Genomic DNA, 288,358 nt, shown 5'->3' on the forward strand with positions numbered 1-288,358 from the left:
TGACACTCCTGTAAGGCATCACACAGGTTCTTTAAGGCCCTGTCAGGAGTTGGTTTCTCTGAAGATCCTCTCTAACAGAGTGGACTCTCAGGAGTTGGTTTCTCTCTTCAGCCAGTCTTTACAGAAGCTGTGGTCACATAGCAGAACAACAGGATCTCTAAAGATGCCTTGACACAACAGTAGAGATCCTCTCTGATGTTAAAGCAATAGTATTTCTGCAGCAGTCAGCAGATCCAAACAGGAAGTGAGTTGTGTTTCCCTCCCTCCTGCCTCAGTTACTTCCTCCCTGAGTCTGAGTGTGATTCATTTAGCAGCTGGATGCAGTTTCACACCTTCAGTGCTCCTCCCTGTGCCTGTCCCCCCTCAGCTCAAGTCACAGCTCAGTGACAAATGTAAAGCCTACCATCTGTCTGACGGTCAGTCTCCTCTCACAGTAATAAGCTTGTGTCCTGCTTTGTCCCACATGATGTCATGAGAGGGGTGGAGCCTCAAAGTTAGAGTTAGATCTTAGAAAAGCAGAAAAGCAGAGAGCTCAATATAAACAGAAAACCAATAAAGTATCAGTGGTCGCTGACCTCCACCTGCAGAATGTGAAACTAATACGTAAATACCTTAAATAGATTATAATTCTATCCTAAAGTCCTAAAACTGCTTCATGAGTTTGCATTTTAGCACTACGGCTTGAAGTTGGGTTTTTATGATGACGACTTTATGGCAACCAAAGGTTCAAGAGATGTTCAAGGATGCTACTGTGATGTTCGACATGTTTTTACACGAGGGACTGTTCATAATTAATAAAGCGCAAGGGGGTGGTGCTAAAAGGGGGTGGTGAGTCAAATAGGGGAGGGGCTTACAGATTTAAATGGTTGTATTTTGTATTTATTCAACAGTCGATTTTTAAAGAAAAAAAGCACGTATTCGCTAAAAATCGCCAAAATTACACCATTTATTAGCCAGAAACTGTAAAAACTGGGGAGGTATTAAAGGAAATGGCCGCTTCAGAATGAAAACACAGACAGTACTTACTGACCCTCATGCCGACAAGAAGTCCAGTATAGTTTTTTAATCCACAAAACTTGTTGGGGGTATCGGAGGATAACAGCTAGCAGGAAAATATAATGATATAAATATTGAAGTGCACGGAACCCACATTTTGAAAATGTAATGAAACTCCGCTAATGCATTTCAAAAACGTCAGAACGGCTCGTCCGTCGTAATCAAAGTGCCCTGAAACTGTGGCATGCAAAACTGACGTGAAAAGACGTAATTTACTCCACTTTTATAGCATCATTTCTCACTGTGGTCAGTTAGCCTACAGGCGTGCTGTGTTTACATGGCAACTTGCGCGAGACTCGAGAACGTCTCTGAACGTTCTCGAGTCTGTCTTTTCAAGTCAGTTTTGCATGCCACAGTTTCAGGGCACTTTGATTACGACGGACGAGCCGTTCTGACGTTTTTGAAATGCATTAGCAGAGTTTCATTACATTTTCAAAATGTGGGTTCCGTGCACTTCAAGTGTATGGAAAAATCCGGCTAGCTGTTATCCTCCGATACCCCGAACGAGTTTTGTGGATTAAAAAACTACACTGGACTTCTTGTCGGCATGAGGGTCAGTAAGTACTGTCTGTGTTTTCATTCTAAAGTGGCCATTTCCTTTAAGAGGAATATTGGATTTCTCTGGAACGCTAGCTTTTTAGCACATTAGCTAACGTTAGCTTCCATAGCAAAACAAACAAGTGTGGGCCTCCTTTGTAAGATTGGCTTCCTGTGACATCATCCATCCACTGAGTGAGAGCATACGGGTCGGCCAGTCTGGTCCCGTTGGTCAGTGTTTACTTATTCCAGTAACACTGGCGGTCCCGGAGAGTGAGTGACCTGACATGGTGCGTTGGTAAATTCAGTCTGACGCTCTACACTAAAATGAGAGCCCTGTTGGTGGAAGAAACGCAGCGTTATATTTCTACATGAATGAACCAACGGTTAAGTTAATCACACATTCACTGCGCTCGGCGCTCTGCTGCTCCGTCTCCACAGACAGAGTGTCCAGAGTGCGCTCTGCCACTCTGAGAGTGCGCTGCTCTGGATAACCCAACGCTACATTCAGACAGCGCTCCCAATTTATCAACGCTCCAGTTTGTGTCAGAGTGCGCTCCCACGCTAGGGGTGGCTGGAGAATGGTTTTGACTCCAGCTAAGCCCCGCCCACTAATAACGTCATACTGTTTACTAACAGTAGAAGTGTCTATGGCTGAAAATGCTCATGATAAATAAAGAACAGTCCCTAACAGCACAGTGTGTAGCTGAAGATCAATGATGTGACAGGAAGTGAGTTTTCAATTGTTTTATTTATTTCTGGAGAGAGTGGGGGAGGGGAGATCCTCGACCCCCCCCCCCCCCCCCCATGTTTACAGCCCTGCACACATCAGTTACACTTTTGCTTTTTCTAAACTTCAAACTGCTCAGTAGGAGCAGCAGTAAACTGAGTCACTCTGCTGTTTATCCCACCTCACACTGTTACCCTTTGCACACACACTTTCGAGTAGGAGTGTGTGTGTGTGTGTGTGTGTGTGTGTGAGAGAGAGCACGTTGCATACCGAGTGAGGAGCTCAGCCACAATAGAAAGCATTGAAGCTTTGAGGCAGGGTGCACGCGGTCGGTCGGTCGGTCAGCTCCGTGTTTTTCCTGCTCACTGATCTTTGATCCTGATCAGGCTGCTGATCGATCACTCAGAGCTGATCACAGGAAGCTGTGTGCACTGTAAACTAATCAGAGAAGAAGCCGGAGCTACTTAAAGGATCTCAGCAGAGTGTCATGGATCAGAGCAGATCAGATCCTCCTCAGCTCTGACTGACATGTTTCACTGCAGCAACGCTTTTATCTTTAACTGAGGACAAACTACAGACTCAGACATGTTTGACTCCAGATGTTTCATCCCGTGCTGCCTCTTAGTGCTGATCTCTCACTGTCTCAGTATAAACGTGTCGGATCGGGACGGACAGACGTTTCTAACGGATATTTTACGGTATTTCGGTGAGAATGACTCAATCAGTACAGAACACCTGAGCGACTTACTGCAGCTGATATCAGAGAGGAGATCTGAGGCTGTGACTGAAGGAAACCCTCTGTCAGACCAGGAGGTGAGCACATCTAAAACATAGTTATACTCTCTACTGTTATTAAGGAGCAGTTACACCAGTGCACGAGTTTATAGTGGTAAATATGAACTCACACCAAGTTTACACAGATTATTTATAAAGAAAACTAAACTAAGAACTTAACTTAAAATGTCATAAATAATTAAATAGTCATTCTATAGTGATTAAAACTGTATTAAATACTGGAAACATTCTGTTTTTATTGTATTTGATTGTGTTGTAATGTGTAGATATTTGTAGTTAAATGACTGGACTTATTTTGATTAAATACATTTTTTCGAATATTTCTTTGTTTAACAATAGTTTTTACTTTTTAGATGTTATTTTTGCATTTAAATTTATAATAACAATGTAACTGAAGTCCTTCGGTACTGTTTTATCTCCACTCTATTGTTTTCTGCTTTACAGAATAATTAGGTGATACTTTTTTATATTTTAATATTCATATTATATTCATAATATATACTTCTAAAACTTAACATGCTAGTTAAAAACATTGTGATGTAGCAAAAGGCAGATATTTTATATTTTTAAATTTCTAAATCTTTATGTGTTAGTTTTATACATTGTAATGTAGCATAAGGAATATATTCAGATTTTTATATTTAAATTTATATTTATATGTCTAAAACTTAACATATTAATACATTATAACGTAGTATACAGAATATATTCATATTTTTATATTTTGTATTTTTATTTAATATTTCTCAAACTCTACTCATCAGTTTTATACCTTTTAATGTAGCATAAAGCATATATTTCATATTTTTATATTTATATTTCTAAAGCCTTACATTCGTACTCTGATACATTGTAATGTAGCATGAGGTGTGTATTTTATATTTTTACACTCCTTACATACTCAAAATATTATACATCTTCTATATTTATTTTATGTTTTGATATTTATATTTTGTTTTTCTAAAACTAAAAATTAATATATTGTAATGCAGCATAAGGCACATATTTTATATTTTTATACATTTTACATACTCAGCATGTCATGCATTTTTATATTTATTTATATTTTATATTCTTATATTTATAATATATTTATATTTGATATTTCTTAAACTTTTTTATACATTGTAATGTAGCATATTATACATATTTTATATTTTTAAATGTTTCACACTGCAGCATAATGCACACTTTACATACTGGACATAGTTTTTATATTGTAATGCATCATACAGCATTTATTTTACCTATTTAAATGATAAATATTGCAGCATAATGCACATATTTTTATTTTAACATTTTTACATACTTTCATGGTTCTTATTTCTACCTCTATAGTTCTCTGTGTTTACATCAGAGTGACATGGATCAGTGAAGTATTTCTGTTTTTATCCACTGACAATAATAAAACTTTATTTATAAAGCACATTTCATACAAAAAGATTAAAAATACACATTAAAGACGACAGATGTGAGAAAACCAAAGCTCGAAGGATTTTAGAGACAAAAACAGATTTACAAAGCTGTTTAAAGTCGTCTCTGTGTCCCTCAGTGTCCCTCAGCCGACCAGATCTTGTCCCACTTTGGGTTCAGTAATGTCAGCCAGCTGACTGTGGGACATCTGGGCAGGATCTGTCCCGCCGTGTTGACCCAGGTGCTGCTGCCCTCCTGCCCCTACACCGCCCCCAAAGCTCTGCAGCCTGCCGACTCCAGCGGTGAGTTGCTTCATCACATTGTGGCTTTATTTGTTGATGCAGATAATTCACAGTTCAGGAGGGTTTGTTGGATGAGGTCTGGCTCAGAGTATGAGACAGTCGCTGTGGACGGAGGAGAGGACGCTCCTTTAAGAGCCTGTAAACCCTAAAAACAAGAGGAGGTGGGCTTGTGTCTGATTTAGGGTTCAGATCTGACCTCAGAGGGGTCAGAGGTCGTCCGCACAAACTGGAAACTGTCTGAAAAAATCCCCTGAAGCAAACTAATAAAACCAACGACACCAACTCTTTCTTTTACACTTATTTTCCTCGGTTCAGTACTGAAGGAAGCAAATGACAGGAAATGTAAAAAATAAGATAGAGTGTTGATTGTTGTGATGATTTATTCAACCCATGAAGTTGTTATTTGATCATGACGACATAAAGTCAACAAACCTTCTGACTGATAATGAAAACAGAAATCTGAAAGTATGGAGAGAAACTGACCCTAATTCACTTCTTTCTTAAAGGAACAGTGTGTAAAGTCCCTTTTCCACTGCATAAACATGTGGCCCTTTAATGTGATGGGACAAGTTATGATCAGCATTCACACACAGGTCAAATGACTTTGCAGTAGCCGTGAGTGTCTATCAGCTCCGTCTCCGATAGGCACTGATGAAAACACAACACCCAGACGAACACCCTAATTTTAGCCCCTTTACTGGTGAAATGCAACGGTGCATCATCACAAAATACCGTCTGTCTCCACCCAAGCAGCTCAAACTTCAATACAAATTAGTCTGCACCGAGTTTGAAAGAGAGACCACATAAGTAAGAGTCCTTTCACACCTGCCCTCTTTGGTGTGGTTCAATCAAACTCCACTTGGTTTGCCCCCTAAAGCCTAGTTCACATTACACGATTTTCATCCTGATTTGCGTCGCGGAGACTATCGTAATCTTTTCAGTGTTCATACCTGGCGACGTGTGTTTCTGTCATCAGGAGTCTCGCCAACTGCATTACGACCTGTGTGTGCACACCACAAGATTTCTCCACCGAGCCCTCGCCGACAGAGCCCCAGATAACGCGGTGACGTCACCAAACTTGGAGACGACACATGGTAAAGGCATGGATATTTTTCCCAGCGTTGAATCAGATCTGCCTCCAGGGACAAGCCCAAAAGAAGCAACTATCATGTGTTTAAATAACTTATTAGACGGATATATATAGAGGAAGGTGACGTTTAGAGAGCAAGCCCAAATAAGCAACTCCACTTTAGAAACAAGCCCAAAGTCGTGGCTAATAAGCAGACCTGGCAACCCTGCGGCATGTCCTCCTCACATTTCTTCCGTCCTCCTGCGTGCTAACGTGGGACGTATCCCGCCTCTCATTGGCTGATGCTCTTTGTCAGTCGTGTCAGACTTCTCCAGTTTTCTAGCATGCCAGATATCCAGTCCCAGTCGCAGACGAGGGGGCGACTTGCTCGTAGGCTTGTTCACACACGAGGACTCGTCGTGGCAGACTATCTGCTGACTCACCTCCGACCCAAGGTGGCTCTCAAGATCCTCTGCGACATCAAAATCACGGTGAAAATCATGTAATGTGAACTAGGCTTCAGTGTGGTTTTTTTGGGCAGGTGTAAACACAGCAATCACACTCAGGTGTGCACCAAAACAACCGGACCGAGACCTTCTTGAAGAGGTGGTCTCGGCTAATTACGGTGGCTGATGCTATATTGTGAGTTGCCCTGTCTAGAGCCAGTGTTTGGTTTGTCCGTTCTGGCGATGGACTGTGGCGACCCGTCACTGTTTTTCCAGCAGGGATAGAACCGTGAAAAAACAGTTGTTTTTACTGAGACATCTCTGCTTGTTTTAACAGGACAGCAGCACAAACAGTGGTTGTTTTCTAGAGAGACATCACTGTGTTTCCAGCAGGAATTGTGCTGCTAAAACCAAACATGTTTGTGGTCGTTTTGAATCTCTTTTTGGTCTGTTGTGTAAATTTGAGTGATGATTTGCAAGTGCAGACCAGTGGCCCGTTAAATAATCCATTCATGCATTTGTATCTTTACTTTATAAAGTAAAATCCTGAATGCAGAACTTTTAGTTGTAACATAGTATTTTACACTGTAGTATCACTACTTTTATTTGAGTTATTGATCTGAGTCTTTCCTCCAGCAGTGGTAATCTGCCTCACTGTTAAACCATTAATCAGAGAGTCTCACTCTGAATGTAAATGGTCGTCCTGGTCGTCCTGTAAAACCTGATTGTGAACCTTTTGTCTCACGTCGTCAGCCTCTATCTTCCACTCATGACTTATAAATAAAGTCATCTCCGCAGTAATCTGCTGTAAACGAGCCGTAACACTCACCTCATGTCCTGGATTGAGTCACACAGACCTGCTGACCTCTCAGACTCATCGCCAAACGCTCCCTCCTCCTCCTCAGTGCTGTTGACACAGTCACAACCAACTGTGACTGTTGTTCAGAGTGTTGTCGATGATGCATGCTGGTTCTTCATCGGCCTCATGAGCAGAATCTCCCCTCTGAAAATAAATAGATGATCTCTTTTGTTGAGTTAAACATGTGTTTGGTGACTCTGTGGTAATAAATGTGGGTTTCATCATGATAGAGGAGCTGATGAAGAACTGGCTCTGCCCAAACAATGAAAAACAAAACCTGTGTGTTCACAATGAGCATCAATTTTTTGTTTTTTAAGGAGACCTGTCAGTTCATTCATTTTAATTTCTATCACACAGTTGTGTGAGAAAAGTCAGCTCAGTCTTTGCTTGCTCACTAGCTAGAAGGTTAAACACAGTCCTCACCGGGAGCTACACACTAATATTTACTTTTACTACCAGCAGATATTTTTTACATTTTAAGTTCTGGTTTCATTCAAATGTCATTGTGTATCTGAGGCTAATTTAGCTCATAAACCTGTTTAATGCTGGCTAACAGAGCTCAGACACCCCAGAGCTGTGTGTTTAACAACCATTTAACTATAAATGACACGAACAACCAACAAATACAAGAAGCTTGTGAGTTGCTGACGTGCTGAGGAGCAAACAGAAAGAATTTCTTCACACATAAATACATTTTGTCCTGTATACATCAATTTTTCTCTGACGGAGTGAGCAGCTTCAAACTTACTTCTGGCTCCAAAAAGCCAAGATGGCGATGGCTGAAATTTACCAACAAACAACAGAACTGGTTGTTTTTTTAACAAGTGTTTCCAGCAACTATTTAGGCCTCAAACGTGGTTCAGCAGGAAAACTGAAGCTCAGTTGACTGTTTCTAATGCCTCCATGCCGGCAATAGCAGAGACCAGAAATTCCCTGGTGAACACATTGAGGAAATTTCCTGCAAATCTGGCACAAATGTCTTCTTGGACTCATAATGAGATGATGAGAAATTAGTGGTCAAAGGTCACTGTGACCTCATAAAACATGTTTTTGACCATATCTCCAGAATTCATACACTAATTATGACAAAATTTCACACAAATGTCTCACAGGATAAAATAATGAAGGTCAAAAGGTCAAAGATCAGCTTGACTGTGACATCATCATGTGTTAACATCATATCTCAGGAACAGAAGGGGAGACATTTGGTCAGATACTGAATTGGTGACTCTAATCTTGAAACTGTGCTGATTGTATAGATCTTCTGTGTGTGAAGCATCCATGTTTTCACTGACATGGATACAGACTGTCACAGCAGAGGACGTCTCTCTGTAGTCTGAGTATCTGTCAGACCTCAGAGGTCTATGAAACCAGTCAGATGTGTTTAACGCTCCTAAAACCGTGGCCTCAGATCGAGTATTTCTACCTCACATTGAATATTCATAGATTAGTAAGCACAGTGCAAAAGGGTTTAAGAGAAAAACTAATCTGATGAATCAGATGATTGATTTGCTAGCCAACGAGCTGTAACCTAAACAGGTGATTAATCAAATGTGTGATTGGTCTTTTCTCAGTTATCAGAGTCGTCTGTTTTCAATCACTGCCGTCGAGGAGCTAGATTTAAAGGTGTTTTATTGCCTTATCTACTAGTGTGATTATTTATAGTTTATTTCTTTAATGGCACCTGGGAAGGAGCTTTCCGGGAATCTGGGAGTGTGAGCTTTCAAGGACCTGGAGCGTCGTCCAGGAGGAAGCAGGGTAAAATAGTTTGTGACCTGGGTGAGATGAGTCACTGATGATGCTTGTGGCCCGATGAAGACGTGGGGCTCTGTAAATGTCCTGTAGTGATGGTAACTGCGTGCCAGTGATTTGGTGTCGTGACCTATGACCCTCTTGATATCGCTTGATATAAACCAACACTGTGAGAGTTTGGTACGGGCTAGCTTCACAGTTTACAACACAAAGGGACGAATGGAGATGGACGTTCCAAATGCAGTTTGAATGATAAAAATCTGTTCAGCCACTGTGGAGATATCAATGTCTACAGTCAAGAAAACTGTCTCATCCACAAACGTGCAATGTCCACTCATCAGAGCCACAGCCAATAAATGCGCGTGACTACTGCAGAGTCATTTGAGCGGGTGTGAATGCACACATCACATCAAAAAGCCAGATGCTAGCAGGCTTGTTTTGTGCAGTTGAAATGGGGCCAAAGGAGGCAGGCTGAGAGGAAGTTCATAAATTGAACCCAGGGCAATAAAGCTCCAGGAGCAGAAGATCTCCAATATAGCAGCCAATAGATGTCCTGTCCTGATGTCCTTAAATCCCCTGCAATGATTCAGATCTTTTACATCTGTTGTTTTAAAAACATTCCTGAGGAAAAATATCTGTAAGTGACGAGTTTTAAAGTTCAAGCAGCAGCAACAAGTTTCTAATTTATAGAATAAGAACTGATAGGAGAGGATAATGATAAGTAATTCAACTTTAACTGAGTTAATAAAGAAAAAAAGCTCAAAATAACAGAAACTTAAACGTCTCTTTCCAAAACAAGCCTCAGACACATCTCAGCAATGAGCTGAAAGCTTTAAAGATCTCCACAACATTTATCCCTGTAACATCAGTAAGTGTGTATCGTTGCTTTCTGCTGTGACAGTGTGGGGTTACGGGTTTCTGGCGGTCACTGTGATCAACCTGGCCGCTCTGCTCGGCCTCTTCCTCATCCCCTTCACCAAGAAGCCTTACTTCCCCAAAGTGCTGACCTACTTCATCGGCCTCGCCATCGGGACGCTCTTCTCCAACGCTGTGCTCCAGCTCATCCCAGAGGTTTGTGACAGGTGTTTTATAAATGATCTAAATATTGTTTACACATCAGCTAACACACTGTTCTCCTGTTCATCTGCAGGCTCTGGGTTTCGATCCTAAATCCGATAACTACGTGGCCAATGCAGTTGGAATATTTGGAGGGTTTTACATGCTGTTCTTCGTGGAGAAGGTCCTGAGATTGGCTCTGGGGTTAGAGCATCAGGTGAGGTAACACGCAGCAGTGAGTGAGTTTACTTGGTGCAAAGCACTTTTCTTTTATTGCAGAGTAATATCCTTTATTCCAGTTGTATAAGTGCCAGATAATCATCCCAGTTTATCAGTGACTTCAGCTGCTAATTAGTGACTAACATCAGGGCACTTAGACTTTATGGTAGTGACGTGCATTATTCATCAATGTTGTCATCGTTTTGGACGTGGGTCATCGACACAGTAGGCGCAGACTGTTACCTTCAGTCAATATAAGTTTTATTCTAGCTGCACAATATCCTGATATTAACTTTAACAGGGGGATTAAAATCAGGAAACAGGCAGGAAGCAGAATAAAAGTCTCAGATTATGTCCGGTAGTTTGGTAGATCATCAAGAAAACCACCTGTGTCCGGTGCTGTTATGGTTTCCTGCCATATATCTATAAAGACAATATGTTGACGAGTAAAATATTTTAGAAACTTTGGACCTTCAAGCACATCAAGAACTCCGACATCGCTCCGATGACGTCCAGGTAAAATAGGACAGTTTCGCCAGTGGCTTCATCACCATCAAAACCTGATGAAGTCATGGGCAAACCGTGTTGTTTGTGACATTTCAAATAAAGACTAAATTAAAAGAAGAAGTAATTCAGCTCTCCTGTGTTGCAGTGCATCTAAGTATTTACTATCAGTCTGATGTTTCCTGCATCACTTGCACAAGTCTGTACTTTGGGCATGTGCTGTTAAATTAGTATTTTATTTAACTTTATTTATGTTACATGCTGTACTAAGATGATGAACATTGTAAACATGATACCTGCTAAACATCAGCGTGTTAGCATTGTCATTATGAGCTTGTTAGCATTTAGCTTAAAGAACTTATGCTAGCTTGGCTGCAGACTCTTATGCTCGCCATTCACTGAAAGACATCTAAAGTTTTTAGTCACACAGTTTAGGATTTTTGCAAAGATCTCACAGTGACTATTTACAACTAGATTCGTTTTGAGATTATTTCCCATCCTGCTCCTGGTGAAAAATATGACACCAAACTCCCTTTTTAGGATTTTAACAAATCCTTACGTGGCCGCAAAAACACAAAAGTCTAGAAACACAAGATAAAAGGCGTCACATGTCAACAGTATTCTTGTCAATTTGGCATCAGTATAATCCATAAAGATAAACTATTTATGTACAAACTTAAATTTTGGATTTTATTGCCTCAACTCTCTGCAAGCTGTAGGGCCTATTAGACACGCCCTGATTTGTGGTTGTAGTCCTGGGAACAACAAATTACAAGATGAGACCCAACCTGAAAGTTACACTCGTCTGATAGACATTAAAATATAAACTTGCTTTTTAGATTAATTGTTAGTATTTTGCCACCATGGAAATAAACTCACATTAGCTTGCAAAGGTGAGCTAACTGTTAGCTATGGCGCTAGCTGCTTAGCATTAACTCCTTGATCAAAACAGAATACTCTAACGTTAACTTTCATTCCTGCTTGCTTTAGAAAGGTCACTCCAAGAAAATGTGTTCTGTCTTTCCATTGTCAAAGGGACAGTGACTCATAGATGTTTGTCTCTGGCTGCCAGAGTTAGTGGGCTAGCTTTAGCGCTCTAATATTTGCATGCTAGTATTAGCGCGCTAGCCTTCCAACTGCAGCCCTATTTTTTTCCAGGGTTGTGCCCGGAGATAAAAAGTATTGCGTAATGAAAGTGAGCCTTGTGGGGAACTGATTTAAAGCACATGACAAACCAAGAACACTGTTTTTGTGGTGGCAGTGGGGGAAGTTATTAGATAATCAAGTAATTGATATGTAGAAAATCGTAACTAGCTAGCTATCATGCTAGCTACATGATACACACACTTGTTGGCAGTTGTGGTATTAGAAGTTTCTACTGACTTTTTGGACTTTTTTTGATGTGTTGACTGGCTGAGGCAGTTGTTGTCCCAGGGCAATCATGCAAAATGTTGTTCTCAGGACAACAACCACTTGCCAAAATCAGGACGTGTGCTGTATTAGTGGGAGGAGACTGGGAATAAGAGGTGAAGTGTTTCAAAAATTAAGATTTGTCACTACAATAAGAGCTGGTTGAAGGATCTGAGACATGCCGAATGAAACACCGACTCTTGTTCACTCCACAGAACAAGAGAAAAGACTTGTTCACATTCCTTCCTGTTGGTGCTGGAGAGAGCACAGCTATTGGTTGTTGACGGTGTTCACATCATCAAACTTCAGTATTTTCATGAGCCAAGACTAAAAACTTATGATAATATTAAACATGTTTGATTTTATCGGGACTTTGAGACAAGAAAGAGTTTTATAACCACCTTTCACAAAACTCTCATACTTCATAGCAACATTTGAAATTTGTCTGCAGCAGTGAAATTGCTTGAAAGGTTGTGTCAGTCTGGCATTGTGCAACTGTATTTCATTCTGCATTCATACAGTAGCACATGATGCTCCCCAGTAACACCAGTTTATACTGATTCAAGTTTCATTCAGTCACTGGTAAACACTTCCCTGCAGGGCACCAAAAGAAATAAAAGGTACAAACTGAAAACTAAAGCTGACTTTGAAATTTACAAGTGAAATTTGAAAGGTTGTTGCTCAGTTTTGAATCTCTACTGTTCAGTATTTGCAGTGTACCCCTGTGTCGCAGACTTTAAATTTAAAAAAAGAAATCTTATGAGGAGTTACCCCCTCAGGTTATCATTTCATTGAACCCACACAGTTTCTCTTTCTGTCCAACTGACTTCCTTTGTCTCTCTTGTCTTCAGCACGGCCACAGCCACTTCACTCCTGCAGAGCCGCCTCAGGAAAACTCCCTGCACAACGGAAACGTTCTGGAGAAGAAGGACTCCATCGTTCTGACCAGCATCAATGTCATCGCCACAGACAGGAGCAGCCCGAGCCCAGAACCAGTCACAGATTCTCAGGTACCAGTGCCCTCGTCACGTCACTTTGAGAATAATAATAATAATTTCTTCATATCTGGCACAAACATCCACTTTCAGTCTGTGATGAACTGATTAGAATTTGGTGGTCAAAAGCAAAAGCTCAACGTGACCTTACATTCTTCTCATTCTTGTGAATGCAATATCTCAAGAAGACCTTGAGGGAAATTCTTCAGTTTGACACAGATGTCCACTTTGAATCAAGTATGAACTGATCAGAATTTGGTGGCCAAAGGTCAAGGTCAGGATGACCTCGCAATCTTCTCATTCTCGTGAACGATATCTCAAGAAGGTCAAACATCCAAACATTCACTTGGACTCAGTGATGAACTGATTAGGTTTTAGTTGTCTAAGGTCACTGTGACCTTGCATTTATCTCATTCTCCTGAACGCAATATCTCAAGAACACCTTAAGGGATTTTTTTCAAATTTGACACAACACTTTGTGTCAAGAATAGGCTGATTTGAATTTGGTGGTCAGAGGTTACTGTGACCTTGCTTTTGTCTCATTCCCGTGAATGTGATATCTCAAGAGGGCCTTGAGGCAGTTTCTTCAAATTTGGCTCAAACATTAAATTCTAATATAATATATAATATTATATTAGTATTGTATTATATTATAATATAATATATAATACTATTCAAAGTTCATGTGCAACGTCCATCTCCCTTCATGCTTCTACAGTGTCTGTTTATATCAAGAGACACAGGACCCTGGAAATATGCCAAGATCTACTCTGTCTGCACACACGCCACGTTAACCCACACAGCAGTCACCCACGTTTTATCTAATGAGTAGCAAGGTCTTCAGATAAGCTCGTAAAGCAGCGAGCTTTCCCTGAATTGTTATCTTAATTAATCATGCTTGATAGAGATTTGCTGTCCACCTCAGTCCTCTATCACAGACACACCTGACAGGAATGCATCGTGAACTATAAATACATGACTGATTTAAAAACATCTTATCAGCCAGAATTTACACTTTGAGTCATGACAGAGTGAAACTGTGCCACCGTGAGCTATATTTGTCTAAAGAAGATGAAGCAGCCAGAGAGTGTTTATATTCTAATGTGGTTTGGACACACTTCTTTGTTTTTCTACATGTACGTTTAGTTTTTAGAGTAATTTATTGAGCTGTTATCGGTGACATGGAGCGATTAGAGCTGCTGTTAATGTTTAACAGTAAGATCTCTGGAGTCATACGGAGGAGTCCCACTCTCAAGGGATCAAAATACTAAACAAACAGACATGCCGGTGTCACAGAGGGACGAAGGCCTCAGATCCTTCCCCTCCTGGTAAATGCTGGAATTGTCTGGCTGGAGGACAAAGACTCCTTGTTTGTCTGCGGCTAATAAAAGGGGCATTTTGTCATTGCAGAGTATCTTTAACCAGGACCCAGAGGCTCTGTGTATGTCCGCCTGTTCTCAGGTTTCCCATTAAAAACACTCGTGCCATTATATTTGTAATTGAAGAGTTCCACTGTAAATGCTGCACTTACCTTCAGGGGAAATATTTCCTGGAGTTTGATTCGGCAGTATCTCTGACATTTTGTGGACCCAAATAGACAGACTTTGTTAGTTAAAGGGTTTGGTAAGTAAGATATTTAGCCATGGCAGCAACTGCCTGTTGATTGGTAAAACTTTTGGAGGGATTGCTGTGTGCAGACATTCATGATCTCCAGAGGATGAATCCCTCTGACTCTGATGATACCCTGACCTGCTGTATCTCAAACACCACCATGAGGTTTTTATGTGAAATATTTTTGGTACGGTGCCTGTGGAGTGGCAGGCTGGGGTAGTGGTTCCCATCATCAAAAAAGCAGACCAGAGGGTTTGCTCTAACTATCAGGGTATCACACTGCTCAGCCTCATGGGAAAAGTTTACTCCAGGGTGTTGGAAAGAAGGCTCCGACCAATTGTCAAACCTCGGATTCAGGAGGAGCAATGTGGATTCCGACATGGCCGTGGAACAGTGGATCGTCGTGGTGAAGAGGGAGCTGAGCCAGAAGGCAAAGATTTCAATTTACTGGTCCATCTCCGTCCCAACCCTCACCTATGGTCATGAGCTCTGGGTAGTGACCGAAAGAATGATATCACGGATACAAGCGGCTGAAATGAGTTTCCTCTGTAGCGTGTCTGGGCTCAGCCTTAGAGATAGGGGGAGGAGTCAGACATCTGGAGAGGGAGCACATCCAAGCGAAGGAGTTTAAATATCTCGGGGTCTTGTTCACAGGTTAGAGTAGAATGGAGCATGAGATGGACAGGTTGCTTGACCGTTGTGGTGAAGACGGAGCTGAACCGGAAGGCAAAGCTTTCAATTTATTGGTCCATCTACGTCCCAACCCTCACCTATTGTCACGAGGCATCTGATCAGGATCCTCCTGGGCGCCTCCTGTTAGAGGTGTTTAGGGCACGTCCCACTGGTAGGAGGCCCCGGGGCAGACCCAGAACACACTGGAGGGATTATATATCTCATCTGGCCTGGGAACACCTCGGGGTCCACCAGGAGGAGCTGGAAAGCGTTGCTGGGGAGAACATTTAGGCTTACTTGGTCATGGTAAAAGACCAGTAATGGGCGACTACAAAAACTCAGATTTTGTTTTTTGTTGGTCTTGAACAGTGGTCTGCAGCTTGGCAGGTGTCTCGCCATCCATCATCTCCTACATCTGCAGACAGCAAAGTCAGCTCAGAAATGACATCACTTTAGAAACGCTGACATGATCTGTAGTAATGATCTGTAGTAATGTAGTAATTACTGTTCCTGTCATATGGCAGCTGATCTTGTCCTCTGCTCGGAGGGTAAGACCTTCCCGGACCTCATTATTTTTACTATTTGTGGTCATTTCTGGCTGCTCTTCTTCTTCTTCGAGTTAGCTGCTAACTGCAAACAGCTACTTTTTAAATCTCCCGTGGTGGGTCACCCACATAACACGTCTTCAAAACATCACACACATGCCGCCCATGATCCTGTCCTGCCAGCTGTCCCGTTTATAGAGACATTGTTTCGGCACTGTTACTACCTGGGATGCCAACTTAAAGGCGTGATTGTACCTTTTATACAGAGCGGCGAGACGCCATAATGGCAAGAAAGAGGCTATAGATACGCTCTGGATATGATATACAGTCCCCTTAAAGATCACCCTCAAAGCTGTTGAGTCTTTGTCTTGCTTAAAGTTTACGTTAAAAAATCTCTTAAAAAATGTTGTTTGTTCTCTAGTTTTGACTATTGAGGAGAAAACGTATTGATCAGATACCAAAAGCAAAATGTTCAACTTTGTCCTTAATTTTCTGGACAATTTGAACTTTGATTTTTAAACATCATTGTGTGTTTTATCTTTGTGGCTCACTGAATCCACATTAGGTCACTGTTTACTCATCTCTCTCCTCTGTGGTCTAATGTTATCCAGTCCCTTTAACCATCTCATGTGTCCGACAGGAAGTCAAGATGTGCCACTGGCTGCGTGGACAGCGCATCTCCAGCATCAAGACAGTGGCATGGATGATCACACTGAGCGACGCCGTGCACAACTTCATCGACGGCCTGGCTATCGGCGCCTCGTTCACTGTGTCAGTGCTGACGGGGTTTAGTACGTCCACTGCCATCGTGTGTGAGGAGTTTCCCCATGAGCTGGGTGAGGTTGTCTTCTAGCCTGTTCATTACCAACTCCTTCTGTGCAGCCAAACATTATTCAAACCCAGAAAAATTTATTTAAACTCTGATGAAGATCCCAACTTTCCCAAAGATCCTTAACTGAACTGATGACACAAGACATCCAGAATATCTCCATTTGATGGCGCAGTGCAGCAGTAGTTCATCAGGTTTGAATATTTAAATCAGTGTAAGAGGGATCCCAGTTCAAACCCCAGGGTGGGGGAGCCTTCCTGTGCGGAGTTTGCATGTTCTCCCCGTGTCAGCGTGGGTTTCCTCCAGGTGCTCCAGCTTCCTCCCACAGTCCAAAGACATGCAGGTTAATTGGTGACTCTAAATTGTCTGTAGGTGTGAATGTGAGTGTGAATGGTTGTCTGTCTCTATGTGTCAGCCCTGTGATAGTCTGGTGACCTCTCACCCAGTGACAGCTGGGACAGGCTCCAGCACCCAAGTGGTTACAGAATGAATGAATCAAATACATTCATGATGTTTGTGAATTTAATACATTATCAGACCTACTCTTTAAATATGGCATTACAGTTGGTGACTCAACACTTGACTTGGGACCTGTGTCCAAAGACTTTGACTTGCTTGTAACTTGCAAAACAATGACTTGGTCCCAGCTCTGGTTTCAAGGAATGAAAGCTGGTTTTATCTTTTTACTTTAACTAAAAGGGCCATTAGAAATCTGATCTTTATCGACCTCTGCTGACGCTCTGCAGAACTGCACCCAAACTTTGATTTTTCTGTGTTTCAAGTCCAAACACTGAAGAAATTAAAACACAGAAACCCCTGTAACAGTCATGTCGGCAATAGGCTGTTTTGCTTCCTGATATTTTTGCTCTTCCTTATAGGGGAGACCGGGGATGATTGTAACACTTTTAGTTTGAGCAAGTGTAACTCAGTGGGTTTTTTTGTTAGAGCGCTTAAATTTTGATATATGGTACCCATATTTGTTTGCTACAAATAACACACACTTTGACCTCTACTACACCATCACAAATTATGGAAATTAATGTCAAATACAAAGAGGTATATTGTTACAACGTACCCCAGTACTGGGGTGAGTTGTAACACTAGCTGGGGATGGATGTAACAATTAAATTATTGTGCTTAAAAAAGATTCACAATAGGCTAAATGTATTCAAGCACTTTAATGAATAATAAAGAAGGAATAATAAACTTGTAAGAATACAATAATTATAATATTAAAATAAATAGAAATGTATAACATAAATACAAAAATAAGTACAATAAAATAAATAAAAATATATAACAAAAAATAAATAAAATCAAGAATAATAAAGTATTAACCTGTGTGTGTGTGTGTGTGTGTGTGCGTTGTAGCCTGAATCAGGTTGATGTTTGAACAGCATTTTAACAGTTGAACAATAAACACTTTGGAAGAGTTACAACCCTCGCCAACCGTTTTTAGCATTTAGCTTCAAAGCTAGCACTAACGAAACACATCAAATTAAACTAGAGAAACTACTACTTGAACCTATGTAAGTGAAACAATTGTACATACAACACAATGGACACTATGCAAAAAACAACTGTGATGAAAATGTTTGGTTTCTCACCTGAAAAACTGTTTTTGGCTCTAGAACAGACAAATCTGGACTCAGAGACATGCGGCTTCACCAGTGAGCTCCAATTGTAAATGGGCATGGACTATGTTGATGATGTCACCACAGCTCGTTTCTAATTGGCCAAACTGAGAGTGTTACAACTATCCCTTTGTTACAACCATCCCTGGTCTCCCCTACATAAATGAGTTGGATAATATCAGTGCATGTTTAACCCTCGTGTTTTGTTCTGTCTGCAGGTGACTTTGTTATCCTGCTGAACGCTGGTATGAGCATCCCTCAGGCCATTTTCTTCAACCTGCTGTCAGCGGTGTCGTGTTACATCGGCCTCGTGTTCGGCATCCTGCTCGGGAGCAACTTTGCCCCCAACGCAATCTTTGCGATCGCAGGAGGAATGTTCCTGTACATTGCACTGGCAGACATGGTGAGTGACCTGAGGACAGATATGCTACATGTGCAGGCCGCTGAGCATTTTTTGTATTTATAAATCTGATCTTTTCTTTTTTAGTGTCATTCTGTATTTTGTTATTGTCAAAAGATCCCATGGAAAGACAAAAACCAACAATGTGTCTGTCTCTCCTTGTCTGTGACACTCAGCTCAAAGCCTTTTGTTTCTTACTGAAGATTTAAATCTTGAAAGGTCCCACATTCTGCTCATATTAAGGTTCTACTCAAACATGTTTACATGCTCAAAAACATAATTTTCATATTGTTTAACCCCTCGTTTTCTTTTTAGAAGGTTTCACTGGAGTTACATTGACAGGCACCACTTGTGCTCATTTCAAAGCCGACGAGAAAAGCAGTGGTGGCCGTGCGGCGTCAGTTTGAAATGCCACTGAAAAATGACGTAACTGAGGGAGGTGAAAAGCACCTATAGGGTGGGAGGGAGGGGAGGTGGGTGGGTCCAACAACACTGGACTTTCACCAAGAAGGCCGGTGTTTGCTTCCTGTAGGCATATGGAGCCAAACCATGATGTTTTTTTTTTTTTAAACCTAAAAACAGTACAAAAGACACGCACATCCCAACGTCCAGTGGAGTGGGTGCTGGACCAAAGAAACATCTAGCAAAGTAAAACCTGTCTAGAAGGAATGTAATGTCGTTTCAGAGAGACATTTCGAGCCACACGTCTTCTACACGGATTTATTTGTGCGGATTTATTTGGTTTTTACTTTTTTTCTAAACCTAACCACAGGCTCATGTTGAACAAGGAAATAAATGTGAAGACAAGGTGTTTTACCGACGCTGTAAGTTTATTTTGAAAAACATTGATTTAGTATGGATCTAACGAGCACAGACATTTCCTGTGAGAATGGAAGTGTATTTTGAAAACAGACAATGCATGTAACAGGCGTAAACTGACACAGCGTCCCAGAACATCAACAACCGACACACCCAGGGTATCCAGCACGTCATATGTGGACGTGAAAGTAAACCAGCAGCGTTATGTGATGTAATAAAATTATAATAAATATATAAATTTCATGTATTATAAATATGATGAACACTGTTGAAATAAACAGAATTTAATAACAGCAATTACAGAAACTTAATTAAAGTAAATCAGGAAAATTTTATGTGCCACATTTTCATAAATTATTACTCAGTTTTATTTAATATAATTACATAAACGGTACTTTTTATGTCGTGACAGGAGCCATTATATTTTGGGCTTGTCTGTCCTTTGGTGCCTCAAATTTGGCATAAACGTCCACTTGGACTTCCAAATGTCAGTGTCACTGTAACTTCACAAACCATGTTTCTGGCTACAGTGAGGCTTCGGGGAGGGTCAAAATGAAACAAACAAACAAACAAACAAAACACCAAAGTCACACCCCAGTAACCCCCCTCCTCTGATAAATAAAGAACAGTCCCTTGGTGATTAAAGGTGTGCAGACGTGTTTGGATACACAGGGAATTATTGTTTGTACAGTTGGATCAGTTTGTTGGTTTTGGTCAAAGACAAATATCCTAAAAATGATGACCTCTGTTTGACCTCCACGAGGTCACCCTGTCATGTTTAAACCTGATCTGTTGACATCAGCAGTCACATGATAGAAATGTGGTTGTTTCTCCAGTTTAACTTTGTGGGAACAAAATGACTGCAGCTGCATAAATTAACTACAACTTCCTGTTCTTATATTGTTACTTCCTGTTACTGTGAAACAATGAAGCCATTGTATTTCTGATTGTCTGACTGTCTTTCCACATCTCAGTTTCCAGAGATGGACAACATATTACGGGAACAGGAGAAGACTTCCACCAAGGTCGTCTTCTTCCTGATCCAGAACGCCGGGCTGCTCACGGGGTTCACCATCATCCTGCTCATCACCATGTTCGCAGGAGCCATCAAACTGGGCTGACGGAGGAACTGGAGTTTAAATAATACGAGCTGCTTCTCTTTCTGCTCACTGGGCTGGGCGGGAAAATGAATGTAATATGAATGTTTTGTACAAACAAAACCAAAATGATGCTTTTATATCCTCTGACTATCACGTTAGTTTACTCCATAAGAAGGGAAAATCTTTACAATCATTTAATGTATGAACTCTTAGTCAAATTGTGTTTTTGAGGAGACAATAAATTATTTTTTCAGTCTTAATATGAAGTGACGTATCTCACAGTTATTGTTCCTCACTGGTGCTGTGGTGTCAGCTAACACCAGCTGTGTTTATGTGACAACATGTGACGGCAGCAGGGTTTGACCTCTGAGTTCTGTGACCTCTGTGACCTTTGCTCGTTATTTGAGTTTGTCTTTCTGATTTTTGTCACTTTGAATGTAGTTTGTATTTTGCTGTCAATCAAATTTTAAACACTGATTGTGCCACAGGACAACAAAAATCAACACAACATCAAATGACATTTACAATTTAAAGTATTTGCTCTCAGCCACGTCGCCGTACATTGTTTGTATTAGTCATTGTTTTAGTTTCTCATGGTTTTATTAAATTGGCAAATAATAAACAAGAGACGCCACAAATACCGAAGACAAATTAAAGAAACTTATCACCAATGCAAATGGACCGATGTTCAGTAATGTACTTTATTTTATATATTCTCTTCAGTTCTCTTAAAATGATATTCTCTTTGTAAACACTTTTTTTTTAAAAATGTATTTTGTAAATACAACAAATTTTACCTTATAAAACCAGCTGGTAAATTTCCCAAGTTCTTTATATTATTTTGTGGATTTAATTTAAAATGCTTTTTTTTAAATTATTTTTTAAGCTGAAAAAAGTAAATATATGCTGTCTTTATGGCACACAGGACTCAATGACTGATTTAATAAATAACACTACAATTTTATTGTATTAATAATTACTGTTATTATACAATGATGCATACTTTCAGCTGATTTTTCAGCAAGTTGATTTGGTATTTGGGGTCAGTTGCAACATCTGACTTCTTCCATTCAAATAAATATTGTGAACAACATGTCATATATGTTTAAATGGTTTGGATAATTAGCAAACAGATCTAAGTTTATTATATAAAAATTTGGTTGGTGTAGTCTAAATACACTCACCAGCCGCTTTATTAGGTACACCTTGCTTGTTGTTCCCTTAATTCTTGGTGTCACAGATTCAACAAGGCGCTGAAACATTCCTCAGAGAGTTTGGTCCATATTGACATGATGACATCACACAGTTGATCCATGATGAGAATCTCCCGTTCCAGCACATCCCAAAGGTGCTCTATTGGACTGAGATCTGGTGACTGTGGAGGCCATTGGAGTACAGTGAACTCATTGTCATGTTTGAGATGATGTGAGCTTTGTGACATGGTGCGTTATCCTGCTGGAAGTAGCCATCAGAAGATGGGTACACTGTGGTCATAAAGGGATGGACACGCTCAGCAACAATACTCAGGTAGGCTGTGGTGTTTAAACCATGCTCAGTTGGTACTAAGAAAATCTCCCCCACACCATTACACCACCAGCAGCAGCCTGAAGCGTTGATACAAGGCAGGATGGATCCATGCTTCCATCTGAATGTGGTTTTTCCAATCTTCTATTGTCCAGTTTTGGTGAATTGTAGCCTCAGTTTCCTGTTGTTAGCTGACAGGAGTGGCACCTGGTGTGGTCTTCTGCTGCTGTAGCCCATCTGCTTCAAGGTTGGACAAGGTGTTGTTGCTTCAGAGATGCTCTTCTGCACACCTTGGTTGGAACCAGTGCTTATTTGACTTCCTGTTGCCTTTCTATCATCTTGAACCAGTCTGGCCATTCTCCTCTGATCTCTGGCATCAACAAGGCATTTTGGCTCACTGGATATTTTCTCTTTTTGGGACCATCCTCTGTAAACCCTAGAGATGGTTGTGCTGAAAATCCCAGTAAACACTCAGAGCAGCCCGTCTGGCACCAACAACCACGCCACGTTCAAAGGCACTTACATCACCTTTCTTCATCATTCTGATGCTCCGTTTGAACTTCAGCAGGTGGTACAGGTGTAAAGTGCTAGTGAGTGTAGTATCTGAGTAACTGGGAGAAAGTCCCCAGTCTCCCCTGTCACTGGTGATGAGGGGTTGCAAGTAGACATTGGTTTGTTTTAAAAGATCACGAGACAAAACATTTGGTGAATGTAGAAAATCTATGAGATAGAAATAAAGAATAAATAAAGAATAAATAAAATTCAAAAAGTGGGATGTGTAGTGTTTGATTTGGTGATTTATTTCCATTTTATAACTTCCTCAAAGGACAATGGCAGGCAGTCTGCTGTAAACAGGAAGTGATGCAGATGCATTCACGTGACACCGTGGAGCTCGTAATTATCTATATGTATAGTAAAATTAGGAGCAGGCCAAGTCGGATAAACACTTCAGCCTAGTTATCGGGGCTCTGTCTTTGTGAGTGACGGAAGTTCAACAATGCTGCGGCAAAATGGACGCAGTTTAATCCAACCATAATCCCATACTGGAATGATTGGTCCTTTATATTTCCCATTCTAACCTTACTCCCTGAATGCAGCACATCCCAGATGCGGAAGTAGAGACCGATGAATAGAGACGTCTCTGACTTCTGGAAACTTTGCTGCTCTCAGCACATTCAGACCTCTGCTGCTTACAGGCTTTAATTTAAACCACGTAAGTCATGTTTATTTACTGTATTTATTCCTACAGATTAAATTAAATCAGACCCGTGAGGCTCCGTGAGGCTAACGATGATGCTAGCTGCTGTTAGCTAATCAGAGGAATTAAAGTCTTATGGCCTTTGACCGTTCTCTCAAAGGACAGACGGAGTTCATGATTTTAATACTCAGTTTGTTAAATGTCGAAGGTCTAACGTAACGCACTGACGTGTTATTAACGGCTAGCAAAGTTAGCATTACTAAGATATTCCGGTTAAAACCGTTAAAACTAACTCATGTGGCGTTTGAGTTCCACTGTTTTTATCACCTAACTTACGCCATGATTATTATTAGTTTTGATCGATTACTGATTTCGTTAAATGGAGTTGAAGGGCGGATGTCATACTTTAATATGGGTAAAAGCCAAACATTTATAAAGTCATGTGCAGGATTTAAAGTAAGTATCAACAGTATCACTGAGTCATTTATAGTGAAATGTTTTATTGTCGAAAATTTTAAAACTGTTTGAATATTAGGGACTGTTCGTTATTTATGAGGGAGTGGTGCCAAAAAAGGGTGAGACATGTTGTTTTCTAAAACTCTGGGGAGGGATTTATGTTTTTGATTTGGCTAAGGGACTGTTCATTACTTATCGTAGGAGGAGGGTGGCTGGGATGTGACTTCTTCTCCTTCTTGACCCTCCCTGAAGCTACAAATACTTTTCCGTGGAAAATCCATAACCCTCCCTCCACCATTCGATTTATTTATTAGCACATGAGAGAAAAAAATATAAAACCGCATGATGAAAGAGTAGAACAAGAAAGACATACAATATATAGAATAGATACAACATATCACAAATGTGCAGGAGGGACCAAATAAAAACCCCTAAGGGCTTGTCAAGTGGTCAAGCATTCAACATAAAAATAATATGTACAATAATGTAAAAAAAACATCATAAAACAGTTAAGAAAATAATCTCAAAGTATGTAGTGATGTAGTGGAAGCAGGTGGTTATGCATTGCTCAACTGGGCCAATAAAAAAATGGGTTATTTGCTTCTTGAAAGGGTTTATACGTGTGCAGGTTCTAATGTGGACTGGTAACATGTTCCAAAAGTGGGGACCTCTGAACCTAATTGAGAACTGAGAGAAAGTAGACCTGAAAAGGGTAGGATGAAGATTATTTGCTGACCTTGTGTTGAAGTGATGAATTTGGGAATTGAACTAAAATACAGAATGGAAACAGATCGGAAGTAACTTGTGAATGGATTGATAAACAAAAATACATATTTGAAAATATTTACAGCAGAGATGGGAAGAATATCTAATAAATGAGTTATTAGATATTTAAAACTTACCTTCTGAAAATTTGAAAGTTTAAAGTTGAAGATGAAATCCTGGAGTTGGAAAAAGTCTCAGTTTTTCACTCATGTCGTGCATGCTGGTCAGTTTTTTATTTTTGGTAAAATGTTTGATGTAGAATAAATGATTTTGATGAATTGTCACTACTAGCTATTAGGGGTGTAAATCACCAGCTTCATCACGATACGATATTATATCGATTTGTTTGGATGACGATACGATGTTTGCCGATATCACAAAGTCTGTCACGATACGATTCTGAATCGATTCTATTCAGGAGCCTGCGATCGATATGACGCGATATCATATGCCCATCTAACACAATCATTTACATCAACTCACAAAAACAACTAGAATATGATTTGACCATTTTATTTCTGAGCTCTGTTTGTTGTTTGAGCGGAGGCGCGCTTGCCCAGAAATGGTGACACAGACGTGCTATGTGAATTTCAAAATAAATGTGTATCTTTAAGATGACGATATGGATCGATGTTTTAATTTTGCATCGATATAATCGGATCGTTAATCAATGAATCGATGTATCGATGTGGATCGATGTATCGTTACACCCCTACTAGCTATTTGCTCAGATTTGTTTTGTTTTTGAACAAAAGGAAGTGTTTGTCACACACGATGTGTCCAAGGACTGTAAGAAATTTGAAAATCCAACAGTAATTTCTGTTTTTACGGTTTCTGGCTCTAATAAATAGTGTCATTTTGGTGATTTTAAAAGAAAACACGTGGGCGAGTTTGGAAGGCAGGTTTTCATAAAAAATCTGTGGTAAAATAAAAACAAAACACAACCATTTAAATTTATATTCCCCTCCTCTAAGCTAAAATAAAGTAGTCCTTCCTCAGTACTTAAAGAGGTATTTGACATGGCTCCCCTTTTTTGCACCACCCCCTCTCCTCTCATAATAACAAACAGTCTCTAAGGGGAGAGATACACAACTTTTAAACAGCTGTATTTTCTAATCTGCCTTTGTTTGGATGGCATGTATTCTTATTGTTGGATTTAGAAATTTCGGACGGTCCTTGGACACGTCGTGTACAGTGAAAGTTTATAATAGTGATATTTCATAGCAGTGATCCTAAACAGGCGGTGGCACGGTGGTCAGAAACGTCGTAGAAATCACAGACCGTCTGATACCTCTTTCAGTAATCTTAAATCTGTCAGTGTCCAGCCACAACTGGTCTCCTTTTATGTCACAGATTGGCAGATTCAAAGTTGTATCCCTCTCCTTAGGGACTGTTCATTACATATGAGAGGGGACAGGGTGGTTCAAAAAGGGGTAGATATCTAAAATATTTTTTTAAGCACTGAAGAGGCTCTTGTGTGTGTGTGTGTGTGGGGGGGGGGGGATACAAATTTATACAGTTAGTTATATTTTTATTTATTTTACTGTAGATTTTTAAAGAAAACATGCCTTCCAAACTCGCCCATGTTTACTTTAAAAATCACCAAAATTACATAATTTATCACAGCAAGAAACTGTAAAAACAGAAATTATCATTGGATATTCAAATCTCCAACAATCTTTGGACACATCATGTGTGACAAACGCTTCCTTCAACAAAAAACAAATCACCAAATCTGAACATAAAGTAGTAATATTTCATCAAAATCACGTTGTTCTACATCAAAAATTTGACCAAAAATAAATAACTAACCAGCGTGCACGACATGAGTGAAAAACCTAGGCTTTTCTTTCAACTCCAGGATTTCATCTTCAACTTTTAAAAAAAACCTAATAACTCATTTATGGTGGAGGGAGGGTCATGGATTTTCCTCCAGTCACTCAGGGAGGGTCAAGGAGAAATATTTGCAGCTATTTGCTGAAGTCACACCCCAGCCATCCCGTCCTCTGAAAAATAAAGAACAGTCCCTTATGGCCTCTTATGAACACCAATGCTGAGATACAGTATATCTGTTAGAAGCTTGTATATCGGTCAGGATTCTAACAGCAGTGCTGTACAGCATATGACCAGTTATTAAATCATATGTTTAGCATGTAGCTACTGCAGCTGTCTCATAAACTGACCAAAATGTGCTGTATTTAAGGAACTGAAAGTCGTCTATAAAGTTTCACAAACTGGTTTATAAAGTGACAAAACTTCTCAGCTTTACTTCTGTACAGTATATCTGACACCACTGTGAGCAGTAGTTGAACCAGGAAACTAAAAATCTCAATTATTCAGTTCACAGAAAACAGAGAATATGACAGAAAATGGTTTAAACTTTACATAAAAAGTCACTTTAATGATTTTATGCACCACAGTTTAGAGACAGAGGGACAGGTGTCAGCACAGTGTGATGCTGAGAAGAATAAATACATGATTACAAACTGATTTACAGTCACGTGTATGTTGTGACCTCTCACATTTTGTCTTCCTCTTGTTTCTAACGCAGGGCTGAGCCATGGCCACGATTCAGATCCGGAAGTATCAGGATGACGACGCTGAGACAGCGAAGGAGATCTTCACCTTGGGGATGAGCGAGCACGTGCCTTCGTCCTTCGTGCACGTCCTGAAACAGCCGTTGACCCAGATGGTGCTCATGTGCATGTTCTGCGCTCTCATGACCAGCTCCAAGTCCTTCCTGTTACCCATCCTCGCCATCACCCTCATCCTGGCAGCGGCCCGGCAGTTTGTCGTCTACATGTTCAACAGATACATCGAAACCTCCCTCAAGAAAGACCTCAACAACATCGGCGAGACCTACCTGAAGGACAAGGACTCGTGTTTCTGGGTGGCTGAAGTCGATGGTCGGGTGGTCGGCACGGTGGCTTGCCTCCCCGCTGAAAACGCGCCCGGGTGCTTGGAGTTGAAGCGCATGTCTGTGCACCGCAGCCACCGCGGGATGGGCATTGCCAAGGCCTTGTGTCGGACAGTAGGTGATTTCACTCGTGACAGGGGCTACGCAGCCGTCGTCCTGTACACGTCCGTGGTGCAGACAGACGCTCAGAAGCTGTATGAGCACATGGGCTACAGCAAGATCAGAGAGTTCCTCCTTCCTGAGCTTCCGTTCAGAATCATGAACTTCACGATGTTCGAGTACAGACTGGATTTACAGAGAGATGAGAAAAGTGACTGAGTGGTCGTGAACTGAGACACACACAGAGACTGTGTAACATTCGAGGTCCACAGTATCGTCCATTCATCCAGCTTCTATGTTAACTTTTTCCCAGCATGCATTACAGTTAAGCCAACCAAATACTCAGCTCAATGACAGCATCCATATGAGGTACTGTTTACTCCACACACCTGCAGTTAAAGGTTAGGCATGTTCACTGTTGTTACAGATACACACAGGAGACAGACTGATCATTTATTATCACTGGAAATATCTGCTCTGTTCATGGTCATGTTAAAGGAAGACTTCACCTCTCACATGAGCATTTGTGTATCAGTTACTCACCCTGTGTTACACTGAATTCATGAATTAAACTGTGTCTTTCTCGCATGCGTCCATAGCGAGCGAGTGATCTAAAAACTGAGAAAACTCTCAATGAATTGAAGTCATAGGGGTCCAGTTGCGTTTACGACTCCCACACAACATGTACAGTATAATCCAAGTCTCATTTATCCAGTCGTATGCTCAGTACGACACAAACAGAGTCCTCTCTGACGGGGAACTAAACAGAAAGCTAATGCCAGACTCCATTGACAAAAGCAGTGATTTTACCTCACTGAACACAGGAGCTGCTGGTCTACTGCTGCCTCCATCAGTTGGTAAGTTTGTGTTATTGTGTGACTGTGGTGAATCTGAGTTAACTCTTTACAACACCAAAGTCACACAGTAACACAAACTAACTAACTAATGGAGGCAGCAGTAGACCAGCAGCTCCGTGTTCAGCTGTGTTAAATCACTGTTTTTGTCAATGGAGTCTGGCTTTGAAGAAACTCCAGTTCCCCGTCACAGAGGTCTGTCTGTCTGTGAAGTACTGAACACACGACTGGATAAATAAGACTTGTATTGTACTGTACAAGTTGTGTGAGTCTGTAAACAGATGTTTTGAATGTTCTTCACTCACCGTGGAGGCATGCGAGAAAAAGTTTTCCATATGAATTCAGCCTAACACAAGGAGAGTGACTGATACACAAATGGTCAATTTGGGGGACAAAGTTTTCCTTTAAACAGTTTGTGTTGACTGTTGATTATTTAATTTTGTAAAAGATTTCCTTTCTCTGTGATCTGTAGAATAAATCAATAGATCTGAACATGCACTCACAAGTTTGCAGCGTTCATTTTTTCACATTTTTCAGCGCTGACCAATCCGACACACTGGATTAGTGTCGGCCCTGGTGCTGATCTCATTATGGGGGTCATGGGGTTTCATTTGGTCACTGTCAGCGTTTCTGTCGTCAGTTATATATATATTCAGTCATGGACTTTTTAGTGCCACAATAGGCGAGGAAATTTTATTTATATAACATTTCATACCCAAAGGCAACTAAAGTGCTGTACAGATCAGTAAAGTCAAAGTTCATTGTTCATTGCAGATACTAATTTCAAATCAATTTCATGATCAGTTTGATCTATAAAGTCCAATATTACAACTCAATAAACCTCAGAGTCCTTTACAGCACATAACATCCCTCTGTCATTGGACCCTCACAGCTGATCAGGAAGAACTCCCCAAAAAATCCCTCATGACCTCGTATTACCTTACATATATCTATTACATTATGTTGCATGGAAACTGAGACGATGAGCCTTAATTTATTGATACGTTTTAGGTCTGATTTTATACTTTTAATGATTAAATAACAAACTTTACATTGGCTCCATATCAGCTGAAAACCTGACCTGAGGAAGTCGAATCCTCTGCTGCTCTCAGCTTTCAGTTTTGCTGCAGTTGCACTTCATGCTCTTTGATATTTAACAAACAGTCCTCTGACACAGTGTTTGACATGCATGTGTAATTTTACTTCATCTTTTCATCTAAAAACAAACCTTTCAGTTTCTTTTTCTCTCAGTCAGCAGATCTACAGCAAACTGGATCACCAGTTGTCAGATGTGCTCATACAGGAGTTATAACATTTTCCAGGTGTTCATTCTGAAGCCTACAGCTTTACATTTTTCATCTTCACCACATTTGTGCCTCTAAAAGAGTCAAACATCTGTTCAGCCAAACAGGAAGAACAAGTCTCGTCTGTGCAAGAGCCAGAGGAAGGTTGTGGCCGCAGGGCGAGGATCCTGCCGGGAACTGCATCACAAATCGATGGTTTCAGGCAGTGCTGAGGTTCTGCTCCGGGGTTTGTTTTCATACAGGATGACACACTGTTCCACCCTGATGCTCACAAACTGTGAGGCGGTTTCCTTTTTTCATTACAGATGATCATGAATATTTCTGTTTCATATCAAATGTCTGATTTAAATCAGGAAAGTTTAGGCTTCATTGTCTCCAAGGACACATCTGTCTCATATCCACATGACAAAGAAAAACAGAACATAGTCAGACTTGAAAATAGAAAACAATAAAATACAGAAAACCTATCATGAAACACTTGCTGAAACCTTCCACACAAACCCACATAAAACAAATGAAGACACAGGAGCTGCTGTTGAAATATATTTTAATTTTACGCAGTTTTTAAATTTTATTTCAGGGAATATTGTAGCTTTCACAAAAACTTTAATTGACAATTAATTTCCCCGATTCTCGTTTCACTTACCCCTTACTCTTCATGTTTGAAGAGTAAAAAAAAAAAAAAAGACCTAAGGGACTGTTCTATATTTATGAGGAGAGAGAGGGTGGTGCAAAAAGGGGGAGGCATGTCAGATAATTTTTTTTAAGCAGTGGTGGGGGACTAGTGTTTTTCTTTTTTTGCCTGGGGAGAAGCAAACAAATGGTTTACATGGTTGTATTTTGTACTTATTGTATCTGATCATGGGTTGGGACGGCATGTATTTTGTATGTATTGAAAGAAATTTTTATTTTTAAAGCAAACATACCTTCCAAACTCGCGGGCTTGGAGGGCATGTCTCCTTTTAAAATCACTGAATAAAACTATGTATCACAGCCAGAAACTGTACAATCAACAGCCCTTTTTAGACAGGAATTCATCTGCAGGAAAGCCCAATCAGTCTTTTTTCAGCATTGGCAGTATAAAAACAGAATCAGGGAGTGCAGCAAAATGCCGCCTACCTACTTTTGTTTATACAGAATGCGCCTTTTTGGCTGGTCAGTCCCTCGTAAGTCGGCCCGTTCTTCACCGTCCCCGTCATCTGACGGTTAATGGCCTCTTCGTTTGCGACGACAAGGAGGGCGCGCAATTCCTTGTCTCCCCAGTTGCTCATCTTTACAGTGTCTGTCAGGTTTGTGTTTCCCTCTTGCTACTAGCTGCTCGCTAATTCCTGCTATCAGCTGTTTCCTGTTTATCCACCTCCCACAAGTCATCAACAGCCCCTCCCGTTGCAGAAGGCCGCCTCGTTCTGTTTAAACTAAAAGGGTTCCACCAATATGTCTACCCTACGAGGTGGAAAATTGGGCACCTCGGATCAACTCACCAATCTGGCTGTGTGTGTCTAAACGCTCGCAGCTTGCCGGCAAAACGGCCCAACATTCGTGGAAAATCTGGCAGTGTAAAAGAGGCTAGAAAAAATAATTGGATTTTCAAATTTCCGATGGTCCTTGGTTCATTATGTGCGACCAACCTTTCCATCACAAAAAAACATGATAACTAAATCTGACCTAAAATAGTGATATTTAATCAGAATCACTTTATCCTAAAAAAAAAGGAAAAAAACAAGGATTTCATCTTTAACTTTTAAATTTCCGACTTCAAAGGTTAAGTTAAAAAAAAACTAATAAGTCATTTATGGTGGAGGGAGGGTCATGGATTTTCCTACAGTCACTCAGGGAGGGTCAAAAACAAACAAACAAACAAACAGAAAAAAAAACAATAAAAACAAAAGTCACACTTCAGCCTCCCTCTTTTCTGGTAAGTAGAGAACAGTCCCTAATTTAAGTTTAAACGGTGCTTTACAAGACAAAATAAAACAGGTGTTCTAAACTCTCCTCTAATAAAACATCATTAACTGTACACCTGTGTTTAAACCTGCCAGCTGTAATATCCTCACCTATAAATTCAGTGTTCTCACAGTCTGATTTAAAACTATCACCGGGCTCCTCAGTGTGTGTGAGGCGGGCCGAGGCAGGCAGCAGCTCGGACACCTCAGGACGGATGAGTCCGGTCAGACCTCCATGGATGGATGTAGCCTGTCAGGGACGGAGCTGAGCGGTTAGCCGGACATTTTATCACACTAACAGGTAAGATTTACCGCTCACATGTCACGTGCAGCACGGGGGATAAATCCACAACACTTAAACACACCTGTGTAGAAATATATCCGTGTGTGTCTTTTTAACTTTAACTCATTATGAGGTGTTTTTGTGTGAGAGAGCTAACCGAAGCTAACGGCTACATGTGCTAGCAGCTGGTCAGGGAGTGTCTCAGTGACAGCTGACAGCACCAACATCACACACAGCACCGAGGCTTTAAACACCTGTCATCGCCTTTAAAATGAAATATTTACACATTAGATCAGCTAAAGATAGAGTCCAGATTATTGGGAATATTTAATGAGCTTTGGCAGGTGATTATTGGGGCGGTGTGTGTCCACATATCCAGCTTTAATTTGGATGATTCGGCTTATTCTCCTTTAAATGAATTAATCTCCAGCTCAGATTGTTTTCTCCTAATTTCTCATCCAATTGTGTTAATCTGTGGGGCACTAAATGTCATGTCAGGCTGCAGCCACACCCATGCTGGGATTTATTATGGCTCCCAGCAGACACAATGTGAGTTTTATTTCGATTTTCTTTGATTAATAGCTGCTGATTGTTTAAAATAAATGTCTGAAATCAGATTTAGTTGGTCAGTGAGGCAGCAGGGTGTCTGTGGAGCTGTGGTCTCTGGGCTTTGAACTCACTAGATGGCACCAAATGACAGATTTAGCTCTTATATGACACACGGACACCTTTGTTTATATTTAGTGAGGGTTTTTTGATGACTGTGCAGGTGAAATGGACACGTTAATGCTGATGTGATGCACACTGGAGGGATGCACAGGAATGAACAGGCTCTGCCCCTGTTTTCTATGGATGACCTAGTTTTCCTGTCTGCACGCTGAGTGTTGAGACCAGGCTGAATATCATTAACATGCATCTGGAGGAGAGGAGGAGACGTGTGGAAACAGAGCTGCTTTAATCATCAGTTCATCTACTGATTTATTTTTTAGTTAATTAATCATTGAATAAAATAAATGTTAAAAGAAATCAAACTATCCATGTGATACTCTGGAGTAGCTTATTAACCCAAATATATTAGTGTTATAAAACTAAAAAAAACAGCAAATCCTCACATTTGAGACATTGACACATTCATTCATTTTCTGTAACCTCTTATCCTGTTGGGGGTCACGGGGGGTGGAGCCTGTCCCAGCTGACATTGGGCAGGAGGTGAGGTTCACCCTGGACAGGTCACCAGACTATCACAGGGCTGACACATAGAGACAGACAACCATTCACACTCACATTCACACCTACGGTCACCCCACCCTGGGTTCAAACCAGGAGTCCCCTTGTTGTGAAGTGACAATGCTAACCACTGCCCCACCGTGTCACCAGAATAATAGGCCTAAAATTTCATTTTTAGATTCATTCAATTTAGGTTCATGTGGGCAACGCTGTATATTAGAGCTGACACCAGGGCTGCACGATATGCCAAACAAACAAATTGTGATTATTTTGACAGATATTACAATATAAGTTGTGATTTTAGGGCAATGTTAATTTTTTCATTTAATTTTCAATGAAAAAAACCCACTTCCTTTATTCTATGTTTAAAATTTAAAGAGACAGGGTTTCGAGTTCGGCCTGCAGATCATTCCAGGATCATGGACCGTAGTTGAACAGATTTGTTTTGCCTCTGTGCTGGTAAAATACACTTTAAACTGAAGCTATTTCTTAATATATCCACTTTTATGTGAGTGTATATATATATATATATATATATATATATATATATATAGCCACATATATACCTATATATCCACCTTTTTCCCCACCTTATTTCAATGATCATCAAGTCTCCTCTGTAGTGGAATTAACATCATATACATGCAGACTCTTATGGTGACGGCCCACCAGCAGATGGAGACATGAAATACTGTTCAGTGTCTGTAATATTCATTCATTGTGCAAAAGAAGAAAAAACAATGATGGCTGATTCTGATAGTTCATTTTAAAGTTAATATCAGCCAATAAAGATGACGTACTGATATTTTCGTGCATCCCTATTAAACAGATTAATTTCTAATAAAACTGATTTTTATTTGCAGCCCTAAATGAAACTCTTTGTGTTTTGTGACGTACTTAAAGGATAGTTAAGTTTTTGCGAATTGCAGTTGTATGAGGCAGTTATCCATAGACAGGATAGTCGGCACACAGTTTGGAGAAGCAGGTTGGAGTCCGACAGTAAAGCTAAGCAATGTACTGTTATGGATAGGGTCAGCAACAAAATATTTAATTATAGGCACCAAAGAAAATTATAAGCCATTATATTGCTGTTGTATCTTCAAAGCCAGACTCAGTGTTTTAATGTTGCACAACACAGGAGCTGCTGGTCGACTGCTGCTTCCATCAGTTAGTTAATTTATGTTGCTGTGTGAGTTTGGCGTTTAAAGAGTTCATTCAGATTCATCAGTCACACAGTAACACAAACTAACTAACTAATGGAGGCAGCAGTAGACCAGCAGCTCCTGTGTTCACTGATGTTAAATTACTGTTTTTTTCAATGGAGTCTGGTTTTGAAGAGAGCAAAGATTGGGAACTGAAGCGGTTAATGGCTTTCCTGTCAGAACAGGCTGTCTGACAGAAAGGTAAAGCAGTGAAAATGCTCTCAGTGTAGCGTACACTTAAACTGATGTTGATTTTTTTAGGTGGCTAAGATATATTTTGTTGCTGACCCCGCCCACAGCAGTACACTGCTTAGCTTTCACATCAGTCTCTAGCCTGCTTCTCCAAACAGGGGGTGTGCTAAGTGACATCTGTTGTATATAACACACTGTCTATGGAGTATCAAACACAAGCCCACTTAAAAAAATCCAAACTATCCCTTTAAGAACTCTCTACTACACCTTAATGACTCCTGACACAGCAGTTTGCATCTCAGCCCACGATTCAACTGTCTATGTGCGCACACTTTCATTCTCACACACCAAACTTAAATCATATTTCCCCTAAATGAGCCCCAGCTTCCACGAAGTAGACATCTTTACCTTGTTTAGTGATCTGCTGGGAGGTCTCCCGAACCAACAGACCGGCGAAGGTGCAGTGTGGTCGTAACGCTCCTCCTAAAATCCCAGAGTGTCACCTCTGTCCTGTGCAGCGGTCTGAAAAGGCTCGCAGCAGCAGACGGTGTCTGTCTGAGCCGGTGACGCCTCTCTCTCTCTGCCATTGTCCTCGTCTTCTGCAAATCGGCAGTTCTCTGATTTTTGGCTGTGTGCTGGTCGTCTCATTATTATTTCCTCAGTGAGAGATAAGGGCTCCTCGTCTCCCCTCCGCCTCCCACAATTCTCCTGCGCCCCCTCTTTTGGTTCTGCCTTCGTCATTTGCATAAAAGGGTGCAAAGAGACTGCAGAGATTTATTTTGTGTCCCTAAACATCCTTGACTGTGTTTAACGCTCCCAGGTCTAAAATCTGAGGCTGTAGTTTGTTTATTGAGGCTGTTTTAAGATTCTGTTTGTTTTATGTGAAGCCACAAACTGACTCCATCAGGACATCCCTGCTGTATGTGTGGGGACAACACTGAGCCTACAGACAGGACATGTTGTTGTCCTGGTCCACGTTTGGTTGTTGAAGCTTTATGAGTGATATATTATTTGGAAACATGCCCCCCCTCCTGAAGGCTGGGTCTCTTTTGTCCCAGTGCACACACTTACAGCATCTCTCGCTGCCCTTTAAGCTGAAAGCTTTTCCACAGAAACCCCGCAGCTTCTGCGTCCAAAGCAAAAAGATGACAACACAGAAACAGAGAGGACTGAGAGTTAAAAAGGCCCAGCCGTGCAGTTAGCTGATAAAAGCTGATAAAGGAGAGTTAATCCTCGCTCTGTGACGGGGCCGTGGCATCAGGCGGGGCCCGAATGCAATCCGCTGGCCTTTGCTTACAGTGTGCTGCATTACAGAGCATCACCTGGGTCTTTTGTGTTCAGCCACAATGAAACAGCATCGGATTGAGTTGAACTGGATCACCCCACCCCCCCACTATCCCCCCCACTATCCCCCCCATCATCCCTCCCACCCCCCCGGCTAAAAAATGCTTACTGCCCGTGTTTTTGTTTTTTAATTATTCCTGCCAGCGTTCACGCTCCTCACAGCAGAAAGAAAAAGTGTTTTTTGAAGATATTTGACAGCAGTCTGATGAAGACTGCAGTGAACGACACATCTGGGCTCTTTAATGATGTCTCATTGCTACACTGGGCCTTAAAGAAGTTGTTTCTGTTGACTGTTGGTAATTTAACAATGATGTGATTATTAAAACGTTTCGTACCTCAACCCCTCTGAGACCCATCGTGCTGCTGGAGATCTTGACCAACATTCTTGTCTTTAAGAGGCTGCAACAGGCTGTGTGTTAGAGCCAGAGTGATGATACAGGTATCACATGAGACATGACCCTAAGGAATCTAGCAGTACCAACTATTTCATGCTAGCTTCTTGGGAAGGGGCTAAATTATGCCCCGAATTTAGGCTAAATTTGACCTCTCACCTCAAGATATCTGAATGAAAATAGGGTCTGTTGGTGCCCATGAGTCTCTCCTTTACAGACATGCCCATCTTGTGCTAGTCTCAGGCTGTTGTGGGCAAAACCTGTGCAGTTTTTTTGTAGGGATGCACAATAATATCAGTACATCATCTGTGAATATTATATATGTTGAACAGTATTTCATGTCTCCGTCTGCTGGTGGGCCGTCACCATAAGAGTCTGTATAATATGATGTTAATTCCACTACAGAAGAAACTTGATGATCACTAAAACTAGGTGGAGAAAAGAGTGGATATATGGATATCGGTATCAGTCAAATGCATCGTTGCATATCGGCATATCAGATATCGGCAAAAATCCAATATCATGCATCCCTAGTTTTTTGCATTCAGTCTAAATGTGTTTGTCTGGCTTGATGTATTTGAATAATTTTGCATACTGGGGTCCGTAAACAGTCTAGGAATTGCATAAATTAGAAAGCTGAGACTCTTGTGTTTTCAACAAGCCCAGTTTTATTCATGTGTGATGATGTTCGTCCTCAAAGTAGCCATGTCACTGAAGTGGACATCACTGTATAAAATGACCTGTTGTGACCTCTAGGATAATCACAGCCTCATGACACTTAACACCCAAAACTTAGAGACCTCTGACATTCAGAGATGTATGGCTTTCATAGGTGTATTGACAATAAGGGGGTTTCAGTCAGGAGTAGAGATGCACTGATCCAGCTTTTTCAGTTTCAATACTGATCCCGATGCTGTGGCTTTGAGTATCAGCCAATACCCGATACCGATCCGATACCATGGTTGACCTAAAAAAAAATACAAAAATAAACAATTGTGCAACAGCAGTTGAAACAGTGTGAAATACCTCCACACAGCAGATTCTCTCCTTCTTATGACGTAGCTCGTGTCGCAATAGATTTAAAGGTTAAGGATCGCCTCAGGTATAGGTTGCATTTTCCGGTACCCGATCCATCTATTTTGACGATATCAGGGCCGATATGCAATCCAGATATTGGATCGGTGCATACCTGGTCTCGAGAACAGAAGTGCTCGCCATCCAGTAACCAAAAAATGCAATTTCTTGCAATTCCAAAAATGCAGTTCTTACAGAAATCTCCAGATGTAAGAAATTTTTGATACCAAATCACAGCATGGGTGGCAGCACAGTGGTAAAAAAATGCTTAAATTTATGCACCAAATCTGTGAAACAAATGGTATCGACCCAGAAAATGTTGCAGCAACTTATGAGACATAAATGAGCGTAGGAATGTCCGTCATACACTTTCATCATGATGTTCTAAACCAGGGGTGTCAAACATTATGTGTCGAACTGGCTTGGCAAAGGGTCCAATCCGGCCCACTAGATGACTAGACCAAAAGGTGCCAGGTTTCAGGAGCAAGCTAGACAATGCGTTGCCTACAGTACTTACGTAAAATTCTGCTTCAGAGGCTTTTCAGTGCTGACCAGAATTTAGTTCTCTGATATAACAATGAATACTCACTGTGACCATGTTTAAAGATACAGAACGTTGTGCAAAATATAGTCGAGCAACACACTCAGTTTTAAATAATCTGTATCACACCAGTAACAGGAAATGTACGGATAAATGTACATGTAATGACAGTAAGAGGTAGGCTGACTTAATGTGGAAAAACTGAGACATACTGTTGAAACTTAAATTATTTTCTGGAGACATCTCAGGCTGTTCATCTGTTTTGTAAAAGGATGAACGTTCACAGGATGTACTTGAAATTCTTTACACATAAAAAGGGAAAATATTGGAGCTGATGTTATTGAGGTTATTGTGCGATGGTTTCATTGGTCCGGCCCATCTGAGATCAAATTGGGCTGAATGTGACACATGAACTAAAATGAGTTTGACACCCCCCTGTTTTAAACCTTAAAAGGTTCAATAGTCACCCAACCAAAACTCAGTGTTTATTAGTTCTACAAAAAATTCGACCCACATTGCTGAGCTGCATCTCAAATTAATCTTCAGGTTCCCTGTTTTCAGATGATGTACACCTCTTGTATGTGAGATATACTGTTGGCCTGCTATCTCCCCCTAAAGATCCCCTGCCCACCCTCAAAAAAGACAAAAATCTGTCTATGTGGCTCTCAGAGAGTTATATGATTTGTCTTATCAGGACTTAAAAATGCTCTTTGATCAGCCAGAGCTGTCCCAAAAAAGTCCAAGATAACTCTGCATCACACTAACTCAGGAGGACATGCATGGGAATAATGACTGTCAGGTTTATTTTGAGATGCATTTAAAAGGCGTATCTGCAGGCTCTAGGACCCAGCGCCTCAGTCTGGGCCTAAACCACCCTCCCTCCTGCAGAAGCCAGCGCAGACACTAGCGCAGAGCAGTGCTGCCGCTCAGCTGATGCACTCACAGCAGACCGAGCCTGGATGTTTTTCCCCTCTGTCTCTGCTCCGCTGTTTTCACTCCGGTCCATTCAATCGGAGGGGTGGATCGTCCACCGTCTGCTCCCCAGAAACTTTCTGACCGAGCCAAAAAGATCCTGCCGGCTTTCCTCTGGCAGCAGCAGAGAGGAGGGACGAGGAGTTTGGAGAGCTCAGGCTGTGCTGTGAGGATCAGGAGAGGGATGGTGTGATTCTGTAAAGAGAGAGGAAGAGGGAGACGCTCCAGCAGCATCACCGACCCCCCACACCCCTCTCCTAGACCCCCTTCTGTCTGGCCGACGCTCTCCCGAATAACACTCGAGACAGGCGGTTCAGGGGCAACCAGGAAACATGTCACAGACCAGGAGGAGCACATACAGCCGGGTGAGTGCGTACAAGGTGTTTATCCATCCCAGTGAGGTGTAGGAACGGGCCAGACTGTGGTGTTATAAGTTAGTCCTGATCGGTGCGCCATTGTTTCTGTTACGTCTGTTCAATTTGTTTCACTCTGTCATCTGCTCCCTGTCCATTTCTGCCCTGAATAGGAGGGTTTCTAATCCATTTCAGCGCTGCATTCCTCTGTCTCAATTGTCCCCTCTTTGTTTCGGCTCAGATGCCCCTCTGGGTTCAACGTTGCCGCTGGGATGTTGAGGTTCAGACCCTCTGTGACGACTCCACACTGTAAAGAAGCAGATAGAGATATGTGACAGGCAGGTAATGGGACCATACGGGTTTTTGTTATCTGTGGACACTGGAGACTTCCTGTTTGTCATCCATTTCTGAGTCAGGCAGCTTTCCTGTCACCATGAGGGATGACATCAGTGCTCATACAGTACATTTCAGCTGCTCCTTTGGATCCCAAAAAACCCTCACTCACCAGTAACAATCCTCAGACTGTATACTTTGTGATTCAGCCTGAATAACAGGGTGTCGCTCTATTAAAACTGTGTGTGTGACATCATTTCAGTGGCTTACTTTTCAGTGAAAACAAAGCAGTAGGGTCCGATACCAACACCGAGGCTGTATCACTGTTTTCATCTTCTATCAGAGGTACAGTTGTTGTGAGCTCGCGTGTTTTAAGAGTAGAGTGGCACTAAATAATTCAGCACGCCCTCCTCGGGTCGTCTCTGCCACCAGCACATGGCAAGCAGGTTGACTGAACAACACTGAAGGCTTCGTTACAGCCTGTCGGAGCACAGCGGCCCATTTATGACTTTTTAAAGAAGTCATAAACCTCAATGGATGTGTGATTGCAGATTGTTGACAGGTGCATGTGAGTCGTGTCCCTGAAGCAGCCGCAGGTTCCTGCTTCTCTTATGAATCTGAAGTGAGTTGATGGATTTAAATAGATGTTAAAGCCTGAATAAAAGACCTGACGCTGAGGTAGAAAATGCTTCACAAAGACTCAAGTCGAGTTTACTGCACATAACCGGTTAAAATGTCTCTTTCCGTCACGAATTATAAGATGGGATAATTAGACTTGAAGCAGTTATGGGAGTTCAGGGTTTGGCATAATGGCTGTTACATATCTGAATATCTCAGCTGTGATGTTAGTAAAAGATTATCATCTGGAGCTGTTTAAAGACGTCTGGTTGTGTATGTACGTCGATGAGATGAATGGCTACAAGAGGGACAGCTTTTCTTTATATTTCATGTTGTCAACAAAATCTTTCGGCATATTGATGATATTTTATTTTAGAAAGAAGCTGATGTTGTATATAAGTAACAACCTGTTCCCTCAGTGTTGTGGCTGAGAATATTTCTCCTCATACATGGTGTCTGTGTTTTCAGCGGTAACTCTGCAGCTGTGGTTGAAAAATTTAAGTCGTTCAGAAATGCCTCTTAAGAAGCGACACCATCTTTGAGCTTAAAGAACATTGAAACAAAACGCTCTTTACATGACCGCATTCCAACCTTTACTTAGATTTAATGCTCTCGTCCTGTGCATTATGGACGGCTGACTGTTGAGGCCTGTAGGTATGAGGGTTAGGTACCATTCACATTTGAACCAGAAGCAGCACCAGCACCTGGAATTCGGTTCCAGTACCCAAAAGGTACCTTTTTTCGGTACTTCTAATAACAGAAATGTAATTTTTGAAGAAGCTGCAGGAGTGACGTAGTCTTGCCTTCTGTCTACATCTCTAAGCTCAACACCAGTCAACAAGCGATTCTGCTTCTCTGCTCTTTTTTTTAATTACATGTAGAACTAAGGCCTCGAATAATCAATCATCAACCTACAGATAATTTTGGCTAAAACTACCCTCTTATTTTCACAGTGTGTAGCTGCTGCCATGTTGAGGCAGAGGGTGCTGTCTGTAGCTCTGGTTGAGGGTGAGAGGCTGTCAGCAGATAAACAGAGATCTGTGTGGGTACATGAGACCCTAAAAAAGAGGCTGGATCATGGGGAGTACCACCAGTTGGTCCAGGAGCTTCTCCTCCATCATGGACGTTTACAGGTGTATTTTAGGATGACTCAGGGGCAGTTTGACAACCTGTTGACTATTGTCAGGCCTAGCATAACAAAAATGAATCCTAACCACAGGGAGTCCATCGGGCCTGCCGATGGACCAATTAACCAACTGTAAACTTGTTGTGACCACCACAGAAGGTCCGCCTCTGAAACTATCCGATCAAGTTCCTGCATTTTTTTTTCCAACTTGCTGAGTTCAGAGCACCCTGGTAAAAACACCAGGTGCCTAGAGCGCAGATCAGTGAGGCACATCGCAATGCAAAACACAGCGAGCAAAAAGTTTCATTCTCATTAAAAACTATTACAAAAAATGCCTCTGCTGCTAAAACGCTAGCTGTGTGATCGGGGAATGCGTCTGTTTGGCTGCTTGCTTGTGTGTGTGTCCACTCGTCTCTCTCACTCTCTGTATAGATACAACTGAAAGATATGTGGAATAAGTACGTTAAGTTAAAGAACACAGTAGCAGTGATTTGTGGCTATTGCCAATAGAACTATCGATAGGGTTCGGTATCGTTTGAATTTTAGCGATTCTGAAACTAATTCTGTTTTTGCTTATTGATTCTGGTTCTTACTGATTCTGAGTTTTGGTTTCAATGTGGTTAAAAAGAAAAGGTCCAATGTAGGGTTTGATATCAGTAAGACTTAACTGATAACAATGCTAATCAGTCTTATTGATTCCTTTATTGAGTCTGAACGCAGTCTACATTGTATAAACACAGGGAAAAAAAGGACATGGACTATTTCCTCCTCTCCGCCGTGACTCCTTCTTGTTGCAAGTTTTCAGCAGCAAAGACAGTTGAGGTTATAGTTTGGCAATGTGCAATTTTCAGAGAGACATGCCGGCATTCAGAAAAGGAATTGATAAGCTTGGAGGCATACAACTCTGATTCAATTTTTGCTATCGATTCTCAACTGGAACCAGTTCTCGATTCCCGTCCCTGACTATCGGTGCCACAGCGATAGTTTCAGCTCGTTGGGAAGCTGACGGAGCTCCAGAGCTTCTGACTATTGTCTGAACCTGGCATTCTCAGTCAGATGCACTCTCAGGTACCAAAATCTGACCCCGATTGATTTAATGTGAATCAGTTCACAGTAGTACTGAGGAATTTTGGTCGGTACCTGTAAAAGTGTTCCTGTGTGGACCTGTGTGTGTAGCTGATGTTACACATAAGCTAATAAAATCATAAATCACCCTTCATAGGCACCAGGATTCATTCTAATTCTAATTCTCCAGGCCAGTCCTTTTGCTTTCCATTTCACTGCTGTCTCCACTGTTGTCCTGGGGGAGGACAAAGATATGATCCCTCACTGGCTTCCCCAACAGTTATGAACAGTGCCTGTTGTGTTCAATGAACCATTGGTCCCAACTTGTGGGTCCTGATGCCCAGTAGGGGTGGCCAGAGCTTCACAGGACATGGCGAGGCCTTCGTGATTTTAAGGAGTTTAAAAAAAAACCTTTTAAAAATACATACAACAAGCCTAGATCACAGCATTTCATCAATTTCTGAAGTAAACAAAATTATCACCAACTGATCACTGAAACCAAACATGAAAACAACCTACATGTGCACATGGCATTCATTGCCCTATTAGTTCACACCAGAGTTGGGTTCAGCCAGTGGCTTCTTGTCCGAATCAGCAGCTCGGTATGCTCGCTGCTGTGGTCTGAGTCTGACTGCAAATAACCAACATTTAGCCAACATTGATGCAATACAACAGAAAAACATTGGCGGCTGCCATCGGTGACGTCAACTTATTTGCCGATTAGCTCACGGCAGTCAACAAGAAGAGTATCGGCTGATATCAGTGCATGAAGTATTATTATTTATTGTGCAGAATTGACTGACACAGTGCCAGTAAGTAACTTGTTTTTTATTACAGGAGAGACATATTAAAGATATGCTTCAAGTAGTCAGAGGAAGAAATACTTCCGTTACTTTTTGGGGAATGCTCTTGTGGGTAGGTGGATGTCAGGATGGTTGCTGCACAGTGGTGAAAAGTTAGCTTCATGTATTTTACAAAAAGATTCCCAGTGTGAATATGATTATTATATTAATATTATTTATTTTTCCTGTGAATTAGAAACTGGTCAGGGACCAGATTTGGTATATCAATATCGGTATCAGCCTCAAATATCCAAGAAATCCTGGGTTGGCCTGTAGCTCAGCAAGTAGAGTGTCCGGCCCCTGTAGGCTGAGTCCTTAGCAGCGGCCTCGGTTCGACTTTGCTGCATGTCGTCCCCATTCATTCTTTCACCTTCCTGTCACTCTTAGGCTGCACTGTAACAGAGGCAATAAAAGCCCCAAAATAATCGAAGAAATCCAAGGACTTTGTTATTAATATGAATAAAATTAGTGTTATCTGTTGGGAGATCAACAAGTTAAGCAGCAGAGACTCGTTAAATAAAATTACTTGTGACGTACAAAGAACTGCAACATGACCACAGAAACCTGCAGTGGACGAGACACAGTATCTCAGTAAATGCAATCTTAGTATTTTAAAGCCTTAATGTGTCTGTCTGTCTGTCTGTCTGTTGTGGTCGACCGTCCTGCTGGTTGTTTAACCTTTACATTAAACAGCAGCACAGAGACATTGTGTGTGTTTACAGTGAGCTGAAGGAGAGCTGGTTCTCTCTCAGAGTAATAATATCTGCTCCTCTCCTCTCTTCTGCTGAGTCACCATCACTTCTAGGACATCACACTGTAAATTGGGTTATGCAGAATTATTTGATTACAAAATATTGCAGCTCGCGTGGAAACGTTTTGCTGTGCGATTTGTTCTCGACACGTCAGACCTTCAGTGAAACCTCAGGTGATTGTTGCCATGGAATTATCACAAAAGCTAGAAAACAGGAGCGCTGCTGATTTAAGCATGCATTGACATTTAGAGAGTGCAGGACGAGGCCTGTGTGGTCCTGCGCAGCTCAGTGGGTCACACTGACATTAACACTACTTTGCGTTCTGTCTGTCCTTCAGCCGTCCCGAAAAAGAGACATTTAATGCAGATGTGCACCCACAGAGTGTGACGCTGTGCCCTGTAGCCTCTGTGGATCATAGCTGAGTCTCTGACAGAGAGAAATGTGTGTTTAGGGCTGCAACAGTATGAGATTTTCACGGTACGATAACTGTCTTTATTTCACCGTATCACGATATTACAGAATTATTAATGTTATAAATTACAATGGCTGTTAAAGGGGTGAAAACACAAGGTTTTTCTTTATTTGAACAAACATTTTACTGTATTTGTTTTACTATAACTGTAACTTGAAACCATCCTCTTAATAAAAGTTGTGTAAACAGACTCCCTTGTTGACAATAAGTAAAATAGAGGCTCCAGGTAGAGGAGGCGCTCCCCTTACAAAGGCCTTGTCCTTGTCACATTGGCCACAGGTTCATTTCCAGCCTACGGTCCTCTGCTGCATGTCATCTCCTCTCTCTTACACCAGAGCAACTGTTCCATCAATTGAAGGCAAAAAAAGTCTTTTATTTATTTTTTTTAAGTAAAATAAAGATGAGATTTTCTGTCCAGTTGCGTTGTTTTTTTAACACCATTGATTACCAAATGTACACCGTATGATAACCGTCAGTTTTCATACCTCAGTGTACGTTGAAACCGTTCTACCGCTGCAGCCCTAGTTTGCATGTCAGAGATTTATCTGATGAAGCAGTGATTGAACCTGAAGCCAGTTCACAAAATATTTTCCTGTTGCTCCAGGCTCATTTTTCATGTCAGAAGGTGGCTGTGATAATCACATTGTGAAGGTGACACTGAACTCATTTAACTTTTGCAAGTCATGGGTGATCAGGTTGAAATTAGATTCTGCTTTAAGAGACATTTAACACCGAAAATGTTTCCTAGGCTGTTAATATTTACTCTATCCAAATATGCAACTTTAAAGTGGTGGTGCTATGCCGATATGCAACAACTCATTTGACCAATAACTGATACAGATATCAATATATAGAAACTTTTCCCACCTAATTTTAGGGATCATCAAGTCTCTTCTATAGTGGCATTAACATCATATCATACACACATTTGAAGGCCAAAACACACCAGTGGCTAATGCCAAGCAACAAAAAATATGCCCACATTTTTTACAATGTACAACTGCAGACGCTTGTTGGCACTTTGTACGTGCCATTCTGCAGAACTTCACGCCACTGTCCTATTTCCAGCCTCGCAGACCCCTGAATTAAATGCATTTTCCCCACTCACTCTCTGCTTGCTCACGTCAGCTCCAGCAGCAGCTCTGTTTTTTCTCTGCTCCTGTGGCAGCTTGACTCGACTGGTAAACAACCACCTCTGTCACCAGGGTTGTTTCCTCCGACTCTCCTCCAGAGCAACTGAAAACTTAATGCAATGGTTTTCTTGGGGTGTAACGATCCATTGATCTGGATCAGTACATTGATTCAGTGATCATCGATCCATATCATCATCTTTATTTTGAAATTCTGTGTCACAGTCACTCAGCAGCAGCTAAGAAGAAGACGACGAGAATAACGTTATTTACTCTAGTATAAATCAGCAGTGTGGAAATATTTCGGATTTTGGAGAAAATACGGGTCAACAGACAGAGAGTCCTTTTATGTTTTGGGTTAAAATGAAAAGATGTCTTCCAGAATGGTCTCTCTGACAGAAAGCCCTGAAGCTTAACTGATCCCATTGGCTGCTTTCTGTGTGTTAGTGAAGTCAGTTAAAAGTCAACTTTACTGCTCTTATTATTTACAGTGCCCTCCAAAAGTATTGGAACAGTGAGGCCAATTCCTTTATTTTTGTTGTAGACTGAAAATATTTGGGTTTGACATCAAAAGATGAATATGGGACAAGAGATCAACGTTTCAGCTTTTATTTCCAGGTATTTACATCTGGATCTGATACACAACTTAGAAGATAGCACCTTTTGTTTGAACCCACCCATTTTTCATGAGAGCAAAAGTATTGGAACATGTGACTGACAGGTGTGTTTTGTTGCCCAGGTGTCTCCCAATTACATTGATTATTCAAACAATAAATAGCACTGAATGTCTGAGCTCAGTTTCAGATTGGGTACGATAGGTTTTGCCTGTGCAGACTGTATTTAGAGGTCGAACCAACATGAAAACCAGAGAGCTGTCTATGGGTGAAAAAGAAGCAATTGTGAATCTGAGAGAAGATGGACAATCAATCAGAGCCATTGCACAAACATTGGCCATAGCCAGTACAACCATTTGGAATGTCCTGAAGAAGAAAGAAACCACTGGTGTACTAAGCAACAGACGTCGAACAGGTAGACCAAGGAAAACATCAGCAGTTGATGACAGAAACATTGTGAGAGCTGTCAAGAAAGACCCTAAAACAACTGTTAGTGACATCAGCAACAACCTCCAGAGGGCAGGAGTGAAGGTATCACAATCTACTGTTCGCAGAAGACTTCATGAACAAAAGTACAGAGGCTACACCAGAAGATACAAACCACTCATTAGCAAGAAGAATAGGAAGGCCAGGCTGGAATTTGCCAAAAGGTACAGAGATGAGCCTCAAAAATTCTGGGAAAAAGTTTTATAGACTGATGAGACAAAGATTAACTTTTTCCAAAGTGATGGAAAGGCGAAAGTTTGGAGAAAGAAAGGATCTGCTCATGATCCCAAACATACAAGCTCATCTGTGAAACACGGTGGAGGTAATGTCATGGCTTGGGCTTGCATGGCTTCTTCTGGGACGGGCTCTTTCATCTTCATTGATGATGTAACACATGATGGCAGCAGCAAAATGAACTCAGAAGTCTACAGAAACATTTTGTCTGCTAATTTAAAGAAAGATCCAACCAAACTGATTGGGAGATCCTTCATCATGCAGCAAGATAACGACCCAAAACACACTGCCAAAACAACAAAGGAGTTCATCAGGGGCAAGAAGTGGAAGGTTTTAGACTGGCCAAGTCAGTCTCCAGACTTAAACCCAATAGAGCATGCATTTTACCTGCTGAAGAGGAGACTGAAGGGAGTAACCCCCCAAAACAAACAACAACTGAAAGAGGCTGTGGTGAAAGCCTGGAAAAGCATCACAAAAGAAGAATGCAAAAGTTTGGTGATGTCAATGGGTCACAGGCTTGATGCAGTTATTGAAAGCAAAGGATTTGCAACTAAATATTAAGTCTCATTCACTTTAATCTATTTTAAGTTTATATGTTCCAATACTTTTGCTCACCTAAAAATTTTGTGTTCCATTACAAATAATGCTATCTTCTAAGTTGTGTATCAGATCCAGATGTAAATACCTGGAAATAAAAGCTGAAATGTTGATCTCTTGTCTCATATTCATCTTTTGATGTCAAACCCAAATGTTTTCAGTCTACAACAAAAGTAAATGAATTGGACTGACTGTTCCAATACTTCTGGAGGGCACTGTATGTGCCCTTTTATCTTTTATGGCCAAAAGTAAAACAGAAAGTTGTGGCAGTTTCTTCTGTAACAGACTGTGATAAATGATCAGATAATATCATCATATCGATCACAGGGCCCTGAATCACAAGAATTTGAATTGAAATCATATGGTGGCAGACTCCTGATTGTATCCTGATCTAACAGGTGATTTACACCCTCCTGTTTTCACAGGCTGACAAGCAGAAGAATCTCTCTGAACAGTAAAGCGACACTGATGTGTATTTTTAGTGGAATACCCCTTTAAAAGTCCAAATTAAACTGCCTCCATCAGCATTGATGTGAACCTGACTTCCTGTTTTAACAGCATGTGTGTGTTTTGTTGTCCCACCCAGACCACCAGCAGCGGCAGCAGCAGGATGAGCTCGGACGGGGGAGGGCGGCCCGTCAAAGTGGGCTCCCTGGTGGAGGTGATTGGGAAGGGGCAGCGCGGCACGGTGGCCTACATCGGCAACACACTGTTCGCCTCCGGGAAATGGGTGGGAGTCATCCTGGACGAGGCCAAGGGCAAGAACGACGGCACTGTGCAAGGCAAACGCTACTTCACCTGTGAGGAGAATCACGGGATCTTTGTGAGACAGTCTCAGGTAACCACAGAAACATTTACTGAATAAAAACCCAGAGGATGATGTCATCGTCTCAACCCTCCTGTACCCCACAGCACACCTCCTCCATCTATTGTTTTGGATCTTATTTTGTGAGATGTTTGAGATTTTGTTTTGCTCTTTATTTGACGCAGTGGGTTTGTGTGTGTGGGGGTTGATATTTTCCTCTGTTGTCTGTGTGGTGCCAGCTCTTTCCCACTGCTCCGGGCTGCATGCTCGCTGGTTTCTCATGAAAAACAAATTTTTTTTTTCCTCCCAGAAAAATACTGCAAAAAGCCCCCGATACAGTGAGCAAAGATTATCTATGGTGGCCTGGAGGGGACAGTCAGATACATCCCAAGGGAAAGCTATATAAATATAATCAAACACATACATTTCATGGCCATTTAATGAACTTTCTCATTGTTTTAGGTTTTGTTAATTAATTAAATTAAATTAATTAATAGTTTGAAATAGCAGATGTTTGATTTTAGTGTTAAGCTCTCAACATCAGACAGCAGAGTTAAAGGTCCCAGAGTAATGCAGAGAGGTGTGCTCCCTCCACCTTAGGCTGTCTGCGTAGGCCCGAGGAAAGCCAGAGGCCCCAGAACAGAGCCATACCGCCAAATATGATGCTGAAATAAAGTTTCTTTGACTTAAGTGGTCCCAACTTAAATAACAATGACAGAGAAATGTGTAGCCTCTGTAATGTCACTACAACAGCAGATCTCTCCGCGTTGACCTCCGTCTCTGGCGAGCTTTGTCAATGGTGTTTTGTTTTATCTCCATGGTAACAGATATATGAGTAAGAGGGTCAAAGTTCAGGGTGTAACGTTATGATGGAGTAGCATGTCCTGATTGTGTGCATGCTAATGCAACAGTACACTCTCTCAAGGACAGCAGCTGTACATACTGAAGGTAAAAAGAAAGAGTATGTGATTCAGAACGAACCCAGAAGGTATTTTAAATCCTGCATCATTTACACCCAGCAGTCTTCTTCTTCTTCTCTTTCTCTGCTGTTACAGCGTTTTTGGCGCATCATCGCCACCTGTCAGTCAGTGGAATAGTGTGAAACCATTGGCAGTAATGTGTTTTGTGTCATTTGTGAGTCAGTAAATACACTTTATTTATAAAGAGCCTTCAATACCAGAGTTACAAACAGTGAAGGAAAATGGAAAAACTGAAAATAACAATATAATAAACAAAACTAGTAAAGTTAGCTGTGAAAAGACACACACACACACACACACACACGCACAAGAGGCACAGGACATCTTTTAAACTTCTCAGACACATTGTGCCTTATACAAGAACATTACAAAACTCTAATCCTCGTTTGTTCATAAATGTTTGTTACTGGTTTCAACTTGGTAATAAATGATAATAAATGTCACTTGTAGATGAGTTGGTGTGTGTTTGTGAGATGTGACCACCAGCATAATCAACACCCCATCCCTATACTTTTTATACTTCCTGCAATTATAATCCAGTTAATCACATTTCTACATGTGTTTTTTTTTTTTTTTTAAGATTTATTTTTGGGCTTTTTTTGCCTTTAAAGGGCCAGGGTGTAAAATGGGTTGAAAACAGTGACATCAGTGGTCAAATTCTAGATTGCAGGGCTCACTCGCTCACCCCTCCCGTCGGGTAAATGACGGTGGCCTCGTAGGGACAAAAAGCCTTGCGCACGAGTTTTTCAGGAGTAGGTCTATCTAGCGACGAGGTGAATGTTTATTTAGAAATCTAAACCATGTTACGATATTGTAATGAATCCCTCACGAGCAGGAGACCAGAGGAGCGTTCGGGAAAAAGGCCCGTTTATTTGAGCACTCCAAAAACTCCGGTAACACTCCAGGGGGTAAAAGACTCCGTCCCAAACTCTGACTCTTCTAGCGTAACACACACACACTTCATACACACATACTCGTTTACCATACTAAGTGGGGACCCCCCTCCCCTCTCTGCTCCACCAATCTCCAGCCCGCACACTGACTGACAGCGTAGCCGGTAAACAGAGTTCAGCTGTTTATTTAGCCTAGCAATATCTCCGGACTATAGTAGCTGCAATGGACGACTTTGAACGCGATTTTGAAGAGTTTCTTGTAGCGGACACAGATCCAGAGCCATACCTGTTTGAGCCGGAGCATACAGATGAGGAACTCCATGTGTTTGATGCTGAGCGGGTGAGAAGAGAGGCTGAATGCACAGAATGGGATTCAATGCTTCTGCTGCCATCGTTGGGGAGATATATCACCAGGAGGAAAAGCGCCGCAGAGAGTGCATCACAAGGAGTGAAGTTGCGTCTTCTTTTCCTCGCAGATGACGGTTCGGGTTCATTGTCTCCTGTTGCGTGGTAAGTGTGGTCCATTCGCAAACTTTATAACTAAAAAAACTTTTCACTACTCTCTATCGACGAACACGAACACTCTGCTGTTTCCTCCTCCTTCTTCCTTCCTCCCGCTGTCTTCGTTGGTTCATTTATACACGCGAAACGTGTTCTCTGGCTGGATTGTCCGCTCAGTCTGCCATACATACATGGCGGCGCAAGATGGCGACCTCTCTAAAGCAAGGCCCTTGCTATATATATATATATATATATATATATATATATATATAAGCATAATTATAAGGCAACGAAAACCAAACAAATTTTATTTTATAGCAATTATACACTTATATAAACATATTAATGGGTAGAATATTCAGATTCAGATTGACAATAAACCATGCCAAATATTACACACTGGCCCTTTAATGGACAGGACAGAGTGAAGAGTGTGAAGTGGGGGGGGGAGGGGGGGAGGGGGGGGGGCGACATACAGCAAAGGGTTGCAAGCTGGAGTCGAAGTCGCGACTGCTGCAGCGAGGCATCACCTCTTTATCAAATCAGGAGTGAACAAATAATAATTTTCTGCCTTTATTCATTCAGCCTGGAGTCTGCTTTAATTAAATATTGGTCAAATTGTGTGCAGAACTGTAACAGTAAGAAGTGTATAAGGTTGTGAACTGTGTTTTCCAGTCAAATTCAATTTAGCCTAACTTTACATTTAAGCGTTATTTGGCCCTCTATTCAACAAGATAGCATAACATGGTTGGTACCAGTGGACGCCTCAGGTTCCTTAGTTTGATATGATACCTGTGTCTTCTCTTTGTCTAATGGCCCATTCACGTCTCTAGGATTACGTGATCTTTAAGTTGTGCTGATGATGGTCGTTTGAACGAAATGTTTTTCATTATTTAATGTTTTCAGGTTTTCTGTCCGTACTTTGGGCCGTACTTCCATCCATCCGATCCCTGTGAACACGATATCTCAAGAACATCTTCAGATTTGGCACAAATGTCTTCTTGGTTTTAACAATGAACTGATTAGATTTTGGTGGTCAAAGATCAAGGTCATTGTGACTTTGCATCTGTCTCATTCTTGTTAACACAGTGTCTCAAGAACACTGCGAGGGAATTTCTTCATATTTGGCACAAAATCTCTTGGACTCTAGGATGAACTGGTAAGATTTTGGTGGTCAAGGGTCAAAGGTCAATTACGTCAAATTTGGCACAAACGTTTCCTGTCTGTCTCATGTTTGAGAAGGCGATATCACAAGAACGCCATAAGGGTGTTTCTTTAAATTTGACACAAACGTTCACTTGGACTCAACACTGAACTGATTGGATTGTCAAAGATCAAGGTCATTGTGACTTTGCATCTGTCTCATTCTTGTTAACACAGTGTCTCAAGAACACTGCGAGGGAATTTCTTCATATTTGGCACAAAATCACTTTGACTCCAGGATGAACTGATAAGATTTTGGTGGTCAAGGGTCAGAGGTCAATTACGTCAAATTTGGCACAAATGTTAACTTGGATTGAACGATGAATTGATGAGATTGTGGGGGTCAAAGGTCAAGTTCCCTGTGACCTTATCTGTCTCATTTTTTAGAAGGCAATATCACAAGCACACCTCAAGGGTGTTTCTGTAAATTTGACACAAACATTCATTTGGACTCAACAATGAATTGATTGGATTTCGTTGGTCAAAGGTCAAGGTCACTGTGACTCTGCATCTGTCTCATTCTCGTGAACACAGTATCTCAAGAACACCTTGAGGGAATTTCTGTAGATTTGGTACAAACATTCACTTGGACTGAAGAATAAACTGATTAGAATTTTGTTGTCAAAGGTCAAAGATCACTGTGACCTGTGTCTTCAGCAGGTTTTGTTTGCTAAACATTACTCTGCCTCACTCCTCACCTTCAGCTCTGTCATTCCTGCTGCTTCTCCACTTTTTTCCCTGACGTTTGTCCATCACCTCTCTGCTCCTTTCATTTTCTTGTTCTCTCTTACTTTTCCTTTAAGACCCCCAAATTTTGGTGATCTATTCTGACTTATCCAATCAGGCCGCAGTTCACCTCACATGTTTCTGTTAGTGGCACTGGTAAGTTCTGTGCACCGTGCACAGACTGCACCATTTCATAATACCTGTACAGGGTGGGAGTATCAGATAACAAGTTAAAATGTGCTTTAATTATAGAAATACATTTATTTATCATGTAAATACATTAACTTGTATTGGCATGGATTTTAAAAGATCATTTAAAGATCAACCATAGATGTTTTCAGGGGCCTCCTTGGCCTTGGGCTGGGGTCATCTGTACCCTTTGACCCCCCTGAAGACGTGTGTGAAACATCTTTATTTAGCCAAAAAACACACTTCATACCTTTCTATTAAATTCCCTCTCAGACTGGTTGGCGGAGGCAAACAACCACAAGGCCGTATCTCTAGTTTCGGGAAAAAAGGTATTGTTGCCAATGAGAAAAATCGGTGGACGTGACAGGTTTTGTTGATTTGCGTGTACTTGACCCTTAAGAATGAATCTATTTGTTGAAGTGGTTTCTTCATGAGGACTTTGTTGAGTGAGTAAATGTCACCTGTGACCCAGGCGTACAGGAACAGACACACACAGAAGTCAGCTTCAGTATCAATCAGGTGTTGTGTTACTAATCCTCTTTATTATGTCTCTGCTCGGCTTAAAAGACTGTCTGACCCCGACTGTCTCTGCTCTGCAGCTCTGAAGGTGGAAAAATTCTGATGTTCTGTTTGTGTGTCCTCTTTAACAGTTGTCACTCCGTCTCTTCCCAGCTCTGCAGACATCTCTGGAAGACATGACTAACTGTCTGTCTCACTTTCTGTCTGTCTCAGATCCAGCTGGTTGATGATGGGGCCGACACAACGTCTCCAGAGACGCCTGAGCCCGGCACTGGGAAGGTTCCCAAACGCGGTAAAGGCACACACACACACACACACACACACACACACACACACACCGATGAGTTCAGTTTGTCCTTGGTCATCATTCACCAGAGGTGTTCAGTATTCTGGAGGTGTGTGTGACAGTAAAAAAAATGTACTGATGTTGATTCTGACCTTTGTAAGATGGAAGTTGTCTGGGGGACGTGCTCGCTCCGAACATTAAACATGCAGTGTGAGAGCACGCAGGTAAACAAATCACCTTGTTGTGACTTTAATAAAAACAGAATCAGCTGATGCTGGGCGCTCTCTGGTCTCTGGTTTCTGGTGCAGCAGACTTTTGTAGCTGTTTCATCAGGACATTAAAACTGTTTCAGCTCTTGAATCCAGGCTTTTTTGGAAATAGTGTCGTGTGTTTAACTAAATTAAATCCCGTCCGGTAGCTGGTGATGTGAAACAGCTTCAACCATCTTACCTCCTCTCTCCAGATTGGCCAGCGCTCTTTGTCTAATACCGCTCCATGGCTGTACGTCTCCGCTCAAGCGTCTTTGAGTTTCTTGAAAAGCGCTATATAAATGTATCTATGTATTCTTATTAGTATTAGTATTAATGATAGCCCATTTATGTCTCTAGAATTACTCGATCTGCAAGTTGTGCCGACAATGTCCGTTGAACAATATTTTTATGGCTCCATGTCGATGATAGCCGCGGCTAGAGGCATTATGTTTTTGGGTTGTCTGTCCGTCCATCTGTATGTATATCTGTACTTCCGTCTGTCCCATCCTTGTGAACACGATATTTCAAGAGCACCTCAAGGAGAATTTTGGACATATGTCCACTTGGACTTAACAATAAACTAATTTGCTTTAGTGGTCAAGGGTCAAGGTAACTGTGACCTCATCTGTGTCATTCTTGTGACATGATATCTCAAGAGGGAATTTCTTTAAATTTGGCACAAACATTCTCTTGGACTTGAGGATGAACTGATCAGATTTTGGTGGTCAAAGGTCAAGATTGCTGGTTTCCAGTGAATGCAATGTCTAGAACAGCTTGAGGAAATTTCTTCAGTTTGGCACAAATGCTCACTTGGCCTCAACGATGAACTGGTTAGATTTTGGTTGTCAAAGGTCAAGGTCACTGTGGCCGTGTTTGTCTCATTCTTGTTAATGTGATATCTCAAGAATACTGTTAGGGAATGTCTTTAAATTTGGAACAAATGTTCACTTGGACTGAAGAATAAACTGATTAGAATTTAATGCACAAAGGTCAAAGGACAAGGTCAGTGTGACCTAATTTTGCACAAATGTTCCTCTGGACTAAATGATGAACTGACTGGATTTAAGTGGACAAAAGTCAGAGTCACTGTGACCTTGCATCTGTCTTTTTCTCGTGAACACAATATCTCATGAACACCTTAAGGGAATTTCTTTTAAATCTGACACAAACGTCCACTTGGACTGAAGAATAAACTGATAGGAATGTTGTGGTCAAAGGTCACTGTGACCTCACAAAATATGTTTTGGGCCATAACTGAAGAATTCATACACTTAGTCTGACAAAACTTGACACACATGTCTAACAGGATAAAATAATGAAGGTCAAAAGGTCAAAGGTCAGCTTGACTGTGACATCATCATGTTTTAACGTCATATCTCAGGAACAGAAGGGGAGACATTTGGTCAGATACTGAATTGGTGACTCTAATCTTGAAACTGTGCTAATTGTATAGATCTTCTGTGTGTGAAGCATCCATGTTTTCACTGACATGGATGCAGACTGTCAGAGACACTGGACTGGTGGGCGGAGTCATACAACCACAGGGTGGACTGGTGGGCGGAGTCATACAACCACAGGGTGGACTGGTGGGCGGAGTCATTAAACCACAGGGTGGACTGGTGGGTGGAGTCATACAACCATTGGGTATTTTGCACATAGAATAAATTGGGTTTTCCCTTTTTTTGTCAGTTTGCAGGTCATTTTCTCAAAGATTTCACCAAATCAGCCTCGTACCCTTAAAGGGACAGTTCACCCGAAAATCAATAACACATATTTCTCCTCTTACCTGTAGTGCTGTTTATCAGTGTACATGGTTTTGGTGTGAGTTGCCGAGTGTTGCAGATATCGGCCGTAGAGACGTCTGCCGTCTCTCCGATATAATAGAACTGGAGGGCTCCCAGCTTGTGGTGCTCAAAGAGCCTAAAAATACATTTGATTAATTAATTTTGTCCTGCAGCTGTTGCTGAAACTGAATTATGGTGTTATTACCTTGTTCTACCCAGAACAGCTCAAATAGGTTGCTTAATGTCCACAATAATTTCATCCCTCATCTTCTTGTCCAAAAAAAGACAAACACGTCCACAACAAACAGCTCCTGTTTACTGTGACGTGGGTCAAAAGATGTTCAGCAGACAGCCAGGTGACGTGTTGTTGTTGTTAAACCTGCAGTTTAGTTTGACTTTTACAAAACGTCAGCAGAGACTTAAAGGACCAGGAGTGCAGGCGGAGGGATTTAAACCCACAACCTGTGTGTGGCAGAGTTTGTGCAACATTCTGCTTCATCAGTGACTCATGAACAAAATGACACCAGACTCTGAAATTAGATATTTATTGAAGAACATTTATATATCAGGCCTTCAGCAGAAACTTTAAACCACCATGAGCTGCAGTGGGGGAGCAGGTGGGGTTACACGGCCTGACTTAAAGGAACAGTTCACACCAAAATCAAAACTGCATAAGCCCCGTCTCCACCAAACCCTGTGGAACCAACAGTGACCCTTCAGACATGGTACCTAGACCCTCGGTGTGTTCAGACAGTCCTCTTAAATGTGGGCGGGGTTGTTGTCACTCACTGCTCCGTCCAGCACTCGCTGTATTTCCTCATCAGCGGTGACACAGATGGAAGTCTGCACCTGGTTTATCGTCCACAGAACGAGGCTGCACGCCCACATTTTCACAACAAAATAGAACAGGCTGCAGTGAGAGTCTCTCTCCATGGGATATTTAAAAATAGCAGCTTTGTGCATTTAGTCCTTCTCAGGCAAGCTCAGGGGTTTAGTGTTGCTGTAGCCCACAGGAAGTGAGGATTAGAATATATGACCTTCACATAATCCGCTCCAAATTAATCTATATTTTTAAAGTCATTACTAAAAGTGTGTGTCATATAAAAACTAAAGTGATGGTCAAAGTTGTCACAGTGAAATTTAAGGTGTGCTGATGGATTCACGTCATCAACTCATGCATTGAGTAACATTACAAGTTAACGTTCCACCTTAAAAGTTGCCGGCAGTCGGCCCAGTGAATGAAGTTATTTTTTCTCTTTCATTTTATAGTTGTAGTTTACTGATGTATGAACAGAGGTTACATAAAACCAGAGTGAGCGTCCTCTACTGACCAATCAGACTGCAGGGTTTCTAGCTCCACCTTTTAGTACCAGATCTGTGTGCTAGGTACCCCAACAGAGGGGGGACCAAACATGGGGACGCTAAGGAACCGTTCTCGTGGAAACGGAAAGAAAGCTGAACCTAACTGAACTGAACAGTACTATTTGGTGGAAATGGGGCTATATTTTATCTTTCACCTGTAGTGCTATTTATCAGTGTACATAGTTTTAGTGTGAGCTGTTTGGTGTCAGAGATATCAGCTGTAGAGATGCCTGCCTTCTCTCCAGTATAACTGAACTAGATGTCACTCAGCTTGTGAAGCTCAAAGCGCCAAAAAATACATCTTAAAAAACTCATCATCAGTTTCTCTTTCCAGAAATCATGACCCAGTTACTCAAGACAATCTACTGACCTTGTTGCGAGCATCATGTTGGAACCATTTTCTTTCTACCAAACTACACCTGCTAACTGTATCACTGCACAGAAGGAAGTTTGCATCTACTGCTAGCTCACTTAGCATCACTGAGCTAGCTACAGTATCAGTCTCCTAGCTAACAGAGTTCCGAACTAGCATGTTCTTATTAGCAGGAGAAAGATTAAGCAAAGAGGGCGACACACCAAGCAGAGTGGTGACTCTCCCGGCTGCCTCAGAGAACATGTCAAAAATCTCAGTCCAGAATTTATTCAGAGAGGAGCAGTGACAGAACATGTGCATGGAGTTTGCTGGAGTTTGTTGACACCGATCACAGGAAGGAGACACTATTTCAAATATTTTTGCAAGTGGAGCTTTGTCACAGTAGGCTCGGTGCAGAGGGAATCAGACTGTGTTTAGCACAAGTACATGATCTGTGTACCCTCTGCAAAATCTCCTCCCAAACATCAGCCACAGCAGACTCTGCAGGGCCTGAGGAGAGTCTGAATAGAAAGAAAAAAAACATCAAGATCAGGTTTATTTAAAATCTCCTGTTTCCCACCTGATCAGATTTAAGAAATGATCACTGTATTATTTTCCTCTCTCTACTTCCAACACAAGAAAAATAAGTTTCCTATCCTCTCCACATCTGGTCACTGATATGTTTTGTCCTCTAGAGATGGAGCTGCACTCTGTTTCCATGGTTACGCCTCACTGCTGCAGCATCACCCAGGGGGTGGTGATGGTTAGTTGGTGCACTGTATTCAGTTTAGCAACGTCCTCTTTCTGGTGCAGAGTTAAAGTGGTGACACAGGTTAATGGACGACTGTTTCAGGAAGAGGCAAAGTCAGACTCACCCCTCTTCTTAGTTTGTACATCCTCGATTCCTTTCCTAGCATCCTCTCCTCACGTCTTAGTCCCTCCCCCCCGAGATGAGAGCGGATGAGGATAGGAGGAGACACGAGGAGAGAGGAGTTGAGGCAACAGGTGTTTGACACAATGAGACAGCCGTTGTTCAGAGCTATCGTTCAAAGTGACATGAGATAAATATGACGTGTGTCACAGCTGCTATGAAGCTTCTTCTTATTTGTCTGTTATCTGCCTCCTTGTCTCCTCCGTCCTCTTGCCTGTGACCTGGAAATTGATGGGCCTTTGTATCCTAATATTCAGGCACATGCACAGATAAACCTCAGGTGGTGCTCAATCACCATTTGCCCTTTGCCCTCTGACTAGATAAGTTCCTTTATTGCAAGACATGTTTTTCTGTTTCTTTTCTTTTTAAATTTGACTCATGGCATCCATTGTCAGTTGAAAGCATGTTGTATGTCCCATAACTGCATTTGAGTCGAGCCCCTCCCTCTTTAACTTCCCCTGTCACAGTCACCACAGATAACGAACACAAATCGAGCGCCCTGCAGATCATCATCACGTCGCCCTGAGCTGCCTTCACTGACAGTCAGGTGACGACAGTGTTTGCCCTGAACCTCAGTGTTATTTGTCACTGTTGTGAAATGAGTCCACTATAAAAACATTTACAATACAACCAGCTGAATTTAGACAACAACCCTCCGTTGATCTTAAGAGCAAAGCTAGTCTGGTGTAAAACCACAAGTCTCCCTCCAACTCTCTGTCTGATTCAGGGTCAACAGCTGCCCGTGGCGAGCAGAGACGGATGCCACGCTGCTTTCCATCTTCCACGTGTGTTTAAAAACCAAAACTCAACCTGAAATATCGTTGACATCTCCCACACCACAGCTTTGATAATTCACGTGTTTTGGCGCTGCACAAAAATGTCGTGCGCAAAGAACACAAAGCCACAGCTGATGCACACATTCTCTGGGATTATTTAATTTGAGATTATTTAGAAGATAATTTTAAGAACTAGTATGTGACTATTTCAAAAGGAAGGAGGAGGAAAAGAAAATAAGAAGAGGAGTGGAGAAAAGTGAGGAGAGGAGAGCAGATTGGGAGGATTGGTTTGTTGATTATTTTATTAATTCAGAGAACAGCGTTTTTTTGTGTGTAAAGATTTGTTGATTGTGATGGTTATTGATTTTATAGATCACTAAAGTGTGCACAGTGTGACATTGTTTTCTTTGTTGTTTTCTGTGTTGTTGCCTGTTATGAATAAATGATAAATGTAGAAAGTGTGTGTGGCAGCAGCTGTGAGGTGTGCGTAGTACAGATCTTGAGACTCACAAATGTACTGAATGTACTTCGGCCTCAAGAGCTCTTCTGGTGCCGGCAGACACATAGAAACCTCCTGGCAGGGCGTGCCTTGCAAGGGAACAAAAAAACTTTGTGCATCCCCACATGCAAAACATTTTTGTGGAAGGGACCTGCCAGAGCATCTGCCCCAGAAATTTTTGGAGCACGGCACTGCTAATAATTATTGTAGCACTTTACATATAGTTTCCCAAGACACAGTTATTTTCTGCTCGTGCAGTCTTTTAACAGCTGACTGTGTCTGTAACAGCGTCGTGTTCACCATCTGGTGTAAAGACAATAAATCATGTTGACTTTAATCTGTTCGCACCAGGATCTTTGTGGGACTTTATACCTCGTAAAAGGCGACGATGATCATATGAAAACACGTCTCTCACTAACTTTCTTTCTTCCTCTGTTTTATCTCCTCAGAGATCCTGGAGACGCCCAAGTCCACTAAACTGGTGAGTCAGATAAAGACACAAAGTTCCTCTGCAGGAAATCAGGAGCAGATACACCAGCACACACCTGGACTGTTATAACACACACACTCACACACACACACACACACACTCCATGTTATCTAAAGTAAACCCTGTGTGTTTGTGTTGACTGTTGGAGGAAATAACGCCACACCTGTGCTGCTGTTTCACACTGAATTCATCCGTCTCTGAATCTCCGACTGCCTTCATCAAACAGTTCTTCCTTTTCCACAGGTTCTGTCTGAAGTGAGTGTGGGAAGATGATTCAAAGCTCTTTCATTAATATACTGACATTTTGTTTTCATGATCAAATACATTTATATCAGTCAATAAGGGACTGTTCTTTATTTATCAGGGGAGAGGCATGGCTGGGTGTGACTTAGGTTGTTGTGGGTTTTTTTTACCCTCCCTGAAGCTTACTCTTTGATGTTTGAAAATTAAAAGTTGGAGATGAAATCCTGGAGTTGGAAAAAGCCTCAGTTTTTCATTCTTGTCACGTAGACAATTTATTTTGGGGCAAATTTTAGATGAGACAAATGATTTTGATGAAATATCACTATTATAAGATCAGATTTGGTGATGTGTTTTTTCCTGATAGAAGTCATTTCAACTTGTATGCCACTCCCCTAAACCAAAGTAGAACAACTTAAGTTCCTCCCCACTGCTTCAAAAATTATTTGACATGCCCCACCCTTTTTGCACCCCCCCCCCCCCCCCCCCCAAATAAGGAACAGTCCCTAACATGTTATAATTCAGTCTAAATTAGAATAAATTGAAAGTTCTCAGTGCATTAAATGTAGTTTTTATCTGTGACAAGGACGTAGGGACACGTGAACATCTGCAACTTAAAAACAGTTTATACATGACTGTAAAAGGATGGAGAACAATCTGGAAGAATCTCCGTTTAATACACATGATCTTCCTCCATAAGTTAGAAAGACAGATTTCAAACTTATATTGGCATGAAAATTAATTTTCTTTTACATAATGTTAAATAATCTCTGAAATTGTGAGTTTACTAAATTAAACAAACTGTGCTGCTGAACCAGTTCACATCTGAAGGTTCAGTTTCATATCTGACCAGCAGAGGGTGATGTTGACTCATAAATACACTCACTGTGATCTGTGATGGAGCTACAGATAATTTATTTATGCGGTGAGTTCCCCTGAGATCAGTCAAACCTTTTAAATTAAATAATGTAGGACGTATTTATTATTGGAACATTTTATTATTATTAATATCTTATTATTCCTTTGTTATTACTCTGGGGATCTGTGTCAGACATTTAAAAAAAAATCAAATACATAACTCCAAGAATTTGATTTAGCAGTTTTGCTGTTGTGCTCACAGGAAGTACAAAGTTTACAGTCGAAGCACAGGATTAAAAAACAACTTGTCATCATGTTTGACCACCACAGCTGGAAAATTCTCAACTCTTAAAATTTGACATCAGAGCTAAATTTTAAATGTTTTTATTAATTTCAGATTTTATATTCCAGAACTTTCAGCAGACAACAAATAAATCAAGAAAACAGAACGTACAGTGTGAACAACTTCTTTGAACACATCAACGAGAGGAGACGCATTTTAAAAACTGGAAAAGGACAAACAATTTCTAAAACCACTAGAGGCAGTCGTGACAGATAGAGAACAACACTGCAGCACAAGCAGCAGGATGTTCCATGTTGATTAAACGCCCACCTTCAACAGACAACAGAGATTTTATTTTTTGAAGTTTAGTAAATGCATCAAATGCAAAATGTAAGCAGTATTTATAAGAAAAGAAAAAAATAAACAAGTTCAGAAACTTCATGTCCTCAGAAATGATTCATTCACATGATCATCTGATAAATCTGACAACAGATATTTTTCAGGTCCAAACACCATAAGTTAACTTTTAATGAACTGTTCAGTTTTTCTGAGCTCAGTTTATGATGGATTATGATGTCAGAAATACAGGTTAATAGATGTTAATATACTGTAACTGCAGCTTTATTTTCAGATGCTTAAATCTCAGTTGAACACTGATCACTGTGAGTTTATCACGTCCAGTCAGGTCTGAATGGACACGGGTTTAAACAAAAAAAATAAAAAAACAAACAAGAAAGCTTAAAAATTATAATAATTCTGTCACATATTTTTAAATATATAATAATTATAATTACAAACATAGTTTTTCCCCAGCTTTTTTTTCTAGCTCTTTAAAAATAATTTTCTAAATCTATTAATTTTTTTTTTTCTTCAAATTGCACCAGTTTACTCAGGGTTCAAAGGTTTGAATAATTGTGTCTGAGAGCAGCTCAAGAAAAGTGATGTCACTCCAGGTTTCAAAGGGTTAATATTTTATAAATACAAGAGCTCTTGGTTCACTTTTTTATTAGTTTGTCCTGTTAAAAAAAAACACACGCACACAAAAGTGAAAATAATAATAATAATAATAATAATAATAACAATAATTATTTCATGGAGCGCTCAATGTGTCGCGTATTTTAGGGGGAAAAACAAATCCAGTAAATGCAGAAGATTATGTGTCGAATCATGTTTAGGGTTAATCGCTTTGAAGAGAGAATATTTCAAAGCACATCAGTCATTTTTGACACATTTTTAAAGTATTCAAAATGTATTTTCCAATTATTTTTATTAAGCCAAAAAAAGGAATTACATGTACAGTATCATGCTGCAGCATCAGCGCTCGTTTCATTCAGTTCAGAGTTTTTAAATAATAAGTTCTCAGCTGCAGGAAAACATGACCATGTAAACAGGACAAAACATCAGTGCAATAATGCGCTAAGTAAATAAAAGTAGATAAATAAAATAAAATAACATAAAAAACAACAAAAGAAACTAAGTCTCTGTACAGGTCTTCCTTAATCTCCTCTTTTCCCTTCTCCACTACTCTTGTCTGTGTGTGACACATTTTTAATCGGGTTATTTTGCAGTTTGTGTGAAAACACACTGAGTGAAGAAATGTGTGTGTGTGGAAGTGAAATGATGATGTGACAAAATGTGCAGCACCAGCGAAGAGCGCCGACTCACCACGGTCCCTCCGTCACCTCCAGCATGCCGCCTCTGACAACTCTCTGATCTTTAACCTCCACCTTCCCGTCCTTCCTTCCTCACTTCCTTCCCTTCTTTCCTTCGACCACGCAGCGAGGAGTGAAGCCCAAAAAGGTGCTGCATGTTTCTCTAACCTCGGTACAGTGGTAATGTTATGGTGGTGACTGTAGTAACCGTGGTAACCGTGGCTCTGAATGGCCTCGCTGCTGCATGGCAACCGGGCCTCATCCCTCATTTTACCCATGATCCCTCGCAGCTCACCACACCGCCATCTGTGGTCTTGTCACCGAGCTGCTCTGTGTTGATGTGAGAGTGAATGGAAGAGAGAGCTGGCGCCTGTGTCCACTTCCTGTCACATGACCTCTGACCTCACCACGCCCTCTGCTCTGTGGCACCTGATGTGTGTTTGTTTGTCTGCTGTCATTTTAAAGCATGCTGAAGTCATCATGGCGACAGTTTCCTGTGTCATTACTGACACATGTTTAATGATCATCGTCTGGAAGTTTTACCACATGATCTTTTTATTTGTTTATTCTTTCAAAATCCAGAGAACGTTTTTGGTGTGTGGTGTCAGGAGGAGCCCAGGAGGAAACGTACTTGGATGTTTCCAGGGCGTCTTTAGTGTCTGTGCTGTGACGTATTTCCCAGTAAACGGAATATTTGAGCAGTGTACACTTATAGGAGAGATTTAAATCAAAGCCTTTGCAGTTGATCGTACTGTCATAAAGTGGGCGGGGTCAGAGCGTAGCACCATAAGGAGCTACAGAGGACTGTTGGCCCTCACCGTTAGATCAGGAGGGAGAGAGAGGGAGAGATGAAGGAATTCCCCACAGTGTTTTTGGAAATTAAGACAAAGGTTTTGCCCACTGATAAACACACATCTCTTCCTGTCTTTGTCCAGCATCGTCACATAGTACTTACTGCATCCAGTGTTTTTGTTGACAAAAACTTTTCATCAAAACCTTTTTTTCATGACAAAAACCAGACAATGACGAGCTAAAAATAGATCTTGATAGTGAAAATTAGGAAGAAATCTGTGTTTCATTTTCATTGTTGAGACGAGACATGATGAAAATGTTTGTGGTGGACTATCGGACGTTGAAAGCTGAGAACGGCTGTGCTTGTAATTATCTTCAAATGCCGCATGAGCAACAGCCTGGTAAACTCCAGTGAATAGTCTGCACCAGGATGTTTCCGTTGGTGCAAGTTGTGAGCTGTAATTCAGCAGTAAATAATCAGCCGTGTGTGTCTGACTGTGGATGGTGGAGCTGCTGAATGGATTTGTGGAGCGGTGGCTGTTAGCAGCTAGCTCCACTTGTTAGCCGCTGAACAGCAGCGGAGCAAGCAGCCATCAACAGAAATTTAATCGTCTTTGTCACCCAAACATCTGCAGCTTATTACAACCCATATTTACGTTATTGTCAGACAGTGACCGCTAGTGGCTGTGGCCATTATGACAGGAACAAAGGAGGAAGTCAGGTGACAGACGGTGCTTCTCAAACTTAAGGAAGGATCCTTAAACAGCTGAATGTCAAGGAGGCTACATCATCAAATCCCACTGAAGGACAAGGATCCTTTGAATTCAACTAAGGACAGAGTTCTTCTTTCAGAGAATTTTCAAGGATGCATGTGTGTATCCTCAGCAGACATGAAGTACCCACAACTCTTCAGTGATCCACACCTGGGTGCACGGTAGCCTGTTCCAACGTGTGTTCACCGAGTGCGAGGAAGGAGGCTTGCCTAGTCTCTGTAGGACCCGATTTAGAAGGACACGTCCTACCAAGAAAGGATCCTTGACTTTGAGAAGCACTGAATCTGTCTCATGTGCTTCTTTTAAGATACAGAGACAGTTTCAGTGAATATGACACAAAGTTATTATTATCATAAAAGTTATCAACTGTACCTTTAAAGCCCTGATGTGTAGAATTGTTCCAGTTATTCTAACAGGGCAGTTTGAAGATAACAACAGAAAATCCCATTTAAATTTAGTTAAGTTCAGTTTAAGTGTTGATTTCAGCCCATGTTGGATAAGTGGACGGCAGCAGCACGCGCCCAGCTGGACACAGACGTCGTTCAATGTTGATACTTGGTTGAGTTTAGGTTGTGACGTTGGGTGACCAGGAGTCAATGTCAGGACAGCATCCTGTGTGACACATCCTACCAAGGAAGCATCCTTGACTTCGAGAAGCACTGATAGTATAAAGAGTGACAAAGTTTGGACAGGGAGGAAGTCGGGGAGGTTGAATGGGTCAAACAAACACAGGACTTTCACTCAGGAGACCAGAGTCAAACCAACGTCAAGTCAACATAACAAACACAACAAACCAAACCATGATCTCTCTTTAAATCCTAACCACATAGTTTTGGTGCAAGTGTTGCACCTGTCGCTGGTGCTCTGCAACGGTCTCATATGTCGTTTAGGTGTGAGAATGTGTTGCATTTATAAAGCAAAAATACAAAACATTTCCTGTTTTCTGCCTCTCAAAGTGTTTGGATTTGAATCTTTTCTCTGTTTATATGATTGTAAATTAAATATATTTTGGTTTTGGAGCGTTGATCAAACAAAACAAGGATATTTCCTGATATTTTTAGACACAAATATGATCAATTTATTGTAAAAATCAACAGATTGATACTGAAACTAAAAATGTATCTGGCTGTTTTTGGCTGGATAAGGACAGTTTAAACCTTCCTGCTCTTGTCTGTCGTCATGAATTTAGTTTAAAAAATTACAAGTTTTAAATAACAAAGAATGATATAAAGCAGTAACACATATTTTTATGTTTACCTCTAAATCCTTGTTGTTTAATTTTTTATCCCAGAGACACCTTGGTTGTGTCGTTGCAGCTGGAGATAATTTATTCTGAAGAATCCGACATTTCTAACAGCCTGTGGGTCCAGAATATAAAATAGTTTTACACTCTTATTTTTCTCTCTTGTTAGGTCCTCCTGGCTCCACACTGGCATTTAGTCTGACCATGAGATCCAGTTTCAGCTGAAGATAGATTGAACGAGACATCATAAGAATATAGAGACAAAATACAATACGTTGTGACTTTAACATTTAATGTTGAGCCACCCGTAGATTCATCATGAAGTCTGTGCCGACGGTCCAGTGCTCTTTAACAATCATCCTCCGCTGAGTCATACGTGCAGGCGTTCCTCTTGATAAATGTCAGACTGTGACCGAGGTGAAGTGAGCCGCCCTCCCGCCTGCAGAGAACAGACCTGCAGAATAAAGATTTCCTGTCAGCTCGGCTCTACTTTATCCTGCAGAATAGGACGACTTTAAACCTCAGCAGCTCAGTTCAGTCCAAACCTTGAGGTCTGAGTGTTCTCTGTTCTGCAGATCTGACCGAGGGATGTGGTTAAATGTTAGAGTGTGCAGGAAAATGTGAAATTAGATGATGGATCCAAGTTACAGACAAGACAGAAAATATTAAGGAAGCACAGGCTGTTCTAAATGTGACTTTTAACTTCAAAGTTTAAACTAAGTCTTATGTCGTCATAGAGAGGTCAGTTTGTCTCACATCGTAACTTTTCCTGACAGCAGAGTGTTATAAATATACATTTTTTTGGTGCTGACAAAAATAAAATTAGTGAGTGGGACAAAACAAGTCTTCAGACCCATATGACCCATACATGATTTATTCCTACCGTCGAGATAAACATGATTTCAGCTACACCTCTGTTTGCACATGAGAGCTGCCTCACGTCCTCAGAAATTAATGCTATGCATCCACAAGATGCAATATGCACATGAACGGTAGGGGTTTGATTTAGAGGTCTTTAAAGGCCCACGATGGCGCCACTGTCGCTTTTTCTGCTGTGATCTCAGAACTAACAATATAGGAGCCTCCTGGAGTGTTGCCATATGTACTGTCAGTGTTGGAAGGATTACTCTTATTTCACTACGGATCAATAAATACACGCCCTATAATGTAATTTGTAACGTATTCTGTCCATCCATTAGATTAATGCTTTGGATTACATGCTGAACTCATTTTCCTGGGTCTTATATTTCCAGGCTAAAAACAGTGTCCTGACTTTTCATCTCCTCTAACATTGTCCCTGTTTAAAATCTGTTTATGGGAAACCTGCCACATGACGTTGAGTACCCAACGTGACATTAGATTTGTAACTTTAAACAACTTGACAACATTGACTTTTAGTTTCTCTTCTCTCCTGGTGCTAAAGTCCTGGGTTTTTTGACCAATCAAACTATTCCGACAAGAACATATAAAAACAAATTTGAAAAAAAAAGATGGCCGCTGTGGCACAAAGCCTCCTCGAATGCGGAAGTGACTCCACACCTTTGTGACAATCTCAGGTCAGTTATTAATATGGGTTCTTATCTCCTGCTGGATCAGCTGCTTGTCTGGCGTCCACTTCAAAATGGGGCATGAGATGGATCAGTGGTTTGGTCCGTATCTGCAGTGATGCAGGTGCTACGTCGGACCTTTGTGGAGAAGGATTCAAGGATTCAAGGGAGGGAGCTGAACCAGAAGGCAAAGCTTTCGATTTACTGGTCCATCTCTGTCCCAACCCTCACCTATGGTCATGAGCTCTGGGTAGTGACTGAAAGAATGAGATCGTGGATACAAGCGTCTGAAATGAGTTTCCTCTGTGGGGTGTCTGGGCTCAGCCTTAGAGATAGGGGGAGGAGTCAGACATCTGGAGGGAGCTCGGAGTAGAGCCGCTGCTCCTTCATGTTGAGGTGGTTCAACATCTGATCAGGATCCTCCTGGGCGCCTCCTGTTAGAGGTGTTACAAGCATGTCCCACTGGTAGGAGGCCCCGGGGCAGATCCAGAACACACTGGAGGGATTATATAACTCATCTGGTCTGGGAACACCTTGGGATCCTCCAGGAGGAGCTGGAAAGCATTGCTGGAGAGAAGGACGTCTGGGGTGCTTTGCTCAGCCTACTGCCCCCGAGACCCAGCCCCAGATAAGCGGGTGAAAATGTGGACTTTGTCACTCTTTATACTGCGTCTCCTGACTTCCTCCTTTGCTCATAATTACTACAGCCCTTCGAGGTTGATATCTAGCAATAAACGTAATTGTGGATCGTATAAAGCTGCTGAACAATAAACCTGTGGTGTCGATTTTTGGAGGAGGACTGTCTTGGACAAATTCATTTAACTTACTTCAGATAACTTACTATGAGTTTTGTGCTCATTCTGCTGTCGTACGCAGTAAACTTCTTCAGTATCTGAGTGTCATGTCTCTCTCGGGTTTCCTCGTGTACGTGAAATAACAGTCAGTGTTTTGCTCAGTCAGGAGCCGAGCGTGTTGGGTGATGCTGCGTCGCTGCTTCCGGAGCTGTAATTTTATCCCCTTGTTGTCCTGCTGGAGAGCCGTGACCTCAGAGGCGGCGATTCTCCCTGTGTGTGCTGGGAAAGCAGGAACTCGATACATCTCCACCCATCCCATCATCCTCTCTGTCTGTCTCTCTCCATCACCTCAGCGGTGGATGAGGACGTCCTCTCAGAGCAGCACTTAGTCTGTGTGGTGGAGGGAAAGTGAGCGGATTACAGAGAGACGTTTAATATTTTAACAGAACAGATTTCCCTGCGCTGCTCTGTAATGGATACACGTAAACAGTTTTCTTTCTGCTTCAGCGGCCTGAACTGAAGTTCTGCCTCTGTCCTCATAATAATCTGTTCTACTAGAATCACTTCACAGAAACTCAACCCTGCCTGCAGTCACTATAACCTCATTGGGTTTCATCACAGCCATCTCAGATTACGAACTGCCCGTTTTCATGCCCACATTGTGAAAGTATTTCAGGTATAAAGCTCGCAGCTAATCAGAGTATCCCCATTGAATTAATCCTCTTACATCCCTCTCTCTTCCTGCTGAGCTGTTGGTGCAGAGACGGAGATTAATGGAGCTGAGGAAGATATTACGAAAGCTACTCCAATGGCTTGAGGAATGATCTGACCTATTAAATCACTTATACTTACAAAACAATCAGTGTTATGTCTAAAGCTCCAGGCCAATGTTTTGTTTGAGTCTTAGCAGTGGCTGCTGCGATACTCCATGTTTTAACTCATATTAAGGATTCTCCTTTATTAGGAGTCACCAGTATAGAACAAATATGACTGTTAGAAACAGGCAATGTGAGACAATAAAATTGTCACCCATCAAATTTTTTTTTAGAAACCAAACAGGGATGTTTTTCCAGCCTGGATAGTGCCACCAAAAACAGTTTTATAACAAAGACATTGCTGCTTTCCCTGTTGGGATTGTGCCCCCAAAACCAGGTATTTTAAACCAAAACACGAGCTTTCCTTGTCTAAGGTAAGGTTTAGTCACTGTCAGGCTTTTGTCAGCCTGTCAGTGAAGGTTAAAAGGTTAAATACAGAAGTTAACCTGTAAAGCTAGGGTTGGAAATCTGGAAAAAAAAACACATAATTCAAAAATCCCCCTTTTCCACAGCTCTCCGCTCTCTGCCCCAAGCCCCTCCCACCAGACAGTTACGGGCGTAAGCACGTGTTTCATACGTTATATTATATAATTTCTTGTCCTGATCTGTCTCTGTTCATTAGACCACAAATGAGACAACAATTAGCTGCTAGCTAGTCTCGCCACCAGACAATCAGAGATCTCCACCTTCTGATAGTCTGGGGACACTCCTTTCTAAAGTGTGTTTAACACACTGGCGAAAACGGCCGGCAACAAAGCAACGCCTCTTGCATTTTTGAAAAGGACACGCCTACTCGGAAATGTGCGCTCCTCCTTTTCTCGTCCGCAAGGAAACAAACACACAGAGAGCTTGAAAATGGATGCCGAGAGATTAATCTCCGTTTTATCATCCGTGAAGAAAATATTTTTTCCAGCGGATGTCTTAGTTACAACATGATTGAGCTAACTGGAGTAGTTTCATGTCGTATCCGACAACGGGAGCCTTTTAACAGATGATGTCCTGATGTTAGCTTTGCTGCTGCTGTTAGCTGTCCCTGTCAGCGGCAGCCACTGATGCTTTCTAGACATTGTGATTTCCCAAAACTGAATAAATACGACACATAGCAACACAAAACTGCTTTGCTAGCTCAATCATGTTGTAACTAAGATATCCGCTGGAAAAGATATTTTTTTCATGGACCGTTTAATGAGTTAACGGGCTAACGGTTAGCCCAGCTAAACGTGCACACATAAATAGTAATGTTTGTTCAATCATTGTGTTTATAGACTTTACAAACATCGGATTAGTCCAAACGGTGATACAGTGATGTGAAAAATGTGATATATAGGCTATATATATATAGCTAAAAGCTCTGCTGGTTTTCTACCCGGACTATAGAGGCAATCGCCTTGTTGTTTACAAGGCGATTGCCTCTATAGTAAAAAGATTATGTTTGTTTCTTTTAGTTGGCGAGAATGTGTCGCCGCAAATGCGACAAGCATTCACTAACTTTGACGGAGTTTTCTGCGAGCATGGCTGAGCCATTTTGTACCGCTACACGTGTTTCTAGTGGGACTGTGTTTACAAGCACAAGAGTTCAGCGAGCCACCGAAGGACCGCCCTGCAGATTTACCATTGGTTCTGCAACGTAGGGAGTTTTTTTAAACTCTGAAATTGTATCCGCCCATCTAAACACAAAATCAGGGAGAAAGTCATCAGTCTTTAGTTAAGCAAAGCGTCTAAAGACTGACTTGTGAGTCTAGCTGCTAGCCAACCCACAGTCTCTCCACCTCGCTCCCCACCGCTGAGGGTTGCTTCTCCAGCAGAAATGGGGAACGATGGACCTTTGGTCAGCGGCTGTAGTGGCTTAACTTCAGCAAGCGCAAACCCCTCAGTGCCGGGTGTCACAGCAGGCAGTGCTAGGTCTAACCTGTGTAACAGCAGCAACAGAAAGTTTGCAGAGCCGGTGGGGAGTCGTGGCTGTCTGTTCCCCTGGAGCTGGGGTATGAGCTGGCTGGATTTGGGTTGCTCCAGCCGCTGACTGGGGGTCCGTCTCCAGAGCTGCTGCCCGCTCTCCTCCTGGTGAGGTGTTCACTAGTGGCGGAGGACACACTGCCATTTGAGGCTCTAGCTAACGTTAGTCTCAAGTGCTATATCGTAGGCAGCTGGACTGGCTTTAGTTTCTTGAAGACGTTTCGCCTCTCATCCAAGAGGCTTCTTCAATTCTAACGGAGCTGTGCAGAGTCTTTAAACTCTGTGTGGGTATGAACCCTTACAGAGTCGTTAAGGTCACATGTGAGTCGTTGACCCACCCGGCCATCTTGTGCACCATCTAGCCAATGTTAGCGACATAAATGTGAACTTGAAGCTGCAGCCGTGAGCCTTTGGCTCCATTTAGCAGAAGGCTAAACTATAAGCGACATTTTCTCTCCGACTCTGAAACGCTTCGCTGATATTGACACGAGTCAGACTCCTTTAGACTCTGTTTGATCAGTCCATCTCCCCTTTTTTGGGTTGCTTTACAGTGTAGGCAGTCGTTTCAAATGCTGGAATAGCAACTTTCTCTGCAAATTCTCCATCAGTGAATCACGTTTTCACCATCTGAAGGAACGTGCATGCACATCTGCATTTGGAGAACAGCCAATAGGAACGCCCTCTCTCTGAAATGACCCTTGACTGGCCAAAGTCTCCCATCACAGACTAGATTTTCTGAAGCTTGAAAACAGAGCCAAGAGGAGGTGCAGAAGTCTAGTTTTCTCTCAGACCACTTAAATTTCATATGCTCAAAGGTTATGATGAGATTTTGCCCAGTGATGCCAAAATTAAACCACCTGCTGCAGCTTTAACAGGTGAGACTGTTGAAAACGGTTAAAATTAAGTAAAAAGAAAACATACAAATTAACTTTGTTCCAGAGTGAAGGTGCAGCTGATTAAAATAAAATAAAATGTTTCGAGGCACATGCATCTTAAATGTCTTTAATTGTTAATGAGGATCAGGTGTCCTCATTGTTTGTGTCAGCCTCATTTTAATGAACCCAGAGGAGGGCTCTGCCGCTGTTGCTAGGAGACAGGAGAGGCTTGCATCAGCGTTGCTGCTCATTTTCTCCTCTCACCTCCGTTTACAGCCCCGCCCTCCTCTGTCTCACATCCTCTCCTCTGTCTGTCCCCCAGTCACACACCGTCTCACCCATCCACCCCCCCACCTCCTCCCACCCTGTCTGTCTGTGGTGATGAGTGGGTGGAGGAGCAGCGAGCAGGGGGAGGAGGGGAGGGAGGGCGAGAGGGAGGAGGCTGCACAGTGATGTAATGCCGGAGCCGGGCATTGGCTGGGCTGACAAATCACAATAAGCAGAGTGAGAAAAAGGGGGGAAATGAGACAGGAGGGGGGAGGAGGAGGGAGGTTAGGAGAGGCGAGGCGTCTCCTGTGAGCAGAAGCTGGTCGGAGGCTCTCAGCAGCAAGATGTCCGAGTCGTAATCAGAGCAGAAAGGAACGGGAGGCAGCGACCGAGGGCTCCGGCGAATGGATTATGAGAGAAGCTGAGAAGGAGGACATAAAGGAGGACGCTAGCAGGAGGACAGAGGAAGGGAGGGGGAGCCTGGGAAAAAATCGCTGCGGCCATTTGCACCACTGCAGCTTCCCGGCCTGAGTGGCTGCCTGTCTGTCTGCTTCAGCTGTCTGTCTGTCTGTCTGTCCTGGTCTCTGTGGATCGAGCATCTTTACCTGTTTTATCACCTTCCTGTTTGTGTGTGTGTGTGTGTGTGTGTGTGTGTGTGTTTCCTGGTGACTGTGTTTGTGTGTGTGTGTCTTCTTCTCTTGCCAATATGATGAGACAGACTCCTGCACCCCGGAAGGTACAGAACTCCATATGATTATCTGTTGGGATGTTGTTGTTGTCACCATCCATTTGTTTTGTTGGCAGAGCTGCTGTAAAGGTCATGCTGGAAGTTTCAGTTATTTCTCTGTCATTTTATTTTGAAGGGACTTGCCCTTTCATTTTCCTCTCTAGTGATACTCCCAGTGTGGATGAAGAGGTGCACCTGCAGTTTGCTGTTTCAGTTTATTTCTCCTTCAGTTTTGATTTCTGCAGATGTATTCCATGTGTGTGCAGAAGCTTTTTAAATTCCGCTCTTCAGCTTCTCTGTTTTATTTGGCCTCATCCTGCAGCAGCGTTTTCACACAGCGTCTTTACGAGGTCAGTGATTTTTGTTGGGAGAATCAAATGATTTCACTCTCGGCTGCAGATGTAGTGAACAGGCTGATGTGATTTCAGTACAGCTTGTTCTCATATCTACAGCGCGACACCGTGGCTTAAGAGGGCTGTCAGCTCTTATTTGGTACAGCTGTTAGCTCGGGCTAATTTCTGCTGAATGGTCCGGCTCTAATCCAATAAAGAACAATAACTAGCCAAAGCGACGGCCGTGCCCAAGCAGGAGCAAAGAGAGACAGAGAGTCAGTGTGCAAAAAGGACAGGAGGAGGTAAAGTGAAGAGTAGAGGAGGAGAGTGACTTCAGATCAGTGTGCAGGAACGTGAAGAGCAGCAGAGTAGAAAGTGTCTGCACAGACTTGAGTTACACTGTGTTCAGATAACTACAAGAACAAGACTCACCTCGATATCAAAGTACATTTACTCACCTCTGAGTCTGAAGCTGTTCGATATATTTTAAGATATAATATTGAACTTTTTCGCATAATTAAATGTCTTAAAACAACCAGACCAGTGTTGTATTCAGCAGAGTTGTGTAACATTATCCCAGATGTTTCCAACGATGTTCAGACCCTGAGAAATCAGTCATTTTAATCAAGGACACGATCCATGTCATATGGTCGGCCTGTCAGTGGCATCATTTCCCCTTTAATCATCAGTCAGGGTGGTGGTTGTCTGATAGAAGCTGTCATAAATTTACTTTTTATCCAGTTTCAAGCCTCATTTTTAGATCTTTTTAGATTTTTTGGGACATTTTCCCTTCATTGAAAGCACAGCTGAAGATAGAAAGGAAAGATGGGACAGAGATGGAGGAGGACGTGCAGCAATCAGGGTTGCAATCAAATCTGGGCTGCTGCAAAGGACTCAGCCAATATGGGGCGTACGCTATCAGGTTAGCTAGAGGTCACCCCAGATCTTGGTCGTCGTTGACTACAAGTTTTAGCCAGATGGAGGATTTTAGTCATCTGAAGTCTGGATCTTAAGTTATCGGAGAAACAAGCTCAGCAGATGATAGCAGCAGCTCAGCTCCAGGCCCTGCTGTGCCGATCAGCTTTGGAGAAACACTGGTTTTTAATGTGAAACAGCTTAATTCAGTGTTTTTACCGGTTTAAATCAGCTGGTCTGTTTGTTTTGGATAGGAAGAGAGCTCTGTGGATAATTCAGCTCCTGGTAAAAACCTCCTGAACGTCTGGATCTTAAGTTATCAGAGAAAAACGGTGAACTCACCTTAGCAGATTGTGGACGAGTCGCCTGTCTCTGACTTGCCAAATAACGTTGGAAAAACACAGATTTGTAACATAAAACTGTTTCATTAAGTGTTTTTACCGGTTTAAATCAGCTGGTGCATTTGTTTTAGGGATAAAGAGACCTCTGAATCATTTGGCTCCTGGTAAAAACCCAGAATATCTGAATCTTGAGCGAAACAAGCTGAGCAAATTTTGACAGCAGCTTGTCTTCAACCCCTGCCGTGCCAAACAGCAATGCAGAAACACTGATTTTTAACGTGAAACATCTTTATTTAGTGCTTTTAAAAGTTTAAATCAGCTGGTCTCTTCATTTTGGAGAGGAAGAGACCTCTGTAGATTTTTACTATTTTTGTTTGATTATCAGTAAATATTGGTTGGTGTGTTTTATTTTAGCCTGTACTAATTATTTCCTAGAAAGTCTCCTGGAAAGAACATCTTGGCAGTCATCATAAGTAGAACAGAGACATTGTCAGTTGGTTCACTTCCAATGACTGATTACACTTAACTGCTAAAACAGCTTAATCCAGTCTTTTACTGGGCATTAAAAACATTTGCAGTTTGTCTTTAGGAAAGCTGAAAGTTTACTGGAAAGTTTACCGGTTATTCCACCATTGTTGTTTCTAGTGTGTCCTCATAACTCAAAGCAACAACAGGGCTGTGCAAACGGACAACGTCATTGTTTCCCGATGCTCCGTTTTACTCGTCCACACAGAGAAACAGAAACTGCAGTTTGGAAAAATCTGCACCTTAAACCCTGTTTACACCGAACAGTTCAGTTCAGTTTGGTATGCTTTTTTGTCAGTTTGTGGATGGTACCAACAGAAGCGTTCCTTAGCGTCCCCATGTTTGGTCCCCCCTCTGTTGGGGTACCTAGCACACGGATCTGGTACTAAAAGGTAGAGCTAGAAACCCTGCAGTCTGATTGGTCAGTAGAGGACGCTCACTCTGGTTTTATGTAACCTCTGTTCATACATCAGTAAACTACAACTATAAAATGAAAGAGAAAAAATAACTTCATTCACTGGGCCGACTGCCGGCAACTTTTAAGGTGGAACGTTAACTTGTAATGTTACTCAATGCATGAGTTGATGACGTGAATCCATCAGCACACCTTAAATTTCACTGTGACAACTTTGACCATCACTTTAGTTTTTATATGACACACACTTTTAGTAATGACTTTAAAAATATAGATTAATTTGGAGCGGATTATGTGAAGGTCATATATTCTAATCCTCACTTCCTGTGGGCTACAGCAACACTAAACCCCTGAGCTTGCCTGAGAAGGACTAAATGCACAAAGCTGCTATTTTTAAATATCCCATGGAGAGAGACTCTCACTGCAGCCTGTTCTATTTTGTTGTGAAAATGTGGGCGTGCAGCCTCGTTCTGTGGACGATAAACCAGGTGCAGACTTCCATCTGTGTCACCGCTGATGAGGAAATACAGCGAGTGCTGGACGGAGCAGTGAGTGACAACAACCCCGCCCACATTTAAGAGGACTGTCTGAACACACCGAAGGTCTAGGTACCATGTCTGAAGGGTTACTGCTGGTTCCAAAGGGACTGGACTGAAAGGGTTTGGTGGAAACAGGGCTTTAGAAGACGTTAAAAAAAAATCTCCATCAGTAACCTAAACTCCATTTTCATGCGGACGAGAGGCCAAAACATAAAGGAAAATATGCGTTTATAAAAATATCTCTTGTCTGTGTGGACAGAGCTGGAATTTGTTCTGACAGATGCTTTTTCTGAGCCTGGGAACAAGACGAATCAGCGAGCTCATGTTTATTTGCTCTTAGTTGAAACCAGGCTAGCTTTTTAAAAGATTAAGAATCAACTTTGAAACTCAAATTTAAAATTATTTTCATCACATTTATTAACAGACTAACCGAAATATTTATTTGTGAACACTTTTTTTCTAGTGCCACATTTTATTTCTGATTGTCTTGATATAATCTGGAGAAAGCGTTATTGTCCCACTGTACAAATCTGTGCATGTTAAAGTTAATACATTTTGAGTCTGAACTGGAAATAGTTCCTAACCCTAAAGGCTGTAAGAATGCAGTTTAATCTGAGTTAACTCATAATAATAAAACCAAAAACAGTTACAGTGGAAGTTTCGGACTTGATTTCCTCAGAATACATTGTGGGATCTTCTGCACTTTTCTTTAGGATGCTCTTTGCCGTCCTTTCTGTCAAATCCGTCCTACTCCAAACTGTTTCATTAACACAGTGTAACCCAGGTCAGCAGGACAGACTCCAGGGACCATAAAAGAACAAAGTGTGGATCTTTCTCAGTGAAGCATGTCTGAAACACGCCATGAAGCAGGATAACAAGCTTTTATGTCAGTGCAGCACAACAGAGCTGGGTTCCCTTTCCTGTCCCGTGAGACACAATGCAGTCATTTAGGTCACAGCAGCCGTACCAGACACAGTGTCCATGCTGTCAATGAGGTTTACAGTCACGTGGGAGGAAGAGATGAGGCCCTGGAGACCAGCCATGAGACCGAGCAGAGATCTGTAGGGATGCTACGTGATAACAGATCCATTGTTTTATCTTTTGTCGTTGGTTTCGTGCTCCCATCTCGTCCTTTTGTCTGTGATTTCTAGTTTAATATGAACTTGGCCTGGAATCACTAACCCTGGCTGTTTGTTTCCTTCCCTCCTCTCCTCCTTCTCTCCTCCTCTGCTGCCCTTTGACCTTTCCCACCTCCTCTCCTCTTCAGACCACGGCCAGAAGGCCCAAGGTGAGCTCAGTCCTCGGCGCCTGCAGGGCTTCACGTTTCTATCAGTTTGATTTCTGTACTGGTGTGTGGTCGTAGTTTGTGTGTGTGTGTGTGTGTGTGTGTGTGTGTGTGTGTGTGTGTGTACGTTGCCAGGTAGTGTCAATACATCACAAAACATTATTCACCATTTTATTTTCATTATTTTGGTCGTACATCACTGTTTTTTCTTCTTCACATTTATATTTACAGCACAAACACTGTTTCTGTCTCCACCCAATATTCATGTGTTCAATGTTCGGGTTCTCACTTCTGTTCATCTTTAATTAATGTTTGAATTAATTGCAGCACAGTTTTTAGCTTATCATATACTTTGTCTGGTTTCTGAATTTGATTTTGTGTATTTTTAATTTAATGTTCAAGCATTTTTCTGTGGGGTCTGTGGGCATCATGGAGGTCCAATGAAGAGTTGGCATTTTGCAAACACGAAATTCATGACAGAAAATTAGACACACCTAAAAGAAAAATAATAATGGTTTTGATGTGGATGTTTAATTGTCTGTTTGATAATTATATATAATTATATAAATGTGGATAGTTAAATAGTGGAAAGTTGTAAATCTGTGAAAAAGTCTTCTGACTCTTATTTGTCATTTCCTCACTCCTTGATCCTCGCTTGAACCTGAAGTCGTTCTGGTGTGCCATCTTTAACGCTGCCCCAAAACTCTTATTTCTGCTCTGAGGAGCGATGAGCGAGGATACACGAGAGCAGCCTTCACGGAATTCTTTAATTGGCCGACACGCCCCGCATTAGGTGGACGCTGCAGCTGATTGGACTAATCTAATGTCACATCAAACTGGAGTTTCATACAGAGTGAAGACAGCAAAAATTAAAAATTAAACTGAAGTGTATCACTCCAAGTTTTATGTTTTATTTATTTTCTGTTTCACCATCTCGTTAAAAATTAGCTAAGACAGAAACTTTCTTATTTACTAGAGAGATTTGTCTTTTCACAACCTCTAATTTCCTCCATTAACTCTTATTACAGAGACAATTAAAGCCAGAGTCTGTCAGCAAGAAACATTTTTTACATCATTTATTACAGTATCAACTTAATCATAGGCGGGGGCTCAGGGGACGCATCCACGTCAATGTTTAGATCATGTGCATCCCCCCCCAATAAAACATGAAAGTAGCAGAGGACTTTTATTTTGACAAAATTAAAGATTATCACCATAAACTGATGCAAAAAAGGGCAGTTTTATTAGTGCATAAAAATTCAGAATGCAGGAAATTTTGTTTGATGCTCAAAGTTTTGTTTCCTGTTTCCTACGACCTTGAACTTATTTTGTATTCAGTACAACAAAAAATACGATGGTGAATGATTTTTTAAACGCCGAAATAAAGAGAAAGTCAGACGTCGATAATGCAAATCATAAATTGTGTTGTTGTCCAATACTAACAAGCTGAAAGGGGGCATATCTCCACCTATCGTAGAGGAGTCACACATACTTGGCTCAATAAATGGATTCCCCTCCCGTGCTTGTATACTGGGACAAGGACAGTAGGCCAGTTAGATGTCCTCGTCCAGCTGGGACTGTAGCTCCACTTCACTGTGACTGGAAACAGACTGAGTGACTCTGAACGCAGATGATCATAAACCTGGATACTGTCATACTCATAAATACAGAGACAGAAATAACCAGGTTTGCTGTAAGTTCAGTAAACGTCCTAAATAAGGTAGAAACCAGGATACTATGTGCATGTAAACATTCTCAGTGATGGACCTCCATTATGGCCACTACAACACTAAACCACTAAAAAAATTTTACATCAAACACTCAGTGATGTTTTCCCTCATGATTTCTTCTTCTTGGTTTCTGCAGCAGCCCACCCGGCCTGCAGGTGGGAAGGGAGCTGCGTCCGGCTCGGCCTCGGCCTCTGCTGGAGAGATGAGCAGCAGCGAGCCCAGCACGCCGGCCCAGACTCCTCTAGCTGCACCGGTCATCCCCACGCTCCACTCACCTGGAAACCCTCCGGCCCCCGTCCCCAGCAAGGTCAGTGTCATCTGGGCTGCTCCTGCCTAAGGATGTTCCTAGTGGACCATCAGTCCTCATCAGGGTCCATCAGTGGACTAGTCTCCTGCATGTTTCTGATATGAATGTAATGATTAAATGATATATTTTGGTGGTTTGAGTTGAAGGTGTGAGAAAGAATAGTATCAGTAACATTGTTAACACTGTGCTACCAGTAAATTCAGAACAAGATGCATCCACCAGATTCTGAGGAAACACTGTAAGTCTCCAGTCTTTATGTTGCACTTGCCTACATTTTAGATTTTGTTGAATTTACAGAGGAAGCAGGAGATTAACGCCAGCTATGAGGAAACGTTTTTGCTCTTGAATCTGAGCTTTGTAACCAGGACAGCACACGACACTGTGGTTTAGTAACACGGTGCACATCGTGCCAACAAGATCAAAGACGTCTTAGCGCTCCGTGTGTAAGCCAGAGGAGCAGAAGTGCGGGAGTTAAATCAGATGTGACATCGTCTTTGCTATAGCTCCTCTAAATATACAGGAATTCTGACACAGCTGTCAGTTTGTGTTGATGTCATAAAGAAAAAGAATCTGAAATTAGGTGAAATTAAAAAAGGTGAAATATGATACAGGAGGCAACATAACAAACACAACAGGGATTCTGATGACAGGGAAACGCATAAATTATAATGTAGCACCAATCTTTTAGTGAAATAATCCATCTATTAATTTTCTAAAGAGCGTATCCTCTTCATGGTCACAGGTGGCTGGAGGGTTTCCCAGCATGCATTGAGTGTGAGGCAGTAAATCTTGCACATGTTGAGAGTTGATTATTATTTAAAGAAGTGTTTTTCATTTTAAATCACAAAAAATAGAAATACATAAATGTTTTTTGGAGCAGTGTAAAGAGTGTTATGATTAACTGCACTGAGGCAAGTCGCTGCAACAGCTCCAAAAAAATTGTATTTAATATAGAGTAGGTTATTGTTTTAAAAAATTACTTTGACTATATCCTGACGGTGGCATATGAGACAGGTAATCTGTTGTCGGCATCGCCCCTTTTACACTGCCCATTCAAGGCATGAATATCACTCTGTTATTCTGCCTCGCCATTCTGTTGAAAAGGTGCAGTCGTAGAATGGAGGGACAGAGTTGTCTTGCCTTTAAGCCAGCAGCAGAGACTGATGCTGTTGTGTTAAAGTTCTCACCAGTCATACGTCCTTTGCTTCCAGCATGCTGTCTGAAATGACACAGTGGAGCGGCACGATGCCGCTTTTGTTTGAGTCTGTGTAAAAAAAAAGCAAAGAAGGTATGAAGAAGGGACTTTGTAGTCGCCCTATAGCGCAATGTCAGGTTAAAAAGAGCTGTAGTTTAAAGTGTGGGGCCTCTGACCAAGCTGCCATATTTAACGAGTGAGAATGTTGGATATACAGCAGGGTGTCATTTGCGTAGGTGTGAATATTCATTTGTAATTCTTAAGGCCCAACCAGAGACAGGGGTTGCAAATCAGCCACGGCTAGAAACCTGTATGCATTACACCTACTTTGTATTTTACATATGACGCAATGTCTTATGCATTTGTCCCTGTCAAATGAACAAGTAAATAAACAAAAAAAATAAATGAAGGGCTGCTGAATGCTTGAACATAACAATTAAAGAGAAGTGGATCCAGGATTGAGCTTTGAGGGACACCGCACTCAACACAACTAATATTTATACAAATAAATACTCTTCATGCTTAAACTTTAACGATGCAAATGTTGCATCTAACATCACCAGTGTACAATGGTCTCCTGCTTTTGTTCTGAGGTGATGATTTGAGTTTATTGTGTGGCAGATTTAAAAATGGCATTAACTGGAAATAAAGAGGACGAGTCTCAATATAAGCTGAATTTTATGTGCCTGCTGCTTCTCAGGATGACACAAGTGATTTGCTCTGGAGCTCACAGTCTATTAAATATGATTAAGATGTGCAGATGTTGGTCGATTTGAGGCTTTAAAGTTGCTTAATTGTCCGTGAACCCTTCATTAATCATCAGCTGTGTACACGTTAAGCAGAGGGCGAAGAAACATGTCCTTTAATCTGAAGTTAAATGTCACGGATTATCACTCTAACATTTTGTAAAAGTCAGCTGTCATCTGCTGTTTGATTTTGAGGCCGACATCATCAGCCTGATTCGTATTTTATCCCCTCAGGAGGACGTCACTATGGAAACACAGGTGCAGTCATGCGGCATGATGTGATGGGGTTTTTTTTTTTGCACTCAGTATGAAGTGTTGTTTTTTTTCTCTCACTAACATTTTAACGAGCTGCTGTGACTTCTGTTCTTTAATTGGTGTGTGAGGCGCCGTCTCTGTTTCACAGACTGGGTTCTTTACTGCAGGATTAAATTAAGATCTCCTGTCGTTAAGGGGTGTGTTTTAATGTGTATGAACACATATTGTGAGTGTGTCCTTCCCGACGAGGCATGTGAGTGTGTCGACGCTGACTCTCTCGTCTCCACAGGTGGAGTCACTGCATGGCGAGTGAAATTAAAGCCTCCTAACACGTAAAAATATGAAGGTGGTGTTAGAGTGAAAGTTTTACACCTGACCTGTTGTTCGAGGACGCATGAATGTGACAATATTAAAGAAACATTAAGGAACAAAAAAATGTAACTTCTGTTGTGTTTCACAGTGCAGAATAGTTTCAGGGCTCCATGCCGGTGATAGCTGTAGCTAAAGGCGTTATGTTTTTCAGGTTGTCTGTCTGTCAGTACGTGAGCACGGTGTCTCAAGAACATGTTGAGGGAATGCCTTTACATTTGGTACAGACATTCAGTTGGACTCAACAATGAACTGAATAGAATTTGTTGGTCAGAGGTCACTGTGACCTTGCATCTGTCTCATTTTTGTGAACAGGATTTCCCAAAAATGCCTTAGGGGAATCTTTTTCAAATTTGGCACAACCATTTAGTTGGACTCATTAATGAACTGATTAGAATTTGATGGTCAAAGGTCAAGGTCACTGTGACCGTGAGTCAATTTCATGCTTGTGAACACAATAATTCATGAGCACATTGAGGGATTTTTTTCAAATTTGGCACAAACGTTCACTTGGACTCAACAATGAACTGGATAGAATTTGGTGGTCAGAGGTCACGGTGACCTTGCATCTGTCTCATTCTTGTGAATATGATTTGCTAAGAACATCTTTAGGGATTTTTTTTCAAATTTGGCACAAACATTCACTTGGACTCGAGGATGAACTGATGAACTTAGATTTTGGTGATCAAAGGTCAAGGCCGGTGTGACCTTGCTTCCATCTCATTCTCGTGAACGCAATATCTCAAGAACAGCGTGAGGAATTTCTTCAAATTTGTCACAAACATTGACTAGATGAACTGATAAGTTTTTGGTGGTCATAGATCAAAGGTCAAGTCTATGGGACCTCATCTGTCTCATTCTCCTGAACGTGATAACACCTTAGAACACCTTAAGGGAATTTCTTTATCTTTGGCACAAACGTTCACCTGGACTGAACAATGAACTGATTAGAATTTGGTGGTCAAAGGTCACTGTGACCTTGCCTCAGTCTCATTCTCATCAATGCAATAACTCAAGAAAACTTAGAAGGAATATTTGGCACAAATGTTAATTTGGACTCATGAATGAACTTATTAGAGCTCAGTTCAGTGTGACCTCACGAAACAAAGTTTTGGCCATAACCCAGGAATTCATTCAATAATTATGCTAAAATTTAACGCAAATGTCAAACAGAATGCAATGATGAAGAGATGACATTCTAGATCCAAAAGGTCAAAGGTCAGCTTGACTGTGACATCATCATGTTTTAACGTCATATCTCAGGAACAGAATTACAGACATTCGGTCAGATACTGAATTGATGTATGTGAAGCATTCATGTTTTCACAGACATGGGTGTAAACTAGCTGCAACTTCACTGATTTGTGGAGGCGTACAACCACAAGGTGGTAATTATAGTTTTAAATGTGTGATTGCTAATTAAATTTCTCCTTTCCCTCCTGTCTGTTCTCTGTCTTTAAATATCTGCCTTTCCATCCTCTCATCATCTTGTCACCACCCTGTCCTCCATTTCCTCCATATGTCCTCGTCATCCAGGAGGAGGAGGCGCTGCGTGGTCAGGTGAAAGACCTGGAGGAGAAGCTGGAGACGCTGAAGATGAAGCGGACGGAGGACAAGGCCAAGCTGAAGGAGCTGGAGAAGCACAAGATCCAGCTGGAGCAGCTGCAGGAGTGGAAGACTAAGATGCAGGAGCAGCAGGCCGAGCTGCAGAAACAACTCAAGGAGGCCAAGAGGGTAAGACGCAACACACGAGGGAGGAGACGAGTGGTTGTACAGGGAGATGTTTAATGCATGTTATCAGTGCATCCTCAAAATGGCTGCAGAAACAGGACAGAAATGATCTGTGTCATCAATGTACACCCACATAGTCCTGAGTTTGTTTTATTTTTACCTGAAGTGATTTCACATTCTTTAAATGTAAAAATGTATAGCCTATACACTGATTATTTATTTTATTTTATTTAACCTTTATTTAACCAGGAAGATCCCATTGAGATTAACAACCTCTTTTTCAAGGGAGACCTGGCCAAGATAGGCAGCAGCAAGTACAAAACACAGTTACAAATTACACAGATAAAACACAAACAAATAAAATAAAAAAGTATTGAATTTACAAGCAGATTATGAAAAACAAGTACATGTAGTGGAGTCGGCCTCAAGTATTCTCAGGTTGGATTTAAAGGCGCTCAAAGAAATGAATCCTGTTAGTTTCCAGTCATTTTGCAACATATTCCATGCTAAAGGTGCAGAGTAGACAAAAGCCTTTTTACCCAATTCAGTACGGACATTTGGAACAGAAAGCAACAAGTAGTCTTGAGAACGAAAGGAGTAAGGACCAGCACTTCTCTGTGCAATTAAGGAACAAATGTAGGAAGGCAATAGACCAAGTAATGCCTTATATATAAAAGTATACAATGACTGAGCCTTCGTGTGGCCAGAGCAGCCCATCCAACCCGAGAGTATAACTCACAGTGTTGTGTCAATGGTTTATAATTAGTGATGAACCTCAGAGAGGCGTGATAGACAGTGTCAACCAGATGAAGACATTTAGCAGAAGCATTCATATATAAAAGATCTCCATAATCCAACACTGGTAAAAAGGTAGCAGCAACAACAAGTCGCTTTTTTGCATTAAAAGAAAAACATAGCTTATTTCGAAAGTAAAAACCCAGTTTTATCCTCAGCTTCTTCACAAGTTTCTCTATATGCGGCTTGAAAGTGAGGGAGACATCAATCAAGACACCCAGGTATTTATACTCGTGAACCACCTCTATTTCATTCCCCTCGAGAGTGGTCACTGAGGGGATAATTTGTGGCCTCTTCCTAGAATTAGAGAACAGCATAAGCTTAGTCTTGTCTGCATTGAGAACAAGTTTCAGCTGAAGTAATGAGTGCTGGACAGCAATAAAAGGCTTTCTGCAGAGATTCAAGAGTTGATCCACAGCAGTAAATAATTGTGTCATCAGCATAGAAATGCAAATTAGCATCTGTCACATTTATACCCAAATCACTGATATAAACAATGAATAAGAGGGGACCTAATATAGAACCCTGCGGCACCTCCTTGTGGACAGTAACAATATCAGAACACAGGCCATCATATTTAATGCACTGAGTCCTATTACTGAGATAGTTGGTGAACCAATTAACTGCTTGCTCCGAGAGTCCTGATTGCAAGAGTCTAAGTTTTAAAATATCATGGTCAACCATGTCAAATGCTTTCGACAAATCAATAAAAAGACTAAAATGTTTTAACATTTCTATTTTCAACTAAAATGAGCATCACACGTCTACGACCTGGTGCTTTCTTCTCTAAAATTTAGCCAGACCTCAAAGGCGAAGGCTCGTCTTGAGTCTCCCTAGTTATGGATTCCAAACTCAAAAAAGGAAAACAGAGAATTTAATGGTTTGTGGACAGATTTGTTTGCTTGAATAATTAACTTACTTTAAAGGCACAAATGAGCAATGAACTGAAAAACTAAATGCATGAAGAGCAAAAAAATGACCCTGCAGGTTTTAAAGATTATATTAAGACTATATTTAAAACTGTACATCACTAACTCTACACAATAATCTGTGTGTAGGAAGCAAAAGAAGCCATGGAGGCGAAGGAGCGTTACGTGGAGGAGATGTCGGACACGGCAGATGCGATCGAGATGGCCACTCTGGATAAGGAGATGGCCGAGGAGAGGGCGGAGTCTCTGCAGCTGGAGGTCGACTCCATGAAGGAGAAAGTGGACGAGCTCACCATGGACCTGGAGATCCTCAAGCACGAGATCGAAGAGAAAGGTACGGCTGAGACGCAGAGATGAAAATATGTTTTATTATGAACATATTTTTATTATAATTTGCTGATGGCTGTTTCTAATTGTTTTATATTATTTTTGTTTCAAAGCTGACAACAGAGCATTTGACACATTTTAGTCCTGTCATAGCCTCCGTGTGACACATTCTGAACCCTGGATGTGGAAACTGACCTGAGGTTTTAGCCTAAAATAATAAGTTACATGTTGATGTTGTGTCAGTCGCGTCTTGCTGCAGGTAGTGACTGAAAAACGTTTTATCAACAGGCTGTTCTTTCTGCTTTAATACAGAATTGTTGCAAACTCTAAATATAAAGTTTATTTCCCACTAATAAATGCTGTGAGTGGACACACATTGACGGTGTGAACATGCCCCGAGTGGTCACATTGCTGTTTCGCCGCTACCCTCTGCAGTGCTTTCACTCAATACTGGACCAGTTTATAAAACTGTTGCTCCCATTAGTCACTAAGACACAAGAACATGGTTGAGGTTCAGCTTTGCAGTTGTGCTCCCCCTTGAACCAAAAGACTTTGGTTTCCTGGATGCTGCCCAGCAGCTCATGGGAATAACGCTGCCGGATTAGTTTTTGGCATCATTTATGGTCCGAACTACAACAGTATCTGATTGTCTTCAAACCTCTGACTTTTGTTCTTGATGAATGAAAAACATTCTTGGCAAATGCTTTCGTCCATCTTTCGCGGGTCCAAGAATTTCACCTCTAGCGGCACAACACGAATGCCCCTGGCCGTCCCTCTTAATCATGGCCCCCAGTTCAGAGAGAAAACCCACAACATAGAACCGGAGTCCTGTTCCATTGTTCCTAGCTGCTGTATTTAGGTGACTGGGCCTGCTTTGAACACTCCAATATTTTCAAAGTAAACATTTCGGACCCTGCAGGACACTCAGCTGAGAGCAGTGACAGAGCACAGAGAGGCAGGGCCTGGGATAGATAGATAGTCAGAGATCCAACTACGAGCTGTTAGACTGCAGCAACTTTAAGATATGCTATTGGAGCTGGAATTACCGCCGTGCTGGCACCAGACGTGCCCTCCAATTGATCCTCGTTAAATAGGATAGGAATAGGAAGTTGGAAAACACCCAGACTCACCCTTTAAGGCCTTTAAAAGAAACACTTTCACATTAGACATAAACCTTTGAGCTGTAAAAATAGAGTGAAAATATTAAAATTCTTCACACAGAAGGGAACAAAATGAAATAACCATGTTTCAGTCTGAGCTCAGAGTTAATCTGAAATGTAAAACTTTAAGGCCGTATATAATACAGATCAGTTATTTGGTGTTTGGTTACGATCAATCAGCTCAGGAGCAGAAACGACAAATGTTGGCCCACGACGTGATTAGACTGTTGAGATGGTGTCGAGCTGCTCATCAGTGACCTCTGAGTGCAGCGTGATGGAGGCTGATTTATAGTTGCTTCTTACTTTGTCTTCATCCTGGGAGGGTTTTATTTACAGCTGCAGAGCACCGAGCTAAACTCCGCCATTTGTTTAATTAAAACCTGTCATCGTTTCTTTGGCAGTAACACACAGCAACATTAATCCTGTTGAAGCGTCATCTGGTGACATAAATTAAAAGTTGTTCTTGGCATTTAGCAGAAAGTTAGTAAGTAAGTATCAAACACCACTGGACACATTAGAGCTCAGTGTTTTTGGTTTCTCACAGGTTCTGATGGCGCAGCCTCCAGTTACCATGTGAAACAGCTGGAAGAGCAGAACGGGAGACTGAAGGAAGCGCTGGTCAGGTAGGTCGACTCCTCACCTGCACGAAGACAGTTATTATTTTATTAGGCTTTGTGAAGTTGACAGTGAATAGAGATAAGAAAGTTTAAGAGAGAAGACAAATAAATTCAACAAAGTTCGTAATCCAGATTGTTCTGTTTTTAAAATATGATGTTATTAAGATTTCTCAGTATGTGCGATGTACACTTCAAACCCACATTAAATGAACAAAGACTCACAATCTCATTGACAAAGCAAAACAAGACAGGAAGGGCACTTTGAGCTGACCTCTGCCAAGACAAGTAGTCCAGTCTCTTATGACGTGCACATCTGCAGGTCCAACCACTATACATGTCTGGATACATTCAAGCCAAATTTGTATTGTAACTGAAATATGCCGAATCAAATCAACATTGCGTCATATCCTAAATCGAATTGAATCAAATTGTGACCTTGTGAATATCAGTCATATAGATTCAGGATATCAGTGGTTAAACCCAGCCCTGAGTGTCTGAGTATCAGTTTCGGATGACTCTTCTTCATCCAGATGTTGATGGTGTGTTTTTCTCGTGTGTCAGGATGCGTGACCTGTCAGCGTCAGAGAAGCAGGAACATGTGAAGTTGCAGAAGCAGATGGAGAAGAAGAACGTGGAGCTGGACGCTCTGAGGAGCCAGAAAGAAAAACTGCAGGAGGAGATGACGGTGGCAGAAAAGACCATCGACGAGCTCAAAGAGCAGGTCGGTGTTTTTATCACACTGCTGCAGAGACATAAATCAGTCGGTCAGGGTCGGACTGTTCACTGAGGAGATGTTTATTAGAGGTTTTTACAGGAAACTGATGCTAATGTGAACTGTTAAAGATGATGCTGTCATTTCAGATGATGATGATGTGTTTCAGGTGGATGCAGCCCTGGGAGCGGAGGAGATGGTGGAGACTCTGACGGAGAGGAACTTGGACCTGGAGGAGAAAGTCAGAGAGATGAGAGAGACGGTCACTGACCTGGTGAGTGAACATCTTAATCTGATGTGAGATTATGTTGAATTAGTTCAGTTTATTTCTGTCGATCTGTTATGAACAGCAGCTGTATTTATTGTTGTTTAAGTGGTTTAATTATACGACATATCATTTGAAAGCTGCACTCCTCATGGTGCCATTAATGCTGACCATGTCAAGATGCAACCACCACAGCAAGCTCAATAAACACTTCTGTCAGGCAAACAACAAACAGTTAGAACTCACCTTTGAAGCATTATCATGATCTACAAATCTTACATAGCTCTCAGTTCATTTCTAAGTTTTCACTCATAATCACATTCAGTTCATTGTTTTACCCTCTTTTTATGAAAAGGACAAAACCTCAGAAAAACCTGTGTAAAATGTTTTTTTTTTCTGTGATATTGTTTTCTGCTTTGAATTTGGACTATATAGGGCTTCATTGTGTTTTCCAGCTGATTCCTCTCAGTTCTGCAGCAGCTTTTTTCAAGAAAATATTCAGGCAAATTAAAAAAAAATCCTTTTATTTCAGTGTGTTGAAACTTGTATAACTCAATAGTAGAAGCACTTAAAGTGATTCTCAAGTGTTAACTCTGAAATGAAATTGTACATGTGCTAATGATGGACCAAGAACGGCATTCAGTTTACTTTAGGTATGACTTGAGAGGTGTTTTAGATGAATTAATTACCTATATAACTCAAATACACACATGAAAAGAAAAAGAAAAACTATTTTAAGTTATACTTTTAAAGCAGTGACAAACCACAGCGAGTTTATGTTGACTGAAAAAGATGTAGGCTGAAGCCTCATCTTATTATCCTTATTGCATTAATTAGTCTGCATAGTCCGCTGTAGATTTTTACGCTGAAAATGAAAGAAACAAAACAAATATATGAATATTGTGTATACCCCAAAGTCCCAAACAAGAATTCAAATACACACTAGTGATCATACCTTACCTTTATATTTGTTTATCATCTCATAATGACTCAGTCTCATTTTGAACAAATTCAGGTCACAGTGTGGAAGCATCTTACGTTTTACTTAATACATTAATTTGCAGTTAAAGTCCACCAAATCTCTAGATTTGAGAGCATGTGAGTCAGTATACATAAATTGTTGGTTCATGATTATCAGCTCTGTCCACAGTCCTTACAGCTCCCCTCTGTAGCATAAAGATTGGATTTGTGATTGTTTTTTATGCATCACCCAAACCTCCTCTCAGTAGGTAATGTGAGGACGGAGCATGAAACTGAATCAATTTGTTCATTTAAAGAAAACAGCTAAAGATTGTTTATTTCCCACTGACTCACTTCTTTGCTCAGCCCCTGTGTGTGTGTGTGTGTGTGTGTGTGTGACTGTATTAGGTCAGAGAAAATTAAAGTGCCACAGTTTGCTGACTCATTTCATCACTGATATATGGAGCAGAGTCATTAATGTGCTGCCCTCTGGTGTTTGTTAACTCTGCAGTCAGGTTATAATTATTCCACCTCTATTACCATCCGACATCAATCAGGACAAACATAGAGGAAATCTGAGCGGTCTGTTACTGTCTCAGGTAAAAGTCGTCACTTGCAGTATGTGCAGAGTTTTATGATCATAACATGATGACGGACTGTGGTTTTAAATTTAAGATAAATGAGTAAGTAAAAAGTAAGTAATACATTAGTCAGTGTGATTTGCATCAACCAGCAACAGTTTAATTAGTTTTGCCACTTTATTGTCAAATGATCCATTTTTAATCCACTTATCCGGGGCCGGGTCTCGGGGGCAGTGAAGCACCCCGGACGTCCCTCTCCCCAGCAACATTTTCCAGCTCCTCCCAGGCCTCCTGAGGCGTTCCCAGGCATTTCCAATGGGAAATTATATTAAACAATATTGAAATTAATTCAAATAAGCTTTTCCAGATAAAATTGAAGAACCCAGTTCAATTCAGTTTTATTTATAAAGCCCAATATCACAAATCGCAATCAGCCTCAGAGGACTTCACAGCAGACGACATCTGTCTGTCCTTTGGAGCCTCACAGCTGATCAGGAAGAAATCCCCAAAAGTTTGAGGTTTAGTTAATTGATCCGTTTCTTCTGGCTTTATCGATAGATATAATTGTGTATCATCTGCATAACAATGGAAATTTATAGAGTGATTTCTAATGATGTTACCTAAAGGAAGCATATATAGAGTAAATAGGATTGGTCCGAGCACAGAACCTTGCGGAACTCCAAAACAAACTTTGGTACGTAAGGATGATTCATTATGAACGTCAACAAACTGAAAACGATCAGATAAATAAGATTTAAACCAGCTTAGTGCAGAACCTTTTAGGCCAATTGAATGTTCCAGTCTCTGTAGCCGAATTTGATGGTCAATTGTGTCAAACGCCGCACTAAGATCTAATAAAACAAGTACAGAGACAAGTCCTTTGTCTGAAGCAATCAGAAGGTCATTTGTAATTTTAACTAGTGCTGTCTCAGTGCTATGATGCACTCTAAATCCTGACTGAAATTCCTCAAATAAATTATTATCATGGAAAAAATCACACAGCTGGTCTGCGACTACTTTCTCAAGGATCTTTGACATAAAGGGAAGATTAGATATTGGTTTATAGTTGGCTAACACCTCTGGATCCAGGGTGGGCTTTTTTAGGAGAGGTTTAATTACAGCTACCAAAAGAAAAATAGGATGCGTCCAGGAGTATAAATATTTTACATTTCCAGCAGAGACATCAGCAGTTTGTTTGCAATTTACAGAAGAAGAATTAGATTGTTAATGTGAACAGCAAGTACAGCAGCGCCACCTACACAAATCAGCTGATCTCCAGCGGTGTAAATATAAAAACACCTCAGGGTTTCCAAAATGTGGGGGGAAAAAAGAAACATGTATTTATAACCTTTATATCTGTCATCAAGTCATGACTGTCTTTGTTGTCTCCACCCTTCAGGAAGCTATAAACGAGATGAATGACGAGCTGCAGGAGAACGCCCGAGAGACGGAGCTGGAGTTGAGGGAGATGTTGGATCTGGGTGCAGCCAGAGTCCGAGAGGCAGAGAAACGTGTCGAAGCTGCGCAGGAGACCGTCGCTGATTACCAGCAGACCATCAAGAAATACCGTGAGCTCACGGCCCACCTGCAGGTACAGACTTTAGTGGTATTTAACACAGAGTGTGATCACATTAGATGTTTACTGTCTACTGACCGTCTGTGTCTGTGTTTGTGTTTGTGTTTGGTGCAGGAGGTGAACAAAGAGCTGACCAGCCAGCAGGAAGCCTCAGCAGAGCTGCAGCAGCAGCCGCCCGCAGAGATGTTTGATTTCAAGATTAAGTTTGCAGAGACGAAGGCCTACGCCAAGGTCAGAGACATCAAGAGCTCTGTGGTCTGAATAAAGAGCAGCTCAGTGGTGTGATAATGTTAGATGTGATTCAGGATCAGCCTCAACGTCCTTTTTCACCTCGCTTTTGGTTTCCTTTGAAAAGTTGAAGTTTTAAAGGCCCCACATTATTCTGCTCATTTTCAGTTTTATATTTGTTTTTTTTACTAGAAGATGTTTACACGCTGAAATGGTCAGAAAACACTTTATTTTCCTCAAACAGTCTGTGCTGGAGCACCTGTGCTCACCCTTTGCCTGAGATGATCCGTTTAGCGCCTGTCTCTTTAAGAGCCCCTCCTGAAAAGCCCAGTCTGCTCTGATTGGTCAGCATCTTCAGGTCTTTTACATCTGTGCTCTCTGCATCTGCATCACTGTGGCCAGAGAATGACTGTAACAGCACTGTAGCGGCAGTTTCTACCTTTATATCGAGTAGTTGTGACATCACAACCTCACAGAAGTCCTGACGGCTTGTTGAAAGGCAAAGGTTTCCTGAATCTGGATCATGCACATTTCTCTGTGGGCTGAGCTGTTTGATACTATCACAGTATTTTAAGCTCATCTATACCTGATTTATATCAAAGAAACATGTTGAAATCTGACTTTTTACAATTTTGCACTTCAGCTAGATTTAACTTTTTCAAGAGTTTTAAAGCTGGAGTGTTGGACTTTTGTCTTCCCTCTGAAAGTAATTACACAAACACTGTGGACGTGTGCTTATGGTGTACACCTGCAGGTGAGCTCGGCACATCTCCCAAGATGTGATGATCCCTCAATTATTTTTTTTCAACTTCAATCTGCTAAACGCTGAGTTTCCTTTTTATTTGGAGCATCCACCCCAGAAACTTTTCTTGGATGCTTCTTAGAATTTTCTGCCACAACTTCCTTAATACTCCTACTTGTTGCTCCTTTGCTGTGTCTCACTCCACATCTTTGCCTCTTAAGCTCTGACTGGTTGATGTAAACACATCACCTCCCTGAGTCGGTGCAGGAAAGTCGCCACAGACAAAACGTCGGTACATTGTGAAATACAGAGAGCCTTACCCGTGGACGATAGGCTTAATCATCATATGTGAACTTATTTTGTTTAAATATATGAGCGTTCATTTATATGAGAAGTTTCGGTCTCCAGCTTTAAACTGTCAGATGTAGACTACAGATGAGCTCTGAGGGTCTAAGTTGTGTTTGTGTTTTGTGTCCAGGCCATTGAGATGGAGCTGAGGAAGATGGAGGTGGGTCAGGCCAACAGACACGTCTCTCTGCTGACCTCCTTCATGCCAGAGTCCTTCCTTCGTCATGGCGGAGACCACGACTGCATCCTGGTGCTGCTGCTCATCCCCAGACTCATCTGCAAGGTAAACAGCACACAGCTTTAACCACGCCATTAAAGGTCCTACTTGAGTTCACTAAAAATAATCCAGACAGACCCGATCACAAAGGAGAAAATGTCAGACTGAAGCATTTATAAAGTTTGACACAGTGTTTTTTTCACTGTATCTCTGCATGATGTTTAACGTTCAGTTTCTGTGTTGGTCCACAGGCGGAGCTGATCAGCAAACAGGCCCAGGAGAAGTTCGACCTGAATGAGACCTGTGTGGAGCGAGTGGGGCTGAAGGGAGCCGTCGGGGAGCAGCTGAGCTTCGCTGGCGGTTTGGTCTACTCGCTCAGTCTGCTGCAGGCCACGCTGCATAAATATGAGCAGTAGGTTTCACCTCAATCAGCCATAAGACAGCAGGAGAGTCTGAGCGCTGAGAGACGACTGACAAACTTATCTCAGCTTAATTTGCACTCTGTGTTTTATCTAAATCTGTAAACTCAGTCGTCTCTTTTGGGGAAACTCCTCTGCTTCTGTTGGTTTGTGTGATTTCGCACTTTTATATTTCACAGTGCTTCTGCAGCTAATTTTATACTTTTTTCTGCCTTGAGTTTTAATGAAAAACAAAATGACTCCATTGGATCGAATTTCGGGTGCTACGCTGTGTCAAGTACTGGGTCGACACACACAAACAAATCTCCCTTGTGTGTGTGTGTGTGTGTGTGTGTGTCAGGGCTCTGGCTCAGTGCAGTGTGGACGTCTATAAGAAGATTGGCTCTCTGTACCCTGAGATGAGCGTGCACGAACGTTCTCTGGATTTCCTCATCGACTTGCTGCACAAAGACCAGCTGGACGAGACGGTCAACGTGGAGCCGCTCACCAAGGCCATTAAATACTATCAGGTACACACAAAGACCAGGGGCCTGTCTCAGGAAGCAGGATTAATGTCTTAGCGAGGTAACTTTAGGGTTAACCCTGGGTTTTCGGTCTCACGAAGCCGGTTCAGTTCTTATCGGGGTAGATCACCATGGTAACTTACTCTGAACGGCTATCCTGCTCCGGAGCAGGGTAAGTTCAGGGTTGAATCTGATCCTATAAAAAGTACCACCCAAATGACTCAGCTGACAGAAATGCAGCCCAGTCATGACGGGAAGTTTAATTAATTTGATTGATTTTGATTTGAAAGTTTATTTTGAACATTAAAAAAGAAAAGAAAGCAACAACAACAGACAATGAAAAGATTGTTCAAAAAGGAGTGGAAAGAAGTGGAACTTTCATCCCACCCCTTCATAAGAAAGAAACTGATCATTTGCGGACACTTAATAGCACCATTAATTAGTGCCAACATTTTGTTTTGTTGGAGGAAATGATCCCTGTTAAAGATAATGGTCCTAATTGACAGCTTTGCTGCTGGAAATGTGGAAAGTAGCCTATCATGTCTACACTTCATGGTGTTTGAGGGATTTTCCTTTTTGTTTTTTAAAGAGGGAGACTAGCTATATTTTTGTGCAGCTGTTAATTTCTAACACAGCTCAATATCAGGATGATTTTATTCAGACTATCACTTTGGTGTTGATATGATTTAATTGTGGCGTCAGCTTTAAGCTTTATTGTAGCATATATAACGTTATGACAAAGAAGACCAATTTATCAGACGCAATGATGTTAGACGATAATTGTAATACACGCAATTCATCTGCGCAGCATTGATTTCATGGGATTCAAGGGTGTGATCAGTGTCAGATGTACAGGTACAGGTACTGTAGCTACTTGAACCAGTGATGAGTCATTTAACCTACACATCATTTTATTTGCTGCCTTGTTTTGTCTTGATTTTTCCCTCTCTCCTCCTCTATTTCTTCTTTCCTCACCCGTTTCTTTTTCTTCTCTATCATGTGATTTCATTGATGTTTTGACAGGGGAATTTCTTTGATAAGCTTTTAGTGGCTTCTATCCTCTCCGGCACTTTTCTTTTTTTAATCTTGTAAATGTTATACAGTCTGTTTTTAACATTATGTGCAAATAAACTAATCTAAACTAAAACTAAACATTATTCATCCCGTTATGCGTTGCCACGCATGTTTCCTCCTCCTGCAGCTGCCACGGTGTTGGCCTTTTCTCTAATGTTGCTTTTCTCCTCCTCATATTTTAGTAGAATTAATCTCTGATCCTCACGAGAAATACTTTTTTCCCTCACATACGGCGCTCTGTGAGGACGCTCAGTGATGCTCAGTGACGCTGCGCTTCTCTCATGATTGTGATTGGTCCGCTGCGTGCGCATTCACGGCTCTTGATAAAGAAACCCTGGGTTGAGTTACCGAGTTGATATCCAGCGTCATGATACCGATTATCCTGGGGCCTGTATCACGAAGCGACATCAACCTTTCCTGGGTTACCCAGACCTATCCTGGGTTGACTAACCCTAACAGTGGCAATCAGGATAATCGGTATCACGACGCTGGATATCAACTCGGGAAAAAAAGTATTTCTCGTGAGGATCAGAGATTAATTCTACTAAAATATGAGGAGGAGAAAAGCAACATTAGAGAAAAGGCCAACACCGTGGCAGCTGCAGGAGGAGGAAACATGCGTGGCAACGCATACCGGGATGAATAATGTTTAGTTTTAGTTTAGATTAGTTTATTTGCACATAATGTTAAAAACAGACTGTATAACATTTACAAGATTAAAAAAAGAAAAGTGCCGGAGAGGTTAGAAGCCACTAAAAGCTTATCAAAGAAATTCCCCTTTCAAAACATCAATGAAATCTCATAATAGAGAAGAAGAGAAACGGGTGAGGAAAGAAGAAATAGAGGAGGAGAGAGGGAAAAATCAAGACAAAACAAGGCAGCAAATAAAATGATGTGCAGGTTAAATGACTCATCACTGGTTCAAGTAGCTACAGTACCTGTACCTGTACATCTGACACTGATCACACCCTTGAATCCCATGAAATCAATGCTGCGCAGATGAATTGCGTGTATTACAATTATCGTTTAACATCATTGCGTCTGATAAATTGGTCTTCTTTGTCATAACGTTATATATGCTACAATAAAGCTTAAAGCTGACGTCACAATTAAATCATATCAACACCAAAGTGATAGTCTGAATAAAATCATCCTGATATTGAGCTGTGTTAGAAATTAACAGCTGTGCAGAAATATAGCTAGTGTCCCTCTTTAAAAAACAAAAAGGAAAATCCCTCAAACACCATGAAGTGTAGACATGATAGGCTACTTTCCACATTTCCAGCAGCAAAGCTGTCAATTAGGCCCATTATCTTTAACAGGGATCATTTCCTCCAACAAAACAAAATGTTGGCACTAATTAATGGTGCTATTAAGTGTCTGCAAGTGATCAGTTTCTTTCTTATGAAGGGGTGGGATGAAAGTTCCACTTCTTTCCACTCCTTTTTGAACAATCTTTTCATTGTCTGTTGTTGTTGCTTTCTTTTCTTTAATGTTCAAAATAAACTTTCAAATCAAAATTAATCAAATTAATTAAACTTCCCGTCATGACTGGGCTGCATTTCTGTCAGCTGAGTCTTTTTTTCCGAACAGCTGATTGGCCAGTGGGTGGTGCTTTTTATAGGATCAGATTCAACCCTGAACTTACCCTGCTCCGGAGCAGGATAGCCGTTCAGAGTAAGTTACCATGGTGATCTACTCCGATAAGAACTGAACCGGCTTCGTGAGACCGAAAACCCAGAGTTAACCCTGAAGTTACCTCGCTAAGACATTAATCCTGCTTCGTGATACAGGCCCCTGATTGCCATTGTTAGGGTTAGTCAACCCAGGATAGGTCTGGGTAACCCAGGAAAGGTTGATGTCGCTTCGTGATACAGGCCCCAGGAGCCATCGAAGCTCTTACAACAACGTTTTGAGGGACTTTTTTAGCTTCTATTTCAGAGTAGATGATCTCCCAGGAGAAGAGGAAAAGGAACCGAATAGTATGGGGATATGTTGAACACAGCTAAAGCAGCATTGGCAACTGCCATTTTTTTAAAAACCTGTTTGCTGTGTAAACAACACAAAACACAAACAGCTCGTAAAGAAAATGTGGAACAAAACGCAGTTAAGTCCAGGATTTACTGAGCAGATATCAGATGAAGACACCCACTGATGATTGCTTCAGTTAAATCTGACGTAGCAACAAATTAAAAAAGGTTTTATCTCGATGGTATTTAGTTTCACGTCTCCATGTAGTTTCATTGGATACCAGTATCTTTACTCTAGATTAAACACTCAGCTCAGTGTCAGAGGAGGACGCTGGTGCCCTGGCAGAGTGAAAAAGGTTTAAGAGCAGTCATGACTAATTTCATATAAAACCATTTCCTTTGTTCAAAAGATATGTTATTCAGCCTGTATCAAACCAACAAATAATACTGTGTGTGAATTCATATTAATCTACAAAATGACGGCTACAGTACGTTCTCTGTGTTTCATAATATGTGTGTCTCTTCTCAGCACCTGTACAGCATCCACCTGGCAGATCAGAACGAGGACTGCACCATGCAGCTGGCTGATCACATCAGAGTGAGTAATGACATCACCATCAGGCTGTGAGGAGTCCCAACAAAGTTTAAACACAGAACCAAACCTCACTTCATCCATTAAAACAAAGGAACCAGTTCACTTTAAACCATCTCACACGTTTTTATCAGCTCAGGTTTATGAACATTACAGCTGTGTATCTAAACAGATGTGTCTCCTACCTGTGTTGTCCACGTACAGTTTACCCAGAGTGCCTTGGACTGTATGGCGGTGGAGGTCGGTCGTCTGCGGGCGTTCCTGCACGCCGGTCAGGAGAAGGCCAACCTCGCCGTGCTGCTGAAGGACCTGGAGACGTCCTGCAGCGACATCCGACAGTTCTGCAAGAAGATTCGCCGCAGGATGCCAGGAACCGACGCGCCGGGCATCCCGGCAGCCCTCAACTTCGGACAGCAGGTAACCACGGCAACCAGAACTCATAACTTTCCATTTGGCTGCTGATTTTGGTTCAAGTTGTATCATCTCAGCTACAATTCTGTGTTCACATGAGTTTATGAAGATGAAGAAGATTACCGACTCGGTTCATAGACACATTTATACATTTGTCATGATAACTGAAGTCGTGTTGACCTTCGCCCCGTAGGTGTCCGACACCCTCTCAGACTGCAGGAAGCACCTGACCTGGGTGGTGGCGGTGCTGCAGGAAGTGGCAGCAGCTGGAGCTCAGATGATGTCACCTCTCGGAGAACAGGAGGGGCTGTCAGCGGTCAAACTGGAGGACGTGGCGTTCAAGGCAGGAGAGCAGGTAAACACGCTGATACTTCAGTTTATCTGTTCTGCAACAAGACACCTCTGACTGATCTGGTTATTAATATACACTCATTATTATCATTTTCAGATTTATGGCTCTCAGGGCGCCAACCCCTACGAGTGTCTGCGGCAGTCCTGTGGCATCGTCATAGCAACCATGAACAAGATGGCCACTGCCATGCAGGAGGGAGAATACGACTCAGAGAGGCCTCAGAACAAGGTGACTCAGCCTGACATAATGTCTTCTTCTCGGCTGCTGCAGGTTTTGTTCGTGATGTCAGGATTACATTTTTCAGTTCTGAAATTACTCTGTTGTTACCATCCGTCAGAACCCTCCACCTGTGGATCTGCGAGCGGCCGCTCTTCGGGCTGAAATCACCGACGCTGAAGGTCTCGGCCTGAAGCTGGAGGACAGAGAGACGGTCATCAAAGAGCTGAAGAAGTCTCTCAAGATCAAAGTACGTGAACACACCGACCTGCTGAAACTTTACTCAGATACAAGCAGATAAGATGTCAAGAGTTTTAGTTCAGTTTAAAGGGACAGTTCACCCCAAAATCAGAAAGACATATTCTTCCTCTTACCTGTGGTGCGATATCTCCAACACTCTGCAACTTGAACCAAAACTATCTAGAGTGATAAACAGCGCTACAGGTAAGAGAAGGAATATGTATTTTTGACTTTTGGGTGAGCTGTTCCTTTAAAGACAGACTGTAACGTTTCCTGGCCTCCAGTCGACCAAACGATAAACAGTCATTAAAATAACTGGCTGATGAATCAACAATGTGTTTTCAGGGAGAGGAGCTGAGTGAGGCCAACGTGCGTCTCAGTCTGCTGGAGAAGAAGCTGGACAGTTCGTCCAAAGACGCAGACGAACGTGTCGAGAAGATTCAGACTCGCCTGGACGAGGCGCAGACGCTGCTGAAGAAGAAGGAGAAGTAAGAATAAACGACCTCTGAGTGCAGAGTCAGACAGGAAGTCATGTTCTGCATCTGACGTCTACAGCTGAGCGATGTTGTCCTCCTCTCTGCAGGGAGTTCGAGGAGACGATGGACGCTCTGCAGGCCGACATCGACCAGCTGGAGTCGGAGAAGGCCGAGCTGAAGCAGCGAATCAACAGCCAGTCAAAGATGACCATCGACGGACTGAGAGGAACCGGGCCGTCAGGAATCGCCTCCATCATCACGGGAATGGCTGGAGGTGAGTGCCACAACATGACCAACAGAGGCCACATCACAACATGTGTGTCTGAATATTTCTCATCATTATAACTCCAGCTGCTTCTGACACAAACACCCGATGACCTCCTCTGTGTCTCTACTCTTCTCTCTTTATATGACTTTTTCTTTTCTTCTGCAGAGGAACAAAAAGGTATCAGCCTGCCTGTGGTGACGTGTGTTGTTGATCCTGCATGAAGATTTATGTTGATGAAAATGATCAAACTGTGCATGATGTGATGACAGTTACCTGCATGATTTATTTGTGTGGGGATTCTGCAGGTCTTGGAAAGTCTTAAAAAACACTGAATTCAGTTCCCTTAAAAAAAAAAGGCATCAGAACGTTTAGAAATCTTGAATTTATTTACAGAATCAGTTTATTTATCAGAGTCAGTGTAGAAAACATTGTAACAGGGTACAGATTTAATGTTTATTGGATTTCAAGGCTGATTTGTGACCTCTGTCCCAGGTTCAGCTCTTCTGCTTAAAAAATGCAAAAGTTCTAACATCTCATCATAAACTGTGATCACATTAAATTCACCACATTATAAATAGTGACAGTCTCATACATGCGACATAATCATATAAAAATAACAGTATTTATAATCACATTATGATCATTTGACACATGTTACATATTCGTATGTGGTCACGTACAGTTTGTGTAAGTGCATAATTTTGGGGCGTCCGTTATAAAAAGTGTTTTTATCTGGTTGTCAGCTCTCAGGAGACGCTGCACACTTAAAAACTAAAACTGGGATTGTCCTGCAGCAAACACTGACACTAAGGAATTATTTCAAAAAAGAATAAATTCAGAACAGGATTAGAATTTAATGTTCTGAATATAAGTAAATATTTCTAGAGCAGCAGCAGCAGCAGTAATGTTTACAACATCAAAGTCACGATATAAACTCATATAATTTCACTGGAAAAGAATCCAAAATGTCCACAACATAAATCATATTTCTGACATCACGGTGAAACAGGTACTAAAATGTATTTTAGGGAGGGAACCCTTCAGAAACCCTGCTATGAAACCATTCATTCTGACATTGGTTTTATCTGTGTATTATTATTTCTATCATCGTAACTGTTTTTCTCATAAATCTGCATTTTCTGGCATGCACCTGAACATCATCTCCTCACATGGTCTTCATCCATATTTAGCAACTGTGCTCAGGATGTGAGGACCAATATCAAGTTGTCCAGTTAAACATTATTTTATTACTTTATGACAAATATGTGAAAATGCTGAAATAAGTGATCGTCACATCAGAGAGGAGACAAACTGAACTGTGACAGTTCGACCACCTCTGAAGTTTCAAAGGAAATAACTGGTGGAAAAAGTATTCAGAGTCTTTACTTCAGTAAAAGTTTCAGTTCTACATGTTGAAAACACTCCGTCACAAGTCCTGCCTTCAGAATCTGACTTCAGCATTATTTAGATAGGTAGAGTATAAATGGAGGAAGCTGTACTCAGTGAGAGTTTGCTGAATGCACATGTATAATAAATGCTGCGTGTATATAAATGAAGGTTTGGGTTCAGTCAGGTGTTCATAACGTGTCCCTGCTCTGTGCTCCTGCAGCGAACATGATGTCAGGCGTCGGGTCAGGTTCAGGTGTCCAGGTGATCGACTCTCCTCTGCTGACTCAGCAGATTGAAGCTCAGAGACTCTGCATCAAACACCTGAAGAACGACAACAACAGACTGAAGGTATGAAGTGTCGCTGCACCGTCTCAACACCTCACTACAAATACAGACACTTTTCTTTATTTCATGATGACGCCTTTAGAGATGTACAGAGAATATGTCTCATAGTCACATAGTCCATAAATGTTTTTTCAGTAGCCTCCATGTCATGTGACCCTGTGACTGTAAATAAATAAAGTAACAAAAAAATATATAAATATTCAAGAGATGCTTAAAAGCAGCCAGTTCTTCTTATACAAACTTAAAGCTTTTATTGTATTAGTGTTGAATCATTTTCTTATTTAACATGATTTGTATTAATTCTATAATATCGTTTAACTAACCTGTTTTTCTGATTATCAAAGCTGAGACAGGCCAATAGATAATGACACCTTCATCTCTAAAGTCTTTGGACACATAAATATCTTATGAATGTGGCAGATTGTGACGACCACACATGCCAAACCTGAGGATATAATCAAGTTTTAAATTTACATGAAATTAAATATACTCTGGACTCATATTCATACTATTATGCCATAAATACAGCTAGCTACATTTGTGAAGAAGATCTTTGACCTTAGATATTCAGTCTGACTGACAATGATCAGAGGAACTGACTCAGACTGGAGGCTTTGTCTTTAAACCTTCCACCAACATGAGTGTTGTTAAACATTTACTATTTGTTAATCACCGATGATCCATGTTGCTTCTGTTACATCTGGATTTTTCGTGTGTCCACGTTTCTCCTCTCAGGCTGAGAAGATGCGCGCTCAGCTCGCCTCTCTGCCTCCTCTTCATGTGACCAAACTTCCCTCCAGAGACGGAGGTCGTCCTGAAGTGCTCTCCAGCGCCCTCTACCGCAAGACCGACCAGCTCCTAGAGACTCTGCTGCAAATGAGTGCCAACGTCAAGGTGGTGGACATCACTGGGAAATCTCCAGGTACGTTATTGTCGTCTACAGTAAGTGTGTTCATGTCTGCGGTGTCTGTCTTCAGACTCCCACTTTGTTCCCTTAGTTTACAGTTTCAGTTTAATTTACCTTTGAAATTAATCCAGATTAGATAAAAAAGAAGAATTGGTAAAATGTTAATGTGTTCAAGTACGTTCTGGAGACAGAGACAGACTCACAGACAAACATTTTGTGCAGCCCCTCAGCAGGACATGAAATGCTTGCATTGTATTTTAACCATTCACAGTCCATTTCAATACTTTTACATTCAATAGCTTACAATATTTTACTCAACCATGTGTCAAACTACGTCCCCCTAATAAGCATCGCTCAGGTTAGGACCGACAACTTCTGGAGAGCTGCTGGTTGCATGGCAACTAGTGACATCTCAAGAGTGTCACCTAATATTACAAGCTGCCATCAATGCTTGTGGTATTAGCTAGGGTTAGCAGTTTTGGTGGACAAATCACAAGTTAAATGTGGAATTGAAATGTAAAAGTATGTTTAATTCATAAAAAATAAAAAATGTCATAGTACAGTATCTCATTACATCACACAAAATGTCATTGCATAATATGTCATGTTAAAAAAATGAAATAAAAAATGCTGAAGTATACTATGTCAAAAAATTATAAAAATGTGTTAAATTTTTCTGAAAATGTCAGAGTATATTATGTTATAAAAATTTATAAAATATTACCATAGTATACCGTGTAAAACAACTCTTAAAAAATCATGGATAGGATTTTAAAAACATAAAAATGTCATAGTGTAGTACGTTGTCAAACATCATGAAAAAATCATAGTACAGAATTTTTTCATTATTTTGGACGACATGCTATACTATGACTTTTTTTCATGATTTTGGACGACATACTGTACTATGACTTTTTTATGTGATTTCGGATGACAAAAAAGTCATAGTATAGTATGTCGTCCAAAATCGAATGGAAAAAAAGTCATAGTATAGCATGTCGTCCAAAATCACGTAAAAAAGTCATAGTATAGTATGTTGTCCAAAATCTATTGAAAAAAGTCATAGTATGGTATGTCGTCCAAAACCATGAAAAAAACAGTCATAATATAGTATGTGGTCCGAAATCACCTAACAAAAAGTCATAGTATAGTATGTCGTCCAAAATCATGAAACAACATCATAATACAGTATGTGGTCCAAAATCACGTAAAAAAAAAAAAAAGTCATAGTATAGCATGTCGTCCAAAAATCATGAAAAAAGTCATTGTATAGCATATCATCCAAAATCACATAAAAAATCATAATATAGTATGTCGTCCAAAATCAAGTAAAAAAATGTCATAGTATAGCATATCGTCCAAAATCATGAAGAAAAGTCATAGTATAGCATGTCATCTGAAATCACATAAAAGTCATAATATAGTATGTCGTCCAAAATCATGAAAAAAGTCTTAGTATAGCATGTCGTCCGAAATCACATAAAAAAGTCATAATATAGTATGTCGTCCAAAATCATGAAGAAAAGTCATAGTATAGCATGTCATCCAAAATCACGTAAAAAAAAGTCATAGTATAGCATGTCGTCCAAAATCTAATGAAAAAAAGTCATAGTATAGCATGTCGTCCAAAATCATGGAAAAAAGTCTTAGTATAGCACGTCATCCGAAATCACATAAAAAAGTCATAATATAGTATGTCATCCAAAATCAAGTAAAAAAATGTCATAGTATAGCATGTCATCCCAAATCACGTAAAAAAAAGTCATAGTATAGCATGTCGTCCAAAATCTAATGAAAAAAAAGTCATAGTATAGCATGTCGTCCAAAATCTAATGAAAAAAAAGTCATAGTATAGTATGTCGTCCAAAATCATGAAAAAAAGTCATAGTATAGCATGTCGTCCAAAATCTAATGAAAAAAAGTCATAGTATAGCATGTCGTCCAAAATCATGAAAAAAAGTCATAGTATAGCATGTCGTCCAAAATCATGAAAAAAACGTCATAGTATAGGATGTCGTCCAAAATCTATGAAAAAAAGTGATAGTATAGCATGTCATCCGAAATCACATAAAAAAGTCATAATATAGTATGTTGTCCAAAATCAAGTAAAAAAAGTCATAGTATAGCATATCATCCAAAATCATGAAGAAAAGTCATAGTATAGCATGTCATCTGAAATCACATAAAAGTCATAATATAGTATGTCGTCCAAAATCATGAAGAAAAGTCATAGTATAGCATGTCATCCAAAATCACGTAAAAAAAAGTCATAGTATAGCATGTCGTCCAAAATCGAATGAAAAAAAGTCATAGTATAGCATGTCGTCCAAAATCGAATGAAAAAAAGTCATAGTACAGCATGTCGTCCAAAATCATGAAGAAAAGTCATAGTATAGCATGTCATCCAAAATCACGTAAAAAAAAGTCATAGTATAGCATGTCGTCCAAAATCGAATGAAAAAAAGTCATAGTACAGCATGTTGATCAAAATCGAATGAAAAAAAGTCATAGTATAGCATGTCGTCCAAAATCTAATGAAAAAAAGTCATAGTACAGCATGTCGTCCAAAATCGAATGAAAAAAAGTCATAGTACAGCATGTCGTCCAAAATCATGAAGAAAAGTCATAGTATAGCATGTCGTCCAAAATCACGTAAAAAAAAGTCATAGTATAGCATGTCGTCCAAAATCGAATGAAAAAAAGTCATAGTACAGCATGTCGTCCAAAATCGAATGAAAAAAAGTCATAGTACAGCATGTCGTCCAAAATCGAATGAAAAAAAGTCATAGTATAGCATGTTGATCAAAATCATGAAAAAAGTCCAAGTATAGCATGTCGTCCAAAATCGAATGAAAAAAAGTCATAGTATAGCATGTTGATCAAAATCATGAAAAAAGTCCAAGTATAGCATGTCGTCCAAAATCGAATGAAAAAAAGTCATAGTATAGCATGTCGTCCAAAATCGAATGAAAAAAAGTCAATGTCGTCAATATATATGAAAAAGTCATAGTATAGCATGTCATGAAAAATGATTTCACAAAATATATAGAATGTCAAAAAAATGAGTCATAAAAAAATCACAAGAATGTGAAAGTATAATGGATCATCAAAATGTTATTTAAAAAAATGCAAATACAAATGCAGTACAGCATAAAAGTCATTTAAAAGTCACTCCATAAATATTCAATAATACAGTATGTTAAAACAAATTAGTTGGCTTCAGAATGTGACTCTGGTCTCTCGTTGCTCTCAGTGTTCAGAGACAGAAATAGAAATAAAGCTAAAAACAAAAACAGCACAACTGAATAAAAGCAAACATTCAGTCAGTGACGGAAGATAAATAAACTGTGTGGATAAACAATACAACAACATACAGTGTATTGAAGTCAGACTGTAAACAATAGTACAGTAGTGCAGTGGTGCATAATGAAAACATTATGGAATAGATATTGAATGTAAAAGATACCTTTGCATGACAGAGGTGGATATGTACAGTTTATACATGTCTACATGTCAGTGAACACAACACAGCAGCATAGGTTTTTATTTGACAGTGGTATGTACATGTTCCAAAATCCAGTGTGTATTGAAATGATAAATAGAATATAGAGAGTTGTTTAACTGATGGTGTACAGTGCTCTGTAGCGCCCCCCAGAGGGGAGAAGTTTAAACAGGTCTGACTCAGACTCTGGAGTCCTGAATGAAGGGCAGGATGACACCAAACAGTTCTGACTGTCTGCTGTCGTCTGTTCCTGTCCCGTCTGGTGAGAGCAGACTGATTGACGTGTAGAATTGTATCACAGCTCCTGAAGCAGGTTGAACTTCCTGTGCAGGTGTAGAGAGTGTGTTTTTCCTGGTGGTGTTGATGTTGGAAGTCCACTGGAGGTCCTGGGAGATGATGGATCCCAGAGACCTGAAGGTTTCCACAGCAGACAGTGTTGTAGGGTGATGAAGGGGGGCAGTGTCTGCAGACTCCTCCTGCAGTCCTCTTTCATTTCATGTTCAGCTGGTTCAACCTCCCGTCCCAGATGTCTGTAAATTTAAGGAGATAAACACATTGGTCTTCTCTTAGTGTTGTATGTTGAAAGAAAAGCCAGATTTTAAAAAAACATTTAAAAATCTCTCTTTCGTTATTTTGATCAACATGCTATACTATGACTTTTTTCATGATTTTGGACGACATGCTATACTATGACTTTTTTCATGATTTTGGACGACATGCTATACTATGACTTTTTTTCATGATTTCAGATGACATGCTATACTATGACTTTTTTTCATGATTTTGGATGACATGCTATACTATGACTTTTTTCATGATTTTGGACGACATGCTATACTATGACTTTTTTTCATGATTTCAGATGACATGCTATACTATGACTTTTTTTCATGATTTCAGATGACATGCTATACTATGACTTTTTTTCATGATTTTTGACGACATGCTATACTATGACTTTTTTTCATGATTTTGGATGACATGCTATACTATGACTTTTTTTCATGATTTTGGATGACATGCTATACTATGACTTTTTTCATGATTTTGATCAACATGCTATACTATGACTTTTTTTCATGATTTTAATCAACATGCTATACTATGACTTTTTTCATGATTTTGATCAACATGCTATACTATGACTTTTTTTCATGATTTTGATCAACATGCTATACTATGACTTTTTTCATTCGATTTTGGACGACATGCTATACTATGACTTTTTTCATTCGATTTTGGACGACATGCTATACTATGACTTTTTTCATTCGATTTTTGACGACATGCTATACTATGACTTTTTTTCATGATTTTGATCAACATGCTATACTATGACTTTTTTCATTCGATTTTGGACGACATGCTATACTATGACTTTTTTCATTCGATTTTGGACGACATGCTATACTATGACTTTTTTTCATGATTTTGATCAACATGCTATACTATGACTTTTTTCATTCGATTTTGGACGACATGCTATACTATGACTTTTTTCATTCGATTTTGGACGACATGCTATACTATGACTTTTTTCATTCGATTTTTGACGACATGCTATACTATGACTTTTTTCATGATTTTGATCAACATGCTATACTATGACTTTTTTCATTCGATTTTGGACGACATGCTATACTATGACTTTTTCATTCGATTTTGGACGACATGCTATACTATGACTTTTTTCATGATTTTGATCAACATGCTATACTATGACTTTTTTCATGATTTTGATCAACATGCTATACTATGACTTTTTTCATTCGATTTTGGACGACATGCTATACTATGACTTTTTTCATTCGATTTTTGACGACATGCTATACTATGACTTTTTTCATGATTTTGGACGACATGCTATACTATGACTTTTTTTCATGATTTTGGACGACATGCTATACTATGACTTTTTTTCATGATTTTGATCAACATGCTATACTATGACTTTTTTCATTCGATTTTGGACGACATGCTATACTATGACTTTTTTTCATGATTTTGGATGACATGCTATACTATGACTTTTTTTCATGATTTTGATCAACATGCTATACTATGACTTTTTTTCATTCGATTTTGGACGACATACTATACTATGACTTTTTTTCATTAGATTTTGGACGACATGCTATACTATGACTTTTTTTCATTAGATTTTGGACGACATGCTGTACTATGACTTTTTTCATTAGATTTTGGACGACATGCTATACTATGACTTTTTTTCATTCGATTTTGGACGACATGCTATACTATGACTTTTTTTCATGATTTTGATCAACATGCTATACTATGACTTTTTTTCATGATTTTGATCAACATGCTATACTATGACTTTTTTCATTCGATTTTGGACGACATGCTATACTATGACTTTTTTCATGATTTTGATCAACATGCTATACTATGACTTTTTTTCATTCGATTTTGGACGACATGCTATACTATGACTTTTTTCATGATTTTGATCAACATGCTATACTATGACTTTTTTTCATTAGATTTTGGACGACATGCTGTACTATGACTTTTTTCATGATTTTGATCAACATGCTATACTATGACTTTTTTCATTAGATTTTGATCAACATGCTATACTATGACTTTTTTCATTAGATTTTGATCAACATGCTATACTATGACTTTTTTTCATTCGATTTTGGACGACATGCTATACTATGACTTTTTTCATGATTTTGATCAACATGCTATACTATGACTTTTTTTCATTAGATTTTGGACGACATGCTGTACTATGACTTTTTTCATGATTTTGATCAACATACTGTACTATGACTTTTTTCATGATTTTGATCAACATGCTATACTATGACTTTTTTTCATTCGATTTTGGACGACATGCTATACTATGACTTTTTTTCATTCGATTTTGGACGACATACTATACTATGACTTTTTTTCATTAGATTTTGGACGACATGCTGTACTATGACTTTTTTTCCATTCGATTTTGGACGACATGCTGTACTATGACTTTTTTTCATTCGATTTTGGACGACATACTATACTATGACTTTTTTTCATTCGATTTTGGACGACATGCTATACTATGACGTTTTTCATGATTTTGATCAACATGCTATACTATGACTTTTTTTCATTAGATTTTGATCAACATACTATACTATGACTTTTTTTCATTCGATTTTGGACGACATGCTATACTATGACTTTTTTCATTCGATTTTGGACGACATGCTATACTATGACTTTTTTTCATTCGATTTTGGACGACATGCTGTATTATGACTTTTTTTATGTGATTTCGGATAACGTGCAATGCTATGGCTTTTTTTTTTTACGTGATTTTGGACAACATGCTATACTATGACTTTTTTTCATGTTTTTTTGACAACATGCTATACTATGACTTTTTTTCATGTTTTTTTGACAACATACTATACTATGACTTTTTTTCATGATTTTGGACGACATGCTATACTATGACTTTTTTCATTAGATTTTGGACGACATGCTATACTATGACTTTTTTCATGATTTTGATCAACATGCTATACTATGACTTTTTTTCATTCGATTTTGGACGACATGCTGTACTATGACTTTTTTTCATTAGATTTTGGACGCCATGTTATACTATGACTTTTTTCATGATTTTGATCAACATGCTATACTATAACTTTTTTTCATTCGATTTTGGACGACATGCTGTACTATGACTTTTTTTCATGGTTTTGACGACATGCTATACTATGACTTTTTTTCATTCGATTTTGGACGACATGCTGTACTATGACTTTTTTTCATTAGATTTTGGACGACATGCTATACTTTGACTTTTTTCATGATTTTGATCAACATGCTATACTATGACTTTTTTTCATTAGATTTTGGACGACATGCTGTACTATGACTTTTTTTCCATTCGATTTTGGACGACATGCTGTACTATGACTTTTTTTCATTCGATTTTGGACGACATACTATACTATGACTTTTTTTCATTAGATTTTGGACGACATGCTATACTATGACGTTTTTCATGATTTTGATCAACATGCTATACTATGACTTTTTTTCATTCGATTTTGATCAACATACTATACTATGACTTTTTTTCCATTCGATTTTGGACGACATGCTATACTATGACTTTTTTTCATTAGATTTTGGACGACATGCTATACTATGACTTTTTTCATGATTTTGATCAACATGCTATACTATGACTTTTTTTCATTCGATTTTGGACGACATGCTGTACTATGACTTTTTTTCATTCGATTTTGGACGACATACTATACTATGACTTTTTTTCATTAGATTTTGGACGACATGCTATACTATGACGTTTTTCATGATTTTGATCAACATGCTATACTATGACTTTTTTTCATTAGATTTTGATCAACATACTATACTATGACTTTTTTTCATTCGATTTTGGACGACATGCTATACTATGACTTTTTTCATTAGATTTTGGACGACATGCTATACTATGACTTTTTTCATTAGATTTTGGACGACATGCTGTACTATGACTTTTTTCATTAGATTTTGGACGACATGCTATACTATGACTTTTTTTCATTCGATTTTGGACGACATGCTGTACTATGACTTTTTTTATGTGATTTCGGATAACGTGCAATGCTATGGCTTTTTTTTTTACGTGATTTTGGACAACATGCTATACTATGACTTTTTTTCATGTTTTTTTGACAACATGCTATACTATGACTTTTTTTCATGTTTTTTTGACAACATACTATACTATGACTTTTTTTCATGATTTTGGACGACATGCTATACTATGACTTTTTTTATGTGATTTCGGATAACGTGCAATGCTATGGCTTTTTTTTTTACGTGATTTTGGACAACATGCTATACTATGACTTTTTTTCATGTTTTTTTGACAACATGCTATACTATGACTTTTTTTCATGTTTTTTTGACAACATGCTATACTATGACTTTTTTTCATGTTTTTTTGACAACATGCTATACTATGACTTTTTATGTGATTTTGGACGACATACTATGACTTTTTTCATGTTTTTGATGACATAATATACTGTGACTTTTTTTTATGATTTTGGACGACATGCTATATTATGACTTTTTTATACGTGATTTCGGACCACATGCTATACTGTGACTTTTTACGTGATTTTGGACCCCATGCTAAACCATGACTTTTTTTTTCATGTTTTTTGACGACATGCTATACTATGACTTTTTTCATGATTTTTGACAACATGCTATACTGACTTTTTATGTGATTTTGGATGACATACTATACTATGACTTTTTTCATGTTTTTGATGACATACTATACTATGACTTTTTTCATGATTTTTGACGACATACTATACTGTGACTTTTTTTATGTGATTTCAGATGACATACTATACTTAGACTTTTTTTGTCAAAATGTCAGCATAGTATGTTGTGAAAAATCAAATCATAGTATGTCTCTAATAGAAAGCTACAGTAGGCCATAAAAATAGTACAGTAGTAATAGTAACAGTGCTTAGTATAGTATGTCATACAGAAACCCTGAGACAGACAGAGACAGGATAATCTGAATGAAGTTGTAGTTTTGTGAGATTTTTCATCAGTGCTTAGTAAAAAAGCAGAATTATTGTCTGGGAGATTTTCCTGTTACGTGTTGTTGTACTAAACTAACAGCTGTGTTGTTATTTGTCCTGCAGTGACACCTGGTGCTCAGCTGCTGGAACAGACGGCCAGATTACAGTCTCTCAGTGACACTCTGGGTAGACTGAAGGTAAATAAACTGTCACATCTACAGAAATCATATAAAACATTTGTGCCACCACCTTTACATCACTCACCTTACAGGCTGATGTAGGCGTATCACCACATTTCCTCTCTTTTCCTCCACTCTGTCAGGACGAAGTGGCAGAGCACGTCGTCCACCAGCATCCTGGAGCTCGAGTTGCATCTGATTTTGCGACGTTCCCTTCAACTTCATTTGTGAAGGTAAGAGCTGCAGACACAGTCAGTCAAAGCTCATCACTGATTTCACTCTGTATGGGACTCATAGAGGTTATATTCTGACATGTCTTATTTATATGATCCAGTGGGCAGTGTTTTAATAAAAAGAAACTCCACCTTATGTTGCTTTTTGATTTTCACATTGTTGCTGCAGGTTTTTTTAACACCTCTAAAAGTTTTCCTCTACATGCTCTTCTTGGAGGCAGAGGTGAAAGCATCTCACCACACTGAACTCTTTTCTTTCATCTTCAGGCGAAGGAGGAGAAGCAGGGCGACACAGTGCTGGTGGGTCGGGTCATGGTGCCGTGTGCCCGTGGTCAGGAGCAGGTCCACCGCCTCGTCCTGTCACAGTCTCAGCTGCAGAGAGTTCACAGTCTGCTGCGGACCTAAACGCCACCTGCCCTGCGATCCTGCCTGCTGCACCAACACAACACCACCACCACCACCACCCCCACCACCCATCATCAGCTTGGCAGCCTGGTCTCCACCCCGGGGCCGAACATGTCAAACCAGGAAGTGTTTCACATCGCTAACGAAGAGATTACAACCTGCAGGAAGTGATCTTTATCTGTCTGTCGTTCAGGGCTGTGAGTTTGAGATCAGTTTAATCTGAACATCACTTTGGATTTTAGATATCTAGAACTTGTTTGGTCTGTCTTTTAGTGAGCTGATCAATCGATAGAAAATTAATTGGAAACTTTTTTGATTACTTTTTAAATTGTTTTAGTCATTTTAAGCTAATTCAAGTTAATAATCTGTGACTGCTGCTTCTTCAGTGTGAGATTTTGCTGCTTTCCTTTGTGACATCTGACAGTTGACTGAATATTTTTTAGTTTTGGACAGTTTGTTTTAACATTATACAAGAAAATATCACATGACAACAAAAGTGGAAACTTTCTAGCATTTCTTTCATCAGTCTCCAGTCAAAATCAGATTCAACTGAACTTCAGGGTTCCCACACTTATTTTTTACATCAAATTCAAGGACTTGTCAAGGACTTTCCAGGCCCATTTCTCTCAAAATCAAGGGCCCAACCCAGCATAGTTTAAAACACAGATCAAAATTAATTACTGTTACACACTGAGAATTTTAGGCTCAGTTTCTATTCTTGTGCACTGAATAACCTGTGTCTATTTTAAAAACATTTGAGGCTGAAAAATTTATTCTTTCCCCCTCAAACTCAGACTTTCAAGAATTTCAAGGACCTGTGGGAACCCCGAGTCTTAGTTTTTCTTAAGTGACTTGTATCAGACTGCTCATCTCTCACCTACAGCCCTGCATGTTGTAACTTACAGACTGTGAGGCGATCACAGATCCATCCTCACAACTGAAACGTCTGAGTTCAGTTTTGTTGCCGTAAACAGTAGCAGATATCCTTGTACCTGCGGTTCTGCATGCTGCCCTGATGTTCTGTTGTTATTTAGTTTTATCAGACTGGTGTTTGGCCCCGGGGTGAAACCTGCACAGCGTGGTTTCTATCCGAACATTGGATGTCGCTCCGTGTTTCTATCACTGTTAAAGCTACGCAGTATTACTGTAGAAGGATCATGACTGTGTTGTAAATCTTTAATCAGGTGTCACTGTGGCGTGCTCCATTTTTATATCTGTCTAAAGGGAAGTAAGGATCATGTAATTTAGAAATGAAGCAGATTAATATCAGATTTGTCCGTTTACAGGAGTTTCACTGTGGTTTGATCAAAGAGACTTTTTGCACATTTAACGACCACAGAGGAGACGACGTCCTGCACGCTGAGTTTACTGAATGGAACTTTATTTCACTGACGATCTGACGACAAAAACATTTCAGTGATGAAGTTAACATGCCAGCAAACTCCAGGGGCCAGATGCATAAAGGACGAGTACGCACAAAAACATGCCCACGCCTTTTCTCACATATAAACCAATATTCATGAACGAAGAATGTGCACACGCCATGCAGACGTCAGACCAGATGTGCACATGGTTTTGGCCAAGATAGCTGCGATGATATGACGAGGCACATTTATTTAATTTTTAATAATTTGAGTGATACGTGTCATCATATTTTTTTTTACATTCATCTCCCTGTTAGTGATCGTTCATTATCCTGTGAAGCACTTTGTAAAGTCAGTTTGAACTTGAGCACTACGAATGAATCATTGATCATCCCTCTGACGTTTAATGATCACAATGATTGAGATTTTCCCGTGATGATGATTTGCAGGGATGTGATGAATTAGGGGAACGAACACTACAAATTGCCAAACCGATCAAACCTGGCACCGTTGGAGAAACTCAGCAATGCAACACCGTCAGTGACATTGCTCCTTATTCATCGTATTTGTCATGGACAGGTCTGATGAGTGATGGAGGGGCACAAGTATCGATACGCAAATATGTTTGAGGGCGTGTCTACATCTGTTTATGGGAAATTTTGGGTGTGGAAATGAGGCTCGTGCACCAAATTGATTGAGATTCATAAAACATAATCTGGCTTTATGAATCTGACGAAAACATTGCGTGAATCTGCTCCGAGTTTTATGCGTCTGGCCCCAGTGTGTGTGTGTGTGTGTGTGTGTGTGTGTGTGTGTGTGTGTGTGTGTGTGTTAAGGATTTTGTGTTCTGCTCTGTGGTTTGATTGAAACTTTGCGGACTGCACAGAAGAGAAGCTGAAAAAACCTCGAAGATTTACTGTGTAAAATGCAGATAAATTAAATTCTTTTGCAGATTTTTCATGTTTATTTAAAAACTCAGATGAAGCGTTAGATGGTTTAAATTATTTAGTATTTATTACACTTGTGCTGTAAACTCCAGTGAGCTGACTACTTTTACACGCTCGGTATAAAAAAAAAAGACACGCTGGTTGTTTTGGTAAAGTTACTGAAAAACAAAAATCCAGAGACGTGTGTGTTACTGTTGTTCTGTTTCCTGTTGCAGTTTCAAACGTCGTCCGAGCCTTAAACCTGCAGAGAGCCTCGTGGTAAAGAGCGGTCACCTGCCTTATGTTTGATTTGATCTGATCAAACCTCGTTTAAAGCAAAACTTCATCTTTGCCAAAGAATCTTTGTTTCTCGTCACCACGTTTGCCACGGCTGATTTTAAAAGGCTTTTAGTTTATTAATCCATGCTAATTATTTTATTTAATGATCTGTTAGAGTATTTATGTTTACAAGTGTCGTCATGACTTGAAGTTTTATTTGATGATTAATTTAATTAATGGGCATAGTGCATCTACACAGCTGTAGTTACAGAAGGACGTGTGTTATTTATTCATGGTGTTATTTATCTGTGCAGCTGATGTTCTGACTTTGCAGCTTGTCTAACTTGTCTTACCTTCTCCTCCTGTGGCTTCCTGCTCTCGCACAACCGATAACTGATCAATAAAGACATTAAAGCCAGTGTATCGTCAGCCTCACTGTCTTCAATCAAAACAGGGAATTTAGCAAAAATGATAAAGAATCGAGTTTATTTTTACATGAAAAGGCATTTTCAAGTTTAACCAATAAACACAGGTCACTGGTCGTACGAAGAAAAGAATTCTACTTTTCTACATAATCTTTAAAATACAAACTAAAACTGTGGTCACAAATATATTAAAGCCAAATTTAGTTAGGTAGTCTTGCTCTTAATGTTACAGAAATTGTAAAAATATTTTCACATCATTGATTTAATCTACAGTAAAAAAGTTTGACAGGTGTGTTTGATCAGTGCCACGCTGTTCTCCTGCCCAGGACACGGTTAGTGATCCGCTGAAACACAGGAAACAGGTTGTTTGTGTAAATAAATCATTTAAATTAATAACAAATGTATAAAGTTTGTCTCTGACACACTTTGAGAACTGCTCAGGAAATAAGTAGGGCTGTACCCGACTCAGAATGATGTTAGTCGAATCAGATTTAGACGTTTATAACGAATATATGTGACTTTGTGAACGAGAGCAGATGTTTGTTTTGTACCTTGTTGTAGAGTTGAGCGTTCAGTCGGTAAGATCGATACTCTGCTTTCCTTCTTTCCTCCTCTCTCCTCCTCTGCACCTCCGGAAGATTCTCATAAATCCTGGTGAAAAGACGACGGTGTGAGTAAACGTTTTTAAAGACAAACTTAATATTGTTATATGGTTTAGACACTTCTGCAACATCTGAGTTAAACAAAAGTAGCGTAGCACCAGTTTCACCTGAAACTCTACCTGATAGAGATGATACATGGTTTTCACGGTGTCTACAGGATTCAGACACGTATTGCTCTTTAAGACCTTTTCAGTGGGATGCACCGATATATCAAGTAAACATCAGTATCAGCTAATATCTGCCTTCTTGACTGCCGTCGTCCTTTCGGAGAACAAAGCAAATCAAAGTCTTACTGTTTGGATCTCTGGATCATCTCCTTCCTGGGAACAGCTCTCCTGAGCAGAGCACTGCCTGAACACACAGACACAAACCAAACAGTCATCAGTCCTTAATGTATATTAATATTAATATACCAGGAGTGTCACGGTTGATTCTAAATTCAAATGAGCTTTTAATTTTAGTAACTGAAATCAAAAGCAACAAGAATAAATAAATAAATAAATAAAGATGGTTCGACTGACTGATCAACATCTCTGCCTTTTGAGGGGCAGCCCTACAAATTAGCCTAGAATATTTTAACTTAAAATATTTCCCCTTCAGCCAATCAATCTGATATAAAACCAGCTGTTAGGGGTCAGTTAATAAACAAACATTAATAATTAATATATAAATAATTAACCCAGATCTCTTTTGGGGGGTCTGGGGTATCCTGTTATTTTTTAATTGTTTATTATGAAGCCACTTTTGATGGTTTTAATGCTCTCGGGCACCTTATTCACAGTCAAAGTACAAAAACGATCCCAGTGTGAATCAATTTATTTTCATTGTGAACTGGAAAATCTTTGGCGAGCCACCCAACACCCTGTCATGGGCCAGATTTTGGGTGGCAAGTTAAAGGGAAATTTCGGTTTATTTCAACCTGTCTCCTATCGTCCTAAATTTGTTTCAAGTGACTAGTGACATAAAAATAATAGTTAGCATGTTAGCCGTTAGTCTAGATACAGCCGGGGCGCATAGTAGCGTCAGACCTGTTAAAACGTAAGTGAATGGGCAACCTTCAAGTAGGGTTGGGTACCGTTCATAATTGAACTGATACGGTACCGGTACCGGTATCTGGAATTCGGTACCGGTACCAAACGGTACCTTATTTCGGTACTTTTTAACCCTATGGGCCCTAGGCCTTTTTGGGGTATTTTTATTGCCTTTACTTTTAAGCTCATATCACAGTCATTATAAAGGCTACACACACATGCTATATCTTGTTTTTTTTTTTCAGGACAATCTGGGCTAACCAGATTTGCCATCATTTCACGTCCTTCTATGTGCCTGTATTTTATATTAATTTTTAAATCAATGAAAAAAACAAATCTGTGTGCCTAAATTCTTACATTTTTACATGTATCTCACCATAGCAAGTTGGAAGTAGACATATTCTGCCATATATGAAGAGGGGAGACTCTCTGGAATCTGGCAATATAAGAACCATGATGCTGGGACATTCTGTCACTTCACAGCTGTCCAAAACATGTGGTTTGTGCCAGGCGGACATGATTGCCAGTATTTTTCATTATTGCAAGAAATTCCATTGACTCATTCACAAGTCAAAAATGTGTTTTATCTGAAAGAAACATGCAATATTTACATCTAAGATCACAGAAAAATAGTCACCCAAGTGCAATGATGTCCTCCAAGATAATATTTGTTTTTCAGTTTCAGTTATATATTGGGGGAACATTTTGGGCATTGGTGGGGGGGCACGTGTCCCCCTCAATGTATATGGTGACTACGGCCCTGTCATGCATGCATAATTAGGCTGCAGTTGTCTGGGTGTGCAAAGGTGAAGTGGCTGGTCTTGTCATACAGAGTTTGATGGAGTGTCAACTGGACAATATGGAGATATTTGCATCTTGAAAGCCGGACTACAAATGTGGATAGACAGGGAGAAACACGCACAAGCCTAAGACGTGGTAAGATATGATATTCCTCACTATATGAAGTGACTGATAACAAGATCTGTATAATGGATTGTAAAGAAATTTGTCAGGTTTTTATTTTGTAGACAATTGATCTGTATTTATAGCATGATGGGATGACAGCACAATGATGTGTGTGGTCCTGTGCTTTCATGTGATATGCGTGGCATTTCTGTGCGAGCCTGCGTTCGCAAGTAATCCATCCAAGAGTAATGTGTGTGCAAAGCTGTATGAAAGCTCTGTTATACATCATTTTATTGTAATTTTTCACTGTGAAAACATTGGATTACTGACAAGTGCTTGGCCTTGTCGGAAAACTGCTGTTTCTGCTGATATGCGTGGCTTCTCGCTATGACGCATGGTCGGGGAGAAAATCCACAGAGAAGAACGGTGTGAATTTGGACGCACTATGCGTCGTTCAGGCCCATAGTCTAAACTTCTCAGTTTCAACATTTTATTGAGAACATTTAGGAACAGTGCTGCACGTTAACTTTTGTCTGCACATTGTTTTTGTCGCCATTGTTGCTGAATCTGAGGTGTGAGTCATGCGCTCTCGCTCCGCCTCCACCTCAGGTACCGAAATTTGGCACCATTTTATTTTAAGTGAATCGGTACTCGGTAGTACCGACGTGAATCGGTACCAAGTAAAAAAAAGTACAGAGTTTCGGTACCCAACCCTACCTTCAAGTGCAAAGTTAGTCCACTAAACAAGCTTTTTTCCACAAAGACCGCCTCATATCATACATATGGAAACACTTGCACACGCAGCATGCCTGGAGCAGATGACCTTATAAAGAAATCCGTCACAAGCTGATGTCAGCTCGTCACATGGAAACGGAGTATTCAGAACAGTCTGAGGCCTGAGGGTTTTACTTTTTAAAGTCAAATTAAATTGTGACACCCCTCATAAACACTACAGTGAGTTTATAAAACCATCTTTCCTGGAGTAAAAGAATCCAGCAGCAGGTTTGTTGTTCCTCTCCTAGTGTGTGGTGTCAAGTACCTGCAGGCTTCGGCAGCCTCCCCGGTCCTCCAGGCCGGCTGAACAGTTCATCGCACTCTCTGTTGAAATCGGCCTGGAGCCTCCTCTCCTCCACCTGCAGAGCCAGACGCTTCACCCTCCGCCTCGACTCAGAGATGAACTCTGGACGATGCATCAGCAGAGCGTCCTGCAGAGACACAGAGGAACGTTTATGGTTTTACAACACAAAAAGGGACAGGAGTATGGGGAACCATTTACTGTCGTTTATCAGGTCTAATGAAAATGAAGATCAGCATCATTTTATCTTGAAGAGCCTGAAAAGTTATTTTCTCATTTAGCTTCTTACTATAAGTGATGTTATTCTACATGAACACGCTCTTCTGACAAAGTTAACGACAGCTTTTGAATTTAAATTCTTAAAATATACCTGAAGATGTTTTTTTCATTTACTTCATTAGCGTTTATTCATGTTATGTGATAGCTAAATACATTTAAAGCTAAATCTAGGAGCCTCAAACACGTACCACACTTTAAAAAGGCCTTTGAAATGTTTGAGTCATCTGTACTTTTCATGAAAACAACAGTTTCTTATATCTATAGCTGACGTACTCTTGTTCAGGACTTAAGTTGAAGTGATGTTTTATAAAGGTAAAGTTGAACCAACCTGTAGAGAGATCTGTGTCAGACCAGAGGACGGCGTTTTGGTTCTTGGATCTACATCAGGTTCAGGCTGAGGTTGGTTTCTGTCTTGGTGGACTTGTCTCTGTCTGAGTGGTTCTCTCCACGGATGGATTCGGCTGTACGGTTCAAACCAGGCGGTGCTCGGCTTCCAGGTCGACTCCTCTTCCTCCGGCCGGTTCTCCTTCCTCGCCTCTGACCTCAGCTCGTCAGCAGCGATGAACCATGATACACCTGCAGAGATTCAAACCAGCTGAATCAACACGAGGGTTTAGTTTATATCTGAGAGCGCAGCAGCTCAGGTGTAGGGTCACGTACCTTCAGGGTAGGTCTTTGGTGGAGTCCTCTTGCTCTTCCTCTGTTTTTGTGAGCCCTGGCTCTTGGATGGACTCTTCCTCCCTCCTCGTCCTCTGTCCAAGCTGGATGAGGAAGATGAGACCTGCCTGGAAGTTCTGGCCTCACCAGGTGAAGGGAAGGTGGTTCCAACGTCTCTGGTGTGTCGTCGAGTCCCGTTACTGACGAGCTCCAGGTCACCTGATGAAACAGGAAACAACAGTGTGAAGAATGTTTTTATCCTCATCTTCTTTACTGTGTTTGGTTTTTATTTATTTAATTTAAAATGATTATTATTTCATCCATGATCGTCCAGCCCTGAGATAAACTTCAGACATGTACCGAATAACTTCATATAACACTCCTCAGTCAGAGACCTCTCTCCGGCTGCACTGACCTGCCTGGATGCCTCTGCTGACCAGTTTAACGGCCTTCTTAGCTGCCAGCATCCTGGAGGGGCCGCGGTGTGATGGGAGCGTGTAAGTGCTGGTTGATGATGCAGAATCAGCAGTAACCTGAGGACCAATGAAATGACATCAAACATTTAGAGCCGATCAGTAACTACGAGTCACTGCATCTCTGTGTCACTTTGTCCTGTGGTTTTATTGAAAGTCTTTACACAGAACACAGTCTGACATTTCTCTGCAGGAAAAGACACAGGTGAAAATAAAAAAATGGCTGAGTTCCATTTAGCTGCTTCAGTTTCAGGGTCCTGGTACTGTGCTTGCTGGTTCACTGTCACACTGTCATAGTTTACTGGGACACTTGGATAGAGCAGGGCTGTTATTAAGGCCAAGACACAGCAAACTGACATCAAAGAACTAGGGGTGATGAAAGCAGACTGCTGCATCGCCTCATGTCGCCTGTTTCTTGGCCAAAAAGTTGCACTTGAACACACCGCAAAGACTACAGCAGACGGGTAACTAGTACGTATGGTCTGCGCCTGCATGAGAGGAAATAACTCTCCACACCAGCATGCAGCAGGTGTCTGTGTTAAAGATGCTAGCTAGCCAGGTAGCATATCAAGAACACAACCTGATGTTGAAGTTGAAAGAACAAATGATATTTTCTATGCACCAGTAAACAACAACACAAACAGTTACAGATTGTTTCTACTAAAAGAGCTCAATGGCTAAAAAATAAACTTACATTATGTAACAAGTTTATTAGGGTCTGACTCCCTTTTTTGGACTTTAGCTGTTTACTTTCCTCACTTCTGTTTATCTTGTGTGAGCTGAACTGACAATCAGAGTGATTTATTTTACCAATGAGCTCTGGTGATTTTCAACCTGCTGAATCAGCCAGAAATAAGCTGAGGAGAGCCCACTAGTACCAACAGTGCAGGACACACCGCAAACACTAGGGTAACAGACGCTGACCGATGACCATCAGCGTTGTGTGTGAGGGCCCTTACAGTTATTAACACCTGAGCTGGTTCTGCTATGACAAGTCAAAATGTCTGCAGTGACAAAAGGCCTGTTTGGTGCTGATAATGGGCGAAGAAAAAATGATACAGTTCATTTAGTATATGTTTATGCTCATACATCTGTAATTAAATTAGCTTCATGTCAGAATAAGAACGAGGACATTGATATACACACCGTGGACTCATCTGTGATGGTGGTCTCTGACAGCGTGATGATGTGAGGCGGCTCTTTGTATCTTCCTCTCCTCTGCTCCCTCCCTTCCTTCTGCTTGTTGATGGTGCTGTAGAGTTTACTGAGGCTGGAGCTTGTTTTCAGGATCTGGACTCTGTGGGCGCCGAAGGCTCGGACCAGCCGCGCTGTGTCCACGGTGGACATGGAGCCAGACATGGAGGACAGGGTCTCTGACTCGTCCCGGTCTGCAGGACAGAGGTGTGGACTCTGAGAGGAGTCCTGGGAGAAGCAGGAGGTGAAGGAGTCTCGGCGGTCCTCGTCTACAGATTGAGAAGTTTCCTCCACCTGCAGCCTCTGTGTGGAGGCCTGACGAAGGACGGGAGGTTTACCTTCAACCTTTCTTCCTCCTCTGGCTTCACCACCTCCACTCCTTTTCACCTCTCCACTGCCCTTCTTTCTGTCTCTCTCTGGAGCGTCTCCTCCCCTCCTCTCTGACATGTTAGCACCTCTTGTGTTCTGAATAAGACGGGACAGGCGTTCCAGCCGCTGCAGCAGCGACGCCTCTCTGTCGCTGGTCGGTCTGGACTCCTCCAGGCTCCACTGATCACAGAACCGCTCCCACAGCTGGTCCAGAGTGCTGCTGCTCTGCTGGGCGACGGGGTGACGGAGGTCCGAGTCTCTCCTCACCTCGCCTCGCTCCTCTCCTGTCTGAGGAGCAGAGCTTTGGTCCAGGTGATGGCTCACCATGTCGTAGTCCACATCCACATGAACTGGCTGAAATCTCACACGGCTCGGCTCTGGATGATCATTACTGGGGAAGTGGACCGGGCTGGTGCCCTGGTCCCTCTTGGAGGCTCCTCGGCTGCTGGATGAAGGCACTCTGGTGACGGCAGCTGATTCATGAGAAGATGTTTTTGGAGTTCCAGTAACACGTGTTGTTTGTGAGGTTCCATCTGCTGATACAGGAGCACCTTCGAGAAAAGAGAGATCATCACGTTAAGACTATTTCATTTCATTCATTCATTTTCCGTGACTGTTTATCCTGTTAGGGGTCGTGGGGGGGGTTCACCCTGGACAGGTCACCAGACTATCACAGGGCTGACACATAGAGACAGACAACCATTCACACTCACACCTACAGACAATTTAGAGTCACCAATTAACCTGCATGTCTTTGGACTGTGGGAGGAAGCTGGAGCACCTGGAACCCACGGAGTTCGCACCAGCAATCCTCTTGCTGTGATGCAACAGTGCTAACCATTGAACCACTGTGCCGCCCCAAAATAAACAACACAAACCAACGAAACAAAAGGAAAAACAAAAAACAAAAAAAAAAAAACAATCGGCACTGACTATCAGACACATAGGTCTTTTAAACATCAGCATCGGCCGAGAATTTGACATTTGATGCATCCCTAGTATGCTTACTTATAAGTGGGACAAACTACTTTGTTATGACGTCGCACTTTGACCTTTGACCCTCCTGCTTACATACCTGTCTCAGTCCATAACACAAAATTTGGAGTAAAAACAAACAGTATGTGATCTGGTATCTTTGGCCACCAAATTTAAAAGTTTGGTGTTAAAAAATATGTGTCTATCCCTGAGCAGTCAAATCTTTTGGCATGAAGGAAACAAAATATCTATCATCATATCTATCATTATTCATCATTATTTTTTTTAATTATTTATTTGGGTTCTTTGGATTACAACCAAAATATAAAAATAAAACTTATGATCCATTGGAAAGCTTTTAGAAATAATCAGCTTCACATAATTTCTTCCCTCTTCTCCAAAAACACTTTCCTGCAGAGCTGAACACAGTGACAGTAACAGTGTCCCTTTAACCTTTGAACAGTCAGTGTATAAAATCAAAACTGATTCTATTATATTAATCTAATTTAACGAGAGTGACACATGTACAAAATAACAGTTATTGAAAAGCTTTCTTTTGTAATTCATCCACAGATGATGTTTGTTTCACACATGCATTGAGCACAACACAACATAATGAGTGTGCGTCCTGTAGGCTCGGCTCACCTCCGTGTTCGGGCTCGTTCATTTTGAAGGTGGCCGTTTTTAACCTCTTGCTGTAGATCCCCTCTGAGTGTCTGATGGTGACACCTCGGTCCAACCCAGCATCTTGGTGCCCGAGGACCTCGCTGCTGAAGCGTGGGGGGACGGCGTCATCTGAGCCTGGTCACAAGTCAAAAGTGGTTTGTTACCTCATGATGAGTGAGAGGAGGTCAGACTCAGACTGTATCCTGAGCTGACTGATAAAACCACTGTGTGGCTGAAATCCTTCTTTTTCTTGCAGAAATGAGCAGAAGATGTTTAAAGATAAGGAGTCCACAGTCCCTCTCGCCCTCCGTCTCTCTGCTGGGGCCCCAGCTCTGCCTTTGTCTCACTCAGCCCCTGAACATGAATAATTAATGCCCTGCCTGGTGTAGGTTACAATAGACCAGCTGCTCTCCGTACAGGCTCGGGGGAACTGAGCAGAGCCTCCTCATTTATTACAAATACAACCGACAATTTATTTCTCTCACTTTTATAAAGTCCTTCATTTTTATTCGACTTTTTCACAGTTTGAGTTTAATCAGTTGTGAGATGGAGATGCTGTCCAGTTATTAAGCAGACTGATTTGTCCTCAGTCGTCTTCGGTATGTTAATTTGACAAATATGTTTTTTCTTCTCCAAAGATATTCTTCACTTTCATAAACACCCAACATTATTACTGATGTCTTTTCTTCAAAACACTGCGCCTACAAATATTAGAACTAGATTATATGCTCCCCTGTCCTGTTAGTGTCAGGTCAACACACCTGAACAACAGCTGCACCACACTAAACTCCTACAGTTTATCTGCCTTCATCAGCCTCACACCTGTAACGGCTTGTTTCCACTTATGTATGTGACTGGTGTACATAGGTCTGTAAATATAAGGATGATGCCTCTAGTGTCCAACGTAAGGAAGTACATTTCTTTAAAGATGGATAGACACATAATGGAAACTACCTGTAGCCATGGGGGAGGGGCTAATTTTGTCCGGTTGTTTGACCATCCAGTAGTTTGGAATATGCGTTTGGAACATTACCGTGACAAAAACAGGAACAGTGTTGCATGGCAACAGATAAATGAAGATGTTTACCTGCCAGGTTCGTGGCATGATTTTGGAAATAATTCTAAAAAGGTGTATGAACGACTGAACAAATCTTATGCCTGCACTTTCATATCAAACAGAAAAAGATGATGACTGTATTTTGTATCAGACTGATAAATCAGACTGTATATGATGTATAATCATATTTTAGCAGAATAATATTACTCAGAGTCACAGTGTGTTTAAACTACATAAACAAGTTCTTCTTAATCAAACAAACTCACCTGGCGGTCAACAGGAAACTGAACTGAGGGAAACTGTTAGCTAAGCTAGCACACGGTTATACCGTCTCTCTGAAATCCACCGCAAAAGTTCCAATTTTTTAAACATACTCGAGGCAAATTCTGGACTGAACTATTACACAGGAGAGGAGTTCTGACTGACTCGTCCCTGTACACATACGTAAGTGGAACGAGATGTAAGACCAGTGTTTTAACGCCTTTGTCGTCATCTGTGATTTGAAAACATCACATTTCCACACAGTCAGAGAAATAAAATGTACACTAAAAAACCAAGTGCAGTGATGACTTGAGTCATTATCTAGGTACATTTAGTGCGCAGCCAGGGGTGGGAATCTCCAGCCACATCACGATTCAGAGGGCTACAATGGGATTATATAACAATTATTGATCCATCTTGATGCACTTCAATTTTTTATTTCAATACGTGATTCATTTTTTCTCAATGTGTGACTACTTGCTTCATTTAAAAGCAAGTATTTGTCTTGATCAATGAATAAATAAAGCGATGAATTTACTTGCATGCAGTGTTGCTCTCGCCCAGGTCCCTTTTCCCTTCGACTTCACAGAAGCCAAAATGTTTCCTCTGCAAACTTTTAAATCAGGAAGTGCCACCTGTGGTTGCTCACACTAACCCACTGTGGGATATTTAAGCTGGCAGAGTGTTCAGTGTTAGCATAATGTAATATTTTACCATAAATAAAATGCAATTCAAGTACGGTTGGTTTCAGGTTTTGGACATACTCAAAAAATCTGACACAGTCTGCAGCCGTTTTAGTTTGAGAAGTTAACTTAAGAAGTAATTGAATTAATTTGAAAGCACCTGACAGTCTCCTGCTTGTATGAGAATAATGGCTAATTTATGGCATGGAAAGTTTTTCCCAATAAACTTCATGTTTGTCTCAAAAATATGATAATTTAGACATTAAATTAAAAAAATGCTTGTATTGCTGCCTTTTTTTAGGATGAGTTACGAGTGTATCTTTGCTGTAGACTGTTCAGGTGCTGCACTGCCCTCGCAGCTGAATTCAGCGTCTTTTGTTTGGTCAACATCACCTTATCAACAAAAATTTAGAGAACTGATTTTTGACATTTGTGATTTATAAATCTATCATTCCCCCCACCCCTTGGAGCAGCCCTACAGAATGTAATGTAGTAGAAATCACAGAGTAAACCCAACACTGAATGTGATTACAATCATTATATTTCAGATGACTATACCTGTGTGGGAGCTCTCCATGGTGGTGTCAGAGGGGTCGTTGGAGGAGATGTCAGCTTCTGTTTGAGGGATGTAAAAGACCTCCTCACTGCCTCGTGGTTTGTAAGGCAACAGGACAGGCACTGCTGGAGGGAGAGAAGGAGTCTCTTTGAGTCATCTTTACTCACCACAGAGAGTTTAGAATAAAGCCGTTAATTTCTAATGATCTAATTAAGCCAAGACTGCAGGATCAGAATATGTGGCCTTGTGTAAGCAAAGATTATAAGACACAAACCTAACACAGTATGTTCTCATGTTCAGAACTCTGCCCTCATTTATAGTGTGATAAACAGCTCAGTGAAGGGTTAGGCACTGCACTATAAAACTATAAACCTCTCCTGTAACAGAACTAAACAACATGAGATTATTCTTTATCAGATACTGGTATAACTTTATAAGTACATCCCATAATAAGCCTACCTGGTGCTTCAGTGGTTGAGGGTCTTGGTGACACAACAACTCTGTGACGTGGTGTGAAAGACTGTGTGGACGTGGAGATCATCCTGTCCCGAGGCACGGTGGTTTTGAAGAGCGTGGAGGTGTCCGCTCTTTCAGGCCGCCGCAGTCTTATTGGCTCTCTGGTGTCGTACCACTCTGGCGGACTGGACAACCCGACACCTTCGTCCGGGCTGGTGGCAGCAAAGGAGTGTCTGAGGGGGACGAATTCTTTACGTGGCAGCCCCGTTACAGCATCAGCGTGACTGGGAAAGACGTCTGTGGCTTTGGGGGACAGAGTGAGGTGGACATGTGAGACGTGACCTGTCCTGGTCGGGGACGAACCTGTGGTCTGTTCAGCTTTGTGAATAGCACCAGAAACAGAGCTGTCGTGCACAGATACCTCACCATCTCGCCTTACAGACTGTGTGTTGTCCTCTTTAGCTTTCACATCCTCTCCACCTAAATCCTTTGACGGCTCTTCAAACTGGCCTCCTACAGCGTCCTGCCTCCTCCGACTCCTCGTAGAAGTCAAGTTTTGGTTTCCGATGTTGAGACTACTGCTTAGTTCAAACACTGACGCCGGGTCTCTGGTTGCCTCATCCTCTTCATCTATGGTTGAGGGAAGCTGCCTGTTAGCTTTAGGTTGTTCAGGTGCTCCTGTGGAGAGCTCAGCCAGGTGGAGCAGCTCAGGTGCTGGACTGATGGGAGGTGCAGGAGACGTGGAGGGAGAGGGGGAGGTGGAGCGCCTGCGTGTGGCGATGGTGATAGACGTGAGGGCCTGAGGGTTTGTCCGAGCGAGGGTTACCCCTTCTCTGGCAGCGATCTCACGTATCTGAACCTCTAGATCTGGACGAGGAGGGTTCTGAAGCTGCACACTGGAGTCAGTGGAGAGATCTGAGGGGATGTGAGAGCTGAGGTGCTGCAGCGGCTGGGACGGCTGGTTGTTGGAGTCATGAAAGGCAGTGACTGTGTCTGTTGGCTGAAGCTGAACCTGCTCCTTGTGGACTCTGACGCTGGATGCTGCACTGCTCTCTGTATCTGTGCTTCCCTGACTCTGAAAGGAGAAGCAAAAAAAAAAAAAAAAACAAAGTCGGTGTCAAACTGTGTCAAACTGTTGCCCCGTTCACATGGAGATCCTGCAACACTGCCGCAACAGAGACCTTTCAGCACACCGGCTTTGCTTTTTACGCATAACCAAATAACGCTGGCATCATGTTGCCACAGTGTGTGATTTTAGACCGTATGCCAGAGTTCTGGAAGGCGTGACATGTAACAAAACATCGGCCTCTAGCAGCAGGCAGCGATTTCTAACAATAACAATGGCCTAACAATTATTTAGCGTCCCAGTTACATGGCGGTTGTTCTCATTCTCTGCTTGGAAAGTAAGGAGCTCCTGGACCTCACCTCCTCCCCAGACATTTTCTGTTGCTGTTCTTCTTTTCTGAGTCAGCTGCTAACGGCTGCTAGCTAAGTCTCCTGGTGGTCACTCACGGTATGCAGCAAAAAAAAAAAAGGCCCTGCGGCCAAAAAAGCATTTTACTCATAGACCACGTTTATAAAAAGGGCCTGTGAGACCAGGCAAGACTGTAGTTTGTTATCCTGTGAATTAATTCCTCCATCACACACACCCCCAAAGAAGAAACCGTTGCACTGCAACACTGCACTGGAAACATGGAAACAGTTTCAATGAAATGTTTCCTAAAGTCTGACATGCATCAGTTGCCACACCATGCCTGCAACACACCTGTTACCTTCAGCATGAGACCTGAACTGTCCAGAGATCGTACGCAGACATCAGAGAGGAAACATTATTTGGTCAATATCAACATGTTTTTAAAAAAGAGAAATGTGTTTAAAAAAATTCTGTTAACTTGCAGACCTTATAAATTAAGCTGTATGATCTATAATTGCTATGTGTGATGATAAACAGCTTTTCATGAGTGTCCTATTTACCTTCAGAGGGTTTTTCAACAGCAGCTCTCTCTTGATCTCTTCAATCCGCTTTCTGTCTTCTTTGTCCAACTCCAGCGGCTCACACTGCTGTCCTGATATCTTCAGTTTGATCCACTCTGAAACACAGACACTTTTATTCCAGTGCAGATGATAGTCTGTTAGTGCAACATAGGGTTCTTCTGACCCACAGAGGAACAGGAGGCAAGTGTTGTAAAAAGCAATACACATGCCTGCTCATGTTCAAGTGTACAGTATATACATATTTTAGGGAAAATATGACAGTTTGGGACTGTCTACGCACAATGATGGAGGAGAAGGAAGTGGAGTTTGTTTGGATGTTTTAGACCCTGATCAGACAGAGTGTGTTTGCAGGTTGCTAAAAGCGAGATGCACCACACTGCCTTTTTATGCTGAAGCCTGCTCTGATCAGATGGAGTGCTTTTTGAAGCTTATTGTCTTTTTTTTTAAAAATTGCCAGACAACCACCTAATCATCTGTCCTTAGCTAACAGCTATTTTGCTATTAACAGGGTTCCTACACATTTAGAATTTCAAAATTCCATACTTTTCCATACCCTCATTTCCAGACTTCTCGGCGATTTTTTTTTTTTTTTTTTTTTTTAGAGAATATGCAACATCTGAGTAAATATATCAGTGTATCATATTCCACATCATATTTAATTATTTTTAATAGGCGAATGTAGCCAAGTACTATAATGGCATGCAAATAAAAACTCAGGTAAGTTCAATGTCTGGGCTGAGGCAAAAAGGTTGGGACTCTGGGTGCAAGCGATGCAGTAACCCCTCTCTCCAGTTCTGCTGTTTTAACACTGGGTTTAATATATTTTGTTTCCATCTCTCTGCCCTGCTCTACTCTGCTTCAACGCTACTTAGCTCTCTCTCTACTCTACCAGTAGACTACCACATCCACCTGTTGCACAAAACGCACACAGCAGTGTTTCCCCTAGGATGGAGTTGTAGCAGCAGAGGTGAAGCACACACATGAAAAATAATTTTCACATGCGTGAAACTTTTTTGTATGCTTGCAAAGCACAGCCTGCTGGGATGTTTCTATGTATCTACTGGCACCAGAAGGGCTCTTTAGGACTAAGTACATACAGTACATGTGTGCACAGTAATGAGCAGGTGAAATGTCTGTCTAGCTTACATATGAGGTGTCTCAAGATTTAGGAAAATAAAATTTTATTGAATATAATAAAGTAAAAAGTCACTTGACATGCTGCTGTTTTGTGTTATGACCTATTTAAGTGCTGGAAGTTGTTATTTACGTGACAACGCCTGAACGCAACACAAGCTCAGCACCAAGAGTGTCGTGCTGCGCTGCTGTGCGAGCAGCGTGTTTGTCTGTGCGTTTGTTGCTGGTTATTTACACAGTGTCCATAACAATAACTTTGGCAGCTGACAAACTGCACCGGGCTCAGGGTCAGGTTTGGTCAGGAAAATGCGGCCCGAGCCGCTCTAGCGTACTCACCTGTGTGTGGCGGAAATCCGCCGTGCGCGATACAGAGAGCAGAGGAGAATTGTTAACGCGTGACCATGTAGAGACAGAAATGACACGATGACATAACACCATAAATAGTAGGCCTATATTGTTATGTTATTATATGAAGCGTCCGTCGCGCAAAAATAATATGACTTTAGTTTATGAAGAGGTAAGACAGAGCTCTCTCCTCTCCTCTACATAGTGCAGCATGTAGCGGACTGGTCATACCACTTGTCAATCAGGTAAAAGGGGCGGTATGTTTTCTGAGACTTTTGCTCTCACACAAAATGTGCCTGGCCCGGCATAAAACACGATCCGGATTGATTAAATTATTTTTGGAAATACCTAATTTTCTATTTTAGAAAACAGTATTTTAGAACAGTGGTAAGAGTCTGGAAACATAAATATTTTTCCATACCTTATTTTTAATTTTCCATACTTTTTAATACCTGGAAATTGATCAAATTTATTTCCATACTTTCCATACTTGCGTAGGAACCCTGTATTTAAGTACCTTAAAATCTGCATTTAAAAATTGGCATGGGAAAGGGAATTTGGGGAATGGACACAGGGAAATGGAAAGTGGGTACATGAGACCCTCAGAAAAAGGAGAAATCAAAGGGAGAACAACCAGCTGGTCCAGGAGCTTCACCTGGATGATGGTTGGTTCAAAGCTTATATCAAGATGAGTCAGGGACAGTTTGACAGTCTGCTGTCACTCCTTGGGCCTAACAAGGATTGGGAAAATGTCAGAGCAGTTACAGTTTGTTCAGATGTCTCGCAGCTTTCCTAGAAGGGCGATGATGAAAATGATAGACAGTACCCTCTGCCTCAACATGTCAGGAACTACATACTGTTTATTTATTGTATTTATTTGACAGTAAACAGTAGATTGATTACATGGGAAGGTTAGAGTAAGGTGAAAGGGTGGTTGCCTGGGAACAAAACAAAAGCGGAGCAAGTTTTTTTTTTTTTTTTTTTTTTTTTACTAGTGGCATTCAATTCAATTTAAAAAAAAAAAAAAAAAAAAAAAAAAGGCAGTACGTTTCATGTTTTGCAACCCGCAAAACGCTTTCTGTGTGATCGTGGACTTATGCTGCAGGAGTTTATTTAAATGTTTTAATCTCAAAACTTGTCCCTGAAGATTAGAGTGTAAAATCTCAACTTGTATCCTCTTACCTCTGGCTTTGCTCTCCTCTTGGTCAGTGACGCTGGGTGTACTGGACACCATAGTGGCCGGAGATTCACTCTGCAGTAACTTGGCCACTCTGACTGCCAGCGAGCTCTCATTGCTCCCGTCACTCATCACGCCCTGATCACTGTCCTCTTGGATGGGTGAGGAGGAGCTGCTCTGTGCAGGACTTCTGTCGTTGTCTGAGACACCTGCTGAGTCTGCAGGAGTAGAGGGGATCTGTTGTGTACTCAAACCTGGTAGAGGCTTGCTGACTGGTGGCTGTGGTGGGACTGTGTTATCAGGAGGAGCAGCGCTGCAGCCCTCAGGTTCTGCACGTCGGGCTGACTGGGAGAGGACGAGGGACGACCCTGCATCTCTATCAACAGAGCTATCCTGTGGCCTAATGTATGCACCTGTGGTAATGAGAGCTTGTGTGGATGGATAATGAGGCTGACCTGGTGAGGTCACACTCTCTTGACCAATAGAGGTTTCTCTCAGTCTCTCTGAGGTCAACATGGAGTCAGACGAGGACCTCACCCACAGCAGGGAGGATCCAGTCCTGGGATCCACAGTTGCAGAGAAGGAGGAGAACGAGGAGTCCTGGAGCCTGCTGGTTTTCTTCCTCAGTGAGAGGAAGATGTCATCATCAGAGAGTAGACGAGGCGCAGCAGGGGAGGGTGAGGAGGCCCCTGAAGACCCAGTAGACACCATGTTCTCCGCCTGAGAGAGAAGTTTACGGATCTCCAACAAAGCTTTGGAGCTAACGACAGAATCTGCTGCACTTCGCTCCAAACTACGGCTAGTTTGTAAGGTAGAGTCTGAGTCTCTGTCCCCAAACCTAGCCTTGGTATCTACCAAGGGCTCAGAGTCAAACCTGTCCCCGAGCTGGATGGTGTTCTGGCTGCTGGTTAAGCTGCTGTTCATGTGCTCCTGCTGGGTGGTCTGCAGTGTGGAGGGATACAAGTCTTCACTGGGCGGGGAGGAGTGTGTCAGTCTGCGCTCACTCTGGATATCATCTGTGTCTGAAGAGGGAGAAGCCCGTCTGGTCCGCTCTGGGACGGATACACCTGGACCGAGACTGTCCAGGCTCAGAGGTATGGACATACTGGAGTCCACTGACAGAATGCTGGACCTGGAAAACTCTCCTTTATGAGGACTGTCACCTGAAAATAAAACATGACAGGATTTTTAATGGGGCACAACTGTTCCTTTCAGGTAAGGCACATTTACCAAAAAGAAGTAGAGCTACACAATTAATGGAATATTAATCTCAATCACAATTATGGCTTCCCACAATTAAATGAACATCATTGACTGCGATACTCAGGAGGTGTGCCTTAATGAAAATTCTACCCTTCCCTTATCTTATCTCATACTTTTCCTGTTTAGAACGTGAGCTTTAAAGGTACCTTCAGAGGGCTGCGTGCTCTTGGTCGGGGTTCCAACAGATCCTTTAATTGTACAGAGATCAGTGGGAGAGAATTCAGGCTCTCTGATTGGCCCTCTGGGCACAAATGGAGTCAAGATTGTTGAGGGAGACTGTTCAATACCCAGGTTATGGAGATACAACTGCAAGAAAAATAAATACAGAACATCAGAATCACGACTACAAATCTCCAGGTATAAAGGTATGATGCAAGCTGAATAAAAGTAACAGCAAAATCTTTCCATTTATTTTCCACAAAAACTGAATCTGCAAACAACTGCACAAGTCTACAGTCCTAAACATATTTTAAATAATACTTAAGAGAAATCCTGTTTGTTTACTCATATTTTCAGTTTTTTAATTACCGGAATTCGTTCTTCAATGTTGAGCTCTCGCGGCCTGGGCAGAGGAGGTGGTGTTGATAGTTTGGACGTCCAGTAAGGAGCGTAGTTATCGACCTCTAGACTGACAGCAGAAGACGCTCCGACCGAAGTTCCTAATTTAACTCCACTGCTGTAACTACCTTGGGAACTTGAGAGTGTCAAATCTCGATCAAGCGACACGTCGCTGAACCGACTGAGGCTCACGCGAGCCGCAGGTTGAACTGTGGCAGCTGGCTGATGACGGACATCGTCCTGAGTCTGACTGTTCTCTTCTTCTGCAGGTCTCTCCACTGGCTGATTTTTCTGGGCCGACATGACCACGGTGCTGAGGGAGGAGTGGGACTGTGACCTGCCGAAGGACGAGGTGGAGGGTCTTGCTGCAGAACCAGTGTTGTCTTTGTCACTGGGAGCGCTGCCCACCGCCTCCCCTCTTCTTGTAGAAGAAGAGCCCGAGGGAGCCGTGGAGGAGCTCTGTGTGACATCCTGGTTGGCAGCACTTGAAACAGGAGGCTGTTGTAAACTCATTGCCTGCTGACTCAGGATGCGATTCAGGGAGTCAGATACTGCATCGTAAGCTTTCTTTTTGGGAGAGATGCCAGAGAATCCCTGCAGTGCTAAACTATCAAATAGTGATGTCTTTCCTGAACTTTGATTTATCCTCCAGGCGTCTACTTTCTGCATAAAGTTGAGACTTGGGAGAGACTGGACTTTTGCAGAGGTAGCTTCCTCTTGGCTCTGATTTACTATGTCTGGGAGATGGACATCAGCCACAGGAGCAGCTGGCTGTGGAGAGATCCCTGACTGATATGAGTTCTCTTTATTGGATTCTATGGCAGAAAGTTGCCCTAATTTAGCCTTGACGCTGGACTTGGGAGGGGCCTTAAACGCCCCAGGAGTGGACTGAGACTGTGGAAGGAAACCCAGGTAGGACCCATCGATCCCTGTTTGGTTCCCTGAGGACCAAAGGTCTTGTTCTCTGTGACCCCGCAAGACACCTACTGAAAACGGTCCTGTCCACGGCACCCCACCTGGATTTGTTCTGGTCACACTGGGCTTGCCTTCAAACGTTGCTGTGGGATGCGGTGTGAGGGACTGACCAGGTGGTGTGGAGCTTTTCAGCTGCTGGTTTTCAGATTCAGCTTCATGGCTGCTACTCCTCTCTACCTCAGACAGCAGCGCTCTGTGTAACGCTTCACTACTGTCATCAGGTTTCGTGCTGCGAGGCCCCGTGGTGATGTTACAGACCTCAGACGACAATGATCGTGATTGGTTAGAGTGTGAATCTCTGTCAGGTTGTTGTGTCTGCTGCTGGGGAAGAGAAGCTTCACCTGGAGGACCCTCTCTCCTAAACATACTTTGGTCAGTGTGTGGTTTGGTAACTTCAAGGCTCTGAGACTCTGCAGCTGCCTTCACAGAGGTTTCAGAAGCAGAGGAAACGGCACTGCTGCTGCTGCTTGGCATACCGATATCTTTCTGAAGGAGCTCCAGAAGACGCTGAGCAGGAACGTCCTTACTTAGGAAGAACGTCTCATTTTCAGCAGCTTCTCCTGCTGACTTGTTTGAAGGGTCAGTCAGTGTCTTGGAGACGTTCTCTCTGCTCCGTGGTACTCTCTGTTTGTCAGTCAGTGGTGAGTGAATAGTTTCCTCTTGTCTGTGCTCATCTGTTAGAGACAAACTGTGCTGGGACAGCGAGCAGCAGCTGCTCACTCCTTCTTCAGACAGTCTGGTCACCTGAGCCAAAGGATGCTGGGACAGTGATTCCTGCTCTGAGGCCTGAGTGGTGCGATCCTGGGATGCAGAGTGAAACCTCTCTGATGCCAGGGAAATGTCTGGATATGCCCTTCAAAAGGTAAACAAATACAATGAGAAACTTCTGAACAGTCAAATGACATGTTATAGAAAAACTATGCTGATTTTTTTTTCTTACCTTAAAGGGACAAATTCATTGTCACTTTGTTGGAATAAAGAATAATCAGTGAAGTTGTGTCCCGCTCCAGGCAACAGGGAGAGGGCTGGAGACAGGTTACTGTCCTGAAATTCTGACGATACAGAAGATGCTGAATGTTATTCACAGGCACTTCGAACAGGTTTATGATTTGCAACTTATCCACCGACCATACAGTAGAAGACTTTAGTAGAAGATTTTTAAAATATTTCTGAAAGACAAAAGTCTGACATCCTCTCACATCTAAAGTTCAGTGTGAGGTTTTTAGTCACACACTGAGATTTTAAAAAGACTGGAAATCTTGCAGGGTCACAATTTGCAAACACAACTAGATTCATTTTTAAGATTATTTCCCATCCTGCTGCTCCTGGTAGAAAATATTACGTACTGAGTGAGAGCAGCTCACACATGGATTAGTCTGCCAACACTACCTGAGACTCTGACACATATCGTTCATTTAAAAATACTCTAAAATAATCTGTTACATTATGTACAGTGTTGCTGTTCCTGTTTTGATTTATTGTATGTGTTTATGTAGGCGTGACCTGACTACAGTTAAGAATGTGTCATGCTGGATAAACTGGCCCCTTTACAGAAACATTAATGTGCACTGTCCCTGTAATCTTAAACTGTATAAATAAGTAAATAAAACTAGACAACTTGAAATGTGATTTTTCCATTCCTATGTAGATATCATGAAACCATGAGACAAATATACAGTAGAGTTTATATTTTGAGTCAAAACCCCAGATATCCATTAAAACATTTTGTTCTGTATCACCTAATCCCAAATCAACATTATGGATTAAAAGCAGCAGAGTGAAATTCATTGTTGTTTAATGTACCTGGTTGAAAAGAGCGTCCCCACAGCTGCTGAAGCTCCCTGTCATCTGTTTCCAGCCTGGGCTGCCTCTGGTCCTGATCCGCATCACTGTGACTTTGAGCTTCAAGTTGGTTTGTGGATGTTTGTCCAACAGACTGACTCACATCTTCATCTGCTGGTGACTGAGGAGACGCTGCCGCCCGCTGTGAACCAAATTATTACACAATATGACTCACTGTTATTGTCCTCTTGTGTCATTTAATACAACAGTGTCACCTAAAACACAAGAATCTGTCTTTGGAGACTTCAAAAAAACAACTGCTGGTAACAGCCCTCTAGCCTCTGGAGCTGGAGAGGAGCATGCTGCACAAAAACTGTTATAAGTTCTGGAAAATGTCTCACACATTCTCCACATCCTGCTGGTCACACAGCTGAGCATCTTTGATAACTTATTCAGCTCCTCTGTGATGAGGAACACAACAGGAACAGGAAGTTGCTCCTCCCGGCTGACACGACTTTGTATAACTAGTCTCCTCTGTGCTGGAACTGGGAGCTGCTCTGTCACTGAAGCTTCATAAGGACGGGCTGCTCACCTGGATTTGTACTTTCATTTATTATATTAATTCACAATCATATCACAATATCCTTTGTATCCTTTGCGCAAACTCTAAACTCCATATTATAACATAACAGATGCGTTTTTTGTGTTTGTATTTTCATTTAATTCAACTTTAATATTCAAGGACAATTCTGGAGCTTGCAGCATAAAGCATTCTTGACTGGACTTGCACTACAAATGTACAGTATCTTTCCAAAGTGTGTATTAAGTATGTGAAGTTAAACATTATGATCCTACTTCAAGTCTGTACGCTAGGCTTCTATTTCATTTACCTATAAGCACATGTACCGCTTGGAGCATTGTGTCACCCTTAACCTGAGCAGAGCTCAGAGGTCTGTCTGTGCCCAGTTGAGATGTGGTATCCTGTCTCTGGCAGTGGAGACTGGACGCTTTCATTTCATTCAATTCCAGAGGAGAATAGAAAATGTCACCGACATGAAATAACCTTTTGCTCTACTATCCATTTTATCACAATCTCAGATATAGGGCTGCCACTAACGATTATTTTCACTGTCGACTAATCTGTCGATTATTTCTTCGATTAGTCGACTAATCATTTCATCGAAAAATGTGTTAAAATATTGAAGAATGTCAGTCTGTCTCGCCCAAACCCCAAAATTACGTCATCTAATGTCTTGTTTCATACTCACGCCAAAGAGTTTTAGTTCACTGTCACGGGAGAGTGTGTAAAGCTGCCAATATCTGAATGTAAGAAGCTGCAGTAAGAGTATTTTGGGGTACTTTATAGTACTTTTCTATGAAAAATGACTCAAACCGATTAGTCGACTACTAAAATAGTCACAGATTATTTTAATAGTCAATTAGTCATCGATTAGTCGACTAATCGTGGCAGCCCTACTCAGATATAAGCTTTTCCTTAAATCGTCTGCAGAATGTCCTGATTTGTTTTCCACTTCTGATGAAAATCTTTCAGTAAGCTCAGTTTGAAGAATAAGAAGAAGATAAAGTCTGTTGGGCCTGTGTGTTGATGACTCTGTTGTCATACACACACAGGCCAGAAATACACACATGCACAAACAGGACCTATATGTGCATTAAATGGAGAGATGTCAGGGTGAGGGAGCTGCCTTGGACATGCACCCTGGGCAGTTGGAGGTTCAGCACCTTACTCAAGGACACATCGGCGGTGCCCAGGAGGCAGACTGGCACCTCTCCAGCTACCAGTCCATGCTTCATATTTGGTTCAGACAGGGACTTGAACTGGCAACCCTCCGGTCCCAAATGTTTACCACCTGCATCTGAGGACACTTTATCTTTGACATTTTAAAGATATGGTTTGTAACATGGTGTTACTGCTTTTGTCTGAAATGTTTCGTAGTTTCATGTAAGCCATGTGGGCGGGGCATCTTTTGGTGTATGACACTTAAATAAATGATCTGAATCTGTATCTTTATATACAACTTTTTAAATTCAATTTACGTGCTGCTGTCAGAGTATATGCAATATGTTGCTTTGAGGAAAAGACACATTTGGTATTAATTAGTAAAAGCAAAATTTTAATGTTTTTTTTTAAAATCATGATTACATGATTGTTAACTTTACCAGTAATGAAGAAAAATACTTACAGTTTGCAACCGGAATAACAAATGTAACTCCATTTGGGATTAATTAAGTACTCAATAGATGTTCTTCATATATGCAATGACACAATGTCTATGTAATTTTGTCATCCTGATTGTCCATACTGTATGGTTGTACGATTTGTTGTACTGTGCATGTTGGTCCATCCTGAGACTGAGATCCCTCCTCCGTTGCTCCTCCTGAGCGTTCTTTCATTATTTCTTTGTTAAAGGAGTCTGGTGGGGAGTTTGGATTCAGAGTGTTAGGACAGAGGGCGCATTATGTTGTACAGACTGTAAAGCCCCTTGAGGAGAATTTGGGATTTTTGAATAAAACTGACTTGTGCAGTGTGACTTTAGGGTTAAATGCGAATCGCCAGTATGTGTAATACACCTGTAGTCACGTCTGTAACGTTACGTATTATTCATGTCCTTAATTGTTAGCTTAAGCTTAAAGGTGCTGTTTCTCTGTATGAAGTGAAGTTAGTGGACATCTGTGCAGTTATTCTGGCCTGATTGAAGCTGTAAGACCTTCATCAGAGATTGACAAATAAGGTTTCCAGTCTTTTTGAATAAATGTCAAATGCTGCTAAATGCTAACACTAATTAAACCGCTGTTGTGACAGTCGCGAATAAGCAAGTTTTCCCTGATGACTTTAGCTACATTATCTTATGAATCGCGTATAAGATAGTTGAGACGTATGACAAAAAGTTAGCTAAGGGCAACAGGTTAGCTTGGTAACAGACGCGTGGCTACGTTGCGCATACTAATCGCTAACGCTAGCTTGCAACTGATTGTTAGCCGCTCGCCATTCATCACTACTAACCATGGGAACGCAACATTTCGCGTTGACAACGACGTCTACAGGGAGTAACGTCGCGTTAACCGTCTGTTAGCTGTTATTAGCTGCAAACAAGCGGTTAGCAGTGAGCTAGCAGCGACAACAGCTAACGTTGTGTAAACTTTATTCGCGGGTCAACGTAGCTCGGACGACGAGACAGATCGCTCCGTAACATCATGTTTACACCGGAAATAACGTTAAAGTTCTGTAAATTACCTGCGGAGGCTCCATGTTGTTGATGTTGTTGTCAGTCCGCCACAGTGAGCGCGCTTCCTCCTGCTCGTATCCAAGGACCGTTGCTATGAGATGTAGGAGGGGGGAACCGGAAACCGGAAACCAGCGCGGAGATTTGAATGTGAAAGACCGTCTATTAAACAGATGGTTCACCCATTTGCGTTAAACACGAACCAAAAACATTCCGATTATAAAAACGGTGGGAGCCAATCTCGTGCCCCGTTAAATTTCTGTTACTGTTTAATTTCACGTAAAAGTGTTGTTGTTGTTGTTGTTGTTGTTGTTGTTGTTTATTTATATTATCAGTTGTACTTTGTTGATTTATTATGTGATTCGGCTGCTGTTCAGTTCCTCTGTTCCCATCGTGTCTTAGAAATAAGACAGAGTGAGAGCTCTTTAAATTTTGCCCTTCTTAGAAAAGCAAAAAGTCAGGTGTATTTTTTTAAGAATTTTATTTACAATCTAAAGGGCACGTCATGTGACATTTGAATACAGGTTACAGTCTTACTTTAACTGAGCTAAACTGCAAAGCAGAAATATATAATAATGAAGGATAGAAACAAAAATAAAATAAAAAACAACAATATACAAGTGGTCATCCAGGGGCCTGTATCACGAAGCAGGATTAATGTCTTAGCGAGGTAACTTCAGGGTTAACTCTGGGTTTTCGGTCTCACGAAGCCGGTTCAGTTCTTATCGGGGTAGATCACCATGGTAACTTACTCTGAACGGCTATCCTGCTCCGGAGCAGGGTAAGTTCAGGGTTGAATCTGATCCTATAAAAAGCACCACCCACTGGCCAATCAGCTGTTCGGAAAAAAATGACTCCGCTGACAGAAATGCAGCCCAGTCATGACGGGAAGTTTAATTAATTTGATTAATTTTGATTTGAAAGTTTATTTTGAACATTAAAGAAAAGAAAGCAACAACAACAGACAATGAAAAGATTGTTCAAAAAGGAGTGGAAAGAAGTGGAACTTTCATCCCACCCCTTCATAAGAAAGAAACTGATCACTTGCAGACACTTAATAGCACCATTAATTAGTGCCAACATTTTGTTTTGTTGGAGGAAATGATCCCTGTTAAAGATAATGGGCCTAATTGACAGCTTTGCTGCTGGAAATGTGGAAAGTAGCCTATCATGTCTACACTTCATGGTGTTTGAGGGATTTTCCTTTTTGTTTTTTAAAGAGGGACACTAGCTATATTTTTGCACAGCTGTTAATTTCTAACACAGCTCAATATCAGGATGATTTTATTCAGACTATCACTTTGGTGTTGATATGATTTAATTGTGACGTCAGCTTTAAGCTTTATTGTAGCATATATAACGTTATGACAAAGAAGACCAATTTATCAGACGCAATGATGTTAGACGATAATTGTAATACACGCAATTCATCTGCGCAGCATTGATTTCATGGGATTCAAGGGTGTGATCAGTGTCAGATGTACAGGTACAGGTACTGTAGCTACTTGAACCAGTGATGAGTCATTTAACCTGCACATCATTTTATTTGCTGCCTTGTTTTGTCTTGATTTTTCCCTCTCTCCTCCTCTATTTCTTCTTTCCTCACCCGTTTCTCTTCTTCTCTATCATGTGATTTCATTGATGTTTTGACAGGGGAATTTCTTTGATAAGCTTTTAGTGGCTTCTAACCTCTCCGGCACTTTTCTTTTTTTAATCTTGTAAATGTTATACTGTCTGTTTTTAACATTATGTGCAAATAAACTAATCTAAACTAAAACTAAACATTATTCATCCCGTTATGCGTTGCCACGCATGTTTCCTCCTCCTGCAGCTGCCACGGTGTTGGCCTTTTCTCTAATGTTGCTTTTCTCCTCCTCATATTTTAGTAGAATTAATCTCTGATCCTCACGAGAAATACTTTTTTCCCCTCACATACGGCGCTCTGTGAGGACGCTCAGTGACGCTGCGCTTCTCTCATGATTGTGATTGGTCCGCTGCGTGCGCGTTCACGGCTCTTGATAAAGAAACCCTGGGTTGAGTTACCGAGTTGATATCCAGCGTCGTGATACCGATTATCCTGATTGCCACTGTTAGGGTTAGTCAACCCAGGATAGGTCTGGGTAACCCAGGAAAGGTTGATCTCGCTTCGTGATACAGGCCCCAGGAATAAAGGTACACAGGTGTTCATACTGACACTGGGCCTTTTCAATTTTATAGCATTTCACACATTTTCTATAAAGAATCATCTCATTTAGAAATGAAAGAAAATTGGTCTTGTTTATTTAAAAAACGACATTTGTGAATAATACATTTTGCAAAACAAAAAAATCAAGACAGTAGTAATAATCTCGTCTGTTTTTGCCATGTTTCACACCTTCCTGAATGGTTTGTACACCTGTGTTTATATTATGTGATTGTATTGTACAATACACTGAAATATGTCTGTGGTTCAATATTACATAATAGGTGCTGGTGAAATACCCTGACTGATCAGCAATGGAGGAAGTCCTGTAAAGTCTCGTGCAATCCATTACATCAGCTCTGTAATGTCCTTTTAACTGAAAAAAAGATAATTTAGTGTTTGTGAAAGTTTAGTAATTTTTGAGGCAGTGCTCTGACTGATCAGCACAAGAGGAAGACCTGCACAACATCATGATATCCCACACAACAACCTTGTAATATCATTTCACCAAGGAAGTTATGTGGTGTTTATTCAGCAGTGCTCCTCACTGAATCTCCACATTATTTGTGGCAGTGTTCTGTGGTGTTGTTGTATTGGATTGCTTGCTACTATTTACATAGGCCTATATTATATCTCTACAGATATAGTCTTTTTATATGAAGCAATCCAATATAATAAAACCACAGAACAATGCCTCAGATAATGTGGGGCTACAGTAAAGAAAAGCAATATAAACTTTTTGCCCCAGGCAATAAGGAACAAGACAGGTAATAACTGAGAGCTTTATTATTTGAGTTTATGTTGTGCTTTAGTGGTGCATATTCCCAAAATAATTTATTTAATATTATATATATATATATATATATATATATATATATATGATAATTTAATTATCAAATTGCCTGCACTCTCCTGTTGGCAATACAACACTGGTTTTATCTAGTGAGGTTGAAATTAAATGCAACTGATAAAAATATATAAATTATATATTTTTGTATTTATTGCAGGTATACTGTTATATGATTTGTTTGATCTCTGTTTTATAGTCATATTTATTTGCTCAAAGTCATCAGACATCCATACATGTGCATGCTGTACATTATCATCCAGTATATTCAGAATAAAAGGAGATAAAAAGCCTTCTCAACAGGAAAAAGAGAGCTTTTAAGGATTGTGAGGAACTTTGAGCTGTCCAAAGGGATTTAAAGAGGAAAATGAAAGAGGTCGACAACAGCTACAGAGAAGACTGAGGCCAAACTGGAACACATCAGTACAAAGGAGGTGTGGAGTGGGATGAAAGTGATATAATAATTTATCTATTTAGATATGCTTTTATTTTTTCTTTCTATTCTGTACACAGAAAGCAATGAAAAAGGGGTCAAATTCCTTGTGTATAAAGACAGTCAAAAAAGTCAATAACTCTGAATCTATTTTTTTAATTGTATTATGTTTAGTCCATGAATTATCTTTAAACAAAAAAGTACAAGACAAAAACATATACATAGAGGTATGATGCAGTCTGACAAGCAGCAGACAAAAAATACTGAAGGATTTACAAATTTTTCAATCCATGTCATGTTTTAGTGTAGTATCTGATTTATATTTTCACTTATTGTATGTGTGGCATCTTTTTAGTCTATTTGTAAATGTAGAATTTTCCATATAAAATAAAGCTGTTTTAAATAAACAGTCTTTTGCAATCAATAGCCTTTGAATAAAATTTATATCTTTTTTTCTGAATGAATAATTGAACCATTCAATGCCTAAAAATATTCTACATCTAACCAGATTAATTAATTCTATTGTCATACCTGTTATTCATAAAATAAATGTCAGATACTTTAAGTTTCGTTTATTCTGAACTGGTCCTGACAGCTGAGCAGCTGACAGAGAGCTGACTGTGGGACTTTGTGCCCTCAGTCATATAAACAGGCAGCAGTTAAACCCGCCCACTTTACTGAGATTGACGGGTCTGAAATCCAATCACAGCCCTGAACGACAACAAAAAGAAATCTGTACTATTTGATTGGCTGAGCCGCTGAGAGGCGGGCGGCAGCCTGAAATGTTAAAGTCGGGGCAACAGGAACTGCTGCGCGTCAAACGCGGAAAGAAGAAGAAGAAAACAGGCGAAATACAGCGTCAGGAAGACGGATACAAATTACGATAAACACAGCGGCGGGAAAACGACGCAAAGACACAACATGCCGAAGAAGAAAGACATCGTTAAAAGTAAGATTACAGCAGTGAGAGTGGTTTAATGTCCGAGGCTCAGTTTCATTTACTGAGAAGTGGACCTGTTTGGACGTTTGGACGTTGTTAGCTTACAAGCTAACGTTGTGCTAGTCGGTGAAACGAAAGCTAATGTAACCGTAGCACCGTGTAAACCAACTGTAGCTTTGTAACGTTAGGGACTGTTCTTTATCTAACAGAGGACGGGGAGGCTGGAGTAGGACTCATTTATTGAATATAGCAACATATTAGGGGTGGGCAGTACAACAAAATTTGGTTTCAATCCGATACCAAGTAATACAGGGCCTGAATCGCCGATATACGATACGATACGATATGTATTATTATTAAAGACGGCATTTTTTTTATGTAGGGGAAAGCAATGCTCCATGATTCCAGCTCAATTCAATTCATTCATAAAGCCCTACATCACATATCACAGTTTGCCTCAGAGGGCTTTACAGCATATGACACCCCTCTGTCACAGCAGATAAGGAAAAACTTCCTAAAAACACACTTTAAAAGAGAAAAACCTCTAGAAGAGCACCTGAGGAGGATCCCTATTCCAGGACGGACAGACGTGTAATAGATGTCGTGTGTACAGAACAGATCAACATAATAAATGTACAATAATCCATATGATGAAATAATATATAGAGAGAGATGCACGACAAACAATAACTGCAATTATACTAGTTTTAGTAAAAGTATTATAAGGATAATAATAGTATTTTGGTAGTATAAGTTCAACGTATTTGATCTTTATTTCGAACACACAAACGAGCAGACAAATAAAGTAATATTTACAAATGATAAAAAGCATAATGAAAAACAATTGTCAGTTTATAGTTACTTTGATTTACACATTGATAAGGAGTGTGAGGAAGTTCAAACTAATTAAATCCCACCCCTTCTCCATAAGTCATTGAGTGGAATGAAACAGTTTCCTTATATAGACAAACCTATACTTTAAACTTTTCTAAATATACCATTACCGTTTAACTTTGTACACAAAATATATGAATATAAAGTCTTGTCTTTATACCTTATTTTAAATTGGTGTATGCATAAAATACTGTATTAATATGACAGTATATGTATGTGACAATAATTGACTCTGTATGTAATAACAGTAGAAGTATGACTAATAACATGGTGCAGGTGTAGCTGCGATACGAGACCGGTGAGACAGTGGAGCACAAAGGCTCCGAAGAAGAAGCGTGAGAGACATGCAGTAATAGGATATAAATGTTAACAAATGAAGAAGAACCAACTTTTCAGAATCTGAGAGAGAAGGGGCTCGGTGTATTTTAGGAGGTCCCCTGGCAGACTAGGCCTAAGTCAGTCTAACGAGGGGCTGGTACAAGACAAGCCTGAGCCAGCCCCAACTTTAAGAGCCGGCCCTAACGATAAGTTTTATCAAAAAGGAAAATCTAACGTCAGGTCTTAAATGTGGAGACCGTGTCTGCCTCCCGGACCGAAACAGGAAGATGGTTTCGCAGAAGAGGAGCCTGATAGCTGAAGGCTCTGGCTTTAGATTTATAAGGTGAATAATCAGTCAACTTAAGTAACAGCTACAAGGCCAATACATACCTGGATATTCCTCGTCTGAGCCTCTGTGAACAGACTCTGTCAGTGAACTCTGTGTCAGACGTCTGGATGCTGTTTTTATGTGTCGAATTAAATTAGTCAGGTTCAGACATAATTTCCAAATTAAATGATCAATGGACCAAAAGTGATTTTTATGGAATTTCACAGTCTGATTTTCCAGTCCTGGAAAAGTCATGCAGTTTGTTGTATGTAATAAGATTGTTGTGAAATGATCTTCCATGGCTAACCTTTCACAGAATGTAAAATATTGACAAATTGATTTTCTGTAGCTGACAACATAAAATATCCCTAATATGTGTCTGTGTGATGTTTTGTTTACCAACATGTATGTGTCTTTATTTTCTCTCCAAGTTCCGTCTCTCTATTTATTACTGACAGCTTCTATGTTTGAATAGAGTTTGAATGTGATTTGTGTGGAAAAACACCAGGCAACTGTGGCAGGATCACTTTTATTTGTTTATTATAGGCCCTTGAAAAGTCAGGGAAAAGTTTTTAAATGTTGTCCTTGCATTCGTTGCACAGTTTGTCTGAGGACCGTCGGAAATTTGAATATCCAACATTAATTTCTGTTTTTACAGTTTCTGGCGATAATAAATGGTGTAATTTGGCAATTTTTAAAGAAAGCAGGCGTTCTTATTGAATGCTGATTGTTTTTGCATGTTTTTTTTCTTCGATTCTTAAAAAATCGGTGGAAAAAGAAATATAAAATACAACCATTTAAATTTGTGTACCCCTCTTTTAAACAAAACAAAAACACAAGTCCCTCCACGGTGCTTAGAACATTATTTGACATGCCCCCCCCCCTCATAAATAAAAAGGCATAAATAAAGTCATATGTTTCATATATCCACATCTTTTATGTATTTAAACATGACCCTTTTCTGCCTTTCAGGTGGCGCTCCAATCCCTAGAATTCGAGAAAACTCAAGACTAATGCGCACACATGTAAGTATTAAAGAACCTGGAATATTGTGTCATAGAGCTGCAATGATTAGATGATTAATTGATAAGTGGATCAACAGAAAACTAACTGACAACTATTTTGATCTCAGAATAATTGTTTGTCTTTTTTAAGAGAAATTCTTTCATAAATATAAGAATTGTTTTATTAATTTCTAGCACTTTATTGGTAAACCGATTGAGAAAATAATTGGCAGATTAATTAATAGTTCTAGTTGCAGCTCTGTTCTGCTGTTACTGTTGTGGCATAACATGTCTTCACAATTTTAAGTGTGTTATTGGGAACATGTCATGACTTCTACCGTTGCTAACACAAGCATTTCAGTCACTTAAATATGAGCTCCCATAGTCATTAGGCAGGCAGTTACAGTGGCTTATCTTCACAACAGTCAGATATAACTGCACTGTGATGCAGCGTAGTAGATTATAGGTATATTTGTTAATAAATAATCAACACTTATGACTAATTGTGACAGATCAATGTTGTGGAAATTCTCTGCTGCTGGTGAATAATGAAACACAGACTTCTGCCGGCCGACAAGGTTTTTTATTTTCTTTGCAAAGAAAAGGTCAGTCATCACATGAGCGGTCAGAATGAAGAAAAGCATAGGAAAGCCTAAACATTTATACCTGAGGAACGCCTCTTACGGTGTGTTTCACACCCTTCTGTCTGCGGCAGGGAGCAGCGCCCCTACCCATTGTTTTCGAACTCTTTCGTCTGCCGCAGCTATTGGCTCCGACCCCCTAGGATGTGTTTCACACCTGGCGTATCCTGCAGGATTTTGTATCTAGGTGTGAGGTTAAGATGTCTAGACATTCTGAAGTATTTGAAAACACAAAAAATACACAAAGAAAATGAAATTACAATTACATCAATTTTGTGGTGGTGGCTGCCTGAGCAGTGCATTGCTGCATTGCCTGGGCATGCCCTTACAGCGGTGAGGATGAGAGAAAAAGGGGGCGGGGGACAATTACAGTAAAGAAGCAATGGTAAAATAAAAATAAACTAGACTTACCTACACGCCGTATTATTTACAGCACTATGTAGGTAACACTTAGCACAGTAGATGAGCAGTATTGTGGCTACAGCAGGGGCTCTTTGATGGATGCATTTTAAGTTACTGATCTTTTCTCCTCCACAGGAAAGTATGGTAGATTTCATAAATGGACGTCATCCTGGGAGCTCCATCCTGGACGTCTTCGCCTCTGGTTTATTAGGTAAGGCGCTTCCTGAGCTGGCTGTTGCAGATTATTTTAAGTGACTCAGCGTTTCTAATAAATCTGAATTCAACCGCTTCTGTCGCATAATTTTTCTGTCTGTTATCAAAGAGTCTCTGGGTGTGTTTTGCGGCCAAAAAGTGTTTGTGTTCAGCTGCAAAGTTGCACACGGACATTAGAGAATTGAAGTTAGAATTGAAGTTATAGGTAATTGAAGAATAGAATCTTAAGCAGTAATTTATGTTGGTAAATATGGGATGATAGTGCCGCACATGTCAGCATCTTCACAACCAAAAAAACAAGGAAGTGATTTGGTGACCTGTGGGAAACCACTAAAATTGCAGGGATTGCAACATCCTGGAGGAGCTGTACTGTCAACTGAAATCTACTTAACTGTCATTCCTTTATGTCGGAGACATGTTTCAGCACCATCCTCTTTTTTGAAATCTCTCAGGAAGATGAAACAGACTGTGTACCCTCATCTGTTCCTCCAATATTATGATTAAAATTAATGTTGGGGTTCAGATGATTACATGAGAGCACTAGAAAGAAATAATGACGTCTTTTGTATTTGTCTTTAAGGTTTAGATTTTTTAAGGAACTTTGAGGATGACATCATATATTCAGACGAAGATGACGATGAAGATGATGATCGCTTTTATCCTTACAATGCTGCTCACAAGGTGTTAGAGCCTCATCCTCGAATAAAACAGCTCACTGACGAGGTATCACATATCTGTCACTTCTTTGGAAATGAAACTGAAACGTCCCGTTATTATTTACTCCTTTGTAACATGATGTAACTTTAACTTCATGTGCGTTCAGACTGTGTTTGTTGTTTCTTTTGTGAATTTCTTGAATACTGGGTCAACTTATAGGTTGGATTCCTTTTTTTTAGGAGGCTGATAAACATGCAAAGGAATTGATAGAAGAAGAAGAAAGGCGAAAGGAGAAAACTGAGAAGAACAAGCGTAAGAAATTGGTCAGTGTCGACATCATTATTTGCATCATTCTGAATGTTGATGTTTTTTCTCTGACAGTAACTGACTACACATTCCTTCTCTCTGTTGCAGCGTAAAAAAGAAAAGAAGCGGTTAGAAAAGGAGAATGCAGTTAAAGACATTTTACCTGTGAGTCTTGTTTTACTCATATTGCTGTGAATTACAACAAATACAACTCAGTGCCAGAGTGTGTCTCAAATCACGTACTTCCATTAGTACACTTCAGTGTAGTACACTATGGTCACTGCACACTTCTTGCTTGCGCTAATTTCAGCAGGGTAGTGTTGTCTTAAATCGCGCATTGCCATTTTGCATTGTCAGAAGTGACAATGGCTTTCTTTTCTTTTTAACCATCTCTTCTTTGTCTTCTTTTTAAATGGTTAATTGCAAACAGGCGGAGGAGCATTATCGCCGACATATGACCACTATCTCTGCCCACACATAAACCAAATCTGTGCCACTGGTCTAAAGTCAGACTTTCACATATTTAAACAGATGTTAACACCCGTTGTGACAGATGTTCAAGAGGTGAAGCTTCTCTTATTCACGTGTGTTGGACATGTCTGATCCTTGAAATATACTGGGAGGACGTTTTCCAAACTTTATCCTAAATCCTCAACTTTGACCTGCAACCCAACCCTCTGATCGTCCTCTTTGGCATCACTGGAGAGGATGATGCACACCTGACTCCGATCCAGCGCTGTACACTGTCTTTTGCCTCTCCGCTGGCCAGACAGGAAGTTCTAACCAGATGGAGGGATGCTGCCCCGCCCACCCATGCCCAGTGGTTGGGGGACATTATGTCCTGCCTTAATCTTGAAAAGATTTGCTACTCACAACTTGCTACTGTAACTCGGATAAAAAAATTCTAAAATTTCTTTCTGAAATACTTCCAGAGCTGTCAGTTAAACTGAAGGTCTTGTGTTTGTTTCTTGTTCCTGGTACTTACTGTCAGAAGGAACTCTGATAAAGCATTATTTTGAACCTGCCTTTTACAGAAGCATCTCTCCATCTCTCTTTTTATATCGAGCCTGACTCATTTTTAGGGACTATAAAGGAGATGGAGGACCATCCTGTTAATGTTATTCCGGCTGTTATTAGGGGTTTGTGGAATGAGAAGGATAGTGATTGGGTTCATGCTTTGTTCCTGTCATGCTTTAAGTCTGATACCTGTTGTAATCATGTATCGTGTAGTCCTGTTAAAACTGAATGAAAATATTCTTGATTTAAAAAGACAAATTTACGCCACAACATCAATGCTGGTTTAAATGTGCCGCCGTGTCTAGGAGCAAGTTCGCTACCTAGCGAATGCTAATGTTAGTTTGCGAGCTAAGGTTATGTAATGGTAGCCTCCGCTAAGTCACAAAGATGGTCCATCATTCCACACTCAACTTTTTGAGTGCGCTAATAGTACACTGTATTTTCCCGCGGTGTGAACGCACTTAGTGACACTAAAATTATGAAGTGTTGAGTACAGAAGTATGTGATCTGAGACACACTGTTAGAGTCTGGAAAATAAAATCCAGTTCAGAGCCACACTGACCCTTTTATTGTTGTTTCAGGAGGAAGAACAAGGGAAGTCAGACTCCTCAGAAAATCAGGAAGAAAACTCTGTTATTGAAAGTAATGCAGAAGAAAAGAAAAATCCTGAATCAGGCGAAACACAAAATGGAACTGAGGCGTCTGGATGTGACGAGAACAGCTGTAATAATAAAAAAGAAAGTGTTGCAGAAATTGAGAAAGAAGAAGACCAAAAGGTTTGTGGAGATTTTTACATTTGTTTGTAGCATTGTGGAGCAAAACAACTGTTTGTTTTCTATGAGTGTACTTGTGAAATTATTTTGACACTAGTGTAGATGAGCAGTTAGTTGATGGTCAAGAACCAGACAGCTCAGAGCATCAGATGAATTTAGACGTCTTTTTTACGTCTATTGGAGCTATTGAGTCTGTTGTCAGTGTCTGTCTTTCTTAAAACCACCGCCTTGCGTTTCATTATCTTCAGCAGGATTTGGATTTAAATAATTCACATTCTTCTAAAACCAATTCGGTGCCTAAGGAGACGTGTAACCAGAGGCCTGCCAGAGAGAGGAAAAAGGAAAAAACTAAATCAGTAGAAGTTCAGCAGTCCAAGGAGGAAAAGCCAAAAGTTGTGGAGAAACCTGAAGTTCAAATGAAGAAGGAAGAGATTCATGAACCCAATAACGAGGTGGGAACACTGACAACATGTATTTCTACTTTTTTAAGGCATCGTCTTCTCCAAATAAGAGGTTGAAATTCAGAATCTGGACGACTGCGGGCGGTAATTCTAGTTTAAATACTTTTTAAAGGCGCATGTAGGTGCCACACGATCAAGAGTCAAATGACACACTGACTGCATCATTCGATTACTTTTATGTAGACATGCACAAACCAAACCACCGTTACCAAGCCAGCCAGATCATCCCTGTTGTCTTGATGAATTAATTGATGTTAATCACTCAAGACATTATTTTGCCGTGTAAGCTAGCTTGCAATTCATCCGCGTTAGCAAGCAAGCTAACACCAGCTAACACTATCCAGCTAAAACCACAATATATTTAATGTCAGTTCTTCCTCTAATGTTAGCACAGAGGGCCTTTGGCATTATGAGGCACTGAGTTTGATGGACTTACTGTTTATCAGACTACAAATGAGACAAACGTTAGCTAGCTAGCGCAGTCCCCTGCCTCACTTCCCACTGCTAGGACACTACTTCCTCAGGAAGAGAGCGAATGGCAGCTCAGACATTAGCCACTGTAGCAACTGCAGCAGCGTTGGGTCTAACACATGTAATGGCAGCAACAGAAAGTTTGCTGATCTGGTGGGGAGTCTGGGTGGTCAACAGGGCAGTCAGACTTGGGATCAGACGGTTGGCTGAATACAAGCTTAGGCAACGGTCTGTCTCTGCCGAGCTGCTGCTACAGAATGTAAATAACAAACAGCATGGGTGGACGTGTTGTGTGTTGAATCCATTTTTTAGCTAACGTTAGCTACGTTCCACATGTTAATGCTGTAGCAGGGCTGAAGAGAGGCAAGAAACGCATTACGTCAAATCCTTTGAAATTTCCTGGAAGAGTCTCTTTTACATAGAAATCAGTCCACAGGCACCCAGGAAGTTGTGAAAAATCTTTCAAGCTACGCTTAGAAACTGTTCATCTAAAAATAAAATCCAAAAAACTTAACACACAGTACCTCATGTTATTTTCTGATGATTTATTAGTGACATAACATGAAATAGATGATACAACAATTTTCAAGTTATCATCAGCCTAGAAACACACAAAAACCTCTTTTTCCTAATGACAGTCTGACTCTTAAGTTTTATTTGTGAATGCATCTTATTGTTTAATGCTGTTAAACATTAACTGGTCGGGCCTTGGTGTTTGACAGAAAGCTACATGCAGATTTCGTGTTTCCTGTAACACTGTGTAGCTTCACAGACTAATGTACTAACTCTAACTTTAACAGCAGACAGTGGATCCCACTGTAGAGGAGTTTGCAAAAAGAAGCAGAGAGCTCGCTGGTAAGTTAAATTTTCCATTAACGTCATTGAGACAGAAACAAACATGTGAAAGCACTGAAGCCGTCACAACTGTCCTCGCTCTGCCTTCCAGGTATGGGAAATCGTTTGGCTGCCTCGGGACAGTACGAGATGGCAGTGAAATGCTTTACTGATGCCATTAAATACAACCCAAAGGAATTTAAGTAAGGACATAGACTTAAACTGACTCCATCAAAGCACACAGAGGCGGTGGCTGTTAATGACTCATGTTTACTCTGTGTTTCAGGTTATTTGGAAATCGATCGCTCTGTTATGAAAGAATGCAGCAGTATGAAAACGCTCTCAGGGATGCTGACGTAGCGCTCTCCATGGAGCCAGACTGGATAAAGGGTTTATTTAGGAAAGGGAAAGCTCTGTGTGGGCTCAAGGTGAGTCACCGCTCCTGTATGAATGACTGACAAGTCTGATAAGTCGTCATGTTGGAACTGGTCAGACATTTACAGAAGAACACTTAATGTTGTGTTAAAACCTGCAGCACAGATAAAACTGACCTTTCAATACAAGATACAGGTGTGAGTTATGAATAAATACTTTTGTTTGTTAGTGACAAATAAACAATCTGTAATGTTAACTCCATCTCCATCTCTTAACATCTCCACTGTTTATTTAAAAGTAAACGTGATTTATTACCGGATATAAAGATTTTAAACTTGCTTATTAATGACCGACATGTTTCCTGTTTTTCTCCAGAGATACTACGAGGCCTCGCTGATCTACAGGGAGGTGTTGAAGCTGGAGAAGATGAGCGCTGAAGCCATGCAGGAGCTCAAACGAGCGCAGACGTTACACCTCATGGTGAGAGACGCTAACTGCAGTTTACAGAGCATAAATGGCACCAACAGAAGGAAAGACTTATGTTGTGTTTACACCAAGTTTGCGAGTTTGAATGCTAGAATGTTTTTTGCTGTCTTGCTTCATACCCTCATGAAATTGCCAAATTGATAAATGAACTTCCACCTGTACGTCCTCGGCATCATACGCCCCCGTAGGATCTCAGTGCTGATTGGCTTTCATGGCAAGTGGTTGCTGAAGTTCAGATTTTTCAACTCATGAATAAGCGTTAGGGGTCGTACACGTGCTGCTTAGAAAACTTGAGGTCAGGTGCCTTTTCTGTGCCAGCTTCCAGGAGCACTGTGGCAGGTTGCGTCTGAGGTTGCTAAGCAACCTCAACAAGCATTGTATCATAACCTGTTTAGCTGAAATCCTGAGTGCAGAGCTGATCTTCTTCCTGTTTGTCTGTGGGACAGATGTGACGCTCTGACAGCTCTGCACTAACATGATCAACTTCTCCATATTCATCACAGACTGATATTTACAGAAGAAGGAAAGATATCTGTCAGCTGTGATTGGTTGGTCCTCGTCATGTGCGCACTGCTGCGTTCCAAAAGTTGAAGTCTGTTTATCTCAAGGCGCAGCCGTTGCACCCTGAAAAATAGGTGCTCTGGAATGCATGCGTGCTGCAATGGCGTCGCTCTGGTGTTTGAGTCGGCCTGCCGTGCGTCTGCATTTGAAAACTATGAATTTGAGGGCACAAAAAAACGGGGCATGCGTACAGCCCCCTACTTGCTCCATTTGTGCTGTTTAATTTGAGTATTTCATGTCTGAATTGGCGCCTAATCGCGTCTCTACATTGACTGAACAGGTGATTCACTCATGCCAATTGTTTTATTTGCACCCGGTGTGAACACGACATCACAAGGACCTCTACTGGCTCTTCTCAGCCAACCTCTGAAAATTCCAAAGCTTCTATTAAAACTGTTCGTACCTGTTTTGGGTTTATACTTCACTTCCAGGTTGTGACTCTAACACACAGTTTATATTTGACACACAAGTTTCCTTTGTTGTTGTTTTTTTTTTTAATTTTTTTTTTTTATTTCCTTCCTGTAGATCAACAGGCACTCTGTTCTGGTTTTACCAGTCTGAGCTTAAACTGATTTGACGTTCCTGCGAGAGGCTGAACTGACGTTTGTCATCATGATGCGTTCTGGCAAAATAAACACTGGCCATCATCAGCAACTGCTGATGGCGTCACAGCGCTAAATCCAGTCCTGCTGACTGTATCACTGCTTCACTTTGCCGCTGTACTGTCATTCATTGGCTGTGTTTCTTTCTCAGTTGGAAGGGATCAGATGCTCTTTTCCACTAGTTTTGGTTTAAGTTTCTAATTCTTTGTATTTCTATTTTAGGAAATGGGCTTCTCGTGGGCGCAGAGCTCTGAGGCGCTTAAAACACACGTCACTTTAGAAGAAGCTGTTGAAGCTCTGTTTGGTGGTGACAGTAATCTGGGTGCTGGAGGTAAACATCACTAAATGTTTAAAAACATTCTGTCATCTTCAGCTATGTTTTGGTGTTTGAATTGTGTCTTACTGTTTGTTGTCTTTGGTCAGATGCCAGTGCCAGTAGGGACAACGTAGAACAACCGGTGGTGCAGGAAGAAGACGACGATGAGGGAGAGTGGATCGTCTTACAAGCAAGTCGTCCTCGAACGCAGCAGGTCAAAGAGTCTGATGCTTGTGGACAGAGCAGGTCGAAATCTCAGTCGCCGACGCCTCATTCAAAGAGTTCTGTCAAACCGTAAGACTGCATTTCATCAATGTGTTTATATGGACATTTAATTTAAAATTTGTTACCAATTACAGAATTTATAAAACAGATTTATAATGCCAAGCCCCCAGGTTGAGACCCACTGCACCAACGGTCATTTTATATCTGGAATATTAGAAGTTGCTGTGATTAATATTCTGCTGTTAGTTTTTCTTGCATGCTTGTGATCAGAACAACTGAAACATAGTTCTGAAAGTGAGATCTGCAAACTGTGTCTCACTTTGGATCCTGGAAAAGCTGAACTGTGAACAGATGGACAACAACTGTCAGTTCATCTGTTTCCTGTGTGTCTTTTACAGTTTTCTAACAGTAACAATCAGTCTTTACAAACTGAATTTAAAGACTGTTCATGTGGAGTTTTCACAGATTTAGTGTTTACAGGATAATTTTCTGAGTCGTTCCTTCAGTGCATCATGATTTAAAACAGCTGTTTATCTCTTCTGTTTGGTGTAAAGGGAGCTTTTCCCCGTTTGGGTCGGATCTTTGGCTCCTGCTGTCACCTACTCAACGCTCCATGAGCTCTTCAGCAGGTAAAACACCACAGTCTGTCTCCTTCAAACCTCTGAGCTGGTTTTTGTTTTAGGATGTCGTTCAGCTTTTTGTCAGAATCAGATGTTGTCTGAGTTTTACAGGAGATTACAAAGAATGAAACTGGTAGTTTTAAGTACACCGAATAAAATTATAAAGCAGTTATGTTAAAATAAGATTCACATTTTTAGGTATTTACAGGGCAACTCCAGTATTTTTTTTTTTAATATATGTTTATTATTTTTCAAAGGACAGAGAGACAGAAGAAAAAGAAGAGCATAGAAAAGAAAGATAACATACAGAACATAGCACATCTAAAATTATGATATCAGTCCATGGTCATAGTTAGACAATAAGGCAAATGACTAAAGAAAAACATTTATGAACAAATAGGAGAATAAAGTGAAGTATATGCAAACTCATATACATCTGCGCACAGTGAAGCATTAAGTGTGCCCCTTAAGGTATCTCAGTACAGGATCCCATGTCTTGTTGAATACCTCTCCTCTATCTTCGTTATAAAGCCTCAGTCTCTCGAGATGTAGTGTGTTGGACATTTCTCCCAGCCACAAGTCATATGTCGGTACACAGTCCATTTTCCACAAACATAAAATCAGTTTTTTCACAATCACCATCCCGAATTGAATAGCCTTCTTCTCATATTTGTTGGTAAAAGGTAGAACACTTGTAGCTCCCAGAACCGCTACAAGCGGGCTGGGTGCCAGGCTTTTTCCAAAAGCCTCAGAAAAACAGTGAAAAATGCTTTTCCAGTAAGAGTGAAGTTTACTGCATGACCAGAAGGAATGTGAAAGATTACCTAACATGGATTTACATCGATTACACATGGGTGAAACAGTAGGGTAAAATCTGTGTAGCTTCTCCTGTGAATAGTGGAGTCTGTGTAGTATTTTAAATTGTATAAGGTTGTTTCTCACGTTGACTGAACATTTATGAACATTACGAAGACATTCCCCCCCAATTCTCGTCATTCAACTCAATATTCAACTCATCTGCCTGTGCCTTTTTATAAACCTCTGTACTCGGCAGAGCTCTCTCATGAAGGATTCGATAAAAAAGGGAAACCGCCCCATGTGTGGCCGGGTTACATTGGTTCATTGCCTCGAGAATATCATGTTTGCTCAGAACTTCAAATTTTGGTACATTTTTCTTAACAAAATTTCAACTCCAGTATTTTTTAACCTGGACCTTACTGTCTCATGATTTAGTGTCTGATGGAGATGTCAGTTTTTGAAGATGGTCCAGTTCTGAGAGACAGCGCTGCAGCCATAGACTTTAAAAATAATAGACATAGCTACCGTGATATCACCCATTGGTTGGTGGAGTCCAGTTTTGAAACCTCAACTTTGGTATTTACATTACACAGGCTGCAGTCTGTTAACCCTTTAAAACCAGAAATGACATCACTTGTCTTGTGCTGCTTTCAGACGTCTTTCCCAAGTTTATGCTGCCATTTTTATTCAAAACGATATAATAATTATTATTAATAATATTTTAAAATCATTATCATTTTTAAGCGCTCCTTTCAAGTCATTTCCTTGTTTTAAACTAATTTTCCTCTTTTTACTAATTTTCATGCAGATTTTTAGAGTAGTTTCTTCTTTCGTTGCTTGTTCCCATGTTTTTAAAAGAAAGCAGGTCAATGTGCTCAGGTTTCAAAAGGTTAATTAGCTCTGTTTTAAAGTAATACTCCACCTCTTTAAGAGGACTGTCGTCTTCTGGGACGCAAAATAAGGCCAGATTGCATTAAGTATTTTGACTAGAAAAATTAGGTAGGCATACTGAAATACTGATCCTGTGTTCTTTGAATATGACCAACCAGAGGTCTCAGATGTGTCGAGCTTGTTTTCTGTTTATTGCTGCTGAGTTGATGTGTCGAGAGTGTTCGTCCTCACTGACTCCAAGCTGTGAAGCAAACATCCGCAGAGGGATGTTAAAGATTTCATGTGTGTGTTCCTCTCTGTGTCAGAGCTGGGACGGTCTACAGCATCAAGATGCTGCTGGAACACCAGTGTGCCTTCGTCAACTACACCAGGAAGGAGGACAGTGACCGAGCCATCCAGTGTATCAACGTATGTGTCTGCTCACTCTGAATTATAGTCACATGATATCTGATGTGTCAGTGCCGCTGACAGCTGCTGAGGCAGTGGAATAATGTCATGATGCATCTGCAGGGAGTTTAAAGTCCGTCCACTATCAGCAGCAAAGTGTTTATCACAGCTGACACTGACCCAGATCTGCAGCTGGAGACACAAAATGAACTTAAAGAATTTGAAGTTGGAGACTTGGTTATTTTTATTATGTTATGTTATTATGTTATTAAAACAGCGACTGGCACCTGCAGCTCTTTCACTGTAAACTTCTTCAAGCTTTAAAGTCCGTCTGCGGTCTGTAAAGCTTCGTCTGGTTTCTTTTTCTCTGTGTGGCTGCGCGGTGCAGCTCTGCTGGGCCTAGCATGTTAAATGTGTGTTTCCTCTCCAGGGGATGGTGGTGGAGGGCGCGCCACTCTCTGTCAGATATCCAAACAGATTCCACAATGGACTCGGTGCATCCAGATCGGCCGCCACTGACCCCTTTTCACGCTCCGGGTAAGAACGTGCTGCTTTGACAAAATCTCTGTTTCACTTCACCAGATTAGATTTTACTGATCTTTGAGTGTCATGAGAAATATAATCGTTTTACAACGTTAAAACACAGATGAAGTTTGTGGGGTTTCTTTGTACCATTTGTGTGTAGGATTCATTTAGGGCTGCACCGACTAAGAATTTGGTTATTTGACTTATTGACAAAGCAAATTAGATGTCTACCTCTCGTTCCTTTTTTGGTCACAACTGTCGCTGGATCCAAAGAGCTTCTGTTTGTGATCCGTATGCGTGAAGTAGCTCCTCAGCCACTTATTTTTCTGTTGCAGGCCGTACAAGAAGGAGTGCTTTTTCTGGAGGACGACGGGCTGCACGAGGTCGGACTGCACCTACAGACACGTCCCAGAGCACAAGAACATCGACAAGGACAAATTCACCAGTAGGCTGGGAAACTTTCACATGTAGGAGAATAAAAAGACGAGCACGTGTTGTTTCCTTTGACAGGCGACACAGTGGTGGAGCCAAACTGTTGATAGTCGCCTCTGTTCAGTCTGGTTTGGGTTCTGGTGTTTTTTGGAGATGTCTGCACCATGACGGCCCACCACTGTTGCACCAACACAAAGGAAACAACCTCCATTAAACTACTGCATCCTAGTAATAATTCATGAGCATCATCAGGCTGTGAGCATTCCTCTGTTATTGGATTATGTCAGGGATTATCTGTGATGATTAATCTGTTTAAAGATTGTGTTCACTTGATTTTTACTTTGGAGCTTTGCTTTGTTTTAAAATGGGTTGAGCAGATTGTTCTGTTGGTTGTTCAGTCACCACTAGGTGGCACCGTTATCTTTATCCCTCAGCTTTGGGGCTACAAACGATTCTGCTTTCATTTTAAAGGCTGTGACTGATGAGTAGTTTTGCTATCGGCACATTTAATGTGCCATGTTTGATTCTGAAGCTGTGCTCTGTAATCTGATTACTGGGGTGCTGGGTGTGTTTCATGTGTGGGCCGGTTGAGTTCAGTGTGTATAAATGTTGTAATGATGTGTGTGATGGAGAATCTGTTTCAGTGTCGTGATGTTTGGACACAAACTGTCACACAATAAGTGCCTTTTAGTAGCACTGTGGCTGCAGCTGATCAGGGCTCAGCCCAGAGGGGATTAAAGCTCAACTCCGAGTGTGTGAGGGACAGTTTGGATCCTCTGAAGTGAAGCTGTGTGAGGTAGTGATCCAGAGTCAGTGTGTTACCTACAGTAGATGTCAGTTGGCACACCTCTGATTTAGAGAAGCAGGCTGGATCACTGACTCTGCAGCTAAACAATGTACTGCTGTGGACGGAGGGCGCATGAAACGAATTTTAGCCACCTGACTGTGGATCAGTGCCACACACCCCCACTTCAAATGATCCAAACGGTCCCTTTTAAAGATGTGCCGTACATTCATATATAAAGTAAAGACCAAAGACGTGGTGTAGGTGGAGCAGTAGAGATGAGCCTGGTTATGAGTCGCATCAAAGAATAATAAACTCACCCTCATGATCACTACTGACTATCGAGGCCTCAGCATGTACCTCAGTGTAATTTCAACTGTCACTCTGAGCAGACATGACATGCTGCTCTCCCACTCTTTGCTGTTTGATATATGACTGTGCAGCAACAATCCTCCTCACTCCCCCTCCAGAGAAGTTTGGAGTTGGAGTAATTGAGTGCGTTTCTTTGAGTGCAGGGACACATAATCTAATTTTTATTCTAATTCTGTGGTTTTCTTCATGAGTTTTTGGTTAAAATCTGAGCCAGAAATCTCCACTTCACCATCCACCAAACTGTCCAGTGTTACTCTCATCTTTACTCTGAAGTTTTTAACAATTTACAAAGAGACTTTTTAGGATTTATTAAGTGATAAAAAGAGATACTTAAAATGTGCTCTGTAAAAACTTTGATTCTAATATAAAGACAACGTTAAACAAGAATTTGAAATGTGGTTTTATCCAACGTCCAGATCTTTGTTCTGGTTTTAAATGCAACAAGTGCACATTTAAACATGAGATTGTGGAAAACTTTGGGACCGCCCTGTTATTAAAGATTACTGCAGAGAGACACACAAAGCCCTTCAAGATATTTTCAAATGTGCTGTACCGAGAGAGAATATGTTTAGATTTTTGGAATGTTGTCAGGAGACCAATGGATAACGAATATACTGCTGCTGGCTCGAAGAAAAAGACTCACCAGGAAATGTCTGTCACAGGAGAGCCCAGCCCTAAAGATATGGACGCACATTTACAGAACGGAGAAGATAACGGTATTTATTAACTGTTAAAGACAACAACTTGTTGCACACCGAGCATAACTGAGATCATTTATTCCACTCGCCTTGGGAACATCCAGCTGTTGAAACACTGGTTAGAAGTGATATTTCTGATGTCAGTGTTTCTCGGTGTTAATGTCCCAGTAAGCTGCTCACTGGGCCTGAAACTGGACAAAATGTTGGAGTCACTGTTGAGCGCCTGTGGACGCTGGGTTGATTCTCTACTAAGAGACTAAATTAAACAGCCTGCTTCACTGTCGTCCAGTCAGTCTGTGGTTTCAATCGGGGAAAATTGCAATACTGATAATTCAAGGATTTTCGTGATCTCTTGGGACGACCAAATATTGAAAGTATACCATTAAATACTCAGTGGATCGAGGTCAAGTCAGGGCTCAGATTGGCTGGACTACAGGAGACTCCTGGCTGAAGGAATTCCTGGACTTGTTAAACATGTTACATGCCCCTTTAAAAAAAAAAAACACAAACCATATTGTCACATCACAGACAGACTCCTCCTGACTCAGTGACGCCACCATGTGTTAAGAACTGAGCATCGACTCGAGTTCATTTTGTCATGTTCCTGCTCTGCTGCTGTAACTTGTGTTTTAAACAATTTAAAGTAATAACTCTTATGTATTTATTATTCAGCAGATCTTGGGACTGTAGCAGATTTATTTATTGGCAGTGCTGAGGAGGAACTACTGACATGTAACAGAGTTAATTATATTACAAAATAAATGTAATCAGTTACAGTTACTGAGAAAAGAATATGTAATTAAATTACAGTTAAATTACAATTTCATTTGAATTAAAAACTTATATGTAGAAAAAACAAATTCTGTTGCTCTGCATCTTTTTGTCATATTTTGGACATCGCAAACAAATATCTCATCATTTCCAGCTTCTGTTTCTAGAGACAATATTACATTTGGTGTGAGCTTGAAGAACAAAAATAACGTCTGTTGTAATTTAATTACATTTCTGGAATCCTTTTTTCTTAAATAGAATTAAACTGTGCCTAAAACCTTTAAAACTGATAAAAGGAATAAAAGCACAAAAGTTAGATGATATTTTTATACATTTTATCACTATTATTGCATTACCTTTCCCTGTTTATTTTTTAATATTACATTTCCATTCAACCCTTACACTAAAAAACACTTTTACACACACACACACACACACACACACCCCTTTTGTCATCAGTCTTTAATCTTGTAAGTTGTTTATATTTGTTATTTATACTATTGTTCACTTCCCTGTACTTACTGAATTTGAATGTTGCCATGTAGGGCTGCCACTAACCATTATTTTCATTGTCGACTAATCTGTCGATTATTTCTTCGATTAGTCGACTAATCATTTCATCGAAAAATGTGTTAAAATGTTGAAAAACGTCAGTCTGTCACACCCAAACCCCAAAATTATGTCATCTAATGTCTTGTTTCATACTCACGCCGAAGGGTTTTAGTTCACTGTCACGGGAGTGTGTGTGTGTAAAGCTGCCAATATCTGAACTTAAGAAGCTGCAGTAAGAGTATTTTGGGGTACTTTTATAGTACTTTTCTATGAAAAATGTCACTGATTATTTTAATAGTCGATTAGTCATCGATTAGTCGACTAATCGTGGGAGCCCTATTGCCATGGTTCTTCTGCACATTTTCAAAAAAACAAAAAAGCATTTAAAACAAACAAACAAAAACACCACCACTAATGACAAAACAACAACGTGGGCCAGGCCTGTGAAACAAATGTGAGTGCGACACTTTTGCACTGTTTAATGACCAATTTGAAACATTTGTTAAAAATCAAATGTTTTAAGTTTAATTATATTGATAATGTAATTAAAATAGTTACATTATTTATTACATTTGCAACATGGTAAGGGACTGTTCATTTTTAAAGTAAAAAATGGGGGAAAGTAATACAATAATAATAACAATAATAAAAAGAATAAAATCACCAAAATTGCATCATTTATCACAGCCAGAAAATGTAAAAATGGAAATTATCATTGGATTTTCAAATTTCAGACGGTCCTTGGACACAAAAACACCAAATCTGACCTTAAAATGTGATATATCACTTTATTCTGTGTCTCATTGAAAATGTGGCAAAAAATAAACCGTTAGCACGACAAGAGTTAAAAACAAGTTTTGAAAATCTAATAACTCATTTATGGTGGAGGGAGGGTCATGGATTTTCCTCCAGTCACACAGGGAGGGTCAAGGAGAAATATCTGGAGCTTCAGGGAGGTTAAAAAAATAATAAATATATATTTTTAAATCAACCAAAGTCACACTCCAGCCACCCTCCTCCTCTGATAAGTAAAGAACAGTCCCTAACTAGTGATCTATAACATTTCAACAGTGACCCTCCCAACACTGTTTATTGCCTCACCTGTTGATTTACACACTTAACACACTCAAATACACACTTTGTTTTCCTGCATGGGATCAATAAATTTATCTCACCTTGTGTCCTCTGTAAAGTCTTCAAGCTTCAGCAGGTCCAGGTCCAACCCAGAACACCTGAGACCTCCTCACCTGCGCCCCACAGCGGTCTGGATCCAGTCTGATGCCTCACAGAGCAGCTGCAGTCACTGTTCGGGTCAAAGGGCGCAATTAAAGAGCGCTGGGGTCAAGTTCAAACACGCCCCGCCTCTTTCACAGCATGGCCTCATCCCGTTGGTTCACTCTTTGATTGACTGCGCTGTCCTCCAATAGGAGTAGAGAACGGGCTGCGCAGGCGTGTGAAAGGGAAGACGGGGGGGTTTAAAGTGAGCAGGAGCAGTGAGGAAGAAGTGCTGCTGAGGCTCCACAACACGGAAGGTGAGGACTTTATTATGTCATATTGCCTTTAATTAATCTTTATAAACTCTGTCAGTGTGATTAATTAATATTAATTAAGTGTGTCGTCACATTTATCTGGTCTTTTATTGAGTGTTTGTGTCGATAACAGAGTGTCATCTCTGCTAGCTTTAGTTAGCTAGCTTTAGCTCGTTAGCTAGTTTGGGGCATATGGATCAACTTAAAGTTACTTAACTTGATAATTTATGTTTCTTATCTTATTTTCAAAGCATATTTGAATATTTTACAGGCAGATATAGCTCTCTGTGCTCATTGTCCTTTATGTGCAGCCTGTTTTAATTCTTCCTCATCTTCTTAGAGTTTTAGTTTTACATAAAAATAGGCTTGAAAAGAGTTTCTCACCATATATTTCAATCATTAACAGACAGGTATTAGTCTCTGTTGTTATTGTTGTTCGTGTGCAACCTTTTTTAAATTCTCTTTGACCTGCTAAGTCAGATGTTTAACACAAAATGGGCCTGTAAAGTATATTTAATAGTGTATCTTAGTTATTTACAGACAGATATTAGTCTCTGTCGTTATTGTTGTTTGTGTGCAGCCTTTTTTAATTCCTCTAAATGTTCATAGTCAGTTGTTTTAGACAGAAATAGGCTTATTGTTCAGGATATATTTCAGTCATTTATGAGCATGTATTTTATGTCTTTTGTCCTTGTTTTTTGTGTGCAGCCCCTTTTAATTCTCCTCAACCTGCTAAATCAGACGTTTAATACAAAACAGACCTGTAAAGTATACTTATTGATATATTTTAATACTTTACAAACAGGTGACAGTCACTATTCTTGTTGTTTGTGTGTAGCCCCTATTAGTTATTCTCAGTCTGTTAAGTCTGATGTTTAACACAAAAAAAAAACCTGTATTTGATGATATATTTTGATCATTTACAGGCAGGTATTCGTCTCTGTTGTCCTTGTTGTTTGTGTGCAACCTTTTTGAGATCCTCTCTGACCTGCAGAATCAGATGATTAACACACAACAGACCTGTAAAATATATTTAATAATGTATATTAATAATTAACAGACAGATATTAGTCTCTATTGTCCTTTTTGTTTGCGTGCAGCCTGTTTTTTCATTCTTGCCCGATGACTTCCTCATGCCAGCATGTCAATCAAGTGTGGCAACTCTTATGAGTTTGTCGTTCATTACAGGCTTTAATGAGACTAAAAGAAGTCTTGCAGCACTAGTTGTGAGATTTTCTGCATGAAATGTGTTTTATAAACTAAAACAAAAGGGAAATACGCTCCTTTTCCCGTCACAACTGCAGGATGGCTGGTCTTCACTTTCACTTTTGGTTTCATTGAGTAAAAAGTCCTCTAACCGCAAACACTGCAGACAGAGATCAGGTTTCCTTAATGGACTTTTTGGGTACTTTACATCTCATATGTAGTAAAAGGGTAAATGAGGCCGAGGTGCCTCCCCAGCTGATGCATTCACTGAGATGGAGGAATGTGTATTAACCCTTCAAGCACCACTCTGATGCAAATTCATTCTTTTACGCCTATTTTTAAACAGGATTTGTTGTAGTCTTTGTGATCAATATGAGACAATGGTAACACAGAACTACAAGTCACTCAGCCGGATAGGGAAATGGTCGCCTCACCACTTCACCAGCACCAGCTACAGCCCTGACCACATGGATGAACAACACCATCTCTGCACCATATTACAACAGTACTTCATTTGACTTTATTATGACAGTAGCTTCTTTATTTAACGTTACTGTAACTGTAGATCATTTAATGATTTTGTATTTTAATAGTCTACAGTAGTTTAGAGGAGATTTCAAAATATTGAGATTTATATCATGTATCACGATGTAGCCTAAACATATATGGTGATATTATTTTTAAGCCCTATCACCTCGCCCTACTCCCTGTACACACACGACTGTGTAGCCACTTCAGACTCCAACAACATCATGAAGCTTGCTGCCAACAGCTGTGGTGGGCCTGATGACAGATGACAGTGAAAAGGCATACCTGAAAGAAGTTTAGGACCTGACCTGCAGGTGTCAGTACAACAACCTCCTCCTGAACATCAGAGAGACCAGTGAGCCTGTCGTCAAGTTTGAGGAGAAGCCCCCTTAATATCAACGGATCCTTGGTGGAGATAACTTCAAGTACCTCAGTGTCCACATCACCAAGGGCCTGACCTGGGCACTGAGGAAGCTCCTTCACCTCAGACGCCTGAGGAAATTCTGGGTATCCCCTGCACCATCGAGAGCGTCCTGACGAACATCACAGCCTGGTACAGATACAGCAAAGAACACATACTGAATAGTCAGTGCTCTGCCATTCCCAAAGGATTTGTACACACCAGGCACTGTGGGAATAAGGCCAGGAGAATCATTGAGGATCCAAACCACCAGATAACAGTCTTCTCTTGGGAAGAAGGTACCGTGAGAGGGTCAAGAAGAACTTCTACCTGCAGGCCACAAGGATCCAAAATGAGGTCATTGGCCAAGACTGCCCCAGACCCCCCTTAATCATACACAAATATTTATTATTACACTCTTATTGAAGGATCTGACAGGATTATATTTCACTGCATTTGTACCTTATAGGATTTCATGTGACTAATAAAACTGATTGATTTCACAGATGTCATTCGTCAACGACCGGCTGTACAATGAATTTGTGCGGCGGAAAATGCCGACCTTTGTGGACAAAGTGGACGTGGGAGAAATCATATACCATCTACCGTGCCTGACAGCTCATGACAGGGTGAGTTTCATTAAACATAAGGAGCTGTCACTGGCGCTGGAGATTGTTTGAATAGTACTGGAATATTATTATGTATTGGCTCGAGCACTCCCACTAAATGTTGCATCAGTAGCCCTTTTTACGCAGAGATGGCGCTTCAAAGTCCCTTCTTCATGCTGTCTTTGCATTTTTACACAGAACCAAATAAAAGTGCCATCATGTCGCTCCAGTGTGTGATTTTTAGACAGCATGCTGACATCCTAGAATCAAGGGTCATGACAGTCGTGACATTTAACGTCACATCGTCAGCCTCTAGTGTGACATATAACATACGCATCAGCAGCGCTTTATAGACAATAACAATGACATCACATGTCAATAACAATCATTTTCCTTCCCTGTTACATGGTGGCTGATCTCGTCCTCTGCTGGGAGGGTACGGAGCTCCTGGACCTCACTGTTTTACCAAATTGCTATCCTCTGAGTTAGCTGCTAACTGCTAACAGCTACTCTTGAAATCTCCCACCATGGGTCACACGCATAACATGTCGTCAAATCGTCACACCCGTGCTGCCTATGATCCCGTCCTGCAGGTCCTGTTCCTGGCTCTGAGGCGAAACAACTCGGTCCCCCTATTCTGCGATTGTACCTTTTATACAGAACGGTGTGACAGCGTGATATTCTCACCTTGAAGAGGCGGTGTAAAATGGTTCTCTTTGTTTTGCACCGGTTACCAGGAGAATCCTAAATTTGTTCCTCCATATACGACACTGCATACAGATGGATAAAAGTCTGTCTCACTACCAAGTATCCAAATTATTTTTCCATACGTGTGCCGATACAAGAACTTTCTATACAAATACCAAAAAGAAAAAAACAGTTAATACTCCCACCTTAAAGTAAAGCTCTCAAATGTTAAATGTTGTCTAAACACAACTGGACACACATTAACTTTGCCTTAGTAAAATAGTCTTTTTTAAATTTAAATCTGGAAATATGTGATCAAAAGAATATGAAAAATCTAACCTCACATTTGAGACCATCTTTTTGAACTTTACAGTTTTTAATAATGGACAGGTTTACAGAGTCTACCATTTAGTTGATGCTTTCCTCCAAAGCCAGTAATACATTTTCACAACAGTGAACCATTTCTTGCAGAGTTAACAACAAGAAGCTGATGACTGCTCTGATCAATTGATGTATGTGTATTTTTTTTTCTCCAATGAAATGTAATTTTAGGAACACATTGAGGCGAGGAGACAGAATCGTGGGAACCGTGAAGGCGTGGCGATGCTTCTGGACTGTCTGAAGAGGAGAGAAAACTGGCCGGAGCAGTTCATTGAGGCGCTCGAGGCGTGTGAGCAGTGGACCCTGGCAGCTGAGATGAGAGCAAAGTACAACGCTCTGAGAGGCATCAGACAGGCTGCTGTTGCTCCGCCAGCTAAAGCATCAGCTCCTTCAGAGCCAGCTGCCCAAGTTCCTGAGGCTATTTCCCCACCTGAGCCTGTCCCAGAGCCTCCACAGTCCACTCAGGCTGAAGTGGCACCTCCTCCATCAACACCTCCTCCTTCCCCTGCCGCCCAGCACACTCAGCCCACTACACCCCCACCTCCTCAGAGGGAGACTAATTCTCACCAGGAGCCGGTGGAGAACTCTGAATCAGACATCCAGGATGTCTCTGCTGATGATGTTGTGATCCCTGATCAGGTGAGCGCAGGAAACAGAGAGGTATCCATCAGCTCTGTGGACGCTCCTCAACCATCTCGTCCTGTTGAGCAGTGTGAAACACACACTGCGTCCCCAGATCTTCTCCAAACAACAACCACCTCCACAGAGGTCAGTCCACCACAGAGTCCCTCTGCATCTCAGATGAACTCCGATGTGACCGATGGATCCTCTTTCCTGACCCTGACCCCAGAGAGGCCTCCAGTCCAAGACACCAGCCCTCCTGGGGACTTCAAAGCTGTCCTGCAGCCTGAAGAGACGTCTGAACCTGCACAGGTGAAAACCTAAATATCATCATTTAAAACTAAAGATCCCACATACTGTCCATCTGTGTTACAGTCCTCAAACCTTCATCAGGATAAATTAAATACAGTCTTCTTCTGTCTAAACTACATAGTCACATGTCCATGCTTGTGCACAACATAAAAACAAAAAGGGGGCCCATTCATGAAAACAGTGCTCACTAGCATTCCACAGGGTGCCTTTAGTGAAACCCATTACCTACATTACTATGTAAAAATTCAGTTATAGAAAATAAGTTAAAGCAAGTTTTTGTCACAGTGTTTTCACCCAACAGCAAAACATTTCTGAGTGTGATGCATTCACCAACAGCCCTGCAATACATGCTAAAGCCAAAGTTCAGTGTTCAACAGATTCAGCTACATTTGAGGCAGTCAAACACCAGTTTACTTTAAAAAAAAATGAACCTGACATGTGATGTTAATTTCTCCTGCAGGTTGTTGAAAGCAGCCCACAGACAGAAGCTGCAGCGACCACCTCCCCTCCGCTTGGTGCTGCTGGGATGGGTGCCCCTCTGTGTGATGACAGCTCTGTGTGTCTGAGTAAACCTGGCCCACTCATCAGCGTCCACCCACTAAATCACAGCAGCCCTACGATCCCTACACAAAGCTTGTCGGTGCCGCCCTACTCGGGTAATACTGAGCGTCTGGAAATAAGCAGTTCTGTGTCGGATGCTGTGACCACTGCCCAGAGTTCTACATGCTCCACTGTCAGCCCCACCACCATGACTACAGCGTCTGCACCTCCATGCCAGGAGACCGGCATCGCTCTGAACCATAATGAACCGGAGGAAAACCACTATGAGTCTCCACGTAACAGTTTGGGAATGCAGTCAGTGCAGGAGCACGTGGGGCACGTATCTGAGGAGCCGTCTATCCTTAACCTCGACGGCCAAAACTTGACACCACAAGTTCCAGCTGTTGACAGTGAAGCAGCCAAAGAGATGACCTCTGTTCCACCACTGTCCAACAACGCTGCTGATACTGTACCGAGTGTAAACACCTCCTGCAGTGAGAACCACCACCCGTCTGAGTCTACACCCACTGATCTGTCAGCAGAGCCGAAGACACTGCAGGATTCAGAGGACAAGATGGCCTGTCGCACCCTGACACCTAATACAAAGTACATTCTGATCGCTGCAGGAGTGGGCGCCTGTGCACTGCTGATGGCGTGGAGGTTTAAGCATTAAGGGGAAGATTTGGCTTTAAGGCTTTTTAAAGAGGATCTTAAGGTTATGGTGCCTTATTGTAGTCACTGGACTGGGATGGCGTGAGGCAGCTGTTTAATAATTACCATGTCGTTGATTACGAGTAGGGGTGCTGGGATATTGTCAATAACCATGATTTTTAAAAATGAAATACTGATATCATGGTAAAAAATACACAGATCATATTGTGTAAACAATCCCACAGCTCTTAAATCATTTCTGTTTAAATGTTCTCGCTCTGTCTCTCGACCTTAACACCACCTGGTTGCCTTTTAACTATCCGTTAAGTGTAACTGCTCCTTTTGTACGATGTTGCAAAGTTATGAATATGCACTTGTGTAGCACCTTTCTAGCACTTTTACACAATGTGTCACATTCACACATTCATACACTGGTGGCTGGGGCAACTGTACACGTTGCCACCTGCTGCTCAGTTATACATTTACAAGCACTCTCAGGGTGCGGTCACACATGAGACAAACACCAGCGAAAATTCGCCTTCTGTTTAATGTGAGCAGAGCGGTGGATAAAACGTTCGCATCAGGTGGCAAAGCAAATTCCCATCTTTGCATCGCGTTGAGTTCAACTTGGGTGAACTTTGGCCCACGGAATCGCAGCCTCAGCCAAAAGACTCTTCACTGTTAGTAAACAGTATGATGTTTCTTGGTGGGCGGGGCTTAGCTGGAAGCAAACAATTCATCACAGACATTAGCTAGTGCTAGTTAGCACGTTCTGTGGTGCATTCAGAGATACTAACTCCGAGTGTTGGAGCGCACTCTGGACACTCTGTCTGTGGAGATGCGCCATGTCAGGTCACTCACTCTCCGGGACCACCAGTGTTACTTGAATAAGTAAACACTGACCAACGGGACCAGACTGGCCGACCCGTATGCTCTCACTCAGTGGATGGATGATGTCACAGGAAGCCAATCTTACAAAGGAGGACCACACTTGTTTGTTTTGCTATGGAAGCTAACGTTAGCTAATGTGCTAAAAAGTTAGCGTTCCAGAGAAATCCAATATTCCTCTTAATCACTCCCCAGTTTCTGATGAGGTGGACATGATAACCCTTAATACACATCACCTTATTCATCACTACAACAGGAAATACTTTTTCCCTAACCTGATATGAAGTGTGCGCTGCACATGTGAGCATTTTTGATGATGGCCTCCGTCCAGTCATTTGGTCTTATCACATTTAACCATAGTTGTCTTTGTTTTTGTTGACGGGCAGTGGCGGCTGGTTTTGAGCCATGACTTCTTCTATTCTGGCTCCCAATAACACAACAAGACAAACACATTTTAACACTCCTGTGTAGCCTACAGCCCTGTGGGGGAGAGGCAGCTGCTCCTCCAGGTGATAACATGATGTCATCGTGACGTCAGCACTAAGAGGGTCTAAACCAACCAACCACCGATATTGCCAGATATGGGCCATGGAAAATATAAAAGGCGTCACGTGAGAGATGCTGCAGTGAGTCAGGAGACAGGCATGAAACATAAAAAATTTAAAATGAACCAATAACATCATGTTTCGCTGTATTTGTTAGCAAGCTAGCTTTCTGTGTCGGCCACGTCAGGCACTGCCCACATTCAGCACAACTACCACGTGTGACCGTGCTCTCACTAGGGAGCAGTTTGGTGAAGGAGGAGTCAGGAACTGAACTGCTGATCTTCAGATTAGTGGACAACCTGCTCCACCTCCTGAGTCATGGTTACAGACTCTCTCCACCTTCATACACTCGTGTTTTCAGTAGGGCTGCCCCCTGAAAGTCGGAGATTCGAATCATCAGTCGGAGACCCCTTAGTCGACTGAGAATCTTCAAGTCGAGCAGTTTTCTTTTTTTTGTCAGTCTGTGTGCAGTGTGCTTCTGAGGATGTTTCAGTCCCCAGATTTAGCTGCAGAGTGAGCGCTCCTCACTTTCATGCTGCGGACACAGAGACAGCTGACCCTAAAGAAGTAGAGGCTTTGCCCCCGTCAGGCTCCAGGATAACGTTATCTTCTGCCTTCTTTTAAGAAGGCATTCATTCATTCATTCGACACAGTCTCTGGCTTTTGTTTGACATTTCCAATCAGTCTTTAACTCAGTTGGCTTGTTTACTATTCAGTGTGAATGTCACTGTCACCCTGAACATCCCACTGAACCCAGTTCAAACCATCAAAATCTTATCTGTTAAAAGAGGAACAAATAGTTGAATATTCATGTGAAACAGATAAATCTGATTAAACTGAGATAATCCTGAGTCGGGTACAGCTCTAATTTTCAGTGTTATTTATTCACCAAAAAGACAAAATGCACTAAAGAAATTAAAGATTCATTTAAATGATAGTATTTTTCTTTTTCTAATTTTGTATTGATATTGCGATAAAATCGTCATCGTAAACTCTTTTGGCCAAGATAACCATGTAGTAAAACTACGATGTCGTGCCAGCCCTCATCACAAGCATGTTGTAAAGTTGCACCATGTTTTATCACTTTAGTGTTGAACGGAGTCAACCCTGGTGAGCAAAAACCAAATCTACTCTTCTAATTGTGAGCTTCATGAAACTGAGATGAGATCTCAGGTTATTTATGCACTTGTTGCAAACCTGTGGTTTGTGAAGATGCACTGATGCTGTGTATTAATGACGGAAACAAACAGATATTATAAAAAATGTACAATAAAAATGTGTTGTATTTTACAGGCTTTCACGGCTCCAAGTTTTGAGACCACTGGTCTGATCAAACTGTCAGGAAAGAAAAACTTAAATTTAGAAAGTTTTGCACATATTAAGAGGATCTCTGAGCTGCACATATTAAATGTATTGTCATTTATCTCAATTTGGTCGCTCTCTGTCTCTCTCTCTCACACACACACACACGTGTGTGTGTGTGTGTGTGTGTACATTTTGAATGTGCATGTTGAATAAAATAATATAAATATTTCAGATTTTGTGCATTTATTTGGGATTATAAAATAGTACTTGCTTCACCTTTGATATTCATACATGTTTTTTAAGACCATAACATAAAATCATAAAATATCAATAAAATAATATAAATATTATTTACAATTTTGTACATTTGTTTGGGATTTTAAAACACTGCCTGTTTCACCTTTGATAGTGTTTTTTAAGACAATAAAATAATAGAATATTATTGACAAAATAATATCAACATTATTTAAGATTTTGTGGAATTGTTTGCGATTATAAACTAGTGCTTGTTTCACCTTTGATACGCATACGTACATGATTTTTTAAGATAATAAAATAAAATATTAATAAATACAAGCATTTAAAATTTTATACATTTGATTGGGATTATAAAACGGTGCTTGCTTTAGCTTTGATACTCATTTTTTTCGACGATAAAATATTAATAAAATAATAACAAATTTTACTTCAGATTTTGTACATTTGTTTGGGATTTTAAAACACTACCTGTTTCACCTTTGATATTCTTCCTTGTTTTTTAAGACAATAAAATAATAAAATATTATTGACAAAATAATATAAACATTATTTAAGATTTTGTAGAATTGTTTGCAATCGTAAACTAGTGCTTGTTTCACCTTTGATATTCATACGTTTCTAGGACAAAATCATAAAAAATAAATATATGAATATTGCTTAAGATTTTGTAAATTTATTTGGGCTGATAAAATAGTCCTTGCTTCACCATTTATTTGCATTCATACATGATTTTTTTTCTTTTATGTGAAAACTGAATAAAACAGTGACATCAGCCTCCTTTTATTAACTGTTTTCTGATTGGCGGATTCGCGCTCTGATTGGTTCTGGCGTCCTTCAATCACTCACTAGCCCCGCCCTCCTGAGCCTTGACAGCGAACATAAAAAGGACATGTACCGGGCCGTTTATAACCACACAGCTACTTAGCTAGCTAATTAGCTAGGCCATAGCTCCTAGCTCCTCGGACTTCATTGTCCGCGGGAATAACTGACGTCCAATGCTTTTATTTATCGCAACCTGCAGTATATATGTAGTGAATTAGTCATTTCAATGGCGTTCAATGGCCACCAACGCGACGATGAAAGTATCGACGAAGACGAAACGCCCACGAAGCAGCCGCGGTCCGACAAGGAGATGCCCGGGTATCTCAGAACCGAGCCCAACAATGAGGCGGCCGCGCCCGCAGGAAGAGCCACATCCGACCGGCGGACCTCCAACTCGACGGCGAGGCATCGGAGCGACTCGGTGAAGAAAACAAGGCCGCGTAGGTGTTACCGTTACTAGCATGGGCTGAGTGTAATTACTGGGGAACGCACCGTTGTTGTATATGTACACAAATCAAAGGCGTTCCCCGCTAAAGACTGAAAATACAGATTTGGAAAGAAAATCCAATTAACTGATAATTAGCCGCAAATATTCATAAAAATATAACGTTACAGTAAATATCTGTATGATGTGGCGGGATGATATTAAAAATAATTCCGGTGTTGGTATTACAATGTAACATCGGCGAGCTGTGGCGTCAGTAAATAGACAGGATCTGTTTTGCAACAAGATGGCGTTCGCGGTACACACTGTACTTCTGCTTCTGTGGATGAAGCTGATGCCGTTATGTCGGCCAACATGTCGACACCAGCTCCACCCGCCCTCACCGTCACTAAGCATTTACATATTACAGATACAAGGAGATATTATGATCCAGTGTGAAAGAAATAAAGACACAATGTTGGTGAATGATTTTTTTGTTGTTGCATATATTATCTCACACAATGCAGCATTTCCCTGGTTTGGGATGGACATTGGAGGCACCCTGGTGAAGCTGGTGTACTTCGAGCCCAAAGACATCACAGCCGAGGAGGAGCAGGAAGAGGTGGAGAACCTGAAGAGCATCCGCCGCTACCTGACCTCCAACACCGCCTATGGTAAGACGGGCATCAGGGACGTGCACCTGGAGCTGCAGGACCTGACGCTGTGCGGCAGGACGGGCAACCTGCACTTCATCCGCTTCCCCACTCATGACCTGCCGGCCTTCCTGCAGATGGGCCGCAACAAGCACTTCTCCAGCCTCCACACCACCCTCTGCGCCACGGGAGGGGGGGCCTACAAGTTTGAGTCTGATTTCCGCACGGTGGGTCTGCTGTTGTTCTCCTCTGTTTGCTTTTACAGGCTGCACAGTGCAGACTGACAGGAAGGAGAGACGACAGAGAGAAGGCAGAACATATTTTTAGCATTTTATGGGAATTAATGTAACAGAACAGGCAGTGATGGAGAACACCTGGATCCCATATTTACAGATGTAGCAGCAAGTGGAGACAAGGACAGTAAGGGGCGTGTCCTCAAGCACCTGTCAAGATATCAAAGCAAATAATTTTCTTACTTCTGGACCATAACAAAGCATCAGGTAATTAATTTGGACAAATTAAAGGGACAGTTAAGACCTTTTGATGTGAGGCTGTGTGACTGTATGTGTTTCCTACAGTAGGTGTCAGCACATCTCCAGGTTGGATACACAGGCTGGAGTATTAGCATGGACGCTAAGCACTGTACTGCTGTGGAGGGGGGAATCAGCAAAATATATTTTAGGCTCCTAAAAAATCATTCTCACAGGGTTCCAATGGGTCCTTGAAATCCTTGAGAGTTTGTGAATCTGAGGGGGGAATCAGGATCTTTAAAGTTTTTTGAAAATAGACATAAATAGACATGGGTCATTGAAAGTCCTTAAATTTATATACCTAAAATATTAATATCACAGGGTTCCCATGGGTCCTTGAAATCCTTGAGAGTTTGTGAATTTGAGGGGGAATCGAGGCCTGTAAAGTTTTTAAGACAAATAGACATGGGTCATTAAAAGTGCTGAAATTTATATACCTAAAAATTAGTATATCAGGATTCCCATAGGTCCTTGAAATCCTTGAGAGTTTATGAATTTGAAGGGGGGAATCAAGGCCTTTTAAGTTTTTTGAAAATAGACAAATGGTTAGTAGTCATTGAAAGTGCTTACATTTCTATGCCTAAAATATTAATATCACAGGGTTCCCATGGGTCCTTGAAATCCTTGAGAGTTTGTGAATTTGAGTGGGGAAATAAATAAGGCCTTGAATGTTTTTTTTCTAATTTGAATAAGCATTAATACATAATAGATATGAGTAACTGAAAGTGCTTGAATTTATGTACCTTAAAACTCAATTAAACAGGGTTCCCATTGGTCCTTGAAATCCTTGAGAGTTTGTGCATTTGAGGGGAAAACTGTTTGAAAACAAACATCAGTAGATATGAGTCATCGAAAATGCTTGAATTAATGTAAGTAAAAAAAATGAATATCACAGGGTTCCGATGGGTCCTTGAAATCCTTGAGCAGTTGAGGGGGGTGGGGGGGGGTCAAGGCCTTGACAGTTGAATAAATAGATATGGGTCATTGTAAGTGCTTGAATTCATGTACCTAAAAACCAATATCACAGGGTACCTACAGGTCCTTGAAATTCTTGGGAATCTGTTAATTTTAGGAGGGAAAAATATCAAGGTCTTTGAAGTTTTTTGAGAATAGACAAATAGATGTGGGTCATTGAAAGTGCTTGAATCTATATACATAGGTGAAAGCAATATCACCGGGGTTCCCATGGGTCCTTGAAGTCTTCAAGAGTTTGTGAAATTTTTTGGAGTGAAAAATCAAGGCCTTGAATGTTGTTTTTTAACAGATACAGATGTGGATCATTGAAAGTGCTTGCATTTATGTACCTAAAAATACATATCACAGGTTTCCCATGAGTTCTTGAAATCCTTGAGAGTTTGTGAATTTAAGAGGGGAAAATACCAAGGCCTTGACAGTTTTTTGAAAATAGACACCAACAGACATGAGTGATAGAAAGTACTTGAATTCATGTACCTAAAAATCAATATCACAGGGTACCTACAGGTCCTTGAAATCCTCGGGATTCTGTTAATTTTAGGAGGGAAAAATATCAAGGTCTTAGAAGTTTTTTGAGAATAGACAAATAGATATGGGTCATTGAAAGTGCTTAAATCTATATACATAGGAAGAAGCAATACCACAGGGGTTCCCATAGGTCCTTGAAATCTTTAATTTTTGGGGGGGGGGTGTCAAGGCCTTGAATGTTTGTTTTTTTTTTTAAACATACAGATGTGGATCATTGAAAGTGCTTGAATTTATGTGCCTAAAAATAATTATCACAGATTTTCCATAGGTTCTTGAAATCCTTGAGAGTTTGTGAATTTTTAAATTTAAAAACAAAAACAATATCACAGGGTTCCCGTGGGTCCTTGCAATAACTGTTTGTGAATTCGAGTGAGAAAAAAAATCAAGGCCTTGAAAGTTTTTTATGAATCGTCATAAAAAGATGTGGGACATTTTTAACAAACTATGGGATGTACAGATGCACAAGACATGTTCCTATAGTGATGAAGGTTCCTGTTTGCTCTTCCTCCTCCCCCAGTTTCCCGCCTCTGTCTCCTCCTGACCAGTGACCACATCCCCTCAGTGACGTAACCCATGTTCTCTTTCCTCTCACCACAAAGATGGCCGACCTGCAGCTTCACAAGCTGGACGAGCTGGACTGTTTGATTCGGGGGGTGCTGTACATCGACTCGGTGGTGTCCCGCGGACCCTCAGAGTGCTACTACTTTGAAAACCCCACTGACCCCGATCGCTGCATCCAGAAGCCGTACACACTGGAGAACCCCTACCCTCTGCTGCTGGTCAACATAGGGTCAGGGGTCAGCATCCTGGCCGTCTACTCTGAGAACAACTACAAACGAGTTACAGGGACCAGGTAACTATCACTGCTGCAGATTCTCTCAGCTTATCAGTCATTTAATGTTAGGGGGTTTGTTTTCCTGCAGTTTTTAGAGCAGTGTTACATATTTAAAGATATTTGGGTTTGCTTTGTGGGTCACTGGCCTCATATGTCAGCAGAGAAACAGAACAGGAACAGAAAACATGTAATGTGACAAGCTAACCATACCCCAGTCTCAGAACCTATCAGCTGTCATCGTGACAACGATAAAGGGGCCAGAATTTTGGGCTGTTTGAGTGTAGCCAGCAAATCTCCAGCCGAGACTTCCTCCTCCATGTGCCGCTCATTCAGACTATTTTATACTATTTTCTTCACAGATATCTGCACATGAAGGCAGATGAATTATAATAAACGCTAAAATATATATGATATAATGAATATAGCTAATACATATATAATTGTGTTAGATGATGGCAGATGGGCTCTGAGACTGCATTTCAGCCAATTTCTGCCTCTTCATTATGGGTGAGAATTGATATTATCAAGACATATGAGTCTCGATACACATTATTGTGATTTTGAAAATTTTGTTTTAATTTTTTGAATTTTATCGGTACTCTTATCGATTCACATGTATTGATAAAGTATTGGCTTCTTACTTGCTAAGGTGTTATTACACCCTTACATTAACAAGTGTAGTTGCCGTCAGCTCGAGTCATTTTCGAGTTATCTTCACTTCGTTTCCACCGTCGCTGCTCAGCTGTTCACAGATCACCGTGTCATGTAGGTGTGTATGTGTGTGAAGCTCCGACACAAAGCGCAGGTGAGAGGCTGCAGGATGATAATGAATTAAACCAAGTGTGTAAAAGTACAGATAACATTGGAGCTTATCAATACTACGCTCTTTGATAACTTAGCCCCAGGGCTAATTTAGTACTGGATTTCAGTATCCATCTCTAGTAATCACAGCACCCAAGCAAACACAAATCAACTTGCACATACATCCAAGTCACATCACCCATGCAGGGAGACCTCACAATATGTGGGAAGATTGCAGCATCAGTATAAAAAGGAAAACAAGTAACTATAAATAAGATTTAAAAATATATATATTATTGTGATTGTAATGGTTTTGTGTTACTCAAAGGAAAACTTTAACATCTGTATCCACTAAGATAAAGTTTTCAGTCTGTTCATCTAACTTCATTTTTATTGCTGCAAAATGTATCAGGTGGACTGAAAAGAAATTGATACTTGGCTGTGCTGTAAGAGTTATTCCCCACCCCTACTCCCCATATTGACCGTTTACCTACTGCTCGCATGTGTCTGGTCAGTACTGCTCAGACTACATATGAAAACCAGAACAGTCCTGATACCAGAATCCTGACTTGTCGCTGTACACATTCTGCACACATACACAGGTATCTGTTTCTAGACATGAACCCTACCAGGCTGATACAGGGTTAAAGTGATGCAGGTGTAGATGTAGGTGGGTGCAGTCCAGTCAGGTGGGTGGTCAGTTTGGTGACGTCTGTCCTCTGTGTCTCCCTCGAGCTTTGGTGTTAAAAGTAGCAGCTTTTTATATTCACAAAACCACTTCCTGTACTCAACTGTTTGCCTGTAAGCTGAAGCATAATGGGTCTTTGTTAATTTGATTTGGGTTCAGTTTACAGTTTGAAATATGTTGGTTAAACAGAGTTTGACTCTCTCCACTGGTTTGTTTTCACATGTGGTTTTTCTGTCTGGTGGCTTTGAAAGCGACTCATGAAAACTGCTCCGTGGACATAATGGCTCTTTGTGCTGAGAAGGAAACACTAGATATGTGTAGCTGAATTTAGAGTCTGTATATAGCTGAAAACATGCAGGTGCTGCCGCAGTGTGGCAAGTCAAGTGCAGCCCCTAACACACACACTGGACACGTCGCACTGCAGCTCCTCAACAGAAGTCCATGCAAAGTTATTATTCCTTTTACTGAAAGATCTGAACTTCCTCCACCTCTGCATTACTTAAAATCATGTGTGTACAGCCACTAGTTAGACTTTATTTCTCAACTGAAGAGCCGATCTCCAGAGCCATGACTCGCCAGGCAGTAGCTTTTTGGCCATTGTCTTCATAATGACGGATTATGGGTTGTTTAGTTTGGGATATGTCTTGACCTCAACAATGAGTCTTTCCTCATCCAGCCTGTCTCAAATCAAAGTCTTAAAAATGCTAAGACATGGGAAATAAGATTTTATGAATTGCTTTTCTGACATTGCGTTTTAAATCTTGAAGTAATTGGTATTTATGGTAATTTATGGATAGCATCTTGAATAAGCAGCAACACTCATATTTTGTTTTCCAGCAGCAAAGCTCAGAGCAGAGGATCCACCGTGGCCACGAGACAAAATCTCTTGTTTTATGTTACAGTGAACATTTGAGCAGAGAAAAAGTCCCTAACCCTGAATAACTGATGTTGGTTCATGTTTTATCTTTTCTAGTTTTGATTATTGTCAAAATTTGTCTTAAAGTCTTACGTATAACTCGCCATGTGGTGTCAGAACTCTGGTATGATGTGCATAACTTGTAGTACTTTTCACAGAGATGCACAAGTTTAGTCTCCATTTGAGACGTTACAATCCCTCCCCAGTGGAGACTGAAGTGTTTGTAGAAGGTTGTTATATCGTCTCTCTGTTACTCGTGTGTCTGCAGCCTGGGTGGTGGGACCTTCCTGGGCCTGTGCTGCCTGCTGACCGGCTGCTCCACTTTTGAGGAAGCTCTAGAAATGGCTTCTCAGGGGGAGAGCACGCGAGTGGACAAGCTGGTCCGGGACATCTACGGAGGAGACTATGAGAGGTTTGGGCTGCCAGGCTGGGCGGTGGCCTCAAGGTGAGGTTCACCTTTAATCTTTGACATTTACTGCATGTCACAAACCTGTTTTACAAACACAGTCCCAGCTTTAATGAAACAGGGAACCTGGACGGTGCTAAATTAGTTCCCTGTCCCAGCGTGAAAACAAGAAGCCTTGCTTTGAGCTTGATGCAGTTTGAGCATATTAACATCTGTCTGTCACTTTCAATATGTGCAGTTCCCAGATGTGCTTTTTACATTTTGCTGGATTTAAACAGACTCGTGAAGTCTTTGTTCGTCTAACATGGTTCATGTTTTGGTTTGATAGTTTTGGCAACATGATGTCCAAAGAGAAGAGGGAGTCGGTGTCCAAAGAGGACCTGGCCAGAGCCACACTGGTCACCATCACTAACAACATCGGCTCCATCACCAGGATGTGTGCTCTCAACGAGGTCAGTAACATGGAGGTTGGGGGGGACTTACTATAGCTCAGTATTTTATTGTCATGTGTGCTTCAGTGGCTAAAAGACTCCAGGTGGATGTCAAGATACAGCAGGGAGGAAATATTTCTTAAAATCCGTCCCCCTCCAGTTTCCCTGCTGGTCATTTCCTCTCTGCCTTCAGCCTCTTTACGGTGCTGCCTTGTGGCGTCTTGATCAAGCAGCATTGTACAGGGCTATGAAGGCGCAGAGGACGTACGCTGCATTATCCACGTGTCTTTTAACACCCTCAGCAGATGTTCAACTCTAAAACCAAATAAAATCAGCAATAATGGATGAGATGTTTTTAATTTATCAGTCAAAGTAACATGTTTCAAATACACAGCCCCAAAACTACTTGGATAAAATAATAGATTTATAGTAGGGCTGGGCGATATGTCCTGTTATATCACAATATTTTTTGGCTACATATTGATGGCATGGCTATATATATCTCTCTATTTTTATATCTTCTCAAAAACATTTCATTAATGCAAAAAACCACTAAGCCTCTTACAGAAAGTGGCAGTATAATCCAAGTCTCATTTATCCAGTCTTTTGTTGAGTACTTGACAAACATGAATTTTATCTAAATCATTAAAATATAAAATACCTCCACCTATGAGCAGCTCACCCTGAGCACCCTGTGTGTGGTCATATTGAGGGTGAAATTTTAGGAGAGTCTTTGAACAATCAGATTGACCATCTTAGCTGAACTCAACTGTTGTACAACTGCCTCAACAGATCTTACAGTTTGACACTCTGATAATATTTATCAGTTGTATTTTAATAAACGTTTATTCTCTTTGATCTCTAAGAACATAGAGCGAGTGGTGTTTGTGGGGAACTTCCTGAGAGTGAACACCCTCTCCATGAAGCTGCTGGCCTACGCCATGGACTACTGGTCTAAAGGACAGCTCAAAGCTCTCTTCCTACAGCATGAGGTAAATCACTCAAACCTTACTGACCTCAGAGACCAAATATAAAGTTCTGTGTTTTGATGGTCTGAACTATTCCTGACTCTGAGTTCTCTTTGTGTTTTCTTAGGGTTACTTCGGAGCGGTCGGCGCCCTGTTGGAGCTTCTGCATCCGTCCTAATGTATCCAAACTACACCCAAAGAAGCACTTGTCAATCTGCTGCAAAGACCATTAGCACTTTAGACTGTCCTGAAGTAATTCCACAGTGGGATGTTAGCCACACCAGCAGGTCACTGGTAAATTTTATCTGTCAAACATTTGGAAGTTTCAGAAATCACGCTGGTTAGTAAGATGGTGAAAGTGGCTTCTAAATGTTGACTCACATCTCTTGTTGTGGTCGATGGATAGAAGTGTGTTTCCTGCTCGGACCAAAGCTGAACGCAGCAAAGTCACTGTCTGCAGAAACAAGACAGATTTGGTCTGAAACATCTCAAGGAAATTCACCACAGTTGCCTGAAACACTCGGGTTAGAAAGCACTCGTCATCGTTTAGTCTTGTGGACTGCAGGTACCCTCAGAGGGGTCAGGTCCTGGGCCAAACATTTGTAAGTGTTTTCTAGGGTTTATTTGACCCTATTTAGGTACCAGGTGGATGGTTTAACTGTAGTGATTTTTAAGATAAACACAGGAAAGATGTCCCCAGTAAATCATCACTCATCTTTGTTTATGTCCTGAATATGTTTTTAATTTACTGTCTTGTCTGTAAAAGGTCAGAAAATAACTAAAAATGTCCGACGCAAGATTCCAGAGCCAAAGATGACTTCTTTAAAATACTTGTTTCACCCAAAAACAAAACAATTCTAAACCCAAAGATATAAAGTTTACAATCATATAAGACAAATAAATATTTAGATTTGACAAGCTTGATCAAGGAAACGATAAAAGAAGGAAAGGTCATGAGGTCAGTGACAGCGTTTGAGGAGCCAGACTGAGTTAAAGGGGCGGCACAGCAAATCACACTATAACACCAAATCATTAATGTTTCACCTTTAACTGAAATTTTTTCCATCTGATTAAAAACACAAATGATGTGATGTTGACTGATGATTTTTTTATCTAAACATGCACTTTTGTTTTCCTGTTATTGGTCTCCAAACAGATCATTTCTGCATCTAGCTGCTGCGTCTCAGCCCCCGTTTCTTTTTAGCAGGTGCACGTGTTTAGTTATTAACAACTAACCAGATGTTAAACTTTTAATTATATTTAATAATATACAGAGGGCTGATGTTAGATAATGTTTCCTATTATTATCAGGAGGTGGCGCTACTCGCCAAATAATTATAAATCTGGACCTTCGTCACTTGTCAGTATTTGTGACTTTGTCAGTTATCTAAGTTAGCATTTGTGCTTTGTTTAGCTAACGTTAGCGAGCTGTAACTCTGTTGAGTCGCGCCGTGTTGATCTGGACCATAAACGTCAGAAAGCAGTATTTCAGTTTGTTATTGTCATTCTCTACGTACAGCAGCACACAGGGAACAAAATGTTACTTTGGAATCCAGGTGCAGTAAAAATATTTAGCAAACAAGACATTCAGCATGGACAGGGTAACATTAAAGTGTAATAAAGTGCATTGTGAATACTCATAAGAATAAAATAGGTGTGTGCAGAGGAATAAATATTGCATAGTTATGTACTGATAAAACAACAAGGTGACAGTTTGGAAAACCTCTCGAGCTTTATCGTTGTCATGACTTGTGTATGCAGCAGCTAATTATTGTTAAGTGACTAACGTAAGTACGAGTACAAATCACTGAGGCAAACTGCGAGGCATTATAGCACACAGACAAGTCCTAGTTTGGCGGATATTTACCAAACTAATAGATCGTATCATTGAGTCCAGAGCGAGTAACAATCAGAGCCAGTAAGAACTGATATGGTCATAATCACAGTCTGGTCAGTGATAACAGGTCGAACCTGCCCTGTTTGTTCATGTATCCTGATGTAACGTCAGATAGGTTTGACCCAACAGGGGCCTGAGACAGAGCCATGATCTGTTTGGAGACCCATAACAAGGAAAACAAAGGCACACGTTTAGATAAAAAACACAAATCAACATCATGTAATGTGAGTTATTAATCAGGTGAAAGGATTTTTCAGGTAAAGCTGAAACAAACTATTGGCAATGTTCAACTCTAGTCCCTAGTTGGGCTTTTACATTTACACCTAAAATGTTATTAAAAATATACATCATACAACCATCATACACTATAAACATGGAAGGCACAATATAATACATAAACTACAATCCACACACTACACACAGACCACTATACACCAGAACTTTGACACTAATAACCCTCAGACGTTAAAGAGCACATTGAGCTCAGAGTGGCCACAGCTCTGGTTTGCTTTAATCCAGCACTGACTTTTGTTGTGACAGATTTTAAATCTGAAGTCAGTTTGATTTCAGTCAATAACGTGTTCCAGAGTTGACAGCCCTTAATGGAAAAAGCGAATTGTCCAAATTTAAATTTACGATATGGTATTTTACAGCTGCCATTCACGCTGATGCTCCTCGTTACTACATTACTGTATTGTCTTTGATTAAATCTGGAAAGAAGCTCTGGAGCTAAACTGATGATACATTTGAAAACTGATTTCAGGAAACAAAAGTTAACGAAGCTGACAAGACGTCACTGCCATCATTTCCTTATTTTGTAGTTTCCTCGGTGAGAACCAGGAATTATTTGACATTTTCCTGTCTATATTGGACTAATCCTTTCAACACTACATGTTGCTCTAAATAACAACATATTGGAAATAAAACAAGAGTGTTCAATCTTGTAAATGTTCGAGATGATCTCTGAGAGTTGAGATGATTTTTTCCGTCATAGTTCACCCATCCATCTGGTACTCACAGTAAGCTTAATCAACACAATGAGAATTAGTTACATCCACTTATAAGCGTTTTATTGTTTAGCTTTTACTCTTCTAATCAGACTTCTAAGCCAGGTTTCCTCACTGGATGTTGACACCATAATGGATTAAAAATGCACCAGAGGTCACCACTTCATCAAACGTATTCTTTAATGGAGACATGAACTGTTACTGTTATAAACTTGCATCATTTATAAACAGCTGAGGTCTGAGTGTCTGTAGAGATCACATGAACCCAGTTTTTAACTTTCCAGCAGTTCTGCTATCAGGAAATCTGAACAGTCAGTTTTGGCGTTAGTGAGACTGCACTGTAACGCATGAGTGATAACATTAAGTCCCTCTCTGACCTGCCCTGCTGAAGTGCCCTTGAGCCACTGCATCCCTCTGCTTGTCCAGTGAAAAGGTGTCGATGAATGTGACAGTAGAGGTAAACACGGGGGCATTATCACATCCCTGAATCTTCCCCAGATTCTATAAGCAAAGTGATTTTAATGCAAAAACTTGATGCATTCCTCCAATGGAGGTTCTAGGTCATGTGACCCCTGACCACTTTTGTCTCGTTCAGTGTGTACTTTAATGTTTGAGTGTAATGCACGTCTTTGTTTTCCAGGAGACATTTAACAGTCTCTGCTGTGTGTTATCTGTTGTCTGTCCATCATTTCATTCATCCGTCCCATTTCACTGTCTCATGTTCATTCAGTCATCGGTCCATCACGGATCACAGGGACCACAATCAGTCGTCACCAACTTGACGGAGAGGTTAGACTCCTGAAATCATTGGAGACTCAGTGGACACAGTTTTTCAGCCGTCAGTCATAGAGATAGTGAACCTGTATAATTCAGTGAGTTGATATTAAATAAAGTGCCTGTCATGTTTTTGTAGAGAAACAATGATGTGTTGAGCAGTGTGGTTTTAAACGACACAAACTGGTCTGTAACTCTGTAGGTTTCCTTCTGTGGTTTGAGTTTAACAAACATAACAAAGAGAACTTTGTATGTTTTTGTTACTGTCATGAAACATTTCTTATTGTCACTATTAAATACAAACTTTTCATATCTTTGTGTCTGCTTGTGTTTTTATTGGAGAGCTATTAAAGCACCTCTGAAGCTCAGTGTAGATCACAGTTTTATGTGTGCTGATGAACAGACTCAGGCTGCTTCTGTATCTGTTTCCAGTCTTTATGCTAAGCTAACAGGCTGCTTGATGCAGCTCATGTAAATGCAATATAATCGTAGCACTCGTGTTCTTATGGAAATGTAGCAATTTTATTTAGAAGAATAATCTTTATTGTCATTGCACAAACAATGAAATTCTGTAGTTCAAGTACGAGTTGTAAGTTCAAGTAGAAAAATACAAGCATCAATATATACTTAGATTACATCAAAAAAATAAAAGTATTCATGCTGAATCTTCAATTTCAGAAATATTAAATCACAAATATTGATGCCCTTACACATACACAATAATATTAATGCATTTTAAGTTGAAGCCAGTAAATAATATTTATCATATATAGAGTTAAGTAGCGGTCACGTCTCTGTCCATAATAATGTGTTGTAATAATTTACAACAAAAAGTAAAAGTACGATATTTGCATCTGAAATGTAGTGTAGAAGTAGATACTCACGTAAAGTACAAGTACCTCTAAAATACTTTTAAAAATACTTAGCTACTTTCCATCAGTGCCTCACTATAACTATAACACACAGTGATGAAACAGCTGTGGTCGCAGAATGCTGTTAGATATCTCAGCTGATCTTCACCCTTCACATCCTGTAACTGACAGTGGTGGAAAGTAACTAAGTATATTTACAATTTTGAGGTATTTTTGTTACTTGAGTATCTTTATTTTACACTAATGTTACTCCATGAGAAATGTACTTTTTACCCAACTACAGTTACTGCACAGCTTTAGTTACTAGATAGATCATTAATATAAGATAAAAATCATCTAATAAATAAAGATGTATTTTTATGGATGAAGCTGCGAAACAACACTGAAGGAGAAAATAACTCAGACTGCTGAAGGACTCATCCTCCGCTTTATGCACATCTGACTGTAGTGAAAGCATGAAAATAAAAATGAAATTAAACTTTAATTCTTTTTACATGGTTCACATGTTCTTTGACATAACATTTCACCATTCTCATCCATTCATCCGTAAATTACAGTTGAATCTCCACAGTATATCCAAGTCTATATAAATAATACAGAGATGAATGATTGGTCCATCCACCATATTATAAGGCAATCTGTTAATACAATATAAGAACTAAACTTCGTAGAACAGGAATGCTGGGGTGCACCTCCACGATATTTAAAACAAACAAACAAACTTTAAACTTTAAAAATGAAGTAAAAAGGGGAAGAATAGGAGAAGAAGGACATACAGTTTAGCATTAGACAAAAGATGGTCGCACCGGTGTAACATACATGATCCATCTTTCCCATCTTTGCAAAAACACACTTTGTTGCAGTCTTATGGCAAATGTAATTCTTTCCTAAACTTTAATTCTAGTCATGAAAATGCAATAAAGGGACATTTCACAGCATTTTTCAAATGAAGACCACATCAGAAACAACTGTACGCAGACAGATCAGATCTGGACTTTATTCTCCCAGAGAGACTAAATATTATTTAAAACACAGTTTCAGATTTGTGAAACTTTTATTCTACTTGTGAAACTGCAATAAAGGGACATTTCACTGCATTTCCACAGGCATGTAACCTCTCTGTGATAATCAAGTCCAGATTTAATAAGTCTAAGTTTAGTTTTTGGTCTGGACCTGGTCTGATGTGGTCTACATGTGAAAAAAAATGCAGTGAAATGTCCCTTAATTGCATTTTCACAAAAAGAATAAAGGTTTGACACATTTGAAAGTGGATGTCAGACAGATTTGAGGCTTCACCTTAAAAATCTAACAAGCTTTCAGAGCAATAAGAGCCTCAAAAAGAGGAGGACCACTGCTCAGCAATGTAAATTACTTTCCCCTTAACTCTCCCCTTAACTGACTTAAGAGTCGCAGCTACCAAGCAGTGAATTAAGTAATTAAATTTAACCCACATTCTCCAGCTTCAACATTAAAGTGATGAACACATTAATGCATCATTTATAATCCAGTAATCTATGATGTTCAAATGAGCCACACTGCAGACACCTGAGCAGTTTTACCTTTGTACTTTTTCTTCAGTCTGAATGCAGGACTTTAACATGTAACTGAGTATTTATACTCTGTAGTATTGTTACTTGTATTAAAGTATAAAGATCTGAATTTGGGGACATGAAGGTAGCCTACAGCTTTAATGTAAAGTCACATTAAGGTCCTGGTGTGCAGCCCCCTCTGCTGCAGGTCAGTTTAAGGTAAGGACATTTTCTTCATCTTACAGTCAATATTTTTTCCCCTAAAGAAGCTTTGCAGGTATGTTCCGCTTGTAAATCTTCCTCGGACACGGACTCTTCCTCCGGCACGTAGCCTGCGTGTGAAATAACTCAAATTCACGTTTTTGGGAGTTATGCAAGAGAGGAGGGCTGTTACAGAAACATCCATGAAAGAGTTAGTGTCCTTCCAGGGAATAGATCCAGCCCACTTCAGCCCTGCAGCCTCCTCCTCCTCCTCCTCCTCCTCCTCAGTGAAGGCTGCACAGCTGGCAATTTACAGACAATAAGTCTGAGAGGAGTAATTGGCTGCTCGGTGGATCACTGCTCTGCTAATCTGACCCGGGTTTGATGGAGGAGATGATTTAACACAAGTCCCGGGATATTTCTTCATCTGTAGTCTTCGGGGTTCCGTTTGTGACCTCCTGGATCAGCAGCTCCTCCGTCTCCACTGGAACCGTTATCACCTCCTCATACTGGGACCATAAGGTAAGATGGGTCTGAGGGAGAAGTGACGAGAAGGGCAGAAGTTAAGGGTCCTTAGGAAAGAGTCCTGACGAGCTGGATTTAAACAGTAAAACTAAAAAAAACAAGCTGCGTTTAATACTCACATCCTGGAGATTAAATCACACCTCATGTGCTGTATTTTTATTTGATAACTGTGAGGCAGCATTGAGCTCTGAAGTCAAACTAAATCCAGCCTCATTCTTAAAATCTACACATTTAAAACTTTGACTTTTAGCATTGTGGATGTTGGAGGTGGAAAAATGTGAGGAATGCTGCAACAGGAAACAAAGTGTGTTCCCAAAGCCAAATATTGACTCGGAAAATCATCTATTCACAGGAAGCTCTGCTGCCAAGTGTCTGGAGTGGTGCACTGGAAGTTATTAAACTGGTACCAGTCTCTAACAAGGCTCCATCATTAAGAGTAATTAAGGGACTGTTCATTTCTTATGAGAGGGGAAGGTGGTGCAAAAATGTGGAGGCATGTCAAAAAAAATTAAGCATTGGAGAGGGACGTTTTATTTTGGCTGAGGGGAGGGGCTACACATCTAGATGGCTGTATTTTGTTTTTATTTTACTGCTATTTTTTTTTAAGAAAACCTTTAAAAATCACAAAAATTAAATTAGAAACTGTTAAAATAGAAAATATTGTTGCATTTTTACATTTCCGATGGTCCTTGAACACATCATGTGCGACAAGCAGTAATCAATCCGATTTATCGTTTACTATTTTTTACTAATACTATTACTACTATTAGTTTGAAATATTCCATAAGGCCACAACAACAAGCTACTAAATAATAGAGGCCTTTTCTTCTGGGGTCCTGCTGCCCCAGCCCCCCTTGAGATGCTTTACCTGCTCTCTGGGGGAGATGGGCGGAGTTATCTGACGTCACATGAGTCCCGAAACACACCGTATCGTTATGTCAAAATGACTAAAGCTCTCTGGTGCCCACTCAACGGCCACTAGCTACTGAGAGGACGTGGAGAGAAAGAACATGAAATCAGCAGGAAGAGGGCTTGTTAAGTTAGCTGTTAGCTGTTAGCAGGTAGCTGTTAGCAGGTAGCTGGACTGTAGGAAGCGACTGGAGGTAAATCCATGACCCTCCCTCCACAGTTTATCGGCACTAGCCAAAAATAAACCGTAACATGAGCTAGCCAGCATGACAACAAGAGACAAAAACTGAGGCTTCTTCAACTCCAGGATTTCATCTTCAACTTTTAACTTTCAAACATCAAAGGGTAAGTTTTAAAAATCTAAAAGTCATTTATGGTGGAGGGAGGGTCATGGATTTTCCTCCAGTCACTCAGAGAGGGTCAAGGAAAAATATCTGGAGCATCAGGGAGGGTAAAAAACAACAACACAGTCACACTCCCCCCCCCCCCCCCCCCCCCCAATAAGTAAAGAACAGTCCCTAATGAATAATGAATTATTTACTGCTGCTGTGTAGTTTCAGTGTAGAGAAACATTGGAGTTACAGAATCCTTCCTAAAGGTGTTTTCTGTTTGTTGATCAGTGTTTGTGATGCATGAAATGTTGAAATGTTTTTAAGTTGTTAATAATTTAATATATTTTGGTCCAGATGCTCTGCAGCTGTTTTCCAGAGGATACGTGGTGACATGGTGCATCGGTCGGGTTTTTCTTACGTCTTAAAGAGCTTGAAGGTCCAGTGTGTCAAGTTTAGGGGGATTTCGTCGTATCTAGTGGAGAGAATTGTAGATTGTTACCAGCTGGAACTTCTCCTGGTTGTTCAGGAGGTTTGTACCAGGAGCTGAGTTATCCACAGAGATCTCTTTCTTTACCAAACAAACAGACCAGCTGATTTAAACCAGTAAAAACACTGAATGAAGCAGTTTCACATTAAAAAAATTGATGCTTCTCCAATGCTGCTTTTTTTTCACATCTCCCGTCCATTCCAATAAACATAACTTTTCTAGGATGTGTAGCTCTACGATCACTGTCATCTGACTCCACACAAATGCACAGACTTATTGACTAAATGTCTATAAGCCAATCACAGTGCGCCACATCATCTAAAATGGACTGAAGTAGAGCCACGCCCCCTTTTTTAACAAGCATGGCGGACCGTGAGGCCAGGAGGAAACAGAAGGCTTGTTTCAGTCTGTTAATCAAACTGGTGAAGTACATCATTTAGTTTTTAAAGTAAAATGAGATGTTGTGTTACTTATAAATGTCAAAAAATCATGAAAGATTTACTTTAAAAGTATCCGTTCATTTTTGGCTAATGATTTATGAATGCATTTAGACGAGAAATCCACCTTTACAATATTTTTGTGTGTGTTTGGAACATGACTGGGTTCAAAATGGGTTTCGATGCAGACGTTCAGGTGCTGAATTATCCTCAGAGGTCTCTTCCTCTCCAAAACAAATACATCGTGAACACATGAACGTGATATGTCAAGAACAGCTTCAGGGAATTTCTTCAAATTTGGCACAAACATCCACCTGGACTCAAAATGAACTGTTTAGAATTTGATGGTCAAATGTCAAAGGTCAGTGTGACCTCACAAAACATGTTTTTGTCCATAACTGAAGAATTCATTCACTAATTCTGACAAAATTTCACACAAATGACTGACAGGATAAAATAATGAAGGTCAAAAGGTCAAAGGTCAGCTTGACTGTGACATCATCATGTTTTAACGTCATATCTCAGGAACAGAAGGGGAGACATTTGGTCAGATACTGAATTGGTGACTCTAATCTTGAAACTGTGCTGTTTTTGCAACCTGACGGGTTCACATATGACTCTGAGGCATCCTTTAAGCCAAAACATCTTTTCCGAACTATAACCAGGTGAGTTTTGTGTCAAAACATAACCTTGTGTTAATCACATTGATGAAACGTCAAAAACGTAAAGTCAAATGTAATACGTCCGTGGTTTGTAGAAACCTACAATCTACAATCAAACCAAAATCTAACTGCAACATGACGCAGACGTGACCTGTCCAGGGTGAACCCCACCTCTCACCCAGTGTCAGCTGGGATAGGCTCCACCCCCTATGACCCCAAACAGGATAAGCAGTTATGGCAAAAAAGAAAAGTTGCTATTAATATTTGTCTGTCAATCTGCTCATTGATTAATTGACTTCTTGTTTCAGCAAAGCTCTAATTCTAGTTTTCTGAAACCTGTTTGTCTCTGGTCTCTAACGCAGTTCGTTCCGTCCTCCGCCTCCTCCCTCTGATGTGGTTTGTGCCCATGGTGACTACTTTAGGTATAAAGTTCCTCTGAGGTCAAACACATCACAGTGAGGCAGGAAAACATTTCCAGTTGCTCAGAGAGCTTTCACTTACTTCAGTCTACAAAGCAGCGCCGTGAGGTTCAGACCTCTGTGAGTGATTATCGGGCAGATTCATGTTGTTTGTCTGTGTGTGTTTTGGTGGGAATGTGTGTGTGTGTGTGTGTGTGTGTGTGTGAGTGATGACCAAACTGTTGTGTGTGTTGAAGCAAAGAGTCGCCGTGCTGATCTGGAGAACTGTTGCTGCTGCTGGGTGATTAGAGCCTTTCACGCGACCTGATCCATGAGCACATTGGTATGATGGGTCTCTGCTTCAGTGAGGGGCGACAGAGGAGGAACAGTTCTGTGTGTGTGTGTGTGTGTGTGTGTGTGTGTGTGGGAGCGAGACAGAGGGAGTTGGTTTGCGTAAGAGCTGGACTGATGCACGAGTGTTTGCCTTTTTTATTAAAGTCAAATAGTTGTCATGTGTGGCCTGATGTGACGGAGCTTCTGTTATACAAACTGTAAAATCATGAAATATTCTTTTATATTCTGTAGAAAACATATTTAATTAATGACCCACTTATTGTTTGTGTTGATTGGTTCTTTAAAGGCCTCAGTTCTCTTTCCACTGAATGGTTACAGGATAAGTACAGCTCATTTAATTTGGGTCTTATTGTCATAGTTTTGGCCAACTCTATCATCTCTATCAGTTATGAAAACACTATACTCACCATAGTAACTGCTGTGAACATGGTGTCTTTGCCGACCATAAGACACTCTACAGGTCAGGGGTCTCATTAATAAACACTGCGTACCCACCAAACGCGGCCTGAAAGAGGCGTTCGCCACTTCCCACGCTAAAGTTATGATCTATAAAAACAGACTTGATAAGAGAAACTTTGACCCATGCTTGGAGACAGGAAATTTGTGACGCAGATGATGAGGTGGAGCCTGCTTGTAGAAATTGTCAAATATTTCTTGGTGCACGCCATTTTTTCTTTTGTTTGAAAGTATATTTTTAGTATGGATCCTGCGCACTGTTTTATAAAGGAGACCCCAGGTGATCAGACAGCTTTTCAACAGTTCAGTCAGATTATTTAAACCACTTTATTTGGAGGTGCGACTGGAAGTTAGTGGACTCGACATGTTCAGAGGACGACTGTGTCTGTGAAGATAACAGGAAGTGTGTAAACTGTGGTGGATGTTTACAAAAGACTGTCCGGGTTAAAATAATATTATAGCTACTGGTGGTTTTTACTCAGTCGTCCACAGAGAGGAGACGTGCACGTGTTGCTTTCAGTCGAAATGGAGGAGGGCTGATAAAAATGTAGGATTCTATATTTGTTTGCGTCCTCGTCTATTTGCTGCAGGAGAAATCGTTCTCACTGCCTGCAGAGTCACAAAGTTCTTCCTCTGTGATTGTTGAACATTTGCGTCGACACAGCTGCTGTTCTTTGAGGCACAAACACCAAACCAGAATCATCTGATCAGGTCTCTGTGTCCAGTTTGGTTTTGGGCCTTCAAATTAAAGTGTGAGTCCATGATTATTATATTATACAGCAAAGAACCCCAGGCATTTGGTGGTCTGACCGTCTGTTCATCCATCTGTCCCATTCTCGTGAACAATGTTTCTAGAACACCAGAGGGAAATTTCTTAACATTTGGCACAAACGTCCACCTGGATGCAACAATGACCTGATTAGATTTTGGAAGTCATAGGTCAAAGGTCAAGATCATTGCAACCTTGTCTGTCTCATTCTTGTTAGTCTCGCTCACCAGACCTTTCTCAAGAAAGGAAAGGTCTGGCTGCGCCGACTCTCACTTTAAGATTGGAGAAAAAAACGCCCCGGCTGCTTGTATTTCTTTCAACCAATCACAATCGTTCTGGGCGGTGCCACAGCAACGGTGTGCTTGCAAAAATATTGCCGGGGGGAAACAGGTTTTGGTGTAACACGCCCACAAAAATATCACCTACAGGACGCGAACCATGGCAGAAAAATGGCTACATCCCCGCAAGATCAAACACCGCAAAAGTTAGTAAAGGACGTGTTGAAAACTGCAACCAGAGATATTATCCAATATCTCTGCTGCTACACAACCGGAGGTGGTAGGGCGGGACTTCAGCGGGTGGCTCGTTCCGCCCAATGAGAGGCTGATCTATGCAGCGAACTTCCGCCCACTCAGACTACATTCTTGTGAACATGATATACTGTATGAAGAACATCTTGAAGGAGTCTTTCAAATGTGGCACAAACGTTCACTTGGACTCAACGACAAATTGATTAGATTTTGGTGGTCAAAGGTCACTGTGACCTTGCATCCATCTCATTCTCATGAACAAAATATCTCAAAAACACTATGAGGGAATGTCTTTGAAGTTGGCACTAACATCCATGGGATTTTGGAGGTCAGAGGTCAAAAATAAAGGTCACTGTGACCTCACTGTTTTTTATCCTTGTTAATGCAACATGTCAAGAACACCCTGAGGGATTTTTTTTTAATTTGGCACAAACAGTCTCTTGGACTCAACAATGAATGGATTGAAGTTTGGTAGTCAAAGATCAAGGTTAATGTGACCTTACATCAGTCTCATTTTCATGAACACAATATGTCAAGAACACCTTGAAGGAATTTCCTCAGATTTGGCACAAACATCCACTTGGACTCAACAATGAACTGATTAGAATTTTTGTGGTCAAAGGTCAAGGTCACCATGACCTTACATGACCAAACATGTTTTTGTCCATAACTGAAGAATTCATTCTCTAATTCTGACCAAACTTGACACAAATGTCTAACAGGATAAAATAATGAAGGTCAAAAGGTCAAAGGTCAGCTTGACTGTGACATCATCATGTTTTAACGTCATATCTCAGGAACAGAAGGGGAGACATTTGGTCAGATACTGAATTGGTGACTCTAATCTTGAAACTGTGCTGATTGTATAGATCTTCTGTGTGTGAAGCATCCATGTTTTCACTGACATGGATGGAGACTGTCAGAGACACTGGACTGGTGGGCGGAGTCATACAACCACAGGGTGGTAATTCTAGTTTCTCTAAGAGTCTAAATGCCCTTTTTTTTTTAAATGTATGTCCGGCCAGGACTGAGCTCCATTTTGGGACGTTGTTAAGTACCATCTTGCTATATCAGAGGGAGGACTCTGAGCAGCCTAAGTTCTCATTTGTTGCCCCTCAAATGTCCCTCCAGTCTGCCCAAACACACATCTGGAGGCGCTCTGGTCAGCGCTGGTGCCCCTTAAATGATACTCTGAATGTACGGTACTTTATAAATAGCTGTAGTGAAAAACAACAGAGGAAAATACGTTCAGTAGCATATGGAAACCAGAGTTGATGTAATGGTGTAGAGTTGCTCCAGCAGTTTGATTTAAACCATCTGCGTGGTGTTTACTCGACTCAGATGTGGAGAAGATTAACAGAGAGCATTTAGAAATGTGTTTGCCTCAGTGGCCACAGGATCAGGCTGAACACAGAGGTTACACGCATGTTTATATTCATTAAATTAACAGCTGAACTTTCACACAATCTTTGTCCACGTTAATATTCACTCATATCTTGATACAAGTCACGGTTTCCCCACGGAGCACCAGTGCTCTCTGAAACCTTCCTGTGCAGCCCTGCTCGGGGCTGAACGCTAACAGAGGCCTGCTATTGAGAAGTTGACAGCTACGCTCCGAAGCTTTTAGCGAGCGGGGGGTTGTTCCTCCAGAGACACAGATACAGTAGTGTGATGTGTTTGTACAGAAACCACAAACTTAAGGTGCCCTTTCCAAAACATGTCTGAGACTGACTGCGTCGTCTGAGTCTGATTTCACAGTGTGCTGAAGGACACACACGTTCACACTGAGCTTCAGTCAGCAGCAGGGCTTTAAAGACATAACTGAAGCCATGTGGAGCCACATGTATCTTAAAGCTTTCTGAAAGATTTCAGCCGTCATCATATTCAGGTTTTATATTACTGGGAAGATATGTTGAAGTCGGACATATTTAAATCTCTCCTGTCACACTGTCCTGTGCAAATTATTCCCTCAAGCACAATTTGAATTGTATAAAATTAGGCTAAAATAACATTTCCACATGTCTTAACCTAGATTTCAATTTAAAAATGGTATAAATCTGCATGTGCAGCTGGTAGGAGGCCCCGGGGCAGACCCAGAACACACTGGAGGGATTACATATCAGCCTCGGGGGCCCCCAGCAGGAGCTGGAAAGCATCACTGGGGAGGGTGTGATTATATGATGCCATTATATAGCCTTCCTAACGATTGTTTTTAAACTCAGTGAACACAGATAATGTTTGATTGGAATTTCTCCCATTTGTCAGGAAACTGAAAACCTGATCATATTGTTGATGTTGGAGATCAAGAGTGAGGGGAGAGAATGAGGGACGGAATATACAAAAGATACCCAGAAAGAATTAAACCAAACTTCAACATTGTGGGAAATATAATTGCTAACTTATTCAGAATCAGATGAGTCTGTCCATCCCATTCTTGTAACCGTGATAGAACGCCTTGAGGGAATTTCTTCAAATTTGGCACAAACATCCACTTTGATTCAAGGATGACGTGATAAGAATTTGATGGTCAAAGGTCAACGTAACCTTGTTTGTCTAATTTTCGTGGACACAATATCTTAAGAACACCTTTAGGGCCTTTTTCTTTTTTCAAATTTCACACAAACATCCAACTGGACTCAGTGATGAACTGATTAGAATTTGGTCGTCAGATATCTTGGTCACTGTGACCCCGTCTGTCTCATTCTTGTGATGAGTCCATCTGTCCGTCCCATTCTTGTAAATGCAGTATCTCGAGAACGCCTCGAGGGAATTTCTTTAAATTTGGCACTAACATCCACTTTGAGTCAAGGATGAACTGATAACAATTTGGTGGACAATGGTCAGTGTGACCTTGTTCGTCTCATTTTCATGAACACAAAAATGAGACAAACAAAGTCACATTGACCATGATCACTTGGACTCAGCAATGAGATGATTAGACTTTGGTGGTCACAAGTCAAGGTCAAAGTGACCTCAGCCATGTCATTCTCATAAACACAATATTTCAAGGATGCCTTGGGCTTGTTTGTCTCATTCTTGTGAAACTGATATCTCAAGAACACCCTGAGGTAGTAACATTTGGCACAAACAAGAACACCGAAAGGGAATTACTTCAAGTTTGGCACAAATGTCAAATGCAATATGTCAAGAACACCTTTTTCAGATTTGGCACACACATTTTCAAGATCAAGGTCAGTGTGACCTTACATTTGTCTCATTCTTGAGAATGTGATATCCCAAAAAGGCCTTGAGGGATTTCTTCAAATTTGGCACAAACGTCTATTTGGACTCAACAATGAACTGATAGAATTTGGAGGTCAAAAGTCAGTGTGACCTCATGGTTTTGACCATAACTCAAGATTTCATACACTAATCATGTGGAAAGCTTGGCACAAATGTCTAACAGGATAAAAGAATGAAGTGATGACATTTTATAATCAAAAGGTCAAAGGTCAGCTCCACTGTGACATCATCATGTTTTAACGTCATATCTCAGGAACAGAAGGGGAGACATTTGGTCAGATACTGAATTGGTGACAGCAGACTTTGCTCCTCGTTGCCCACCTTTTAAAACTCAAAATATCCACTTGCATGTTTCTGATATTCAGTGTTTTGATTTATAGAAAAGCCGAAATGTGTCCTCAGATTGGTCTTGACGTTTTCTTTTCCTTTTCTTCATGTGCAGCTGAAATCATGCAGAAGTCCAGATGCACGTTAGCGTTCAGCTTCCTGTTGTTGTGGTTACCTTACTGTCTGGCCCAGACCACACCGTCAAACCGAGCCACCCGGATGCCCACACGAGCAGCCACGCCGTCACCCACACGAGCAGCCACGCTGTCACCCACACGAGCAGCCACGCCGTCACCCACACCGTCCCCGTCCCCCCAGGCCCAGACCGAGCGGCTAAAGGTCAGACTGTCTGGATACCCCCGAAAACACAATGAGGGTCGGATAGAGCTTTTCTACAAGGGAGAGTGGGGGACCATCTGTGACGATGACTTCTCCATATCTAACGCCAACGTGCTCTGTCGCCAACTGGGCTTCGTCTCAGCCACGGGATGGACACACAGCGCCAAATACGGCAAGGGACAAGGTAAGAGGGACCTCAGGCAGGTTTAAGACACTGTGTGCTCTGCCATGTAGAAATGTATGGTGAGTGTATTTAAATGACATAAAGAATTTTGCTTGTTAAAGTCATATTTCCAGCTTTAGTTGACAGTTTTCACCTCTCCTGTGATCCAAGTAGGTCAAAACAAATCTAAAAAAATCATACTTTAATTTTGAAAAACTGTGGGGAGCTTGCTGCTGTGAGTTCCCAGAACACCAGTGTCACTTCCAGGCCTGGACTGATTGCCTCTGCAGGCCTGGGAGTGTGCTGGAGCCACACTGACAGTCTGCTGCCTGCACAGGGAAAATCTGGCTGGACAACGTGCTGTGTAACGGAGGTGAGAAGAGCATCGAGCTCTGCAAGTCTCGCGGCTGGGGAAACAGTGACTGCACTCATGACGAGGACGCCGGAGTCGTGTGCAAAGACGAGAGGATTCCTGGCTTTGTGGACTCAAACGTGATTGACGTAAGTTGCTAAATTTCATTTAAAGAGATGTTGTAATTTTGTTGCAGTGAAAACGCTGCTCATTAAGAAGCTGTTATGAGCTCATAAACTCAGCTGTTGTGTTTACAGTCCTGCTGCTCCACAGCCTATAGACTATAAGACTGAACACACATGGAGGACACTCAGAGCCTCAGAGCTGCTCCACCTGAAGCTGACACACACATGGTGCTGATTATCTCTGCTCTCTGTGTCTCTACCTTTAAAACAGAAGCTACAGTTTATCATCCTGAGGTGACGTCATGTGTGAAGAGCTTCCTCAGTATCCCTGACATACCTTTCCTAACAGAGCAGCATCAGCTCCTTTGACTGTTTGTGTGGTTGTGGAGAAGCGCAGGGTCGTGACCTCAGGGTCACTGGTTCAGGTGTGAAATTCTGCTGTTGTGTTGTCGTCCTTTCCTTCAGCACCAACTCTCAACTAAGCTGGGCACACACTGTACGATTTGAGACAGTTTCAGGAACCCAGCCATCCATTTTCATCCACTTATCCGGGGCCGGGTCTTGAGGGCAGCAGGCTAAGAAAGCACCCCATCCATCCCTCTCCCCAGCAACACTTTCCAGCTCCTCCTGGAGGACCCCGAGGCGTTCCCAGGTCAGATGAGATACCTAATCCCTCCAGTGTGTTCTGGGTCTGCCCCGGGGCCTCCTACCAGTGGGACCTGCCTGGAACACAAGAGGATCCTGTCCTACTTTTTTGCCCTTGAATGAGGAGGAACTTGACTCCACCTACACCAGTGGAATCATTCACTGCCTGTGGAGTTATTCAGAGAGTGTTTGTGTTCATGTACTCTCAGGTGGGACCGATGGCTGAATGAATGTGAAGTGTGTACTGAGGAGATCAAGTATTCTCAGTTAAACTCTGCCTGGATAAATAAAGATTTAACACGGAGGGAAGTTTTGAATCTCGCTCTGAGAAAACACAGTCGGGTGGGACGTTGGCTGAGCTGCTTCCAGCTGCTCATCATTTTTTCATCTGTCCTCTTTGATGTCCGTTTGTATAACCGACCGGTCCGAGGTGAACAAGGTTAGACCGGGGGACTCGTCTCACTGGACGAGGTGTCTCTGTTACAGAGAGGGACCCACAGCCACAACTACTCTCCCTCTTTCTCACTGTCTGCTGCTGCGAGTCAGTCCAATGTGACGTCCAGACTTCAATCTGTGACCACAAGCCAGATTTTTTTTTTTCCAAATAAACCACAGCGGAAGTGACTCATTGCAGAGCTGGCAATCAGAGATAATCACGTTCACCACTTATGAGCTGTTGAGACTTAAAGTTACTGTCTGTAACAGCTGTGAGTCACCGTTCAGTCTGGTCCCCTCATTCAGGAGACTTAAAGAGACGGGCTCAAGTGAATACACGTCTGTGGGCTTGATTCATTTCCTGCAAACTAAATGCTCCCAACTTTATTAAAAAGATTTATTTAAAGATTTAAGTGCAGTAATGGAACTTAAGTTTTTTTATGACACCTGTGCTGTGTTTTCAACCCACTGCTGACACATTTTACACACATGATCAGTTAATTCTTCATTGATAAACAGATACAGATTCTGAGTTTGGAAGCAAATTAATTTAAATTGTCCTCATCTTCTCCAATCAGGCTCATGTCAATGAGAACAAGATAGAGGAGGTGCGACTCCGGCCCGTGGTCACCATGTCCAGGAAGAAGCTGCCTGTGACGGAGGGCGTGGTGGAGGTGAGGTACAAAGACGGCTGGGCGCAGATCTGTGACCTGGGATGGACGATCAAAAACACACGTGTGGTCTGCGGCATGCTGGGATTCCCTCATGAGAGGAAGGTCAACAAGAACTTCTACAAGTAAGTGAAGTGCTCGACTTCAACCATCAACCACCGGGGTGGCTGTGGCTCAGGAGGTAGTGTGGGTTGTCCACCAATCAGAAGATCTGCAGTTCAGTCCCCAGCTCCTCCTGTGCGCATGCCGAAATATCCTTGGGCTCCCAATAGCTTGGAGCGCATGTAAATATTCAAACTAAGCAGTAGGTGGGACCTCATATGGTAGCCTTTGCCACCAGTGTATGAATGAGTGAATGTGACAAGTGGTGTAAAAGCGCTTAGAGTGGTTTGAAAGAGAAAGTCAATTTCCTAAAACCTGATTGTGGTTCATGTGTTTAAAGCTGAGACATAACAACTTACAAATGAAAATCTGAGCTTCAGGACCCAGATATCATAAAAGTTTATCAGTTTATATTCCCTCATTTAATGAAAACAGACTGTAGCTCATTTTCATGGTTACTTAAAGGTATAGTTTGTGTTCGGGCTCCAGACCTTGACTATTAAGTCACATTTTGTAACCATGGAGCACCAGTGCAGCTTGCAAATGTTACTGATAAATGAATGGGAGGATTATTAGTTTGTTTCTCACTCACAGTGAAGAAATCATCAAGTTTAATGGTGCCACTGTTGCAGTTGAACTTTTAACAGGTTTAACGATAGTGTCGGTGTGTGTTTTTAAATCTGGCTGTGACTATTTACTCACATTTTGTGACCATGGAGCACCGGTGTGACATACAAATACTAATAATAAATAAACGAGAGACATGTCAGTTTGTTTCTTGGTCACAGTAAAGAAATCATCAAGTTTAATGTTGCCTCTGTTACAGTTTAACTTTAAACAAGTTTAATGATAGTGTGAGCAGGTGAGGTGTGTGTTTTTGTATCTGCAGGTCTACAGGCTGCAAACCTTTAGTCACATTTTGTGACCATGGAACACCAGTGTGACATGCAAATACTAATAATAAATGAACGAGAGATGTGTCAGTTTGTTTCAGGGTCACAGTGAATAAATCCTCACGTTTAACAGTGCAGTTGTAACAGTTTAACTTGCTGCTAACTGCTAACAGCTAACTGTTGACCGGAAGCTTCAAATTCACAACAAAAACATCAACATGTAAGATGAGCCAGGTGCTTCAAAAGTAAAATCACCAGTGGTTTGATTTATTTAAATATAACAATACTATATTTAGCATTATTATAACAGTATTTAATTTGATTTTTTGAGTTGTATTTTAGTGGGCTACAACAGTTTAGAGTAGATTTCTAAATGCCGAGGTATATATTGTTTATTATCATGGAGCCTTAAAATATCGCAATATAATTTATAGGCAATATATCACTCAGCCCTAACTGATACCACTCTCATGTCTGTACAGTAGATATGAAGCACACAGCTAGCAGCTGGTTAGCTTAGCTTAAAGACTGGAAACAGCAAATGACGCCCCCTGTGAAAACTCACTGTGACCTTCTTCTTTGTGTTTTGTACGATTTTAAACAAACAAAATATAAAGTATGAATTAGTGAGTTAAAAAGGTGCCTATAGGCGTATTTTGTTATCGTAACTGGACAGAGCCAGGCCAGGCTCTCTTTATGTTAAGCTAAGCTAAGCAGCTGCTTCATGTTGAACAGATATGAGAGTGGAGTTAATCTGCTCATCAAACTCTGGGCAAGAGAAAGATTGAGGTCACAAAGGTTCGGCCTCTAATCTCACTTAGCAGAGCGGCTGTAACTTTCTCCTCCACTCATGACGGGATGTTTGCTTCAGTGTGTTTGACATTTCGTGGTTTTCATGTGTAAAGCAAAGTGTCAACAGTTTGCTCAAACCGCGTGCAGGATCTCAGGCTTTGTTATAAAGAGTGGACATTATAGAGGTGCCGTTTATCGTAGATGTTAGAGCGACTCTGTGTAGACTCTCTGCCAGAGCTGCAGCTTCACATCAGAGTACATGATGATCCTCTGATTGTTCTGTTTCTTATTTCTGTCTTTTGAGGATGTTTTTGTTTTTCCTTCAAAACGACAGAGACGCCACGTCTTTTTTTTTTTTGTCTCGGTCGGGTCACATAGTTTATGTTCTTGTCTCTGTTCATTACTTACAGAGCAAGTTAAAGAGCAATTAGTTACAGCCTGCAGAGATGGAAAAGCACAGATCAGTGGGGGAGGTTGTTTTTACATCTGCAGGGCTGCAGGCTGAGAGTTTAAAACACTGAGATATCTGCAATGAAATCTCAACAATTAAATAATCATATAAACAGCTACAGTTGAAATAATTATTGACAGAATATTAACCCCAACTTTGATTCAGGGTTTATTGTTTTATTTGTTTAATGAGGCAAAAATGTCAGCCTGCTCTCAGCTGGTTTAAAATAATTTTAAATTGACTATTGTCATGGCTCCACAGTGGCGACTGTCATGGCCAGAGGCACGTCCCAACTGCACGTCCCATTATCATGAACACAATATCTCAAGAAGGCCACGAGGGAATGTCTTCAAATTTGGCACAAACGTTCACTTGATCTCAAGGATGAACTGATTGATTTTTGGTGGTCAAAGGTCAAGGTCACTGTGACCTTATCTGTCTCATTCTTGTGAACGCGATATCTCAAGGACACCCTGAGGGAATTTGGATTGAACAGACCCTGCTGTGGTTTGTGAGGACAGTGGTCACACTGGTGAACTCTCAGACCTCCACTTTCTTCTCCCAGTTTGTTCTTCCAGTATGAGTGCACACATTCCTGGCTGCGCTCCAGCTGAAGGCGTCTCGGTCCTCCCCTGCTGATGGTTCACAGTAGTCTGAGGGGAAATGTGTGTTTTCTGTCAGGCGAGTGTGAAGGCTGAGGCTCAGAGGGATGGAGTGGGGTCTGAGGGGGGGGTTCACATAATGCACAGACTACAACGACTGGAGAGAAGCCAACCTGCTCTGAGAGACAGTCAGACTGTTCTGTGTCGTATCGGTCCTCGGGAAATCTGTTTGGTTGTATTGAACGAGGAGACGATGGACGATCAGGTTTACTTGTAAAGAATGTACCCTCTCCAATCAGAGTTTGTTCGTCATCAATCATTAAACCAATCAATTCTATTCTCACATATAGTGAAATAAAATACAACTTCAGTGAAACTGAATCCAGTTGGTTTTGTGCATTAAAAGTCTGTAATAGTCAATATAATTTAAGGCAGTGACCTCATTCAGCATTCTTGTGTCCTGAGTGTAGAAGCTCCTTCTGAGCCTCTCGGTGCTGCTTGGTGTAACTGGTACCTTCGTCTCGACCTCAGCAAGTTGAGAAGTCAGTTCTCTGACTGGTTGGGATCTTTAATGATTCTCCTAGTCCAGGGGTCATCAACCTGCAGCTCCAGAACAGCATGTGGCTCTTTAGCTCCTCTCCAGTGGCTCCCTGTGGCATTAACAGACAATCATACAGAAATGAATAACCGCGCCGAGCCATGCCAGAGATGGAGCGTCTCTGGAGCAGGTCCACAGATTTCAAAGCCCGTCCTCAAACAGGTAGCGGTGACGTCAAATGAGCATCATCACATTTCTGCGTCCACTTTTGGTGACATGTCAGAGGCAGTTTAAAAGCATCTGCTGCTAATGCCAGAAGATTCTTTGTCAATTTCAGCTGTGTTTGAAAAGGAGAAAAAATAGAATGGCAAGCCCCTGGTCCGCTGCTGAAACACAAGCCCTGCTCGCTCTGTTGAGAGAGAAGACCAGAAATGAGGTCTATCGATTTACTGCCTGCAAGCTGGAGGAGATAGGGATCCAGTGTTCCTCTGTGCAGTGCCGTGAGAAAATTAAAAAACTCTGCCAGCAGTGGGGCAGACAGAGAACGTTCTGGTGGTGTGACTTAATGGATGCAGTGCTGGAAAGCAACCCTCAATGAATGAAGGTCCGAGGATTCAGTTGGCAACTTTCCTCCCAGGGAGGTTTCAAGATGTATTTTAGCAAAATGCTGATAAATGCTTTGGTGAAAGTCCAAACATGCCTTTGCTGAGTGATTCTTACATTCTTCAACTGTAAAAATGCGTAGCCTATACACCGATTTAAAAAAATGTTTTACCATTTCATCAACTAACATTTGTGTCTTACATTTGTGGCCTGGCGCCGTTTTATTAGCGATGGCTACAGTAGCGTTGAGTCTCTCTGCCTGGGCTCGCTGTGGATTCCAAAGTCTCAGAGTAAAATAGAGAATCTAATGGTGTATGGACAAATTTGTTTGCTTTCAGTGGCAACGCTGTGAAGGTAAGGAGCCAAATAATCAAAGGTAGCCGACTAAAGAGGAGCCAGCTTGTGCTAAAACAGATATTTACTGATGTCGTCTTATATCGATCGCAGGCCCCTGAACTGAATCAGAATCACCGTAGTAATCTTTGTGATATCAGCAAATATCAAATACGGTATTGTGATGAAACTTGTGATTTACAGCCTGAGCAGGTCGCTGTGATCAACTCAAGTCTATAATGAAAACACCAGGCTATCTGATGGGGTGAATTTTGAAGTAAAAAAAAAAACCCTTAAACTAATTTAAAACAGAATTAAGGAGAAATCTGAGCAGTTTATTTGGTGAGTTTTTCACTGTGTCGCTGTCACTGGACCTCTGTGGTACAACCAGCCAATGACAGGCAGATACAGTGTGTATTAATGAGGTGATGTAGCTGCTGAGACTCAGACGGTCACCGTGGTGCTGAATATTTGGAATAGCTCAGTAATTGTGATCATTCGTCGGTGACCTGAAGTCTGTGACATGGTGAACTGGAGACCTGAGGAATGTCAAATATGTGATTCACTGCAGACCCTCCAGTACTTTAACCTGAGAGAGATGTGTGTGTGTGTGCAGCCCAGAGCCTGTGTGTGTTTGCATGTCGTCTCTCCCCTGTATGTGATGGACTGTGGATGTCTCACTGTTGCAGACGTCTGAAAAAGCGAGCGGCTGAGAAGGTGTCCAGGCCAAAGGTTAATGTTTCAGCCGGTGGAAGGTACACTGTCCGCGGGAAAACCCACCGTCGTCTGTTGACTGTAGCTGTGACAGTGGGTTTCCTGTTGGAGTCGACCATAGCTCCTGTTTAGCTCCTCATATCACATTATCATGATGTGCAGCATGTGAATGGGTCGTAGAGTTTTTATTTCATCCTCCTAAAACTCACGGTTGCCTTTTGTAGATGTTTCTTCTCATTTCTTTTTTGTGTCTTTCTGTCACATTTCCACTGACATGGCGCAGACTGTAGAGACCTCTGATCAGAATCATCACTTTGCTCTCAATATAAAGTTAATTTGGACCTTTCAAGGCCCTTCTTAAAGGGACACATGTCATCAGTCTGTGCTCTGTCAGTGACTGGGGATTAATGTTTCCACAGATTAGTCCTTTAATTCAACAGCTGTTAATCCCATTCCTCACCACGGCATGCTTTTTTGGAGGAGGTCGGTAACTTTTCATCCTGGGTTCTTCAACTGTAGAAAGTCACAGGCCACATGACACGAGCCGACCTGCGTCTTTCCAACATTAATCTGCAAAGAATTCACAGCTCAGAGCTCCAGGTGGGTGGAGTCTGCCACGTTGAACAACGAGAGATAGTTATGAAAATGTGACACCAATTATGAAATGTCCTCAGGCTGGAAAATCACATCGAACATGAGCTTGAAGGGACTGTTCGTTATTTATGATGGGGGAGGGGGAGGTGCAAACAGGGGGAGGCTTGTCAAATAATCTTTTAAGCACTGGGAGGGACTTGTGTTTTTTATTTTGGCTTACAGGAGGGGCACACAGCTTTAAATGACTGTATTTTGGATTTATTTTACTGATTCTCTTACCATTTCTTTTTTTTTTTAAATTATTTAGTTTTTCGACAGCAGTTTATTTAACAACAATATAAATCATGATGAACAGAATAATTTCCCCTGCTGTTCAGATTTTTTCAGAATTTAAGAACTTTGTATATTTTGAGACAGATGAAGTGAACATATAAGCTCCATGAAATATAAGTAAGGAAGGCACTTTAGAAAAGGGGAAAAAAATAAAATAAACGTTATAGAGTCTTTTGTCTCATTTTCTGAAGATAAAGAGAAAAAATAATCTGAAAAGTGATTTTTTTTTTCATTAATATTTTATTGAACATTTATGCTGTCTTTTCCAACATAACCAGTGTCACCAAGTGTAAACAAATGTATATATGTACACACGCAAGAGGGGAAAAAAACTAAAAATGCACAAGTAATTCTTAAAAATAAATAAATATATATTTTTATTTCTACAGAAATATGCACCACTGAAAACATACAACCTCGGGCAGAACTTGAAGTTAGTCCTGGTAATTTTTTTAAAAATTTTTTTTTTTTATGTTCATAAACCTTTAGCCCTGAAAAGCGATTTTTACAAGCATTTTTGACGTTTTTTTTTTTTTTATCAAAAAAAAAACCCCAAACAACTTTTTCTTTTGTTGAAAGAAAATTTAAACCACCAAAATTACAGCATTTATCAGCCCGAAACTGTAAAAACAGAAATTATCGTTACATTTTCAAATTTGACAATGGTCCTTAGACACATCACGGGCAGATGCTTATGTAAAAAATAAATAAATAAATATATAAAAACAAATCTCAGCATTAATTCGTAATATTTCATCAAAACCACTTTATTTTACATCTTAAATAAAATTTGGCCAAAAATAAACTGTTTACTCAAACTAACCAGCATGAACGACAGGAGTGAAAAACTGAGGCTTTATTCGGCTCCAGGAGTTCATCTTCAACTTTAACATTTAAACATTAAAGGGTTTAGTTGAATATTAAAATAAAAAAGTTTTAAAAGTCTATAGATTCATTTATGGTGAAGGGAGGGTCAAAAATATTTTTAGCTTTGGGCAGGGTAAAAAAAAAAAAAAAAAAAAAAAAGCACAAAGTCACACCGCGGGAGCTCCCCTCCTCTGATAAATGAAGAACAGTCCCTGAGGAGATAAAAACAAATTATTACAGTGAATAACCAAAAAATGATATTTCAAAGGCTACAGGATGATGATTGCTTTAAAGGACAAGCTTGTATGTTTTCCAGCCAACACTCAGACGCCTCTCGCTACTTTCAGACTTCTCTACCCCGTCTGCGGCTCCAACCTTCAGGCCTGTTTGTTCCTACTGGACACTCGGATCTTTAAAAAATAGGTCACAAATATCTAATTTCCTTTTTCAGTGATTATGAAACCAGCTGGACTCTGAAGCTTTTAGCAAACTTTACCCAAACTGCCTGAAGATGTCATTCACAGAATGAACTACACCTCTCTTTTAAGGCCTGTCCTGACACAGTTGAAGAACCCACTGACACAGACTGTGTGTGACTGATGATATTATTGATGATATTATTGATGATATCACCATCTAATATCATGTTGTAATCATCACACCCACCTCTGAAGTTTAAAAGCACTGTCAGACTGAATCAATGTGGGCACTTGAGGTTCACATTGGCACAACAGAAACACTACAGTCATAGTTTGTACTAACACACATGTTGATGTTGATGCTTTACATGTCTGACGCAATGTGGCCAAAAGTATGTGGACACTGGAACAATACGTTCATCCAGTTTATCATTCTGGATCCTATTTTCAGCTGTTCTTTGTGTCCAACAATTTTTGAAACTGGTTTATTACTGAGTGAGAGCGCTGGAGTTTGCAGCTGCGAAACAGGCTGTAACGTCACCACTCGAGGCATGTTCACTCTGTCAGTGTCCGTCCACTAACAGTGTTTGTTTTGTCACTGACAGGCTCAGACTGTTATTCTAAGTGTGTGACAACATGATGAAAGGATCCCTACAGAGATAGAGCTTTGTGTTAAAGAGTAAGATCCTTTTTGTTTAACCAGAAACAGCCCTGAAATCACCGTCACCAAACCCACCAGACTGCATTTAGATGAACAGTCATGTTAGTGTGTACAGAGGCAGCATGTTGTCACATCTAACTGGTGAATTAAGGGTTAATTTAAACCAAACCAGAGCTGGTGATTGTTGGAACAGTGGAAAGATGAACCAAGATGGTTTCTGTGAGTTTTATTTTGTTTCTATCAACACTGAATGAAGTGTGTTTTATCTCTATCTCTGTAGGGATCCTTTCATAATGTTGTCAGACACTTAGAATAACAGTCTGAGCCTGTCAGTGACAAAAACAAACACTGTTAGTGGACGTACACTGACAGAGTGAACATCCACTGAGTGGTGACAATGAAGCCTGTCTTGCAGCTGCTGGCTGCAGCGCTACTGGACCAGTTTCAGAAATGTTGTTCCCATTAGACGCTTAGTTCCATAAAAACAGGAGGACTGGGTCCAGGTTGAACTGCTTCCACTAAAAACTGAGAAAATGATGTCCCTGTGAACCTGACTTTGTGCATGTAGGCACTGACAGGTTGAAACAGGGACAAAACTTACCCAAACTATAACCACAAAGTTAGAAGCACACTATTGTTAATAAAAAGTAACATGCAGTTCCCAAACTAAAAAAAAGAGCAAGAGTTGGTATAAAAGTGTGTCCACATACTTTTGTCCATGCGGTGAACAGTGAGTCTGTGCTGATGTCAAAATAACTGATGAATGTCTGAATTTTAATTTAATACTTTGTCACATTTGTGTTTATTTACATACGTTTACAAAGGATGTGTCACTTTCAACAAACCTGTGTCTCTGTGACTTTTGACTTTCATTACATAACAGCCGTGCTGAAGGAGACACATCCTTTGCAACAGTCTAACTACAGTCTTTAACATAATTGTGCGTCCTGTAACTTTTGTCCCTGTGATGTTTCACTTTGTCAGCTGATGTCTGGTCTCCTAACGGTGCAGTCTAACCCCTGTTTACCTTGCAGGCACACATCCAAAGCTAAAGCTAACTCTAAGTCTAAACAGAGCAGCGCTGGCAAAAGGTAAAACTGAGGAGAGACAGTCCAGTGGGTAAATTCAAGCTGTCTGAAAACACCCACACACATGCTGCTTCCACAGGCCTGAGATTCAGAACAAAAGCCGACAAGAGATGTTTAAATATTTAGTTAAAGTATGAATGTAGTGGACGTGCAGAAGAGTCCTGATGTGCACATGATGTACGAGCTTGTAATGTGCAAATTATTACAAGGATGTTTGATCATAAAAGTTAAAGGAATACTTACATATTCAGTCCCTTGGCACAAGTCAGATAAGAAGCATAATCCCACTCTCATGTATGTATGAATTTAAAGCCAGCACAATAAATGTTGGAATTGTGTGTTTCTGCAAATCAGGGATGTTTCATTTGTTAATGATGAAGCTGAAACAATGAAATTTTACATTTCAACAGCGCTGTAGTTAACGTGGTCGTATAAAGGAACAAAAACCACTCGGTCAAGGTGGATTTATACTTGTGCATCAGCTCTATGTAGAGCCTATGCACGTTGCTGATGTGAGCATTTATACTTGTGTGGTGGTGTGAAGTGCTGTAAAGTTTAGTTGATTCAAAACACACATGAAACACACATTAAACATGGCTTAATAGAGACAGTTTCAAACACAAATCAGCTTCACTATAACTCGCAGCATTCACAGACAAACACTTGTTGTTGTTGACATGTTTTCCAAACAAATACAACATGCTAACGTTATTAGCACAAGCCTATGGCATTTTACATTGTATAAATTAGCCTAGCAGCTAGCAGAGATTTCCTCTGCTCATATGAAGCCAGGATAAATCACACACAAGACTTAGAATGCTATTTTAGTGGAGGCTTTATTGTCTTCACAATTTATTGTTTCTTATCTGTGAAATTAAAGTAAATCAAAGCTTTGTTTCCACTGAGGGAAATGGTTTCAGCTTACAGAGACAGACAGGAGGTCTGCGTCACCATGGTGCACGTCAGGCTATGGCATTTTGATGTGTCTTTGTGAAGTGTAATTAGCAGTAGCTCTCCAATGTTAGTGTAAAATGGTAAAAGTGTTTAACCAGTGAAGATGAGTCTCTAGTCCATACTGTGCAGAGTTAGAATGAGACAGCTAATGTTTCCGTCCCCACAGTCGTCGTCCCTGTCTCTGCTCCCTGCAGGTTATATTTGGAGCGTCAGAAGAACTTCTACCACATCCACTCTGTGGCGTGTACAGGCACTGAGGTCCATCTGGCAGCCTGCCCGCTGGAGTTCAGCAAACCCAACACCACCACAACCTGCGAGGGCGGCATGGCGGCCGTCGTCAGCTGCATGCCGGGGCCGCTGTTCATGCAGAACAACGGCCAGAAAAAGAAACTGAAAACTGCGGTAAAGTCGTCTTTAAATCAAGAACAGTTTAACACAGTCAACACTTTTAAATGAACAATAAAATTAACAGTGGGTCTGTTCTGTTCAAGCGTCCCTGTAAACCATGACAGTCAGACAATGAGCCAGCAGACACTGGGACCCTGAAACTGAAGTAGCTAAATGGAACTCAGCCATCATTAACTTGATATTTATATTTGTGCTTTTCTCGCTGTAACATTAAAAATGTGCAGAGCAATGTGAGGCTGAAGGGAGGCGCCAAGCTGGGCGAGGGTCGGGTGGAGGTGCTGAAAGACAACGAGTGGGGGACGGTGTGTGACGACCGCTGGGACCTGCTGTCCGCCAGCGTCGTCTGCAGGGAGCTCGGCTTCGGCAGCGCCAAGGAGGCTCTCACCGGAGCCCGCATGGGACAAGGTTAGTTAAAATCACAGACTGTATAAATGATGGACGTAGCTACTGTGACGTCACCCACTGGACTGCTGTTTTTAAGCCTGGAGTTCTGAGGATCCTCGTGCCACAAAATCCTTTCACATGATTTCTGTTTATGAGCACAGCCTGGTTTAATCTGTGCTTTGTGTTAAATCCTTGTGAACCTCCATCACCTGAGGTCAGAGGTGTTTCTAACTGTCCTCAGACTTCAGTCATCAGCTGTCTATCTGCAGCCTGTCTTATCTCTCAGATCATGATGAGGCACATTCCTGCACACATTCCTCATTTGGAGCTTTATTTTAATAAGTGAAGGAATTCTGTGCATGAAGACAGTAAAGAAACAAAGTCATGAAATAAAGACGCCAACACAGTAAACAAATGTGCTGTTTCTCCTCGGACGCTGTCTCTACAACAACACACACATCTCAGTGATTTATTTCATCTTTAAATAACTTTTTTTTTTTAAATAGAAACTCAGACATCGGCCGCTACATTCCTGACACTAACCCTCCCGTACAGTTCCTCATTCGTTAAATAGCTCTTTCTTTTCTAAGTGTCCGTCCGGACATTTTTTAGAACAGAAAACCATCTGTGTTGTTCCAGCCAGGCTGTGGAACATTTCACGTGAAAATGAGGCGGTCGATTTTAGAAAGGCGGCTCGTGTCTGAGCCACCTGGCTCCCACATGAGGAACATAAATCTGCTCATTTTACTACAGACAGGACATGCAGCTGAAATGCTTCATATACCAAACTGTTTTGGGTTTAAAAATACTACTGCTGATCTCACAGAAATTATTCAAATATTTAATAGCTTAAAATAAAAAAGCAGCATGATGAAGGTCACAGGAAGTGAAACATTCCTGTACTAATTATTCTCCAACAAACAAACCTGTAAAGTGTTGTGCCGTCATTTCACTCAGACTAAAGGAGTCAGCTAGATACTGAAATATTAGGATTAAGGTTTATTTTTATTATTTACATTCACAAATCGTGGTATAAACATACAAACATATGACAAGGCAGCAATACATCATCTTCAGCCCTGTTCACACAGGACCAGTGTTCCCTGGGGACCTCTAGTCATTTGTAATAATTACGGAGGTCGTCAGTGATCTTAAATATGTGTGAACCTCCAATGTACGTAATTTGTCAAGTAAAAATTCCACCGCAAATTACCCGCCATATTTCAGTGATAGTATTAGTCCCAGCATCACTGCCAACTCGTCAAATACTGACACTGGGTCAGTGGCCCTCAGCGTCAGTTACCTGCGCACAGAGGCACGCTTTAGCGTCTCTACTCCAAGCAAACAAACTTCAACTCCAACAGGAGATTGTGTTGGTTAGATGGGTCAAACAAACACAGGACTTTCACCCAGGAGACCGCTGTTCATGTCCTGTGTGAAACCAAACGTCAACTGTGAGTTACATGATGTGATACACAACATTATGTCACCCTAATAAGACCTACTTATTTTAACCCAAACCCTGATCTTTTTTGTTGCCCTTTATTTATGAAGTTAACCTAAAAAACGAAGTAAACCTACGTTGGAAGTTAATTTTGGAAACGACTGTATGCATTTAAAGTTCTAGTTTAAAGGTTGAGTGCAGAGATGCTCGACTTGCTTTGCCCAGGGGCCAATTTTGCAAAATGACAGGAAGCCAGGGGCCACTCAATAAACAAACATTAATATCATCAGTATAAATAATAAATAAATTGCCTGTTTCCAACCTTTCAGTGCTTGTGGTCCTGTGTCGCAGCAGCTTGACAGAGTTCAGGTGTATGAAGGACTGTTTCTAGGATGGCTTGGACCTCTGTAGGGGGTCCTGGGGATCCAGACCCAGCACTTTATTTTTTTTTTATAAACAACCTATGTTTTGATGCTTTTTTATGCACCCTGGCACTTTGTTTATACTCAAAGTACGAAAAAAATCCCATTGTGAATAAATTTATTTTCACTGTGAATCAAAAAATTGTCGGCGGGCCCCTCGGCACCATGTCAAGGGCCAGATTTGCCTCACTTGCCCTAAACTGAGTATCACCGGTGCAGTGTGTAGGACGCAGTGGCATGTAGCAGTGAGGTTGCAAAACTGAAAATTTTCCTGTGTGTCAAGTGTGTTGGAAAACTATGGTGGCTGACAAGAAAGGCAAATGTCCCTATCTAGAGCCAGTGTTTGATTTGTCCATTCCAGGCTACTGTAGAAATAACATGACAGACTCATTCTAAGGTAACACAACGATATACCCTGAAGAAAACATACTTATTATATTATCTTCTGTGTCTGTTATTATTCCCCTGAATCCTACACTGGACCTTTGATGAGCGGAATATTTGAAAGGACACAGTGCATATAACAAGCGAACATTGACATGCTGTCCCTTGGTGTCCAAATGTGACACTACAGGATCATGGTTTGACGTGGCGGGCTGATGACCAAGTATTTGACGAGTCGGGAGTGACACCGTGTTGCCACCCTGACTTTGTGTATCCCATGCAGACGTGCTACAGGACACACAGACATGAGGGGTAATTTCTAAGTCACGTGAGGTCCCCTGGTAACTCTGGTCCAAATAAGGCTTTAGTGTGTGTGTGTGTGTGTGTGTGTGTGTTTAGTTTGGTAGAGAAGAAACAAACGGTCTTTTGAGGGGCTCTGGGTGGGGATGTCGTCTCTCTCGTGTGTGTGTACATTATGATTTCCACCGCAGAGGAAGTGGGTCGGAGACTCGTCACAGAATCTCTTTGAGGCAGCAGCAGAACCTGGTCTGTGCTCAGATGGATGTCAGACCACCACCTGGCTGAATCCGGCCCAGAAACATTCCCACACGTCACTGCTGAAGGAAGGAATTCCTTTCATTACACTGTCCCTCATGGAGCGACGGCTCAGTGGTGATGGAGTGAGAGTTTAGAGGGTGAATGTAAACCGGAGTGTTGCTGATGGAGAACATGCTCAGCAAACACGCCTCAGGTTAAAGCGTGAGTCTCATGAGGTACTGTACATGTGATGGCATCATCTGGACGCCATAACCATCAGGTCTGTGAGGAAACATGCTCAAATGTTGCAGCAACAGAAATCTGAAAAAATATCACAGCCAACATCTGAACATCCTGTCAGCTGTCTCTCCGTCAGCTTGTGTCAACCACAGACCTTATTTCAGACATTGAACCAAAAACACACTTCAAGAGGAGGGAACAGGAAGTGCAAACATGCCAAATCATTTCCTGGTGTTAGGACTCATTTCTGGGACACTCCATGGGAAAGGAGTCTGTCGCCTGTATTTAGCGGGTTTATCTGTGTTTAAAAACCCACCTACATGTGCTGACTGGTGGAAAAAGGATATAACTTTAAAGCTGCTGTCTGTTTCTGTCTGTGTGTCCAGGAATGGGTCCGATCTACATGAACGAGGTGAAGTGTCTCGGCCATGAGAAGTCCATCTGGAACTGTCCCTTTAAAAACATCACATCAGAGGACTGTCAGCACATGGAGGACGCCGCCATCCGCTGCAACGTGCCTCACATGGGCTTCGAGCACTCGGTCAGAGCTGAACCTCCTTATTTCAGTGTTTTATCTCAATATTGTGCCGTTAACATGAGGAGAAGTTAATTAAATTGTTAATGCCAGTGTTGTTGTGCCGTCTATTGCATCAGACAGGAGAAGATAGTGAGTGTAGATTAGTTTTAACTGCATTAGTTTTCTGCTTTGTTAGATGTAGTTTAAGAAAGAACAGTTTACTTTGTGTTTATGATGTGATCCATTCAGTTAGCTCTCTGCTGCTCTAACAGTCTTTTTAGTTGTAGTGCTAACATGTTAGATGTAGAGCTGAAGCTCACAGAAATCTCACATTTTCACTCAACAGTTCGTCACTGCTGTCACGAAAAACACTGATGTCATTTTATCTCTTCCTTAGTGTCATATTCGAATGTTCTGAGTTTGTTAAATTGCTTCAGACCAGCTCAGACCAAATTTGTTGTTTGAAAATGAGTAAAAAAAAAAAATTCTTTTTGTGACAGCAGTGATTTCCTTTTAACACAGACGGGCGAATTCACAAAGAATGGACTGCGGATTCTGCGTCCGATTCACAAAACATTTGCAGGAATGATGTTACAGCACAAACACGCCCGTAAGTTCTGCAGCTGAGTGCAGTTTGCCTGTTTTTAATGCGTCTAATTACAAATATCTATGTGGCAAAGTATAAATGTTGCCTTCAGGTGAAGAACACAGAACGACAAAGAGAGAAAAAGAAAAGTGAAATTTTCAGACAGTGAGCCACAGGTCCTGACCGATGAGGTGCAGAGGCATTCAACAAAGCTTCAGCAACAAATTTAAATGTGACGTTGCGGCACCACCTGCATTGTTTATGCTACAAGTCTATTTCTATTGCATTAAGTGAAGTGTAATCTGCACAGACAGCTGTTTAAAATCACACAAATATCCCACTGTATATGTTTTTAACTATTAACCTTATACTACCTTATATATGTGGCACTTGATTGGTCGGCTCCCAATCTGTCTGTGAGCAGCAGATTCCACTCACTCTCTACAGTGTGCAGGGATATAAAATTAACAAATCCATAAATACAAACACTGTTGATTCTTCCCGTGAAGAAGACATGAAACATATTTTGGTTGAGGTAACGTCTGCTGTCAGTCGGCCTGGTGAAATCAGTTTGACCTGCCGTGGTCCTCTCAGCTCTGCAGGAGCTGCTGCTGACAGATGGCGGCTTCTGTGGACGGAGACGCTGAGTGCAGGTCTGAGTTGGAGTGGATTTAAAGCTACTTTCTCCATGGTGACGATAGTAACAATTTCATTGCACGCCAAAGTATGACAATGTCTGCGGCAAAATTCTACTTTCAACATGAAAGTATAATGTCAAAAGTGTTGCACACCCAAACATAAACCTGGCGTCACTGTGTGTGGCTTTCAGCACTGATCTGTGTGAGTTAGACTCTTCATGCACTGAGGCTCATTTGCAAAGAAAGGGGGCAATTTTATGGCAAACGTTTGCATATCACCAAATTTAGATACATGCACATAGCACAGCAGCACCGAGACGCTGTGTACATGGCAGGGCAGATATGGCCACTTCACACTACACGACTTCAGCACTCAATTTTCCACTCACTGACAGTTTTTGGAGCTCTCCAAAACAAAAGCCTCAGATCAGAGGCAGAGCAGCATTGGCTCGGAGCTCACAAATTTTAGGTTGAGTGCTACGTGTGAACCGTGCAAGGACATGAGCTGAGAGGCTCGCCAAGGCACTGCAGATGCTCCGCAGACATCGAGCATGCAAAATTTCTGGACCTGTGAGGAACTGTCAGTGAGCTGCAGCCAATGAGAGCGCAGACATTGGTTCAGGACAGAGACAAACTGCACTGCAGCACTTTCCAAACTGTGTGTGTGTTTGAGAGGAGGAGATAGAAAGTGACAGAGAGGGGAAGAGAAGGTGAAAGGTGGACTATTGCACGCACTTTGAAAGTGGTGTAGTGTGAACTCAGCTTTAGGGGTGCAGTTCACCCTTTGCTGCGGCTTTGAGAATCCTTCTGGTCGTACCTGTGCAGGGTTAGCGTCGTAACAGCCGCGCCGTCCTCTTGTGAATTCGCCCACGAGTATTTCTGGTTGTGTAGTTTGTATTTTACCAGATTATACTCCATGTTTCCTGTAGATACACACAGAGGCCGGACTGAGCTGCATAAAAACTCTGAAGGAGTGCTCTTTTATCTTATCGATAGTTTTAGATACATGTAAACCACGTCACCTGTAAGACTGACAGAGTTTTTATCCAGCCCGGCTCTTGTGTATCTACGCTCTGCTTTGAGGCTCCTAACCGCTCAGCCCCTCACAGATCCGACTCACAGGAGGACGGACCCGTTACGAGGGCCGCGTGGAGGTGCTGGGCTCAGACTCTAATGGGACGCAGAGCTGGGGTCTGGTCTGTGGAGAGACCTGGAGCACCAAGGAGGCCATGGTGGTCTGCAGGCAGATGGGTCTGGGCTACGCTAACCAGGGTCTGCAAGTAGGTTATTAACACCACTGAGACAGGCGTCCTGCAGCAGAGCAGAGCTGCTACGTAGTGTGTTTCACATATGGAAATACAATGTGCTGTCATGAACACTCAACAGTCCGTACAGATATTTTTATGCATACATGTTCAAATGTATTCAGTATTTCTGCTCACATATGATCTAATATGTGCAGCATACAAATATGTGTCAGTGGATCTCGTAGAACATTTAAATATTTTCCTAAAACATATCTAACATGCTTCATACTGGTGTCTGTGTTTCAGCAATATACTTGAACATGTATGTACAATCAAACCTGCCAACCTCGGGATCACAAAACTGGGGAGAATTTCAAAACTGAATTTTCAGAGACTTTGTTTCCTGCGTCCTGGTGACTTTTGAAGAATGAAAATAACAAAATAATACGTACACTGCAACAGCATTTATGCCTCCACACATGTGATAGCCGTGACTCAAGGCACTAGTTTTTGGGTTGTCCGTCCGTCCCATTCTTGTGAACACAATATCTTAAGAACGCCTTAAAGGAATGTCTTCAAATTTGGCACAAACGTCCACTTGGGCTCAATAATGAACTGATTAGATTTTGGTGGTCAAAGGTCAAAAGTCAAGGTGACTGTGACCTTGCATCCGTTGCATTCTCATGAACGCGATATCTCAAAAACACCTTGAGAGATTTTTTTCAAATTTGGCACAAACTTCCACTTGAACTCGAGAATGACCTAATTAGAATTTTGTGGTCAAAGGTCAGTGTGACCTCATAAAACATGTTTTTGTCCATAACTGAAGAATTCATTCACTAATTCTGACCAAACTCGACACAAATGTCTAACAGGATAAAATAATGAAGGTCAAAAGGTCAAAGGTCAGCTTGACTGTGACATCATCATGTTTTAACGTCATATCTCAGGAACAGAAGGGGAGACATTTGGTCAGATACTAAATTGGTGACTCTAATCTTGAAACTGTGCTGATTGTATAGATCTTCTGTGTGTGAAGCATCCATGTTTTCACTGACATGGATGGAGACTGTCAGAGACACTGGACTGGTGGGCGGAGTCATACAACCACAGGGTGGACTGGTGGGCGGAGTCATACAACCACAGGGTGGACTGGTGGGCGGAGTCATACAACCACAGGGAGGACTGGTGGGCGGAGTCATACAACCACAGTGACTCTAGTTTTTCCCTGCATTCTCATAACTTTTGAAGAATGAACATGATAGAATAATAAGTACACTGCAGCAGCATTTTTATGTTAAATACTTTATCTTACATCTAATTCTCAGGACAGAATAATTTGCCGCTCTGGCAAAAACTAATCATCAGTTTTCCTTTTTTTGCGCCGTGTGTGACCTCCATGCTTATCAGAAAAAATGAATGCGGCAGATTTGACAAAATGCACGAACCTTTTCCTTTAAAACTCTCCATAAGAAATGAGAATCCTTCTTCTCGGTACATCTGAAATTTGCTTTCCATTTACTCGCCATTTCTCTCCGTCTGTCACTCACTTAGGAGGATGAGGTGTGAACAGCTCACTGCTGCGTCACTGTATTTTGTAGCTGTGTTGTTGTCCAGCTGGAAACAGAAGACTTTTAACAGGCTGCAATAAGGATAAAATGGAAAGAAAAATACAGGAGCATTGTGAACCCGGGAGAGGGAGATGAAAAACAGAAGTCTGTGTAAATCAGCAGGGTTGGCAGTGTGGTATCAATGTGTGACAGTACATTATAAGTTCCATATGTCGTAGATGATCATGATACTGTTTTGGTCTCTTCTGTGTGGCCACACCAAAACAGACTCACATGAAGTTTCTAATCAAACTCAAAAGCCACTCACCACTAAAGCCAAGCAGTGACCTCACCAGGAAACCACGTTGGCGCTCCCGACGCCAAGAACAGTCTAACCAAAGTGCTGCTTCAGCAACACGTCCTCCTCTGCCAGAGGACTCTGTAAGAACATGTCAGTTAGTCTCAGCCCAGACAGGTTGAGGACAGGACAGGAAGTGTGTCCCTTCACTGACTCCCAGCAGGACATCTCTGCAGATCCGGATAGTGGGCGGTCGCAGCACTTATGAGGGCCGGGTGGAGGTTCAGGTTGGCTCCAAGTGGGGCACAGTGTGCAGCACAGGCTGGACCACAAAGGAAGCCATGGTGGTTTGCAGGCAGCTAGGGCTCGGATACTCCATGCATGCCATCACCGTAAGTAGGACCAAAGACTGAGGACATTTGTTCCAGCGTGATGTGGTTACAAATGTGTTGTTACCAGAATAAACATCAGCAAAACATACAGAAAACCAACAGCACGACAGAATCATTATCATGACACAGGAACAACTATATTTTGAGGTAGAAATAATGTGTGATGTTACGGGTTTAATAACAATAAATTATTCTAAGGGATTCTTAAGTCAAAATACTTTTTCACCCTTTTCTGTAGAGACTGAGGGAACAGATACACTGAGGGCCATGGCTTTAAAAACTGAAATAAAAAGGGTAAATACAAAGAATAAATATGAACTAATTAAACTCAGTGACAGGGACTTAAAGATTGAGTTTCGTATGTGTCACAGTGATGGGTGGGACAGTCTGCAGCTGGTCCTGACATAGAAGTGGACAAGACACAAAACCTCAGATTTTATGGTTGAAACTTGTTTGTTTATAATTAATAATGTTTGTAGTTTGATATGGTGTTCAGATGTGACCAGTTTAGTAGCCCACTGTAAACCCACTGTCCGCATATGAGGACGTCTTTTTCTAAACTACTTATTGTTTAAGAACGATGCTTGTTTTTTTTATCCTGATCAGGTCGCACTGATCCCAAGTAGCAGAAATTGTGTGAAATGTGTAGAAATGAAAAATGCATATTAAACAAAAGCTCAGGTCTCAGGAGGCTGAATGTTATTAAGAGCTTTTAAAATTCAGCTATCATTGCAGTGTATAAAGTAAAGGACATGTAGAACTAAAGACAAACACTTTTACATTAAACAATAGTTGATATCTTTATAGTAATCATAAAAAACTGAAAGCAAAGACTGTGCGCTGCAGACTGAAGTGACAGGATACAAAATACTATGGTATTCATCATCGGTCTGTAATTAAATTCACAGTGGTGAGTCTGTCAGTGAGTATTCTGATCATTGAATCTCTGAGTGTCTGCAGAGTGTTTTTGTCCTCCTGATCATAAAGTCAGTGACACACTGTGTCCTCAGCCAGCTGCCAAACATGACTCACCAACATCTGGTTTTAAGAGCATCAGTCTGAACTCTCTGCAGAGAAGGCGGATTGTTTCTGATCGATATACTCTGTTTGTCTGTCTGTCTGACCTGATGTAAGGAAACATGGTACTGGGACAGCAGCAATGTGACAGAGATGGTGATGAGCGGCGTGAAGTGCACAGGAAACGAGATGTCTCTGAATCAGTGCCAGCATCACAAAACTGTCAGCTGTCAGAAGGCGGCGGCGAGGTTTGCAGCTGGAGTCATCTGCTCTGAGAGTGAGTGACACAGACAGGTGGTTTAATGTGGACTGATGATACTCATGGACACATTTTATTGACCTGTTGGAACTCTGAAGGTGTAAAGAAGAGAAGTGAAAATAGCTGATCCTCCTCCACCCCTGTCTGCAGCGGCCTCTGACCTGGTCCTGAACGCCTCTCTGGTCCAGGAGACGGTTTACATCGAGGACCGTCCTCTGCACATGCTCTACTGTGCTGCTGAGGAGAACTGCCTGTCAAAGTCTGCAGCCAAGGCCAACTGGCCGTACGGACACCGACGCCTGCTGCGCTTCTCCTCCCAGATCCACAACATCGGTCGGGCCGACTTCAAACCAAAAGCTGGGCGCCACTCGTGGGTCTGGCACGCCTGCCACGGGTAATACTATCTTCATAATTATTAAATGAGTGCTGTGTGTTGCATTACATTCATTCTGAGGTGAAGAGAGATTCAGTATTTTGAAAAGTAACTGATAAATATTAAGTAAATATTTGAAACTTTAAAGATTGACAGGAGTTTACTTCATCATTTTTCTGTCACCTGTGGGACAACATTCAGTGATGATAGTGGAAGAGACAACAGCTTCTCTGCCATGAAATTAATGTGTGAATGCCAACAGGTGTTTTATTGTTTGCCACAGTCTTTACACTTTTCACTGAAACATCTCAGACATTTTAGATTTTCAAACATATGATCACATGTTTCAGAAGAACTCTACTCAACATCATGTGTCACTCAGAAATACATCTGACGCCTTGATCCAACACACACATTGTTTTAAAGCATCAACACAGAATTGTCACTTTTTTAATTGTATGAAAAGTGTTTGTTTTGTGCCATCAGTTAAAGGTGATGACGCTCTAACTAGGAAATGGATGTTTTTCTAATGTTGGACATTATTTTCTCTGTATCAAACAGACACTACCACAGCATGGATATTTTCACTCACTACGACCTGCTGAACGCAAACGGCACCAAAGTAGCCGAAGGACACAAAGCCAGTTTCTGTCTGGAGGACACCGACTGTCAGGAGGGTGAGTCTGGTGCTTCAGAGTCAAACCAAAGGGTCTATCTTCACTACACTGAATCATTCTAAACAAACACTGTTAGTGGACGTACACTGACAGTTAACGTCACATTGCAGCCTGTTATGCAGCTGCTGGCTGCAGCGCTCTCTCTAAATACTGGACCAGTTACAAAAATTGTTGTTCTCATTAGACGCAAGAACATGAAACATTAGGGTCCAGGTTGAAAAATACTAAAGTTACCCTTTAAATGTGCTGTTGTGGATTCACTAATGCATCTTAAAATCTTTTTGCCCCTCAGGTGTTTCTAAACGGTACGAGTGCGCCAACTTTGGCGATCAGGGCATCACTGTGGGCTGCTGGGATTTGTACCGTCACGACATCGACTGTCAGTGGATCGATATCACAGACGTCAAACCTGGAAACTACATCCTGCAGGTGAGCACGAGAGGATCAGTTTACAGAGCACAGAGCACATGCTGTCTGATTTTTTAACTTAAATTTGATTGCTTTATTACAATTTGTTTGCACAGCATGAACATACAAACCACTGTCACTGAGGGAAATTACACATACATACATACTACAGTACTCATCCTAGCGCTCACCTGAATCACATGTTTTCCATGACCATCAAGAGATTTAGCTGGTGTCTCTGCAGTGGGCCTTGAAGTCAGTCCATTTGGTCCATTTTTCTGTGATTTTTGGAGTCTCAGTAATTGTCTGATTTCTTAGAGCTAAAAAAACATATATGACTGTGAATATCATCCAAAAATCCCCAGACCCAACACCCAGTAATGACTGTGTTTACATATAATAAAAACTGCTGAAAGAAAAAATCCAACAAATCAAAATCAAGAATAAACAGCTCCACCAGCTTTGATGAAGTCGGGCTGCTCTTCAACTTTAACAGCAACGTAGGTTAATACTTAATCTACATTATAATAATATTTCTTAAGTAATTTCAGCTGCAAGTCATGATGAAACAAACGATCACTTATGTTAATAAGTTTCCCTCCCTCTCTTTTCTTTTTCCTCCTCTCTGCCTGTCTCATTATGGTTATGAATATTTGGATCACAACAGGACTAGATTAATCAAAAATCACTTTATAAAAGACGTCAGGAAGTCGTCTGCACTCTTTAGATGGTGCAGTTTTCTCAGGAGAAATGAATGAACTGTTAGGGAACTTCTTCTTCTCATTCTTATTGTTCATAGAGAACCTGAGGTGAAGTGTGAGGAGTGTTTGGACTGTTACGCCACCTTGTGGTGTTTGTTTTCCCTGCTGTTTACTGACCAGCAGCTGACTGTGATTTGAGTTGATTACTGTCTCCAGATGGAATGGAAACGTTGCTTTGGAAAGAGGAATAAACTTTTTACAGAACTCGTTTGTGCCCTGCAGCGAAGCATTTTTGATTTGTACCTGACAGAAAGTCACCGTGCTCTGATTTTATGTTAAAAAGAAAAACCATTGGTGAGGATCGACACCAAACTTTCTCAAATAAAGAAGTGAGTTTATGGACCAGTTGTCGAGAGGAACTACATGGAGAACAATAAGCAGGTTTAAACAAAAGTTTTAAAAGTAGACTCAGACTGTGATACTGACGCAGAAGAACAGGGGACAGTAACTTAAGTTGCCTTTTGTAATTTGTTTTTCTTTTTTTGTTGTTGCTATTATGCCTTGTTTGCTTGTTGTAGTTTGTTTTGTTGTTGATTATTAAATATGACGAGCTGTGAACGGGTCGGTGTTATACGCTGTAGCTTCAGCCTGAACCTTTGTCAGACTGCACAAGTGTCTAAGTCATGTTAAATTACTTAAATGTTTGCACTGTGCAATCTAAGTATCTGCCATTTTCTGTGAGACGCTGTGAGTTCAGTTACACATGTTTGTAGATTAATACATGAAGTTCTTATTTCTATTTGCAGACTGAGATAAATTCTAAATCTATACATCTGTCAGTATGTAGATGTGCAAACACTTGGTTCGTCCTCTGAGTGTTCGGAGAGAGACGTATTATTTGTTGCTGAGGGAAGAACTTCCTGTTTACATGAAGCCAGACTCTGTCACAACACTTGGAATCAGACCAGAGAAAATCAATACAACCGTCAAAACAACTCACTGGAGTCATTTTTTAATGATGTGTAACCTGACAGCACAGCTCCTGATGCACATTAATACACATTAAAACAGTTTATTGATCCTGTCTGTTTCCTGTTGTAACATTTAAACTGCTGTGAGAACACCAGGCGGAGGGAGACGGCAGCTTTAGACCAGATCACACGAGTTCACAGTTTTTAATGTCTGTGATTTTCTCATCATAAAAATGTTTTACGTCCGTCTCCTCTTCAGGTTGTGATCAATCCAAATCATGAAGTGGCCGAGAGTGACTTCACCAACAACGCCATGAAATGCAACTGCAAATATGACGGCCATCGAATCTGGCTCCACAACTGTCACATCGGTAATCAGACAGAAACACTAACACTACCTGATGGTAAAGGGATAGTTCGGTTGTTTTTAAGTGGGGATGAGATGAGGCACTTATCCACAGGTAGTGTGTTACCTGCAGTCGATGGCGGTCGGCACGCCCACGCTTACCAACCTTCCTGTTTCTCCCAGGAGACTCATGTTTTCATCGCCCTCCTCAGGCTTCTTCCTGACGTCACAGTTTCTCTTGATTCATGTCGTTTGTTTCCTTATCGTTATCACAGCCTGTTTCTGACACTGCACAACATTTATAAGCCCTGAGATTCTAAAGGTCCTCTGTTTCCTCCCTGTTGGTTCTTCCTCCTCTCTCTGGACAACTCATCTCTGTGCTGACCCTGTTAATCTAAGAAGGATTTGAGGTGTTCCTCGGGGGTTGGGGGGGATTCAGCTTGCCCTCCTCCCCAGCTGTTTTCCAGAGACTGTGAGCTTCCCATCCTGCCTCACAAAGGCATCCAGGACCCAGAGTTGTGGGCCAGGGCTGACAGCTGTCTGTGGGTCCCTGGCAATGGCCGAGCCTACAGCTCGACCGACCTCCCTCCTCCTGGTACTCTGCTGGAGTACAAGGAGAATGAACCAAAACTAAACCAAAGTATTTTACATAAAAGTGCTAATTCAGTGTGGTCATACTTTCTTTCAAAGTCACCAGGATGCAGGAAACAAAGTCTATGTAACTCCAAATTTCCTGGGGAGGACACCCAGACCCCTCGCTTTGGTTTCAAAATCCTCCTTCAGTTTGGACAAGCAGGCAGGAGCACAGCAGCAGCAAGAAGCTCAGCTGTAAACTGCTGTGAACAGGGGCAGCAGCAAAATGCATGTTAGCCACCTAAGAAAACCAGCATCAGTTTAAGTGTACACTGTGTTTAGAATATTTTCACGGCTTTACCTGGCTGTCAGAAGGCTCTTCTGATGGAGAATTGAAGCCATTATCTATCTGTCTTCAAAGTCACCAGACTCCTTTGACAAAACAGTTATTTTACGCAGCAGAACACAGGAGTTATAGGTCGACTGCGGCCTCCATCAGTTACTTTGTTTGTGTTATTGTCTAATTTTGGTGGACGAAAAGTGGATGTTTTTTACCGAGACAACATTGTTTTTTACTCATTGCGCATTTCCTGCCAGGATAATGGCACAAAACATGGTTATTTTTCACTGAAACATCACTTTGTTTCCCTTGGGCTTATTGGCGCAGAAGGTTGTTTTTTACCGTGACATTGCAGCGTTTCCTGCTGGCATAGTGGCATGAAAAGTGTTTTTTTGATTGAGACAACGCTGTGTTTCCAGCGCGCACTGTGCCACCAAAACCTGGTATTTCAAGCCAAAATTTGATCTTTTCCTCATCATAACCAGGTGTTTTTGTACCACAGTGTTGTTGAAATATGAAGTTGTATCTTCTACATAATGACGTACAAATGTAATGTTTCTGTGGTTTACAGAAACGTACGTTGCCAGATTTTTTCTTCGCCGATTGGCCTCATGCAGCCCCACTTCAAAAGATCCAAACTGTCCCTTTAATGTCAGATTTGTCTTTTTTATTTAAACATTTAAACTGATTGTTTTTTGGTCCCTACAGGTGATGCGTTCAGTGAGGAGGCAGAGAGGAGGTTTGAGAAATACCCCGGACAGCTGAATAACCAGATTCCTTAATAATGTCACAACAGTTCTGAGACCTGGAGGTTGGAGGGATAAAAACACACCTCACAAGCTCAGACAACTTTTTGTTTTCAGGTACCAGCGTGGACCCCCCCCCACACACACACGTCTGGTCTGATTCAGAGTCATGACAGAAGCCAACAGTGTCCCCTGCAGTGAATGTGTGTTTTTATATCTGAGTTATTATACTTGAATATTCAAGTGCTTATGTTTTTCTTTTCTCAGTCTAATGTGAGCTAATGCTTTATTTTTATTACAGAATAGTGTTGAGTGTTGTGAATGTTCCACGTTATGAATGAGGTGTTATTTTTATTTTTATAACCAGTCTGGAACAAACAGGTTCAGAACTACCTGAGGTGTTAGCGTTAGCTTTAACACATTTACTAACGGAGGCATTAACAGGAACAAACGCAGCTCTGTGGACATCTTACTGGTCTTTACTGGGACTTCATACTGGGACAGAAGAGACTCAGGTGCCTTAGTGTTAAACATTAATTATTACCTAGACTGAAGTTTTTTACATTAATAACTGGTCAGTATTCTTGCTCACTGAAACGGTTTTGCCTCCACGGTTTCAATATTTTGTGAATGTATTTATTGCTTATATCAAGGTGCTGAGGAGCAACACTTTGTTTGTTAGCGTCAGTTTCAAGAGCTTTGGAGTTTAAAGTCGTGTGTAGCTTTAGTCTGTATGTGTTGTTATTAATAGTCATGTAGGGTCAGAACATAGATATTATCGGGCAAAGACAAAAAACTACAACCATTGTATGCTGATGTAATCACTCCCGCTGCACCCAATAAAAGGAGAGGAAGAATAACAGAGCTGTGTCTCAGAGACTTATTCATCAGAAACTGTGTGAAGTTACATTTTTAAATTCTCTTAGGGACGGTTCTTTATTTATCAGAGGAGGTGGCTGGAGTATGACTTTGTTTTTTGTTTGTATTTTTTTTTGTAATCCTCTTGAAGCTCCAAATATTTTCCCTTGACCCTCCCTGAGCGACTGGAGGAAAACCCATGACCCTCCCTCCACCATAAATGAGTTATTAGACTTTTAAAACGTACCCTTTGATGTTTGAAAGTTAAATGTTAAAGATAAAACTGGTTCATTTTGACCGAAATTTAAAACTTGAAAACCCCACAATAATTTCTGTTTTACAGTTTCTGGCTGTGATAAATGGTGTAATTTTGGCGATTTTTAAAGAAAATTTGCTTTCAGTTTGGAAGGTGTTTTTTCGAAAAGTTGTTTTTTTAAAGACAAAGTTTGGAAGGCATTTTTTCTTTAAAAATCATGTTTTAAAGCTTTTTGAAAAAAAAATCAGATTTTTTTTATTTGAAAAAAAAAAAAAAACCTTTAAAAAAATTACTTTTTAAAATGTAATTTTTAAGGAAAACATGCCGTCCAAACCCACAACACATGTTTTCCTTAAAAAAAAAAAAAAGTTTTTTAAAACAACTTTGAAAATCTTTGAAATATAATTTTTTTTAAATTCAATAATTAAAAAAAAAATTAAATTCAAAAAACTTTTTTAAAAATTAGATTTTTAAAAACAATCTATTTTTAAGGCCGTTTAAAAATGGAAAAGAAATATTTTTTAAAAAATTGCGTCGAAAAATCCAAAATTGAAAAAAAAGCATTTTAAATTGTAAAAAGAAAACTTTTTTTTTTAAAAAAATCACGTTTTAAAAACTGATTTTTAAAGAAAATATAAATACAGAATACAACTATTTAAATTTGTATACCCCTCCCCTAAGACAGAATAAATAACATAAGTTACGCCCCAGTGCTTGAAAAAGTTATTTGACATGCCTCCCCTCTCATTAGTAATGAACAGCCCCTTAATTCCAAACAGTTTTGCCTTGTGACCCCTTAAAGGATAAATTTGGTATTTTTCAACTCAGTGTTTGTTTTTGTCACTGACAGGCTCAGATTGTTATTCTAAGTGTGTGACAACATGATGAAAGGATCCCTACAGAGATAGAGCTTTGTGTTCAAGAGTAAGATCCTTTTTGTTTAACCACAAACAGCCCTGAAATCACCGTCACCAAACCCACCAGACTGCATTTAAATAAACAGTCATGTTAGTGTGTATAGAGGCAGCATGTTGTCACATCTAACTGGTGAATTAAGGGTTAATTTAAACCAAACCAGGGCTGGTGATTGTTGGAACAGTGGAAAGATGTTTTATGATGATAAAATGACTGTTTATTTAAATGCAGTCTGGTGGGTTTGGTGACGGTGATTTCAGGGCTGTTTCTGGTTAAACAATACCTGCTGTAACATTAAAGTGATGAACACATTAATGCATCGATTGATAGATAGATATCTTGATAAGTAAAAACAGAAATCTTATCTTCATGTGATACTATTAGAAAAAAGATTCAGACTAATTTAATGAAAACTGATGAACATTAATTTACTTTACACACATTACATCATCATGAGAAGACAGTAATGATCAAAAGAACATGAAACGGTTCAGCACTCACATAAAGAATATGAAGCAGAAACATGACAGACGAAGGCAGGAAATGAAGCTTTCCATCAACGATCTTCACTTAAATCTACAAGTTATCAGCTGATGAAGAAGTCTCAGATATAGCTCAGGTTAACCGGTACAGTCGTCTTCTGACGCTGAATGTTTTCTGTGTTTGAAGTTGAGGAAAATCTGCCTGTCACAGTCCTGACAGATGTCCGTCTGTCTTTGTCTGTCTGGTGTTTCACTTCAGCACTGTCTGTTTAACAACTTGTCCTCCTTTGTCGATAGCAAAGTTGTAATTCTTTGGATTGTCCAGAGCTTCTTCAATACGCTGGTCCAAGTTCTCCAAGGTGATGAAGTTCTTTGCGTCCTCCTGTGAAGAGATTGGAAGCGACAGGTCAGATTTAGCATGTTTCAATATGGAATTTCAGGTTTCTGCTCCTCTGTAGACGACAGCAGCTCACAAAAGTAGGTTTAAGAACTGATGGTTAACATTTCACACAGTTTGGAGGAGAAAACAGGACGAAGAAAAATCGTACCTGCAGTTTCAAAATCTCCTCCTCTCTTTGTTTGATGAGTTCTTGCTCTTGTTGTTCGCGCTGAATTGCAGCTTCGAGCTTCTTCTGCTCAGCTTCCTCCTTTTCCCTCTGGATCCTCGCCACCCTGAAAGATACAGACGAGACACTGAGCTCTTAGTGTTCAACCACACAGATGGAAACAACACACGGAACATAGAGCAGCTTATCGAGTCTTCAGAAGAGGTTTTTATTTTTCCCGTTGTAATATTGAGTTTCTTCCTACCTGAGTTTGAGCATGCGAAGGTTCTCCTGGTCGTTAAAGGCCATGAGGGTGCGATGCTCCTCCGCCTCCTGCCTCGCCCTCTCCTCTGCCAGGGAGCCTGTCTCCTCCTCGTACTTCTTCCGCAGCATTTCCTCCTTAAACTCCAGACTGACAAACACAGAGGAGAGAACAGGTGAAGTCAAAGGACGTCTTCCTGCTGGATCAGAGGACACCTGCAGTTTATATTTCAGTGATGTATGAATCATTTTAAAGGAATATTACTTTTTCAATTATTCAGTTTATATCAGGGCTCCAACCACCAATTGTTTCCATTATTTTTGTTCTAACCGAAACATTTATTTATGTTTATTGGACAGTTACAGACACGGGGAGTATCTACAGAGGTGACATCACAGAAAAGTTATGTTGCCTTTGTATTTTTTAAGGAAAATAATAATTTGAAAATTCTACCAAAATGAGTATACAGTATGCAGAATGCTCTCTATTATTTAAATTATTCATGTTTGGCCTAACAATTTGGTCTAAAACGTGTCAGAAAATAGTGAAAATGCTCATCACAAATTTAAAAATGAAAATCATATTAACAGCTTGTTTTGTCTGAAATCTCATCACTGTCATAAATGCTGTTTATTATTGCAATTCTCTGGTCTGTCCAGTGATTGTAAACTGTCACTGGGTCTGTGGGGCTGCTGACATATTCAAGATAATGTGACCTAAAATATTTAAGACCCATCAATTTTTTTTTATTTTGGTCAAATTTAAGACATTAATTTAAGACTTTTTTAAGGACCTGTAGACACCCTGGATGTTGAATCTCCCCTTTATTTTAGTTATTTTCTCAGGGGAGACTTATTACACAAACTTCCATTAACAAAATGGTTTCAGTTATAGTAAAACGTTATTTTAACCAACGATAACCCTTCTGTTTTCATTCTTTTAAGGCTCATTCTGTCTGATAATATAAATTATGTGATAAATGATGCTGTGAGCCTGCAGAGAAGGTTATCATGCCATGAAAATCTCATACCGTTGCAACCATAACACTTAGTTTTAAAAAAAAAAAACTATAGATGCACTGCCTTTCTAAAAGCCTAATAATGTGAACAAATCTAACGTGACAGTTTAAATAGTCCCTTAAAACTTTTGTAAGAGTGAATGTGTGAGCATGATGGAGGAGCACTGCACCGAGATGTCAGTGTCACAGTACAGCCTGTCTCCTTTCTGCATGAGCCACCGCAGAGTCACAGTTAATACAAGATTTTACCTGTAAAATTTAAACACAAAACTGTTTTGGTTGTGAAGCAAATGAGACAAATACTATCACAGTGTTTGGTGGAAATCAGCTGCCAGTTTAATTCCAGTAAAACCTGTGAATATGTAATGAGGACTCACGAGAAATAAAGTTAAGAACAAGCACAACAAACTGGTAACTGCCAGTAATTAGTATCTACTAATTAAAGAATAAATGTTGCCAGTTTTAGGGACCAGTTTCCGGTCCAGTATTTATCAGGTGGCAGATTTAAATCAGGGAAACATAATTTACCACACCACCTGCTGACCCGTTAACCTCCGACATGTTTCCGTTAACGTTAGTTACCAGTTGGTTATTAAACGTACCGGAGCGCCCTGGTGATCAGCTGGTACTCCGAGTATCTCTCCTTGAGGACGACCATCTCCACCGGGTCCACCGGAGGAGGCACTTTGATTCGGCCCTCTTTGGACTTGGCCACCGGGTCGGTGCGGGACTTTCTGCCCCGGACTGCCTCCACGAGCACGGCGCTCCTGGGTGCGAGGAGCCGGGCCGCAGGGACGCTCCTCCCGCTGATGACCTGGAACATGTCGGCGTCGAAGTGTGGACACAAGTGCGGTTTGTTAGTGTGTTAATGAAATTATTTAAACGTTAACATTGAGACAGGAACGTTATCGACACAAGGCTGCGGCCATGTTGGTGTCCTCTGACCGGAGGAAGTAGTTAGCAACACCGCTAACGTAGCGTTGTTTAGCCTCTACCGCCATCTGGAGGTAACAGAAAATTATTTTTTAATACAGTCTGAGCTCCTTCTGCAGGTGTTAGAGAGAGTTTTGATAGTTTATGAGTCTCATACAGCGGTGTTTTTGTACTATAACGTCCAGTCAGTAAGCTAACTGTAGCGGCAGATAGCTAGCTAACAAGCTAGGTTGCTAGTTAGCTAGATAGCTAAGTTAGCTTAGCAACTGTTTCAAATAAGCGAAAACTTTATTTATCCCACACCAAATTGACACGTGACAGCAGCTCAGGAGTCAGGAGCAAGAGACAAAGCAACACATGAATAAATGAATAATTTTTTAAACAAGTGACTGAGTGCTCAGAGAGGATAAAATATCACACAAATACAAACTAAATAAAATTAAAAATTAATTAATGATAGATTTCATTTATATTTTACGGCAGCTCAAAAGCCAGAAGCAAGTGAAAAAGAAAAAAGTTACTGGGTGCTACAAATGGATAAAAATATTACAATAATACAAACTAGATAATATTTAAATAAAATGTAATAATGCAATATCTATACACAAAATATACACCATTCACTTTCAACTTTACAGCAGCTCAAGAGTCAGAAGCAAGAGACAAAAGGGAAAAGTGACTGAGTGCTAAAAGAGGACAAAAATACTACAAAAATACAAACTAGATAAATTGAAAATAAAATGATAAAAAATATATTATATTTTCCAGCAGGTCAGGAGTCAGAAGCAAGAGGAAAAAAAGGAAAAAAAAAAGACTGATAAAAATATTACAAAAATACAATCTAGCTGAAATAAAAATAGAATAAAATAATAAAAAAAATCTGTATACACTATATACACCTTTCACTTATATTTGACTGTGTGACTGAGTGCTAAAGAAGGATGCAAATATTACAAAACACAAACTAGATTTGAAAAAACCTTTCACTTATATTTTACAGCAGCTCAAGAATCAGAAGCAAGAGAAAAAAGAAAAAAACTGACTGATACAAGATATTATTTACGTGTGTGTGTGTGTGTGTGTGTGTATATATATATATATATATATATACACATATATACATAAATTAGACTATATGCATCTTTCACTTATAGAGATACTGTATGTCCATGATTTGTAGTTGCAGAGGATAACTGAATGGAGGTAGAGACAAAGAGATATGATGGTGTCATGTTAAAAAGTCTAACTGATGCTGGAATGAAGGACTTGCAGACATGCACTGTGTTGTGTGTCGCAGTCTGTCACTGAAGGAGCTGATTAAGGCAGCCATGGTCTCATACAAGGGGTGAGAGGTGTCGCTAATGACTGACATCGGCCTGAATAACACCCACCAGCCTGAGTTTAGTGGGAGTGTAAAGCAGCATAAAATGGAAACACTCAAGCAAAGTAGAAGTGCCTCAAAACTGTAATTAAGTACAGAACTTGAGTTAAAGTAAATCAACTGAAAATCTACTTGAATTAAAATAGAAATTACTCATTTTTAAGTAAGTACCTAAAAAAGACAACATTTCAGTGATGAAAGCACTCATGTTAAGAATACCAAAGTAGGCCTGTTTGCTCTTATATTTTATTTTGCATATTCACCAGGCCTTTACAGTATTCATATTTAATTTAATCAATTTAACTGTATTTATTGTATCTACAATAAGATTTAAGTGATTTATGTTCCCCTGTCCACACTTGTCCATGGTACCTTATATTATTTACTTTTTTTTTTTTTTTTTTAAATATGACCTTTTTATGTCTTGTTTATAAGTTTATTTTGCACTCTGAATATGTTAAATGGTGGGGAACACAGGGGGCGGTTACACAACACTTATTATTATGTACTCTGAGCTCTTGTGTTACACTCACAACATGCGGCAAATCCAAATTTGGAAAACTGCTGCATCTTCTGTGTTTCTTAAGGGTTCGGAGGGACGCTGGGTGTCAGGCCGGTGACTGATGATCCTGCCGAGGCGAGGCACCAACACATTACAGCTACAGTCACTGTGCCAGGAACATGGAATGATGGGAAATGGTGCAGTGCCGCTGTGTGTCGTTACTGTGACATTGAGAGCTGTAAGTAAGGAGAATATCTGAGCTGCTTTTGTTGTTCAGTGTTTCACAGGGAAAAGGTTTAGAAACTCAGATAACGCAAAAATCACACATGGAAGATATTCACCGTCTTCAGCAGTCTCAGATTCAGCCTGACAAGTCATCATATCCCTTGAGCTATAGCTATTCATTGAATCTTTCTTCACTTCTTTGATTGGAATTTGGATTATTATGACATAAATACACACTCATTTAATTAGTTACCGCAATTTTACAATCTAAGGTCACATTAAAGACTTTAAAAACACACAGATGATTAACCAAACTGAATGATTTCCCTTTGAAAATATTTGTTTTAGCCTCTTTAAAGTGTATTTTTCCTATAATAGAAGAACTTTGTGTTTACATCTTGATTGAATGTGTAATTATCCGTTTGCTGATTGGTCTAAAACTAGACGACACATAGACACATAATTCAAACACATAAAGATGTTCAGATATATATAAATATTGATCCCGATATGAACTTGCATGTCGGCTGATACAGAGTACCGATCCAAATCTTTGTGTTACAAAAAAGGAATTAACAGCTGCTGCTGACCCTGTATGGACGTGAAATATTGCTGTGGTTGTTGTATGGCATGGCTCAGGTTAAACCCTCTGTAGAAATATGAACGGCATAGAGCAATCTTCAATTGTTTAATTTAACATTTTGCTAATGTTGAAATATTTACCAGCAACTGATGCTTCATGGCCACCCTAAAACAGTAGCTGGGAAAACTGCTGTTATGTCCTGATGCAAAACTACTTGAAAGATTATTTGATTTATTTTTTTTTTTGGAATATTTAAATATATGTATATGTATATGTGTGTATATATATATATATATATATATATATATATATATATATAGATATAGATAGACCAGTGCACAGACTTTCATACTCGCCAATCCCCTATTCAGAGTTTCAGTAGGGTTACAACAGTATGAGAGTTTCATGGTCAGTAACCATCTCATAAAAAAATCGCAGTTTCATGGTATCACAGAATTCATATTATCAGTCAGAATGAGCCTTGAAGGAACTGAAATGAAAGGGTTATTTTCGGTTAAACAGACATTTTATTACTATAACTTAAACTTGAAACCATTTTGTTAATGGAAGTTTGTGCAGAAAGTTTCAACTTTGAAAATAACTAAAATAAAATTGAGATTTTTTTGTCCAGTTGCATTTTTTTCCACAGTTTCGCAGAGAAGCAGATATACTCCATAAGATAACCATCAATTTTATGGTGCGTTCCAGGCAGGCTTTTGAACTCGTAAGTCACGACTTCAAGTCACGAGTTACGACTTTGTAGCATTCCAGGAAAGTTACGGCAAACTGCCAGTTACTTCCTGTTTAACGTTGAACATGGCGAACCGTATGTTTGTGCTTCCCCAATATTTCTATCACCAAAGGTGCCTGCTCCTTGCTCATTTGAGCGAAACGGAGGAGGAAAACAGTGCACAAGGTCACAGATACTATTATACTTTTTATTTTACATTATCTGTGTGTTTGGAAACGTATTTTGTATTGATTATTCTTGCACTGGAAACCAGCTGTTAGAGCGGCTGCCAATGTTAACATTAGGGTTATTTTATGTCTATTTCTCACCATGTATCACCTGCATCAACACCGCATCCATAGGGCTGCCATTGTTATTTAGAGGAGTAAGATAATTGGCTTAGAGGGCTGTGTGACGTCAGAAAGCGTAACTGGGAGTACATCGATTTGGTACGAGTTCACGGGTGGGAAGTTACGGGTTTGACTGCCGTTCCAGGGCACTTTCACGGGTTACAGGTTGTGAAAACACGAGTTACGGGTTGCCTGGAACGCACCATTAATATACCTTGAAACCAGTATATCTGTGCAGCCTTCAATTTTAGGCAGTATTGGATGAATTTCTGATACTGGTACTGGAACAACTCTAAAGTGACGTCTTCTCCTTAGTCTCTGTGTTTATCCTGTCATGATGCCCTCACAAGTGTCAAATGACAACAGGAAGTCAGAAGTGATTTGCAGGTCAGTTATATGTTTATTCAGCTTGTTGCCGGCCGTCACAGCTACAGCGAGTGTGATGGTGCAGACTTAGTTTCACAGATGTAAAGCACCATTTAGATCTAATGTCAGCAGACAAACAACAAGGAGCTCCTGCACTTATCTTTCTGTTTCGTCGTTTAGGTTTGAATGAACTCACAGAACAGAAAACAAATCTAATGCAGATAAGCTGTGAGACACACTGCATGAATAGAAGGAGAAACCAGTAACAAGTCGTCTTCCACAGCATTTACATGTCCAGAAGCTTACGCAAGAAAAGACACTTTTATTAGAAATTAGGAATTTAAATAACTGGCCAAATAGAAAGACCCAAAGTCACTCTGGTTTTTCAACCAACCAAAACGCGTAGTATTTGTGTAAATGCAGAGGAAGAATAACTTAAAAGACAAAAATGGGTCTTTAATATAGTGAACAGAAAGTTTTAAGGTTACTGGTTCATTGACTACTGGAGAACCAGGGGTGCAGGACAATGCAGGATCGATTGGTAGAGTTCCTGCTCAATAATGCTGCAGGTTTCTTGCATCAGTTCAAACACAGATAAAGTCCAAGCATGGAGAGGTAAGAGGGGTTTTAGTCCTCCGTCACAAACAATTGGTCAAATGTTTGGACAGTGAGGTTCAGAGGAGTCAAATAGGAACTCTGCTGCTTGGACCTTAACGTGTGTGTGACAGAGAGGAACTCAGCCAAAACGACACTGCTGTCCGACGTAACTATGTCACTACTGCAGCGCAGCCACTCAGCGATTTACTGTTAGCAGTCTTCTTGATGTGTGGTGTCAGAACGTGTGTAGAAGAAGGGGGACTTCTGGTGGACCTCTTGTTTAGCACAAGGGCGCATCTGTCTTGAGAAGATGAGCTTTGGTTTGCGGTTTTGTCTTGGGAGGAGTAAAGGATGGAGTATTTTGGGGCGGGGATATGACAGAGGGTTGGAGGAGAGATGGAGGGAGAGAGGGCTGATGTTCAGGTCAGGGGAGGAATGAAAGGGTGTGAAGAATTCAGGTCGATGCCAGGCTGGTGGCATTTAGGTTTTAGTTTAGGGCGGGAAGGGAAGGGTAAGCCAGACGAATCTCCTCCCCCTCCAGAAGTTTCCTGAAAAGGAAAAGAAAACAGGTTATTCTCAAGTTAACTGTGCATTTGGTGTGACAAACATAGTTTCTGTTGGTTAAGTTAGTTTAAACATAAAATAAAAATAAAGCCACAAGCGGTGATTCTGGGGTTCAAGTCTGGGGCTGTTAGAAGTTGAAAGCTGTGAAGCATTGAGACCTTTGACAGTTTACGACACCTGCATTAAAGATGACAACCAGGTTTCATGACGTTCAGACAGACACTCGTCATTTACGTTAAATTTTCTGCCGAGTTGAGCTCTTCTTACACACCACTGTCGCCCCCTATTGGTCAACTGCAGAAACACTTTGGGAACATGCCTCAACAGTTTTATTAAGAACGTCTATTGATTTTGGTGATGTTTGAACCAACTGTCTACTGATTTAGGGCCAAATTTTGCACAGTGCCAATTGAGCTGGTGGCGCCCCCTATTGAGCGATTTTTAAAATAATTTTACACATGCGGTTCAACACCGTTATTAAACATATTCTGTGAGTTTTGTAATTATTGGACAAACAGTTTCTGATTTATCCCAATTCGTGTTACTTCACTCCTGTTTTGTTTTGTTGGGTTTTTTTGTATTTGCGGCGCCCCCTAGGGGTCAATGTCAATGAAACTTTCGCAATATGTTTCAGGTACCTACAAGAATGTATCCTGTAGGTTTTGTATTAATTGCCTCAATGATTGTTGAGTTAGGTCTGTTTATGTGCTGAACCACCCCCCTCTAGAATATTATTGGTCAGAATCTTCAAAACTTAAATAGATAACAACAAACTTCATGCTACTTTGAACAAGTTTGTTCCAGTAATGATCCACAGAAAATTTGGCACAAATCGGAGCTAAGGTTTAGGAAGAGATGTCAAATTTTTTTTGTCAAAATGGCAGAAAATCTAGTCAGGCGGACTTTAATGTTTCTTGAGGCTTTTTTTTAGAGCACCTTGAGCTCGACTTGTGTGTCGAGTTTCAAGTCAGTTCTTGTAATGATGTGCGGGGTGTGGCGTTTGGAGAATGGAATTTTTGGTCTTTAATTGGAGCGCCACCATCAGGCTGGTTAGGACACATTTCTTGGACAGCATTTGGTCGTAATTCTCAGTCACTGGTCAAAATGTGATGTCTCTACCATGTACCATCTCACCGGAATTTGCAAAAACATTTCTGAAGAAGATTGATAAGAAGACATTATTGCCCCAAGTAGCAACTCCGGATTCGAGTCTATTCTCAGCCAGCAAAAGAAAGAAGCTCAATTGCTCACACTTGATGTGTCCACCGAGTTTAATCAGGAATGCTCACAGAAAACTTGGCCTGGTTTCTGCTAAGCCCAGCCCTTTGCAAGTTTTTTTCATTAATGGCAGCCATGTTTTTTGACTGACCTTGCTCATTTATCATAGAAATATGTATTTCTCTCTCACAAGGCCATAAATCAAATTTGGTTTTGAGCAAGTCAAAATAAAATCTATTCAAATTACTGTTTTTCACATTATGTAAATGAGAAAATAATCCATCACAGCAGACCTTTATGGTCCCGAGGCTTTTTGTAGAGCACATTGAGCTGTGTAAGAGTGCCAAATTTCAAGTCAATCAGACTTACAGTGTGAGGGATGTGGCCTTTTGAAAACTGAATGTTTTGGGGTTAATTTGGCGCCACCACGGGGCCGATTTAGGGCATATTTCTTTGGAAGCATTTGCACATCATTCACAGTTTTTGGGCCAAGGTCTTTGAAAACATGTTGCCACAGATTTGTTTAAGAGAAACTAAATGTCCAGTGTTGGTGGAGATGAGCAGATCTCACCTGTACGCAGCTATTTCAATGTCAAGAGCCATCTTCACATTGAGAAGGTCTTGGTACTCTCTCAGGTAACGAGCCATCTCCTGCTTGGCGTCAGTGATGTCCCGCTCCAGCTCACTTATCCTCATCTATGAATGGAAAAAAACACAGTCATTCATTATCAGATGTCACACAAGGACAAACACAGCTCTATGATGAATCTTTTATTTTATTCTTGCTTGAAGAAATTTAGCCTCAGAACAGTCCCTGATCTCTTTTCTTTGTGTGTCGCTGCGGCGTCCTCGCTGTTTATTCAGACAGTAACCTTGCTGATTTTCACCTCTGCTGTGAGCCTGTCATCATTTCCTGCTGAGCACTGAAGTGTGTGGAGCTGCTGCAGAGAATACATTTACATCTTGTAGCAGGAAGATGCTTCGTCCTGCCTTTTTCTCGACTTTCTGCATGTCGAGTGTTTTTTACTCTGAGTGGGTCTGTTCGTATTATCCTCTCTTATCTCTGCGTCCAGCCTCGAGGCCGTGACCCTATAAACACCATCTTTAATCTTTCTGTCTCTCCTGCCCCTGGTCTCTGAGCACCTGCTGGAGAAGATGAATGCTTCCTGTCTGAGAGAACGTCTAAAGTTATACTGGAGCACAGATGTGCAGATAACCACTAGGTGACTGATGTGAGTGGGTGAATGTTAATGTGGATCCAAACAGCCTCATTCACCTGGTACTTTGCCACCTCTTTGGCCTGCGTCTCCTCCAGATCCTCCAGCTGCTTGTTGATGGAGTCGATGACGTTCCGGAGAGATTCGATCTCAGAGGAGCGTGACTGAAGCAGCCTCCGGTACTCCATGGTCTCCTCCCGGATGGCGTGCACGGCTTCGTTGTTTTTGCTGGCCATCTCTGCCACGCTCGCGAATTTGTTCTTGTACCAGTCCTCGGCGGCCTGCATGTTCTTGTTTGCCAGCCGCTCGTACTGCGCCCGGATGTCCCGCAGGGCGGTGGAGAGGTCAGGCCGGGACACCTCCACATCCACGCTGATGTTAGCCACCTGCAGCTGGGCCTTCAGCTCTGCCTGCTCCTCTGCAAAGACTTTCTTCAGGAACCCCATCTCATCACACAGAGAGACCACAGTGGCCTCGGCGTCGCAGTTGGAGAGCACGGCCCTGCTGGCCTCCTCCCTGGCCCTCTGCAGGGCGTCCTCAGCATCCATACGCCGCCTGGCCTCCTCCTCGTAGCGCTCCTTCATCTGCTCATACACATCACGCAGGTAGTCTCTCTCTGCCTCCATCCGCATCTTCTCCCCGTTCTCTGAGTCGATCATGGCCCTCAAACTTCGCGACTGCCCCTCGTACAGCATCTGCAGACGGGACGGGTCGTTCTGCCGCCGCCTCAGCGCCTCCAGCTCGGCCAGCAGGGCTCGGTTCTGCAGCTCCAGGTGCCTCACCTTCTCGATGTAGGTGGCGAAGCGGTCGTTCAGGTCCACTAGCTGCTCCCTCTCCTGGGAGCGCAGGCCCAGCAGCTCTGTGTTGAGGGAGCTGGCCTGAGCCAGGTCCATCCGCTCAGACCTGTCTGGCAGGGAAGAGGAGACCAGCCTCAGGATCCTCTTCCCAGACGGAGGACCTCGAGGAGAAGAGTAGAGGGAGGAAGACATGGTGGCTTTGGTGGTGGTTTGGGAGCCTCTGTAGCTGTCCCAAGGGCGGCGGTAGGAGAAGAAGGTATCGTAGCTCATGATGAATTTTTTGTTGTGGATTTTTTAGTTTGTTTAAGAAAAGGATGTGGATGTTTTTAGTTTCAGAAGGTTTTTTATGTCCCCCTTGTTCTGCACACCATCGGTGAGGATGAGCGGGCGTTTTGCACTGCACCAGCTCAGTGATGCTGCAGATCCCTGGCTTTTATAGAGTGAGGCTGCCCCCCCCTCCGCCACAGAGAAACATCAGTGCTGTCAGCATCCACCAGGCCAATAGCAGACTGCTGCAGTGAGGAGAGAGGAGGTTGGTTTTCAGACTCACTCTCAGCCTTGGCAGGCAGAGTCAGTGTGGTAGAGCAGATTTTATTTTTATCTGACCTAAAAATGACGCTGCCATTTATTACTCTCATTTCTCTATGTCTATCTAGAGGCATATTTCACTGGACTTTATGCCCTCAGTGTGTTCTCAGATGCATCTCTGAAGCGAGGAAGAAATCCATATTAATAAAGGAAGACAAAAAACTGGGGCAAACGTGAGATGACGTGAAACAAAATCTTTCCCACAACCCATTTAGAGAGAATCAATACATAGTGCGTAAAGGGGCATCTGCTTTAACATACAGGCACTTAGGGGTTTTTATGTTATGGTGAACGATAAATTAATTTCCACACAGATTGTTTGGTGCTTAAACAGATTGATGTGGTCGGTAAGTGCTCCCTGCTTCACCTGAGTAATATGAGTGATGATAGTGATGGATAATGATCCACATTAGCTCACATGCACAGATGTCAGGACCCTCTCCTGCTAACAAACATTAAACAGATGTTTTAATTTGCAGATATTTAAAAATAATTGTCTGCTGCACATTTCTGATTGATCATCCTCTCTCTTCATCTGTATTGCTGTGAGTGTCCTTTAGTAGACAGATACCCCTTCATGATGCCCTACATCCTGCTGATGTTCCCAGAGTATCTGTTTGATCTATTTAGACTGCAAATTGATGAGTCACTGATGTCCTTAGTGTGGGAGACACCACCGAAGAAGAGTCTGTATGTGCTGACACAGAGACACACTCCTGCTGTTTAACACCCAGAGATGAGTCAGAAGGTGCCTTTAAATCATCCTCAGTGTTGAAAAAGAGACGATGAGCTGATGTTCTCAAACAGGGATCGATTCAGGTTTCTGCTCAGGGACACGGTTTTGGTGGACGACGTTTCTGTGACATTACCCTCCTACAGGATGTCAGGATCTGTCTTCTTGCTGCTCTGCAGGCCCTCAGTATTTGACCCCTGGCAGTAAAAGAAAGTAATTGATCGCACAAATTGATCAGAGTTGATTTAGTAGTGTTGAGAGCTGGCAGCAGCTCTCTCTTTGTGATCTTTGCTCTTCATGCTTTATCATTTTGTCTTCTTCTTCACCTCTCTTCCTCAGTTTTGTCATGTTTTAATATCAAACGGTGCATGTGGTGTGTTTATTTTTTATTCTAACACATTTTTATTAATTTTATATGACTTTTAAAATATTAAAATGTATAATGGCCAGTGTGTGGGAGGAATGTTTGACAGCTGAACTCTCAATGACTACAAGTGTTTAAGTATTCCTACTTTATTTACAGGTGCCCCATGTGGAGATGCTTTACATATGAAAACATGGTACCAACAGCGCCACTCTGTGGCCAGCCATCATGTGTTTTAGTTGTTGGCTGATAATTATGAACCATGAGGTGTAGTAATAGTAAGACAATATTTACCCAGTGTTTCCCTTTCAGCAGCGGTTGTAGGACATTTGGTGGAAACGTCTCTACAATAAGGTCTGTGAATAATCATAAACGCCACTTCTTGATGCTTCAGTCTGATAAGTCAATAAGTCTTTTTCATAGAAAATCACATCAACTCCCAACTCGTCACATATCACCATTTGGTCAGTGGACTTTTACGTCTTCATGCTACCCAGTAGGTTCCCTGGGTGCGTCTGCTGAAGTTCTGGGACGCTGTGTCAGTTTATGCCTGTCCTATCACAAACAGGATTGGTGACAAGAGACAACCCTGGTGGAGGCCAACACCCACCCAGAACATGTTTGACTTTACACCGAGTTTGCGGACACAGCTCTCACTTTGGTCATACAGGGACCGGATGGCTCGTAGCAGTGACCCCGCTACCCTGTAATTCCACAGTACCCCCACCAAACTCCTAGAGGGATGCAGTTTTAAGCCAAGTCCAGAAAATACATGTAGACTAGTCCTATCAACAGTTATTTTGTTGTGCAGAAAAGGCATGTGGTTGGGTTTATAAAAAACATCATGGTTTGGCTCGACATTCATGTGGGAAGTGAACACCGGCCTCCTGAGTGAAAGTCTGGTGGTGGTTTTTTTTGCCTTCAAGGCATGTTTTCTTTAAAAACTCTGCATGAATAAATACAAAATACAATTATTTAAATTTGTATGACCCTCCCTTTAGCCAAAATAAAAATCATAAGTCTCCCCAGTGCTTATAAAATTATTTGACATGCCTCCCCCCCCCCCCCCCCCCCAATAAGTAACGAACAGTCCCTGACAAAGTGTTATCACTTCATTGAATTACTGCCTGATGTTATGCTCACGTACTGATGTTTGCTTGTTTGTTGTAAAGTTATGGATCCCTCTATCAAACACAGGTAATTATATCTTAGCATTTCTTTAAAACATAATCAGTTGTCCCACTAAAACTGACTAACTGTTGAGCATTTTGATTTTTAACTTCACTCTTTTATTTTGCTGAGAGCAACAAAAACATTCTTTTTCATTACAGAATCAAACATCAGGGTTCTCGTTGCTGTCAGATGTTGTAATGATTAAAAAAATAAATAACTTGTGCAATAAATATTCGTTTTTCTGAAAACTACAATTCACAATTTCTGCAGTACGTCACATCCCGAAAACATTTGAGCCCTTTTTGTGCCATCTTACTGCAACAAATCTGGTCGTTCCCAACTAAATTAGTTTGAAAGAAAAGGCAGCAATATCCCTGAATTGTGTTTATGCATATCATTACAAATAAATATCAAGCTTGTCTGAACATTAATGAGTTATTCAGTGATTCATTCATCATTGTTTCCACGGAGACAGTGAATAAACAAAGCTGCACAGACGCTGTTAACGTTAAATAATTGAACTTTTTTCCAACTTGTTTTGGTTCTGTTTTGTAGGCGAGACAAAAAATATGGAGGGAACAATAATATAATATTAATTCAACATGTTAAGGGAACATAATTCAACACTAGGTGGCAGCAGTTAGTTTACTTCCTGTTTGGGCAGAGATGTTTGACAGTGGAACATCGTCCAACTTTCTGCATTGGAGTGTGGACGAAACAGCAGTAACTGATTTGTATGAGCTGCAGTACTGAGCTATAATCCTCTGGCAGTTATTGTCATGGCAACATAACAGCACACATGGTCAGAATGTAATATACATGTTAAGAGTTGGAATTTAAAACCATTTATTTACATAATAAACATCTGGCTGTTTGTACTCAGACGACAAATATGGTCTAAAAAATCTACTGTGAAGTCTGAAAATGTGAGTCTGGAACGGGGTTGGAGTTTAGCACCCGCCAAATGCTGGTAAAATATGCAAGAGGCTGCTCGATGTGCTTCACTCAGCAGCCAGAGAAACAATTGAGTGGCTGGTAGATTTTGGAATGCTGCAGTCACAGTGGCAGGTGGACAAATAAAGTTAATTTCCAACCCTGGTCTGGGATAGTGTGAAAATGTGAAATGGAAAATGTGCAGGAATCCTGTGTTTCATGACTGAGAGAGTGTTCCATGTACACTGTAAACCCCAATCTGTCCATGACACAATTTTAATATAAACTCTACACAAATGCCCCGGGTTGTCAAAATGACATAAAAACTTTATGTTCACTGGACACATAAACTCATCCCCTTTGAGCTTGACTTGATTTTTAAATGTTAAATCAACATTTTTTGAGTTAATTTGACTAAAATCTATAAAGCTGATTTCACCTAATTAGTTTAAAGCCAATAATAAACACTATCATCGTGCACTTCACACACTGTGGCGTGTTGGGGCTGAATGGGCGGAGTTTCCCAGCATGCCGTGAGACAAGTTTAAGGCCATAAGCCAAAGAAAACTGTGTTGTAAATCAGTGGTTCATTTCTCTTAGTCATTAGTTCAAGGTCCCACAATTTAATACATTCAGCATCACACTTTGATTTGGTTCATGTGGTTGAGCTAGTTTACTGTTTCTGTTGAGCAGCTGTCCGTTACTCGCTTAGTACGTCTCCAGTCACAGTGAAGTGTTTCTACAGTCCCAGCTGGACGAGGACATCTAACTGGCCTACTGTCCTTGTCCCAGTATACAAGCACGGGAATCCATTTATTGAGCCAAGTATGTGCGACTCCTCTACAATAGGTGGAGATATGCCCCCTTTCAGCTTGTTAGTATTGGACCTTGTTCCTGTTGACCTATTACATCACAGACCAAACAATGGACAAACAAGTTAGCTACGGTTAGCTAGCAGCTAACTGCTACCATGGTGGACAACTTTACAGCTCTGTACATTTGGTCCGTCCAAAAAGTCACGGCTCTGCATGTAGATTTCTCCATGTTGTTACCGGCTTCTTCTTCTCTTACACATTTAATGCTATTGGACTTCCGGGTCAAAGCCCGGGGCGGAAACTGTGGAGCATGCTCAGAGCGCCTCGGCCAGTTTGGGTCTGATTGACTGTATACATGCAGGAGTCACATGATCTGGGTGTGTTAGTCCCACTGTGACACATTCACTGCAGGACCATTTTAGTCACACTGACATGTTTACAGGGATTTTAAAAAGTCTGACACAATAAATCTATTTTCTCTGATGTCATGTGAATGTGTGTCTCTACAGCAGAAAACAACACTTCAAAAACAAATAAGTACTGTGCTGGATATTTACTGTACTTAAAAATTAAGTATGTGTTTTTTGTTTTGTTTTTTACAAACTTGACATTTTTGCGAGTCACTTGCGACCCATTTAGAATGGGCCACTTTTGGACCGTGACCCACCAGTTGGGAACCAGTGTTCGAAATCACTCAGGTTACCCGTTACACAGTGATTAACGTTTCTGTGTTTCACAGTGGCTCTAATGGGTTACAGTTAATGTTGTGGTAAAAGACATTTGGCATCATGCATTCAGTCATCTACACAGTTAGTGACGTCCTGCCTGTGAGTGTCTGACATAAAGCTGTGCTGAGGTGATATAAAGAGCACTTCCTGGTTCAGAGTTCATCTTATTGCCTTATTCTGACAATCCAGAAACCTAAGTTTGCCACGATGTAATTCAAGAAAATTGTTATAAAATGTGTACTCAATACTTTTATGTTCATATGACATAGAATTAAATGTTCAAACAACAACAACAAAAAGTTATATAAAAGTGACAAACTTCCTGTCAGACAAGGGTCATGTGACACATTTATTTTGTGTCTGATGAACTCAAAACTTTTATGTCACTGCATTGTACCTGACTAAAAGTTTTGATTGCAAGCTGTCTCCAAAAAAATAAGTTAAGTGAGCAAATGGAGGTTTACAGTGTGAACATCATGTAAAAAGAAAACTAAATTACAAATATCTCAACATGCGAACCAGCCTGGACTCTGGGGTCCAATGAGCTGTTTTTAACTTCTGTCGTTGAAGGTTTTTCACAAGTTGTCAGTCCCAGAAATGTAAAGTTACGCACATCAGGACAAGTAAAATACACTATAAAAGAATCCACTGGTTCAACTTAAAGAAATTAAGTTAACAATTTACATGCAAATTTATAAGTAGCTCAAACTCTGGCCTTATTGAGTAAATCCTACGAGTCTTTAATAACCCTACAAACCCAATCAGTTTACTACAACCAACATGATTTACTTGGACCTCAGAAAACTTAATTAAGTTGAACCAACTATTTATCCAAAAGTTTTGAAGATGTTTGTTGGTCAGATTATTTTATTCAAGATATTCTAACTTGTTTATTTATTAAATTCCATCTCATCCAAAAATGTATTTGATTTTAACCAACTTCATAAAATAAGTTGTCATCTGAATAAAATATTTTAATGTAACAATCATATTATTTTTATTCTGAGAAACATTTTGATTTGAAGCGTTATCCACCGACCCCATGAATCTTTTTTTTTTAGAGTGTATAGTTTCAAGTGTTTCAAATTAAAGCTGAGTTTAAAAGAGCTTCCTGTCTCACAAAGAACAATCTATTACGGCTCTGTTGTATTTAACTGACACCACTACAATAGATCCACTTTATTAAATAACCCCGTGCTGATTATGTGAGTCCAGTGGTGATATTTTAATAAAGGTTATTGTCATGTAGGGTTTTGAACACTAGGTGGCAGGTTTGCATCACATGTCAGTGTCACCACTTCAGCTCAAGTTGTGAAACTGCTTATTCAGTTATGTGTGATAAAATAAAACAACATATAGTCATGTTATCATGTACCCTGCTTCACATGATGAAGTGACTAGTGAGATATTAAAATCAGTTTGGTCCCAAAGAGAAAAAAATGCAAATTACGTGTTTATTCAGTCATTTACAGTGAATATATTTCCCAATGATACATAAGGTAAAAATAAGTACATAAAACATTTCTATTGACAGATAAAGACTTTGGAATGTCAGACTTTTCATTGCTAAAAATTGTTCACCCCTTTAATACATTTACAAGACTCTCAGGAACTCATGAAGAAAAAAATTAATTCAGCATCTGTGTTTTTAATCTGAAATCATGGAGCTTAGAGCATGTGTGTGTGTGTGTGTGTGTGTGTGTGTGTGTGTGTGTGTCAGAAACCCTCCACTGTTTTACATTCAGCTGAGATCTGCAAAATACTATCCACATAAAAACACATATAAGACATCCAACATATACAGAAGTTACCTTTAGGCTAAGGTTCAATACAAAAGTGTATTCCTTTGGTAGAAAACATTTATCTCAGAAGAAAAACCTGCGCTCGATATTAAAGAAGTATATATCTTGCATGGCCTGTCACACTGGTTGTATCCACGGGACTAAACATTCATCTCAGAACAGGAGTGCTGCATATTCATTAATGTTGGCATCCCATAAACCCGGAGCATGCACAGGGCTGTTTGCACTGGCGCTGAGCTTCAGGAAACACAGCATGAAGGTGGTCATTCACAGGTCGATCTGTATGTACAGTACTTTGGTTCAGTTTTCATCACCAAGTCCTTAAGGAGTGCTGGGGGGGGGGGGATATTGCGCGCAGGGCGTCCAGGTGTAAACTATGTGCCCAGGGTGGAGACATGACAGATGACGCATTCAAAACAATAAAAATAAAAATTTTATTTTCTCATAACTTCTCTCTCTCCAGACTTGTCTTGTGCATGGAATGGGGCAACATGACTGCCATACACACTCGTAATTTACAGTGCAACTCAAACTCCATCAGCTCCTGGCTCAGAAGATCTTCAGCCTCTTGCCGATGGCCCTGCCTCCCTTCGCCACTCTCTGGCTCGGGTGCTCTTTAGAAAGCGGGCAGTACTTGATGGTGTGCGCGTTGTCGCCGTTGGCGCTGCAGAGGGGGCAGGTGTACGCCCGGAGGATGGGGCACAGCACCCTGCCGTCCGCCGTCTTCAGGATGTGGGTGCCGTAAACTTCCTCCGGCGCGCCATTATTCCGACAGAAGACGCACACCTTCGGCTCCGGTTTGCTCCTCTGAGTCTGTTTGCGCCTCCTGTCCATGGAGAGCAGGTCGAGGCCGGCGAAACTCCCCTTGTAGGAGGCTGAATCTCTGTCTCCCAGCGGAGAGTCGCCTCCGAGGTGCTCGTACGGCCTGAGAAGAGAGATGCGCTCCTTGAGATCATAGATGGAGATCGGCGGGGAGCCCGGGGCCGCGCAGCAGCAGTCCAAGGGTCCGTCGCTGTCCCTGCCGTGCCCAATTACGCAGGAGCAAACCGGAGAGTCGTCCTCTAAGCCCAGAGTCGCTTTGAGAGACTCGGTGATAGAGTTTGGGTTGCAGGACGGGCTGTTGATCTTGTTTTTGGCGACAAGTGTCGACAGGCCGAGGTAGTCATTCCAGAAATTAAAGGTGTTGTCGTACGGAGAGCGCGCGTCCAGGTAGAAATCCATCCTGTCAGAGCTGCAGAGGTTCAGTGTCCACACGGGAGAGAAGGTGTTTCTGACGGAGTGTCTGTCAGCATGGGGAATCTGTGCAGGGATCTACTCTGTGGTGTCGCTGGGTCCAGTATGCAGAGCAGGCAACATGTAGGCGCTGATAAACCCCCCAGAATAAAACAGGGGGGGCGTGGCTTGGTTCAAGTTGATTATCTGTGTGGCCCCAGAGGAGGGTCCACCGAGCGGAGCAGGGAGTTACTGAGCTGGGAAAAATCAGTTTCCCTCCCAGGATGTGACTGTTATCACGGAGAGAGTATCTCTTTGTGTTACAGAGAATCATCCTGTTGGCTGAGAGGAGCCCATGTTTTTCTCCTCACATTTCTTTGTTAGCTTGTTTTGTCTTTTTGCTGGTTTGGGACATTTTTATGTTTAAGGAGAGAAAGAAAATGTCTCTCTTTATCTGTTTAGTGTACATACTGGTGATAGTTAACCTACAAGTCTATTGGTGCATACAGGATAGAAAACAACTGTTACTGAAAGAAAATGCTCGGTGAAGGCACAATGTAGGAAATCAGGTGCTCTTCAAGGATAAGGCAAATAGCTGCCCCAGCTGACTCAGTGTACAAGTCCACAGTGTGGGCTGGCAGTCTGAAGAGGTATCCAAGGCACTCTGATTATAATTCAAAATCCTTTACTCACATCACTTTCAACAGTCTTCATCAGGATGATATCCTGTCCTATGTGAATAAAGGATTTTTAATTATAATCAGAGTGCTTCAGATGCCTTTTTCTCTGCCAGCCCACATCATGGACTTTTATTCCTTTATAGTCGGACTGTGCCATATCATATTGTTCGTGATAATACTGGTATCATTTTTAATATGATATGAAAAATTCATATCGTGATACTCGCGATATTTCGACTTGTTAACATATTGAAGTCATACTGTTACCCACGGCAACAACAAGCATGGCTGAAAGCAACCTGTTCTCACTCTGAAGTCATTGAAATACGGCACTTGGGCAGTGACTTGTGGCGTGAGACACTGACACTGACGGCATGATACGAGACCGGTCGCTGTTATAGTTTAACAGCGCTTGGCGGCGTTGCGGCGGTACAAGAACGAAAGTTAAGGCAGTGAAAGTCAAAGTACGACTGGCAGGAAGGGTGGTGGATGGGTCCAACAAACACCGACTTTCACCAGAGAGAGTGGTGTTTGCGTCCCGTCAGATTATAAAGCCAAATCCTGTTCTTTTTTCCTAATCATAACCACATGCGTTAGTTGTTGGAGGGAAAAAAGTCAATTTGTGGTGTTGTACCGACATAGTGCTTTTATTTTTAAAGAGACTGTATGCAAACTGTACATTTCCTGTGAAAACAGAAGTGTATTTTGAAAACAGACAATGCATGTAACAGGCTGAAGTTGACACGGTGTCCCAGAACGTCAACAACCAACACACCCAGGGTACCTTGGACCATGGTCATATGTGGACGTGGAAAGTCCATGACATCAATATGTGACGAGGTCACTGGGAGGACGAGATGCTGAAGGTGAAATTATTACCGACTCCTTGGTGGTTCCACAAAGTAGTAGTGTGGAATAAACTGTGGCGTCCTGAATGTTTTACTTCTCTTAGCGCTCAGAGGGAACTCATTCAGCGGCTCCTCTGGCAGCAGCGTCTCTCCCTCTACTCTCTGATTCTGTCAGAAACCTTTGGTGATGGAAACCTACGTGAACAAACTCCATACATAAAAACGGTTTATTTAAAGTTGCTCTCTGCTGATTATGTGTTACATTTACATGAAGTTAGGGGACTTTTCAGAGACATATTTTAAGAACAATAGTCAAAGCAGTGGAAGTTAAGACACCTTGACTCTTTGTCCATAGTTTAACTCAAGCTCCAAATACACTGGATCCTACATATTTCTCGCAGCCTCTCACCCTAAACATCTGATGCAGAGATGGATGTTGGTCTAAGCTCAGCTCAGAAAGCCTTCAATACATCATCAGGGTTATTTTCTCAGACTCTATAAAGCTCCTAGAGCCACAAAAAAAACATAATGAAACTGTTTTCATGGGCTGAGTAGAACTAACTGTGGCCCTCTTTACACAGAGATCATGCTGTAGGAATCAAGTCTCTCCATCATGCCTGCTTTTTCTTTGTCATACACTACTAAACTACAAACATACTATAAAACATACTCATTGGCAGCACTTAATAAACAATAACAATGACATGTCAGTAACAATCATTTACCTTCCCTGTTAAATGGTGGCTGATCTCGTCCTCTGCTCGGAGGCTAAGATGCGCCTGGAAGTCATTGTTTTAACAATTTGTGGACATTTTCACCGTTGTTCTTCTTCTTGAGTTAGCCGCTAACTGCTAACAGCTGCTTTTTATATCTCCTGCGGTGCCACCCTTCAGTGAACACTGGAGGAGGTTGATGGGGGTGAAGGGAAAAGAGGAGTTTGCCTGTTTTCTGTTGGACAGGGAGGTGTTGTGTTAAAGACTGTTTCCCCGTCTTTATGTTTTCCCCACCTAAACCTGAACCAAATCTCAACCCTGACCACAGAGGAGGCGCTACACATTTTAAGGTGAATTTATAGTTGTGAGTCGGCTCTAAGCAGAGCCTACAGCCATAGCCTTTGCACATGGCCTGCACCGTTGTGAGCATTTGTACTTTTGTGGTGGTGTGTCTGTGTCGCTCTGCAGTTACACCAACAAAATGCTGGTTGGTGATGAGGTCTGCTGTAAAGTTGATTGATTCAAAACACACCTTAACACATTAATAGAGACAGTTTCAAACACATCAGCTCCATTACAGCTCACAAGGTTCACTGACAAAACAACTGTCTTATACTAAACATGTTTTCCGAACAAATACAACATGCTAACATTATTAGCACAAGCCTATGGCATTTTACATTGTATAAATTAGCCTAGTGGCTAGCAGGCTTTTCCTCTTCTCATATGAAGCCAGGGACAACAGCAACATTTAACAAAGGTAACGTTACAAAATTCAGCTCCATTACAACTCACAAGGTTCACTGACAAAACAACTGTCTTACACTAAACATGTTTTCCAAACAAATACAACATGCTAACGTTATTAGCACAAGCCTATGGCATTTAACATTGTATAAATTAGCCTAGAAGCTAGCAGATTTTTAACTCACTCACATGAAGTCAAGATAATCACGCACAGGACTGAAAATGCTATTTTTGTGGAGGCTTTATTGTCTTCACAATTTCTTGTTTCTGTGAAATTAAAGTAAATCAAAGCTTTGTTTCCACTGAGGGAAATGGTTTCAGCTTACAGATACAGACAGGAGGTCTGCGTCACTGTGACGTGTGGTTACATTTCTAGGATGGAGCATGTCAGGCTATGGTGTAGCGTATGCATCTTCATAGAACCTACACTGTAGGTATGGCTTCGATTCAACACAGATGTACAAACCCTGTTTAACAGGAGTGAAACACTGTTTGACTGGGGAACAGACTTCAACATAACACCGACAGTTAGCGGTGTTGTTTGCTAAAGTCCCGTTTAATCACAACACAATGATCTAATGTGCTTACAGTGGTACAGTAGCTCGCAGGGTACGTACGAGCAGTGTAAGGAGGAGCGGCCAAGATTAAATGTTGCAAACAGTAACTGACAATATCTGCATCCTATACCTTTAAGCTAAACACTTTCTTCTCCTAAATGTTAGTAGTTTAAGATAAAACAGTCATCACAAACATGAAGGAGTTAAAATGAGAAGAGCGCTCAGGTTCATCAACACAAAAACAGTCTTTCTTTTTTTCTTCAACACAAAGCGCAGTGACACAACAATGACCATGAAGACAAAAAAATCAGGATGGTAAATCTGAGCACGTAAACAGATCCTTCCTGCAGTGATGAACCTATAGTGAGTCGTTCCACGTGAAGCTGCCGAGTCCTCCCTGCACCTGTTCTGCTTCCCCCGAGTCCAGGGCTTTGTGCTCACAACCAGCCCTCCTCTGCTCCATTGTCTCCTCTCTACAGCGGGCCGTTTAACTTCATTAATATGCATTAAAACAGAGTGTGCCGCATGTGTGTGTGTGTGTCAGTTAAAGCTCAGTAAGACAGGCTTACAAAAAAAGAACTTGATAACTGACCTGACTGCCGGGACGATGACTATGTTACTATTTTTGTCAGACACTCAAGTGAAATATTAAAGGCACTCAAAGTTGAGACAAAAGTCATTTGAGCGTCTTATATTTTAAAATTGGAGCTCAGATCCAGTTTGCCGCCATCATGGGGGCTTTCATCGACGAAATAAATCAATATGAGTCTCTCACAGTCTTAAAATGAGTCTGTGAAAATGATCCTGGGATTCAGTGATAGAGAGAAAAAATGTAAAAACTTAAATCTATAGTTTTATCTTCCTACGTCTGGATTCAGTTTATCACAACTTCAAAAGCATGTTTTGAGTGTTTTTGTGCACATTGGCATTGCTGCAGTATTTGGTGTCACACGAGGATTGAATCTGACGTTAAATCATGCTAAAATCTAGAATTTGCATGCTCCTCAAAAATCCTAAATTGGATCCTTTGAACAGAGAACACACTGTCTGCTGCTGTAAAAGTTTCCAGCGAGTGTAGTCGGCACAAAGCATGAAGGAAAAATCATGTTAGTGAGACAGTTTCTTGTATGTGAGAATAAATTATCATCAGAATACACCACATGGTCCATTTTCAAGGTCACCTCCGGCTCTGCATGCACAAAAGAAATCATGAGAGAGCATTTAAAAGATAAATGGCTGCCGAATCACAATAGATAAATTGCACTGGGGCCAATATGACATGTGGCTGTGCTGCTGCAGGGTGTACATATTACTCTTAATGCACAACGTGTTTGGCCGCAACAAAGAAAGTATTGATAATAAACATGAAATACATTCATTCATACATTCTGAAGGGTTTAAATCAGAGTCTAATCACTGGAAGAAAAGCAGCAGCTGTTTTTATAGACATGAAAATAGTCCAGGCAAGTTTATTTGTATTTGTACGGCACCTTTGAAAATACAGAGGACAATTTAAACGTGGCTGCACGTTAGGAAAAGTAGATTCAAAACACAATAATGACAAAAAAAACAGCTAAATAAGATAAGATAAAAGTAGACAAACAATAAACGGGGAGTGCGGTATCAGTGCTGCAATAAATCACCCTAAATTTAATAAAGGAAACTAAAGTGCTGCAGAGAAAATAAATCAGTCAAACACACACAGAAACAAGACAGTTTTTAATTTAGATTTAAAACAGGCCACTGTTAACGAAATGCAGCTTCATCGTGCTCAGTGGTTCTGTTTATACACTCAGTTGCCAGTTTATTAGGTACACCTAGCTGAAACTAAACCAGTGTTATACAACCGTTCTGTAATAAATCCAACCAACATGAAGGTTATAATGTTCACGCTTTGTTAAAACTGTTTGAGAGCATTTTTGAGATTGTAGTTTGTGCTGCTGTTGACCTGCATTGTATTAAACAAAGAGGTGTTTGTGTTATTCAGCCGCATTGACAAAATATTATGATTTTGTTACCTTAGATTGAGCCATTTATATCCAGACACAGTGTTGGTCCTCTTCCATGTTCTACAGTAGCTCAGAACCATGAATGTATGAAAAGACCTGGATACAACATTGGAGGCTGTTCCTGTTTATTCCAATGAAAGTTGCTCAGTGGCGCATGAAAACAAAAAAGTTAACGAGTGTAAAATGACCCAGATCTTCTTCCCTGTGGGGCCCATAGAGCAGACTTTGCCAAGCGGCTAACTTCTGGTTTAGCGCTCCAGTTACTTGAGTTACATTACAATCATACAGGAAGTGAACACTGGCCTCCTTGGTGAAAGTTGGTGGTTGTTGGACCCATCTACTGGGACTTCCGCCTCCTTCACTTTCGTCCTTGTCCTGCCGTGTTTCCCCCTGATGCCACTGGGCGCCATTTACCAATAACGGCAACCAGCCACATGTCATGCTGACGTAAAAGGATGGCTTTTTGCGATGGTGTCTGACACCGGAAGTCATTGACCAAGCACCGGTTTTCGACGACTTTGAAGTGAGACCCGGTTGAAGTCCCACATTATGCCGCTAACTCTTTCTAACCGTCCAAATGTGTATCAATCTGCTGCTGAAAATAGTCCCTAACAAATGCACTCTTTACTCTTGTTTGAGCTCTGTTTCCTGCACAGATTTAGTGCCTTAACAAAAACTATGTATTTGTGTTTTTAAGTGCTCCAGACGGGGCAGGGAAGTCGGAGGGCTACAGTGCGATTATAAAACAATTATCGATGCATCTTGACCATCAACATTTTAGATTTCTACAATACACACGAGTTATTTTCTCACTGTGTGACTACTGTTGAAACATGAGTAATGATTAAATAAACTGATGAATACGCTTGCAGACGGTGTGGCCCCTTTTCCATTCAACTTCACAGAAGCCAAAATGCTTCATACCTGAACTTTTGAACCAGAGAATGTCAGACGGATTGTATCTTGTGTGGTTGCTCATGCTGACCCACTGTGGGATTTTTATGCTGTGTAGTGTCCAGTTTTTTGCATACAGTGACATTTCACCAAAACCAGTATGAAACCAACAGTATGTGAATATCATACTGAGGTTTTAGACATACTAAAAAAACTTGTATTGTATAATACTGTGACCCAAATCATCCACTGGTGTCCTTTATTACACTGAAACACGGCTAAACCTGACGCCCTCAGGTAGCAAAAATTGGCACAGATGAATTTACCATGAATCGGTACTTGCTAGTCCCCATATAATAAAAGAGTTTGGTACCCAGCCTTAATGATGGCGTAGAAACTATTCACAGTGTACTTCACGTTTGTCTTGCAAATGTAACTGTTGCCTTGTGTGAGGATGAATCAGGCCGTGATCACACAGGAAGTGTTTCAGCAGCTGGAGACGGCTTTTTATAATAGTTTCAGTGTGAATGAAGCTTTTTGCTTCTGTTCTTGCGTTGCTACGCACCTTGTGTTTCTGCGCTCTAGGCACCTGGCGTTTTTCCCAAAGCGCTCTGCACTACTTGAGTTGATAAGACTTCAACTCAGAATGGAGAAGCGCCCCACGTCATCTCAGCTTTTTCCCATTGTCCAATGGGATGATTTGAGAGGCGGGGCTATTGTGGTGGTCACAACAACAAGTTTACAGTTGGTAAACAATGGAGGAGAAACTGGACCAGCTGCTGTAAAAGAATTAGGCTACTCTTTAGATTATAGCATGATACTGACAGTGAAATAATTAAGATCTTGTTTCAGACAAAAGGCTCAATTTACATTTCAGGCATTTTCAGGCACTTAAAAAGAGGCATGATAAGTTGAAACTATCCAAGATAACAATAAGGAGTCAAAGAGTAACTTCCATCATATCCAAACAGCAGCTTTGTTCACACAGTGTTTGTCCATTGTTTGACTCTGTTTACCTCTCAGTCCTCTCAGCCTCCTCACAGGCTGCTGCTGAGTGTCAGTCACATCTCCCAGGTTGTTGTTTTTCAGCTCCAGTGAGCACAGTGGCTTCCAAAGGGTTAAAAATCTTCACGTGTGAATATGGTTTCCGAGTGTGATCATCACACCCTGAGGCCTCCTAGGAAGCTCTGTCTGCCGAGCAGCCGAGGCTGAGATGGGCAGCCGCAGCTCCCCCATTCATCACTGTCAAGTTGAATAGAAAATTAACAAATCCCTTAATTAAAAGACCTCTCTAGACTCTGCTGTGTGTGTGTGTGTGTGTGTGTGTGTGTGTGTGGCACGTGCCAGCTGCACTGCTGCTACATTGTGCAGGATACAACAGCTCGGCACAGGAGACACACACACACACACACACACACAACACTCTGTTGTCCATGCAAACATACACACGGTTGCAGACCCAAACAGCCCACTGCTCACACACACACACACACGCACACACACACCCCTTCCTCTCCTGTCGCTGCATTAATTGCACAAACTGCATAATGCCGCCGGCCGGAGCAGGGCCTCATTCTGGATCCCTGTACGTCCCCAGACACAGAGCTGTGAGGGGAGTCAGTTGGGGCTTTGATCCCTGACCTCTGCCTCCTCTCTGGGGAATATAGGACTGCATCCCTAACGGTCCGTCCATCTGCACACACACACACACTCACACAGTCACACACTCACACACACACCTTCTGCTGCCCCCAGCTCCTAGAGTCCCAACTCCAGACACGTGTCACCATCACCAGCAGCAATAGGGAATGCTAAACAAGCCAAGGTCAACCCGAAATTAGGGGGTGTCTTTCGGCCTGTCAAGTGCTTTGTCACGACCACCAGCTCTCTGCTATTACTTACCCCAAAACTCCACCCCTTCCTCCCAGCAGCTACACACTCATGTATTCACACACATAAACACAATGTCCTCTTGACGTGGTGGAAGTGGTGCAAATGACAGGAATGTGGATTAATGTCCACACAGCCAGAGACTTTAAATGTGCACATTAATATTAATGTTTAATGTTAGTATTTTGACATTTTTAACTCTTGATCTTTTATGTTAGTCACCATTTTTAGAAATATTCAAATTCCTTGCAAATTAGAGCTGAAACAGGCCTCTGGTTGACGGGCACAGAATGAGTCAGCAGCTGTTTGTCAGTTAGTCGTTTAAATAATTTGCTGCTTTCTCCAGTTATATACCACTGTAAACTAAATGTCTTCTGGTTTTGGACAAAGCAAATAAACTCAAGACTTCACTGTCAGCTCTGGGAATATGTGTTCAGTATCTTTTACATTTAAAAAAGTGACACTCTTCTGTTTCATCCAATATTTAGTCCCCAGATCAGTTTTTAAAGTTTAAACAAACATTCAGGAGAACAGTAATTACACACTGATAATCCCTGAAGACACATCAGCTCCCTGTCATCCTCTGTCACACTTTCTTTCATAATTAAATTCTCTTCAAAGCTTTTTTTTTTCACAGGTAGTGTTTTATATTTAATTTGTTCTTGATGAAATTAATTTCAGTTGTTTATTCTCATGCTGCAACGCAACTGTTTTCATTATCAGTTATTCTGCCACTTATTTTTTGATGAGTAGTTTAGAATATATAATGTGAAAAAGAACAGTTTCCTAAAGCCTGATGTGATGTCATCTAAATGCTCGTTTTGTCTGACCAACAGTCCAAAGTAAAAACAAACAGTTTACCCAAAACTCATTAGATTCACTGGATGTAATGCGAGCTATAGTCAGCAGTTAGATTAGTTTGACTGCATTGTTTTCTGCGCCATGATGGACGAGGAACGGCTGATTCATGAGGTTTAAATGAGGAGTTGCCTACATGATACCTCCTTATTTTACTACAAAAACCTAAATAAGTTGTCATCTGGCTGGAGGGAGATCATCAGGAAGTTTGTCTTACAAAGTGGAGATGGGGGTATGATATAATATGGGAGCTACAACAATGCTAGCTATAAGTTACCTGCGATAGTATTGTTGTTTATATGACTAATAAAGAAGTACGTACTCATCCGTCTTTTCAGTGGTTGTTACACGATGCGGCGCGATAGTCTGGCGCTCACATCCAGTAAGGACACAGTGTTAAAGGGCGGGTCCCTCTGCATTCTTTTCCAGGTTTATTAAACGGAAACGCCCACCTAGTTCTGATTTTCTGAGGTGGGGTTGTGTGAGGTACTTATCCAAAGCCAGTGTGATATTCTCACCTCTTTACCTTGCTGTCAGACAGCTCTTTCTGACAGAAAATGAAGCCCTTATAGTGCTGTATTCAAAGCTACCAAACAGTAATTTTACCTCACTCAACATGAGTTATTGGTCTACTGCTGCCTGACTGGTTTATTTGTTTGTGTTATTGCTCAGCGTATCCTCATAGAACAGTTTGTGTGATATCCTATGAATAAGCCCCCACAAATGACGTTATCTCCTTGAAGTAAAGATACGTAATTAACGTAACGTTACCGTGGTTAGGTTTAGGAAAAGAAACATGGTGAGGATGTAGACTGAAATAGAATGACTCAAAGTTTACTAAGAGTCTGGTTCTGAACACTGGACTCGTGGGAAAAGTCCTGGAGGAAAGTCTGTGGTTTTGACGCCCATTCACCAACCCAAACTGCCTCCTTACAAGACTTTGGTTGTGTGCGAATTACTGGCTCCTGATTATGTGGGATATGTACGAATTTGGGGGGTTAGAGCAATATAGCTCATTGGGAAGATCCATAATTCAATTCAGTTCAATTCACAATTCTCAAAGACGGCCTGACTGAGTCACAAAGAGACACATTAGGCAGGTTAGGGCATTCATATGTACCAATGTCATCATGCAGAAACCTACACCAGGTTGGAAAACATTTTCAGAAGGGCATTGGAAAATAGCATTTTGATGCTAAAATATAAGATTCAGTGACGTGATGCTAATTTTTTTTGTGCCCATATGTTTTAGTTAAGTATTAAAGGATTAAACAGAAAGGCAGTCTGGGAGGAAATATTAACAAGCCCATAAATCATTAATGATTTAGCCACTACAAGAAAGGCTTTTAAATACTCCCTTCCTGGATTGTCTTCCTGTTGTTTCCTGTTCTCCATGAGCACACGACACAAAGTTTTTAACCAATGGTTGATTATACAGAGCAACCAGTCATCTCTCTCTCTTTGTTTTTAATAGGGTTAAAACTTGAAAATAAACTTACAAATTACTAACATACATTCTTTTTTTTTCTATTGTAAAATATCTGGTTTTAATCATTTTTGAGAGAATATTATATTGAGTTTAATGGCAAAAACATCAGTGGGGTATAACTAATAAAAAAAAAAACCTTTACACCAAATAATTAAACTTGCCTCAAAAGGTGAAACTCTCAGCAACCCAACACTTTTGTTTTTGCTCCCATTTTTCATGAGCTGAACTCAAAGATCTAAAACATTTTCTATACACACAAAAGACCATTTCCCACAAATACTGTTCACAAATCTGTCTAAATCTGTGTTAGTGAGCACTTCTCCTTTGCCGAGATAATCCATCCCACCTCACAGGTGTGGCATATCAAGATGCTGATTAGACAGCATGAATATTGCACAGGTGTGGCTGGACACAATAAAAGGCCACTCTAAAATGTTCAGTTTTGCTTTATTGGGGGGGTCTGGGGGGGTCAGAAAACCAGTCAGTATCTGGTGTGACCATTTGCCTCACGCAGTGCAACACATCTCCTTTGCATAGAGTTGATCAGGTTGTTGATTGTGGCCTGTGGAATGTTGGTCCACTCCTCTTCAATGGCTGTGCGAAGTTGCTGGATATTGGCAGGAACTGGAACACGCTGTCGTATACGCCGATCCAGAGCATCCCAAACATGCTAAATGGGTGACATGTCCGGTGAGTATGCTGGCCATGCAAGAACTGGGATGTTTTCAGCTTCCAGGAATTGTGTACAGATCCTTGCAACATGGGGCCGTGCATTATCATGCTGCAACATGAGGTGATGGTCGTGGATGAATGGCACAACAATGGGCCTCAGGATCTCGTCACTGTATCTCTGTGCATTCAAAATGCCTTCAATAAAATGCACCTGTGTTTGTTGTCCATAACATATGCCTGCCCATACCATAACCCCACCGCCACCATGGGCCACTCAATCCACAACGTTGACATCAGCAAACCGCTCACCCACACGACACCACACACGCTGTCTGCCATCTGCCCTGAACAGTGAAAACCATGATTCATCCGTGAAGAGAACACCTCTCCAACGTGCCAGACGCCATCAATGTGAGCATTTGCCCACTCAAGTCGGTTACGACGACGAACTGCATTCAGGTCGAGACCCAGATGAGGACGACGAGCATGCAGATGAGCTTCCCTGAGACGGTTTCTGACAGTTTGTGCAGAAATTCTTTGGTTATGCAAACCGATTGTTGCAGCAGCTGTCCAGGTGGCTGGTCTTGGAGGTGAACATGCTGGATGTGGAGGTCCTGGGCTGGTGTGGTTACATGTGGTCTGCGGTTGTGAGGCCGGTTGGATGTACTGCCAAATTGTCTGAAACGCCTTTGGAGACGGCTTATGGTAGAGAAATGAACATTCAGTTCACGGGCAACAGCTCTGGTGGACATTCCTGCAGTCAGCATGCCAATTGCACGCTCCCTCAAAACTTGCGACATCTGTGGCATTGTGCTGTGTGATAAAACTGCACATTTCAGAGTGGCCTTTTATTGTGGCCAGCCTAAGGCACACCTGTGCAATAATCATGCTGTCTAATCAGCATCTTGATATGCCCCACCTGTGAGGTGGGATGGATTATCTCTGCAAAGGAGAAGTGCTCACTAACACAGATTTAGACAGATTTGTGAACAATATTTGTGAGAAATGTTATTTTGTGTGTATAGAAAATGTTTTAGATCTTTGAGTTCAGCTCATGAAAAATGGGAGCAAAAACAAAAGTGTTGTGTTTATATTTTTGTTCAGTGTAGTTAGGCATAATCTTTAATTAGCATTTTTATAATACATAAAAGTAATGACTCAACATTGTTCTAAATATTTTAATTAATTTGGGGAAACTGTCAGATAAAGTCAACTTGCTTTAGGTCCACAGTGATGTGACCGCTGTTCAAGGAGCCATTTTGTTACTATTGTACAATAAGATCATGTGACCTGGACCCTGATGACGCTAACTGCTGCATGCTAAAGTCAGTAGTTCTCTTTTAAATATTGTACTTTGACCAAAATTTGAATGTTTGGATTTGAAAACATAAAGAGCACGACTGGGAAGCTACAGAAAAAACCTCAAAGTAAATAAATAAACAAATATTGGACCCATCCTTTAAACAATTAATCAATGTCCACCATTTTGAATTTTCGACTGCTTGAAAAGTACTTTGTAATACAGGTTTAAAAAGGTCTTTATTACCTCTGTGTATTACAGTTAAACAAGGGACTGAGAACTCTGTGCTGTAACTAAACCTGTCATCACAGTGAGGAGGAAGAGGAGGAGGGGGGAGTTGTGGGCCCATGGATCAGAAACTTGTTTAACTCACCCAAATCTGCAGAGATTAGAGCGGGAAGTGGTCAAAGGGTTTAGAGTGTATCGGTACAATGGGGCCGAGAGGATTAGAGGTGGATTCACTGAGCCCCTGCGATGCCCTTCATCTCTGGGGGTCCACAGCCAGAGCACCTTTGTTGGGTTAACTAACGGCACTTCCCATGAACGCAGCGAGCAGACCAATCCCTTTTTAATGATGCAGGGAAAATTCCATCGGCCCTGATTACCACAGTGCACACCACGTCCAGCTTTTAAACTGTGCACCCAGGCGAGCGGACTGCGAGGCGTTTGATGTCGACTCGTAGCATTTCGGTGGAAATAACCTTTAGTAAAACAATGCTGATACCTGCATCTACTTTATGGCTGCGGCATAATGCTAACACTAGCACTGTCAGGGCTTTAATTGCCACTGTGGCCACCCATGTCTAAAATATATTCAATAGTATGGAGCTTAATGAGCTGTATCATAGCAATATAAAGTGCTGAATGTGTATATGAAAGGTAAAAGGTTTAATGGTAGAATTATCTGCAATATCATGGGCAATATTATTTTCTATCTCATTTTAGTTTTTCTATATTACTGAATTTAAATTACTTTTATTGTTATTCTATCAGCTACTTGTGTTAGCTTTACTCCTTATACATTTCATATTTATTACTCCACTGTTTCTGTTTCCATGTTGTCATGTTTGAGCGATCTCTGGCACTTTATTTCAGGATAAATAAAGTTCACCTCATATCTGACAGTGTCACCTTGTGAGAGATCTCTGTGTCATAGGACTGTACAGTAGGTGGGCTGCAGACTGATTATTAAGTGAAGTCAGTGTACCTGAATAAAATAAGAAAACTGCTCAGAAATACAAAATAAAATAAAAAGTTAGCTACATAACTTACTGAGGTAGTTTTCAGGTTATTAGATGCTAACATTAGCATGCTAACATGCTTAGAGCATCAAGGCTAAAATGAGATGTTTAATACAGCTGCTTTGTCAGCGTCTGTCAGTTCAGCATCAGAATCCGACGCACTGCGATATGATACGCCACTGAGCAGTGTCAGCTTGCAACGCTGTGGGCAACTACATAATATAAAGGGCTGGAAAGTCCCCTTTGAGATGGATGGGTCCAACAAACCCTGGACTTTCACCTGGTAGACCACTGTTAGTTTCCCGTGTGAGTTTCAAGCCAAACCATGTTGTTTTTTTTCTAAACTTAACTACCTGCTTTTGTTGCACAAGGAAATAAATGTAAAACAAGATGTTACACCTACATTGTAAATTTATTTTACAATGTTTACTGCTTTAATTTAGCGTGTTAGCATGCTAACTTTTGCTAATTGGCACTAAACACAAAGTACAGCTGAAGCTGATGGGAATGTTGGTAGCATTTGGTTGTAAATCAAAATATAAGACAAATAGAAATCTCTACTTGATGATGGTGCAAGATGAGAGGTTAGGGTACAATGTGTAATATCTGGCTGCATGTTCCAAAGAAATGGGGGGGATCAGCTTTTTACTGGTCTACTGCTGCGTCCATACAAGATAAATTTACAGCCATCTGTTAATAAAAAAATAAAGCCAACTACAAACTGAAAGCAGAGCTGAGCTGGTTAAAATAGGGCTGCAACTAATGGTTCATAGGTGATTAATCTGTTGATTATTTTAAGTTGTTTGGTCGCTAAAATGGCAGAAAATGGTGAAACATATTGACCAGTGTTTCCCAAAGCCTGAGATGACTTTCTCAAATTTCATCTTTTGTCCACAACCCCAAAATACTCAGTTTACTGTCACAGAGGCACAAAGGTACCAGAAAATATTCACATTAAAAAGCTGGAATCAGAGAATATTAACTCAGCTTTATCAATTAGCACATTAGTTGTTAGTTTTTGAATGTTTTAAACTAAAATTCTGGCCATATTTTACACATTGTACCTTTTTAAAGGACTACAATTCATCATGACAGGAAGATAAATGTCTGTAATAAATTTCATGGTAATCGATCAGTTCTTGAGACATTTCACTCAAAACCACAAATGTGAACCTCATACAAAATTTAATGACAATCCATCCAGTAGCTGTTGAGATATTTCAGTCTGGACCAAAGTGGTGGATTGACCAATTTCTTCGAACCTTGCCACAGTATGTTTTGATGAAACTGACTCTGATGTTAATATTATACTCTGTGCTCCATTCTTGAATCCTCTTCTCACTGAGTACAGTCCTGATTGTTTTGTACTGCTGCAGCAATATTCAGTAAACTGTGTGTAGCTCACAGACCATCAGATCTCTGAGGCAGATGTGTCTCATATTCACTCAGTCGTCTCTTGTGATCTCTCAGCTGTGCGGCTGCTGTCATGTCTGCATTCTCTCATCTCACGTTCACTTTCCTGAAACTGAATTACAGAGAAATTGAACACTTATGAGCCACAGATACGACATTAGGGTCGAGCTGCCTCCATGACTGGATGGATCGTACATGTGTTCTGTGATATAGTCACCTCCAAATCTGATACTGGATGTGTACAAGCTGCTGGTGTTTGATGTCACAGTGCTGACAGAGCTGACGGTCAGAGTGTCTTGGTTTGAGGAGGGCTGAGAGTTTATTACTGTTTATTAATGCAGTCCAGTTGTTTTCCTGATTTATGTTCAATAATGAGCATCGATGCATCAACAGTACAGGAGAATGATTGCAGGTGAATATCATATACAGGTGTGGTTGTACATTAACAAAAGCTCACTAAATAACACATTACGTACTTATACATACTTATTATAATGCTCTGTGTTTGTTTACTGATGCTTCCTGTTTGCACTTTCCCTTTGCTGTTGTAACGTTACAAGTTTCCCCGCCGTGGCACAAATAAATAAATAAGGGATTATCTTATCTGGTTATATTCTGTTTAATCTGTGCAAAAGCAGAAGTGTAAATCGACTATTTTTGCCAATAAAATAGTCACATAACATCCTGTAAAACCACAACTTGATATTTTTACACTGTTGCTGTTGCAAGAAAGCAAATTTTTCCAAAAATGTCAAACTATTCCGTTAGCTGCGCAGTAAAACATTATACAGGAAGAAACAAATCTCAATTTAAAGACTATACAGGAACTGTCAGCTGTAGTATCACAGCAAAAGTAAAAGCCAACCCCAGATTAATTAAGTTTTCGGTGCTATGTGCAGGGTTTTCGTACTGTAGCTTCCTCTTGGATGTGTGGTCACTAACTCTTTATAAAGTCCTGACCTCACCTGTGCGCTGTCTGTCCAAAGGTAGCAGCCCACAAATGTCCCGACCACAGCAAAATAGGAAGAAACTAATGAAATCCAGACAGACAGCAGAGTCTCTGCAGATAAATACGTAACCACACCCTGACAGTTGATCATAGTGATGATTGAGAGGGAAAACTTTTGACGAATATGCCGAAAATTTTTCATCAACAAACTTTTTTCCATGACGAGAACAAGATGATCATAAAAACTAAGATAAAATCTCTGTTCCATTTTCGTTGAGGAGACAAGACATGACAAAAATGTTTGTGGTGGACTATCAGACATTGAAAGCCGAGAGCAGCCGTCCTTGTAATTATCTTCATGAGCGTCAGGCTGGTAAACTCCAGTAAATAGTCTGCACCAGGATGTTTGGGTTGGTGCGAGTTGTGAGCTGTAATTCAGCAGTAAATATTCAGCCGTGTGTGTCTGACTGTGGATAGTGGAACTGCTGAATGGATTTGTGGAGTTTTAGTTGAGGCGGTGGCTGTTAGCAGTTAGCAGCTAGCTCCGCTCATTAGTTGTCCTCTGCCAGAGAGTCTGCCATGTTTCTACAGTAGCCCAGAATGGACAATTAAGCACTGGCTCGAGATAGGGACATAGGATAGGTTTTCGCATTTTAAGGTCGGCCACTGTAGTTTCAGTTCTGCGACCTCAGTGCTAGATGTCGCTACATCCTCCACGCTGCACCTTTAAAACAGAAGGAATTTTTACAGTTGTTCTTTCTTGGATCAGAAACCTCACCTGACGCCACCTGACTCAAACGTCCTGCTGCTGTAAACGCAGCCCGTCTGTGCACCTCAGGCAGGTTAAACAATCACTGAGAGTGATTTGCTGTTATTAGCTGACCCACAGTCCCATCTGCAGAACACACACAGACCAGTGGACCCATGTGCAAATCGGGACAGGCCTGGCAGTGTAATGGTCGATACCACACAGGACCACAGATGGGTCCCCGCACAGAGGAGCTGGTGGCTGGCGCCGCGGCCTGGGCGCTGGCCAGATGGGCCACCCTGAGAGAGGCTCAGGCTGTCGGGCCCAAACAGGCTGATCTTATTACTGTGGGCCAAGACTGGAGTCTGCTTACAGACACACACACACACACACACACACACACACACACACACACGCACACACACACACACATACAGCATCAGGGGAATCCACATTATCATGCCTGACTGTCGCAGGCTGGATTCACCCTCCTCTGTGTGTGTGTGCGTGTGTGTGTGTGTGTGTGTGTGTGTGTGTGTGTGTGTGTGTGCGTGCGTGCATGTGTGTGTGTGTGTGTGTGTGTTTCACCTGTGTGGCTCGTCAGATGTTTTCATTGCTGCTCAAACCGGAAAAATCAGGTTTCATGTGGGTTTGTTTAGATAACAACAAACGCAGTTCTCATCTCAGGACAGCTTCGTCCTCTCAGGTGTCTCAGGATCTGTTTCCAGCTACATGTTAATACACTTCATTCTTCCAACGCGGCCTTTGAAAGCCAATACTGAGTTTTTTAATGTTGTTTTTGGGTGCGTACACTGCTCCCCTCCTCAGTCAGAAACCTGCATCTTTTTAGCTGCAGACCACCACTGGCCAATATTTAATATTTCATAAATATCAAAGTCATATATCTGGAAACTTTCTTGTTTTACACTCATTCAGAAAAACACCATGAGAATATCAGCCCTTTATCAGATCCTAAAATGTTAATGAATAAAACTCTCTCAAAACTAGAAATGCTCTGGAGCTTCTCACATTACAGCTGCAGTCTGAGAGATTTTTTAAAATATGGATGTGGAATGTGAGGCGAGCTGTTAGTGAGAATATACTCTCTGTAAAACAGCTCCCAGGATAAATAAAAGTTTGAAGGCTGATGTTTTTAGATCAAAGTCTGACAGCAGCGCTACATTCCTGTGAAAGTGGAGTATCAGGGGTAACAAGAGCAAGTGTCCAGATGGAGTCCGATCTGCTTTCACCTAATGACTGAGCTGTGTGCAGGTCATGTGTTGTTATTTTCTGCTTTCTGTGTCGTCTGCTGTCGTGTTAAACATGACCGGAAAAGAGGAGAACATTTAATCTGAAGATCATGACTCAGAAACATTATAAGCTAATACAAAGTGAGTTAAGTTCAGTAACTGAAAATGTTTATGTGAATATTAGGGATGGGCATTAGAAGTAATTTCCATATTGAAGTACTCACATTAAATTAGCTCCCATCTGACCAAGGCTTGTGCACAGTGCAGAGCGGCCAAGGCTAACGTTAGCTAACCAGTGGACCCAAAGTGTGGACCATAGGGACCGTGTTTCCCACATGAACATGTTCAGTGTTCCATCAATTGAAAGCCAATAGAAAATAAAATTAAAATTTACATCAAAAAACATTAAGATTTCACCACCTCTGAATGGACAGCGCTTTGAAAATGTGGCGCTGAAGTTCACAGAGTCAGTGGAGCGCCAGACTAGAAGGAAATGCCTGGCACTGACTATTTACTGGAGTTTATCAGCCTGTCACTTGTGTATAATTACCAGCATGGCCGTTCTCAGCTTTCAATAGCCATGTCTCCATTAGACTCACAAGTCAGTCTTTAGACACTTTGCTTAACTAAAGACTGATGACTTTCTCCCTGATTTTGTGTTTAGATGGGCGGATACAATTTCAGAGTTTAAAAAAACTCCCTACATTGCAGAACCAATAGTAAATCCGCAGGGCGGTCCTTCAGTGGCTCGCTGATTTCTTGTGCTCGTAAACATAGTCCGACTAGAAACACGTGCAGCGGTACAAAATGGCTCAAGTCACTGTAAGTCCTTCATTTCCACAATTTTGTGGACTGAGCACACGTTTGATAAAACGGAGTTAAATCTCTTGGCATCCATTTTCCAGCTCTCTCTGTGTGTTTGTTTCCTTGCGGATGAGAAAAGGGGGAGCGCACATTTCCGGGAGGGCGTGTCCTTTTCAAAAATGCAAGAGGTGTTGCTTTGTTGTGTTAAACACACTTTAGAAAGGAGTGTCCCCAGACTATCAGAAGGCAGAGATCTCTGATTGTCTGGTGGCGAGACAATGTTTCCATCAGCCTGTTTAGATGCGCATCTAGAAGTATCGCATCCGAAAATTATGATGGAAACGCCAAAATTCGAATTAAAATCCCCTGATTGGCACAAACTAAAATACGCTCGCTTTAGCCGGGTTTTGGTTGATTCGAAAAAATGTTGATTTGCAAAACGGGGGATGGAACGAGTTATGTTCGAATTAAGTCTGGCGTAGCGCACCTCTCTCCATGGTGATATCCACACCCCGGGTCGGGAAGGCGGTAATGCATTTACAAGCTGGTTGCCAACCGCCAGAAAACGTAGAAGAAGAAGAATGCGAGACTTGTTTTGTTTCCGGTTCTGCGGAAAACTCACGCAAGTTCGTAGTTTTCACCAAGGTCTGTACATTTAATGGAAACACACAGGATTCGTATTTCTTTTAATGCACATTTCCCAATGATTTGAATCACTTTTGGATGGAAAACAGCTAATGTCTGATAGTCCAACACCAACTTTTTCGTCACGTCTGGTCGTGGAGAAATGGTCGCTGATGGAAAAATTTTCTCATATTTTTCGTGAGTGAAATTAAGAAGAAGCTGCCACAACTGTTTTTTTTTTTGTTTGTTTTTGGACATAAAAGATCAAAACAACACATAAATAATTGTGAATAATTGTCACCACTTACGTTCAGCAAAGTTTAGTTTTAAATTGACTCCACTAACGAACATGAAAGAGCACATTGGATAAGTTAACCTTCAGGGCTTTCTGCCAGAGATCATTTAACTAGAGAATAAAATTCAGCTCAGTAATAAAGGTCACAGACAAAACAATTGGTTTTTGCCTGTGACCCATTATTAGCTTAAGTATGTTTATATTGCATCAATTATTGGCAGCTAGTGAACGTTTTCTCCACTCATTTCTAAACCAATTACTTGTATTATTTCCTCACCATTGGTTTAAGTCTCTGCGTCTCCTGACAGAACTGCTCAGTTGAATTTCAGCCTGCAGTAACGTTTCATCAGCCGAACATTGTTGAGACAGCAGGTGATGTTGATGCTGTTTGATAGTGACACGGAAGTTCAAAATAAAGACACATCGTAAAGATGATGATGGATCGATGTTTTCACTTTTCATGGATGACACTAGGTTGTTGATCACAGAGTCGATATATTGATCCAGATCAATGGATGGTTACACCCCTAACATTGATTGGCTAATTTAGACCTTACAGGCTGTGTTACCTTCATTATAGGGCTCAAATATGTTTTGTAGCTGCATAAAGTTTTCTAAAATTATTTTTGGTTAAAAATGGCGTTTTTGATAGTAAAGGTTGCCGACCCCTGTTCTATGGGGGGGGGGGGGGGGGGGATCACCAGAAGATCTATGTTATGATATATTGCGATAAAATATATTGTGATTTATCACCTTTTTCAGCCGTAAATTCTGTCCCCGAAGGAAAATTTTATGAACATCTGTTTATCTAGGAAGATAAAATTTTCAGTCTGTTCATCTCACTTCAGACATTTTTATTTCATTTGTAATATTAAAAATGTATGTAATGAAAAAAATCGATACTTGGCACTGTGTGACAATAACGTTAACATATTGCCACACAAAAATATCACGATGCTATGCTGTATCACCCCTAATGCTCTTTACGCTAAACCGATACTGACATTGGAGTGCTCGAGTACTCATGCCCATCCCTGATACATAGAACAAAAGCATTTTGGTGATGCTGTTATGACCCTGACGCATAATGATCATGGTAAACTTTGTACATGCTTAGCATCAGCATGTTAGCATTGTGATTCTGAGCATGTTTCATGCTAACGTTGGTTTAAGTATGGCTTCACAGAGCCTGGAGCGAGGTTGCTTGGTTCAGAATTTAAACACAATTATAAAGACAAGAGTTTTAAAACATCAGCTCTGATAAAGAAAATGACAAATGTATGAATTATTTTGAATAAAGACGAACAAAAACAAAAATGCCAAACAAAAGAAAAGCATTTGTTTCTTCGTGTCTTTTCAGTTGTCATGTGATGTAAAACAGTAATTCAGGTGGTGTGACAGGACGATGTAAAACAGGTTTTAATCTGTCAAACGAGATGACACTGCTGTGACTTAACTTGTAATTACAGTACAGAGAAGCTCGACTGGCCAATTTATGATTTAAAATGTGAGCAGCCATAATCAATGGTTACATTTAGCAAATGTCAAATCAGCTGAATTGAGTTGTCATTCAGTCCGACCTTTAATGTTCCAGCTGCATATAATGTTTCTACATCAGTGGTGACAGACTTATATCTGAGCTGCATGTTGCCAAAAAACAGGAATGGATTTCCTCTGGTTTGGAGCCGTCCCCTGAAATATAACCCGTCCTCACACTGACAGCTCTGAAACAGGATGAATGAGAAGCGACTCCCAAGGTCAAGGTCACGGTTTGGGCTGATTTAGGCTCAGAGGCCCGTCTTATTGTCAGAAAGCATCTTCATTTAAAATTCACACAACATGGAGTCAGGTTTGACTGGCAGCGTGAGTGGGGCACGTGGGGGTTGTAATATCCAGGGGAGCGGAGCGAAGATGGATGGATAGGTTTTCTTACTGCACATTGATTTCCACATTTGGGTGATTAAGTTTATTATTTGGCCCGCGGCTACATTAGCATGTGATTATCCTGGGTATCCTACGGAGGGGAGCATATTTAACTTTTGAGAACAAAGGCAGGATCACGTCAGGCAGTCACCTGAGTCTCTCTCTGGATGCAGGAAGGCAAACAACATGGCAGCGTTCGGCCTGGTTGCTTTGGCCTGGGACTTTGTTTAGCTCGGCGGTTCCTCTCAGTCTGCCTCCTTCCCTCCTTTTCTCTGCTCCCTTCTTTTCTTTCCGTCCCCTAGCAAACATTTCTCCCCGACTCTTTTGTTTGCCAAGATCCAGGTTACCATGGCTACCAACTGGCGCTTTATGAGCACCTCATCCCTCATCTAAATATTCCTAGTTATCTATGGTAATGAAATGCACACACCATTATCTGGCTTAATGAAATACACTCTATTGTCTATGATTAGAAGGAGAAAGCTTTATTTCTCTGTTGCAGTGTTCCCTGGCTGCGATAACAGCCGCACCACCGTCGGAGCTGTGGGCTCTTTCACGCTCCTTTCTGCTGCGAGCCTCGGACAATAAAGAAACAATGTCCAGTTGCTGTGAGCAGCCCTGCTATGCAGCTTATGTGCTACAGTGGCTGTTTGATAGCACTAATTGGCCTGTCTGCACTCCCTTTGCCTCGTGACGGACTCGCTGCTGCTGCTGCTGCTGCTGCTGCTGCTGCGAGTTCTGCTCCCAAACTAAAGCAGCCCATTAAAAAAAAGACAGATTATGACAATACAATCTTTACATATTCCCCCGTTTTGACATGACTACAGCGTTACAGGCTGCAGAGGAGAAAAGCAAACACAAGCAGAAATAGCACATCATTATCTAACAGTATCTGAATTCTAAATCTTTTGCCTCTTTTGTGTGCGAGGAAGAAAAAGCCAAATCAACTCCTACCCGCACGGCACTACTCATCTGTGCTGGAGCTTTCCACGCTCTTTGAAATATCAAGAGCATCATAAAACAGATATACCGTAAAAATGTGCATCTGATATCACTTGTTCCCCCTCAGTGATAAAAGAAAAAAATAACAGCGAGTGTGTACTTTTGTAAGAGCGCATCTGTGCGAGTGCGCAGGGCGTCTATTTCCAATTCAGGCCGGGGTAATATCTGCAGATTGGGTGGTTAAGTCACTCTGCATTTCATGAGCCAGTCCTGTCACTAACAGTTATCTCCTCACTGCCCTCTGAGGAGTTGTCTAGGTGAAATGATTCTCCGAAGCTCTGAATAATGCATGAAATTACGTAATGCAAATGGAGGCTTTATTTCCCCTGCCTCTCGCAGACGCAGACGCCGGGGCCACTGTATTAGAGCAGCAAAAGGAGAAACAGTGGGAGTCCCCAGAGTAAAGGAACTACAGCGGGGAGCGAAAAGGTCAACGATAAAACCCGGGGCTTCTCCTCCTCACATGCAGCTTCATCAAGTGTGAGCCGGAGTTATTGCAGAGCAGAGCGGGACGTTATTCACAGGGCTATCATGGGAGGCTTATTGTGTGGAGGCAGTGAAATATTCATTAAGCAACAGCCTGGCTGGTTTCCATGCTGCCTGCCTGTAAACACAAGCCCAATCAAATATAAATAATAACAGGAGAGGAGAGCGGGGCTGAATCTGATCCGGCCGAGAAATGACGCTTTCCTTATATGCACCAAATTAGGCTACACTAAACTGTTGTCAGGTCCCTGCTTCAACAAGTAGATGAGCCTTCCCACCATCTTTCTCCCCCCCTCTCTCTCTCCCTCTCTCTCTCTGTAGTGGGTAGACCTGAATGGCATTAATTGCCCCCTAAGATGACGGGCAGATGAAAGTGAGGTGGTGGTTTGCTGTGGGACATGGGGGCCGGTTACAAAGAGAGGCTGAGGACAGGCTGGCAGGTCTCACAGACTTCAAAAGCAGATAAAGGACCTTCTTACACAAAGGATCCTCTTTTTTTTGTGCTTAATCTTCAGATTCAGGGGTTTATTTGTGCCAGCCTCCTCGCCTTTGTCCACTTTGTGTCAGGTTTTAACGCCAGAGGATTAAATTGCTGTTGCGGAAATCATTGTTTGTGTTTTCTTCCAACCCGCTGCCTCCCATTGTCCCGTGACATAATCGACCGCTCTCTAACAATATGAGAGGTTCATCTCTTTCCTTTAGTGAGAAATGAACAGCGGATGGATCTGGTCACCTTGTTTGTCTGAGGAAACACTGGCACAATATGTTGTTTTGTTTGGGCAGAGTGCTCTTAACTCTTTAAGTAGCTTTTTAAAAAAATGAGGACAAGGAGGTCTTACTTGGAGGAGCCTCAGAACAGGGGGAGAAACACTGGGCCGCTGTTGAACATAACAAATGTGGGGCTGTTTTTCTTTTCTCTGCAAACAAAGGAGGTGTGACCGCAGGAAATCAGGGCGAGAACACGCTGGTCCACTGGAACATATCAAACATATTCAGGCTAAACTCTTGAACACAAAGGAAAATTTTGGATAAAGCTAAATTTTCCATCTCTGTGAGGTCGTCTAAAGTCTGCCCGGTGTGTCCACCCGGACCTTCACCTACAGCCCAGATTCCTGTCATTCTCCAGTGAAGGTATTGGTCTCCAGCCACACAGCCAGCCCTCCATCTGCCCATGAATAGGACCAGTCACATTTCTGATAGCATTTAATGAAAAATCCGCCCGGGCTTTGGAGGGGAGGGAGGGAGGGGGATGAAGGGTGGATATGGAGGGAGGGTTGGGGGTGGAGGGTGGAGGGTGCAGAGGAGTGCTCAACAAAGAGTGCCTTTCACTGGAGTGGAAAGCCTAGATTGCTCCCTCTCCCTCCTGCTCCCTCCTCGCTCTCTCATTTTGTCTTTTTTGATTCAACATCAAAAATGTGCCAAATGACTGGGCAGAAACCCCCACAGGTTTTCAATGTGTGTGTGTGTGTGTGTGTGTGTGTGTGTGTGTGTGGGTAGAAAGTGTCACACAAAGGGACAGGTGTCTTGCGGTTTAAGGTGGCAGCGGTGAGGAGGACACAAAGGTAAAAGCAAACAATCGTTGGGGCTTCACTGAGAAAGAAATGGTCCTGAACTTCTTCCTCCTTCATGTTCAGTGAAAGAATCTGAAGCTTGTTTCTGCAAAACTTCCTCAAAATAATATTAAACCTGCAACAATATCCCAAAAGCTTTAAAGGAAGAGACTGGAGTTTTTCTTTATTCTTCTTAGTGTCAACAAATCCCATGACAAGATCAGAAACAATGTGTTCGTCTGTCTCTCAGTACATCCTCATAGAAGTGGGGAAAAAATAGATTCACTTAATTATTGTGATTTCTATGATTTTTTGAAAAATATTTTTGGAATGCCTGAATCAATTAGGGCTGTATGTGACTCAGAATTATATCAGTTGAACCACATTTGGCTGTTTCACATGAATAGTCAGCAATTGTGTTTTTTTGTTTTCCATATAAATTTTTAAAGTTTGAACCGGGCTCAGCAGGACATTCAGTGTGACAGTGACATACATGTAATATAGTAAACAAGCTAACGGCACCAACAACGGGTTAGAAATGTGCAACAACATTATTTGCAGACACTAGAAATGAAACAAAAGCCAGAGACTGTGTCGTGTTAAGTATCTGTGAGCTGTAAGTTCACCACTTCTAAGCAGAAGAGAGAAGATAATGTTATCTCACAGGATTTATACTTCTGCGTCAAATCAATGGCGTAAACTTTGCCGTAGCCTGACGTGCACCTCCCCAGAAATGTAACTACACGTCACAGTGACGCAGACCTCCTGTCTGTCTCTGTGAGCTGAAACCATTTCCCTCAGTGGAAACAAAGCTTTGATTTACTTTAATTTCACAGATAAGAAACAATAAATTGTGAAGACAATAAAGCCTCCACAAAAATAGCATTTTAAGTCTTGTGTGTGATTTATCCTGGCTTCATATGAGCAGAGGAAATCTCTGCTAGCTGTTAGGCTAATTTATACAATGTAAAATGCCATAGGCTTGTGCTAATAACGTTAGCATGTTGTATTTGTTTGGAAAATGTGTTTAGTATAAGACAGTTGTTTTGTCAGTGAACCTTGTGTGTTGTAATGGAGCTGTATTTTGTAACATTGCCTTTGTTAAATGTTGCTGTTGCTAGAGGAGAAGTTTGCTAGCTGCAGATTTATTTGATTATTTTACAAAAAACAAGAAAATAAAAGTGAACACGAAGTCTTTCAAATGTTAACAAAAACAACTTTTATTTAGAAGTAAGGAAAGCAAAACCACCCTCCAGACAGGACGAAAGATCGCTAACTCTGCTGCACTACAACTCAACTTTCTTCGGCCTGAATCCAACACACAGCACCCACGCTGCCACGCTGTCCTCAACCATTCACTTCTTCAGGTGTTTAACCACCACGTCCTTAATGGATGTTTAGACCACAGGTGTGTCTGACCACTCTGCACACTGAACAGGTACAAAGAATTGAAACTAAGGAAACCAGCAAAGAAAAAGAGTGCACCAACTTACTTTGAAAAGATTTTTTTTTTTTTTTGAAAAAAGAGAGCGGATAAATCTGCACCCTTCAGATATTATTTTCTGTCATAACACCTGATGACGACACTGTCTGACATCTTCCAGCTTCTCCCTCCTTTGGTTACAACACACAGTCCAACAGGTGCGAAGCGTCCCTCCCTCCTCTGACATCAGATAACATTCCTCACTCGTTCCTCATTTCCGACAGACGGGACCCAAATGTCTTCAGCGTACTTTGACATCATTACGATCTCTGCTTTTTGTTTCTTCTTTATCAAGCAGAGCAAACATCAGCAGCGTCTTGTTTGAGTTTGCCTTTGTTCTCCTTGAAGGAGGTCAACCAGACTAAAACTATCTCATTTACTGCTGCAGCCTTAAAGCGCCGAGTTTATCTCCATTCAAATTACAAACAACAAACCGCTGAAGGCACGTTTCGCTAATGGGACAGCACACATTGATTCTCTTCCTTGCTCATATCTAAAATGTTAATCAATACCCTGAGAGCCTGCGGATGGTCTTTAGAGGAATGTGCAACAGCGAGCTGATCAGGAGTCTTGACGGTTTCCCAGGATGCCTGTGTTTTTTAATCTGTTGAATGGATGACTGACTGGAAGGTCTTCTGGGGAACGACACAGCTGAAGGCTTTGTTGTTAGAAACGTTTCTCTTACAAAGTGACTCACAGCAGAAAAGAACAGTTGGATGTGTTTGCAGGATAATTTGCATCCTCCTAAAGAGTTCAGCAAACAACTAACAATTAGATTCTATATACAGAAGCTTCTGTGTTAAAGCACAGTTTAGTTTCAACAATCAGCTGTCAGAATGAGAGTGGTGACCTTTGACACACATTCTGGTGAGTTTCTTCTGGTGGTGCACAATTTAGTCTTTAATCCCTTTTACACTGCCTGTTCAAGGTGGGAATATGTTTATAAGGTACGATCATAGAATGGGGGACAGAGTGGTCTCATCTTTAAGCCGCCACAAGAAGAAGTAACAGCGCTGAAATGGTGTCTTTATGAACAGGACAGCCGGAAGGACAGGTGTGACGTTTCAATATGTTCTCATTCCAAGTTGTCACATATTGATGATCTGGGATGCCTCTATCGACGCCAACAAAATGTCAAGAAAAGCACGTGGTTTGGTTCAGAAAAAAAAACATCATGGTGTGACTCGTTCATACAGGAAGTGGACAGTGGGCTCCTGTGTAAAAGTCTGGGGTTTGTTGGATCCATCCACCGCCCCTCCCTCCTGCCCTTTCTGAACTTTTTAGCTCCTTATATTACATAGTTACCAGCAGCATTTCAACCTGATGCAGTCCAAACGGTGTATCAAACCACCGTGACATGTGCCTTCCAGCTGAACGCAACTGACACTGCCCGGCAGCGTATCAAATTGCTGCGAAAGGTGACTTTTGACATCTGGTGTCTGACACCAAAATCAGACAAAGCAGCAGTATTCAATGACTTTGGAATGAGAACAGGCTGGATGTTTTAACGTGTTATGCGTGCAGCCCCTGTGGGAGATTTAAAAAGTAGCTGTTAGCAGTTAGCAGCAAACTCAAAGAAGAACAGCAGCTGAGTCCAGGAGCTCCTTACCCTCCAAGCAGAGGATGAGATCAGCTGCCATATAACAGGCACGCTAAATGATCGTTATTGACATGTGATGTCATTGTTATAGTTTATAAAGAGCTGCTGACTCATATGTTATATGTCACACTAGAGGCTGACGCTTTTGTGTCACATGTCAAGCCTCTTTTGATTCTGTGATGACCGCATGCTGTCTGATATCAACACTGGAGTGACATGATGCCGCCGTTATTTGGTTCTGGGTTAAAATGCAAAGGAGGCGTAAAGACGGGACTGTAGCAGCTCTATAGCGCCACCTGTGTGTAAAAAGTTTGTCTCTTGTACAGTAGGTATCTTCCTGTTCTTCCTGCGCTTACTGTATTATCAGTACCTTTATATCCACCTGTATGCAGAGTGTGATGTTGATGTATGTAAGTGTGTAGATGAGGTAGTTCAGTAAAATCAGTGATTTCTTTCTGAACACATACATGTTGGAAAATGCTTGTTAAAAACGTTACTGCTCACTGCTTTAGCTTTGTGCTAACGTTAGCTGCTGTTAGCTGCCAATGAGATTCTGTTGCTACACAGTGGCTTGTTCTTTGGCTCAGCTTCTTCAGTGGACACGTCCCAGTGTCTCAGAGCAGAAAATCATGCTCATTTTTTCACAATTTTAAAACCTAATTAAATATACTTGGCGATTGTTTTCATCATTTAAATTTGGCTGCATGGTTAATAACACATTTTTCTGCGGTATGACAAAGTTGTTTTTTGCGTTGCTCTGACCTATAGCATGTTAGCTGCTAACATATGCTACGTAGTTAGGCTGAGGCTGATGGGAATGACCGTAATTTTGCAAATATTTAGTCATAAACCAGAGTACTTGGACCAGATGATGGCGCCAGTTGAAATGACAGGATCACCACCACAGTTAGTTATGGCCGTACCAAAATTTCTACGCAGTCCATCCAATAATTAAACACTTAATTACTTAATCAAGTATAATTGTGGCTGATGAATTCTTTGTCGTTCAGCTTCAGGAGTAATATATTTATTGTTTTAGCTGTGAATACAAACATGTAAACTGTGGATGGTGTGCGTGTGTTGAGATGAAACCCTGGGTGATGAAGTTATCCGTCTGTGTGTCCCTCAGCCCAGATACAGATGGCCTCTTTCTGCTCGCTGCTCCTGAAAATCATCCATCTTGTAATCTGTCCATTAATGGCAATCATGAACGGCAGGTGAACAGTAGGCTCCAGTAACTGTGCAACACAGACAGCTGGATAGTGTAAATGTTTGGAGGGAGGGGGGGCGGGGGGGGGGGGGCGGGGCTGGGATGTTTACTTGTTTGTGCAGAGGAGGCTGCTGCACAACTGGAGCCAAATCTTACTGGACACAATCACCAAAACACTCCCAGTTCAGTTACCAGCACACAAAGGAAAGAAATGAGGCTCCTTTATGGTGCAACTGGGACTCCTGTACAGTAGGAGGGGGGTAAACACCAGGGTAGAGCTGCCCCTGCATGAAGCCACTGAGGAGCCCACGGTCCATGTGCACGTCTGAATGATGATTAACTGTAATTACCTAAGCAGTACCTGGCCTGCATGCCAGGAGGCAGCCCAAGATTAATGGGGCTCTGCTGAAAACGGAACAAAAGCTCACATTTCCGAGGTAATGAATCGCTCTGGTACTAAGGCGTCTTCACATGGAGCGCCTGGGCCCCCAGGGAGGTTCATTACAACGGGAGGAATAGATGGATCCTCTGCAGCATTTTCAAACAGGGAGAGCAGGCAGGCGAGCAGGAGGAAGTCTTAAATCGTCCCAGACATCCTGGTTGCTACACAGCCTCTACAACCAGAGAGGAGATTAACAGCATCCTCGGTGCTTCTTAAACAGGCGGTAAACACTACACAGCAAACCGCCTGTTTACGTTGTCTCACTCGTACACGAGCTGTTTAAACAATAAAGCTTGGTGCTTCGGTAATGAAGATAAATTTGACTTCATTGATGCTGAAGCAGTGAGTGACAAAAATTGGCAGTGAATTATATTTCCTCGCCATTCATGAACAGCAAAGACTGGAGCTGAGCTGACGTGCCACTCAGCATTATCTGTATTAAAGGAAGCAGGTTTCATTTGTACAGGAAGCACGCAGTTTGGTAAAAGCCTGGAGGGCAAGGTTTTATTACAAGTGTCTCCTGTTATAAATTACAATAACCCGCAGATTAATGGTGACATTATTTAGTTTGGTTTTGTGGAGGTTAATCTATGGTTCTCTTGAAAAATGAACGAAGCAGCACTGGACGATGTGAAAGAGGCCCGCGTGAGGTTTAGCATTAGGAGTTGTGCGGCAATGAGCGGCGGTGATGTATGGAAGTGGGCATCAATTATTGGAAGTCAAACTCCTTGAGGCAACAATGAGAGGATTTACAGGCCGTGACATTTTTCATGCCCTTGAACATGTTACCTCCAGATATGTAGGTCGATAGCAGGATGAAATACAATCTGACTGCAGGTTTTAATGATTACAACGCACACAGGACACATATTTCTTGCCCCATTAAGTCACGTAAATACTCGGAGGGGAGCACAGGTTGAGGCATGCCCAGCTTTACATCACGGCGTGTGCAGCGGTGCCTTGGAAAAGCCAAAGGCCGTTTTTTGTTTACAAGCCTCTAATCATGTTAATGACACTCTGCTCCCGTACAGGACGTCTCTCGATCGATCACAGAGACAAAGACCAAAATAAAGTGACAACACTTAGGATTTGTGCCCGTGCACGTCTGAAGGAGATGAAAGAGATGTGAGATTCAACCTTTAAACTGCCATTTATCAGCCAGGACGACAAAGGGAGTCAATGTCATTATCCTCCCTGTCAGCCGACAGTGGCTGTGTGGGAACATAAACATCCACATATACACATAAAAACCTGCGCTCTTTAATAATGGATTGAGACATACAGAAACAGGAGAGCAGTCAGGCAGGTTTATTGAACATATTTATGTGCAGAGAAATGAACATTATAAGAACCATAGCAGTGTTTTTATGTGTTAAGCCATTGACTTCACTTACTGTAGGTTAATCATTATATTACTGATGACTACTGTTTAAACCACTCTGTGATAGTTGAGATGTTTAAATGGGTCTTTACACAAACCACTGGAGACGAGGGTTTGTAAAGGAGACATCGAGTGATATTTCATATTTTCTTTTCATCAACATATCCAATGAAAAGAGTGAATTGATCTGACGAACATCTATTGTCTGCGTATACAAAGCCTGATATATCTTATTCCTCTGTTTCATTGAGCTCCATTGTTGCTCAGAAACTATTAAAAACACATTAAAGAGTCACAGCTGCACTGGATGAGGAGCTATTTTAGGGCTGGGGGATATGGCTATCTACAGTGTATTGATTTGAAGTGAATTTGTCAAAGTTTTCACCCTGGGCTTTGACCCAGAAGTCCAATAGCAAACGTACTATATGCTGATGATCTATTGCCGTGTGTGTTTAATAATTTGTGGCTGTATTGTTATATAGGCCTATAAACTGTTTAAATGACGTTATGGAAATGGGGTAAAATATTATGGAAAAGTTATGGGAAAAAAATAATCAGTAAAAATGTGCGATAATCCTGTTTTTTGTCATATTTAAATGAATGAAAACCAATAAATACAGTAATCACATTAACTATGACGACACAGCTCACCTCCACAGACAGATAGATGAGAGTATCTCATTAACAGGTCCAAACTGAACCTGTAGATTTTTAATAGTTTTCAGGGCTGATCCAAAATGAAAATCTAGGGAATTCTGTTCAATGTTTTTTTGTTGTTGTTGTTTTGTGGCTGGTAAAATAATAGACAATATTCAGTTATGATAAAAATAAAAAATAACCTCACACAAAACATTAAAACCTAAAATGACCTCAAGCAGGCTGAAAGAGCTATTTCATAGATTTTAGTGGTGGGACTCACTGGAGGATCCACGATACGATATTATCACGACACTTAAGCCACAATACAATATTATTTCAATTTTTAAATATGTTGTAATATGCTGAGTATTGCAACAAAATATATTGTGACTTATTATCTTTTTTCAACTGTAAATTATGTCCCCAGTGGAAAACTTTGTCAACATCTGTTCTAATAAGATAAAGCCTGTTCATCTCATGTCGGCCATTTTTTTGCATCAGTAAAATGTATCTAGTGGACTGAAAAGGCAGTTGATTATATTATTCTAGTAGGCTACGTGAAGTTTAATTTGTATTTGTGATATTATTTAATTTATACAATAAAAACATCAATACTTGGCCCTGTGACGATACAATATTATCACACGAAAATATTGCGATACCATGCGGTATTGACTTTGTCCCCTCACCTACAGTAGATTTTAGTAGAAACTTTGAATCAGAAATTTGAGTTAATCATCAATAATTCAAGAAAAAATTTAAACATTTGTCGGAAAAGTCGATCAACAAACTGTGGAACACATGGTCATTAAAATGGGAGCTTCAGTATGGAGCAAAGAGAACAAACATTAATTTAACAATCTGTAACACCACCAACTTTGATTTTAATGCTGACTGAATGCAACACACACACGCAGAAGGAGGTGGCAGGCAGCATCTAGATTCCTAAAATCTGCAGAGTTCTGCGGGTGCGTATATGGACCTATTCATTAACATGAAACCTTGTGTGTTTGCAGAGCGGTATGAAAGAGCGAGGACTTTTTAATCTCCTGTAGGTCTTTTCTTTCTGTGGCTGTTTAACAGCAGATTATCAGAGATGAGTTCGTCACGAGGAGACAAAAGACTTCTCTTCCTGCTCATGTCTCTGCAATAGATACTCCACAACCAAGGATGACAGTGTGGACAAAAGACGAGACGTTAATTTATCTTCCCTATATGACCCTGATGCAAATGAGGGAAATGAAAGCAAGCAATCAATTCCCTAATTGGGTTTGTGCTATTTTAACTTGTTAAGGGGGCCTCTGTCTAGATTAAAGGGAAGGTCAATTTCTCATTGTGACAATTACTGTATTCATTTCACAGAGCAACAAAGGAATCCAGCGAAGGGTTGAGAAGAGACTGCAGAGAAGCCGACGCCTCCCCATTGTGTGAGTCCACCATCACAACATCTTGTTGATCTCAGTTATCACACTCACTACAGTCTGCCGACACAATAGTTTGGTCCAACATTACATATCTACACTTCATAATGAAAAACACTACAGGTCACTTTTTACATTATTGGTCATTGTGGCAGTTTTATAAGAGATGCAACAGAACAAACCTTCGTATTTTATTATATTGAGGAAAATTCAGGATCTATCTGTGAAGAAATGGCAAAGCAGTCGTGTCATATGTTTCAAACTTCATGACTCACTGTGGGCGATCTGACAGTCAATCACACGAGGGGGAATGGGAGAAGATATTTAGACAACAATGGAAAACAACACACTCTCCATCCTGGACAGAATTAAGTTGGAAGAATGTCATGTGTTGTTTCTGTCCTCCTGCCCAGAAGAAATCTTTATTCAAATCAGACGGACTGTTGGTGATTTTGTGGTGACAAGATGCAAATCATTTCCATATTTTTCGGAGGTGTCCCTCTGTGGCTCCTTTTATTCAACCAGAATCATTTTTTAATTTTGATGTACCTGATCAAACTGGAGAAACTCGAATGGTTTTGGTGGTCTGTCAGAAATCCTTAAACAAGCAAAGGCTGAAAACAGAAATACCTGGTGTTGACGAATGAAGTGACTTGGTATATTATATTTATGTTTTGGAGAGAATGAAGGAGACTCATATTGAGAACTGGACAAATAAGACAGTGTACGCCTCAAACATTAGACCTGACTTTGTGTGGATAAGTATTAGAAACATGCTGTTTTGTAACCAGCCGTCCCCCGTTGTCTTTGTTTGTATGTTTTGATCCAATAACTTTGTTTACAGCATGTATCTCTTTGTTTACTTATTTTTTTGTCCTTATTTTATTTTTTTAATATATTGTTTTTATTTATATATGTATTTATTTATTTATTTATTTATTTTTCACACACAAAAGTTTTCTATTTATTAACAAAAGAGAATTATTATTATTATTATTATTAATTATTATTCAAGCTAACTCTTAATATATTATAAAGTTTTAAAGCATCTCCATGACTGTAAATATTCTTAATTAAACAAATATATTTGAAAGTTTTGGAGTAAAAAACACCTGTATGTATATATTTTTTAAGATTTTATTTCGTGATCACACTTTAAAATAACCATTTTTGTATTTTGTACATAATTTATTGTTGCCTAAATCAACACCATTTGTCATAATACACAAGTTAGTATGAATGGATCATGTTAGCTGGGTAATAATTTGGCAGGTTAGCCAACCAACGTATCTACTTAGATAGTATACTGCTAGTGATAACATTAGCGAGCAAGAAGCTACAGTTAGCCAGCTAGCTGTAACTAAGCTACGCTGCAGTGAGCTGGCCTCAGTCACTTCATAACATTTGCCGATAAAGTAATTTGCAAACAGCAATCTACTCAGTTTATGTGCCAGATCAGCCCTGAAGTCTGGATGACATTCATCACCCAAGACAGGATTTTGCAACTTAAGCTAGCTAGCAACTGATCTGCGTTAGCAAGCAAGCTAATGTTAACTGACATTAGCCAACTGAAACCACAACATCACAACAGATTTCACGTCAGTGCTTCCTCTGATGTTTGGATTTCTTTTCAACACTGGGGGCATTAAAATTATGATATAGGGCACTGCATTTGATGAATTTACTGTTTAACAGACCACAAATGAGACACGAATTAGGTAACTAGCACAGTCCATGAGCCCTCCGCCTCACTCCTCGCAGCTGAGACATTACATCCCTAGGAGCTGAGTGGACAGCAGGCGGGCCTTAGCAGTTGTATCAATTCAAATTCAGCCAGTAAAAACCCCAGCCCAGGGTTCACAGTAAGCTAACTCATGTAATGGCAGCAACAGAAAGTTTCCCTATACAGTCGGGACTCTGGGCAGTCTGGGATCAGATCCCCAGCACTCAGTCTTGCTCTGGCTAAATTCAAGTTGCTACAGGGTGCTAAGTAAAGGTCTGTCTCTGTGTTGTGGTGGTTGTCAGTCGTTTGTTGACATTATTGGACTCCACTTCTTAGCTAACTTTAGCTACTGTTGTACCCTGTTTGCATTTTAGCAGAGCTGAAGAGAAGCAATAAATCTATGAGCATGCATAATGTCACATCCTTTGGATTGTCCTGGACAGTTTGTCTTTGACATATCCGTCCACAGGCTGTTACAGGTGACTGAGAAAGTTGGGAAGGTTTTTGAAAGTTTTTAAGTTAAGTCACAACCTGTTCACACATTGGCAATAGAAAATGATATATACACATAAAAAGTTACAAACAGAACCTTTAAAATTTGCCAGATATTGACTGTTGCACATAAACACCCTGCCCACTTAAACCAGTGAGAAGAGCTCAGACAGAAAGTTACAGGCAGATTTTTTTCCTGTGAAATAAAAACTGATTTAACTTTGGCAGAAAACTGTGAGCTCATGTAGGACCACATCACTCGTATCAAGGAGCAGGCTGAATAAATACGTCTTATTAGGCTTTCAAAGGGCAAAAATTGCTCCAAGAATTTGTTGGAAATAAATCAGAAGTGATAGAGAGGATACGTTTGTTGCTCCAGAATCCACAGACTGATATGTTTGAAGTGTGGTTCCTTTAGAAGAGGACAAGCAAACAGCAGCAGCCCTGCTGGGAAGGTTATGAAGTTGGAGCAGAGGCCTGTAAGCTGAGCGTTTATTTTGGCTTCCTGAGGAACAAATCAGACCGTTGATATACAGCGTGAGTCAGCTACTCCCTCATGTCACATCCTCAGTTTATTTACCAGCCGAGAGAAACCACAGAATTAGAATAAAAATTAGATTATGTGTCCCTGCACTCAAAGAAATGCACTCAATTACTCCAGCTCCAAACTTCTCTGGAGGGGGAGTGAGGAGGATTGTTGCTGCACAGTCATATATCAAACAGCAAAGAGTGGGAGAGCAGCATGTCATATCTGCTGCTTCATTTCTGTTTCTCTTTTTCGTCCTGTTGGGAGGGAGAGAAATCTCTTCAAAGCTCTACAAACTACGCAGCCTTTTAACAAGATGCACTTAATCTTCCTGGTGTTTGCTTTAGTTAAGTTAAGGGATTGGCTTTGTCTGCGGCCCGGGGGAGTGGCGGCATGTTGATGAACGCTAACCTCTTATCAGTCTTTATCTGCATTTGAACAGGTTTCCAGCGGGGCAAAGCCAAGCAGACCAATAAGATTAAATATAGACTCATTTTGCACGTTGGTAATGTCCCAGCACTCTCTGTGGGTTCAACTGGAGTTCATGTTATTAGTATTACAGGCCTTTCAGGCTCTCAAATCTCACACAGATCAGAAGGGCTTTGTGAGGTATGCCACCATCAGCCAATTAATGCCCACGAGTACAGCTGCTCTGCTGTAAGGTCAAGACTAAGCATTTTCACTGCTAAATGCCTCAACTTTTTTCACTGCCTCAACCTCGTTTTGAGGTAATTATTCTGCTCTTTGGGAACGTTTTGTAATTCACACCCCAAACATTGCGTAACAGGAGTCAGAGAAGTGACCTTGAGTCAAATAACAAACCTGCTGGGCTTTAGGGGAGAGGGATCTGCACAAATCCCACCCACATTAACAGAGAGGAGACACAGCCAGGGAGATTGAAGGGAGGCATTTTAGGCTTAGGAGAACTTCGCTTTAGATAAAATCTCCGGGACAATAGTTACCTTTCAGGCGTTTAACTGGCACTTTACTCTAACTCAGACTGACCTGAGACCAGGCTTCACACTCAAGGACACTGCAACAGGATACGCAGCTGCTGCAGGGATTAAATCACTGATGTTTTAGTGGAGGGACAGGGAAGAACAAAAAAAAACACCACCAGGCCTCTCATCCTCCAGTCACTGCTTCCTCTGACCTCATAGTGATATCCCAAATTACACTGAGCTGCATGCTGAGGCCCCGAGAGGCCTGCTCACAAATCATGCTGCAGCCTCATGCAGCTCATCATGAGGCTGAATCAGGCTCATCTCTTCTGCTGCACTCACACCAAGTCTTACACTTTACATATTAGTGTATGGCACCACATTAAAGGGACAGTTCAGATCGTTTGAAGTGGTACTTATCCATAGTCAGTGTATTACATACAGTAGATGGAGACGCAGGCTGGAGTACCGACGCTGCAGCCAAGCAGTGTACAGCTGTGGACGGGCAGCAATTACATGTTTTTTAAGCCACTTAAAAAAAGTCCAACCTAAAAACATCAATTGCAGTTTAAGTGTACACTACATTTAATATGTTTTGAACTCTTAAGTCACTGTCAGACACTGATTCCCAACAGGAAAATGAAGCTGTTACATCGCTCTCTTCAAAGCCAGACTCCACTGAGAAAAACAGTGATTTAACATCTCTGAACACAGGAGCTGCTGGTCTACTGCTGCCTCCATCAGTTAGTTATTTGTGCTGTTGTGTGACTTTGATGTTCTAAAGAGTTAATTCAGATTCACCAAAGTCACACAATAAGACAAACTAAGTGACTTGTCGAAGCAGCAGCAGACCAGCAGCTCCTGTGTTCAGTAGGCTTAAATTACTGTTTTTCTCAATGGAGTCTGGCTTTGACGAGAACATTGTTACGCCCCACCCTGTGGTGACCGTATGGGACGAACAAAACTACACATAAAATAACCACATAAGACACCTTAAAACACTCAAATCCATGGTATTTATTAACAAATAAAACAAGGAAACAAGACAGCAAAAACTCAAGACCAGTACCACCAAAAATAAATGGGGGCTCATCTGGGATCGAACAACCTGAGGTGAAGTGCATGTAAGGTTTGTGTGTATCTTGTGGCCTTTTTTGAGTGTAGAGGTCATAGCTTTTGTTAAATTACATGTGGTTATTTTGGGTCAGTGATGGAGTTTTGTTCAACCCATCGATGAGGAACTTAGGTTTGTTTATTTGCACATGACTAAAAATACATGGTATATACAGAGCAAGTAATGTTGGTGCCATGGCCCTAAAATGATATCAGGATATTTCAGGGTATTTTTGTGATAACGATATTCTTGACGATGTGAGAAATTAGTAAAAAAAAAAAAAAATGTTATTGTTAATTTAAGACAATGAAATTGCAACAAAATCAGTGATCTAGTTTTACAGTTTGCTTCAGATATACAGTAAAAACTAAACAAAAATGATCTCACATTATTTTAATTAGTGAACAACAACAGTAACTCAGAGTGAGTTTCAGATTCTATTACAATATTAATAGTTCAGCTAAATAAAAGAACAACAACAAAAGGAAAACAAATCTAAAATAAGAAAATATAACAAACCAGTGGAAAAAAACTGATGCAGTTAACAGCTTTCCTGTTGGAACTGGCCGTCTGACAGAAAGGTATATGTTGACCGACATCTACTGTAGGTAACACACTGACTCTGGATCACTACCTCACACAGCTTCACTTCAGAGGATCCAAACTATCCCTCACACACTCGGAGTTGAGCTTTAATCCCCTCTGGGCTGAGCCCTGATCAGCTGCAGCCACAGTGCTACTAAAAGGCACTTATTGTGTGACAGTTTGTGTCCAAACATCACGACACTGAAACAGATTCTCCATCACACACATCATTACAACATTTATACACACTGAACTCAACCGGCCCACACATGAAACACACCCAGCACCCCAGTAATCAGATTACAGAGCACAGCTTCAGAATCAAACATGGCACATTAAATGTGCCGATAGCAAAACTACTCATCAGTCACAGCCTTTAAAATGAAAGCAGAATCGTTTGTAGCCCCAAAGCTGAGGGATAAAGATAACGGTGCCACCTAGTGGTGACTGAACAACCAACAGAACAATCTGCTCAACCCATTTTAAAACAAAGCAAAGCTCCAAAGTAAAAATCAAGTGAACACAATCTGTAAACAGATTAATCATCACAGATAATCCCTGACATAATCCAGTAACAGAGGAATGCTCACAGCCTGATGATGCTCATGAATTATTACTAGGATGCAGTAGTTTAATGGAGGTTGTTTCCTTTGTGTTGGTGCAACAGTGGTGGGCCGTCACGGTGCAGACATCTCCAAAAATCAACACAATCCAAACACAGTTAGTCACCAGAACCCAAACCAGACTGAACAGAGGCGACTATCAACAGTTTGGCTCCACCACTGTGTCGCCTGTCAAAGGAAACAACACGTGCTCGTCTTTTTATTCTCCTACATGTGAAAGTTTCCCAGCCTACTGGTGAATTTGTCCTCGTCGATGTTCTTGTGCTCTGGGACGTGACCTCGTGCAGCCCGTCGTCCTCCAGAAAACAACAGAAAAACAAGTTCAGTTCAGGGGTTGTCAAAGTTTAAATTTTTTTTTTTAATATATATATATATTTTTTTTAGGAGGGTTTAATACTTAAAAGAAAAATTATTGTGAGGATCAAGAGGCCTAAAATGTCCGGGGTCCTTTTCACCTCAAAATAATTACAACAAACAAGCAAAATAACTGATATGAACAAAGACAGTCTAATACTAGTTATTTTATACTTTGCATTAGTTAGTAATGGGTGGACTGATTCCTTTGAGTTGACACATGTAAATATATATTGAATCAGCACTTATATAAGCTCAATACTACGGTACAGATATGTCACTGACTTGTGTACTTGACTGAGTGTCAAGTAGCAGTCCAGTTATTTTCCAGCTTTGTGCTGCGTTTATTTAGTGTCTCAATATTCTGAAAAATTTAGTTCTCTGATTATATTTCATGGCTCAGCTGATCCCTTTCATTTGCTCTTCATTATCAACGTGTTGTGTCACAACCCGGCTCTTAGGCCAGAACAAATACTGGAAAGGACACGGTGGATGATGTTAAATTAAAGGTTATTTATGGTAACAAAGCAGACAACTGAAAAGTAGCCACACATGGAACGGGCCAGTCAGTAAATCAGTGCTGTAGATGTGAGTGAGTGAACATGGTGAGGTGTTGTGAAGTGAAAGCAAAAGCAAACCAAACAAAGGCCAAAGTGTGACAAGGACGTCACATGGAGAGAGAGACAGAGCAACACTGGAGCTGGGCTTTTATTCCCCAGCAGCACTCAGCCCAGGTGCACTGAATCAGCCACTGCACTTCTGTGATGCCTTCAAGAACACAGGAAAAAACAGATACTGGTAAAACACAACCAAGTCAGTACTTCAAGGGCCGTCATAGTTGTTTAAACACTGAGAGCAACATTGTAGTCTCTGTGTTGTTTCCACGTCACAACTTTAAGCTAATGAACACCAAAGTTAGAACGACCATCTGAGGGCCACGTGAATGCACCCTTGGCCTCCGCTGGCAGAGGTCTTGACTCAAGTCTTATTTAATTGCCTCTTGTTGACTCACTGTAGCAGACAGAGCGAGCTGAGCGTAAGTCAGGGATTCATGAGCAGTCGGATGTTTGACAGGCTGACTTGGTTCAGACTGGACACTAAAAAGAGTTGCTCAGAAATATTTGTTTGTTATTGCTCGTCACTGACAGAGTCCAGGAGTATGTTTTATAGAGCAGGTTGCATTTTGGGATATATAGAAGGACACTGCACACTGGCAGGCGTATGCATGGTTTTATAAATCAGAATATGTTTTAGTGCACAGCATGTTCTGCTTCTGTCCACACATACACTTTAAGTATGGATCCTACGTACTGTTTTACTTGTGAGCCCCCTGCTGATTCAAGACAGTAAAACACTGAATGATCAGGTTCACGTTAAAAATCTGTGTTTCTGGGGCCCAGCTGCTCAGTAGGTAGGGCGGATGTCCCATTCACAAAGCCAGTGTCACTGCCGCAGTGGCCACGGTTTCAATTCCAGCCTGCAGTCCTTTAATGCAACTCATCCCTGACAAAAGTAGCGTAATGAGGAGTAAGATAATCAAATTGCAGAAGGCAAAGTAAATGTATCCGTCATGTGTCTGTACATGATAAAAACGTTCTGTGTGACATCAGAGTTCACATAAACTTTTGATGTCTCTGCAGGAAATCCCACATGCACACTCAACAAAGGATTTTTAAAATATAATTTCAGCTTTATTGATATGATTATTGAGTGCATAGCTGGAGACAGTGCAAACAAACTGAGATAATCGATGATACATTTCATCTACAAAGAATCTTTGCAGCTCAGATATCTTCTTTAAATGTGCAAAACTTTCTACATCAAAGTTTGTTTTTCTGACATCTCTGATACTCACAATGATATTTACAATACAGTCTTTTCTCATACAACAAGACTTCTCAAACTTGTTTCTGTATAAAGGAGAAGAAAACCTATGAAAAAATAAAAGTTCATCTCAAACATGAACACCAGATGATGGACAGGAAGCACAGAGTCGCTTGATTAGACCAGTGGTCGCCTTTAGAGCTCTACGGACCTGCACAGTGCAGCAAATTACTTTATAGTACATTTTTATTACATTGATTACATTATTACATTTTTAGTATTCTTTCACTGTTTAAAAAAATAGCTGATGTTTATGCTAACTACATTTTTACACAAAAGAAAGAAGCAATAACCACAAAAACTGATATTTAAAACAGAGTTTTTGCAGCTAATAAAATGACTTATTACATGTTAACACAAGTTTTCCATCTGAGAAAAAAAAATGTTGCCATGAAAAAAAAAATCACAATTGAGGAGTGTAATGGTTTTAAAAAAGCACATAACTAAAAAGGAA

The 288,358-nt window shown here is 41.1% G+C and overlaps 11 protein-coding genes and 1 pseudogene across 27 annotated transcripts in view; 7 read left to right on the forward strand and 5 right to left on the reverse strand.

Moving 5' to 3' along the window:
* Positions 1-2,616: 2,616 nt before the first annotated feature.
* Positions 2,617-21,019, forward strand: slc39a8 (solute carrier family 39 member 8). Its single transcript, XM_033641916.2, has 8 exons — positions 2,617-3,136; positions 4,671-4,833; positions 9,861-10,030; positions 10,110-10,232; positions 13,000-13,158; positions 16,612-16,807; positions 18,653-18,837; positions 20,628-21,019. The coding sequence occupies exons 1-8, from the start codon at positions 2,909-2,911 to the stop codon at positions 20,772-20,774; spliced, it is 1,371 nt and encodes a 456-aa protein (XP_033497807.2). The 5' UTR covers positions 2,617-2,908; the 3' UTR covers positions 20,775-21,019.
* Positions 21,020-23,360: 2,341 nt separating this feature from the next.
* Positions 23,361-29,064, forward strand: LOC117266763 (putative N-acetyltransferase camello). Its single transcript, XM_033642104.2, has 2 exons — positions 23,361-23,490; positions 27,248-29,064. The coding sequence occupies exon 2, from the start codon at positions 27,257-27,259 to the stop codon at positions 27,929-27,931; it is 675 nt and encodes a 224-aa protein (XP_033497995.1). The 5' UTR covers positions 23,361-23,490; positions 27,248-27,256; the 3' UTR covers positions 27,932-29,064.
* Positions 29,065-31,984: 2,920 nt separating this feature from the next.
* On the forward strand, positions 31,985-115,223 carry dctn1b (dynactin 1b). Of its 9 annotated transcripts, none has more exons than XM_033642736.2 (32): positions 39,228-39,405; positions 48,249-48,500; positions 53,692-53,770; positions 60,169-60,200; positions 63,370-63,414; positions 73,020-73,037; positions 77,363-77,383; positions 79,247-79,417; positions 81,593-81,616; positions 83,519-83,716; positions 85,567-85,771; positions 87,469-87,547; positions 88,103-88,262; positions 88,423-88,527; positions 91,459-91,650; positions 91,750-91,866; positions 93,084-93,236; positions 93,422-93,582; positions 93,930-94,098; positions 97,666-97,734; positions 97,933-98,145; positions 98,333-98,494; positions 98,588-98,719; positions 98,829-98,957; positions 99,293-99,435; positions 99,531-99,697; positions 99,857-99,868; positions 101,301-101,428; positions 102,161-102,347; positions 111,543-111,616; positions 111,742-111,831; positions 112,099-115,223. In XM_033642736.2, the coding sequence occupies exons 1-32, from the start codon at positions 39,373-39,375 to the stop codon at positions 112,234-112,236; spliced, it is 3,858 nt and encodes a 1,285-aa protein (XP_033498627.2). In that variant the 5' UTR covers positions 39,228-39,372; the 3' UTR covers positions 112,237-115,223. The 9 variants fall into 9 exon arrangements, with proteins under 9 accessions (XP_078031499.1, XP_033498627.2, XP_078031492.1 ...); XM_078175366.1 differs by having other exon boundaries at positions 63,370-63,390; XM_078175368.1 differs by lacking the exon at positions 73,020-73,037 and having other exon boundaries at positions 63,370-63,390.
* A 46-nt stretch (positions 115,224-115,269) lies between these two features.
* Positions 115,270-139,111, reverse strand: alms1 (ALMS1 centrosome and basal body associated protein). 2 transcript variants are annotated; one of them, XM_078175365.1, is made up of 18 exons: positions 139,016-139,111; positions 135,781-135,961; positions 134,918-135,029; positions 132,973-134,830; positions 132,591-132,750; positions 131,187-132,344; positions 128,505-128,620; positions 126,534-127,605; positions 126,077-126,196; positions 123,497-123,652; positions 121,460-122,427; positions 120,256-120,373; positions 119,844-120,059; positions 119,512-119,759; positions 118,869-119,034; positions 116,186-116,243; positions 115,782-115,881; positions 115,270-115,574 (listed from the first exon to the last, which is right to left on the reverse strand). In XM_078175365.1, exons 1-18 carry the CDS (start codon positions 139,028-139,030, stop codon positions 115,530-115,532), a joined length of 6,867 nt encoding a protein of 2,288 aa, XP_078031491.1. In that variant the 5' UTR covers positions 139,031-139,111; the 3' UTR covers positions 115,270-115,529. The 2 variants fall into 2 exon arrangements, with proteins under 2 accessions (XP_078031491.1, XP_033499268.2); XM_033643377.2 differs by having other exon boundaries at positions 126,077-126,199.
* Positions 139,112-143,262: 4,151 nt separating this feature from the next.
* On the forward strand, positions 143,263-160,657 carry LOC117267346 (uncharacterized). Of its 3 annotated transcripts, none has more exons than XM_033643205.2 (18): positions 143,263-143,415; positions 145,919-145,971; positions 147,129-147,204; positions 147,787-147,929; positions 148,103-148,186; positions 148,278-148,334; positions 149,768-149,962; positions 150,208-150,411; positions 151,692-151,746; positions 151,838-151,928; positions 152,012-152,153; positions 152,476-152,580; positions 153,972-154,080; positions 154,173-154,359; positions 154,845-154,919; positions 156,905-157,007; positions 157,417-157,523; positions 157,847-160,657. In XM_033643205.2, the coding sequence occupies exons 1-18, from the start codon at positions 143,388-143,390 to the stop codon at positions 157,980-157,982; spliced, it is 1,950 nt and encodes a 649-aa protein (XP_033499096.1). In that variant the 5' UTR covers positions 143,263-143,387; the 3' UTR covers positions 157,983-160,657. The 3 variants fall into 3 exon arrangements, with proteins under 3 accessions (XP_033499096.1, XP_033499098.1, XP_033499097.1); XM_033643207.2 differs by having other exon boundaries at positions 151,695-151,746; XM_033643206.2 differs by having other exon boundaries at positions 150,211-150,411.
* Positions 160,658-162,017: 1,360 nt separating this feature from the next.
* LOC117266710 (uncharacterized) lies at positions 162,018-171,552 on the forward strand. 2 transcript variants are annotated; one of them, XM_033642030.2, is made up of 6 exons: positions 162,634-162,652; positions 164,202-164,360; positions 164,541-165,140; positions 165,290-165,412; positions 166,631-167,392; positions 167,853-171,552. In XM_033642030.2, the coding sequence occupies exons 4-6, from the start codon at positions 165,290-165,292 to the stop codon at positions 168,603-168,605; spliced, it is 1,638 nt and encodes a 545-aa protein (XP_033497921.2). In that variant the 5' UTR covers positions 162,634-162,652; positions 164,202-164,360; positions 164,541-165,140; the 3' UTR covers positions 168,606-171,552. The 2 variants fall into 2 exon arrangements, with proteins under 2 accessions (XP_033497920.2, XP_033497921.2); XM_033642029.2 differs by lacking the exons at positions 164,202-164,360; positions 164,541-165,140 and having other exon boundaries at positions 162,018-162,652.
* An 880-nt stretch (positions 171,553-172,432) lies between these two features.
* On the forward strand, positions 172,433-184,546 carry pank2 (pantothenate kinase 2). Of its 3 annotated transcripts, XM_033642642.2 has the most exons (7): positions 172,433-172,841; positions 173,353-173,705; positions 176,111-176,364; positions 179,020-179,196; positions 179,486-179,609; positions 180,455-180,580; positions 180,684-184,546. In XM_033642642.2, the coding sequence occupies exons 1-7, from the start codon at positions 172,628-172,630 to the stop codon at positions 180,732-180,734; spliced, it is 1,299 nt and encodes a 432-aa protein (XP_033498533.1). In that variant the 5' UTR covers positions 172,433-172,627; the 3' UTR covers positions 180,735-184,546. The 3 variants fall into 3 exon arrangements, with proteins under 3 accessions (XP_033498533.1, XP_033498534.1, XP_033498536.1); XM_033642643.2 differs by lacking the exon at positions 172,433-172,841 and having other exon boundaries at positions 173,565-173,705; positions 176,029-176,364; XM_033642645.2 differs by lacking the exons at positions 172,433-172,841; positions 173,353-173,705 and adding an exon at positions 173,718-173,978.
* A 2,573-nt stretch (positions 184,547-187,119) lies between these two features.
* Positions 187,120-225,259, forward strand: loxl3b (lysyl oxidase-like 3b). Of its 2 annotated transcripts, XM_033642379.2 has the most exons (16): positions 187,120-187,358; positions 196,381-196,788; positions 197,105-197,268; positions 198,903-199,120; positions 203,999-204,064; positions 207,932-207,988; positions 209,134-209,341; positions 209,572-209,752; positions 213,145-213,299; positions 215,609-215,779; positions 219,121-219,280; positions 219,413-219,656; positions 220,197-220,312; positions 220,605-220,741; positions 222,652-222,763; positions 224,360-225,259. In XM_033642379.2, exons 2-16 carry the CDS (start codon positions 196,389-196,391, stop codon positions 224,431-224,433), a joined length of 2,463 nt encoding a protein of 820 aa, XP_033498270.1. In that variant the 5' UTR covers positions 187,120-187,358; positions 196,381-196,388; the 3' UTR covers positions 224,434-225,259. The 2 variants fall into 2 exon arrangements, with proteins under 2 accessions (XP_033498270.1, XP_078031501.1); XM_078175375.1 differs by lacking the exons at positions 203,999-204,064; positions 207,932-207,988 and having other exon boundaries at positions 187,121-187,358.
* Positions 225,260-226,828: 1,569 nt separating this feature from the next.
* On the reverse strand, positions 226,829-229,684 carry mrps26 (mitochondrial ribosomal protein S26). Its single transcript, XM_033642970.2, has 4 exons — positions 229,336-229,684; positions 227,719-227,865; positions 227,457-227,580; positions 226,829-227,290 (listed from the first exon to the last, which is right to left on the reverse strand). Exons 1-4 carry the CDS (start codon positions 229,554-229,556, stop codon positions 227,159-227,161), a joined length of 624 nt encoding a protein of 207 aa, XP_033498861.1. The 5' UTR covers positions 229,557-229,684; the 3' UTR covers positions 226,829-227,158.
* Positions 229,685-233,814: 4,130 nt separating this feature from the next.
* neff2 (neuronal intermediate filament family member 2) lies at positions 233,815-238,638 on the reverse strand. The gene is made up of 3 exons (XM_033642968.2): positions 237,459-238,638; positions 236,754-236,878; positions 233,815-234,948 (listed from the first exon to the last, which is right to left on the reverse strand). The coding sequence occupies exons 1-3, from the start codon at positions 238,464-238,466 to the stop codon at positions 234,888-234,890; spliced, it is 1,194 nt and encodes a 397-aa protein (XP_033498859.2). The 5' UTR covers positions 238,467-238,638; the 3' UTR covers positions 233,815-234,887.
* Positions 238,639-244,970: 6,332 nt separating this feature from the next.
* LOC117267217 (nanos homolog 1 pseudogene) lies at positions 244,971-246,692 on the reverse strand (annotated as a pseudogene). The gene has a single exon (XR_013493423.1). The product of XR_013493423.1 is annotated as a nanos homolog 1 pseudogene (transcript).
* A 41,003-nt stretch (positions 246,693-287,695) lies between these two features.
* The window catches only part of LOC117266733 (uncharacterized), an 8,860-nt gene continuing 8,197 nt past the window's right edge, over positions 287,696-288,358 (reverse strand). Inside the window, exon 5 of the mRNA XM_078175374.1 lies at positions 287,696-288,358. This exon is cut by the window's right edge and continues 1,408 nt beyond it. The gene's annotated coding sequence lies outside the window, so the exon portion shown is untranslated.

The sequence above is a fragment of the Epinephelus lanceolatus genome, chromosome 15, assembly GCF_041903045.1.
Source record: "Epinephelus lanceolatus isolate andai-2023 chromosome 15, ASM4190304v1, whole genome shotgun sequence".
Lineage (NCBI taxonomy): Eukaryota > Metazoa > Chordata > Actinopteri > Perciformes > Serranidae > Epinephelus > Epinephelus lanceolatus.

Bases quoted from the DNA above. Each gene is read 5' to 3' on its own strand.
- slc39a8 (XM_033641916.2), top strand. From the start codon at position 2,909: ATGTTTGACTCCAGATGTTTCATCCCGTGCTGCCTCTTAGTGCTGATC. The intron at 16,808-18,652 runs GTGAGGTTGTCT...TTCTGTCTGCAG, and splicing joins GGAGTTTCCCCATGAGCTGG to GTGACTTTGTTATCCTGCTG. The intron at 18,838-20,627 runs GTGAGTGACCTG...TCCACATCTCAG, and splicing joins ACATTGCACTGGCAGACATG to TTTCCAGAGATGGACAACAT.
- LOC117266763 (XM_033642104.2), top strand. From the start codon at position 27,257: ATGGCCACGATTCAGATCCGGAAGTATCAGGATGACGACGCTGAGACA.
- dctn1b (XM_033642736.2), top strand. From the start codon at position 39,373: ATGTCACAGACCAGGAGGAGCACATACAGCCGG. The intron at 81,617-83,518 runs GTGCAGTCATGC...CTCGTCATCCAG, and splicing joins ACGTCACTATGGAAACACAG to GAGGAGGAGGCGCTGCGTGG. The intron at 98,720-98,828 runs GTGACTCAGCCT...ACCATCCGTCAG, and splicing joins CAGAGAGGCCTCAGAACAAG to AACCCTCCACCTGTGGATCT.
- alms1 (XM_033643377.2), bottom strand. The intron at 132,345-132,590 runs GTACCTTTAAAG...TTTTATTTTCAG, and splicing joins GAGCACGCAGCCCTCTGAAG to GTGACAGTCCTCATAAAGGA. The intron at 126,200-126,533 runs GTAGGCTTATTA...CTCTCCCTCCAG, and splicing joins CTCAACCACTGAAGCACCAG to CAGTGCCTGTCCTGTTGCCT.
- LOC117267346 (XM_033643205.2), top strand. From the start codon at position 143,388: ATGCCGAAGAAGAAAGACATCGTTAAAA. The intron at 145,972-147,128 runs GTAAGTATTAAA...TCTCCTCCACAG, and splicing joins CAAGACTAATGCGCACACAT to GAAAGTATGGTAGATTTCAT. The intron at 152,154-152,475 runs GTGAGTCACCGC...GTTTTTCTCCAG, and splicing joins AAGCTCTGTGTGGGCTCAAG to AGATACTACGAGGCCTCGCT.
- LOC117266710 (XM_033642029.2), top strand. From the start codon at position 165,290: ATGTCATTCGTCAACGACCGGCTGTACAATGAATTTGTGCGGCGGAAA. The intron at 165,413-166,630 runs GTGAGTTTCATT...ATGTAATTTTAG, and splicing joins GCCTGACAGCTCATGACAGG to GAACACATTGAGGCGAGGAG. The intron at 167,393-167,852 runs GTGAAAACCTAA...TTTCTCCTGCAG, and splicing joins AGACGTCTGAACCTGCACAG to GTTGTTGAAAGCAGCCCACA.
- pank2 (XM_033642642.2), top strand. From the start codon at position 172,628: ATGGCGTTCAATGGCCACCAACGCGACGATGAAAGTATCGACGAAGAC. The intron at 172,842-173,352 runs GTAGGTGTTACC...CACACAATGCAG, and splicing joins GGTGAAGAAAACAAGGCCGC to CATTTCCCTGGTTTGGGATG. The intron at 179,197-179,485 runs GTGAGGTTCACC...TTGGTTTGATAG, and splicing joins GGCTGGGCGGTGGCCTCAAG to TTTTGGCAACATGATGTCCA.
- loxl3b (XM_033642379.2), top strand. From the start codon at position 196,389: ATGCAGAAGTCCAGATGCACGTTAGCGTTCAGCTTCCTGTTGTTGTGG. The intron at 197,269-198,902 runs GTAAGTTGCTAA...TTCTCCAATCAG, and splicing joins TGGACTCAAACGTGATTGAC to GCTCATGTCAATGAGAACAA. The intron at 213,300-215,608 runs GTCAGAGCTGAA...AGCCCCTCACAG, and splicing joins ACATGGGCTTCGAGCACTCG to ATCCGACTCACAGGAGGACG.
- mrps26 (XM_033642970.2), bottom strand. From the start codon at position 229,556: ATGTTCCAGGTCATCAGCGGGAGGAGCGTCCCTGCGGCCCGGCTCCTC. The intron at 227,581-227,718 runs GTAGGAAGAAAC...TGTATCTTTCAG, and splicing joins CTTCGCATGCTCAAACTCAG to GGTGGCGAGGATCCAGAGGG. The intron at 227,291-227,456 runs GTACGATTTTTC...ATCTCTTCACAG, and splicing joins AGGAGATTTTGAAACTGCAG to GAGGACGCAAAGAACTTCAT.
- neff2 (XM_033642968.2), bottom strand. From the start codon at position 238,466: ATGAGCTACGATACCTTCTTCTCCTACCGCCGCCCTTGGGACAGCTAC. The intron at 236,879-237,458 runs GTGAATGAGGCT...TTCCATTCATAG, and splicing joins AAGAGGTGGCAAAGTACCAG to ATGAGGATAAGTGAGCTGGA. The intron at 234,949-236,753 runs GTGAGATCTGCT...TTTCCTTTTCAG, and splicing joins ATTGAAATAGCTGCGTACAG to GAAACTTCTGGAGGGGGAGG.